General features: G+C 39.1%; 4 protein-coding genes and 2 long non-coding RNA genes across 13 annotated transcripts; 4 read left to right on the top strand and 2 right to left on the bottom strand.

The window, feature by feature from the left end:
* The first annotated feature begins 14,561 nt into the window (after nt 1–14,561).
* Nucleotides 14,562–105,632, top strand: Hex-A (Hexokinase A). 3 transcript variants are annotated; one of them, XM_065236987.1, is made up of 8 exons: nt 14,562–15,371; nt 83,599–83,761; nt 83,834–84,018; nt 84,089–84,262; nt 94,397–94,496; nt 94,926–95,121; nt 103,931–104,270; nt 104,338–105,632. In XM_065236987.1, the coding sequence occupies exons 1-8, from the start codon at nt 15,351–15,353 to the stop codon at nt 104,509–104,511; spliced, it is 1,353 nt and encodes a 450-aa protein (XP_065093059.1). In that variant the 5' UTR covers nt 14,562–15,350; the 3' UTR covers nt 104,512–105,632. The 3 variants fall into 3 exon arrangements, with proteins under 3 accessions (XP_065093059.1, XP_065093046.1, XP_065093054.1); XM_065236974.1 differs by lacking the exon at nt 14,562–15,371 and adding an exon at nt 38,308–39,119; XM_065236982.1 differs by lacking the exon at nt 14,562–15,371 and adding an exon at nt 74,104–74,700.
* LOC135713805 (uncharacterized) lies at nt 88,994–89,633 on the top strand. The gene is made up of 2 exons (XR_010518768.1): nt 88,994–89,076; nt 89,408–89,633. It is a non-coding gene; the product is annotated as an uncharacterized LOC135713805 (long non-coding RNA).
* Nucleotides 105,633–116,046: 10,414 nt separating the features above from the next.
* On the top strand, nt 116,047–132,963 carry LOC135713315 (spermine oxidase-like). Its single transcript, XM_065236415.1, has 5 exons — nt 116,047–116,576; nt 116,643–117,090; nt 117,151–117,950; nt 131,361–132,548; nt 132,609–132,963. Exons 1-5 carry the CDS (start codon nt 116,404–116,406, stop codon nt 132,898–132,900), a joined length of 2,901 nt encoding a protein of 966 aa, XP_065092487.1. The 5' UTR covers nt 116,047–116,403; the 3' UTR covers nt 132,901–132,963.
* Nucleotides 132,964–138,915: 5,952 nt separating this feature from the next.
* On the top strand, nt 138,916–197,567 carry snama (something that sticks like glue). 5 transcript variants are annotated; one of them, XM_065236719.1, is made up of 13 exons: nt 138,916–139,066; nt 139,760–139,953; nt 140,027–140,282; nt 149,909–150,020; nt 150,095–150,467; nt 150,534–150,773; nt 150,839–151,532; nt 151,599–151,958; nt 152,025–152,126; nt 152,203–152,310; nt 161,565–161,891; nt 193,070–194,753; nt 196,105–197,567. In XM_065236719.1, the coding sequence occupies exons 2-13, from the start codon at nt 139,788–139,790 to the stop codon at nt 197,311–197,313; spliced, it is 5,631 nt and encodes a 1,876-aa protein (XP_065092791.1). In that variant the 5' UTR covers nt 138,916–139,066; nt 139,760–139,787; the 3' UTR covers nt 197,314–197,567. The 5 variants fall into 5 exon arrangements, with proteins under 5 accessions (XP_065092791.1, XP_065092787.1, XP_065092783.1 ...); XM_065236715.1 differs by having other exon boundaries at nt 152,013–152,126; nt 161,568–161,891; XM_065236711.1 differs by having other exon boundaries at nt 152,013–152,126.
* A 9,244-nt stretch (nt 197,568–206,811) lies between these two features.
* On the bottom strand, nt 206,812–244,945 carry TBC1D16 (TBC1 domain family member 16). Of its 2 annotated transcripts, none has more exons than XM_065236831.1 (7): nt 244,463–244,945; nt 223,709–224,759; nt 215,486–216,184; nt 215,275–215,419; nt 215,107–215,213; nt 214,862–215,043; nt 206,812–207,844 (listed from the first exon to the last, which is right to left on the bottom strand). In XM_065236831.1, the coding sequence occupies exons 2-7, from the start codon at nt 224,743–224,745 to the stop codon at nt 207,645–207,647; spliced, it is 2,370 nt and encodes a 789-aa protein (XP_065092903.1). In that variant the 5' UTR covers nt 224,746–224,759; nt 244,463–244,945; the 3' UTR covers nt 206,812–207,644. The 2 variants fall into 2 exon arrangements, with proteins under 2 accessions (XP_065092903.1, XP_065092910.1); XM_065236838.1 differs by having other exon boundaries at nt 223,709–224,754.
* A 16,016-nt stretch (nt 244,946–260,961) lies between these two features.
* LOC135713310 (uncharacterized) lies at nt 260,962–261,750 on the bottom strand. Its single transcript, XR_010518723.1, has 2 exons — nt 261,300–261,750; nt 260,962–261,224 (listed from the first exon to the last, which is right to left on the bottom strand). It is a non-coding gene; the product is annotated as an uncharacterized LOC135713310 (long non-coding RNA).
* Nucleotides 261,751–264,800: the final 3,050 nt, after the last annotated feature.

Here is a 264,800-nt window from a genome sequence, read left to right as displayed (position 1 = left end):
TGTCACCAGTTGTTGTTTACAATTCTGCATTGCTGTATAATACTCTTCCGGTTGCTGTTATTCAACTTAAATTTGACATGTTTCAAGTTAATGATCATACCTTTTGCCACACATATGCTTAAGTGGTCCAGTATGTATGATTGATGCCTGGAATCAGCGACTGCCGGTTCGAATCCCGAAATGCAAAGGTAATTTTTAGATAACAATATAAATATGTAAATCCAATTAGTTAGTCAGCACCTTGTTGCAGTCCCATAAAAATATATAAGATATGGAGCGGTCTTCAATTATTTTGTTTCTAAATAAAACTAGAAGGCTGAATAAGGGTTCGAAAAGACTGTTATTTAATGCCTCAAAAAGCTTATAATTTATATAACTTACCACCAAATTTAGATGTTTAAAAGCTGAACAAAGGTTAATGTGGTCTATGTGCAACAATTATTCAAACTAAGGCTGAACTAAAATCGATTGAACAACACTTGTTAAGCATCAAATTGTTACCTGGGTCGTGCTTCATTATAGCCCAGTATTTTTAGACCAGCCGCAACTACGGTGTGAGATCCTTCGGCACGAAATTGATCACATTCGTCTTGTTTCACTCCAGAACGTCCTTGGAGTAGTTACAAGAGGCTAGATCCGGCCAAAAAAAATGTAGGAACGTTGTGTGATTTGAGTAACGGAAGCAGTCATTTCTTCAGGCACTCATTCATGTAGACATGACCATTTACTGTTGTAGTCTTTACGATTGGCTTGCACCGTTTTCTTCACGAACAAATCGCTTGCTAAATCAAGAATTTCGTGGGGAACTTCGACACTTGCTATTTCCTGAGGGACTCTGAAACATCGAACTTGTCTTTCGCAGTCACATAGGGTAGAGCGCTACTTCGTCGTAATCGCCCATTTTCGTTCTATCAATCAGAAAAGATCAATAATATCAATGATTTCACCATGCACAAATCAATAATAGGTTTGTTCCGATGCGTCAGTTCATTAGCTACAACATAAATCCTATTAGAGCGCATTGTATGAATATTTACGCTCATTGTTCTCAAAACAAAAGAGGCGTTCCTGACGAATCAACTTTTTCTACGTTTATCCGTTGGACGAAGAAAATCTAATGGCGTTTTAATGCGTTAGGACGGAATTGAAACTCGTAGGACAAATTTAGAATCAAGAGGCAGTGTTAGATTTTTAATAATATCTCAAAATTGTTTGACTCTTTATCAAATTCAACGGTACGGTGAATAAATTCGGAAGTTATCTTTGACAGAAATGTTCCATTTTTTGTTCAAAAAAGAGAGGTAAAGTGCGGGTTGGGCATAGTAGGACGGAAATTAGATCAAAAATCCTACTGGTTTCCCGGAATTTGCATTTACGTTTCATCGTCCATGATACAGCAGTGTTGTTTTGTCAACATTTGAGTGTACAGCTTACGTGCCCACATTCTAGATGTCCTGTTCTGTCGTTCATTGCGGTTGGGTTTACGTTTGAAGGCAGCAACCATTCGTTTGCGATCTTCAACGCAGTACGGAACACTTTTTTTTTTGCACTCACTTGCTGCCGATCGACGGTTAAACGATCTCCGAAACACGAGAAACAGTAGATTGTTGGATTCCCAACATCTTTCCGATGGTTCAGTGCGAAAGATGTGGGTTGTTGAGGTGAGTGTGCAAAATTTCATCAAACTTCATTTTCAAAACTACTAGAAATTTAACAATGAAACTCACGCATTGTGAACAATACACGCCCAGGCCATCTCACCCAAAATTTCATTAAAGTTAACCCAAAGAGGAAAAATGTTACAGCTTTTTTAAAGTGATGCAATTTAACTGTGGACACCCTTTAGTCTCCTTTGCTTAAAAAGAACGCATTTAAATTGATGTTCACTGCCTTGAGCTGGAGACAAAGAGAGGAAAGCGGTTGAGACAAATGGTCGAAAAGACATAAGATCGAATGGACAAAAGGTAGAATTATGAGAAGGGGGTCAAAAGGTCGAATGTACAAAAGATCGAATGATGCGAAAGGGGACAAAAGGTCTAATGGTTAAAAGGTCGAATGGACAATACTTTTAATAGACAAATGGTCAAATCCTCACAGAGGGACAAAAGATCTAATGGCCCAAAGACGAACAAAAAGTCGAATGGACTAAACGTCGAACAGGTCCAATGATCCAAAGAGCTAGAAAAGGTCGAATGGACAAAAGGTCGTATAATTAGGGGGTAGACAGAAGGCTAATGGGCAAATGGACGGTTTTTATTTCGCATTCATGTTCTGTACAGTATTCTCTTACAGTTAAATGTAGAAAATCCGAGATCCGATCAGTCGTAAGCCAAGGAGCGCATTTTTGATCTCACGCTACTCATTAGCTTCAGCACAGATGCCTTTCCAACAATTTTGGATACTTTTTCCAGTCTTTCGCCAACTTTGTAACGGAATCCGCTGCATTTACATGTTTCCGCAAATATACTTTGGTCAGGGCCCAAAACGTTTCGATTGGCCTGGCCTGGGGACAGGTACAAATGGTACAAAAAGGACAGGTACAAATGGTACAAACAGGGAAAACCATATAATAATGTACACAGATATCTTAAGAAAATAGAAGAATATTATATTTCTTACGAACAAGCACAATTCTTTCGAATATTTTTTTTTATGGTTTATGACACTGGGTATTAATATTGTGATGAACTAACCCAGAAGCTCTGGTTGAATCTTTGGGAACAGTATTGGAATGACTTTATTATGTTTTTTACAAGCTGATGCTGAACTAATCGGTTTACAAGTTTATTGCACATTGTATAGATTTGTTGTGCTATCCCCGTGCGTAGTTACACTGTTAGAATTGCATTATCAATATTATTTCTTCTTTTTATTACTGCTCGTTCTTTCATACAACAACAAAAAATTGATTTTGATAATTAGTAATTTAATATTCAACGTAACGGTGTCTTAAGTCCTTCCAGCAATATTTCCACTATTTGTCATCTGGTTAAGTGGGCTTCGAACGTTTGTCACGCTTTGAATCAGTCGACTTTTTGTCCATTCGACTTGTTATCCCTTAGACCTTTTGTTATTCGACGTTTTGTCCATTCGACCTTTTTATAGTATCCCTATTTGAATCGTTCAACCTTTTGTTCCTCTTCTCATCCTTCGACCATCCGACTCATCCTTTTGTTCATTAGACCATTTATCCATTAGGCCTTTTGTATCTTCGACCTTTTGCCACTCGATATATTTTTGATCAACCTTTGTCATACAATCTGAAATCCCATTTTTCAAATTTCAAATCGGGAATCTAGTATTGTTCGAAAATTGATGCATTTTTCTCAAGCATTCGGCCATATGACCCATTCGGCAAACGGCATTCGGCCAAATGGCCGGACACCGTTTAAAAAATATCGTCCCATACGCATAGAAGTCACTTCGGTCGTAGGTCTTAGCGAAAGGAGCAAAATGTAGGAAAAGTTTTCAGATTCGTAACAGGAACTGCTCATTCGTACATCAGCCATTCATCATATGGAAGCATAACATTTTTTACCTTCTATTTGAACAATAAGGAAACCACACAACCTTGTCTGCTGTTGCACCGGGGAAAATTCACCTGCAGTTGTCTATCGTACCCAAATGTTAAATACACCACAGCAAGAAGAGGCACTTCAAAAAGTAAACACAGATTTCGAAACGTGCAGCTTTTCCCGGAACTCTAAGCTGAATAATACATTAGTTTAAATCGATCGTTTGCAATGTTCAAATACGATTCTATGTTGCGTACATTTCAACTAAACACATCAGAGAGATTAATTTTCCTAGCTTCGATAATCAGTAGTTTAGTTCAACCCTAGGGTACCTACTTACATTCCAATGTGCAAAATTTTTGTCATTAAATGTTGTATTTGAAATTGTGATATTTTTTGTTTGTGTTCCGAAATAAACTGTTTTCAAATAGAAAACAGAATGCATTAAATTATTCAAAGATGACATTCGCAAACGGGAAATAGACCAGAGTATCTGCCTTAAGTACACCATTATCATTTCTCTTATCAAGACTAATCAGAGCTGTAACTTTTAATGATCCACACTTGCAGAGGCAGTCGGCAGTGGTGCATCGGTCTAACTTCACTGTTCCATTAAATGCATACACAGCACAAAAGCTAGGTGATTCGTATATCAACTGTTTACAGACGGGCAGTTAATCTTTTGATCTTTAGTACGGGGACTTTTGCGGTCTATGGTCAGGTGCAGGAAAGTATGACTTTTGCGCTGGGCTCAACGGGTGTAGTTCCGGGTACGGTTTTCTCGATTTATGAGTTTTAAACAGGAATGTCATTTTCAAATACGGTAGCACAATTGAGCATGACGACCTTCACAAGTTTTTTTTTAATTTGAATAATTGTTGACTCTCGCCTTGTTTTTCAATTTTTTTTAGAAGGCATATTTACGGTAAAATCTTTTCAGGATAAATTTAATATTTGTTTAACATAAGGGTGTCCCACAAATTGCATCACGGAAAAAACGCTCTAGAAAATTACCCATTGGGTATTTACTCTTGACAATTTGGGTAAAGTAGTTTAAAGTGTATTGTTTACACTGTATTTTTATCGCTGTCTGTTTTTCGAAAGATGGGAAAAAAATGGCGTCACCCGAAGAGCAACGTCGCGAATGGATTTTGCGCAAGCACCTGGAAAATCTTCATCGTAAAACAACTCGGAAACGTGCAGTCAACGGTGAGCCGTGTGATTAAACGTTACTACGAAACTCTGAGCATCGAACGGAAGGAGAAATGCGGTCAGAATGGATGTTCTATTAGTGATCAGGATCCCAAGCGTGTCGTGAAAGCGTTTAAGCGGAATCCCAATGCTTCGGTCAGGAATGTTACCAAAAAGTTGAATCTGTCCAAGTCTTTCGTTAAGAGAGCCAAGGACCGGGAGAGACTGCATACCTACAAAGTGCAGAAGGCTCCAAATCGTGACGATGCTGACGAAGCCTCATTATCTCATCATGGATGATGCGACTTACGTCAAGGCGGACTTCGGGCAGCTTCCGGGGCTACTGTTCTTCACCGCCCAGCACAAGTTTGATGTTCCGGAGGCAATAAGGAAGCAGAAACTTCCAAAGTTTGCCAAGAAATACATGATTTAGCAAGCGATCTGCTCATGTGGCAAACGGAGTGCGCCGGTCGTGACTACCGGGACTGTAAACGGGGAGATCTACCTCAAAGAGTGTCTACAGAAGCGTCTGCTTCCTCTGTTGAAGCAACACGAGGGCCCTACGAACTTCTGGCCAGATCTAGCTTCGTGCCACTATTCAAATGTTGTCCTGGAGTGGTACGAAGGCAACGGGGTCACTTTCGTACCCAAGAACATGAACCCCTCCAACGCACCGGAACTAAGGCCCATCGAAAAATACTGGGCTATTATGAAGCAGGCACTACGGAAGCATCCCAAGGAGGTCAAACTGAGGAAGACATGAAGAAAAAGAGCGTTTCCATACAGAAGAAGCTGCAGCCAGATGTTGTACAAAACCTAAGGTGCGAGAGTACGGTTATGGTATTGAAGTTGAATGAAATAAATATGCCAAAAGCTTACAAATGGGTTATATTTTATTGCCTGAAAGTTTGAAAAAGATCGGTCAACTAGATAATTTTCTACAGCGTTTTTTTTTTCGTGATGCAATTTGATGTGGGACAGTCTTTATTGTATATGATATTTCAAATCAAAAGAAATCTAATTCAAGGAGTCAATAATTTGTTTTACTAAGTTGGACTGATCGTATTTTTTTGCAAATCTTAGTTAAAAATATTTGTAAAAACTATCAAAACTTCTTCCAGAATCCATAATCTTCGAAATTTATCTAAGTCCGAAATATTGATGTGAGAACTCACATTTTAAAAGTCCTGAAAATAAAAAGACTCCTAATCTTGAAGATTGTCTTAATCAAGAACTAAGTGAACTTTCTAAGCATGTAATATTAAATAACGATTTTGTTTCGTTTTTTTTTTAAACCCTATACAGTCAAGTCACATTAGAATTATGGGCCAGCTAGTCACTATTTATTACGGACCAGTCAATTCTGCGTGTTAATCAAATAAAAGTAGCCCATAATTGTGAGTGACCCATAATTTTGGGTGACTGTATCATGATTTCTTTCTGTGATCTCTATGACATTTCTGTGTTTGAATTATATTGGAACATTAAACAGGATTTTTTTAATTGTCTACAAATTTTCCTCAGTGTTCATTTGTATTCCCTTACAATTTGCTCCAGAATACTCTAGAAATTTTCTATAGAACGCTCTTTGATTCACCCTGAAATACTCATAAAATTCTTTAAAAATCTCGCTATGTTACCTAGGAATTCCCCTGTAGTAACCGAAAACTCCTAAACAAATCCCACTTTTTCTAATAATGTACACATGGCACTCATGTGTGAAATTCAGTCCAAAGCATACAAATTATCCATTTCCTAGTTGCTCTCTGCGTCAAAAGTTTTTATGACATAGTTTACGCATACCTGTACTGACCTTAAAACCTTTTCCTCTTCCCTTATTTTGAAACCCTCATAATTGTTACCACATGTGCGCTAACAACACAACCTATTTTAAAAACATCGCTCACGTCACATTTCATAGCAACTCTGTACACTTTCCTTTCAGGTCTTTAGTTCAAATAAATTCATTCCCAGTTAAGACTCCATAGGCGACTAACATCACTTATAATATCCGAAGTCCAGTTCTGCCACACCCGAAAGAATTCCCCTGAAAATACCTCTCATCAGTATTCACTAAGTATTCTCCTGAAATTTCCATAGAATATTCATCGGAATTCTTTGTATATTTCACATTTCATAGGCACTCTTCTTTGAGTTCTCGAAAGATGATTACAGGAACAACCTTGAAACTCTCCACAGTATTCTATTGAAATTTACCCCACAACCTCGTTGGAAAGTTCTTTGAAAAAACTCAAAACTTTTTCGGAATACTCCTACACGCAGAAAAATGGATTTATGTTTCAGGGCCTAATGTATTTTGTTATTGATTCAAACATGTTGTATCACTATTTCAACAAAACATATTTTTGAATCAACAAAATGGTTTTTAGAATGAACAAAAAGAGTATTGGCACTACAACCGATTTGTTGATTCAAAAATATTTTTCTTTGAATTAACAAAATAATATATTTGAATCAAAACCAAAAATATATTAGGCCCTGAGCCAAAAATATATGCATTTGAATTTAAAAATAATTTCTCTGCGTGTAACAGTACCTTTGGAATTATCCTCAGAATTTTAATTGAATTCTTTTCAGAATTCCCATTGGATTCTCCAGCTTCTCTTGGAATTTTGCTTACAAGTGCCTTGGAGTTCTCCTTAGAATTCACTTTCAGTTCTTCTTACAAATGAGCAGTTCATAAGCTTTGCAATGTACCTAATTCATTTTAAATCTGGTTTCTTGGAATTTATTTTATGTCTGCAGTCTTCAATATTTATTTTCGTCTCAGGGTTATCGCTGCTATCAAAAGGAATCCGCTGCTATCCAGGGTGAATCCAGTGCGTTTAGTTCAATACGGAAAATGGCAAAGGAACACGGGATCAGTGACTTTACCGCACGGAAGAACGTGAAGGAAGATTGCGGAGCGAAGTCGAGGGCACGAAAAAAAAACTCACATGATTACCAACCGCATACGGGAGCTACGAGTCGAACTATGCAAGAAAATCTTAAACTTCCTTAAGCGAAAAAATCCGGTAATCCTGTTCACCGACGAGAGCATGTTTGCCGTCGATCCCGTATCAAATTCCAGAACCAACCAAGAACGTGTATCTGACCAAGTATCCTGCTAGCGTTATGGTGTTTGGATTGGTGGCTTCCGATGGCAAAAAAAAAATTAACCCGGTGTTCATTCCAGAAGGCGACAAGGTCAACACGGAGCTCTACATCGGGATTTTAAGTAAGTATGTTCTTCCTTGGATCAAAGAACAGTACGGTCCGAAGCCAAATGTTGTATTTCAACAAGATGGGGCTCCGTGCCACACCTCGAACCGCACTCAGAAGTGGTTGCAGGAACATCTTCCGTTCTGGGCGAAGGATATGTGGCCGCCATTCAGCCCCGATCTTAATCAGCTGGATTACTCAATATGGCGCGTCATGAAGGCCAAGGCCTGTTCTAAACGCCACCCGAGTACAGCAAGCCTCAGACAAACATTGACCCGTACCTGGAGAGAAATGGATCCAGACTACATTATTGAAACCTGCCGTGCATTCCGGAAGCGTGTGGAGGCCAAGTGGAAACTCGATCGATGATTAACATAGTTTAAGACTCTGATAAACATCCCCCCTTTGAATAAATAAAAAAAAACTGGAATACGAATTTTTTGCGATTTTTTTAAATTTTTACAGTGCTCAATGGTGCAAATATTATCACGCATACGGTACTAGCGTATCTGGTGGCTTATGGCACAAGCTTCTAAGAAAATTATATTACAGCGAACCACATTACTTAAATCGATTTCTTCGCCAGTTACCCGAGCAAAGTTAGAGATCAAATTGAAATCAGAATTTGCTGTTATGATGTAACTTATTTTGAATACTCCATTTGATCTCATTTTGGTTGACTTAACGGTTAACACAGCAAAAATGAGAGCAAAATTTTACACTGTTGAATCAAATGGAAAACTAATTCTGCTCTCAACGAAATCAATTTGATTACTGATTTTGCATTCATAATGTTTGACTGAATACGGGCCTGTCGTAAATGGTTACCCGAGCAAAGTCGGTTAACAAAATGAAAGCAAATCGATATTAAAGTGTGCAGTTCCTATCATAATGAAAACTCATTTTGATTTCAAATGTTGCGACATAAGTCTGATATCATATTGTGCTTTCATTATGCAGTCAAGACGTTTTAAATGAAAGCAACTTAACTTCTGCTGTTTACGTCTTGTTTAAAATTTAATTGAAATTCATTTGTCGTTGAACTAATGATTATCGTTTATCTGATTTGTTTAACACATTTTAGGTCATTCGTGACTAGCCCGCGGTGAGATTGGAGCCTAAGTCTTTCAGCTTGAGAAACATGAATGGTAGCCATTTACTCTAGGCCCGTATTCAGTTAAACATTATGAATGCAAAATCAGTAATCAAATTGATTTCATTGAAAGCAGGATTAGTTTTCCGTTTGCTTCAACAGTGTAAAATTTTGCTCTCATTTTTGCTGTGTTAACCGTTAAGTCAACCAAAATGAGATCAACTGGAGTATTCAAAATAAGTTACATCATAACAGCAAATTTTGATTTCAATTTGATCTTGAGCTTTGCTCGGGTAGCATCCATGCTTCTCACGCTGAATGATTTGAGTTCAAATGTCACCTCGGGCTAGTCACGAATGACCTAAAATGTGTTAAACAAAACAAATAAACAATAATCGTTAGTTCAACGACAGATGAACTTACAAATTTTAAACAAGAAATTAACAGCAGAACTTCAAGTTAAGTTGTTAAGTTTAAAAAGTATTGACTGCATAATGAACGCACAATATGATATCAGACTTCTGTCGCGACAATTGAAATCAAAATTATTTTTCATTATGATAGGAACTGCAAACTTTAATATCGATTTGCTTTCATTTTGTTAACCGACTTTGCTCGGGTAGTCGTCTGTCACTTCGTTTGTGGTAATACTATACCTTATTACGTTGTTTTTCCTTTTAATTCTACTACTATTGTATCATTTCCACTTTCACTATTTACTTTCACTATCACTTTAAAAAAATCTGTAACAGATACGTATTTCGTTTACTACTTGCAAACTTCTTCAGTGTCTAGTCATATGAGTATGAAAGTGAAGTAGTGAAAGTGAAAGTGAATTAGTGAAAGTGATACAATAATAGTAGAATTGAAAGGAAAAAATACCGTAATAAGGTATACAATTATTCTACTGAAACGCTCATCAACCATTTTAGAATGTAATGCTACACACGTAGAAAAATCCATGTAAATTTAGGTGCTCTGAGACTGACATATACGAGCGTCAATTTGACATAAATTTGAGTCATAACAGACGCGAAATACAGCTCAATCAAGCGTACTTTTCATCGAGCAACGAACTTTTCTGTCTCAGAGCAATTAATATTACATGACATGTTTGTTAACGTCTCATCTTTTGTGTCAAAGACGGATTCCGTCACGTGTAAAATTAGTTATTTCTAAGTGTGGCATCAATGGAAATTAATTCATCATTCTTTGAATCAAAATGTTTTAATCTTTATTACTGCAAAACTGCTATTTGAAACAAGATGCTCTATTTTTTTATCCTTGATTTGTTTTCCGTCGATTTTGTTTTCCATGCTGAGCACCAACATAGGCGTAGCCATAAAGGGAGGGGGCGACTGCCCCCCTAAACTCAGCAACACAAAGGCTTTCTGGGAAATAGCCAAATTTTTCATAGTAAATTTGTTTTTCGCCCCTCCCTAGCTCGAAACCTGGCTACGCCCTTGCGCACCAATGCTACCGACGCCAGGAAGGCAGCTCCCACACCTGGACCCAACCTATCGACCCATCAACTGCTTTCGACTTTTCCCGAAAGTTTACTCCAACATCCCTTGGATGTTTCTGCCAGCTATAGATAGGTTTTCTTATTTTTCTTATGTAGGGTAAACGCTCCTATAGTTGCGGTACGTTAGAAGCGTTAGGTTCCTATAGTTGTGTATAGAAACACTGGAATAAGAGACCAGCGGAGAAAAAAAACATGAATTTGGCAACAAGATAAACATCAAAGCAATCCTGGCATTACTTGCATTTGTAACTGCTTGCGAGTGACTTCGCCAATGCACCGACGAGCGAGTTCATGAGTGATTCTTAAATGATGTTAATACTCCTCCCTAATTGAAGCAAACCATTTGTAAACATTTCAGATTGGAACCGCTTTTGACAGTTCGATTGGAATCATAACAGTGTCTCCGCTGGTCTCTTATTCCAGTGTTTCTAGTTGTGTATGGAGACTCCGTACACAACTATAGGAACCTAACGCTTCTAACGTACCGCAACTATAGGAGCGTTTCCCCTACCTAAATGGGATAAGTAAATTTCCCGGGCGCTGTAGTCTATTTCTAGTGAAAATGTATGATTAGCACGGCTTCTGTACAGCAATAATAGCTGTTTCCTTGGAAGTTGAATCAGTTTCCAAGAATCGGCAAATAATATTTTAGTAAATTTCCCGGGATGTCCCAGATAGCAAACACTAGACCACATACTACGAAAGGGCGGAAACGAAACAGACAAGCAAGCGCTAGATTGACACCCGGCAGGGCATCGCAGCAGAGGCAGACCCAGGCGGAGACTAGAGAAGAAATTCTGACTTCGAAGTGACCCGGGCCCAGGTTAAAGAAAAAGAAAGCAACCGGCCAAGGATGAAAGTCTTTCACATTGGCCCTTTGTACCACTGAATACTTAAAAAAATCTCCTGATTACGCCGATCCTACTCCTACAGGATGTCTGGTTTACGCCAACTCCTTGAATTGGTGCCTTGCGTTGATGGTGCTTTTAATATAATAGAATTTAATAAAAATTGGAATTAAAATCAAATTTCCGGTTATTCCCCATTTTTTCCAGGTTGTATTCGATTCCCGGTTTTCCCGGTTCAGTGGTCACCCTGAATTATTGTTTAGCTCTACCAAAACACTCGAATGCGATTTCCTTTTCGGCTTCCCATCCTGCACTTGCTTGCGGGTTTCTTTTCCACCGACTCAAAATTTTCGGCTGTTGATGATATCGACGATGGAGCTCAGCATTCGAGGTTCAATTTCGAGGTCATAAAGGCACGAACTACATACCCTGCGCTTTGATCAGAGAACTTATGGGGCATCGTTGTGCCAGGTTGGTCGTGGCACATTTCGAGTATGAGAGGGTGATTGCAGTTTGCTCAAAAGTGCCTGAGTAAAATGCAAGTACTTTCGATGATTACCCGTAGTTGCGATAGTGAAGATGTATACCCATATTCTCGTTAATGTCCGGTCGTGTTTACCATACATAAACCTTTTCATTTAATTTTGTGTGGCGATGGGTTTCGGGTGTGTACGGGCATATGGGAGATAATATTAAGTTTACGTTAGAATAACGTTGAAACATTGAGAAATGTGTCGCTTCAGTTTGAGAAGTACTTCACTTAGCAACCGATGAACCATTCTGATGGCCCACATTTCCGGGCAGGTGCCGTGGGTTGGCAGGGTCCAATATGGGACAACTGGATGTTTATAAAGTACTATCAGTTAAAACTGGATTTTTGAGTTTTATCTCTATACATTCTTTGGTGTTTCCTAGAAGATAATCATGTTGGTGTTCGCTGAATCAAAGAGTAAACGGGCTAAGCATTGAGATGTCTATAGTTGGGCGTTGTTGAACTTGTGGTACTTTTTTTTTCCTTGATTTGTTTTCCATCGATCTTGTTTTCCGTGCTGAGCACCAATGCCACCGACGTCAGGAAGGCAGCTCCCACACCTGGACCCTACCTATCGACCCATCAACGCATGAACCGGGGGCCTACGGCTTTACTCCCCTTCCGAAGGAAGGCGTGATCAGAAATGTTATGCCTCAGAACATCCGGCAAGCGTTAATTCCGGGTGGTGAGCGAAGCTGAAGAAGAAGAAGATGACTATACAGGATGAGTGGTACTATGAGCCCCTTCTCGGAACGAGTGTATTGTTAATGTACCTGGTCTACGATTCAAAGTTGGATTCTGTGACGAGTAGTTTCATATAAAAGGTAAAATAGGTAGCATCATCTTCATCGACATGTAAGTATTAATGATAATAATCGTAACAATCGACTCGCATTAGTGATAATTCATTATATATAACATTTACATAAGATAAACATTTAAATACATAGGGTAAATGTTGGCTTCGGCACCCATTGACTGTTTTCGGCAACCAAAATTTAAACGTTAATTTCACTATGTTTTCCCATCAACGTACTTCCCTGAATGTGTCCAAACGATTGTTTAGCCTTTCAGCTTCAATTTGATTATATTTGAACGATCGAGCAATCCAGTAATGCTACATTTTTCTTCAAATAAATCATACGCACTACAAAATGAGGTTGATTTCGAGTTGCCGATAATAGAACAGCTGGTTAACACGCAGTTCTAATGGGAAGGTTGCCGAAGAAAAAGAGACTGCCGACTAGTCACACTCACCTGAGAAGTTTGGAGCGTTGTAAAAACGCTTTCAAAACGTTTTGAAAAGTTCTGTCGATTGGAATGGATAGAGAAGCAAGCAGCAGATGAATGTAAACAAACAGACACATCATATATGTGCGTGACGCTGAGAAAATGCTAGTAGAAGTGCAGACGCTGCTTAGATTGACGAAAATACGTAAATTCCCCTATACAAAAGGGAAGGAAGGGTTCAACAAGGCACCCGATTGAAGCGATTTGGACGAGGAGAGTGGGAATGCCAACTCCCTGTTGATAACATTTCGAGGATAAAGGGCGGGCTCTTATCCCCACTTATTGGGGCATCTTCCTGTTTGAAGGCTCGTTTTGTGACCAATAGTGCGATCATGTTGCTGGAAGGAGATTCTATATTGTCCCGTAGATGCGTATAGGCGATTTTGCCTATCAATCCACCCAATCCGTTTTTGGCCCTTCATACAGCGACATGTTGAGGACAATCAAAGGCTATTAAGCTTGATCAAGACAAATAGAGCAGAGAGCCCACTGCTATCGGACTTAGTTTCCGTGCTACAATGGGTTGTAAACCACTATCATCATCATCATAAAGGCATGAACTACATACCGCTGACATCGGTTAATGCGAAGGAAAATTCGGAGTCAGGCCAGTATTTGTTGTACTATCACTGTAAGAACTTATAACAGCTCATTGTTACAACTTATCAACTTATGTAAACTAACTTTAAGTCTTATTCATATATGTTATTCAGAAGTATCCTCCACAGAAATGCAGCCCCAGGTATACAATTTAAAACACGCCTCTAGCTAATTAGCTTGCATCCGTATCAAGCACACAGCATCTTCGACCGTTGTCACCAACTAATTAAGCTTCGTTCCGCACACTCATGCCACATGACGTATTGCTCATTTATCTTACACTATCTTCATATAGACATCGAATAATCATATAGCTGACCAAAGTCATTTGATGGAAACCACTTTTGGTACGTCCGTTGGGGTCGCTCAATAGTCTACTCAGTAAATGCACGACATATCATGAAAATGGCAGCGGGTTCGATTCCCGGTCCAGTTGATGGATTTTTCGAGAAACTTCCCGCTCAAAGAGCATCTATATACGAATGCAATAATGGTACAGGTAATTGTGACGGTGCTAAAACATCACTAAGTTGAAGTCAGGCGTAACGTTTCAGTTCAGAAGAAGAAAACTATTGGTACGCCATTGCTACCGTCACCGTCAATTCGATTTGATCGTGGTCGTGAAAAACTAAGAATCAACTGACATTTGTTTCGTTCCTTGAGTTGACTTTTCTCTGACCGCCCTCTGGTTAGTTACCGCTAGTTGCAGTTCGTGTTCTGTTTGAATTGGTTTGCTCCTTCATCTCAACTGCGGTGCGAACTGCGTCTCTCTAGCGAAGAATTTATCGCCGATCGCGCGTGTCGTTCTTGATCTTGAATTTTGCGTTTCCGTCAAGTTCTAGTTGAATGTCAGATTGCGCCCCGTGCGTGATATTGGCAGTGGGAGCCATTCGCTTTTCGGTGCATAATTGATGCAAATCGTGCCAGTTTGTGCAAGTGTGAAGTGTGATTACGTGAACCCGTCTCCACTCTAGCACGTACAGTTCGAATATTCAATGTTCAATTGAGTCGAGTCGCTCTTCTATTGGTTCAAGTGTTTGTTACTCTGTTAGGGATTGCAGTGCGCGGTTTCGTTTTCCAGTAATTTCTTATCAATCTACAGCACTGTATGAGTGATTCGAATAGTTTCATTGCATACTTCCTGCCTTCAACATCGCGAATCGGCTGACTTTACATAATCCTAGTGAACCAGAGATTCAAAGATCACAGTGTTATATTTTTTATTTAGATCGGGATTCGAAAATAAACATTGTTCAACATTGTGTGCATATGTATAGTGATCGTGATTGGCGAATTTCAAATTGGCGCAGGCGTGAAGAGTGATCGATTGATTTTGTAACATCCCTTTCTTATTGCACTTTCTAAGAATAGCAGTCGGCTGTCGGTGTTTACACTCCTGTTGCTTGCAATCGGGATAAACCACACCTATTCGAGCAGAAACATCGTGCTTACATAAGTCTTTAGCTGGTTACGCCGAAGGGAGTCTACTGAGAATCGTGCTAAGGAGCAGCACTTCCCATCATCAACCGCCAATATGAGTGAGGCTTTTGAAGAGGTGAGTTACGTTTGTTTATGTAGAAACACTCAAACAAGACTACGAAAATCATCAACAGTTTTATTGGACTATTATGACGTGCGGAAATCATACACTCTAATGTCGTGGGTTCTTCTAAGGTTTAATGAATATCGTAAATATATGGGACTTTGATAAGGCGGAAAGGTTGCCGCCACATTTCTCCTGTTATGGGTGTGCAATTTATTCTCTTATCACAGTTGGTTTGGGGCGATTGCAGATACCTTTTCATTGATAACGCTTCATGGTTGTATTGTATTATCGGTATTTTATTGGATGTCATATAGGGTTAAGGTCTAAGTTCCGTCATACTAAGCACACCCCGAAAACATTGAAACGCCATTGGATTCACTTCGGCATACGAATGAAGGGAGAAAAAGGATTCTTTAGGAGCGCATCTTTTGTTTTCGAGAAGAATGGATGTAAATATTCATATCATGCGTTCTTATAGACTTTTAGCGAATTTGTTTTTGATTCAGTTCCAACCTGGATCGGGTATCCAGGTCTAACGACAGTGTGAACGTTTTTTTTACTTAATTTGTTTTGCGTCGATCTTGTTTTCCCTGCTAAGCACCAATGCTACCGACGCCAGGGAGGCAGCTTCCATACCTGGACACTACCTATCGACCCATCAGCTCATGAACCGGGGACCAACGGCTTTACTTCCCTGATCAGAGATGTTATGCCTCAGAACATCCCGGTGGCGCCAACTGGGATTGAACCCAGGCCTGCTGTAGTGAGAGGAAATGACGCTTACCACTACACCACCGGCGCCGCTAGTGTGAACGTTTGTTTTTGTAACCTGGCTCGGGTTGAGGTTCGCACTGATAATAAGCTCGGGTTCGCACGGGTTGGAACTGGTTCCTCTTGCCTTACCTTACCAATCAGGCTAAGGCCTTGTTGTCCTCTGCTGTCCGAAGAAGTCGTCTCCACTCTACTCGATCCATGGCCACAGTTCGCCAGCCTCGTAGTCTGCGAAGGGTCCGCAGGTCGCCTTCTACTTGGTCGATCCACCTTGCCCGCTGCGCGCCTCTTCTTCTTGTTCCTGTTGGGTCGCTTTCTAGAACCATTTTCACTGGGTCGTCGTGCGGCATTCTTACGACGTGCCCAGCCCACCGTAGTCGCCCAATTTTTGCAATGTGGACGATGGATGGTTCTCCCAGCAGCTGGTGCAATTCGTGGTTCATTCGCCTCCTCCACGTTCCGTCATCCATCTGCACTCCACCGTAGATGGTACGCAACACCTTCCGTTCGAAAACACCAAGGGCGCGTTGGTCCTCCACGAGCATAGTCCAGGTCTCGTGGCCGTAAAGGACCACCGGTCTAATCAGCGTCTTGTAGACAGTCAACTTCGTGCGGCGGCGAATTTTATTCGACCGGAGCGTCCTCCGGAGTCCAAAGTAGGCACGATTCCCTGCCATAATGCGTCTTTGAATTTCTCTGCTGGTATCATTTTCGGCGGTCACCAGTGAGCCCAAATACACGAACTCATCGACCACCTCGATTTCGTCACCGTCAATCTGAACTCGGGGTGGGAGGCTAACATTGTCTTCCCTAGAACCTCTTGCTTTCATATATTTTGTCTTTGATGCGTTGATGGCAAGTCCAATCCGTCTAGCTTCAGCCTTCAGTCTGATGTACGTTTCCGCCATCATCTCAAAGTTCCGTGCCATAATGTCAATGTCATCGGCGAAACCAAGGAGCTGGATGGACTTCCTGAATATCGTGCCACTCGTGTCTATCCCAGCTCTTCTGATCACACCTTCTAACGCGATGTTGAACAGCAGACACGAAAGTCCATCACCCTGCCGTAACCCCCTTCGAGATTCAAAGGGACTCGAGAGTGTCCCCGATACTCGAACAACGCACGTCACTCGATCCATCGTCGCCTTGACCAATCGCGTCAGTTTATCCGGAAATCCGTACTCGTGCATAATCTGCCATAGCTGATCTCGATCGATTGTGTCGTATGCGGATTTGAAATCGATGAACAAATGATGTGTGGGCACGTTGTATTCGCGGCATTTCTGCAGAACCTGCCGAATCGCGAAAATTTGGTCCGTGGTAGCGCGGGCACCCATGAATCCCGCCTGGTATTGCCCCACGAACTCTCTTGCATATGGTGACAGACGGCGGCATAGAATTTGGGAGAGTACCTTGTAGGCGGCGCTCAGCAGTGTGATCGCGCGGTAGTTGCAGCAATCCAACTTGTCGCCCTTTTTGTAGATTGGGCATACGACACCTTCCATCCACTCCTCCGGTAATATCTCCTCCTCCCAAATCTTGGCAATTACCCAGTGCAGCGCTCTAGCCAGTGCTCCACCACCGTATTTCAATAGCTCACTTGGTAGTTGATCTACACCAGTTGCTTTGTTGTTCTTCAGCCGACCGATCTCCTCCTCAACTTCTTGAAGATCAGGGGCCGGTAGCCTGTCGTCTTCTGCGCGTGCTCCAAGGTCTGTTGCCGTGCCACCTTCGTTTTCTGCTGCTTCACCGTTGAGGTGCTCGTCATAGTACTGCTTCCACCTCTCAATCACCTCACACTCGTTCGTGAGAAGGTTACCGTCCAAGTCCTTGCACATATCGGCTTGCGGCACGTAGCCTTTGCGCGAACTATTTAGCTTCTCGTAGAACTTCCGTGTGTCGTTTACGCGGTACAGATTTTCCATCGCCTCGCGATCTCGATCTTCCTGCTGACGCTTCTTCCTTCGGAAAACCGAGTTTTGTCTGTTCCGCGCTTGTCTGTATCGCTCCACATTCAATCTCGTGCGGTGTTGCAGCATTCTCGCCCGTGCTGCATTCTTCTCCTCTACTAACAGTTTGCATTCGCCGTCAAACCAGTCATTTCTTCGGTCCGGGATTGCAGTACCTAGTGCCGCTACAGCAGTACTACCTATGGCTGAACGGATGTCCCTCCAGCCATCTTCAAGAGAAGCTGCGCCAAGCTGCTCTTCCGTGGGTAGTGCAACTTCCAGCTGCTGCGCGTAGTCCTGGGCAACTCCGGTGTCCCGTAGTTGCTCAATGTTGGGTCGTGGCGTTCGACTTCGACGTGTGTTATGCACCGTCGAGAGTTTTGAGCGCATGCATACTGCAACTAGGTAGTGGTCCGAATCTATGTTCGCACTGCGGTACGTGCGGACGTTGATAATGTCGGAGAAGAATTTCCCGTCGATTAGAACGTGATCGATTTGGTTTTCTGTGTGTTGGTCAGGTGATCTCCAGGTGGCTTTGTGGATATCCTTGCGGGGGAAAAAGGTACTTCGAACTACCATACCCCGGGAGGCTGCAAAGTTCACGCATCGTTGGCCGTTGTCGTTCGATACGGCATGCAGGCTGTTTGGCCCGATTGCCGGTCTATACATTGCCTCCCGTCCTACCTGAGCGTTCATGTCGCCGATGACGATTTTGACGTCCCGTTGCGAACAGCCGTCGTACACCTGCTCCAGCTGCGCATAGAACGCTTCTTTCTCGTCGTCGGGTCTCCCTTCGTGTGGGCAGTGCACGTTGATGATGCTGTAGTTGAAGAAACGGCCCTTAATCCTCAACTTGCACATCCTCGCGTTGATCGGCTGCCAACCAATCACGCGTTGGCGCATCTTACCCAGCACTACAAAGCCGGTTCCCAGCTCGTTGGTGGTGCCACAGCTCTGGTAGAAAGTAGCCGCTCGATGCCCGCTTTTCCATACCTTTTGTCCCGTCCAGCAAAGTTCCTGCAGTGCTACGACTTCGAAGTTGCGTGGTTGAAGTTCGTCATAGATTAACCTATCGCAACCCGGGAAGCCGAGCGATTTGCAGTTCCATGTTCCGAGTTTCCAATCGTAGTCCTTATTTCGTCGCGTAGGTCTGTGCCGATTGTTCCGATCCGTATTTCTTTCTTCGGTATTTGCAACTTTGTTTTTTTCCAGGGCGGCTTGTTGGGCCTGCCCCAACCCCCTGTCTCGCCGGGGGACCATCGTGCACAGCTCTGTTTAGAGTCCCACGCTGGCACTAGGACGGTGATCAGCCGCTCCTAACATGGAGAACAGACGCCGTTTTGAGCCGCACCTCCATGGTGAGCAGACGCTCAGGTTTGGTGAAGCATTTCCTCTATCACCGTACTATGGTTACCGCGCCAGTGTTCGCGTCGCACCTCTTCACTTTGCTATTGCCGGACTGGCAACATTGCCCAGGCTACGCCAACCAGCTGTGTCCATGTTTCAGCTGGTAGTCTTTTGTTATCATATGACTCGAGGAGGCGTGAAGTAGGAACTTGTGAGGACCAGGGCTAGGTATTCCGCTCCTTCCAGGTTGTCAACTCACCATTTTGTAGCCCTAACTGGTTCCAACCTGAATAATAAATAAATTTGAACTATATTACACACTTTGAAAAATTCATGTAAATTTAGGTGCTCTGAAGGCCCACGCACATTAGATCAGGATCGGACGCGTTGCGGCAAAGTGACAGCTAAATCTATTGTCTAACTGTCAAATTTACGTCAACGCAACGCAAACGGATCTAATGTGGGTGGCCCTTGAGAGTGACATATACGAGCGTCAATTTTGGTATTAATTTGAGTCATAACAGACGCGAAATATAACTTAATCAAACGTACTTTTCGTCGAGCAACGAACTTTTCAGTCTCGGGGCACTTAATATTACATTACATGGTTGTTTACGTTTCATTTTTTATGTCAACGATGGATTCCATCACGTGTAAAATTAGTATTTTCTAAGTGTGTATCATCCGACTAACTGACGACCATATTACCCTGGCTGCCAGGAACGTTCCAGTAAACGATCAAACGCTGGGTGCAATTGATGTTAATGCTGAGATAATTTCCGGCCGCGACTCTGCTCAAGTCATCCTTCAATCCTGGACCTAATAGAGTTCCAGCTGTATTTTTGAAGAGACATATTGTTAGCTTGTTAATTCCGCTTCATCGTCTGTTCCGCATGTTTCTCTCCAGTACCACAAAAAGGGAAGGAAACGAGCTGTGGATAACTATCGAGGAATTACATCGTTAAGTGCCGTTTCGAAGCTATTCGAGCTTGTGATTATGGAACCGTTGCAGTCCCATTGTAAGCAGTATTTGAGTGCTGATCAACATGGGTTTACTGTCGGCCGCTCTGCAACCACCAATCTGATGTGTAAGCTTGTAGGATCGGGTTCAAACGAACGTTATTTATTCAGACCTATCCGCAGCATTCGATAAGTTGAACCATGCTATTGCGATTGCTAAACTCGGCAAGCTCGGTGTATGCGGTAATCTTCTGAGTTGCTTTCGATCTATCTTACCGGTCGCCAACTAAAGGTTGCCATAGGAGATTGCAGATCAGCTTGCTGCTTTGCAGCATCAGGTATACTTCAGGGAAGTCATCTGGGACCGTTGATATTTATACTGTACTTCAACGACGTGCATCTGCTTAACGAAGCTCCTTGGTTATCATATACAGGTATGCATGTATGTATGTATATACAATCCAACTTCCACTGTCCGGCAGTGTTTTTATGGAAGAAAAATGTTTGCAATATAATCTATTATTATTATACTGACCTCATTGCAAACAATTTTAGCCCGGAAGTTGAAAGGCGATAGCTCTGTTGAGATTCAGTAACCCATTTCAGAATGCCTGGTCACTCACGTCCATTCCGAGGTTACTTTCACTTACAACAAGCCCCGCATACACGTAGTACCGATATAAAATGTATATTGGTACTGCGTGTACACTTCCATCATCAAAGCAATTCCTGCTTTGTAGATGGCACGTATTTAGTAGGATGCATTTCATATTTTTATATCTAGTTGTAATCAGTTAGATCTCACCGCTTATGTATTGTGTCCTCGACGTGGAAAGATCGTAGTCTAATCTGAAAAAATCATCTTTCCCGGTTATTGTCCAGGGGGCAGAACGCCAATACCAAATACGTAAAAAGACACGGCAAACGTTGCTTCCGGGAGTGGAGGCGTAGCACCAAAACACACTAGCACGACGCTACAGCAACACAACTATTCAAAAAAAATTCTAACCCGGGAATTTTCACAATAATTTACAATATTAAAACACAGATAAATTAATCATGATGAATCTATATTCACATGATAATAATAAAAACGAATTACTTTTTTCCTTGGTACAAGCCAAACAGCACGCGGAAAACACGGAATTTGTGACCCTCCTTGGTTATCATATACAGATGACCTCAAAATCTTCCTACGAATCCGCTCCATTGCTGACTGTCACTTTCTTTAACGTCAGCTGAATGTATTCGCTAATTGTTGCAGTTTAAACAGAATGGTAGTGAACCCAGCCAAATGCTCTTTTATTACGTTCTCACGAAAATAACAACCGATAAGCTATGACCTGCTTGGCTCTACAATCGAACGCGTGACTCAGGTGGAAGACTTGGGTGTGAACTTGGATTCGCAGCTATCATTTAAGCAACATATTGCATATGTTGTCGATAGGGCGTCAAGAACTTTAGGCTTAATTTTTAGGATAGCTAAGAACTTCACCGATATCTACTGTCTAAAATCTCTCTATTGTTCGGTTGTTCGATCGACGCTTAAGTATTGTTTAGCAGTTTGGAACCCAAACTACAACAACGGTGCCGAGAGAATTGAATCTGTTCAACGTCGCTTTGCGTTACGTAGATTGCCTTGGAATGATCCGATTAGATTACCCAGTTACGAATGCCGTTGTCTACTTATCGACCTAGAACTTCTCCGGACTAGAAGGGACACAAGCACAGGCCTAACCGTGGCCGATGTTCTCCAAGGAAGGACAGATTGCGAGGCTATTCTGAGGCAAATTGACCTGAATGTTCAACCCCGACCGCTTCGTAACAATATTATGCTAAGACTGCCTCTACGTCGCACAAATTATGGAGCATACAGTGCGATTTGCGGATTGCAGACTCCCGTGATGCTCTTCGTTGAAAGTTTTCTTCTGTTTTTCGTCAGCAGGAGTAACTGACTATAAGATATATGTTTTTTAATGTTTTTATGTTATGACCATGCTTGAATGTATTTTTTTACTATAGTTGGTAAGGTTAACATCATTGGGGCTTCATCCAGCCTGTTGATATAAAACAACAATAAACAGTACCGTGCGTATTCTTGAATCATGCACGTCGAAATCATCGAACTATTTGATGTTCCTATACCTTAACGAAGTACACTGAACCAATTTGACATATTCCTGTTATGTGGAAGTCTAATAATTTTGCGCTATAAGATAATCCATTGAAAATGATATGATTGTAAATGTGTCAGGTAAATTCTATATGAATATCTGATACATTGACAATGCTGATAATTTGAAAACTTTTATATGATCGCCATACGATAAATGAAAATCGGTCAAATTATAATAATTAACTGAAATGGATTTGAAACCCATAAGCATAAGCTTTACTTTTCACCACAATATAATATATGTGTCATAAATCAATCGAAGTAAAGTTTATGTGAAAATCACATGAAATTTACTTATTCTTTTGACACATATATTTAATCGATTTCTAAAAAATAAATCGAAAAATAAACACCAGGCAGTGGGAGCTTTCACAGTTGTGTTTTTTTTTTATTGTAGCTGATTTGGGATTCGATCCAGAACTGTTGAGCTGTGATGCTTTTCGTGTCTGCGCTCGATTCCATTGGGCCACGGCTGACTTCAATATTGAGCTCGTTCAATTAGCATGAAGTAATAACAGCTCTCCCAACATGGAATATAGAGCAACGTTATGCTCGTTTTGCTAGAGTGAAGAAAAATAGCACTGACCAATATATGCTCCGTTTCAGTGGTGTCGTGTATTCAAATCATTATTAATGCTCCTGTGTGCAATAAAACAACGACTACATTATATGAGTTCATGGAACTGGTTCATGAAGTTCGAGTACTAGTGCTGGAATCTGAATTAGCCGTGTAGAAGGCTTACAATTAGAATCTTAGCAAATAAATATTGCAGTAGAATCATTTTTTTTTTCAATCTCAAAACATTTTTTTCCGGAACCCCTTATCTTATGAAACAATAACAAACAAAGATTATTTATTACAGTATCATTGTTGTTAGCAATATTTAGTTCGACTAATCATTCTCATGAGTGTACGATAACATAGTTGAAAATTGTTTCAATAATTTATAAAGAACAATTATGTAAGATGTATTTTATTGGGAGCGATGTTCATCCCAGAAAAACATACCAAAACAAATGTTTGCTGTTGGATTTCTTAAAAGGCAAATCTATATGACTATTTCATGATTGGGAAAGATCTTTTTACAATGTTCAAACCTCAAAAATCTAAGGAAGCTATTCCAATGAGATATACATGTTTTCCTATACTGAAAAGTTAAATGACAGTCCAATAGTTTCTACATGTCTGTTTACACGCGACATATCAACAAACGTCAAAAATCGTTAAAAGCAACTCCAATAAAATATACATGATTATCTTATATGATATATCTTTTAGTGAGCAATATTCATCATGAAAACAGGTACATTTTACTCGATTTGTTCATAGTGCAAACTTATATGATTTTCCATTAGTTTCTAGATGCCTGTTCCCACCCATGACATATCAACAGTTTTTCACCATGAAATATATCAGACAATATTCATATACATCTTACCTATCGCTAACCACGTTCGAAGCAAAGTATTATCAAGTACTAAGTATGTGAAATTACGATAGAAATCATTCCATATCGCAGTCATAGTTTTTAAGTGATAATCCATTGGAATCTATCAATCATCACATAGAATGAATAAATCTCCTGACATTACTATGTTATAAGATGGATCCAATAAACGGTACATGTCGATTTGTTTCAGTGTACCTAATAAGCTTTTGGTTCAAGAAAAATGTTTCCGCTACTGCAATAGAACGTTTTCCATTTCATGAACTGGATTCGTTTATCAGGATTGTTGGAGACGCTGTCACCATTAGCGTTAGTTTTAACAACTTTGCAGACAGATGAATTAAGGTTTTTTGATGATAACCAAAATTCGTTAAGGTAAGACGCAGTGTCTGTTTTTTTTTATCATTTACCATCACACGCAAGGAGTAGCGCTTCAACTCAGTGTAGATCTTCTTTCCTTTATTTAACGTCGGTCTCTGTTCCGCAATCTAGTGCCAATCACCGACGGACATCGATTGCTATCCATTGACGGCAATCGAATGTGCAGGAAGGCAGCTTCCACACCTGCGTAGGATATCGCACCCATTCAACACACATGGGCCGGGACCAACGGCTTTACTTCCCTTCCGAAAGAAGACGTGACCAGAGATTTTTATGCCTCAGAAAAATCCCACCGACCTCGGCTGGGATTGAACCCAGACCCATCGGGGTGTTAGAAAGCAGTCACGCTGACCACTACACCACCGGCGCCGGCAACTCAGTGTAGATGAATTGCGTTTGTTTTGAAAATCTTCGCTGTTACGTACGAGCGAAATGAACAAATGAGTTCATTATACATCAACGTAGTTGATATTCTCCAGTGCTTGATTATCCAACCCAAAATTGTTAAAATCATAAATGATCCTCAAAAGTAAAATAATCAAATTCATCTTGGGCAAAATGATTATTTTGAATATTGTTGACTCCAGAGCCTAAAACCGGAATTTTATCATCAATTCAGCATTAGGCAATAATTTTTCATCGGTTTGTGTGTAAAAACTTACACGACGCGTCCTTCAGCACTATATTTGTGTAAAGTGAAAATAATCATTTTGCATTTGATCCTCAAAATCATCCCCACCAAGATGAAGACGAATATTAATATTGACAACAACGGAGGCGATAATGAAAATCCAGCCACGAATGAAGAAAAACAAATGTTGACTACGATACTCAGAGGTTGCCTTGATCAAGAGAAGGTTGTTATGTCAAAATTCAGATTCATGCTCATGCAGATAGTTGGTCTATCTGTTAAGGTTGCCTTCATTTTCAGCTAAGTTCAGTGTTGAAGAAATGATGTTTACCAGCACTGGTAAGACGAATTAACCTAATTCTAGACTCACCCTGGCCACAAAAGTAACGAGCTTTTTCCATGTAGTTTATTTGGGAGGCTCAGTATCTCTAGAAGCTAAACGTCTGGTTGCTTTTCAAGTTGCTGCTACTGATTCCAAACCTTCCGTTTGGAGCAGGAATGCATCCGGTGTCCCTTAACCTCCACATAGGATGCATTTATCCATAATAGAATATATTCCTTTTTCGATTGACATTTGACGATTGAGGACATTAGTGGGCTTCGTGGTCGTGCGGTTAGCAGCGTCATCCGTCGGTCAGGTGTATTGTGAGTGCCACGAAGTGAGGGTTCGATTCCCACTTCAGCCGGCAATCCGAAAATTTCCCTATTGGTCTACTGGGTCTTGTGTGTTGTGTGTTGTTCGCTGTTCTAGTGTTTAGTGTTCAGTCTGTACATCCTCTGGTTGAAGACGGTGTCAATTGTCAATTGTGTTTTAAATTAACACACCTAGAAATGATTACCGAATTCAGTAATTTCTACCGAACTTTCAACAGCTGAACTGTTCGGTAAAAATCAAGCATTTCAATTCATTAGTTTTAAAGCTTAAAAAAGAGAAAAACTTCACCACAACGGCAAGACTCGATTGTTTGAACAAGGCTGACAGTGTTTTGAAATTAAAAGTTAGTGAAACAGCTTTTGAAATTAGGGTCAAAGTTTTACCGAACGTTCAGCTGTTGAAAGTTCGGTACAAAATTACCGAAGTCGGTAATAATTTCTAAGTGTGAAGGAAGGAATAAATCTCCTTTTCTACGTTCATGTACATATATACTTCGCACACCTTTGTAAAGTTTGGCCAAAATCATGATAAAAAAAAAGATTTTTTGTACTATAAAATGTTTATTTGACATGTTTTGATAAGATTATTCAAAAAGTGCACCATGATTTTAAATTACTTTCTCCAGATGGAGACGGAATCTAGAGCATACTCTTGAAATAAACGACTCCTACATCGAGGCCCATGTCTTGATAATGAATATCAAAGCATCAACACACTGCGTGAAGGGTTTTACAGGCCTTAGCCTGCACACTAAGATTATTTCACAGATTTAAAATTTTACCGAAATCTCAACAGTTGAACGTTCGGTAAACAGTTTTACAGTTTTCCTGTAATTTTTAACAGATATCTGTGAAAAAATTACAGATATTTGTGAAAAAGTGCAGGAAGTCTGTGAAACTGTTTACCGAACGTTCAGCTGTTGAGATTTCGGTAAAATTTTACAGATTTCTGTAAAAATTTCTAAGTGTGTGAACATACGGACATATGGAATAATCGAGGGTATTGAATTCTGAGCTGCTGGGGAACCAACAATCTTCAGGCCAAAAACTTTTAGTCAAATTTAGCAAAAATTCATTCGACGCAACCAACTCCGGCGGGGTGGATAGTGGTAAACTTGAACTTTTCTTTATTAAGGCTCAGGAAGTACCAGACCTTCGCTTCCTAGCTACTTGAAGCACCCCTCGAAACATAGCAAAATGTCGGTCTTTGTACCGCAATCGAGTGCCAATCACCGACGGACATCGATTACCATCCATTGACGGCAATCGAATGTGCAGGAAGGCAGCTTCTACACCTGCGTAGGATATCGCACCCATCAACACACATGGATCGGGACCAACGACTTTAATTCTTTTCCGAAGGAAAACATGACCAGAGATTTTTAAGCCTCAGAAAAATCCCACCGACCTCCGCTGGCATTGAACCCAGACCCATTGGGGTGAGAAAGCAGTCACAATTACCACTACACCATCGGCGCCGGGTAACCTCTTAGTTAGTTAGTTAGTTATCTTTATTAAGGAGACTTTCAGCCGAACGCTGGTTCGTCTCCGGGGTAGCCTCAGTAACCTCTGTCAAATTTATAAAGCGAATCAAAACAAACACAAACAGATTCTAGTACGAGAATGGGGTATGCTTATAGACGTACTTGGGATCAATGAGCTAGTCAAGTAATTTGCCGATTTAAAATCATTAGTTTTGTATTGATTGTTGCAAAAACTCCTGAGGACGTTGAGGTGGTAAAATGCGTGGTAACCACTGCTCTAAGATAATGGACGAAAGGCTGAAAGCGTTTTGTTTTTAAAGATTATGGAATCGTCCCACTACCTCGCGCCATCACCATCGACAACAGATATATGGAGCCGCACGATCACTAGTAATGTGCTACGTACGCAAAACCATAATCTATAGGAGAATTCCACCGTCATCCCAAGATCAACGTTTCGAACGGAAAGATAAGCATCACTCATTCATAAAATCGAAATAAAACAATCATCATATTTGCTGAGTACGTGATAGTAACCCGGATCCAATTGGTTGTTTTATCAACCAATTCGCTTGTTCCAAGATATGGCCTGTATTGCAGCAGGTACAGCAAGTAAAATAAAATTATTCAAGTGCATCGATAACAATCCATTCACGAAAGGGGGTAAATAACCTAAATACGGATATTTGAAACTTTTTGTATAGCTGTTGGAAAAACACACTTCATATCCAAGCGAAAACCCGAAAGGAGAATAGTCAGTGTCAAATGAAAGACACTACAGTGAGGAATCCTTATTCCCGGAAGGATTTTTAATCCGTATTCTTTTTTTTCCGGATACTTGGATGCCGTTTGATCGCTGATAAGGATAGCATATCCGGTCATTATTCTTACAGACAAAGGTCAAGCATCTAGGAATTCGGATGAAGCAATACGTGCAAAAATACCATCCAAGAATAAGGATTCCCCACTGTATTCAGTACTCGCCATCGACGATACCGCTCATGCTTTATAGCTATGTAAGTTTCGAAAGAGAGGTGTGTGATTGACCTTTGCTTGGTTTAAGTATTCGTGTTCGATTTGTCACACAACTAAAACCTGGCATGAACAGGAGTGAAGTAGAGCATTTTTGGGCCAAAAACAGTATATCGGTTAGGTAAGTATAGTTGATCATATGTTACGAAATGAAATCCGATCGATTGACCAAGCGAGTGAATTTCGTACTTCCATCGAACTGTTGTCACGATCTGTAATTCCACACTCGATATGGAATGACTCAGTACTAACAACCTACCTTTCCCACTTGAATGGGGAGTTTTTTGAAAAGGTGATTCGAAGCAAAAACCACCACAGTGGAGGAATGAGCAAAGTCGCAGTCAGTGTTTGGGTTTCGTAAGAATGATGCAATTTGCACTAGGCAGGAACCTACTCGCCGCACAAAATGCGCGTTCGCTCATATCTCATTCGGCAAGTTAAAAGATGATGAGCGAAGAGCGAGAGTCGGCCGCTCAGCAAGGAACAAAGCCAAAGAGGAAAAGTGGGTGGTAGGTAATAATTTTCCTATCGAGGTTTTTCTGCTCTGTGGGTGGGATTGGAGCGAAGTCTTCCCGTCGCTTGGCACGAACCGACAATTACACCCGCCAGCAGTTGCCAGATTCCCTTTTTGCTATGACGTCAGCGGTATTTGCCTCCTTTCGATTTTGGAGGTGTGTCAGACCCGTGCCATTGCGCAAGATAATTTACCAGTACGAATGTATGGATACAGTTATTGCCCATGTTGATAGCATTTTTACCAACACTAACGAGGAACTAATACTTTTCCGATAAACGACTAGCACCAATATGTACGACGGGTAGTGTTTAAAAAAAAAGTTTTCGGAAAAGCTCTTCCACACCCACCAATACAAAAACACGGTTATGAAAGCTCATAAGAATAGTTTTGCATACAAAGCCACGGAAAAATCTCTCTTCTGTCAAAAACAGATTTGATCTCCGCTTTTGGGACGGAGGACAACGTGTTGTTTATTTACATTTAAGATTTTCTACAATCCACCACACAGAACAGAACATCGTTTCAATTTCTTGTTTTTATTGCTACTTTATTCCCAGGCTTATCTTTATTAGCGTAGAAATTAGCGCGACACAAACTGATATTTGTTATGCGACGGAAAAGCACGGGTATGTACCCGTGCCCTCGACGACTGACGACCGACGTGCGCACAATTGCAGTTGGATGATGTCTCTTTCTCTTGTCGTCTACACACTACAACGCTGTTCTTTAGCACTTCTCAGTAGCACAACAAGGAACTTTACATGAGTTGGGTTGCCTCTATTCTATTGAGATACAGGAATCCCCCGAATATAGCGGTAGGTGACATGCTTATGGTTGATCCTAATCACATACAAAAAATCAGCTGGCATCAGTAATTGGATGGAGAGGCATCAGAGAAATTGCGGCGGGTGAACAGCACCACCCACCACTCTATTGGGGGGATTCCTGTATTTGACTGCTTGTTGCGGTGTTAGTTATGATGTTGATGATAAAAGGGGATGAAGCAGTGCTGACAGTTTTTACATTTTTTACTTGTTATCACAGATATCTTTATCAGTAAATCGTGTTAACCGCTAACCGGTTAACCGAATAAGAAAACAACACATCACACAACAACTTATTTAAAATAGTTTTTTTTAAGTAGTAGAATAGCGATTATCACATATTATTATTCTTCTATGTTTAAAAACTAGAGAGGTTACGTTTTAAATAGACTTCTTATTTCTAAATACTTATGCAAAACTTCAGAATCTTTCGTCCAGGTGCTATTGATCATTTCATGAGTCGTTTCTGAACAGGTGATTATTTAGTTCATACATTTCTGTTCGTTGCAATTTAAAGAAGGTTTTAGATTCAACCGTTCATGAAATGGTATTTGCAGCTGCGCAACCATTGTTTTCGGAATTCAAATAAGGATTATTTTTCAAGACTTCAAGAGACGTTTCATCGTCCTAAGCCGAACGTTCACCCCATCCAACAGAAACAAAATTATCGCATTGAATTTTCAAATTACGTTCCATAATTTAGATAATTTAGTTGCAATTTCAGAATTTTTAATTTAATTCTTTCACATGTACATTTTTCGAAGGGCATTAGGCCGAACGCTACTAGACTGAGTGAGTAATTGGACGGAATGTTGGAAAGAAATTTATCGAATAAACTTGGAAACTCATTTAGAAAACAACAATGACATATAATAACATTTAAGATCTTGAACTGAAAATTTATTTTTCAAGATTACACGAGACATCGAAAAATTTCAAATTTTAAATATGGCGTGATATTCAAGACTACAGATACAAAAAATAATCATGCATCTTGGCCTGAGACAAAATTTTAGGATTCTGACACTTGAAGTATTGTATACAGAATTTTAATAAAAATGCCAAATGAGTTTTGAGGACTCTATAGATAATTCTTAAGGAGGAAGGAGCTAGCTGAAGAGAATTCCAAGTGAATTCGACAGGTCATTTTGATAAACATGCTCAAAACGCAAAAAAAGGTCAGTTTTGTCTCGACCCCTGTCGATTTGAATGAAACATTGCAAACATTATCACGCATACGGTAGACTGAGTGAGTAATTGGACGGAATGTTAGAAAGAAAGTGATAGAATAAACTTAGAAATTCATTTCGAAAACAACAATGAGATGCAAATAATAACATTTGAGATCTTGCACTGAACATTTATTTTTGAAGATTACGCGAGACATAGAAAAATTTCAAATTTCAAATATGGCGTGATATTCAAGACACATATACAAAAAAAAAATCATGCCTCTTGGTCTGAGACAACATTTTAGGGTTCTGACACGTGATACGTTGTATACAGAATTTTAATAAGAATGCCAAATAAGTTTTGAGGACCCTATAGATAATTTTTAAGGAGAAAGGAGCTAGCTGAAGAGAATTCCAAGTGAATTCGACTAGAAGTTTCAGGTCATTTTGATAAGTATGCTCAAAAAGCAAAAAAAGTCAGTTTTGTCTCGACCCCTGTCGATTTGAATGGAACATTGCTCACATGTTCGCTGCTACCTGCTGGTTGAAGTTTACTTTTAAATATATTTTGTTCTCCAGAGTAACTTTTGAAAAGGGCGTATTCAAAAATTGGATCAATCATAACATAAAAATTATTGATCTGATCAAAATGACATCTTAGAAGAAGTTTGAGAAGAAAAAACTCAGTAAATACATAGTAAAAACATAAACCGATGATTTTCTCAATTTTTTTTTTGTTGTGAAACCCGAAGTAAAGCCCTTTAAAAAAATCTATAATATTTAAAAATTGTGTTTATTTTTACAATTTAATTAAATTGCAAATTTCTTAGTAAAATAATATATTATTTTGAATCTACGCATCATTTTCGATATATTTGCACATATAAACTTTTTTTTCTTCTTCAACAAAAACAACGAAACAAGTCTAACAGCCACCATACCTGAGAATGAATTGTTTTTTTATTTAATATACAATCATGGAAAACACATTTGGTTGCTGGACATTACGTCTAACATTTAAAAATGGTCTTAAACGTTGAAAATTATTTTTTCTTAAATTCACATCAACTAGAGAACGGCTGGACTTATTAAAACAGTTTATATGTGAAAACTAATCTAAAATTATGCGTAGAATCCAAATAAATTACTAAAGCCCGATTCAAAGTAAATTTGGACGCATTCAAGTGGTCATAACTCAAGAATTAAACAACATACACGGTTGATCAAAACGTCAAACAAAAGGGTATTTATTCAGCTTTCAAACGATATATAACAAGTTATTACATTTCACCGTTTCGAACGAACTGTCGCACTTTACTTGTGATCGATGCCATCATGATCTGCACAGTCGCTGGTGACACTGTACCGGCGAACTTATTCCACTTTAAACGCATTTGTTGTGCATTTGTCACTTCTTTACCGCATCCTCGAAGCTTTCGCTTGACAATTGCCCAATATTTTTCGATCGGTCTGAACTCAATTCGGAGGATTAATCTCTTTGGCGACGAAATTAACATTGTTTGCAGCATACCATTCTAGTACCTCCTTAGAGTAGTGGCAGCTGGCTAGATCCGGCCAAAACATAACGTTGGTCTTGTGTTGCCGAATGAAGGGTAAAATCCGCTTTTTCAGCCACTCTTTAATGTAAACCTTCGACGTCATTGTGTGAGATGTGATGAAAACCTTGGTTTTAAGGCCACAACTGCAGATTCCTTGCCAAATCATTTGTTTCCGAGCAAACTTATCAGCAAAAACAAATTTATACCTGGAAGGGACATCCCCACGACCAGTTGCCAGGTAAAATTTTCGTCTGGGGATTTGTTTATAATCCATTTTGACATATGTTTCGTCATCCATTAAAATACAGCCATCAAATTTCGTCAAAACTCGTTCGTATTGTAACCGTGCTCACTTTTTGGCCACTAAATTTAGTTTAAAAATCAATAATTTTGTTAAAAATTCTAGTTTTTTTTGGAGCAAGTTAACAGTAGACCTGTGCGCCGATCAAAATATTTTCGGCGGCGGTGTGATATGTTATTTTCTGCCGGTGGCGTGTCGGCGTCACGCTATTTGCTTTCGGCGGCGTGGTGGCGTGGGTTGGCGTGAGTTTATTTTAATTGATTTAGAAAAAAATACTTTCCAAACCAATCGCACATGGACAAAAAATGCTACCCACATTTGATTTCAGATGACTGAAAATCGAGAAAACGTAGGTCACTCAGAATTTGAGTAAATTTTCCGACACTTTCCCGCGGAAAACTTCTCGAATATGAGAAAAATTAAGAAAATTGTACACATATTAGAAGTGTACTAGTAGACAGACTAAAACCACAGACAAACAGACATACAAGGTGGCCAGTGAATTTTCATTTTGAAATTCCCGGTTCAAATCTTTAAAAAAATCCCGGTTGTTAAAATTCAACAAAAAAAAAAAAAAAAAAAACAAAATTAAATGCAATTTTTAAGAACGTGCTGAAATTAATTTAAAGGATAAAAATAATGTGATTTCAGAAGACTTTCTATTAGGATAAAAAAATGTGATTTTTTCAGAAGAAATTTGTGCAGAACTTTTTTTCAAAATTTGCGATTAATAACAATCTTCGTGATGCAAGATTTGAAGAAAAAAATTAAATGGTAGATTTTGATAATTTTTCAAGATCACACAAATTAAAAAATAAAAACATAATTATGAATCGTGGAGTCAAAATTGTGAGACTTTGAAGCATTTTAAGGGTTATAACAAATTACAGAACAATCTATAAAGGCTAGCGGACAAACCCTGGAATTTTTAGTAAAATTTAAAAGATTCATCACAGAACTCCAACAAAATTGATTGTAAATTTTTTTGCGGATAGTTCGAAAGAAATTCTTTAAAATAATCCAAAGAGTTTCTAAATAAAATTTCGAAAGATTTCTGCTGTTTTGAATAAAAGAAAATGAATTTTGGAAATTTTTTTCCAAAGTCTCCGGATAGGCCCAAGGAAATTCTTAGAAGGATTCCAATTAAATTCTTAGAAGGGGTTGCAAGGAAATCCCAAAAATAATTCAACGGTAATTATTACGCGGAGTGTTTTCTGGTTTATTTCAGACCAATTTCAAGATAATTCAGAGCAGGATTCCAAGTTAATTCTTGAACTCATATCATGAGAATTTTGAACAACGAAAAAATAAAATTAAATTACAAAAAAAAAAATGTTTCCAAAGTCCAGCATTTTCAATATTTGCTTTTAAGGACCATGCACTTTACATATGAAATTGAAACAACAAAAATCAATTTGCAATATTGCTGAGTAATTTAATTTTAAAAACATTACGGGTAACTGAAGAAAATTATGCAGCAAATAGAGGAAGACATTTATTTGTTAAAGGATCACTCTGGTTTATTCCATGGTTAATGGTTTATTCTGAAATTCTGGTATAAAAATTGGGTCCTATTTATTTTTCCCGGTTCTTCCATCGAATTCCCAGGTTTTTCCCGGTTTTCCCGATTACTTTTCAAATTCCCTGATATTTCCCGGTATTCCCGGTTTGCTAGCCACCCTAGACATAACATTAGCATGTTTTTCATCGAACAAGCATTTAACGGACAATTCAAGACCAACAATTGCAAAGGCCTCAACTCAATTTTGAAAACAAACCTTGTAAGGCCATTTTTTCACGAACTGAAACCTACATTCGCAAACCTAAAACAAAATCGGGTAGAGGAGAATTTCCCCTACCTGTTCATTATATTGGGTTGCGTTCGCGGCCTTCGGTTCGCGACAAAATGGCCGTACAAGGTTTTTTTTTATAAAATTGAGTTGAGGCCTTTTCAATTGTTGGTCATGAATTTAAAAGTATCGTAGTTGGTAGTACCGCCACCTGTGGTGCGCAAAGTCAATTCCCTTGCGTTTGACGTTTACACACTACCGTCATCTGTTCAGTGTAGTGCCCACCACAGTGTACTCAACAGATGGCGGTAATGTTTTAGCGACGATGTTTTACAGTGAGAAATATTCAATGTGTTATGTCTGTTTGTCTGTGCTAAAACGACAATCAGTTTTGCTCATATTCGAGAAGTTTTCCTCGGAAAAGCGTCGGAAAATTTACTCATTCCATGAGTGACCTACGATTTCGCTAATTTGAGTAACCTGAACTCAAATATGAGTTACTTTTACTCAATTTTGAGTCGTTCTCATTGGCCATGTATGCGGAATTTGTTTAGGAAAGTATGTCAAGTGCTTGTTGTCGGAGTCGTATGGCAAAGTGTTACAATCCTTCTATTAAGTATAAGAAAAGTACGTTATGTAGGGGTGAATACTATTAAAAAGCAATCTGTTGCATTAAGTAACTTTTTAATTTTTCATTTATTGAGCATTACACGTTATTAATATGTTGATAGCGATAAATGATATGCTTGTACTACTCTGATACATATTTGAATGTACACGCATTGTAGTCATACAACTTTTTGTTTATGTTTTTGAAGATGATATAAAGACTGGAACGCGCGAAAATTGGTCGACAAAAAATCGTTTCTTTCATTTAAAATTCATATCACAAAAATCTTCTTATTTTCTTTTGGTAGTTCAATTCATATATTTAAAGGAAAAATGTTCGTTTATTCTTTTGGTTTGCCAAATCCGAACTGCCGTGCCATTCGTTTAACCGCTTCCATTAAATTTTGCACAGTTATCTAATCGATCTAATACCCCGTTCACATTACAGCGTATATCACGTGATATACGCTATCTTGCAATGAGCACTCATACATCTAGTTTTCACTGGAAATCCTATGTATGAGTGCTCATTGCAAGACAGCCTATATTACGTGATATAGGCTGTAATGTGAACGGGGTATAATTCGTCGCCGAACACCAGTTAGAATTAAACTGCTGCTCGTTTTCCATGGATTTATTAGTTTTTTTGAGATTCCGTTTGACCAAGGCCCAATACCGTTCGATAGGGCGGAGTTCTTGGCTGTTGGGAGGGTTGTGGTCTTTGGGTACCACAACCACGTTGTTCACATCGTACCACTCGATTGCCTTTTTCCCATAGTGGCAGCTCGCCAAGTCCGGCCAGAACAGCACAGGTCTTTTATGTTGCTTTAGGAATGGTAGCAGCCGCTTTTCCAGGCACTCCTGGACGTAGATCTCTTGATTGGTGGTTCCCTAATAATGAAAATGCCGCTTTTTAGACCACACGTGCATAGACGAGATATTTTTTCGGAAACTTCGATAGTTTGATGGTTTTGAAAATTTCAACTACCTTCCCTTTTCCAGATGCGGTATAAAACTCCTGTCCCGGAAACTGCTTGAAATCCGCCTTCACATAAGTTTCGTCGTCCATGACAACACAGTCGAACTTTGTGAGTAGATTCGTATACAGCTTTCGGGAACGCTGCTTTGCCGAGGTGTTTTGTTTGTAATCTCGGTTCGCCACCTTCACCTTCAAGATCTAAAGGAATATTCATAAATGACGTAACCTATTTTTGGTTTAGACCCTCTACCCCTAGCCTACTTTAGCCTTCTTTTCTCTACCTTATACATGCAAGCCTCTCTTCTTCCCCTAATATGCTACGACATGTGTGAATCGTCGCCAAGGGAATTCCGAAAAGAATTCCAAGGGAATAGAATCCTTAGAATAGTTCGACGAGGAGTTTCAAAAAAAATCCGAATAGAATTCCATGAAAATTCCAAGGGATTCTCTCTAAGGCATTTTAAGAAGATTTCAATTCAGTTTCAGAGGAACATTCGCATAATATTCTAAGGTGAATTCTAAGTGCAGGAAAATCCTCAGGATAATTCCTAGATAATGCTTCTAAGAATTCCAGGAAAACTATTTGATGAACTTTAAGGAAATTCTGAGCAGAATTTCCGGGTTTCTATATTTAAAGGACACACCAATAGTTTTATGAAGTATTAAAATATATACAGGGGAAATAAATGTAATGTCGGCCTAAATGCTCCCAATTTGGGCCCATACATAAATTCAGCAATCGACTAAATGTTCAATAGCGACCAAAAATATCCATTAGTACCGTCCCAATGACGCGGTCATCTAGTTAAAATTGATAACTAGCAGATTTTTCGCGATGGGTCCAGTCTTAGATCCATAGACCAACATTACATCCATTTTTGCTATAGCACAATCTAACTAACAGCACAATCAGGTAAGGGAGTGATTTCTCTAGTAGATGTAATAGTTTGTATTAGTATTAAGTTGTATTGGAACCTAGAAACAATTATCGACCAACAATTAATTAATTAATTTATGTTTATTAGGGAGGCTTTCAGCCTTGGGCTGGTTCGCCTCCAAGTTATCGACCAACAATTGAAAATGGCCTACCAGCTTTTGTGAGCAAAATTAAGACAGTCCTTTGATCGCAAACCGAAGGCAACTAACGTAAACAAACAGTAATGTCGAGTAGAGGAAGTTACCGTCAAACTTGCGTGGGCGGCCAAAACAAATGGACCTTACTAACTACCATAACCATTAAAATTCTCAAACCATAAGTTAATAGGCTCTAATATAGTTTTCTATCCGAAAATGTATGGAGAAAACAAGAATTTTGGATGGTAATGGTTCTTAACAACCCATTATTTGTAAGGTTCACTTCCAAAAAACTATAATACATAAGGTTAAATATTTATCACACAAACGTTCATGTAAAGTTCCATAACCATTTCAATTAAAGTTTAGCAGGGATTATAAACAATTTTAACCATTTTCGGTAAGGTCAAGTTATGGTTCGCGTTTATGCGGGAAGTTCGAAAATTACAATAATTTTAAAAATTCTCTCCTATACCTCATCGTGAAGGAATTTATAAAAAAAATCATCTTTTCCATAGTCCTTACTTTCTCCACGAGGACCAACTTTAAATCACCAATCGATTCCTTCGGCATTCAGCATCGACTAAAGCTACACGGCCGATGAGAGTAACTCAACATTGAGTTGAATCCGACTCAACATTGCAAAAAGTGGGGCTACTGGGTGAATGAGTGAAATTTTCCTCAGCAATCGGCTCAAATATCGGGAATTTTTTTGACCATATTACTCAGTTTACGCGTATATTCATGACTTAGTAAAATTTTCATCGATTTTCCAGATATTAGAGCCGATTTCTACAGAGGAAAATTTTACTCATCCACTGAGAAACCCCATTGAGTTCATGGAGGCGCATGGTGCATTATTTTTAAATTCTAATGGAAAATGTCGGTAACCTATCATGCGTCTCCTGCATTTTATTAAAAAGTCCTCCAATAATCCAGTCAACTAGAACCACTGGCGGACGGTTTACAATCGCAACTCACCACCAAGACGACGGCTGCGTTTGTCGTCGTCTTAACGAATGCCGCCACACTGAGGCAGTAAAAGAGGCGCATGGACTAACCAATACAGTACAACCTCTCTGGTGGGGTGTTTATTTATAGCACGATAGCAGCCAGTCGACACATGTGTGCACTACATATACTCGGCAGCGGATTGCTCAAGCAAGTAAGCACCAAGAGAGAAACGGTCTGATGGCAAGCAGATAGGCAGGCAGGCAGGCAGAACATGAACCAACACAGGCATACCCAACACATTCGCTGCCACAGTTCGCACCAAGGTGACCTTCCTGGACAAATTTTCCATCTAAATTCACTTTCTCACAGTTGTTTTTGACACGCCGGCACCGAAAGTAGTTACTCCTAGTCTATTCCGTTGACGGATACCGAGACTACTTGGAGATCCACCTATAGTTAATTAGTCAACCAAGATCCTCAGGAATCCATAGTCCCGACTCGCACCGAGGGCGATCTAAAATAATATTCGTTTCGTTTTCCTAGCGCGATAGTGGAACGTGGAAAATCGGGTTTTGCCTTTTTGAATTGTGTGCTTTGCTGCTGAAGCCATCCCTCTTGTCTTGTGTGAGCGTGAAGTGTCATATTATAGTGTGCTTCGGGGAATATTATCAATCCTCCATAAAAAAATACGGCGTGAAGAAAAGGTTAAGCCAGTGCGGAATCAAAATATAAATATTTTCTTTGTCCAGGCAAGTGGCGGGTATAGAGTAGCGGGTTTATCAGTCGCGAGCGCGATCGTGTTCAGTCGAGAAAGGTAAACGCAGCAAACGGTCTCTCAGTGAAACCAAAAACCCGACCCGACGTGCAAGTGGTGTATATTCGTCAGGAAATCAAGGCATTTCGCTAAAAAAAACACACAAACGAGGTTTTGTTTTAGTGCTTAACAGAACCTTACAGAAGGCAGCTTTAGTTTGGTGTTCAGAACGGTCAAGTGATTGATTGTTTATATCGAGTACAATTGGTGAAAAGTGCGTGCGAATTGATTGAGTGATTAAACTAACAGCGTTCCGATCAACAACGAGTGCAGTAGGATGGATTTGGTCAAGCCATTCATGGATCTACACGTGGATAGAGTCAGCAAGGAAGTAAGTACGATACTGGCACTCGAAAAGTGAAAATGGATTAAGCTATCGATGGTGTTCTAAGAGCGAATCAACTTGCTGTGTAAAGGTTAGGTAACATTAGTAGTGTGTGAAGCAAAGAAAAAAGAAAAGAATCATAGGAGAGACCTTCCCCCGCGACAAGACGTCACTGACCTTGGTGGCTGGTTTTGAAGGACGATTGGAAGGATGGGTTTTGGGGTTCGGTTAGTGACCGGGGGATTGGTGGAGTATGCTAATTGGATACGAAAAAAAACACTTCTTGATTACTAAAGCTAGCTCGAGATTGAATGATAAGAAGTGTCATGAATCCCATTATGTTGGATGTCTTTTCATTTCCCATTTGACAGTTCGGAGGCACGTCAGCTGTCAAGAGCGTGGGATAACGATATTTACACGCAATCGAGGATGCTGTACTTTGACTGTGTTATTGAAGGGATATTTTTTTTTCAATAATCCTACAGCTGGCACGGTGACCCCATGCATATTTGGCATTGCGTCATATGCTCACGGCAGGCAAGCAAGCAAACGGGCTAGATGAAGCAATAATAGACGAGTGTGAGAGACGAAGGAAAAAAAAAACATACGAAAAAATCAATGAGCTACTACGTGTTTCGGACTTGCGTCTGTGAATGGGTGGTTAGCGAACACGGTACAAGGGGGGAAAACGCGGAGGAGGGTTGTTTTGGAAAAGAAAAACATTTTGAAGCGTTGCTTTGAACTGAAACTGATTCACACATGTGATTTATCAAATCAAGTTAAAATTTAAGACTTGACAAAAAAGGATTGATACAAAGAAGGATCGCATAGACCGACCAATTATCAACCCTTTTTTACTCAAGCGAAATAAAGTTAACTCAATACTCAATACTTGATAATGGGTCTACACCCAATCGGGAAATATAAGATTCTATTACAGATTTGCAATGATTCGCGAAATTTGTAATTTTTATATTAGATTACTTTTCGAACAAAGTTTGTTTCCCAAATGCATTGCGTCTAGAAAATCATCTCATGAAGTTTTTACACAAAAATGTGCATTCTGGAAAAAACTTGCTTGTACGCTGCACTGCCCATAAACGCATAGCAGTCCCATGTGGAACAACAGAGAAAAACGCAGTTTTTTTTTCATCTCATGACTGAGACAACTAAGGTTTGATATTATTACGATATTTTCATAACAAAACAGTTCACTTTATGTGCACATATTGACATGCAGGTAGTTCAAAATCGATTCCAGAAGATAACTAATTTTTGCTAAAAACTCGCATGGGCCTTTTATGCAATTACATTTGTTGTATGAATCATATGCAGATGATGTAATAAATCCAACCTTACATTCGATGTAACAGAAATTTGTTTTGCCTGTAAAGAACCTCTGTAAATCGTCCAAATTAAAGCTGGCGAACCTCTGGACTAGTCATTAAGGCTTCTGAATTTTCCCTGTACTAGCACAGAATATTCTCTGGATTAATCCGGAGAACCGCTAGTCCTTAAAAAAAAATTCTAATGGGGATTTTTTTCAATTTTCGTACAAAATTAGCTGAAGAGTCTCCGACTGGGGGGATGTGCTGTCAAATCAGCCTACTGATCATCTTGTATGAAACTGGTTCCAAACGTAAACAAACGCTGTAGGTTTATTATGGCTTGTTTACGTTTGGAACCAGTTATGTGAGGTAGGCGACGATTGTTCGTATTTGACAGCCACCTCCCCCCTTGGTCTCCGACTCTTATGAATTATTCCGCACAAGTAGAAAATTGGGGTTGCCAATTTTCTCCCGAGTTTTTGAAGTTTTTTATATTTTCCCGAACATCACATACTTTGAAAATTCATGAAATTTTTTATAGTGAATGTTAATTTATGGCGAGGTTTTGCAGCACTGCTTCGTACTTTGAAAGAACTTCATTGTACAACTTCCGGGCGCGTCTATTGGCCACTAGATTCTGTTTCAGTGTCCTATTTGGTTGCTTAGTGACCCGAAAAGATCTGAATCCTCCTCGCTGACGGTGCTTTGGCTGGCATTGAATTTCTTGGCGATATCATAATTCGACAGCCCTGGGTTTGCCCTAACCGTTCTCAACACCTTCAAATGCAGCTTCCGATCCTTGGTTCCACTACGACGCTTCCTATGATCCTGCCGATCTATAGTATGCTTCTTACAGAAACGTTTGAGACCACTGCACACGGTCGATTTAGCCAATTTCAACGACTTCGCTATTTTTTTAACCTAACCACGTCGGATTTTCCAAGTGGGTGTCAAAAATTAATTTTCGGTTCGCGGCTTCCATCAACTATAACATTTTTTAAACAAAATGAATCGTGACGAACTTTTCAGCACTGAAAGAGGAAACAATTCAAAACAAACTGCTGTCAAAACATTCCAGATCCGACCACTAGGATCACTACAGTAAAATAAACAGTGCGTCCAGATATTAAATGACTCAAGCTTTAAAAAGTTGCAGTTTGGAGCACGAACCAAATACGCAGCTTGTTCTACGATAATGACCTACTCAACTCAATAGCGTTCCTGATCTTTGAAAAGTTGTACTGACTCAGAAAATATTAAAATAACATAATCTTTGTCATCAATAAAGAATCTCAATTCTTGAAAATCTATTAAACGCCCTTGGTAGCTACTTAATTATTGGAAAGATCAGCTGTATTTGTACAGAGAACCAATAGATGGCATTTGAGACTAGCCTTTATGATAATTGTGCAACTTCTGTTGATCGCGTCTTCTTTTTGATGTAGGACTACGTCTGTGATTTCTACATGGGGGTACACTTTGTGAGAACCAAAAATGGAACATGTAACAAAATTATGAAAGATTTTGAACGTTAATAATTCAGCTGCCCCTGGACCAAATTCAATAATTTTATCACCAATCGATCAGAAATATTTCTACGCATCTGTTTAACTTAAGACTTTATCATTTTTCAAAATGTCACTATTGAAAATTGCACGAATGTGCAACTGTTGCTATGATAATTAAAATTGTCACCGATTGCCTGCGAAAAGCGATTTCCCTAACACAGATTTCAAAGTTGAATTCCATCCAGTACACAACGAAAGACTCCCCATAAGCAACAAGCTATCAAGACTGGCCTCAACCGCTGATCGGATTCAGTTCCAATCACCGTGTGTGGTAGTGTCCGGTCGTCGGCATGAGCAGCAACAGCAGTGCTTTCGGTGCGTGGCTTTGAACATTGTTCTCCAGTACAAAACGAAAGGCTGCCTGCAAGCAGCGAGCTGCAGCTCACATCAGGAAGGAATAAGAAGCCGCACCGCTATTATTCGGAATCAGTAGCTCTTCGTGAGTTACTGTGGGCCATCTATGTCAAGCGCGTCATACTACACACTTAATCTAGCTCGGTAAAATATCCAAAAGACGATTACCTCGGCATTTACTTTTGCTGATATCTCTGCAAAATATCTGTTTGTTAGCTGATATCTCAGCAAAATGTTATTTGTTAGCTGAGTCTCGGCAATTTTTTTACAGAACTGTTCGGCTGTTGGAATCTCGGCGAAAAAATTTAAGTGTGTAAAGAGTATAAACAGAGAGAACCTCGCTCGAATTCCTATTCCTACACAAAACACAAGCTCCTGCTGCAGTTTACAAATTAGATTTACTATATAAGACCACGTAGTCCTACGTCACCATTGCGTATAACTCCATGGGGCTGTCCCTTCCCTAGTAGCACGCTTGTCACAAATCAATTGTAGAAACTTATATACGACTTATTTCAGTCATAAACAAGTTGCTGTAACTTATTGTGATAAAAGTGTGCTACTCGGGTTGTAGGTTTTTTTGGCATTACTACGTCCCTGCTGGAATTTTACACCAGCTCTTAACTTTGTGTTCTTTGAGCACTTCCACAGGTGTTAATTGAGGCCTTTCTCAGCCATTAGCATTTATGCAGTAGTATTATTGTGTGGTTTGTACAATCATACTCTATGCCCGAGATATCGAAAAAAATTTCATCCCGAAAAAATTCTAGAACGGCCGCGAATCGAACCCAGCCTCCTCCAGCTGCGCCTTTACCGATTGAGCTAAGGGAGGCCCAAGATCTCATGTTTGTTGAGCAATACTGGCGTCAGCCACGTCCGAATGAAAGTCAATTAGGAAGAGGGATCGAACTTGTCTCGCATTATTGGAAGCAGATTGGACAAGGTATAGGATTCATCGTGGTAAACGATTTGATAAATCATGTGGTTGTATTTAGAGAGAAAACAACATATCGATTCGGCCCTATCAACGCAGAAATGTAAAGAGCCCTGGTATAGAACCCACAATAGCTGCTTAGTAAGCAAAAATGATCACCATTGTTCAAAACCGGCATAAACCTATTCATATTAAATGACGCCTCTATAAGAAGTCAACGGACATGTTATGGTACAACAAGTTATGTTCTCGATTCCGGTTGAGAAACATTTCTGAGTTCTACGATCAGTATTTGTCTAGGCATCTTCAAAAAAAATTAAAAAATCTACCAAAAAGGAAATAGCGCGATATTTATAGTTCTACAATGAGAAGAAACCTGGGATTGAACCCAAAACCTTCTACTCAGTAGGCAAATTATAGCTACTTGGCGACCAAGCTACTTGGGTGTAGCCTTGTATTGCATAAATGCAATTAACGGGCTTGTTGGTTACTTGAGAAGGGCGGTACAACCTCATAAAGAGAGGGGCACAAAAAAAAAACGCAAAGTTTTGGGGAAAAAGTATAGTCTAAATATTCTAGACTTTAACTCAAAAGATCATAAGAAAGTCAAATATGGTAAAACAATATCTGTCCTAGAAAGCCGTGTTCACAGTATATGTTGACCTAAACACTCTGTGAGCTTGGTCTTAACACTTTCCGGACTTTACCCAAGGAAGAGCTGCGGACTTGCTCTCTGGAGACTTTCTAGGCTTTAAACTTTTGAATGTTACCCTGAAACTCCTCAGGACGTACATTTGAGGTCCTCCGGATTTACTCAGAACATAATATAGGATGCTTTTCGGTGTAGCCTTGGAGATTTTCGGAACTTGCACTGAGGGTCCTTAAGATTTACCCTTGATACCCTCCCCACAAACCCACAATATCCTCTGGACTAGCCTTCTGGACATTCCCTGGAGGTCTTCAGGGACCTCTAGATTGTACATAGTTCGAGGTTTTCTTCCTAGATTTTTAGATTCTTTAGTTTCACTCTAATGGTTCTGGTTCATTAAAATACCTGAGTGTGTTCTATGCTTTAAATATCTTCACTAGATTGATTAGAATAATTACCAGACTATTTTTTGCAGCTTCTTTGAATACTGTGAACCCCAATAAGTAGAACATGCAATGGTTATTCCATTATTCAATATTGACATAAAGCATCAACCGTGTATATTGGATGAAGTCATCGAGAAACCACCAATTCTCCAAGAATAATGCTGCCTGTGGATACCTCCCAAGCCACAAAATTAGTACAACATTGAAATGCAAATAACCACCGCTCAAGCCGTCTCCAGCTGGTCTATTTTCGATCTCGTTCGAGCGTAATTGGAAAATTCCGCTCGACTTTGATTGGAGCCAATATTTCACCATTCATGGAAATTTTGCGGCACGTTTAAGCTACTTGTTTATTGTACCTGTACACCCGAAATAATATTACACAATTTTATGGAAAATTTACGAGACATGAAACACGAAAAAGGTTATTTGGAAACAGGTTCCACTAAAACTGCAAAGAGATACTGCAAAAAAAAAAGTGACACACTCGTTCAAAAGATTATCCTGTAATAAGAGAAAAGGAACAAACCGGAGCTGCATCGCGTTACGAACAGTGAAGATGCCCTGCGATAAGTAAAATCCCACTCGAAATTGTTGTATTCTATAAAAGGGGCGTGGTAGTCGCATGGTGGTACGATCAGCTTGAATTGACTTCAAGCTGATCGTACCACCATGTACATCGTGTGTGTGTATGAACGGTGACTTGGTTACTATCGAGCAATGCACGCGCGATTGCCGCCGCGTAAAAGTTACATCCTCAAGGTCAACTGGTTGGGTGAATGATACTGTGTGATGAAGTAAATAGAGTGTTTACTTTCACAACCACACAAACTGACTGGAGGTGTTGCGGTCGGGAAGTACTAGACAATCGTCAAGCTCTGTAGATCTTTCAGTTGTTGGATCTATCCGCCGCTCACTGCGTAGTACATTGTTGTCTTCCGGTTTTATAATTGTCCTGAGCTGGACGAATAAATTATCATGCCAAGTGAGGTCAAAACCGGATAACTGTAGTAACTCTGTAGACTCTAGAATATATGAAAAAGTGATAAAAAATTCAACAGGAAGCATACGCGATATAGTTGTCCCAACAGGCGGCATACTATCTGAACGATGCCATTTGACAATCAATCAATTTATTATTTTAATTCCGTTAACTACTTCGCCGAGGAGAACTGTAGAACCGATCTAGTGCAACACTATGTCGACAAGTAGTCGTTCTAAGACGCAAATATTTTTCCTAGAAGCTAGTTCACTGCCTGAGGAGGCTCGTGCTGGGTGGAAGGCAAGTGTAATCGCCTATCTCGATCTATATTGACTTATTGAAAACTACCGACATACAAAGACCACCGATACCTAATACTTCTCTATGTATCGATGGAAGATCCAATAACCGCGTCGCATACTCACTGCAGCAGTGGCATTCGGCTGGGTGTCCTTGAACAGGTGTAAACACGAACTCGCACTCGCAACGCAACGCCATGCAACACCCAAGCGTGGCAAGATCGAGCAGTCACTGTCGGCCGATTTCAGCAACAAATCAATTTTGATTTCGGCAAAAGGTCAACCAGTCCAATTCCAGCGCTCCGGTATGAACTGGAACTACCGGTTTGCTTCTTGTACTTTGGAATTGAGTGGAAACGGAATGCAAAAAATGATTCTAATTTGATCAGTTTCACTTTTACTGGATAGCAAAGTCGTGCTTTTGTGAATCGAAAAGCGAGCGTAATAACGTGGGAGGGAAGAGATATTTTTACCACCGTTCACTGGCTGGATTTCAGAAATAGGCCAGGGGTACGGTTTTGGCAAACATTGTGCTCGTTTTTCGCAAACACACATAGACGCACATATTAAGGAATGATTGATTGCAGTCGACCGTTCCCGGAAGATTCATTCCATGCAACTTTTGATTCTGAGCGCATTAGGGTGGGTCAACAACCACCTGTTGCCCACAGGTTTTTCGATTCGTATTGAGGTCCCCAGCAACTGTGCTAAATTTGAACGAATTTGGTTACGAGCTGGATTTGCGGTGGGAAAATGTATGGGAAACGGACCAAAAATGGTCAGTTGCTTGTCAAAAATTCAAAAATTGCTCAAGTTTACTAAACATGGGACTGAGAATGAGAAAACTATTCAGAACAACTTCGTCGAAGACCGCAAATCGATTCGACTTATGCGCAGAAAGTTATTATGTTTTATTTATGGTCATGTGCTCCGTGCATACCTACTGGCGTGCATTTAAGCTTGTAAGTATGATGACTAGGTCGACAGTAAAAAAATAATACCTTTTTGTACAAAAAACGAATCGATTTGCGGTCTTGGACGAAGTTGTTCTGTGAAGTTTTCTCAATTTAAGTCCCATGTTTGGTAAAAAAAGAAGCAAATTAATAGTTTGCACCGTTTCCCAATCAAAAATTAAATCTCTCTCGGAAATCCAGACCGTAACCAAAGAGCAAAGAGCTATGGGGAGCCCATAAAAACTTGACCCACCCTAGTTTACACGTTCTGTAGACTGTGGATAATAGTTTGAGATCGCGTGCCTAAATAGTGATTCAGCATTTCTTTCAGAATAGGCTCCAACTACTTTGAATAGCGTGTCTTTTAGTCTCCCAGGCACAGCTGTTCGGAACGTTCTGCTATTAGTAGAACTCGAGAAGCCGTCGAGCACCGGTGGCCTCCAGTCAGCACCAGCAAGCAGCATTTTCTAAGTGTGCGATTGGTTATAGAATTCGAAATGGTTCAATTCTATAATTAGGGTGCTATAATTGGCGGCAAAAGTGTACAGCAGAGAGACATTGTCGTACCTGTAGCCCTGCTGTTGTGAGTTTGTTTTATATCATTAGAGAGTAAATAAGTGCTTATACGAATTCATCTTGCATATTCAGCATTTACCCATATAACATATTTGCATTGTATTCAACTTCCTTATGATATGTATCTCGTAATAATTTTTCAACAAATTATCAAAATACCTATGGTTCTTAGAATCTTTGAGGTAATTCCTAAAACTCATGAACAATGTAATCCAATACAGGAAGTAATTCGCTAAGTTTTCAAACTGATGCATTGCATTCTTTGAGGAAGCCTTGATCAGGGCTCTACATTTAGCTCTTAAATGAACTCGAGTTTTGTTTCTCTCATACAACGCGTTCAACGCTTCATTTCTATAACGCCTAGCTAGACTATCAAGCAAGAAACGAAAATGAAAAAGCAGCATGCTTAGAAGGAAAGGCTGGCTGTGGATCTTCTCGTTGCTTTGCTCATCACTTTCAATAACGTCGATTTTCTAGTAAAACGAAACCTCATTATGGCTTTCAATACCATTCACGAACACTCTATCACCACTCTTGCAAATTGTTTAATATGCGTTATGTCCCGTTTTCGTTATATTTTTTACAGGTGTTCAATAAAAAATGATTTTTTTTCAGTCATATACACTCCCGATCATAAGTTTAAGGACACCCCCAAAAAACATGACAAATTTGTTATGTTCATATCTCTGTCATGTTACGTCCAATTTTCGTTCTCTTTAGATAATTTGAAAGGTATTGAATGGAACTTTCCTCGTAGGCAAATTGTTCAATCCTAATTTTCAAATTTTGTGTGCTAAAAGTTCACACAAAGTTACAATATTTTCAAAATTTACTTTGAAGAATCGTGACTGATTTTCTCAGAATTGGGTTGGCCAAATTTTGAAATAAAAGTAGTAGTAGAACACTTATGCTATACCATTCATACCATTCAAATAACCTTTGGAGATCGAAAATTAAACGTAAAATGAGAGATCATTGAACAAAACAATTTTGGTTTTTTGGAGGTGTCCTTAAACTTATGATCGGTAGTGTAGATAGTAAAAAAGATTTTTTTTTCATCGAATTCAGTATTTTTTATTAAAAACATAATGTTTATTCTTCAAAAACACGTCAATGAATATTGGAGAAGGGGCCCTGGTCAGCCGTGCGACGCAACTTAGTCGCGATGCTCTCACAAGAGCGCTGACCGGTACTGAAATCATTCTCATTTTTTATTGAACACCCGTTATGTGGATGGAAGATAAATTAAACATATTACGTGTAACCTTGAAGTGTTTTCACGTGAGAAATGCTTTAAATATATACTTTCATTTTCCGTCATATATGTCATGACACCTCTGTTGACGTATTTCATGAAAGACGAAACTATCAAAGTCGAGCGCTCTTTCGCTCGTCCGTTTCACCGAAGCTTGAAAGAAAGTCCAATGGGGCGACGGGAGAAAGAGACAAGCGATTGAACATTTGTTTATGGACGCCGACTGAGGCTCTAGAATGCTTCGAAGCTGTTCGACTTTAACAGAAAAAGAAAGCCAGCAGCCTCTTCGTCGCATCGATTTGGTCGATTGAAGCAGATATTGTGAGGCCCTGGCCCTGATATCGATCCTTAACTTTATTTGAGCTTTTTCTTGGATTCAAGAAAACAAAAACTTCATTGGATTCCAGGAAATTCTGATGAAATTTTCTAAAATCTTGGAAAGAATTCATAGGAATTCAGCATGAATCCAATAGTCCCGTAGAATGCTAAGAAATCTTGAATTTTAAAAAAAATCAGACTGGAAGTACTTAAGTAATTTTATTTAATATACATTATTCTTATACTTAAATACCGCCTTTGTACCTTGAAAAATTAGTTATTAAAAATTATGGATTTTCAATTAAATGAATCATTTCTGCGCCAACATTCCAAAAAAAGCGAAGCAAGTAGGAACATTTCGCTACTAGTTGTTTCGGTTTGTTTGCGTGGGTGAGCTTTGATGCACGCGAGACATCAGCGATTAGAGCCTGGTACTGAAACTATACTATTATTCCTCTGAACCGGGAAAACCAGGAATACCAGGAAATATCCGGGAATTTGAAAAGGATCCGGGAAAACCGGAAAAAAACAAATTAATCACATCATAGGAATAAATTTTCACACCAGTATTTCAGAATAAAACATTAAAACAGAGTGATTTTTTACCAAATGAATGGCTTTCTCTATTTGCTACATAATTTTCTTCAGATTCCCGCCCTATTGTTTTTAGAATTTAATCACTCAGCAATGTTTCAAATTGATTTTTGCGATTCAATTTCAGATGTAAAGTGCATGGGCCTTAAAACAAAATATTGATGATGCTGAACTTAAGAAACAAATATTTGTAAATACTGAAGTTGAACTATTCTTTGCCCGGGTTTTAATTGTATTATAAATTCTCATGATATGAATTTCAGAATAAACTTGGAATTCTGCTCTGAATTATTATGGAATTCTTTTAAAATTAACCAGAAAACACTCTGCGTAATAATTACCATTGAATTCTTTTTGGAATTTCCTTGAAACCCCTTCTAAGAAATTGTTTGGAATCCGTCTTAGAATTCCCTCAAACCTATTCGGAGACTTTGATTTCATTGAAATCCTTTTCAAAATTTTCTCTCTAGCATAAATCTTTCGAAATTTTGAAGTATTTAGAAACCCCTTGGAGTCTGTTAAAGAATTTCTTTCTAATTATTAGCAATTTTTTTGCAATAAATTTTGTTGGAGCTCTTTGATGAATCATTCACGCTAGGGTTGAAATTATCGCACTCTTAGAACACTCTTAGAACTCTGTTTCTTGTTGAATTCTCATCATAATTCTCTTGGGATTTTTCAAAAATTACCTAACAATTTAATTTAGAACTTGCAATCTTCTCCACAGAAATCCCTCCAAATTCTTCTAGCAATTTCTAAGGACTTCATGTCAGAATAATTCTGGAATTCTGCTCAGAACTTCTCCTTCGAAAACTATGTGGGATCCTTCTCCATCGTTTTTTTAAAATCAACACGTTGAATACTTTTAAATTTTACTTAAAATTCCAGAGTTTGTCCGCAAGATTCTATCGATTGTTCCGTAATTTGTTTTAACTCTTAAAATACTTCCAAGTCTCAGAGCCTTGACAATTATGACTGCACGACTATTTAATAAATATGATATTTTTTTTCCAAATCTGTGATCGAAGAAAATTTTTAAACTCTCACATTTTAACTATTTTTTCTCCAAATCTTGAATCACGAAGATTGTTATTGATCCCAAATTTTGAAGAAAAGTTCTATTTTCAGACCCTACACAAATTTCAAAGCCCCAGATCTTGGGAATCTATCTTTTTCGTAAATAATATCTTTCAGTTCATCTTCTTTATCCGATATCACTATCAATTTGCTCTAATTCTCATTTGTACCAAGTTCATTTTTCTGAAACATTTTTTTTTTAATTAAATCTCTTATTCTTCACAATTTACCTATTATATAACCTATTCATCCAGATAGCATTTGGCCCAGTGACCTTAATCTCTGTCACTCAATAAATTCTAGGGCTTGAATCATAATATGTATCGATCATGAAAAGTGGTAGAATTCGATTTATCAAAGTATCTCGAAAGATCAATAAATTGTTTTGAATACATTAAGTGACTCATAGAGTTGAATTTTTCCTACAGCTTTAGAAAACACTTTCTGTAATTTGGCTTTTATTTTTCCCACAAATAAACACTGAAAATTTACAGTTGGCCACGTTTTAAAAAATGCGTACAATTTTGTTTTTTGTTGAATATCAACAACCGGGAAATTTTTAAGATTTGAATCGGGAAAAAACCAGGAATTTCAAAATGAAAAGTCACTGGCCACCCTGCCTCACTTTTACGATGAGCATCGCATGAAATTTTGCATGATTTTTGTCTGCATTTTAGTTGTCGCGTAAAGCCAAATCTCATCTGTATGGAATGATACAATTATCGTATGTAAATCTTTAAGCATTTTGAGTATGAACGGTGAGCTAAACTAACTGTTCGTAAAGAAAATAGTCATACATATTGACGCCCGCATGCACTTTTGATATCAGTTTATTTAAGTTTATTTACAGTGCATCCCAAGCAGTGATGCATTTGAACGCGATCAATTCGAGATCTGATCAAGAGATCTAAACTTGCATTCAAGTTTAATGAACGCCCGTGCAGTTCATAAGAAAGAACTCGAGGAGGCTTTGCCACAACGGAAAATGAACGCTGGGTACCTATGTGTTGCTATGGTTAGTTTTCCTGTTATTTTGTGTTTTCGGATATCCACTCCTACTCCATGGATGGAGCTGGTTTGGCCATTTTCTGCGGATGTGGTTGCTGATGTGTTCATTGATGATGCCTCCAATGTTGATGAATACGCTGGTGCTGCTGATATGTTTTCTGGTTTGAATTGCATGAATTAGATTTCACCATATTGTTAATTTTTAAATTGTGCTCAGCTTCACTATAGCTGGACACCCAGCAGCTGTTCGTCTGCTGATTTCTATTGGAGACATTCTACATTCATATGCTCCGTACTTTTACATTGGTAAATTCGAGCCCTAACCTTTCTGGCATCATACTTCATCTCTAACGGATATCCCGAGGACAATCCGTATTCCCTTTCTAGTTCATAGTTCCGTTAGAGTACGGCAGTGTGAAATTGTATATATAGTGGAAATGGCTCTAATATTGTCCTATGGATCTAAGATTGGGCCCATCGCTAAAAATCTGCTATTTATCAATTGTATCTAAATGAACGCGTCATTGGGACGGTACCAATGGATATTTTTGGTTGCTATTGAAAATTTAGTCGATTGCTTAATTTATGTAAGGGCCCAAATTAGGGACACTTAGGCCGACATTACATACATTTCCCCTATAGAGTAGAAAGCGAGCAAAGACAACTTTTATGAAGGTACACATCGGTTTGATCATGGTTTGGTGGAAGGTTGAACAAGCAAACGTAACGAGGAGAGGAAAGTGGTATAAAATGCATTAGATACAGGAAATACGAAGCGGTTTGGGTCATTATTGAATTCATAAATGACAGCCTCATAAAGTTAGATCTGAGTTCCCACTATGTCTTCGCACCTAAAATCTGCAGATTGTTTGAAACCAATATAAAAAGCAAATAAAACAAATAATAAATAATAAAAATAAAAAATAACTGGATTCTAGAGACCTGACACTCTATGCACTAATTAAAGTTTGAATACGAAGTTTCAACTTGCCACAGTTCGTAACACTTCAAATAATCCCAAGAAGAAATGGCCTCTCCCAATAGTATATCGGTTCATGAACGCCGTTCATGGTCTGTTCTATGGAAGAACTTCAAGTTCAAGAACAGTGCAACAGCATTTTTGTTTAATTCTATGCCATGATAACAGGGCCGTGGACGAAATTTGATGAAGATTGAAATTAAAAGGACAAAGGCCCAAATGAACTTTTTGAACTATGTTCAACTTAATTCGGCATTTTTTTTTTGACTTAAGTTGTTTCCCTGAAGAGTCCACATATGGCAGTCATGATGGCTAACATGCCCTATCACTTATAGTTTTCCAGAGCAAAAGTCAACGTTCATTAAATTGGAATTCCTTGTTTGCTGAACTGCAGTTTCATGGTTGTATGCTTTGTAAGAATCGTTATTTGTGATCTTAACATGTCGAGATAATATTTAATGAGATCTATCAGAAATAAGGTTAGCGGCACCGGTGGTGTAGTGGTAAACGTGATTACTTCTCACCCCAGCAGGCCTGGGTTCAATTCCAGTCCGCACCGCCGGGATGTTCTGAGGCATAACATCTCTGATCACGCCTTCCTTCCATGCAAGGGAAGTAATGCCGTTGGTCCCCGGTTCATGAGTTAATGGGACGATGAGTAGGGTCCAGGTGTGGGAGCTGCCTCCCTGGCGTCGGTAGCATTGGTACTCAGTACGGAAAACAAGATCGACGGAAAACAAATCATGGAAAAAAAAAGAAATAAGGTTACCTTAAATCTTTTGTTATTTCCAATTTTGTCCGATCGACCATTTGTTTATTTGGTCTTTTCCTCCTAGCTTTTAAAGGGATCATTACTTTAATCCAACCATGTATCCTCACGACGATCTGTCCGTTCCACCTTTTCACAGTAAACCTATTGTCCTTCAGCCTTTTGGTTTTCTATGTTCCTACTTCCGGGCCTTCCGCTTGGGGCAGGAGTTCATCCGATGCCCATCCATCTTACATAAGAAACACAAGTTTCTGTTCCCTTGTTAGAGTATGTGCCCCTTCCGATTGAGGAAATACAGCGAGTTAGGAATTTACATGTTTACGTCCATATATACACCCCGTACACCTGTGTACATGTCGAGATGTAAGTCTAGGCATGTCATTCTATCAAAAGACATTCTTCACATCAACGTATGTCCCCAGCACCAACGGTAGATAGCAATCCAGGACCTCGGGTGGGAGATCCTAAATTCACACGTATTGAACGTTGTCCCCGCAGGCGTGTACCTCAACTGCCTTTCCATCAGCATAATGGAAAATGAATTGCTCACGGCTATGCAACAGGCAATAAAGCACAGATTCCTCCGACTTGATCTATTTGAACAGATATATTTCCTTCGCAATTCGTATGGAAATTTCACCCATGGTGGGTATCGCAATTCCATTTGCGAAGCTGAATTTGCCCACATTTGTATATGTGAAGGGTCCCTCCGGAGGAGCAACCAATAAATATAATACGGCACATCAAGCTAAATTATTTTCAATGCCGGTTTTAGTGTTCTTGTCGAAATTTAAACACATAAGCAGGGTTAGATCTCACCATAGGTGGATAAATTCTGGTTTTATTTTGTTATCATCGCCAATCATAAAAATGCTGGGTTGAACCCTAGAACTCGGTTCCCCATCAAATGATTTTTTTTTACACTTTGCTACTCCCCACACACGAAGCAATGGGCGAAAAACAGAAATGATGTGGGCGTCTGGTATTTCCGCAAGTCACAATTTCTCGAACATTTTCCACCGCACCCGACAAGCGACGTCGCGGGAAATCGAATTCGAGGGAGCAGTCGTGCTGTAAAGCTTTCCTCTTCATCATGGTCGTTTGATCTTTGGGTGATTCCCCATGCACAGAAACAACGGCCTCCTACTCAATGACGTCAGAGTGCCGCGTAGGTATGGTGTGGTATATTGCTCTTGAAAGTCACCTCCGACTGTGTGGTAAAATCATGCGTCGATATCCAAAAGCTCCGCGTCTACGATACATACATTCACACACTGGTGTACACCAGTCGGTATGTGAGTGTGTGTTACTGTATACATGAGAGTTAATTCCATTGGTGTAGATGTGTTTGTGCTGATCGATCAAAAATCATACACGACTTTGCGTAGCTGTGTAAAATTCAAGATCTCAAGGAGTAGGAGAAAACACGTGGAGGCTCGCAACAACAATGGAATCTTCATGGTGTGTATGTAGCAACGCAGGCTGGATTTCACCACAGAGATCGGAAAGGTAAACAGAATTGATGCGAAAGAAATGAATGAAAGTTCGATTTATTTGTGTGATCCTTGAATTTAAGCAATTCGATACAAATTCCGACAGACTTATGCTACCACACATATTTTTGTTCATCATACTTTGATAATCATTCCAAGTAAAATAACATAGACACCACCACTCAAACGTTACTAATTTTAAAATTCATAATTCATTAACCGATTTCGACCCTTCCATACTAATATAAATGGTTTGCCCCATGTACTGGCTTTTGCTGGACAAATACCACAGAACCAGTTCACAAAAACCTGTAGAACAAGTCTGCTAGCGAAGAACGTATAAATTTCAGCCTCAGCAGACGCCTAAGAAGTAACTGCACTTCTCGATTCTCGACTTTCACCAACGTTCCTGTGTCTATATTTACACACTCTCGAACAGCACTTGAAAGCAAAGGAAAAAAAATGAAAATTCATTCACCTACCCCGTTCGTTGTCGATATTGACGTCTACCGAATGAAAAACTACCGTTCGAGTGCCCCTTGTTCCCTATCTCTCTCCGAGATTCTACTCTGCCTACCACGGACTGCACAGGCAAGTAGACTGTGGCAGCCAGCACAAGTTCTGTTCAATTCGATATCGTGAGCTCGCGCACGTTGGCCCGAAATCGTCGGATGACGTGCCTCTTTCCCGTCCGACCAATCGTGACGCGACGCTAGAGGCTCGCCTTCCATCCATCCATACATCGCGGTGCGCGCCGCTGCGCCGTGTTGTTTTCCCAACCCGACAACCAACGGTCGTTTTCACCAATATATGGAGTATGCAATGCATATAGAGTCAATAAAAAGCACCGGAATAATGCCTGTACCCGAGGTATGTGGTGTTATTTTTTATTCTTTTTTCAGTTGAAAGGGCCGGTCAGAAGGATTTCGTCATCCCGAAACCAACCGTCTATCCGCTTGCTAGCATACGTAAATGTTGGTGCTGATGGACACGTGGGCGGCTGTTACTTTGGAATGCTTTTTATTTTAGCTGATCATCATCAGCTCTGGGAGGAAAAGGAGGAGGAAAAAATGCGCGGCTGCTGAATGTATCAGGGGATACACAACGTTAGCAGCACCAGTTGTCTACATATAGTTGTATGTTTTTTTGCCCTTGCTCGAACGACCTGAATCTCTTTTCTTTTTTATGGGACGCACAGTGATGGCGAAAAGAAAAGAAAGAAGAAGAAAATGGTTGATAATGGGAAACAAATCGCTCAATATGGATTGAGTGCATAAATTCAGAAACCTGCTTGAGCTGTTTTGGTAAAATTGCAATTTAGAACAAGTTGATTAAGAAGTAGTTCTGTGAAACATAATAGTTATGTTAGCCTATGGATCTAAAGATTGGGCCCATCCATAAGAATCTCCTGCTCTTAATTTTTCCGCAGTAGAATGTGAACATCTGGACAAAACAAATGGATATTTTTGGTTTGGTCCTTCGAAATTTATGTATGGGCCCAATCTTAGGTATACTTCAACCAACATTAGGGACATTAACCCTATGTAATTTTCAAGTCGAATTGGTATAGATCCCAAGCTATAGATATGTGAGTTTGCAAAAATCCATTTAAAAAATCGATTATTTAATTTTCAATTATTCAATATTTTCCATTCAATAGAAAAAACAAGAATCATTCGAGTCTTGTTGTGTCCAACGTCACATATTAATTTTAAAAAATTGTTTGATCGGCCGTTTTCGAAAAAAAAAAACAAATTCGCAATATCTATCCTTTTGCTCAATTGCTGATGTGGTGCAGTGCACCCGAGTCGGCCGAAGTTTCCATATGATCAGAATAATTGTAGATATGAAATTAAATTACTTTTAATTGCACCATCAATAATTCTAAAAGTGTCTAAAGCAAACCATTTGCAAGAAATCAATGTATAAAAATGTAACGTAAAATCCTGATTATATAGGGGTCACCCTTAGTTGCCTTTCTTAGCACTAGTTGCTACGAGAACCATTAGAGATAGAAAATTTGTATCTTGAGCAAAGTGGCTTTAAATGTATTGTTGTACAACTATGCAGAACATTGCGCTGTTCTGTCCCAAATAACTAAAAACTTGATATTATGTAAAACTAAACTAACGGTTTAGGCGCAAACATTTTGGGACCATAGTGCAATGATAGGTGATAAATTAAGGTAAAACTCTAACATAACTAAATTCAAATTAAATATCAAACCAAAATAATACAGATGAAGAGCCCTATTGGCTAACCACTGTTGTAAACCATATATCAAAACCTCAAATGAATAATATCAGGCATAAGAAGAAGTAGTTTCTCCATAATTCTGCCTTGGACTGTCGATGAGGAAGCATATAGAAAGATTATTCTAGAAGCTTCTTTTAGTGACTTCTATCTAGAATCTTCTTCTAGAAACTTCTTTCTAGTAGTTTCTTCTAGTAACTTCTTTCTAGAAGTTTCTTCTAGTAACTTCTTCTAGATACTTGTTTCTAGATGCTTCTTCTAGAAACTTCTTTCTACTGTGACTTATAACGAATATACGTTGTATACGAGTATGAGTACCCCGAATACAACGTACGACTCGTCTAATTTTGCATAGCATTTGCAATGTAAAATAAGACGAACTATACGTTGTATTCGGGGTACTCGTATACAACGTATATTCGTTATAAGTCAGGTAACACAGTAGTAGTTTCTTCTAGTAACTTCTTTCTAAAAGTTTCTTCTAGTAACTTCTTTTATAAAGTTCTTTCTATAAGCTTCTTTTAGAAACTTCTGTCTACAAGCTTCTTCTTTGTTTCTGGAATTTTTTTCATTAGAATTTTCTAACAAGAAGCTGTTTTTAAGAAGGTTTGTATACAAGATTCTTTCTAGAAGCTTATTTTATCGTTCAGGCACGACCAGACATGGAGAATCATTTGCATTCATTTCGTGCATTCATTTACATTAATTACCGCCGGGATGTTCTGAGGCATAACATCTCTGATCACGCCTTCCTTCGGATGGGAAGTAAAGCCGTTGGTCCCCGGTTCATGAGTTGATGGGTCGATAGGTAGGGTCCAGGTGTGGGAGCTGCCTTCCTGGCACGTCGGTAGCATTGGTGCTCAGCACGGAAAACAAGATCGACGGAAAAAACAAACCGAAGAAAAAAAAATTATATTAATTTTCCTCTAACTTTTTTCTTGAACAGCATTTCACAAAATGATGTGTATAACTTTTGTAGGTTTTGTTATTAACTACAACTTTTGTTAACAAGTCAAATTCGTATCTCTTATGCATGACGAACCAGAGCGAACAGAAGCCACTACTGATTTTCAGTGAATGTATTTTACATTCACTGAAAAACAGTAACAAGTACTGCCCGCTCTAGATCGTGATGCATAAGAGAAACAGATTTGAGTTATGAGCAAAAGTTGTAGTTAATAACAAAACCTACAAAAGCTCTATACATCATTTTGCGGAATGCTGTTGATGAAAAAAGTTAGAGGCAAATGAATGTAAATGAATGCAAATGATTTTTCATGCCTGGGCACGACTTCTAAGAAGCTTCGTTTACTAGATTTGTTTAGAAGCTTACTCTAGAAGATTCTTATAGAACTTTATTTTCGGAACTTAAACGAAGAAACTTCTTCTGGAAGCTTCTTTGTAAGAGCATCTTTTTTTCTAGAAGTTTATTCTAGAATCTTGTTTTTAGAAGCTTATTGTAGAGTATAGAAAATATTGTAAATCAATAAAATACTGATTCAAGTCATCGATCACCCCACAGTATCGCTCAAAAGTTTGGGGTCACCCTCAAAACAAAACAAAATTTAAGATATGTTGTATGGGGCTGAACATTTTTTTCAGTTTTCTTCCTACAATTTCACCTAAACTTACAACAATAACACACTGTGGATGACCGTAAACTTATGATCGATGACTTGAATCAGTATTTTATTGATTTCAAATATGTTCCACCAGGTTTTTACTTAAGTTCCTGGATGGGTGTAGAATAAGGGTTCTACTACCACTTACAGCTTGAGCTTGATTGACCGCCCACGGTTGCTACTCTGTTACTGCCAGATCAGCTGTAATTACACAGAGAACCAATAGACGATGCTTGGGACTAGCAATCATCCTCATTGTGTAAAAACTGGTGATCTTAAATTAGGCAATACCAGCGCCGGCCGCGCCCGAACACAGGTCAAGAAAGGAATGGTAAAGGATTGTGTTGACATGACACTCGCTTTGATGGAAGCCGAGAACACCTCTGCACTTCCACGAGGAATCACTGGGATGTTGGATAAGAGGGTTGGGTTTGCAGCAGGGTTCGTTTTGGTAAAGCTGAATTGATGTACTAACGATCATATAACGCGAAGGAGCTTGGGACTAAACCCACGGTCTTCTGCTCAGTAAGCAAAAACGTTTGCCAATAGGCAGACGAGCAACTTTTTAATCACCGAGTTGCTGTTATTACCATGTAGTCATATTAACAAATAAAACGATTGACGAATCTTGAATGTGGATGGGCCTGAGATTAGTCTCATGATGGTTCTGCTCAGTAAGCAAAAACGGTTGCTCTAAGGCCACCGAGCCCCTCATATCACATAATACCGTTGCTCAAATTTGTGTATCCATTCAAACCCGGAACCAACGACAACAACGAGTTTCACAAAATACACGATACACAAGCGATTTGAACATAAATCTCTTTGATATGTAAGGACCTGGGACCGCGTTTTTCTGCTCAGTAAGCAGGCCACTGTAACCGACGATCTTTCAAATCCGAAAACTAAAAACTACGAAAAAGTACTTAGGCCTTCATTAAGTTCCACTTTCACGCGACGTTCAATGACAGGGTCCTATCCAGGATTACATCTGAAAAATCCAAATCTGGCCAACGCCCACCCTAAACCTAAACCTGTTCTAATGCACCTGAAATGACTAACGAATGGAAGACTTTGACTACCCAGCCATGCAATAGTCTCATTCCGTGCCTTATGGCAACTTGATGATTCTATTGCGCTCATCTTTTGGCACCACCCAGGGGAGACTTGGTCCTGTACCCAATGCTTAACTTATCTCTATTCCACTCAGCTACTCGCAATTTCTTGTGATATAGTGGGCGGAATATTATTATATGAGACAATTCAATGCAGACGTCTTTCCAAATTTGGCAGATCGACAGGTAATCGGTGAGTTACCACGATAGTTGCTATTCAACAACTCGACAACGTCCCATCGTCAACGCCTGCTATGAGAATTTTCCATTGCAGACGCCAACGAAATGACGTCATCGAGCTATCGATCAACTACCCTGGTTATCGCCTTGTACCTCATAGCACGATGCTAGGAGGCGAACCGGAAGAATCGATGAGCTCCTTCTCCCCTGTAGGGTTCTACTACCACTTACATTTCAAAAACAACAATACACAACATTTGAAAAATATATTGAGCCAAATACCTATAAAGTAAGTTAAATTCAATACCTTTCAAATGGTCTTTAGAGAATGAAAATTGGACGTAAAATGACAGAAATAAGAACAATAAATATTCGCATGTTTTTTCATGGGTGACCCACACGGTGGCATCTTTCAACTTAGTCCTCTTTGAAGCTTTTTATGACAATCGATGCATGAATTTGTATTTTATATGACCAGCTGCCGTGAGATGACAATGTGACGTAAATCCCTTAAGTGACTTGTTAAGGAAATAGATATTTCTGTCTAACTTCGCAATGATAACGAAAATTTGCACAAATATGACTTAATCTGATGACATGCATGCAATCAGACTAAGGCCTTGTTGTCCTCTGCTATCCGGAGAAGTCGTCTCCACTCTACTCGATCCGTGGCCACACTTCGCCAGCCTCGTAGTCTGCGAAGGGTCCGCAGGTCGCCTTTTACTTAGTCGATCCACCTTGCCCGCTGCGCGCCATTTCTTCTTGTTCCTGTTGGGTCGCTTTCTAAAACCATTTTCACTGGGTCGTCGTGTGGCATTCTTACGACGTGCCAAGCCCACCGTAGTCGCTCAATTTTTGCAATGTGGACGATGGATGGTTCTCCCAGCAGCTGGTGCAATTCGTGGTTCATTCGCCTCCTCCACGTTCCGTCAACCATCTGCACTCCACCGTAGATGGTACGCAACACCAAGGACGCGTTAGTCCTCCGCGAGCATAGTCCAGGTCTCGTGGCCGTAGATGACCACCGGTCTAATCAGCGTCTTGTAGACAGTCAACTTCGTGCGGCGGCGAATTTTATTCGACTAGTGTCCTCCGGAGTCCAAAGTAGGCACGATTCCATGCCATAATGCGTCTTTGAATTTCTCTGCTGGTGTCATTTGCGGGCACCAGTGAGCCCAACACGAACTCATCGAGCACCTCGATTTCGTCACCGTCAATCTGAACTCGGGGTGGGAGGCTAACATTGTCTTCCCTAGAACCTCTTCCTTTCATGTATTTTGTCTTTGATGCGTTGATGGCAAGTCCAATCTGCCTACACACTAAGAGTTTGTTTTCGTTTTCGGTAAATTTAACTGAAATCAGAACAGCTGAACGTTCGGTAAAACTTCGACCTTTATTTTAAAGGCTATTGAATTTGAAAATAATTTCAAAACATGTTCAACCTTGTTTAAATGATCAAATCTTGTCATTTTAAAGGGTGATACGGTCAAAATTTGGTCAATATCAACTTGACGTATTTCTTTCAATTTTGCATTTAAAAAACCTGAACACCCCTCATTTTGAAGGTGTGTGTGTGTAGAATGTTGCCCCTATTTTAATTTTGGAATTCACTCTTCAGTTGTCAAAATGCCGTCCAAGCAAGAAGAGCAGCGTATCAAAATTTTGCTCGCGCATCGCGAAAATCCGAGCTACTCGCACGCAAAGTTGGCAAAATCGCTAAAAGTTGCCAAATCAACCGTTACAAATGTAATTAAAGTGTTTGGGGAACGTTTGTCGACAGCCAGGAAGTCTGGATCGGGGGGAAATCGAAAACCGGAAGCCGCTGAGACGACAAAGAGAGTTGCCGGTAGTTTCAAGCGAAACCCTAACCTCTCTCTCCGAGATGCCGCAAATAAGCTGGGTGTATCGTCTACAACCGTGCATCGAGCCAAAAAACGAGCCGGACTATCGACTTACAAGAAGGTAGTGACTCCAAATCACGATGATAAACAAAATACGAAGGCCAAAGCGCGATCCCGGAGGCTGTACACGACGATGCTGACGAAGTTTGACTGCGTGGTAATGGACGACGAAACCTACGTCAAAGCCGACTACAAGCAGCTTCTGGGACAGGAGTTTTGTACGGCAAAAAGAAGGGGAAAGGTAGCAGATGTTTTCAAGCACATGAAACTGTCAAAGTTCGCAAAGAAATATCTGGTTTGGCAAGCCATCTGTACCTGTGGCTTGAAAAGCAGCATTTTCATAGCTTCCGGGACTGTCAACCAAGAAATTTACGTGAAAGAGTGTTTGAATAAACGTCTGCTGCCTTTCCTGAATAAACACGGTTGTTCCGTACTGTTTTGGCCGGGTTTGGCATCTTGCCATTACGGTAAAAAGGCCATGGAGTGGTACGCCGCCAACAACGTACAGGTGGTTCCCAAGGACAAGAACCCTCCCAACACGCCAGAGCTCCGTCCAATTGAGAAATACTGGGCTATTGTCAAGCGGAACCTAAAGAAGACCAAAAAAACTGCTAAGGGCGAGCAGCAGTTCAAGGCAAACTGGCTTTCTGCGGCGAAGAAGGTGGACAAGGTGGCTGTACAAAATCTGATGGCAGGGGTCAAGCGTAAGGCCCGGCAATTCGGATTTGGAAAAGCGGAAGCCTAACTGAATATTTTTCCTGAATTTTATACTAATTGAACTTGAAAAAGAAATTTAATTTGATTTTTTAAATAAACGATTTCACCGATTTACACGCGTTTTCCCTTGACCAAATTTTGACCGTATCACCCTTTAGTGGAGATTTAGTTTCAAAGTAGCTCAAAAGCAATTGAAATTAATTGCATAAATTTTACCGAACAGTTCAGCTGTTCAGATATCGGTAAAAATTACCGAAATCAGCGATAATTTCTAAGCGTGTAGCTGCAGCCTTCAGTCTGATGTACGTTTCCGCCATCGTCTCAAAGTTCCGTGCCATGATGTCGATGTCATCGGTGAAGCCAAGAAGATGGATGAACTTCCTGAAGATCGTGCCACTCGCAGCTATCCCAGCTCTTCTGATCACACCTTCTAACGCGATGTTGAATAGCAGACAAGAAAGTCCATCACCTTGCCGTAACCCCCTTAGAGATTCAAAGGGACTCAAGAGTGTCCCCGATACTCGAACAACGCACATAACTCGATTTATCGTCGCCTTGACCAATCGTCAATTTATCCGGAAATCCGTACCCGTGCATAATCTGCCATAACTGATCTCGATCGATTGTGTCGTATGCGGATTTGAAATCGATGAACAAATGATGTGTGGGCACGTTGTATTCGGGGCATTTCTGCAGAACCTGCCGAATCGCGAAAATTTGGTCCGTGGTAGCGTGGGCTCGCCTGGTATTGATGAATCTCGCCTGGTATTGCCCCACTAACTCTCTTGCAAATGGTGACAGGCGGCGGCATAGAATTTGGGATAGTAACTTGTATGCGGCGCTCAGCAGTGTGATCGCGCGGTAGTTGCAGCAATCCAACTTGTCGCCATTTTTGTAGATTGGGCATACAACACCTTCCATCCACTCCTCCGGTAGTATCTCCTCCTCCCAAATCTTGGCAATTACCCAGTGCAGCGCTCTAGCCAGTGCTTCACCACCGTATAATAGCTCACTTGGTAGTTGATCTACACCAGTTGCTTTGTTGTTCTTCAGCCGACCGATCTCCTCCTTAACTTCTTGAAGATCAGGGGCCGAATATGATAAATATTATCTAAAAAGAGCTAAAATATGAACATTGATGTTTAAAGCAGCTATTAATTTTTCTGTTTCTCCGAAAATGTATGGCTTGCGTCATTTTGTCTACGTGATTCTAAATCAAATGTTGTACAATAGTGGAGTGTCTTTAGATTTCATTGAGGATGCAGAACTCAAATATGGTGAAAATGAAAACTGACCATGCTGGCGTTTACGTCACTTTGTCATATCATGGCAGAACAATACTCTACCGAAAGATTTTCTAGACAGAACCCGGAATCGAACCATCATCTCCGGCTTGGTAAAACCGTACCGTAAATCATTAGGGTATCTGACGTCTCCTAAGCAATCAAATCTTAAGAATGCCAAAAATGGTACTGCAATTGGCGAATGGTGTTTAAACGCTAAAATTATTAATATTATTTAACAAAGTTATAAAAAAATACTCAACTCAAAAATATCTTCATAAAGGAATTCATTATGAGGTTCAATTTATTATAAGAAAATTTAAATGTTTGTAAATGTAAATGTAAATGTAAATGTGTGCGAAGTTATTAACAAATGAGCAGTTGGTGTGTACAACTGTGTATGCCAAGCATGGTTTTTGATGTATTCAATTTGGTTAAAAATTTGGTTTCAATTTATAGCAAGTTTTAAATGTTTCGAAATTCAAATCGTTTTTATTTAAAAAAAATTGGTTCTTATTTTAAATCATTTTTAAAACACGTATAACAATGTTTTCTAAATTCCAGAGGATTTATTTCCTCTGTGTTCCATACAACTTTCTAGAAAGTAATCTTTCCAGTTTAATGTGGAATGAACTGGAACGTTCATCTCAAACAGTAGGAAATTGAATGGGTGCGATATCCTACGCAGGTGTGGAAGCTGCCTTCCTGCATATTCGATTGCCGTCAATGGATGGCAATCGATGTTCGTCGGTGATTGGCACTAGATTGCGGAACAGAGACCGACGTTACATAAAGAAAGGATTGCAAACTACCTGTATTTAACACTGTGCACTGTGTGTTTTGTTCAGAAAATGTGGTGCAAAATACCAATACTTGGTTGTCCCATCCATAAGAGTCTACAGATAAATAAATTCAACAGCTGCTGCTTGCTGTGTTCCCCGATGGAACTGATATGCTTTTATGGGCAGTATAGTGAGCAAAAGCATTTTTTTTTCTAGAATCAATATTTTCGTACACGATGGTTCTATAGATCCAATGTATTGGATAAATTTACGTCAAGTTCATTTCATAAAATTACTTCTTCTTCTTCTTCTTTGCATTTCAAGTTTATTGCTGATCGCATATTAGCTTATTGCGTGCTCTCAAGTTAGTGTTCTAGATGCATTTCCACAGTTATTGAGAGTTTTCGATGCCTGCAGCATTTTTGTATTAGTATAATTGTGTGGCAAGTACAATCATACATCATACTCTATGCCCCGGGAAGTCGAAAAAATTTCCAACCCGAAAAATTCCTAGACTAGACCGGGAATCGAACCCAGCCACGACTGAGCTAAAGGAGGCCCCCTCATAAATTAGCCAACATTCATTTAAAAAAATATTGTCTTAAGATGACCATATTACAGAATTCATATTTGCGATGATTTCTTACAGATCTAGAATATATTTTACATAAAACTAAGAAAATCTTGCACTCCCGGTTGGATATAGAAGAGTCTTACGATTGTTTTTTTTCTTTTTTTTTTTCTCTTACCCGCATATTTACGCTTCTCTAACTAAAAAACACAAACAGAGTAATCAAACTGAGTACGCACCCGTCAAATAAACAATTTTGGTTTTATCATAGTCTTGTAGAGCCTTTAGGAATGTGTTAAAGCCTCGATACAACCAGAATTGTTGCTTGGGTTAACACCGCTCTAATAAAATTGTAATGGCTATTTTGCTTAACGACGTGTATCGTCCAAATAATTAGTGGAATAGTTATCATTCCGTTTATGGTATCTTTTTTATTATGGCGGGCCATCGCGGTACAGTATAGTCGCGCGCTACGCTTCGACTAATTTAGCGTTTTTTAAATAATTTTCTGTTTCAGGTGCATGATTTTGACGCAGAACTACGTCTTTGCCGACTATACTATTTATGGGTGGTAATTTTACGTTAGGGTTGTCCTCCAAATTGGAGAACAAAGAGGTGTTTAAACCCCGTATGATCGTTATACCCCTTCCTCCCCTACTTCGGTGTCATTGAACGAACATTTTGTACAATATTGAAAGTACCGTCTTGTGATAAGGAGAAAAAAACTGCATGTTGCGTTATCATAAAATGCAACCTCCACTCTATTCACTGCTTCAGAGGCCTAATTTAAAACTAATGATGGAGCTACTGAAGAAAAAAAATGTATTTTTGGCAATTGTTTTATCCCACAACATGCATGGCGTTTTTGTGTACTATGCTGAGGTGCAAATCAACAAAAAATGTGTGACGAAATAGTGTCAGTTCCTATTGTAGTCGATGTCGATGATGAATTTAGTGCACATTGATCACAGCAAAATAACTCAACATTGATCAACCCAAGGTAGTTATGTAGGGGAAATTCTGTCAATTCTTCACCATTACATTAAATTTAAATACATTATCTCATGTGTAAGATGAACCGTGGTCTGATTATGCTAACATGAATTGTCGCGAGTTTTGAACCACAACCGAAACACTGAAATACTTTAAAAATTTGCGTAGTTCTACGTCATACTGCGGTCGTGTTTAGGACATTACCCTTTAATTTTTTTTTTACTTAAATTTACATTCACCGTTAATTTCTGAAAAACAAAATCAAAACAAAAAATTCGCGAAATTAACGTTTTCACCACCTCTTATCGCTACTTTCATCGCCTGTGCGCAACGAAAACAACCGAAAATTCCATTTTTCGTTTACATTAACAGTTCTCGGATGTTTTCACGCCATCATTTCACACTACTAGTGTCCAGCACCGCAGTAAAGAGTCGACATTACCAGTGGAAACACCCAATATTAGAACTTACAACAGTTTCGTATGAGCACAAGTTGATTGAATGTGTTGGCCTAAGCAAAGTTTAACATGTGTGTACCTACATATAAGGATTACAGTCATAGCTTGCAGGAAATCCCCACAACTGGCTGGAACAGCTGGCAGTTGTCATGCAGTGCCATTTTATTGCATTTGAATTACATCATTTGTCGCAAGGGGCGATAATTTGTCTGCGACAAGTAGCGATAATCTACTCGTTGAAATTCTATAGTTATCACGATGGCTCCAATAGTTCAAGGAATGGTTATTGTTGTGATCCATGCGGGAAAAGTGCTTAATCCGGTGAAATTCTCTAGTGGAGTGTGATAAGACCGACGCTATCTCCGGCTGTTGCGTTGAGTAGGTCTACTTATTTGGTGTAATCTTGAACTTCCGGTGGCCTTATCGGCGTTCTCTATCATAGGACGAATGACAGGTTCATTTTGAAATGTTGAAAGTCACGTTGAAAAAGTGATGAGTGAAGCTGTAGATGGTAGACACCTTTGGCCCAGTCAGAGTCAGTACCGATAGTCATCTCGACCAGTGTATGTGTAGGTACCGCACTTGATAGTGTAGTCAGCAGAGTTTCTTATCTCACGAGAGTCGGAAATAATTGGTAAACACAAAATACAGAGGCACGTACGTAGGGAGGCAAAAGTGTATTTGTCACTTTAACAGCCAACACATGCTAAAGTTTGTAAACATTGACTCGATTGTTAAAGCGACGACGAAACGAGACTAACTACGTAAAATAACACATCAACGCTACTGGCGTCAAATCCAGCGGGAACAAGCGGGAAGATTTCAAATTGTTGTTGTTTAGAAAAACCACTAGCACATGCAAGCGCTTTAACAAATATTTTTTTGCATTCAGCGACTGCGCAGGCTGAAGCCACGTTCGTTTACAAATTACTAGCATTAGTAATACTCTTTATAATTGTTTTGAAGTTAATTAAAAAATAAATTCATTCAATAGCTTCGTGAGAAAATGCACCGGGAACTTGTTTTCACTGACCTCCTCGATCTGTGACTAATCAAGGACAGACGTGATAAACAATTTAAATCATTTAGAATACCATTCCAAATGCATTACACTACATTCCAAAGACATTCAGAAACTCATCAATTACAACAGCGGCACAGTCCGTCAAAAAGTCGCGCATTATCCTTTCTTTTCATTTGACGTAATAGCAAGTATCTCGCGTTGGGAGAAATTGACGTCACTGGACAACGCGACGACGTAAACAAGAGTCATAACTAGAAAAACGTGCACCGCGCAATACAGCATCTGCCTGACTGTCAATTGTTTTTGTCCCAAAAGTCCGTGTTTGATATTTCTACTAGTACGCGGCGGCTGCTGGCACCCACGCATTCTTGCGGAGCTCTCCTATTTTTGTCTACCACTGAACCAGCACCACAAAGAAGCGTACCTCACGTGGCGGGAACGAGATAAAAGAACAGACGTACAAAAAACGGAGTGGACTTTTTCTCGCTTTTACTAGAGGCAACCGCTTTCTACGAATTTTCCTCCGTCTTTCCGTGCACGGCCGATGAGATTGACTCAAAATTGAGTGGTTTTTCACTCAAAATCATTCAAACGTAGGTTAGTAATAGACTAACTAAGGGACTGTTCAACTACGTAGACCGTTTTTGGGAGGTTTTAGACCCCCCTTCTCCCGACTAGACAATTATCCATACACAATTTTGGAAATTTGTATGGACCGTAGAAACTCGCCAACCCTCAACCCCCTCAAAGGTGGTGGTTTATTAACAGCCTGAGTAAAATGTTCATCGCCTTTCCTCAAAAATCTGCTCGAATATGAGCAAAATCGACGAATATTTTACTCAATCTTGGAATATACTAATAGACTAAATTAAACCTCTCTCGATATTCATAATACTCGAAAAGTTTTTACAGGAAAATAGAGAAAAAATTTCGAATTTCAAGCTCTTTGCTTATCGCAAATTAGCTTATTGCGTGCTCTCAACTTAGTGTTCTAGATGCACTTGCACAGTTATTAATTGAGAGTTTTTTTTTGCAAGTACAATAATACTCTATGCCCAAGAAAGTCGAGAAATGTTCCAACCCGAAAATTACCTAGACTGGACCGGGAATCGAGCCCAGCCACCTGCAGCATGGTCTTGCTTTGTAGCTGCGCCTTAACGGACTGAGCTAAGGGAGGTGCAGTTTATGAGTCACCTACGTTTTTGTAAATTTGAGTGAACGAAACTCAACTTTGAGTTGGTTTAATCGGTCGTTTGGTAACGGGCAACGCAGATGGTCTAAAAATAGAGCTGGCCTCTTATGCTGGGATTGCTGAATAATGTGGGAAGGAGTAAGCGTGCTTGTTGTTGAATATGACGGAAGAATGGAATTGAGTTCATTTCAAGAGCAAATTTTCATTACGACGAAAGTAACGTAGGTAAACAAAGTCGAGTTATCAGTGTCAATCGATGCTTCTGCTATTACACTATATACTGTCCGAATATAGGATCACATCCCATTTTTAAATTCATTTACCAGTCAAATTGCGTTTTGACGTAATCACCTTCCGATCAAAATATTTTTCGATATTACTTAAGTCACCCGATTTCTATGGAAATGCCGTTTGTCTGGAGTAACAGCGCTGAGAAACCCATGAAAAGTGTACGTTCGTCGTTTCGCTCTCTCATTATTAAAGTGAATAAATCGAACTGTTTGTTGCTAAGATGATTTCGGTAGTCCTAAAATGATGAATGGGCTGCACGTAAGGAGACGTGATTGATAATTCTCCCGAATATCCTGGTAAATACACTTTGACTTAAGTAACATTATGAGGCCACCAAACGACGAATAATAACTTGACTCAAAAACCAGTATTTTTAGCATCAAACCTAGCTAATTGGAAATAGGAATAACTTTCCGGTCATCAAAACAAAACTTTATTTTTCTCGGATTGGTGCGAATGTTACTTTCGACATAATGAAAATTTGCTCTTGATTTGTCCGTCCACCCAGTGTGTCTGGGTTCAATCCCAGCCAAGGTCGTTGGAATATTTCTAAGGCGGTCACGTCTTCCTTCGGAAGGGTAGTAAAGCCGTTGGTTTCGGCCCATGTGTTGATGGGTGCGATATCTACCCCGGTGTAGAAGCCGCCTCCCTGGCATTCGATTGCCGTAAATAGAATTCTCTGAATGCCTAAATATTAGTGCAAATCATTGAGATTAAATCATGCCGGAATTTTCTGAGGCATAACATCTCTGATCACGGGAAGTAAAGCCGTTGGTCTCCGGTCCATGAGTTGATGGACCGATGGGAAGGGTCCAAATATGAGAGCTGCCTGGCGAACAGCAGACGTTTCGTCACAGAAAACTGCTGTTTCGTATAAATAAATTAATCAAGGAGAAGAAGAGAAGAGAAAAGTTGGATGTCCGGTGAACTTTGAAATTATTGGAATCGTTTTTTTTTTTTGTGGTGGAGATCTACGCATCATTAAAACAAAGAAATATGCATACAGAGTATTGAGAGTGCTTCTTGATGTTGTTGATGAGGCTAGACTAATGGGCTTTCTGGGAGAAAACATGATCAGCGACCTTCCGATTCAGACAATTTCGAGGACCACAACTGAGATTGAACTCAGACTCGTTGGGCTGAGAGGTAGTCACGCCAGTCTTCCGTCTATGATTTCGGTTTCCGGTTTCAATAATAATCATATTTTCGAGCAGCGATTTTATGAAAATTAAGCAATATATTCCAGAATTTTCAACCTTAGCATAAATAAAACTCTATTTTCTCTTGGTTCTAGATAAAATATCAAAACAATGTCCCACGTCAAAGTTCGAGAGGCAGAAAACATAATTTTATTGTGAACGAAACCAATAGTTTATTCGAGCAGTTTAGAATGACAAAATATCAGATTGTCAAGCATTTTCGAAGTAATTTAAAAAAAATGAGATTAGACTGAATAGAACATTAAACCGAAATTTAAAGAACTATCCATGCTAAGCTTCAACTTCTAGTCTTAAGGTCCTGGGGTTGGCACTAAAAGCTCCGTTGATCCGTAGTCCCAGGGCGTTTAGGCATGTGAGAGTTTTCAAAACATGGCAGCTACGACGAAGCCGATGATCAACGAATCACTAGATGATTGTCCACGTAGGTGGAAGGAGTCTAAAACCTATCAAAAACTGTTAGCGTGGTGTATGGACAAAACTTTTTGAATTTTTTTCTATGTTTAAGGTCTTGACAAATTAGCAATTTTTGAATCCGCAGGCTTTTTCTTTTAGAGCGGAATCTTATATATATTTCGAAATCCAAAACCTTGGATCAGTAACAGGAAAATTTACCGAATGACTTGCAATCTTTTCTCTAGGTGAACTTTGTGAAAATTCCTAAATATTTTTCTTTGCCAGGAATTCTGCTAATTTTTCTACACAACATATCTCAATTATTATTTTCAAGGTTCAGAACCTAGAAAAGGTTTAAATCCTGGATCTTGATTTTTCTTTGAGTTCTGGATTTTTGCCTTATAGGAATGATTCTGTAGCACTTGGCGTCTGTAATTCTTGGCGTTAAAGATTGTCAGTATGCTTGATCTTACAACAACAACATCAACATTGTATAAAAAATATTCTACAATAATACTCCGAATGACATTAAACCGAACACCAAGAATTATACATTATAGCTATAAAGATGGAAATTCAGATGAATTTATTTTTCATCGGTATGGGTATGTGTCTGCCTCTGCTACCCGATTTGAATCTAGCACTTGCTTGCAAACTTTGTTTCCACTCCTACGTAGTATGTGGCCGACAAACCACCAAATACTTTCTCGAATTTCAGCTGATATCGGCTTAGGATGAAATCGAAGATCAAGCTAAGCATTCTAGATCCAGATGTGAGGCCACCAGGTGTGAATTATGTAGCGCAAGCATGGCACAGCACAGATTTCAAGTTTGATTTGAACATTTTTGTTATTTCGGATCGTTGACTATTATAGTCTGCATTGATTTCCAGATGTTCGTTAACTCACAAAAACAGCCCTATTTTTCTTGATTCGTACACCTATATCACTGTTGGTCTCGCCATCTAACGCTATCTGGCTGTCAAGGTATTGGTATGTAACGACTTTTTCACTGCTTACCACCCAGCCATCCAGGTCGTAGTGGTTAAGGTTTGCTTCGATATAAGGGACTCAGTGGTCTATTGGCGACCGTTTTTGCTTATTGAGCAGAAGCCCGTGGGTTCAATCCCAAGGTCCGTCGTATTCCAGAGTTTTACGATCACGATGCAAACAAACGATCACTTACCATGGTGAAGCCAGATCTCATTTAACCTTCATGCTAACAAAAATCTCTTCCGTGAGAACCGTGGAGATGCAGGGGTAAACTCGGTAATTTGTAAAGACGGTGGTCGAACTTACAATAATTTACTTCCTCAATGACTGCGAGGACGCGACCAGCGCCATTTTAGACGGAATAAAGTAATGATTTTCCAAAACTTGTAGCAGTGAGAATGTTTAGCTGAACCCAAGCTACATACATTAATTAAGTTCATTATTAAATGTTGCTGGCTTTTTCAATCATGGAGTAGCGACTACGAGCTCATTCAAGCTCAAGCTACCGTATAGTTGGAAGGGGATTTCTCCGCAAATGTGTCTTGAACTTTTTCGATACACGCAGAATTTCTTGGAATCTTCTAGAACCTCTCTGAGGTTCCTAAAGCTTTTCAAAGGTTCCCTTTCTTTGCAGCTCTCCAATCTTCTTTAAACTACACTACTCTTCTAGACTTCGTTTAAGCTCGCCTAATCTTTCCTGAGATTTCCTTGAACGTCTCAGGATAATCTTTCTAATGTTCTCCGAAGCTTCTCTGAAGTTCCCTAGACCACAGTGAAGTAAAATTCGCGTAACTTCTCTGAAGTTCCGTTCGAGAAGCAGATAGCTTCTTAAACGAAGAAGATCTTAAGCTTGAGAAATATTTCAGCTATTCAGCGAACTTCAGATAGGTTCATGTGAACTTCGGAGACCTTAATTGTGCTTCAGAGAAGATCTGCCAATTTCGGAGCTCTAATGTCTTACCAAATGAACATAATTTAGAAAACAATCGTTTATTCTTCTTTCATGTTAGTTAATCAACACAGATACCGTGGTACCAATTGAGGTTATCAGTCTTTAATTAATCTACTATGTAGTCCAAAGTTTAATACGTTGGTTTAGTCAATTACAATTGAACTGAAGTAAACAAGTATAAGCAGCAGTACTAAGTACCCATCATTCCATCTCCACTTCCTTGGAAGGGGCAAGATATTTAGTCATTCGTCGATGGACGGGCCTTTTATCCATGATTTACGATGCAACTCGTAAAAAATGGACCCTCTCGAAATAGACAAAAGGTAGATGGTCGGGGTGCGATCGCTCAACCGCTCAAGCATATAGGAATGTTGATCACGAGTCGTAAAAAATAGCTCTATTTTTGGACTGCCAATCACGATTGGATCGGATCGGACTTTGAATTTTGCTTTTTTTTTTTAAACCAGGTTTAACTTCCTCGGTCGTCGAGGTGATGTTTACAAACAGAGCTGAAGCTGAAGGTACATTTAATGTATAAGAATGAATGAAAAATTGCTATGTAATTGTGAAAATGAGACGTTGCCCTCTGCTTATGACAGTTTTGAATAAATCAATCACACCGTATGTGTACCTACGTCAATTGTCGAACGATTAAAACAACAAATAAACAAAGTTGTGTGTACCATGTGAGACGTGTGGCTTCGTAGCACATACCGGTACGACATCAGCGAACAATAATTGCAAAAAACAGTCCAACGATCAACCAAGTATCTACGTAATTGAATGAGTTGCCTACCCTAGAGTAATGTAATGCATTAATATTTGTTTTGGTACCACTATTTTGTCGGAAAACATGGGGTAGAGCACTGCTTCGGTACTTTCGTTCGTATGCCGAAGTGAATTCAATGGCGTTTAAAAGTATTGTGACAGAATTGAAACTCGTATTGACGGAATTGGACTCAAGACTTTTTTTTATCAATATCTCAACAATTTGTTTCACTTTATCAAAAGGTAAATAAATTTAGAAGTCATCTTTGATAGAAACATTCCGTTAATTGTTCAAATCCGATCGTAAGAGGGAGGTAAAGTGCGGATGCGCTTAGTATGACGGAAATAAGATCTATACCCTATACCTATTCAATGGCAGTGGAAGTAAAGCCCTACAGTAAAAGTATGGACGTCTGTCAAAAGTTGTTCCGATCGAACCGTCAAAATGCACCGCTTTGATCGATTGGAACAGCTTTTTTCAGTTTTCGGTGACAGTCGTCCATACTTTAACTAGAGGGCTGTTCTCCGCTGCTGCATCTCTCACCATTCTCGTCGCTAGGGGAACGATCGAGTAGCTTTTCGTTCTTTCTCATCTCTGCACATGCACCGGGCGTCTACTGCTCAAAAACCTATATAAGTAGGCTTCCGATCATTCAATGTAGAAAATCAGTCGGAGAGCGATAATAATAACCGTTCACAGTGAAAGAGAGTGATAGTGAGAGACGCGGCTATATGTGACACCGTACTAATACAAATTGGATCGGATTGACAAATATTGGACACGCGGAGTCGTCGCGGTTCGCGATTTTTCCTATTCAAACAAGAGAGAAGGGATAGGTTTGTACAGACAGCCAAGCAAACCGAATCTAAATATTCCAACTCACTCGAAGTAGGACTTTCGGGTGGTAAAGTGGAAAGGCTTGTTTGCGGCCAGTTGTGTGGGACGTTTGCCTGTGTGAGCTTAGTCGGTAGAAACCGGTGGGCTGAAAAGTGCATTTCCAGTTCAAGCCTTCTGGCGACAGGATCGTATTGCAGTTTGATCGCACAGGAGACACTCCGTAGCCGGGAACAGGAACTAGTGATTTGCTGTGTGGTGAAGATTTTACAGCACCAAGCTTCCGAGAGAGCTGCTTTCCGTACTATTCCAAGTATTGCGCATTTCAGTTTTTTTTTGTCATTTAAGAAAGAAAGTTTCCAGAGTGTAATACCTGGGTAGATTTAAGTGATCAGAACAAGTGATCAGATAAAGAAGATAGAAAGCAGCCACAATGGGAATCATCAAAGATAACTCCAGCAAGGTAAAGAAGATGCCAATTCATACTGAATAGTCTCAAATTTGAACAGCCATAAACGGTCTCGTCATTTCGTCCAGATGGGTATCTTAACAATCAAGTGACGTTAAGCGAATCCGATATCAATCATTGACGTCGATTCAGTAAGGTAGTAGTACAACGTAAACGAAGTAGAAGTGTAAGTTTATTTTCCCGCGATGTGAGAATGAATTTTCTGTCATTATGACCTTCAATCCTCCTTGGACTTGTATCGTCGGGCAAGAAAAGAAAGCGAGCAGAACTCTGTTTGCCAACAGAGCATCGGAAGCTGTTCATAGGTAAAGTGAGCCTTGAGCGTTGTGTTTGCTCATCAACTCACACGCGTGTTGATCGCATGTGGCAGCAGCGGTGGGTCTGATCGTGCCAGATCAATGCGTATACAGGCGACTCAGTTGTTTATGGGCTAAGGTTGCGGTCACTTTGGGTCGGTTGAATGGGTCGGTGTACGTATATTAGAGATTAACGGGAAAGTAGAGAGGAGCAAGGTTTTTTTTTATAGAGACGGAAGATGTTTTGTTCAGTGTCACTATCTCTATACCGCTTCGCCGGCCGGTAATTTAAAATACATGTGACCGGATGACGAGCAATAATCATCACAGTAATTGATAGCTTTTGTTGAACAATTAAGCGTTAGAGAAGCACTTATGGGTCGTACCATTAAATTGATTATTTTGAAATCATACTTCACGTAGCATTAGCATCTGTAATTGAGAATACTATTGCGAGTTGTCTACATCAAATACGCATTCGCCCTATTAAATCTCTCTGCTCTCTGCAGCATTTTGTATTAAAAAACACCCCTACACGCAAAACAAATTTCTCTTACCTCCAATGCAATGTTGGATTTATTACATCTTCTGCATATGTTTCATGCAACGAATGTAATGCCAGTTCTTGCAATGGACTGCAGCGTACCAACAAGTTATTCCAGAATGCACATTTCTAATATAAAACCTTCACGGGATGATTTTTTAGAAGCAATGGATTTGGGGAAACAAACTTTGTTCTAAAAAAAAGCTAACTTAAAACAGAATTATTAAAAAAAAAACCTTCCAGCGACCACATTACATCTGTTCTTGTCGCGAACCATTGCAAATTCTGCATATTTTTCATGCAAATCTGTAATAGAATCTGACATTTTCCGGTTGGGTGTATCATTCGGAAATTAATTGCGATTGTAAGTCTTCGTTCGTTATTGTCTCTATCCTTAACGATGCTGCCCTAAAATAGATCATAAGCAAGAAAATCGATTTTCCGTCTTTTCCGGGAGGAAGCTACTGAATGCTTCAGATATTGTCCTTCGGTACAATAATAAAAGATATGTGAAATACCCTCCTTATCAAAACAAGCAACGGAAAGTTTTTCGGTGACCCCAAATTATTTACATTACGGTAATTATGTAAACAAATAGTCTACCCAAACCGGTTTGTACTGGTTAATCTAACATTACTCGTTCAGTTATCTCCCGGTACAGAAAGGAAGAAATTCATAATGATGCAACGGCTGTATTTCGTCAGACCAGGAAGCGTCTCAATTCACTTGTTCCCCTGTATGATTCGAAAAGAGTCGCGCATACACGCACTGGATTTCCTATATTCGGTTGGTTGCGAAGCCATTAAACTTTTAGCCTTCAACGAAGAAGCCGGCAACACAACGCGATGGCATTCTATACCCCGCCGAATCGATCGTGCAGGCCAAAAATTGAGAAAGGAAAAAGGAAGGCGTGCTTGAAGTCACGTGCTGGCAGCGACCTATGTTTGTTTCGATCATTTTTTTTTGGCAATCGATGGATGCACGGCGATTCGTGGTACAATCACAGCTCGGTGTGGCTGCGCAAGATTAATTATAGCGTAACAGCAGGGGCAGCGAGCTCGGTTGGTGCTGGTTGGCTGCACAGCACTAGCGAGCGTACGATCATTTGATGAGTTGCGACACTCTGCTGCATCAGGACCAGGGTGATGTGTGAGAGTGTCGTATAATTCGTTGCACTCTGCATAATAGTGCGAGCAAATTGATCAAGTTCAATGTTATTGAACGGGGTTGAACCTAACGGATATGGCCATAATTTTAGGTAAATCTTTGAGATTCAACCGGGCACTCGTTCTTCATTATTCTCAGAAATTTATGGGACATTTTACAAAATTACTGTGATATTCAGGTATTTCCGAGTGTCGTTACACTCATTACACTTGAAGCGGATTAAAGTAAACATTTTACGGGTTGTGTCAGATTACCAACTTCGGTGAAGCACTGGAAACGAATGAGGTTGGGATGTAGGAAACTTACCGAATTTCAGAGGAAAAATCTATTTATATGATGTTCAACCTGAAGTACCCCAGAAGAGTAATTTGTAGATGATCCTAAAGATTTAATTTTCCATTATGCTAATGGAAAGTCAGTGGCAATATGTGTACGATCTCCCATCGAAGGCATCGCGATCTAGCTATCAATTTTTCAGTCGATCCTCAAAACAACGGCCACTTATCTTGTGTATACATTCTCAGGGAATTCGAGATGTAGGATGGTGGGTTTTGGCTCATATCAGATTTCGGACACTTTCTAGGGGCCATAAAGAACATGTCCGGCTTTATTTCGTCCCCACTAGGACTTTACGCCGACCCTCAAATTAGTGTTCTTTGAGCACTTCCACAGTTGTTAATTATTAGCTGTCTAAGCCAGTACCATTTTTGCATTAGTATAATAGTGTGGCAGGTAAAGTCATGCACCAGGGAAGTCGACAAATTTTTCAACCCGGAAAATTCCTGGACCGGCCGGGATTCGAACCCAGCCACCTTCAGCAGGGTCTTGCTTTATACCTGCGCCTTTACCGACTAACCTAAGGAAGGTCCTCTTAGGAGTACTAAATATGACCTCTGATAGCCTAGTTGGTAAAGGTAGTCTTTCGGGTTCGAAATTTACTCGACTTCTCTGGGCATAGAGTATCATTATGATTGCCACATAATATACAATTTAATCCATTGGTTGGTATAGAAAGCTCGCAATTAATGACTGCGGATGTGCTTCTAGAATGCTAAGGAGCCTGCCATAGTGAAAGCAGGCGATCGAGCTGATCAGCAAACGGAATGACAACTATTAAGAAAATCTTTTGTCCGCTCGGTCGCCAGTACTCACTCTGCCAGCGGCCTAAGACGAGAGCCAGCAAAGCACCGTAAAAGAAGCATAAAGCCTAGAAGAAGAAGAACTAAATATGACCTCCAATTATCGTGTTCGTGCACCAATTTCATGTGGTTTGATACATATGTTCAGTTTTGACTAATTTAAAATTCTGATCACTCCTCCTGGAGTACCCGGTACATGTCCGGGTGGAACCAATGTTCCATATCAACTATGATGACTAATGAAAATAATGCTTAATACTGACATGTTTTGAAGTACCGTTTGACAGGTTTTGACTCAATTAAGTGTCTGGCCAGTTCATTAGAAGTATTCCAAACATGTATGGGTGAAGCCAATGTAGATCTTAATTTTGGCTCAAGTAAAATTCTAGGGAATACCCGGGATGTGCCCGGATGTGGCCAATGTGGTTCTGGATGTTAGTAAGTATCACTATCATTAGTGTCATTAATCTAGATATTTTATTCTCATGTGATTTAATGTGTCGCATGAGGGGGCTTGAATCAAGTCAGATTCTTACCACTTCCTTAGGGGCATCCGGAACATGTGCGAATGTGGCCAATGTGGTTATGAGCACAAAGTTTTCAATACTCATCTGTCCCGCCTCCTGTATCCTTCATAGAAATTCTTTAGGAATCCCCCTAGCAGTGTTTGGAAATATCAAAAAATCAAATATTATCATCAAAGAACAAGATCACGCTTGATTTTCGTAGACAAAAATCAACAAGCAAACAACTGCGTTTGATATTGCAAGCTGTGATATCGCAACTCGGAATATCAAGCTAACAAAACTCACCTGCTGCAAATTTCAGGTATTTCCCAATCATGTCGGCCATACATTCGTACTGCAAACAGAAATTTAAGCTGAGGTTGTTGCATCATAGAAAATCAAGCACCACGTGCGGCCAGCAAGCCGCACTTTGATCATCACTGATCTAACCCAACAAACAATTTGCGCTGATTAAAGGCTGAATACGACATGTTTTAGCTGAAGAAGCACATTTTTGTCTAAATAAGCTCTTATTCTGCTTCCAATTGGGTATAACTTTCAATAATCCTCTCGATGATTTCTAAAAAATCCTCTCCATAATTCTTAGTAAAAATTACCATTTGAAATATTCCTTGGAATTCAACTCAGAATTGTATCGGAAATCTCAATATTTACGGGGTGAATTTAAGTATTTTAGTTCCCGGTGTTAAAAAACAACTAGATTTGATGGAAAATAATTAAACTTATTTTTTTTAAATCTTACTCGTAAAAAAAATAAACATTTTTTAATCCTGTACATATAAAAATCAAGATTTCATAACAACCGACTAATATCGAGATCTAAAGGATGAAAAATAATTTTGGACCTTGGACTTCAAAATATTTCTACGATTCTAGAGTTTTGGTTTTATCATACTGTTTTTGACCATGAATAAGATTTGGTCTTTGAAACTTCGATAAAATTTGTTATGTTACTTTGGGTATTTCACCATATTTAACTGTTTCTGTTAAACCAGGAAAACTATGTTAGACAACCGGGAATTTAAGTTCCTCAATCCGGTGGCCACCCTGTATCTAGATCTGGCCAATAAAGGTCTTGGGGACATAATTAGGCCGACAATAATCTTGATATGACCACCAATCATCTTAATTTTGAATTCTCATGTGATTTGATAAGCCATATGATGGCTCGAGTCAGAAACTGGCCACTTAAAACCGCCAAAATGGACTAAAAATGCCAAAATAGCATACAAATGTCAAATTAATCATAAAACGCCTAAATGGTTAAAAATAGCATACACACGAAAAACCATAAATATCTTCGAAAACGTCAAAATGATCATTCAAATTACAAATGGACTTGGAAACGCCAAAATGGCCTCAAATCGCAAAAAAAAAACAAACGTTAATCGCAAAAAATCCAAAAACACAAAACGCTAAAAAAAAAGAAGGGTCTGTGCCTAGGGGCTTGACGTAGAATCACTAGGGCACGGAACAAATGTGAAGAAAATTTAGTTCTTTTAATTGATCGATCATCTATTATCTTAACTCTTTCCGTTTTTGATTTGTAGGCGTACCAAATTTGTAGTATTTTTTTTTTTTTTCAAAGAGAAAGTTGATGAAGAGAATCGATCAAAATCACTTCCTGCATCCAAGTTTGATTACAAGATTACAACTCTGGAGAGCATTTTGTGGGGGCATGTGGTTCTGAATATGGACCAACAGGCAGATAAATTATATTCTAACTTTTTACTGTAATAAGTTTGTTCGCCCAGAAAAGGGCCGTTTTGTTGCCAAAGTTGTTGATGATTTAACCTCCGAAACTGTACAGAATTCGTCTGTCGCTTCAAAGCGTAGACGACATCGATGGCCGCTTACGCTTGGCGTGTTCAGTATAGGTGACAGCTTCAGCACACCTCGTAGATCAGACCGGAGACACGTTTGACACCGCCACGGCGAGCCAGACGACTGCTTTCGCTGCTTCTGCTGTCTGCTCATCACGGCGTCCGAAGCGAAAATGAGTCGAGGCTAGACAGCACCGTTGAGCGACAGTGAAAAAATCAACACTTTTTTTGTACTTTGGATAATGCTTGACATTACCACTTTTTCAATAGTTTCTTGTTGAAAATCATCAGTTTAAAGCATTGCGTAGACATATTTCTGATCGATTGGTGATAAAATTATTGAAATTGGTTCAGGGGCAGCTGACTTATTAATGTTTAAAATCTTTCATAAATTTGTTTCATGTTCCATTTTTGGTTTTCACAAAGTGTACCCCAGTATAGAAATTTAAGACGTAGCCCTACGTCAAAAACAAAACCTAAATGATAAATAGAGTGCACTAAGTACGACAAAGTTGGCCATAAATCACAAAAATGGCAATGAAAGTTCTTGAAATCGTTTTGAAGCGTCAACATATGTGTGGCTATTGAAGATAACTAAACAGATTTTACTAAACCTTCGAAGCGGACTGTTTATGAGAGATTCCGTAAGGCAATTTGCTTTATTATAAGCAGCTGAAGCAAAAAATCTATGAACGATTAAACACAAAATAAATATACAGTGTAATTTGGATTAATCAAAGGGACGATGCAATTATTATGCCACGCTAAATTGAGGAATAATTAACCCCCTCTCCCTTCTTTACTGACGTTTTTCGTAATGCATTGCTTGTCATAAAATCATAAACTCCCCCTCCCCCCTTAGGGCGTGACATAATATGTGCATCACTCCAAACATGATTTCAAATTCAAATAAATATTCGATACAATTATAAAAACGTTAAATTGCCAGGATTCCTGCGACCCACAGATTGAGAAACGCTTATTAACTTATTAACGAATTTTTAATTAAATCCATTTAGAACTATAAAAATTTGAAGCATTCTGGAACCGATTGTTATATGAATATGGCTATAAATTACGTTTTAAAAGTTGGTTCAATAGATTAAAACGCCCCGGGCCAGTGAAAAGACCAGAAATGCGGCATCACAAACACATCTAATCATGCAATCTTCGACACACCTCAATCGTGTGCTCGCTCAGGCAAAAGATAACGAAACCTAAACCAGATCCATTGAGAAAACCCCGACTCAATTAACAAGTTCAGCAACGCAAGCCAAAACAGCGCCAATATTCCATCTACAAACAACACGGAGAGGCATCCGCGGGTGCCAAACTGTAAAAACAACCACCCGATCTACACCATTTGACAGCCTAAACAAAGAATCGTGCTTATCAGCCGTTGAACTGATCCTGAAATGTGCTAATATGCAGCTAATCAATCTAGCTTTTGTACTACGTCGTAACCTTCCTAGACTAGGGCTCGACCGTCCATTGGAAACGATTCCCGCAGAAATATACTAGACTTCCATATACAAACTTGTAATCTAGGCTGATAACTGGCGTCGGTAATTATCAACCAGGCCTAATCAGAAAGGGATCGAAACCTTTCGTTCAAGGAACAAGACGGTCGTTAGTTGGCTAGCTGCTAGAGCGTAAGCGACATACGATGACGACGTCGACTAAGCAGTTTCCGAGTGACATGCACTTTGGACTGTATCGAAAATGCACGAAAAATGCAAATTAACTGCTCCAACGAAACAAAAATATGCCTACCGACACAGAAACGCACGGTTTTGGTCGGCCAAAAGTCGCCAAAACAGTCGCCGATTGGAAGTTCTTGCTGTTGTTGTTTACCGTGGTAGGCTGCAAAAACATGGATATCGTGGATTGTTGGTAAGAATGGTAATTGCAGTTCTTGACCAAGGGTAATACATTTTTAATATAACGTAGTTTAATTACTGCAAAAAGGGGATTCGAAAATTACTATCATTTGAAAATCGCTCAGTCAGTCGAACTTTGCCCCAGGGTGCGACAATCCGACATTTTTTGGTGTAAGTGGACTTTAACATGTCCGTATAATATAAATAAAGTAGATAACATTAGGATGTGGTGTACATCCAGCAGGGATATCTTTATGGTGTGTGATGAGAAGCATATGAACGACCAATAATAATTGTAAATACTCATCAAACCGCAGTCGGAAATGTAAACAGAAGGGCTACTTTGGATACGTGATAAATTTTCAAATGTTTTGCTAAATAAATTGACAAAACCAAGCGATATCATAACCTCCACCCAAAAACAAACAACTTGTACCTACAAAACTCATAGTCAGATCAGTAAAATTACTGTTTGACAGAACATTAAAAAAAATCATGAATTTTTGTTTTACCTGGCAATGATATTGCTATAAACTATTTTCACATGGAATATCCAGCACTACTGTATTACGAATGGGAATCGATAATCCCGAGAGGAGTTTGTTGATATTTTTACAACGATTTAATCGCAAATTTTTGAGAAGGTACAATTTTTGGTAAACCTTTCCGCATGATTCTGAGAAGCGCTTAAAGATATTTGCTGGTGATTTTATATGCTCGAGTATACTGCAGTCTCAGTAGCAAGTTGTGGATAAACATTCATTCGATTCTTTATTTTACTACAAACAAATTCGAATGCGTCCAAAGTAGGCTCAAAGGTGCCCCCACAACGGTAACTGCTCAGATTTACCACATTGTTTTTGGCTAGATAGTTAGATGTGCGTAGTTCCGACTAAGCAGAAATGAAGTGAAATGCTCGTAAGGTCGACAAATTGCGCTTTTTAAATGACTTACTATTTAGATGAAAATTGCTGGTAGCGGGAATAGGAGTTACATTGAATCTAAAAGGTAGTCACTCATATAAGGCAACACTAGAATGAGCCTTTCATCTAGTATGTCACATGGTGATCTTTAACAAATATTACAAAATAAATAAGTATAAGACGGTCGGAAATATAGATGAATTCATGAAAGCAGGAAAACTGAAGCACGAGAATCGAGCAAACCTCATAAATCGAATCTCAAATATGCGTAGCGGCCGGCCGTTATATTTCGGTGTATCTCACTCTAAAAATATATAACATTGCTTTCACATTCTCTGGCCTAAAAAAAAAACAATTTGGTTGCGTCTAGAAGTTTGATGACTTGAGATGGGTGGAATACGAAAACGGAAAAAGAACGAGTACGTGCGGGATCTTTTAGATGCGAAAAAATAATAATTACGAACTACATACGTAACCATTTTGATCGGGACAGGAAAATACAGAGTGCTATATTTACAAACAAACCTACCTACCACTGACGATGACAACAATCACTAAGCTGAAATGTTTTTGTTTTCGTTTATCCCGTGCAGATCCGCGAACAATGTCAGGAACTGATACTGACAGACAAACAGATCGAGGAGATCATGCGGCGGTTGATTAAGGAGATCAACCGTGGCCTAGATAAAGATACACAGCCCGAGGCAGATATCAAATGTTTCGTTACTTACGTGCAGGATCTACCAAATGGAAAAGGTAAGCGAAATTAATACATATACGATAAGCGAGAAAGAGGTCTTACCACTGTCCTTCTAACTATTATTGCAGAAAAAGGCAAATTCCTAGCGCTCGATCTGGGCGGTACCAACTTCCGAGTGCTGCTGATTCACCTCAAGGATGAAAATGACTTCGAGATGCTGTCGAAAATCTACGCCATTCCACAGAGTATTATGCTTGGCAGTGGGGAACAACTGTTTGACCACATTGCAGAATGTTTAGCAAATTTCATGAAGGTGGGTGCGCAATATGAAATTCTATCAATGAATATTTGACAGCCAAAACTATTCCCATTATTTTCCACAGGAACATTCTGTCTACGAAGAAAAACTACCTCTAGGCTTCACATTCTCATTCCCGCTAACACAGCTCGGACTGACCAAAGGTATTCTGGCCCGATGGACGAAGGGTTTCAACTGCTCCGGTGTCGTCGGTGAAGATGTCGTCCAGCTCCTAAAAGACGCCATCGCTAGACGAGGGGTAAGTTTGAACGGGTTCCCTTTCAATGTAGCTTCTAAAATGAGCAAACAAAAAATGTGCTGATAGAAAGCCACAAGCCCAACTGTATTAAATCTTGCAACTTCGCTGACCAGAATAGGGTTTTTACGCATTTGACAGTAGAATCGTTGAAATCATAAGCAAAATTTTCTCTTTCCATTTTTTCCCTCCGTGCTATCATCGAATTGGCGACAATTGGAAATATAACAATCAAAATCATAAAATTCCATCAAATTTATCAACGCGGGCGTGTGCAAAATCACCTCTTCTGAAACCGATTCGCGTGATTCATATAAAACAACAAAATCGCACATACGTCTATCATTCTGCGTATCGCCATACTTCTCGGCATCTAACCGATCCAACGATATCATCGCCATCCGACTTCAATCTACTACACCCCCACGTACTTAGGACGTCAACCTATTAGTGATGGCAATCTTGAATGACTCGACTGGAACGCTAATGTCGTGTGCGCATAGCAATCGCAATTGTCGAATTGGAGTGATAATTGGTAAGACTTTCCTCACCAGATGAAGGCGGCACTTTGAGTCGATTTTCAATATTGGAGGGCCATTTTACAAGAGTTAGATTAGAGCCGATTACCTTCTCCAATAAAATCGATTGAATGTGACCGACCGACTGACAAATTCCAAATTCTATATCCCAACTGTTGAACATATTTCTTCCCCGAGCATAGTTCAAGTCATCCCAGTCTTCAGAGCCAACCTTGAACATATTTCTTCCTTTTCCATGTAGTTAAATTACAGGTATCTTTTATGATTTTGTTTCCGTTCCTTTCCCTCTGGTAAAATTTCAGCCTCCGCTAGTATGTCAACACACTGTTGCGAAAGCAATTCATTAACTATTAGTTTAAGGTCCCGTGACGATTCCCGAGAATGTGGCATCCACAAGTGCATCAAATGGAACGATATTGCATTCTATTTCCTCATTTGCATGACGCACACACATCTATCAAAAGAAGCATGTATTGCAATATACCGTTACGAGAGGCAATCAATTTAGCTTAAATAGTTGAACGAATCAAAAGTTCATTTTACGGACATGATTCTCCGCCACGTCACATCCACACAATTTGCGACCGTTTCCAGCAATTAATTGGGTGAATAGGTAGCGCCACCGGTTCAAAAATCCCGACAGAATATAGACATATGTAACAATGATCAACTGAGGTTAAGTGGTGACAAATAAGGAGCTTTTGTTCTATGATAGGACCCAATGGTCACGTTACATCACGCGATCAGTGGTAAAATGTTTCAGATTCATTGCCCACAATAATCTTTTTCGTTGCTTAGTTATGATATATGTTCAATACTCCTTGAAGGTCTCCATAAAATATTCTAGAAGTTCTTCTTTGGAATCAAGTCGGAACTTCCCTTGGAATACCCTTGGCATTCACATCAGAATTACCTTGGACAATTAGTAAAAACTGCTACCAAATTTTCCTCAGAATTCCCTTGAACACCTGAATTTATTTTAAATTCTCCTTAACATTAATTCAAAATTCAGAATTCCCCGTTAATTCTCTCGAGAAACTCCACGACATTCTCCTTCTCCTTCATAATTCACCTTCTGTTTCAAAATTTCCCTGGGATTCTTCTCACAATCCATGTAGAAATCTCTTCAAAATCACCATGGAATTGTGCTTAGAATTCATTGAAATTATCCTCACAGTTTCTTTGGAATTCTTCTCAAAATCAGCTTGAAATTCAAGCTAGAACTTCCATTGCAATTCTTCTTAGAAATCCTTTGCAAATCACCTCTGAAGTACATAGGAGTACACCTCAAAATTAACGTGTAATTGTAACTAGTTAGAACTTAAAAAAAATGCTTCTTCACATTTCTTTGGAATAATCATCAAAATTTCTTTTAAATTATCTTCAAAATTTCTTTTAAATTATCTTCAAAATTCCTTAGCAATTCTCATCAAAATTATTCAAAATTACTCTCTAAATGATCTTGGAATTCTCTTCAGAGTCCCTTAGGAGTTCGTCTAAAAATTCACCTGGTAGGGTAGAGAACTACTTCGGCCTAATCGCCCATTTTGGGCCTATCGAGCAGAAAACTTCAAATAAATCCATGATTTCAGAGTTAACAAGTCAATTATGCGTTTGGTACGATACTTCAGTTAATAAGCTACGGAACGAAGTCAATGTGAACGCATGATATGAAGGTTTACACCCATTATTTCCAAAAACAAAAGAAGCGCTCCGACCGAATCAATTTTTATCTTCATCCGATAGGCAGAAGTGAATTCATTGGCGTTTCAATGCGTTAGACCGAGTTTAGAATCCGTAGGTCGAGTTTGGCGTCAAGAAGCAGTGTTAGACTTTTGACAATATCTCAACGATTGGTTTCTCTTTATCAAATATTACGGTACATACGGAATGATAAATAAATTTGGAAGTCATCAGTAATAATAACATTCCGTTTGGTGCTAAACTGCGCTAGATTAAGAAAGATTAAGTGCGGTTTGTGCTTAATAGGCCGGAAATGGGGTATTTAACCCTATCCTCCTCACAATCATTAGCGATGTTGATCTAATTTCCGTCCTACTAAGCACAACCCGCACTTTGCTTCCCTTTTTCGAACGGATTTGAATAACAAATGGAATGATTCCACCAGTGATGGCAAAAGCATTTGCAAAATGATAATTGTTTGCCCTCATGGAATAAAATATCATGTTTGAGATATTGAATTTACACACTCCTTGGAAACTGCGAGACTTCTCATCACATGTGAAATTGCAGCTGAGAGTTGACTCGATGCCGAAAAGATTCCGTTGTCCATCATTTTTTAGAAAGAGAAATAGAATAGTTTGCTATCTCTCTTTACTCTTCACCCATCAGACATGAAGTTACTGCTGCCAGCGGTGATGGAAGTTTCGGATCGCGTTCGGATGTAAAGCAAAAACGTTGAAACTAAACTCACCACTGTTTGGTGATAATCGTAGCTGGTGAGTTTTGTTAGCTTGATTGTTTATAATATCATCCGCTGCTGTTTGCTTGTTGATGTTTGTCCATGAAAATCAAGCGTGATCGTGGGAGAGATTGAGATTTTTTTTTCTCACACTGGATTCCACTATAGATGACTTTTGAACTTATTTCCCTTTGAATAAATGATCAGAAATTGTTTGTATTTTGTAAACAATATATCACTGCTTCTTGATTTCACATTCGTCCTACGAATTTCAATTCCGTCCACACTCACTGAAATACCATTGGATTTTCTTCGTCATACTGGTGAAGGCTGGAAAAATGGGATTCGCTAGGAGTGCTTCTTTTGTTTTGAGAACAATGGATGCAAATATTCATACTTTGTGCTCTTGTAGGCTTTGTGAAGTAGCTTTTGAACTGACGTATAGGAACCAGGCATGGTAAATCATTTGCATTCATTTTGTGCATTCATTTACATTCTTTTGCCCCTAACTTTTTTCATCAACAGAATTCCGCAAAATGTTGTATGGAGCTTTTGTAGATTTTGCTATTAGCGTAACAACTCAAATCCGTATCTCTTATGCATGACATACCAGAGCAAACGGAATCCACTACTGTTTTTCAGTGAATATATTTTACATTCACTGAAAAACAGTAACGAGTTCTGCCCGGTCTATTTCGTGATGCATAAGAGATACAGATTTGATTACAGGTAAAAGTTGTAGCTTATAACAAAACCTACTAAAGCTCTATACATCATTTTGTGGAATGCTATTGATGAAAAAAGTTAGAGGCAAATGAATGTAAATGAATGCATTAAATGAATGTAAATGATTGTCCATGCCTGATAGGAACAAACGTATTATTGATTTGTGTACGGTGAAATCGTTTTTAATATATAGAACAGAAATGGGTGATTACGACGAAGTAGTGCTCTAATCTATAGATTTTTTCACAGAATCGCTTTGAAAATTACTCTGAACGTAGGTATCCGATGTGTCTCTTAAAATTTAGTTCACTATTTTTTTGAAATTATTCTCAGATTCACCTTAGAAATCAAATTAGAGCTTCCTTTTGAATTGCTTAGGAATTTTCCTCAAAGTTCATAAACAATTCTCCTTAGAATTCACCTAAAAATTGTGGAAAATTTCTTTAGAATGTTATGACAATTGTTCACACTAGAATTCCATTTATAAATATACTACTTGAAATTTCTGAATGCTGGCTCTATTGATTTGATTTGATTTGATAGAATCTTGTTAGTGCTTTGGAAATTTCCTAAGGACCGGAATCTTGGGGCCTCCCTTAGCTCAGTCGGTAAAGGCGCTATTACTGATCGTTAAATGTGCAGTTAAAAATTACAAAATATTTTTATCTGTGCAGCCAATCATTAGCCAGCACTACCACATACCGTTTTTTAGCTCACATTGCTTTAATACTGTACACCAGCGGTTATCAAACTTTTTTCGATTGTGACCTACATTGAAACATATTATAAATTAGAGACCCACCAATACTGAATACACAGTTTTACCTTAAAATATCCAAAATGGCTTTAAAACGCCAAAAGAATGCATTCAAACTGTGCCTCAACGGTCTGAAAACAATGAAAGCGTCAGCAATACGAATAAGCAGTAACAAAGGATAAATAAGTATTATCACTTGTACACGGAAACAAATCCGATTCCATTTTCATGAATAAAAAATCATGAAATGAAAAAAAACTTGCCATCCCTTGAAATCGCAACAATGATTCATGATTTCGGGATGGAAATTCATGATTTCATAATGTAGAGGAATCAAGACCGTTACAAGCGTTACACGTACTTGGCAAACCGTGTTCATAAGCCGCACTACATATGTAGCTCTTATACGCCTTTTGCCTTCCATCTTATACAAGTACTGTGGTCAAAGTATGGGTTTAGTGATCTCAAGGTTCTTGGTTCGAATCCAGTATGATGTTTTTTTTCAGTTCTTTTTACATTTTTTGGTTAAAAGTTAAACCTATGAATTTAGATGATTCATGATTTTGGGAATGTTTTCTGCGTTACGCAAAAGCTGCTCATGATATCATGAATATTATTGATAACACGAAAATACGCTGAGTTCATGAAATCATGAGTATTTTTTCTCATTTCGGAGATCGGATTTTTTCCCGTGTAGGGGTAAGAGGTGGGACCATCATCATCGTTTAAATCACTAGATAAAAAAGTACCTCAAATCAATGAAATTGTATTTTAAAACTGACTCCGGGTCAAAATGACCTTGCAAATATAAAACAAAGACTAATGGCCTCAAAACTCTGAAAAGGTTTTCGAGAATGTCCTGACTCTATCAAAACAATCACGAAAACGCAAAAAAAAAAACCTTACACACTAATCCAGGCTCCGTTTTTTCGGTAATTTTTGAACTGAGGAACTCTTCGAAAACAGTTTAAAAATCAGTGAAAAATTACAAATAATTTAAAAATTATTCCAAACTTGTACTGACTGTGTACAATTAACCCCAGTTAATGATAACAAATAGTCGATTTTATTGTAATATACGTGTAATGGCAATTTGATATTTAACCGACTTTTTCAGCTGTTTAAAATTCAGTGTGTAGAAACGTCAAAATATTAAAAATAGCCACAAAATAACTAAACTTGCCTTCATTGACCAAAATGGCTTAGAATACATTTGTTCTTAAAATCACTAAAACGGTCAGACAACTCTTATAACAATTTTTAAATTGAAAACTGAAATGTCAAAATGGTCCTAAAACAACACAAATGTCCCGAAAAAATGTCTTTTAATAAAGACTGTACTCGATAAAAATGCAACAGACAAAAACGATCACCGAAAATTCATTTTAAGTCGAACATTTTTGAAACCCTCAGGGAATATATAAACACATATTCGCTATATTTTTGCGAAGTTGGTTTATTCATACTCCTCTAAAATAAAGGCAAATGCCACCACCTTGGACTTGACGCTACCCATCAATTCCTGTGCAACACTTGTGTTATCTTTCTTACACACTTAAATCACACCAAGATCTTCCCTGTTTTCCGGAGCCTACCCTTCGTAATCGCCCAGAATTTTTCTATTGGGCGAAGTTCTGTCAAGTTTGGCGGATTTGCCGCCTTCGACACAAAACAACATCGTTGGCTTCGTACCACTCCATCGCCGGTTTCATGTAATGGCACGATGCCAGAACAGAGTGTCACCTTCATGGAACCGGAGGAAGGACAGCAGCCACTTCTGGAGGCAATCTTCTTTATATATTTGGCCGTTGATGGTGCTGATCGTTATGTACGGCTTGCTGAATTTGCTGCACCCACAGATCGCCTGCCACACTAAGTACTTCTTGGCAAATTTATCGACCTTCTTCTTCCGGAACCTCTCCGGAACGTCCAAGCGGGACTTGCCGACGAAAAACTCCAGGCCAGGGATCTGCTTGGCGTCCGCTTTATTGTACGTCTCGTCGTCCATTACGATTCATTTCGGCTGCACCAAACACTCGCGGTACGGCTTCCTGGAGCGGGATTTGGCCACCGTATTCTGTTTATCGGTTCGGTTAGGCATCTTCCTTACCTTGAAGACATGAAATCCGGCCCGCCAGACGAACCAGACAGAAGAATTGACCTTCTTGGTCACGTCCCGAATCGAAAGGTTCGGATTGCGCTTGAAGTAATCCCTCACCTTCCTTGTGTTAACGGGGTCGGTCATCTTCGCTTTTCTTCCGCTGCCAACTCGCCGCTGGGTCGTATGGGTCTCTTTAGACGATTTTACCACACGGGACACGGTCGAATTGTCGATTCCAAACTGTTTCGCGATCAGTCCCACACCTGGATTTTCCACGACCGTTCCCATCATTTTTTGTCGAAGCACTTCTTGCTTGGAAGCCATCTCGATAACCACTTGACTGATTGTGACGAGATTTTGCACATGTAAACATTACACTCTAAAATAGTTTTACTCAAAATTTCATCCATTTTTACCAATGCAATAAAAATATATACACAAAAGTGTTGCATTTTTTTCGAGTACAATCTTTATTGATTTCGCCAAAATGGCATGACAACGGTTGAATAGTGTTGAACTAAATCTTTTAGATTTTTTTAAATAGTAATAGCAATTATTGGGAGAAGAAAGTATTTAAGAAAGTGTGATTCAATCAATTTAATTTGTTCGAAAAGTTGTTTAAATTTTCGCTAATATTTTATAATTTGCAATTCCAGCCGTTTTAACAAGAAAAAATTTATTTAGTCTAGTCTAGTCTACACATACACAGCCAGTACTTGAAAGAATCCTGGAAAATGATACATCTATCATTTTTCTTGTCATTATTAATGCCTGCTGCACATCAAGGATGTGAAACAAACAATAAAGCGGCCAGGCCTACTGTGTAGCGTTAAGTTAATTTTTGTGGAAGTGAATGTTTACCATGTCTACTTAATAAGTATAGACAGTGGTTAACATTTAATCCACAGGTAATCAAAGAGCGGGGACATACCGTACCAACCGCTCCGTATGCAGGATTTGAAAATAGGCTATATAAATCGTTGGGAGTGACAGAGCTAAGAAAGTTAATGTACACTCCTTGATTGTCCGATCTCCTGGGATGGAACACAGGTATTTACCCCTTGTGTTCGAGCGTACAGTCCTCCCTCCGTACAAGCGTGGACGGCACCGCCAACCCACTGCCATCCCTCAATCGATCCAGCCGACCTCAGTCGAAGGACAACAGAGAGCGGTGTGCGGACGTAACCTATACGGAGGGAATGCTGTATTCGCCTAGGTTATAGCGCCCTTGCTCGCTACCATTTTCTTCTAGCGGTTGGGACCTGAGCACTAACTCTTGTCCTAGCCCTATATGGCATATGGTTATAGCGCCATTACTCGCTTTCTGAAAAGAGAAGAAGGGAAGGGAAGGAGAGGAAAAGGACTTGGGAAAAGGAAATGCGGAATTCCTTTCCTCATTAGTATTTGTATCGTCAACTTTTATGAAAACTATATAAATCATTCTTCCTTGGTCAGAGGTATTATTACGACATTTGAATAAGATTGTCTTATCATTTCCCTAATAAAAATAACCATAAAAGAGAGCTTAACGACGTGTTCGGGGTATCATCCAAACCCTATGTGGGATGGTTTACCTATCCGAGATACAGTTCGTTTATGGTATTTATTCAATTATCCAATATAAATCGGTAACACTGTCCTGCAACCGATGTAGGAAGCACCAAAGAATATATATAGACAAATCTCAAAAACACAGTTTTAACTGATAGTACTTTATAAACATCAAACTGTCCAATATTGGATCCTGCCAATTATTAGCACCAGAATAAATTGCAACGGACTCACCAAATTGATCCATGAACGATGTCTTGTTACAGTGATCTCCATACTCAAGGGTTGGTTGACTGGGCTCGAAAATAGGTTTTCCTATTCTTAGTATCGGACAAGCGAACCAAAAATCCTGTATGGCCAATCAGTTGATTAGTCAGATGATGAAAGCACAATTGTGGCTGAATGGATTCAGGCTGCTAATCGGAGAATCTGACCCACTTGTAAGGAACACAAAGAGCCACAAAGAACAACCAATGGTGCTAGGTTCCGAGATGATCAGTGGTTTAAGAACTCTGGGGTGGCAAATAGTTAAAGGAACACTAATTACAACTTCACAAAAGTCTAGAAAAAACGGAGCAAAAATTGACCTTTTAACAAGAAAAAATTTATTTAAACCAAAAATTTGGAATATCCCAACATAATTTATAATTCAGATGAACTTTTCACGAAATTTTTAAAACATGATGAAGTTTTTTTTTAAATTTCCGTCGACCACCTTCGAGCAGACTGCGACCCACCGTTTCATAGATTGAGAAACGCTGCCGTACACTATACTACCAGAAGGGGCCTCAAATAGCCTGGTCAGTAAATGCACGGTATTAACGAGTCGAAGGCGGTGGGTTCGATTCCCGATCTGGTCCAGGAAATTTTTCGGGTTGGAAATTTTCTCGACTTCCCTGGGCATAGAGTATCATCGTGTTTGCTACACAATATACTAATTTAGGCATAGAAAGCAAAACGTTCGCTACAGAAGCGTAAAACGCCTATAAGAAGAAGAATACTAGCACACGAAAAGTCAATCTGAGGAAAGTACAAAATACACAACGTAAAGACAGCTAATACAGCCAAGCAGAGTTGTCAGAAGCTGTTACTGCTGTCCACCGAAAAACAAAATGAATTCACAAACATTGATGATGCAACATTCTTTCCTTTCGGTGAAACCCCTGCAAAACCGCATATAACTTGTTTTGCGATCGTTTTATCGAAATCAAATGAAACGATTGAGAGTCACGTACATACTCCAGCAAAAGGGGTTTTAATTGGGGAATTTCCGAAATGGGGATTTCCATAATCTACCACGAATCGTTGTTGTTTTTATTTTCGCTTGTCGGGAAATAAAATTTATTGAAGCACACATGATTTCTGCATACAACACAACCAATTACCATACCAATTCACATAAGAATTCCATACAGTAGAAGAATATGCATTTGACTTGAATTTTAGGATCAAAACTCGCATCCTCACACTAAGTTGCATGCACACGACTCAGACCAAAAACTAGACTGACACTATGGGAAACTGATTTTATTTTTTTCTGGAATCGATTGGCTAATATTGTTTGATTAAATCCGTTTTATTTTCGTCTGCCGTCGAGTTCAACGTCGGCAACGGTAGACTTTGCACAGACATGGAACGAAGCATTTCAGAGGTTAACAACAACACATGACATCAAACGCGATGCCATCGGCAAATAGTTTCTTATCATCGGACGATGTTCAATTACTTTATATTCACATTCCATTCACTAACATCGACAGACATTTCATTCTGAAAAAGTAACCGTAAGTGGCTTAGTTACTTTTAGTAATCAGCATAATCAGCTCATCATCGGTCATCGTCCGTTATAGTGCACGATTAATTTACGAATCTTGTTTCCTTTTTCTTTTTCTTTCCTCCTCGATGAAATAAATCTGTAAATATATATATTCTTGCACGATTGCTCTTGTGTCGAAAATATAAAACTATGATCATCGCTCGCTTTCACCCACGAATGATGTCTTGTCTTGCGTATTGAACGAAAACCATTTGCCGATCACAGGATGTTCAAATCGAAATCTGTGCCATTCTCAACGATACCACCGGTACGCTGATGTCCTGTGCCTGGAAGAATCACAACTGTAGGATCGGATTGATCGTCGGTATGTAGGATAACAGTTTTCGGATATTGAGTTCCACGTGTTCCTAACCACCTAACCCTGGTGAAGGGAATAACAAGATAGCAAGCTCGCAGCTGTGCGAGTTTGCTTATCGATGTGCGCGTGTATTGTGTACCTTCATGTGCTAACAACAAGTGTCCTACATCTAACCGATCGTGATTCAGATGTTTCGACATCTTTAATTGGTTATTCCCGAATTGGTGCAGGGTTTGAAAATCTCTTTCGAAATTAGTTGCCCTAAAAATCTGCTTGCTTTCACATTCCTTTTCATTCACATTTTTGTGTTCTTCCCGATCCATATTTCATAATGCACTTTTCTTCTGAATCCTATCCACCAATGTCATTCAATATGGTAATAAAATTCTAACTAATCATTTCTGTCATATTTTCCCATCATTGTAACAACAATAGGCACCGGCAGCAATGCGTGCTACGTGGAGACGGTCGAAAACTGCGATCTGTTCGATGGACCGAAAGATTCGAAAAAGAAACACGTCCTAATCAACACCGAATGGGGTGCGTTCGGCGATAACGGTGCGCTCGATTTTGTGAGGACAGAGTACGACCGGGAGATAGATCACTTCAGTATAAACCCGGGAAGTCAAACGTGAGTATCCTGTGTTTATCTTAATTAATTAGAATAAAAAATTCAGGGCAGCTGAGTCAGTGAAAAGTATGCCGACTCCGACTCCTCAAAATTATGTCTACCGACTCCGACTCCGACTCCTTGACAGTATATTTATAGAAAATAATTGCTTTTTTGTGATGTAAGAAATGTCACCGAAAAAAGTGCACGCACACAAACATCTGTAACATTTTAACCATGAAATGCCAGTTTTTGTTTGGCTTGAAAGTGTTTAAATGTCAAATGACGAATCGGTTCGTGAACTCCAATTTGCATGAAACTTTGATAAATTGTGTATAATGGACAATCAGTCTGATTTGCACTAAAATTCGGTCATAACTATACCTAGAATATCGCGAACAAAGAAAAGAAAATTGGAGTATTCGATGTTTGTCAATAAATCATAGCTATTTTTTAACGACTTTGTCTCAGACGTCATTTTGATTAGAAGTGACGTTTCCTTGCTATGATTTATAAAAACACGCAATTTTGAAAAATCCGGAATGCATGATTCAGGACTGGTAGTGGGTTTGTAATGTAATAGTAGTGACTTTAGTGACTAAAATAACTGAAATAGTGATCAAATAGTGACTATAGAACAATAAAAAAGTGACCAATGGTGACATTTATTGGATTAAAAACATGGTTCCAATCGATTGCGACCTACTTAGAAAATTTGTATAAACTCACAATTACTACCCTTCACGAGCCTTTATCATGCTCCTTTGTAATTAAAAAAAAAATGTTTAAGGATCCCATGAATTTAATCGCAAAATAATATTATTTGATTTTTATGGTAACTTTATTAATTGAATAAGTCCAAATAGTCCATTTCTTCATTTTACACTAATTTTTCAAAATCGAACTATATACTAAGATGATTTTAGATCCAGAGGCACAGAGAACATTGTTCAAAGTCTAGAACTAATAACACTAGACAATAAATTTAATGATCTTCGGAACTCTCGGATATAGGAATTTTTATATTTTCATAACTCTGGGACCCATACAACTTTGCTTGATAGCAGTCTAAGAAAAATCTAATACCTAATTCTGGAACGGGGAAAGTTTTCTGCATCCGCCTAGGACTTCATATCTCATACACCAAGAGCGCGTTGGTCCTCTGCTCGTGGCCGTACAGGGCCACCGGTCTAATCAGCGTCTTGTAGACAGTCAAATTCGTGTGGCGGCGAATTTTATTCGACCGGAGCGTCCTCCGGAGTCCAAAGTAGGCACGATTCCCTGCCATAATGCGTCTTTGAATTTCTCTGCTGGTGTCATTTTCGGCGGTCACCAGTGAGCCCCACCACACGAACTCATCGAGCACCTCGATTTCGTCACCGTCAATCTGAACTCGGGTGGGAGGCTAACATTGCCTTCCCTAGAACCTCTTCCTTTCATGTATTTTGTCTTTGATGCGTTGATGGCAAGTCCAATCCGCCTAGCTTCAGCCTTCAGTCTGCTGTACGTTTTCGCCACTGTCTCAAAGCTCCGTGCCATGATGTCAACGTCATCGCCGAAGCCAATAAGACTTCCTGAAGATCGTGCCACTCGTGTCTATCCCAGCTCTTCTGATCACACCTTCTAACGCGATGTTGTCGTAACCCCCTTCGAGATTCAAAGGGACTCGAGAGTGTCCCCGATACTCGAACAACGCACATCACTCGATCCATCGTCGCCTTGACCAATCGCGTTAGTTTATCCGGAAATCCGTACTCGTGCATAATCTGCCATAGCTGATCCCGATCGATTGTGTCGTATGCGAATTTAAAATCGATGAACAAATGATGTGTGGGCACGTTGTATTCGCGGCATTTCTGCAGACCTGTCGCGAAAATTTGATCCGTGGTAGCGCGGGCACCCATGAATCCCGCCTGGTATTGCCCCACGAACTATCTTGCAAATGGTGACAGACGGCGGCATAGCATTTGGGAGAGTACCTTGTACTTCATATCTTAGCTTTCGATACGTATAAAACGTTTAATGATCTGGAACATAGAAATTCGTTTTTCTAAAATCTGGACTTAAACATTTTGTATCCAAGTCCAGACAAATTCAATGCAATGTAATGGACTAAAGAAAAGAATTCAAGATTCTGTGACATGACTTTTGTTTCTCGATGTTTGGACAAATATTTTTCAAAATTCTTAATGCTTAGAGCATGAACATTTTCCGACACCTAAGGATTGTCAAATTTCCAAGATCACGACGTGGGATCAGGTTTCGAAATTTCAAAATTTGAAATATTTTTAAAAGTATCAGTTACATGTAAATCTCTCAAAAATATAAGGCCGAATTCTACTGGACCGAGTGGGTCATTGCCGATTGTTATTAAGTGATAGATTGGAAGACCCAGTTTTAACACTTTTGTGAACTTTTCGAGATTCACTATGTTAAAGATCTCAGATTAAATCTTGAACTAAGATAACAGTTTAGTATTATAGTACATTAAATAATTATCTGGAGAATTTGAAAGAGAATGTCAAATGTATTTTGATGGAATAAGTGGTCCTCTACAATTCACTCTCTATAGGAATTAATAAGAATATTGTCAGGAAAACTAAAGGGGAATTCCGAAATAGTTTTTATGATACAACCGGAATTATGAGTAGCAATTCTGAAGTAATTCTGAAAAACTTGACACTACCACTATATTAATGATTACATACGGCTGAAAATCTCTTAAAATTTAATAAATCAATCAATCAATCAGATTATTCTGAGAAGAGCATGGACGTGGACACCTGGTGTCATCAGCCAGCTCATCGGCCTGAAAGGTCACATCACACATTTTGTACGAAATTTCCTCCTTGATCGTACCTTCCAGGTGACTGTCGGGAACACTCGCTCGGATCCGTTCCCCGAGGAAACTGGAGTGCCCCAGGGATCCGTCATAGCGGTAACGCTATTCCTGGTGGCAATCAACGGGGTATTCAACCGATTGCCCAAGAACGACGGGACGAACGATGAGTGTACGGTGCCATATCTGTCACTCGGGCCATATGATTCGAGGACCACCGATCACCATCCAAGATCATCCGATTCCGCTCAAGAAAACAGTGCGTGTTCTGGGGGTAGTACTGGATCGCACCCTAAGCTTCAACCAGCACTTCAGGATGGTGAAAGAAAACTGTCGTAGCCGCATCAACATAGTCAGGACAATATCCCGCCCGCATCGCTCCAGCAACCGTGAGATCCGCCTTCGTGTCGCTCGGGCTGTTATCGACAGTCGACTTTTCTACGGCCTCGAAATAACCTGCTTAGCCACCGAGAAGCTCACCCACATCCTCGATCCGGTATACAATACCTACGTACGCATCGTATCCGGCCTTCACCCTTCCACGCCTGCAGACGCCGCATGTGTGGAAATCGGAATCCTCCCTTTCCGCTATCGATCTGCTGCAGCCATTGCTACGAAAGCCGCTGTCCTCGCTGCTAAGACATCCGGGAACGAAAGGGTCTTTCTCTTGAACGAGGGGAACAGAACCCTCCACACTGCAACCAACCGTGGCCTCCCCCAGGTGGCCAGGGTCCACTGGCATGGAGAGAAGAGTTGGCAATCAAACGTCGTCAAAATAGATAAGCGGATTAAGAGTGGATTCCAAGCCGGAGATAACTCTGTAGCTTTGAGACGTTCTGTTGCGGAGCTAGTCGGGTCGGTTTATCCGGGGCACGTTCATCGCTTTACGGACGGATCTCGGTCGCGGACTCGGGGTGGCAGGACCGAACACTGCAACGAGACAAAGTCTACCGGAGGAGTGTTCCGTCTTTTCCGCTGAAGCCGCCGCTATTCTAGACCGATAGCGGCCTTAACCGATCCTCGTGTTAACTGACTCACGCAGCGTCATCCAAGCACTGGAAGCCGAAACCCCGAGCCACCCCTGGATACAAGCCGTTACACGGTACGCATCACCTTCAACCGCCTTTACGTGGATCCCCGGACACTGCGGTGTTCCCGGAAACGAGGCAGCGGGCAGACTGGCGGGATCTGGTGCATCCCGTCCCCGCTACACCAGGAACTTACCCCTCCTAGACGTCAGGCGTTGGATTGTGAATACTATTATGGAAGCCAGGCAGCAGGAATGGTTCCAGCCGCGGACCACTTTCCTGAGGAAGATCCAGGAAACCGTACGCTCCTGGCTGGACAGCCAAAAGTACAAGGACCAGCGGATCATCTCAAGACTCCGGACCGGCCATGCGAGGATTTCCTGTAATTTCGGTGGGACACTTTTCCACAAGGTTTGTTAAATTTGCAGCATCCCCGCCTCGGTGGAGAAGAAACTACGCGAACAACATGGACTCTCGGAGAACGTCAGTAATCTGCTTGGTTACGACCCCTCGACGTTGGCTGCGCTGATCGCCTTTCTGAAGGACGCCCACTTGCATGATCAAATCTAGCTCCCCGTCGGCGGCTGCACTGATCGTGTTTTCCGCACCTTCATATTTTTTCTGCCGTCGGGGTTTCTCCGCCGGACCGGGCACTGTCTGTTACGGTGGAGCTCTACCTTGTTCGCACACCTAGTCCTCACCCCAGCCCCGATGTAATCCTCACTTTACATTAAGTTTTTAAAATGTTGTCTGTCTCATTCGTTGGGTAATCAGAGCCAGTTATACGTCACGTTAATGTTAAATTGAAACCTATTTTTTTAGGCAGGATCTAGCCTGTCCATCTGCTGTATAACGTGATAAACTAGCCTACGGCTAAAAATCACGGTAATAAAGAGAAAAATCTGAGGAGAGCTCCAATTAAATATCGATAATAATTTCAAAAGCATTTAATATAATGTAGAACAATCTTAGCAGAAATTCAAGCTAGCTTGAAGATAGTTTCATGGAATTCCTCCGGCGCGGTCCCAAGAGAAAATTTTGAACATTTTTTCGAAAAAATTTGAAGTAACGTTCCAGGAGATTCTGACAAAACTTTAAATTCTAAGTAGAGTCTCAAGAAAATTCCATGAAAATTCCAAAAGATTCTCTCACCGTCATTTTGAGAAGAAATTCAAATGAACTTTCAGGAAAATTTCCAAACAATTTTTAGATGAAATCCAAAGAAATTTAGAAGAATATTTTCAAAGTTCTAAATGACATACCAACAGATTTCAGAGGAATATTTTAAGAAAAACTATGGATAAAAATGCAAACAAATTCTGATGAGAAATATAAAGAATAAAAAGATAAATGTAGAATGAAGTTCTAGAGCATTCTGGAGAAAACTCCTAAAGTGTTCTGCACAGAATGCACAGAATTTTAAATCCGTTATGGAGAAACTTTCTATGAAACACACGAGAGAATCATAAAATTATCAAGGGGAATCCTGAAAATAACACTCATGGTAAGGTTCACGATTCAAACCTCCGGGCAAGTCACGAATGACCCAACATGTATAAAAGTAACTAGGGGAAATGGATGTAATGTTGGCATAAATGCCCCTAATTTGGGCCCATACATAAATTCAGCAATCGACTAAATTTTCAATAGCGACCAAAAATATCCATTAGTACCATCCCAATGACGCGTTCATCTAGCTAAAATTGATAAATAGCAGATTTTCAGCGATGGGCCCAATTTTAGAACCATAGGCCAACATTAGAGCCATTTACCCTATAATACAAAAAAAATTGAAAATGTTTTGAAATTATCCTAAGGAAATCTTTAAAAAAATTCCAAAGGTATTTTTTTTTTTTTTTTTTTTTTAACGTCGGTCTCTGTTCCGCAATCTAGTGCCAATCACCGACGGACATCGATTGCCATCCAATGACGGCAATCGAATGTGCAAGGAAGGCAGCTTCCACACCTGCGTAGGATATCGCACCCATTCAATACACATGGGCCGGGACCAACGGCTTTACTTCCCTTCCGAAGGAAGACGTGACCAGATTTTTATGCCTCAGAAAAATCCCACCGACCTCGGCTGGGATTGAACCCAGACCCATCGGGGTGTTAGAAAGCAGTCACGCTTACCACTACACCACCGGCGCCGGCATCCAAAGGTATGCTGAGATAAGTTCCAAAGATGTAATTTAGTTATTTCAGGCACATTCAAGTCCAAAATCAGGATTTTTGTCAAGATTCAGAGATTTTGATTAGTAAAAATTTTAAGATTCTGCGACATAAAAAATATTCAAATTATAAAGTTAACAAAAAAATATGATTGTAATCAAGAATTGCAAAACTTCACGTATTCATTGCTTAGAAATTGCTGAGCATTTTCACTGGAATCATTTAAGAAAATCTTGGACGATCTTGGACTTGTCAAATTTCCGAAACTCGGGGACATTACCATTTATTTTACATCTCAGACTTCCTTTTTTGTATTTCAAGGAATCAATCAAGCAAGTTTGAGGAAATATTCTAGATATCAGACATTGAATTTTGAATATTTTAACGTCGGTCTCTGTTCCGCAATCTAAAGGGTGATACGGTCAAAATTTGGTCAAGGGAAAACGCGTGTAAATCGGTGAAATCGTTTATTTAAAAAATCAAATTAAATTTCTTTTTCAAGTTCAATTAGTATAAAATTCAGGAAAAATATTCAGTTAGGCTTCCGCTTTTCCAAATCCGAATTGCCGGGCCTTACGCTTGACCCCTGCCATCAGATTTTGTACAGCCACCTTGTCCACCTTCTTCGCCGCAGAAAGCCAGTTTGCCTTGAACTGCTGCTCGCCCTTAGCAGTTTTTTGGTCTTCTTTAGGTTCCGCTTGACAATAGCCCAGTATTTCTCAATTGGGCGGAGCTCTGGCGTGTTGGGAGGGTTCTTGTCCTTGGGAACCACCTGCACGTTGTTGGCGGCGTACCACTCCATGGCCTTTTTACCGTAATGGCAAGATGCCAAATCCGGCCAAAACAGTACGGAACAACCGTGTTTCTTCAGGAAAGGCAGCAGACGTTTATTCAAACACTCTTTCACGTAAATTTCTTGGTTGACAGTCCCGGAAGCTATGAAAATGCTGCTTTTCAAACCACAGGTACAGATGGCTTGCCAAACCAGATATTTCTTTGCGAACTTTGACAGTTTCATGTGCTTGAAAACATCTGCAACCTTTCCCCTTCCTTTTGCCGTATAAAACTCCTGTCCCGGAAGCTGCTTGTAGTCGGCTTTGACGTAGGTTTCGTCGTCCATTACCACGCAGTCAAACTTCATCAGCATCGTCGTGTACAGCCTCCGGGATCGCGCTTTGGCCGTCGTATTTTGTTTATCATCGCGATTTGGAGTCACTACCTTCTTGTAAGTCGATAGTCCGGCTCGTTTTTTGGCTCGATGCACGGTTGTAGACGATACACCCAGCTTATTTGCGGCATCTCGGAGAGAGAGGTTAGGGTTTCGCTTGAAACTACCGGCAACTCTCTTTGTCGTCTCAGCGGCTTCCGGTTTTCGATTTCCCCCGATCCAGACTTCCTGGCTGTCGACAAACGTTCCCCAAACACTTGAATTACATTTGTAACGGTTGATTTGGCAACTTTTAGCGATTTTGCCAACTTTGCGTGCGAGTAGCTCGGATTTTCGCGATGCGCGAGCAAAATTTTGATACGCTACTCTTCTTGCTTGGACGGCATTTTGACAACTGAAGAGTGAATTCCAAAATCAAAATAGGAGCAACATTCTACACACACAAACCTTCAAAATGAGGGGTGTTCAGGTTTTTTAAATGCAAAATTGAAAGAAATACGTCAAGTTGATATTGACCAAATTTTGACCGTATCATCCTTTAGTGCCAATCACCGACGGACATCGATTGCCGACAATGGATGTCATTGTGCAGGGAGGCAACTTCCATACCTGCCTATGATATCCACATGGGCCGGACCAACGGCTTTACTTCCCTTCCGAAGGAAGACGTGACCAGAGATTTTAATGCCTCAGAAAAATCCCACCGACCTTGGCTGGGATTGAACCCAGACCCATTGGGGTGAGAAAGCAGTCACGGTTACCGCTAAACCACCGTTTTGAATATAACAGAATTTAATTAAAATAGGTATTTAAAATACATGTTAAGTCTTAAATCAAATTCCCGGTTATTTCCCAGTTTTTCCTGGATGAATTCGATTTCCGGTTGGTTCCCTGTTTATCCGTTTCAGTGGCCATCCTGTAATTTTTAGCAAATTTTTAAGATAACTGACTTGAATGTCTACATTACGGAGTTGCAAAAAAATCAAAATATTAGTGATTCGATCAACACCATTAACAAAGTTCTGATCTGTTCGCAGCTCTTCTTATCAGACTTGACACGCTGAATCTTTTTTGCTATGTGATTTAATGTATTATTTTAAAAGCAAGACAGTTTTTGGTCGTAACAAAGTGACTTTAATGACTAAGAAATAGTCACTAAATTGAGTACAAAATGTGACTTTTTAGTGTCTGACTGGAAAATAGTGAACTGGTGAACTAAAAAGTGACCTGCTACCAGTCCTGGTGATTTGAAAATGCCGAATTATCTGAACTGCACAATATTTTAAGATGCAATATTTGCCTAGCGAATTGAGTAGGGCCATGTATTAAAAGCAACGATGGTCGACAAACTTCGTTTCTTAATTGCTGATTTCATATTTCAAAAGCGTGGTCAACCAGCCCACGGCTGAAATTCACTTTAATAAAGTTTACAAACCTACAATGAAGCTTTTTGACATTTACCTTTCACCAGCCATCGCCAGCCAAACAGTTAGGAATAGTCGGTAGAGCATTGCAAATACCTGAAACACAAAATAAGACAAGAGAAGGAATGCTGTTCGATTCACTCCACTTATAATTTCATATGAAATCTATCCATTCATTGTCTCTCTTTTTTCTTCTCAGACAAGAGAAGATGATCTCCGGCATGTACATGGGCGAGCTGGCTCGCCTTGCCATCGTCAAATTCACCCGAGCCGGTCTTCTCTTCGGTGGCGTCGGGTCCGATATCCTGTTCAAACGTGGCCAGTTCTTCACCAAGTACGTGTCTGAAATCGAATCGGACAAACCGGGCACCTACATGTACTGCCGCGACGTGTTGGACGAGTTGGGTCTGGAGCATGCGACCGACGAGGACTGTGCGAACGTACGCTACATCTGCGAGTGCGTGTCGAGCCGAGCCGCCCATCTTGTGTCCGCCGGTATTGCAGCCCTCATCAACAAGATGGACGAGAAGAGTGTTACCGTAAGTCCCTAAACCGATTGATTAGAAGACCTAAAACTGAACCTACTTTTCCCCGTTCCCCTTCCAGGTCGGCGTTGACGGTTCGGTGTACCGCTTCCACCCGAAATTCCACGATCTGATGAAGGCCAAGATCAGACAGTTTGTGAAGTCGGACATTAGCTTCGACTTAATGCTGTCAGAGGATGGTTCTGGCCGTGGTGCGGCACTGGTTGCCGCTGTGGCGTGTAGAGAAGCCCTCTAAGCAGTACTGCAGTTTCTTAAAGCCACAACCTCCCCTTCCCCTACCCTCATCAACTAGATACACAACTACTAAACTAGTGATTTAGAGAATAATTATTAGAACAAGCCCACACAAATACACACACACACACACACACACACACATACACTGAGAGAGATAGAAAAAGAAACATACAAGAGAAATAAAAAAACAGTTCAAGAGAGGAATGCAAATATAACATAATTAATCGTAATAGTGAAACAAATGTTTTAAAAGTAATCAGCATGCAAACGAAAAGAACAGATTCAAGGGTTTTGAAATTGCAGGAACGATTAGCGGAAGGCAAATTGAGGATTAATTATTATTACAAAAATAAATTAAAATTGCAAGAAAAAAAAACAAAATGTGAATGCAAAAGCAACAATGTTTACACTGACAACTGAGTTTAGCTGTACATTAATTAGTTTTAAAATTTTAAATATAGTAAACAATTATACCTACATAGGCAAAACGAAATTGACACGGCGTTTGGACTACGGTAATCCAAATCAAATCTGAATCCCCTTTAGGTTAACTCTTTGGTTCGAATCAACACTGGTAAAAAGGTTGAGAAAATTTGGCTTTCGAATTTCTCGTTGTGACTTTCTATTGTAAATAGGTATAGTCTTTTATCAAAATTTACAGGAATCTTAAAAGGCCTCCTTCTTGACGCAGCCCCTAAAAGGCAAAAGAATCAGTACGTATCACCGATTGATTTCAGGATTAGCAAAAATCTTTTCCTATTATTTGTTTTGGTTTCGTTTTCGTTTAAGGTTCTGTTTTATTTCTGGTACATAGAGAACACGAGAAATGCTGTTTATTTATAGAGTTCAGATATTATCCACTGCACTGAAATAGACAAGAACGACATCATCTATTTTTTGTTGATTATGTTTTGGGCTGTTCCCTTGGGAACCGGACCCGGAATGATGTCCAATCCGTTAGAACTTTACGTTTTAGTTATTATTTTTATAAGATGGTTTTGCTAGACGAGTCAATCATAAGCAAAAAGTCAAAAATACAAAAATGCGATTATGCTTGTGAATGAGGATAGAAATTGACTTTGGCAGAAAGATTACTTTGAAAAAAAAAAACAAAACAAATGTAATAAATAAAATTATATGAAACAACAATAAACAAAGTAAGAAAACGAAACAATAGCAAAGTGTACATTATTAAAGTAAAGAAAAGAAGGAAAAGATTATGAAATGAGCTAATTGTAATTTAAATTATAAACAAGAAGTAATTTAAAGAAGAAATAATTATAATACTGTTGACAGTGAAAAAATTGAAAATAAAGAAATGCTATTGATCTAGTAGATTACACATCCAGATGTTTTATTAAAATTAGTGTTTCTGTCAACTTGTTTAACTTTGGGTGGCCCATTTTTATCTAAAAATCAAATCTCACCAGAGAACAAGATATGATTTTCTTAGACAAAAATCAGCAAGCAAACGACTGCGGTTGATATTGCAAGCTGTGATTTCGCAGCTCCAAATATCAAACTAACAAAATTCACCAGCTGCAAATCTCTCCAAACTGTGGTGAGATTGAGTTTCATGATTGTTGTTTTACACCCGAATGCAATAGAAAATTCCAGAGCGACTGGCAGCAGTAGCTTCGCGTCTGCCATCGGTGAGAGCCAAAGAGCTACGTGATATTATCAAAGGTCTGAAAAATAAGAAAGCAACATCCGTAACTCTCTTATAAAACGTCTTCCTTATAAAGACTGACCCACATATTTAATGCATGTCTGTGACTTGCGTGCTTCCCGAACTGCTGGAAGTACGCAATTCAAAAAAGGTCATTCTACGAACCACCAACTGGTGCATTTTGTTCTAACAGTGAACGACAGATGTGGAGAAAACATACGACAGTGTTTGGCTAGAAGCTATACTCCATAAAATTTTATCCGTGGGTTTCGTTACTGAAAATTATTCTATCGTTTAAAAAAAAATCGGAGCATCTCAAATCATCGTATCGGTGTATCGGTAAACGCCTAAACACAAGCCAATTCCATTCGGTGTTCCCCAATATTCGGTACTTATAGCGGTAAGCTCCATGGAGGATAGGATACCCGATCAAAGTTCAGCATCAAAATGACAGCAAATCGAAATCATGTTTTGATATCAGCATCAAACCACCGACAAACCGACATGACACTTAATTCTGACTTATGCCCTAAACTGACTTAAGTGATCTGAACTGTCAAAACCATAGGATTTTCTGAACTAGATAAAAATAATTTGTCCATTTTGATATATTTCATTTCTCCACTACATATATTTGATTATATAAATAAATACTGGATTGGGAGGGAGCATCAGGGTATCATTTGACCTGGGACTGCACGATGGAGTGGTATGACAACCGGAGTCTCATTTTCTTTATCCTACCGATTTGATTGTGGTGGAGTGAATTCTACTTCAACAGTTTCAGTGTGATTGACGCGCCCTTCTTTACAAACCATCCTGTAGGAAGCTTAATAAGTATTGCGAATTGTGTTATTAGATTTGTTGGATCGTGTCGTTGGAAGGAGATTCTTAAATTCCCGTGGATTTCGTGTAAGTGTCTCTGCTTACGGGTCCACCCCTCCGTTTTTGGCCCTTCATACAGCGATGTTGTGAATTCAGATCGGTAGCTCAAATTGATCTTGCTATTAAGTGGAGCTGCATACAAGACAAGATCTTTGAAGGGATAGTGGCTACCTTACATACATAGATAAAAATAATTTGTCCATAATAGATCAGACACGAACCAATCCATAACTTTTGCATGCGGGTTCATGGCTTAGCTAAATTCAGGGCTGGTAGCGATCAATGCTGTCAAAAATAGTGATTTTAGTGACTATGTTGAAGAAATAAGTGACCAAATAGTGACTTATAGTTGTAAAAAAGTGACTAAAAAGTGGCCAAAGGGAAGAAAATTACCAAATAAATGGTTGATGTTTTAGACTCATTCAATTAGAATCTCATATGTACGATAGGAACCTTTAAAGCGAATGATTCAATAGAAAGTGCATGACTAAACCTGAAAAACCGGAAATTCCAAAGGAAATCGATTTCTCCTGAAAATACCTGGAAATCTCAGGGAATCTTATCATTACTCAGGATTTGTTTTTTTATAATTTTCTACTAAAGATATTCCAAAGAAAGAAAGCATTTTAAAATAAAAAAGTTGGAAGGGTTGTATACTAGATACGACCGCAGGGTTGCCGTTGGATAACGTCTGTTATGTGTTGTACTTAATTATGTATATTATATTTTAGGAATATTCCTTAATAACTCTTTTGCGAAAGTTTGGTGGCCCTGAAAAGGGCCGTTTTGTTGGGCTGATGTTGTTACTTTTAACCATTTTTCAATAGTTTACAGAATGAAATCAATAGTTTTGAAACATTCAGCAAATTGCTAGAAATATTTCCAATCGATTGATGCCATTATCTCGTAAATCTATCGAGAGACGGTTGAGTTATTATCGTTCAAAATCTTTTAATTTTTCGTAACGCATCCAAAATGACTGTTTTCAATTTTGTACCCCCGTATGTTGCCGAAAGACGTTATCCAACGTCAAAAAAAAACAATATTCCTAGTTTATTTTCATTCACACATTGAACTTTATGTAGTCCCTTCATGATAAAAATATCAAGTGCAATTTGCTTTCATGGTAGTTCTAAAGAATTTTAGATTCCATGTGAAGCCTGAGATAGTTTTGAATAGAATTTCAAGAAAACCCGGAATGGAATTCAAAGTAAATTTTAATGAAAATCAATATGAATTTCTCCTTCTCTGAACTTCAGAGGAAAATTCCAAGGGCATTCTGAGGATAATTACAAGAAGTTTGTGAAAGACAACGAAATCAGAGCATACGTTCTCGTATTTTTTTTTGTGAATACTTAGGTGGTGAAGGGGATGCTAAAAGGAAGATTACAATTAAATCTGCGAAAAACTCCACAAGATCTTCAAAGAAATTTGGAAAATAATTCCAGGAGAGATTGCCGAAAAAATTAAGGGGAGAAATCTAAAGAATTTATATGAGACTTTCAATGTGAGTAGAATTCCAAGGGAAAGAGTGAGATTCAATAGTAAATCTGAAATTAATTCAATGAAAAATCTGAGAATTTTTCCATAAGATTTCTTATTAAGGAGAATTTCAAGGTAATTCCTAGAAAAATTAAAAGAAAATTGAATTCGGTGGATAGTTTCAACGACATTTTGAGGAATATTTCAATGGAATTGCGGTAAGTATTCTAACTATATTCTTGTGATATTTTTTTTTGAGAATTCAGAGAAGCGTTCCAAGTGAATTCGGATGAATTCGAGCGTAACATCAGGAGAACTTCAATCGAATTTTCATGAGAAATCTCCGACTTTCCTGTGGAAATCTCGAGATCTGTTTCACCACTCTTGCCAGTTGATCTTCATCATCCGCCACTAGTCGTCTGCTTACCATCTCTAGTTGATGACGGTGCACTGCTGCTGAATGTGAGTGATGAGCTTGCGTTAGACTATAGCAAGATTGATTTCGATGTTCTAATGGACTTCCTTTCCGTCACTGACTGGGATCTTCTTTTCGATGGACTGAATGCTGATGAAATGGCTGAAACGTTGTGTGCTGTGCTAAATAATTGGATGGATACAAACGTACCGATTCGTCGGCCTGCTGTTTCTCCTGCGTGGAGCACCGCTTTGCTACGAAAACTAAAACGAAAAAGAAATGCTTCGCAACGTAGACTTCGGCGATACCGTTCCCTGGCAAATAAGCGTAGTTTTTACTTGGCGTGTAACGAGTACTGTAATCTAAACTCTTTGCTCTACAAATCGTACGTTTTACGAGTGCAAACTAATTTAAGGCGAAACCCCAAGAGCTTTTGGAGCTATGTAAACTCGAAGAGGAAAAATTCAACAATGCCTGCAAGCGTTTTTTTTTTCAATGACGTTGAATCGTCGATAGGCGGGGAGAAATGTGAGCTTTTTGCTGCTCATTTTTCGTCGGTTTTTGCCGCAGAATCCATCACCTCGACTGAACTTGTCTCGGCTGTTTCGGATGTGCCTTCAAACCTTGTTGACATAAACACTTTTGAAATAACGCCCGTTATGGTAACTAATGCCGCCAAGAAAATGAAATGTACCTTCTCGCCTGGACCAGATGGCATTCCTTCTGCAGTGTATTGTCGTACCATTGGAGCGCTTGTTGAACCGCTTTGCAGAATCTTCAACAAATCTTTTGTAGAGTCGAAATTTCCTGCAATCTGGAAAGAGTCATTCATGGTTCCGGTACACAAGAAAGGAGATAAACGTGACGTTAAAAACTACAGAGGAATTACTAATCTCTCTGCAGCATCAAAACTGTTTGAGATAATTGTGAGTGGTTTCATTCTTGAGCACACCAAATGCTATATCTCTAGTGACCAACATGGCTTCATGCCTGGACGATCGGTTACCACAAATCTTCTAGATTTTACCACGACATGTGTTGAGCAACTGGAAAATGGGGCACAAATAGACGTCATCTACACTGATCTAAAAGCAGCGTTTGATACGATCAACCATGACATTATGTTGGCAAAGCAATCCAAACTCGGTGCGTCGGACCGTTTGACTTCGTGGTTGTGCTCCTACTTGACTGACAGGTCTCTGCGAGTGAAACTCGATTCCAGTACTTCCTCGTATGTCACGAACTCGTCAGGTGTACCACAGGGTAGCAATCTTGGCCCGTTGCTGTTTGTGTTGTACATCAACGACGCACTTCTTCTACTTGGAGATGGCTGTAAGCTTGCGTATGCCGATGACCTAAAGCTGTCCTAAATGTATGGTAATGTCGTATTACCGCATCAGGCAGCCGATTGTTTTTGACTATGCCATCAACGGTGTGGTTCTTCAAAGAACCGACCAGTTCAGCGATCTTGGTGTTCTACTGGACCATAAGTTGACGTTCAACCTCCACCGCTCTGCTCTGATCACAAAGGCGAATCGCCAGCTAGGTTTTGTGTCGAAAATATCGAAGGACTTCATTGACCCACACTGCCTGAAAGCTCTCTATTGCTCACTTGTGCGACCGATCCTGGAAAATGCCTCCTTGGTCTGGTTTCCTCATCAGTTGACTTGGAGCTTGAGGATCGAAAGTGTTCAGCGCAAGTTTATCAGGATAGCATTACGTAATCTACCATGGCGTGATCCGCAAAATCTCCCGCCGTATTCTGATCGCTGCAATCTGCTGAGCTTGGATACTCTGGAATGCCGACGGAAAAATCAGCAAGCAGTTTTTGTTGCCAAGCTATTGAATGGTGAGGTCGACTGCTCGAGGCTTCTCTCGCTGTTGGATATCCGAGTACCACCGAGAACATTACGAAGTGGTACCCTTCTCCAACCGCGGTACAATCGAACGGCGTTCGGTTACAACGAACCACTAACAACTATGATGCGTACGTTTACGGCTGTCGAATAATTATTCGAATTTGGGGAATCTTCATCTCGCTTTTTGGCACGGATTAGAAACACTTGAATTGTTTTAGCTTTAAGGTTGTTTCATGTAGACAATAGTCCGATGAATAAAATTAAATAATAATAATAATAATAATAATAATAAAAATAATAATAATAATATGTTCTGGACTATTCTGAGGCCTTCAGAACAGCTTGCAAGTTCCCATTATATTCATGAAGACTGCCTTGAAGTTCTGATGCTCGCAATAACGGGTGTTCAATAAAACATGAGAATTTTTTAAGTAATATAGCTAGTAAAAAAAATGTTTTTTCAACGAATTCAGTATTTTTTATTAAAAACATAATTTTTAATCTTCAAAAAAACGTCAATGAATATTGAAGAAGGGGCCTTGGTCAGCCTTACTTAGTTGCGATGCTCTCACAAGAGCGCTGGACGGCACTGAAATCCTTTTTTATTGAACACCCGTTACTTCTCATTGATGTTTTCAACTTCTCTGAACTTTTTCAGACTTTCTAAAGTTTCCACAAATTTCCACAAACGATCATGAATCTTCTCTCAGATTTTAATAATTCACTGTATTTCTCAAAACTTTTTTTTTTTTAATTTATGTTATTTCGCTGCTCTGGAAAATCTCTGCTCTGAGGATATCTGTACTTTCTTGAAGTTTTTTTTGTAGAGCTTTATTAGCGAGATCAATATCTTTCTTGAAGTTGTCAAAACTTCTCTAAAGTGTTTGCAGTCCTCATGCAGCTTGTTGTACTACCCTGAATTTAATTGAACTGTTCTAAAATTTTTGAAGCTTCCGTGAACTTCTGGATTTATGTGAAAACCTCAATAAATTTCTTAATATCTCTAAAGATCTTTGACAATCTGGGAACTTCTTGAAATTTCCCGTTACAGAGTGGCAAGTGAATTTCCATTTTGGAATTCCTGGTTGTTTCCTGGTTTTCCTGGTCAATGATTTAAAAATTTCCTGGTTTTAAAAACCATGTATTTTAAAAACAATGTTTAATAAAAAAATCCTGGATCCTGGAAAAAAAAGTGGATCCTTGTACCATCATTCTTTGCGCAATGCGGAATTTCACAAACCAAAATAGGTATTAAGGTTCTTGTGAATGCCCGTGAAATCTTTATCTGATTGTTTGCTGTAAAGAAGCTAGTAAGGAGCCGCGGTACTTCGTCGTATCATGGCGCCTATTTCCGTTCTATGTGCTAAAACTATAATAGCAAAGCGTTTTCACTCATGTTTTTGCAAAAACATCTTTTTTTACAATTACGATTGACACTGAAACATTTGCGATAACTCGTAAAATGAGCGATTCTAGGGGTGTATGACGAAGAAAAGCTGAGATACGATGGACTAGCGCGGAGCCCTATCTAATGTCTGATATTTAGAGATCTATAAGCCCCTAAATCTAGAGATTTCTGTTTTTTAAACTGCGATTTTTTTAACTTTATTATTGAGATTTTTAGCCTACGGGTTTACCTCAAGATGAAATTGCGAAGTGTGATATGAATGAGGACTTTTTAAACAAACCTTTGCTTCTAACAATTTTACGGATTTCCAGTTTGTTGAAATTTTCCGCAAATTGTCAACGATTACGGATCTTATTTAGCGGAATTTTGATTACAACATGATTTCAAAATCATATGATTAAAAGATTTCATAAACAACGCTGGTTTAATAACTCTTATTATCAAAAAGACTGACTGCTGAAGTTCATAGAAACTCCCTAAAGTTCGTAGAACTTCCCTGAAGCGTTAAGGTCTTTCCTGAAGGGTTCATTGAAGTTTGTATTGTCTGAATTGCATGGGACTTCCCCGAAGTTCGAAAGACTTTTTTCAAGATCTTAGGACTTCCCTGAAGTTCAGAGTTTTTTGAAATTCATAGGAATTTCTTGAATATCGTAGAAGTACCACGAAGTTCGTAGAAATTCTCAGAAGTTCGTAAGACTTCCTTCCAGTTCGAAGAACTTTCTCGAAGATCTGAGCACTTCCCTGAAGTTTGAAGGACTTAACTGAATATATGAGGACCCTAAATTTAGAAGAGCTTCCCTGAAGTTTGGAGAGCTCCCATGAATTTCATAGGACTATCTGTAGTTCAATCGACTTCTCGGAAGTTCTAGGAATTTTTTGAGCTTGGAGAGCTATGTTAAGTTCAAAGGACTTCCCAAGAGTATTAAAGACTTCCCTGAAGCTCGAAAAAAATCCATAAGTGTCATAGGATTATCCTTAAGTTTCAAGCAATGCTTAAATGTCGTAGAAGTTACATTAAATCTGTAGAAAATTCTGTAAAATTCGTAGTTATTCCCCGAAGATTAAAGGACTTCCCTGAAGTTAGTAAGACTTCTCTGAAATTTGTAGAACTTCTCTGAAGGTTCGGAGAGATTTCCTGACCGTCGTAGGTCATCACAGTAGTTCACAGGATTTTCCTGAAACTTGTAAGACTTTCCCGAATTTTGTAGAACTTGCATGAAGTTCGAAGGCCTTATCTGAAGTTTTTAGAAATAGAACTTTTTTATTGAACATGTTGAACAGGTACTTGAAAGTACGCGTACGCGTCGGCACTGCTTAAGTCTGCTATCAATTAAGCACAAATCATACATGCAATTGATTCGAGAAAAAAAATTAAATTAAAAATAAATACAAAATATATTTACTAAACTCTCAGGGTAAATTTTGTTCATCAATGTTTAGTTGTGTGAAAGATTTAGCTTGAACAAAATGGTTAGTTTTGACCTGATTATAAAAAGAAACTTTGACATACACACTTATAAATTATTATTTTTACACGAGACGTAATTCAGCTTTGACGTAAATCATGGAACGTAAACAAACATAGCATGTAAAATTAAGTGTCCTAAAACTGAAACCACAGACAAACAGATGTAACTCTTTGAAAAAGTTTTTCTTGAAAACATAGTATCTCAAAACATAGGACCTCAGTAACGACATCTCTCGGGCTTCTCGCTAACTCGCAAACAATATTGAATAAAAGTTCTATAGAATGTATAGAAACGTCAAAGTGATCCGATGCCAGCGCCGTGGCGAGTAGTTCGCGGAACTGATAATATTCAAATCAACCGTTCAATGCGTGGATGAAGATACACAATTAAGAGTTACGTCTGAAGTAGTTCGCCTCCTCGTGGTGTGCCCTGGAAACGCTAGTTATCGAACCCAAGGGAGAGATATTGCGGCTAAACGAACTACCGCAGAGTAGGGACGCTGGAACCCCATCCAGCTCGTCCCAGGAGGTTGAGAAGCCCTGCACAAACCCTCGTTGTGCAAAGGCAGGAGTGACGCCGGGTTCTTAGAGTGCGTAGCACACGCAGCTGGTAAGCGGTCACATCTATCCTAAGCTGCCCTTTTGGACAGTTGGCTGGCTATCACGTCTGCTCTAGAACTCGGGCGAACAATGAACAGCGAACAACAAGAGGAGGTTGAGAAGCCCTGCACAAACCCTCGTTGTGCAAAGGCAGGAGTGACGCCGGGTTCTTAGAGTGCTTAGCACACGCAGCTGGTAAGCGGTCACATCTGTCCTAAGCTGCCCTGTTGGACAGTTGGCTGGCTATCACGTCTGCTCTAGAACTCGGGCGAACAATGAACAGCGAACAACAAGAGGAAGGCCCTGCACAGCTGCTCACTGTGCAGTAGCGAGTGTCACGTCGGACACAACACCAAGTGATGCGCCATAGCGCAACCGGCCCCCTCCCATGACGTAATGCTTTCGGGCGGTTCCGGGGAGGGCAAGGGCCTAGAGCACAGGGTAAGGTTTAGTGGGTCGGGAGAGCTATTTCTCCCATCCCCACACCCTGAGTTATCTTCTCAGGAGTCTGGGAGCAGATTCCCCCCTGTATAAAAAAAAAAAAGAAAAAAAAAGAGTTACGTCTGTTTGTCTGTGCTGAAACATATGCAACTCAACGAAAAGTGCGTTTGATTGAAGTGATTTTCTCGTCGTTTCAACTGATTCTTATGTCAAAAGAGCCGCTTGCATGTGTCGGTCTCTAAAGGTGCCGGTGGTGTAGTGGTAAGCGTGATTACCTCTCACCCCAACAGGCCTGGGTTCAATCCCAGTCGGCGCCGCCGGGATGTTCTGAGGCATAACATCTCTGATCACGCCTTCCTTCGGATGGGAAGTAAAGCCGTTGGTCCCCGGTTCATGAGTTGATGGGTCGATAGGTAGGGTCCAGGTGTGGGAGCTGCCTTCCTGGCACGTCGGTAGCATTGGTGCTCAGCACGGAAAACAAGATCGACGGAAAAAACAAACCAAAGGAAAAAAAAATGTGTCGGTCTCAGGGCACCGAAATGTACATGTCTTTTTCATAGTGTGTGCATAAAATTTAAAACTTTTTTAAATTATACAAACAAGATTATTTTCCTGGTGGACTTTTGAAATTCTTGGTTTTTTCCCAGTTTTCCTGGTAAAAATAAATTCCCGACTTTTTTCCGGTTTTCCTGGTTTTCCTGGTTCGCTTGCCACCCTGCAATATAGGACCTAAAAATTGATTTTAATCAGCTACCGAACGTTGAATGCATCGAAGAACTACATATTTATGTTTCTAACCTTCCTGCAGTATTTGGGGTCATTTTTGGCCTGGAGACACTGTGTAAATTTTCCTAATGCATTGAGAACGTTAAATCTCTTGATTGCTGTCCATAATGCTGGCTACAATGCTCTTCTACACAAGATTGCACAACCAAAATGTTGTACGCAAGAGTAGACCATCTACCAACACCTAAACAATATTGACCGAGCTGCGAACTATAAGCCGTACACGGATCGATACTGACATAACTGTATGGTTGTGTGCTTCGGATTGTCGTCGTTGCAAGAAGCCGCCCGGTCTCTCAGCTGTTTGCAGATGTTATCATATACAGAAGGAGACGAGGTTTTCGCACATGTTTTAACTACATTCCCGCGAGTATACCACCAACACAACATGCTTTATGAGGCGTACCGTAAATTACGTAACATGATTAAGGATTAACTCTAGTAAAATGTAAACGTTCGACCAAGTGGTTTCTTAGATACGAGAGCACTAGATTGAATAAAATTTTGTTATTTGTATTTCATCATTCACAACCGAACCACTCGTTGCTCATTGGTAGAGTATGCGTGTGACTCAAGTGGAAGCAGTAATAAATATAGACGTCCCTAGGTTGTCAACATTTTCACCTAATTGAAATACCGGAGTTTACGGAGCAAAATTTTCTAATCTTATCACTGAGCTTGTTAAAGGAGATGTTATGCATTGCATTAATATAGATCAAAGCTATCATTGATACCTTGGTGTGGTATGAAGTGTAGTCGTGCTTTTTTCTAGTAGGTATAGGTATCAGAACCCTGGTTGTAGGACACCGAGTGTGATGCAAAAGGTTGATTGATTACGTGCAATTTGAAAAGAATTTAAAAGTTTCATAGAGCTGTGATGAATCCAAGAATTGTGATAATCGGCGCTGGCGCTGCTGGGATAGCCACTGCTACAAGATTGATCGAGAAAGGTTACAAAAATCTGACGATTTTGGAAGCAGAAGATCGCATCGGAGGCCGAATTTTTACGACTCCCTTCGCTGCAAATGTAGTAGACTTGGGAGCTCAGTGGTATGCTAATTGATGACTTGTTGAACTTTCACGTAAATCATTAATTCATAACGTTGAATTTTACAGGTGTCACGGAGAAGTGAACAATGCATGCTACGAGCTGGGTTCAAAGCACAACGTGTACGATTCGAGTGGCTTCAAGTATGAAGACTTTGACTTGACTAAATCTAACGGGGAGAAAGTTCCGAAAGAACAAAGTCAAAAACTGATGGGTGCCATGTGGAGCATTTTGGCTTCACATAAAAACGAGCTCAGCCGTTACCGTGGCTCATTGGGTTCGTTTGTTGTGGAGAAGTTCCGAACGTTGCTTGAAACTCCCGATTACGCCGATGTGGATCACGAGACGGCTTATCAGTTTTTAGAGTTCTTCCACAAATTCGAAAATTCTATAGAGGCTTCGGACAGTTGGTTCGATACATCCGGACCAGGTTATATGCACTACTGGGAGTGTGACGGAGACCATCTTTTGAACTGGAAGGATAGAGGATATAAGACTGTGCTGGACATACTGATGGTATGTACTACCACTCTTCGAGAAGGTGGGAGTTTCCTAAAGTAATTTATTTTTTCACAGAAACGCTACCCTTCACCAAACTCTCCCGACGCTATAAACCTGGAAGATTATACTCATTTCAAAAAAACTGTAGCCAACATCTGTTGGAAATCCGGTCCGGACAACATAGTCTCTATCCGATGTACTGACAATAGCATTTATGATGCAGATCATGTCATCTGCACGGTATCATTGGGCGTTCTGAAAGAACGCTATGAAACACTTTTCTCGCCACAACTTCCTGCTATGAAGAAGAATGCTATCAAAGGTCTTTCAATAGGTACAGTTAATAAACTGTATCTAGAGTTCAAGAAACCGTTCTGGCCGGCCGAGTGGCAGGGACTAAGTCTTCTTTGGAATCAATCCGATCTGGAGGAAATACGCACATCCAAAAATAGTTGGATGGAAGACGTATTCGGTTTTTATCCTGTTGACTTCCAGCCAAATATCATTTGCGGATGGATTTCCGGTGCGAGCTCACGTCGGATGGAGCGTCTCAGCGAGCATGAAGTTCAAGAAGCATGCATGTTCCTGTTGAGAAAGTTTATAAAGGACGTTGCCATCCATGAACCGGTGTCCTTTAGACGAACCCAGTGGTATTCGAACCCGAACTTCCGAGGATCGTACAGCTTCCGCTCGGTAACAACGGATTTATTGAATACTTCAGCGGAGCACTTAGCACTGCCGCTGTGCAATGCGATCGGGATTCCCGTTGTGCAATTTGCCGGTGAAGCAACGCATGACCATTACTACTCGACAGTGCATGGCGCCATCGAGACAGGCTGGCGTGAGGCGGACAGACTTGTCGGACTGTATCAAAGGTATGTCTTGTCTAGTGTGAATGTTCGAATTCTTGTGTGGATGTCTACGCTGCTTAAGTGTTGTACCTATTGCTTTAAATAAATACATGTCACAAAGGTTCTTTGGTTCTTTGAAGATCGCTACTGCAATGCAAACAAAAACTCAAAACTATTAGAATCCCCAAAGATATATATCAGCCATCTCCGACTGCCACCTAACTAACAGTACGCAATTCAGGGCACGGTTTTCGTTAAAAACTGCTCCTTTGCGTCATAAATGGCAGCTTATGTATTCTAAAAACATTACTTAGGGATGCTTCAAAGCTACAACAGAGGTTTAAAACAAAACTTGTTCAAACAATTATTTTCGTGCTCCCATAAGTATCTACAGGTTTAAGCAACGTGCATAATTTTTTCCCCTGATTATAATTAACCTTCCAGCAGTCGCGTTGGTGCACTGAGTGCACATGCAAAAAACATACTTTTATCAATCATTAGAAAGAGGAAGAGTTGAACTAGAAATACAATTTAAACCCGAATCAATTCAAGTGAAATTTTCATTTTTAAACGCTTGGCAAAATACCGCTCGTTGTTTGGTGATTTGACGCGACTCTGGAAAAACGAATAGTGAACTATATTTTTAATATAGTATATTTGGAGCTATTCAGGATGGTCTCATATGAACAAAACTTTTGTAAATTTCTAGCTGATCAATTCAAATGATCTTTTTTGCATTGATCAATTACTGTCATCGGCTTCATCATTCGATTACTCCGGCTATGTTGATTGAGTTTATACAATTTTCAAACTATTATTTATTTAACCCTTTCGGAAGGGCGAGCCATCCGTGGACCTCTCGTATAATTGATTGTATAAAATTACAGGTGATTGATAGATATGAAAACGAAAACAGTTTGTACACAGGAAAATTGCGAAAGGAATTGTTTTTAACCAAATTAATGACTTACACAGAAAAAAATTCTGAATTTTAACTATCGCTTAAAATCTCCCTTCGTTTAATATTGAGCTATACTTGGCATAAACAGCGAAATCGTTTACAAGCTTGCATACAATATTGATAAATTATGCGATATTGCGCTTAAATTTACACGAAATATCGCGTAAATTTATGCCAAATCTAGCGTTAATTTTATGTGCGCTATATCTCGCATAAATTTACATGAATTTTTCGAACGGTGTAAGTAATATTTATGGTTTTATAAAGGCTATGTAGTCCGCATGTTTCAGCAGCATGTCCCGTGCACTGGCAATTGTGAGCAGCGTCCTGAATGTTACCTGGCGCACCACCATCTCTGAAGTTCTATGAACTTCTCTGAAAAAAACTACGTGCTATGGGAACTTTGCTGAAAATCTGGGAACCTTGCTGAAGATCTGGGAACTTCTCTTTTGAAATCCCTGCTCAATTGGAAAATTAATACAAAACCGGTGGGAAGACATCTAAGTTGATTCTTTGCTCCCAATCCAGTATAAAGTTGGTTCAAAAATAGACCACCGCTGATGATGCCCTAATGATGAATAAAATTAGGCTAGAATGATATCGTTGCTGAGATCCAGAGACCAAGTTCAGCCCGCATTATCTTGGGCAGCGCTGGTCTAGGTTCTCTAATCCATCGTCAGGGTGTCAACTCAACGAAGAAAACAAAATTCCCTGATATTCCCTGATTTTCCAGTAATTTTCAAAAAAAATCCAATTCCTACCCGGTTTTAACAACTAAACCCCTCAGCTATAACTTTCCTCAGAATGTATGTGCTTTATGGACATTTTTTCATGATAAAATAAAGCGTTGCATACATTTTATAGAATGCAAAAAAGACAGAAATCTCGTGTTACCAAGAACGAGAATAATCCAAATCTCCTTCATCTTCATGGTGACCAGCAAATCTCGATTAGCAATTTTCCCGTGTTTCTCCCGGAATTTTGGAAATTATCGCGGTTTAGGTATTAATTAGGCACACAACTGAATGCGATTAAGCCTAAGGTTAAATGGGTAATTTCTAAGACAGCAACACCTTTGCTGGATCTTGAATTTGGATCTGCGACAGGTTCCAAGTCTTCACAATTTGTGTATGAAAATTTCGCTCAAAACTTGACAGGCTTTTATTTCATTGTTCTGAAGCCTTTCCTTTATATTAATTTCCTTTCACATAGATCTTTCCAGAATTCTTCTAAAATAAATTTAAAATTCTCTATGGAAATCCCTTGAAATTTTTTTTTATAATAGTACATTCTCTGTAGAACACTCAAAAAAATTCTTAAATTTCATACTTTCTTCGAATTTTAAACTCTTTCCAAGAATTGGCTGGAGCTTAAATTTTGTTATATTTGCATGAAATTCTCCGCAGAATTCACCTCAGACCAACAATTGAAAAGAGCCTATTAGCTTTTGAGAGCAAAACTTGTAATCCCCCTTCCCTGCCAACACCATCTGGCAGGCGAAATTCTCCCGCCGAGAATTGTCTCTAAATTTTGCTCAGAACTATCTTGGAATTCTCCTCTAAATTCTTCTGAAAATTGCATGGAATTCTCATTAACATTCTCTAAAAATTCCTTTCGAAATGCGCTTGGAATTATATTCGGACTATCTTTATATATCTTCGCATAATTATTTAGCAACTGTACCCTCGAAATTCGCGTTCCTTGGTATTTGTCAAGAATCTTGGAATCCTTTTCACTCTTGGGAGATCTAGTAAAACCTCTGCTATAGGTTTTCCTAAAGCTCCCTAGAAAATATTCTCTAAAATATCTTGGTGTTATCTCTAGAATTCATTCTAAAATCTGCTAAAATTCTCTTAATAGCTCCTTAAAGTGACTAGTTATCCTGAAAATCTAGACCAGTCCAAGGGTCTTAAATCTTATTGTTTTCGAAGAAAGGACGAGGTATATTTTTCCAGATTTGTCAATTAAATTCGTGGGATTTTCCCGGTAACCTCAAATTCCAGCTTTTTCCGGTTTTCCCGGTTCACTGGTCACTCTGCATTTCACATTTGAAACACTTGTTTTTAATCCCATTATATTTGTTTTGCCTTGAGCACATTTTGAGACTCAGCTCCCTAAGAAAATTATACCGGATAAAATGTTTAACCAAAAGCTAGTTCGCGGGCGGACTCCTCCGGTGGGAAATAGTAAAAATGACACTTTCATCTCCAAATTCTTTAAATTAGTTCCATCTAAATTACAATAGCAGCAACCAGGCATGGAAAATCATTTGCATTCATTTCATGAATTCATTTACATTCATTTGTCCCTAACTTTTTTCATCAACAGAATTCTGCAAAAAAATGTGTGGAGCTTTTGTAGGTTTTGTTATTAGCTACAACTTTTGTTAGCAACTCAAATACGTTTCTCTTATGCATGATGAACCAGAGCGAACAGAAGCCACTACTGTTTTTCAATGAATGTATTTTACATTCACTGAAAAACAGTAAACATTCTGCCCGCTCTAATTCGTGATGCATAAGAGATACAGATTTGAGTAATGGACAAAAGTTGTAGCTAATAACAAAACCTACTAAAGCTCTATACATTTTTTTGCAGAATTCTGTTGATGACAAAACTTAGAGGCAAATGAATGTAAATGATTGCATGAAATGAATGTAAATGATTTTCCATGCCTGGCAGCAACCTTACCATACTAAAACTTTACTGTGAAGCTAATTTTACGAGCTAACCAGGTTTTCAATGAAGACCTACAATACATAACACAGCCACTCTTTGCTGTCAAAGCAATTCTTGTCTACGTATCTTTCAATCATTATTCATATAAAAGTGCTACTCCAAGCAATAAAAAAACCTCCCAAGCAAGACCATTATCCTAAATTCTCATTTAGTTAGTTCTCTGAGCTAATCAAGCTGTTAGGAACACAGTAAGGAACAAGAGCTAGAAGTATTTAGAAAAAAAAATCATTATCTTCTCTTAAAACTGGGTTTAAACAAGGCAAGTCAATTGATCAACTCAGTTGAATTCAACTGACTTGAACGTGTAAACTACTTGACTACTACTGACTTGAATTGAAAAAAGTTAAACCAGGCTCAACTTTTCTAGCCAATTGAATTCAACTGAGTTACTCAATGACTTGCCTTGTATAAGCCCAGCTTAACTCTTAATCATTCTTGCATTTACTCAAAAGCACTCCATTGCTTTTGTTGGACACAGCTGGATCGAGCAAACGCAAAATCTTCTTGAAAGTTAAATTTTGTCAGACGAAATTGGGTATAACATCTATTAAGAGACGCACATTTCCATAAGCAGCTTAATTCTGCAACAACTTACAACGTCTAGCGTATCTACGGAACTGAATTCAACTCAGGAATGTGACAACACCCAGGGGAACTGAATTTATAATAGGCTCAAAATCATCGAAATACCCTTTTATTTGACTTACTTTTGCTCCACTTGCAAAAATTCAACAGCAAGCATTGAACAACCACAACTTCGAAACTCTATTTGAAATTGAAAACCATCCTCAAACTACAACAAGTAATTAAGATGTTTGAAACTAGCGAAGTCAGCCATACTTATTAATATGTTTCTGTTATAAAGAAATATTTCCCTGATTTTGATTGAATTTCCCTGACAAAGGGCTATTCATAAACTACGGAGACAGTTTAGGGGGGGTTGACAACTATCCACGGCCCATACAAATTTAAAAACATTTTTTATGGACAATTGTCTACGCAGGGGGAGAAGGGGGGTCAAGAATCCCAAGGTAGCCGACACCCTGATCGTCGAGTTCAAATCGTGTAGCTACTAGATCAATCTCAGAGCCAGAATTCCTTAAAGCATGACTTATGACTTATGGGCAATTTTGATTTCATAAGACACTAAATTGAATTCCATAAGCGCGAATTATGAATGATAATCGTACTACATGAGATCAAGCGCAAATTTTCATTACGTCGAATGTAACAAAGGTAAACAAAGTCGAGCTATCAGTGTCAATCGATTCTCCTGCTATTACACTATATACTGTCCGAATATAGGATCAAATCCCATTTTTAAATTTATTTACCAGTCAAATTGCTTTTTGACGTAATCACCTTCCGATCAAAATAGTTTTCGATGTTACTTAAGTCACCCAATTTCTACGGAGATGCCGTTTGACTTAAGTAACAGTGCAGAGAAACCCGTGAAAAGTGTACGTTCGTCGTTTTGCTTTCTCATTATTAAAGTGAATAAATCGAACTGTTTGTTGCTAAGATGATTTCGGTGGTCTTAAAATGATGAAACACTAAACACTTTGACTTAAGTAACAATAGGGGCCACCAAACGACGTATAATAACTTTTGACTCAAAAACCAGTATTTTTTAGCATGAAAGCTAGCGATTTGCATTTGTATGATTAAAACCCTGCTAAATATGTTAAACATTGCTATCACTATGAGATTATATGTGTTTACTTGGAAATAGGAATAACATTTCGGCCATCAAAACAAAAATTTATTTTTCTCGGATTGGTGCCAATGTTACTTACGACATAATGAAAATTTGCTCTTGAGATATTTGTTGTACGTCATTAGCCTGTTCGATTGTTCGCAAGAATTGATAGACGAGAGCGCAAATCACGGATTCCAGTCTGCTTAATGTTATAATACTTTCTAAAGTTTCAATCTGAATACAAACTAATTTTATTGCTGAAATATGTTTCATAAGTCAAACTTGTGATTAACATAAATCTTTTGGCGGAAAATCACACTGAGGCAAATAGACTTAAGAATTCCATAAGGCTCGAATTATGAACGACACATATGAATTTCATAACCACGACTTATGAAAATTTTTCGTCTTACATGAGGTAGCTCTTCTACGCCATTAGTCATTCCATATTCCCAAGCGTTGACAGACGAGTGGTCCAGACACAGGACTCGTAATCTCAACGTCCATCGTTCGGTTCCAGTCTGCTCAGTTTTATTATTTTTTTTTGTCGATATTATTTTTCATAAGGCAAATCAATGAAATTCACACCGATTTTTTATGGCTAAAATTCATAAGTGGTTCTTATGGAATTCTTACGTTCTTTTGCCTCAGTGCATAATTGGTTTTATAAACCCCCCCTATTCTGCGAGTCACGTGACTCTCTGTCACCGGTGAGGTGACAATAGTCACCTCGTGTGAGGTGACTCTCCATTTGATTTGCACGGAGAGTCACCTCACACGAGGTGACAATTGTCACCTCACCGGTGAGAGAGAGTCACGTGACTCGCAGAATAAGGGGGAAAGTTTTTTTTTGCCTCAGTGAAGGTTTTCAAGGTGGATGTAGATAACCTAGTCAGTAAAGGCACGTTATTTCCAAGCTGGAGGCGGCGGGTTCTTTCGGGTTGGTTATTTTCTCGACTCCCCTGCGCATAGTGTATCATTTTGCTTGCCACACAATATACAAATAAATTCATGCATTGGTTGGCTCTCTCAATTAATAACTGTGGTAGTGCTAAATTGAGAGCAGGCGAAAGCTCGTGTAAGAGCGTCAAATCCAGGAAGAAACAGAAGAAAGTTCTGTAAATTTTCCTCGAGTTCAGATCTCATGATTCAATTCAATTGATCAGTTTTAGCTGACACGATAGCTTCATCTACCTAGAACATTCTATATGTTATATAGGGTAGAGCGCAATTTCGTCGTAATCGCCCATTTTCGTTCTATCGAGCAGAAAACATCAAAAATATCAATGATTTCACCACAGACAACTCCGGTGAATCTCTTTGAATATATTTTCCTTAAAAATATCGTCACGGAACTCACTAACGACATCTCGGGAGCTATTCGCGGAAAAAAGCTTGCTTCTCAAACAATGTTGCACACAAGGTAAATAAAATGTATAGAAACGTCAAAGTGATCCGATATCAGCGCTGTGGTGGGGGATTCGCAAAACATATAATATTTTAATTGATCGTTAAATGCGTGTGCGACGATTGAGTAGAAAGAGCTACGTCTATTTGTCTGTGATTTCATCGGGCACAAATGGGAGCGACCCCGGCGTAGTGGTTAGCATCCATACCTCTCACGTCAAAGTCACGAGTTCAAATCTCACCCTCGGACAAGTCCAAATGACCCAAGAGCATTAAAGCGACTATAATAAAAAAAATCGAGTAAAAATCAAAAATTTGTTTGTTTTGATGCGCTAGCTCATAAGCTACAAATCAAAGCCTATATACGAGCCTCCTAGCAAATCCACTTTGGCCCAATGGTGTTTCAATGTGTTAGGACGGAATTGAAACTCGTAGAACGAATTTGGAATCATGAAGCAGTGTTAGATTTCTAACAATATCTTAATAATGTGTGACTTAAACGTCCAGAAATGACCCTGAACCTTTCTTACGAGTTTCGAAACAATGATCCTAAAACTTCCAGTAAAATCCTGAGTCAAAGCCTGAAGTTTTAAAAAGTGTACTGAACATCTTGAATACTTTCTGAGCTATTATGAAGTTCCTCAAACTTCTACAAATTTGGAAGAATATCTAAAAAGTTCTATGAGCTTTAAAAAAAAATCTCAGCACGTATGTAATTCTCTTGACAAAGTTCTTAGAATTTCTATTCACTCCTGCGAAGTTCTCTGAAGTTTTTAGAATTTTGTAGATTTTCTGCGAAATTTGCTGAATTTTCACGGAACAAAGTTTGCTGAATTTTCACGGAATTTCCTGACCTAACGGGTGTCTACTAAACAATTAGAATGAAAAAAATGGGTCGGGAAAAAACACCAGTGAAATTTAGTTCAAACTGATTCATTTCATACAAAGTGTTAAGTGTCTTCAAACTGAGCATAGTGAATATTGGCATACACACTTAGATTTTTTCGCCGAGATGGGCACCACCGAGCAGCTCGGCATTTTATTTTGCTGGATCTCAGTGAAAAACTTGCCGAGATTCAGTTAAGAAACGGGTGTTTTGCCGAGATCTCAGCTAACAAACATATTTTTTGCTGAATTTCCAGCAAAATAAAATGCCGAGCTACTCGGTGGTGCCCATCTCGGCAAAAAAAAAACTTAGTGTGTACGGTCCGTGGTCCACCGTGCGGCGCAGCTAAATATTGGAACATGACCGTGGACGGTTGCCACACTGATTTTCCGGATGCAGCTTTTGATCCTGTTGGTGAGTTGCTTGGTGTCCTTGGCCTTTCAGTTATCATTGTATATCATGGAGAGCAATATACCGAGGAATCCTCGATAGGCACTACGGCAGATTTGTCGGATTCCGGTCTTTTGGCACATATGGTATATTTTGGCTTTCCGCTGTAATTCCGGGTCATCCAGTGGACACCCGTTATTTAAAGTTCATTCAACTTAATAATTAATGAAGTTTTGCAAATTGAACAAAATTCTCAAACTTTTATGAAGATCCTAATTCATAGACCTTCAACAAGCATCACCAAAGTGAGCTGGTGGTGAAGCACTGGCTAGAGCGCTGCACTGGGTAATTGCCAAGATTTGGGAGGAGGAAATATTACCGAAGGAGTGGATGGAAGGTGTCGTATGCCCAATATACAAAAAGAGCGACAAGTTGGATTGCTGCAACTACCGCACGATCACACTGCTGAGCGTCGTCTACAAGGTACTCTCCCAAATTATATGCCGCCACCTGTCACCATTTGCAAGAGAGTTCGGGGGTAATACCAGCCAGCCGGGATTCATGGGTGCCCGCGTACCACGGACTAAATTTTCGCGATTCGGCAGGTTCTGCAGAAATGCCGCGAATACGACGTGCCAACACATCATTTGTTCATCAATTTCAAATCCGCATACGACACAATCGATCGCGATCAGCTATGGCAAATTATGCACGAGTACGGATTTCCGCATAAACTGGCACGATTGGTCAACGCAACGATGGATCGAGTGATGTGGGTTGTTCGAGTATCGGGGACACTCTTGAGTCCCTTTGAATCTCGAAGGGGGTTACGGCAAGCTGATGGACTTTCGTGTCTGCTATTCAACATCGCGTTAGAAGGTGTGATCAGAAGAGCTGGGATAAACACGAGTGGCACGATCTTCAGGAAGTCTTCTTGGCTTCGGCAATGACATTGACATCATGGCACGGAACTTTGAGACAGTGGCGGAAACGTACATCAGACTGAAGGCTGAAGCTAGGCGGATTGGCAAAATACATGAAAGGAAGAGGTTGTAGGGAAGACAATGTTAGCCTCCCACCCCGAGTTTAGATTGACGGTGACGAAATCGAGGTGGTCGATGAGTTCGTGTATTTGGGCTCACATGTAGCCGCCGAAAATGATACCAGCAGAGAAATTCAAAGACGCATTATGGCAGGGAATCGTGCCTACTTTGGACTCCGGAGGACGCTCCAGTCGAATAAAATTCGCCGCCGCACGAAGTTGACTGTCTACAAGAAGCTGATTAGACCGGTGGTCCCCTACGGCCACGAGACCTGGACTAAGCTCGTGGAGGACCAACGCGCCCTTGGTGTTTTCGAACGGAAGGTGTTGCGTACCATCTACGGTGGAGTGCAGATGGATGACGGAACGTGGAGGAGGCGAATGAACCACGAAAGCGACCCAACAGGAACAAGAAGAAGAGGCGCGCAGTGGGCAAGGTGCATCGACAAAGTAGAAGGCGACCTGCGCATCTTTCGCAGACTATGAGGCTGGCGAAGTGTGGCCATGGATCGAGTAGAGTGAAGACGACTTCTCCGAACAGCAGAGGACAACAAGGCCTTAGCCTGATTGGTAAGTAAGTCAGCAAGCATCATAGAACTTATGAAAACTTTGTAGACATTCATAGAACTGCGTTGAATTTGTGAAAACATTCTAGAAGTGCAGCAATTCAGAAAATTCAGCTAAGTTTCACTTCATAGATCTTCAGTGGAATTCAGTAGAACATCATACTTCAGATAATTTTGTAGAAGTTTGCAAGTTTTGTAGCAGTTCAGAAAAAATGGTAGAACTTCATCAAATAGGGGAAATGTCGGCCTAAGTGTCCCTAATTTGGGCCCATACATAAATTCAGCAATCGACTAAATTTTCAATAGTAACCAAAAATATCCATTAGTAACGTCCCAATAACGCGTTCATCTAGATAAAATTGATAAATAGCAGATTTTTAGCGATGGGCCCAATCCTAGATCCATAGGCGAACATTAGGGACATTTCCCCTATTATCAATTATTTGCAAACTTTAAAGAGAGTTATCGAATTTTGTAGAAAATCAATTAACTATGCTGAAGTTCAGTGGTTTTTCTTTAAGGGGTATATGTAAAATCGACCAAAAAATCGATTTGTCAAAAATGGGCTTATTCGATTCGTATTAGTAAACACGTGTTAGTATTTATTAGTATTAGTAAACACGTGTTGAGGTGAAATGTTGCTGTTTGTAAATAATTGAGGTCTAAAGATGGATCGGCATAAAGGTTATCGATTTTGATTGACTCACAAGATGTATCCTGTGTGCATGACGAAGCCAGATTTTGATATTTTTTTAATACAAAAATAAAAAAAAAACTGTCGATTTTCATCAAGAAAAAACATGCAAAATATTTTTATCTTTTTTAAATCCACTTTTCAAAAATCGGCCTTCGCCATGCACATGGGACCTGTTTAACGAGTCATCCCAAAAATGAGCCGATTTGGTCAGAACCGTGATGAGATATCGAGGGACCCGTTTTTTTTTTCAAACCACTAACTTCAAATAAGAATATCTCAGTAATTTTGTCTTCACATTTATGTTGTTTACAGCTGAAAATGTATATGATGCCCTGAAAACAAGTTAAAAAAACTAAATGTTTGCTTATACCAAACCATGATTTTTTTACCGACATACTATATTTATCCCCTTAATCTTATTAGAGATGTTCACAGGACATCTTCGAAATTCAGGAATGCTGAATTCGGAGAATTTCGTTGAGAATAAATTCAGAGAAAATCGAAGAAATTGAGGGTGGTTCGTAGAAATTCAGAAAAACTTTATACAACTGGGAACCTTTTAAAAGTTTGGGAAACTTCGTTGAATTTAAGGGATATTTGTTAATTTGTATAGAACTCCATGAAAATTCATTTAGCTTCAGTGTTATGTAGAGATTAATGAACTTAAAATATCATCTGGAAGTTACGTAAAAAATCTGGAATGTTTTAAGAATTTCAGGGCAATTTGAGCAAATGCAGCTAACTTCATAAGAATTATGAGAACTGCGTAGAATTCAGGCGAACTACGTTCTTAAAACTTCATAGAAATACTGAATTTTTTTTTTATTCTGTCAAAATTGTAGAAGCTCAGCAAACAATTTAGAAGTTCAAGAAACTTCATAGTGGCTCAGCGAGTTTTGTAGAAGTTTAGCATGCTCTTCAGAACTGCAGGATTTGATTTGGGAACATACTAGAAATTTTGGGAGCTTTGTTTCGCTCAGATCTTTGGAAAAATTCGTAGAAAATGTTCAAGATTATTCCTGAAGATTGAGATCATCTAATATCTTAATTGAATTGAGAGAACTTAGAAAAAAACTACAAGGGACAGCCCTAAGGGGTTGTAACCAATGGTGACGGAGGACTACGTGGTCTTATATAATAAATCTTATTTTTTAAATGCAGCAGGAGCTTGTGTTGTGTGTAGGAGTCGGAATTTGAGCTGGGTTCTCTCTGCTTATACTCTTTAGTATGACGCGTTGACATAGATGGCCCACAGTGACTCACGAAGAGCTACTGATTCCGATCAATAGCGGTGCGGCTTCTTCCTCTTTCTATGGGTGCTCATGTGGGCTGCAGCTTGCTGCTTGCAGGCAGCCTTTCGTTGTGTACAGGAGAACACCACCACTCACCACGCGGTGATTGAATAAACACTGTTTGGGGAGACCGGATGGAATTCAACTTTGAAACCTGTGTTAGGGAAATCGCTTTTCGCAGGCAATCGGTGATAATTTTAATTATCATAGCAACAGTTGCTCATTCATGCAATTTTCAATAGTGACATTTAAAAAAAAATAAAAAAGTGTTAAATTTTACAGATGCTTAGGAATATTTCTGATCGATTGGTGATAAAATTATTCAAATTGGTCCAGGGGCAACTGAGTTATTAATGTTCAAAATCTTTCATAATTTTGTTACATGTTCCATTTTTGGTTTTCGCAAAGTGTACCCCCATATAGAAATCACAGACGTAGTCCTACGTCAAAATATGGAGCTTGGAAGTGATGGAAGCTTGTAGAAGATGAGAAAATTTCCAGGAAGTAACGCTAAGGAAGCTTTGTAGGCATTCAAGGATCATTAGAGCAATTTTCCGTCCCTCAGGATTTACAATTGAAACTCAGATTTTTTCTGTGTAATTCTGACTATAATTCCAAAGGAATTCTAAGGAGAATTGATAAGCAATTATAAAGGGAATTCAAAACAAATTCTGAGGATAATTTCAAAGGGGGTAAGGTTAGGTTAGCTTTATTAACGAGACTCTTAATTGCAAAGGAACTTTGGGGTGTAATCCAAAGAAATTGAGAAGAATTACTTGGAGATTTCGAAGATAATTTCAATATTAATCTAAGGAGAATTCCTAGAGCATTCTAAAAAGATTTCCATTTTTTAAGTATAAAACTTGTCAAACACCAAACAAACATTGAAAGTTCAATAATGGCTTCTTCAAGCAAAAATATGCTTCTTCAGCAAACAATTGCATGTTCAGCTCCTAACAAATTCAATTTGTTTGTTAGCCAGGTAGCACTTTTAGTCACTAGACGCCTCTGAATAATTGAATTAAAAAGGTAGTAACTCAACCCACTCAAAAACACTTCATAAGGGATTTTGTTAAGAGGTTCGACAAAATTAAAAGATGCTAAACATTCAATTAAAAACTCCATCGAAAATCAATAGCCTTGACATATGTTTTATTTTATTTTGTTGTTTAACTATCGAGTACTTTCCTACAGTGACAAAAATCAGACTATTTTATAAAAAAAAATAAAACATTCTTGAGTAATCCGTGTTCGAGTATTTGCATAGCGATCTTCATGAGAAAAAGAAGTACCAAATTAGGCAAGAGTGATAGCACCAATTTGTGCTGTCCCTGAGTAAACAAGTTTGCGCATGACTTCTGTTCTTACAGTATTTTATTTTTTCTCTTTTCTTTCATTTACACAGGAAAGCACATCTCTAAGAGAAGACGTGTTCTTAGTTGCCATATGCTATCCCCATTTTAAAACCTGGTTTTTCAATGTGTTTCTATGATTACTTTTACCGAATCCTACTTCCATATCTTTACTGATAATAGACACCAGATTACATTCCTGCTTCCACTGAACAATTTTTATGAGATATAAGCTTAAGATTCATTTAAAGTGCCAATAAACCAACCGAAGAAGACATGCTATTCTCCATAAATGCTCCGAGAGACAGAGTATTGTTAAACAACAACAAAAAAGAATTCCCTTACAAACCATTTAAGGAAAGATATTTCGAATAATTAAAGATTCTATTCTTCCCCTCGGCAGCCCGTCGCAGCAACAGGTGGATGCGGATGTCGATGTGTTAGTTCTGGGTGCCGGAATAGCGGGACTTGGAGCAGCGAAGGCACTAGTCAATTCGGGCAAGACCTTCGTCCTACTGGAAGCTCAATCTGTGGCTGGTGGAAGGATTCAAACAGTGCCGATGCAAAGTTCTGTCGGAACAGCAAGAGTAGGAGCTTCGATCGATTCAGGAGCACAGTGGCTGCATGGCAAGCAGAATGAGTTGCACAAAATTGCCGAAAAGTATGAATTGCTGCATGAAGAACTATCTGAGGAAGGTTTGGGAGAGTATATCAGGGATGATGGTTACAGAATGGATGATTTATTTGTGAAAAAGGTCGATTTCCTAATCGGACAGATTCTGGAGGAATGTGAAGAATTTGCCCAAAAGGATAGTGCGCACTTTCCAGCTTCGGTAGAAGTGTTTCTACGAGAAGAGTTCAAGAAAAGAACAGATCAATGTTTCGCCCTTGAAGAGCAGGAATTAGCTAATCAGTTGATAGACTGGCATATTCGGTTCCAAGTAATAGACAACTCTTGCCTCACCTTATCAGACGTTTCCGCAAAGCTGTGGGGTAGTTATTCCTTCAATGGAGAAAGCTGTCAAGCCCACATAAATATGAAATATGGTTTTCAAACCCTCGTAAATTGTTTGATCAAGAAAATTGGAGTGGAGAAAATACTATATAAAAAAGAAGTAAATGAAATACGATGGAAAGATCAAACATCTCGCGTGATTGTAAAATGCGCCGATGGAACCACCTACAGCTGTCAACACCTTATCGTGACCTTTTCTTTGGGTGTTCTCAAAGCAACGCTCAATAGACTTTTTCAGCCAGCACTTCCCAAATCCTATCGGAGATCCATCCGAAACATTGGATTCGGCACGATTGACAAAATATTCTTGCAGTTCGATGAAGCCTGGTGGGGAAAAGCGGGAGGCTTCCAGTTTATTTGGAGAGATAATCTTGAGAAAGGATCTCATTGGACCAGGTATCTTTCTGGGTTTGATATAGTCAACCCTGGACCGTCGAACACCCTGCTGGGATGGATCGGCAGCTACGGCGCTTTAGAAATGGAGAAACTCTCCGATGAACAAATTGTCAATGATTGCATTTTTCTGTTGGAAAAGTTTTCGGGGAAAAAAGTACCGCGGCCGATTAGCTATTTCTGGTGAGAACTCATCTTTCAAAATCAATCAAAGTTTAAAATCTGAACCATTCTTTCTTTTAGCACACGGTGGAACTCAAATCCCCACATTCGGGGCTCGTACAGTTACACCTCCGTCAACTGTGATTTCGAGTCGTCCTTCTTGAGTGCCCTCCAGGAAACGCTTGTGTGCGATCAGTACAATCGATCTACCGGAGAACTGGAAGTCATCTCTAAAATGGAAAGTCCAACGATAGTAAAATCGTCAGCCACCACCACCATACGCTTCGCCGGGGAAGCATGTCACGAGAAGTACTTTTCTACAGTTCACGGTGCATTTCTTTCCGGAATTGAACAAGCTAAAAAACTGCTATGAACTCTTCCTACCGGCTCTTCTTTTGAATGTTTTCACTCAAAATGTAGAACTAGCTGAGATTTTAATAAACGCATTCTACGGAACATACAACCTACCTTCGTTTTGCGTTCGGCGAAACCAACGTCTAGGGTTTTTTTTTTGTCACAAATTTCACAATGTCACTATACAGCCACAATTTTCACCTCTTGCACTATAGTGTATATACAGGATTCTGATGTTATACCTACCAATATTTTTAAATTACACTTTACACAAAACTAGAAAAATTAAATTTTATTTTTGGTATTAAGCTCCAACCTGCATTAACCTCGGATAAAATCTCGATCAAAAATGTACGGCTGGTTTGATATAGACAACAGAGTCAATCAATACAACTCTAAGTGAACATTTCGCAGATCATACAAACAGGGACGATATTAAAGTTAAGCAGAGTTGGAGCATACCGCCATTAATGTCGGAAACAAAACAGCAGGCCACATCCGCGAGCAATGTACAACACGCTATTTCAAAACTCCCCAAACTTGGATTGAATCCACCCAGATCGGACAAAACTGAACCTACCCAAAGATGGGTAAACTATGTGTGGATCGACAAGTTGACAAATGAATAACATCGACATGAATTCGATCGATTTTGTTCGTATGTCAACTTGTCACTCCCAACATAGTTTAACAATTTTTGGGTAGGTTCAGTTTTGACCACAGGACTGACATCAAATGTTTCCACTATGGGATTTCACAAATTTGACAGTACCCTCTTAACTGGTTTATAAATTTATGGCCCATAACAAACTTGAACAACACATACGAACTTTGCGGCTGTACACAGCAAAATAAAAATTAATATCGATCAATGTAATTCAAGCTGATGTATGAAATAATGATGTAATAGCAAAAAGCAGATACAATATTACATCAATGGATGTAATTTTGTTCGCAAAATCGATGTACATCGTACAACGTTATATTACACAACCGATGGATTGACCTGGTTGCAGCAGTTTGGATGTAATATTCAACAATTTTTTTTCTGTGTATTGCATATTTTACAGCTGCCGCTTACATCGTTTTGCGTTGGTTGTAAGTGTGTGAGTGAAAAATAGCAGACAACAGAAAAATGCTGGCTTAGCAGCCCCTTGGTTTTGACCGTTCTGGGATTTTACCCACATTTGGGTAATTTTGAAATAGCGTGTGTACAAGGTCTGATCTATACAAGGGGGGGAGGTGGCTGTCAAATACGAACAATCGTCGCCTACCTCGCATAACTGGTTCCAAACGTAAACAAGCCATAAGAAACTTACAGCGTTTGTTTACGTTTGGAACCAGTTTCATACAAGATGATCAGTAGGCTGATTTGACAGCACGTCCCCCCCCCCCCCCCCCAGGATCTATAGTATCTATATGTGGTTGACAGGGATAAGGTCCCCCTGTAAATTTCACCATACATTCTCAGGTCGGTTTTCCACCAGCCCATCGATTGAAGATGGCTCACCCTCTGGTGGTGAGTACTGTCAGAAGCAGTACGAAGCACCCCATTGCAAACAAACTTGGTCGCTCATCCATATAAAAATCCAACATGGCTGTCCGCATAAACGCGAACCATCACATGACCTTACCGATAATGGTTATAAATTGTTTATAATCCCTGCTAAACTTCAACTGAAATGGTTATGGAACTTTACATGAACGTTTGTGTGATAAAGTTTTAACCTTATGTATTATGGTTTTTTGGAAGCGGACCTTACAAATAATGGGTTGTTAAGAACCATTACCATCTAGATTACCATTCCAAATTCTTGTTTTCTCCATACATTTTCGGAAAGAGAACTATATTAGAACGTTTTTACTTATGGTTTGAGAACATTAATGGTTATGGTTATGGTAGTCAGTAAGGTCCATTAATGGTTTTGTATTATCGCTCAACTTTACGTGAAATATATCGTGAATTGGTAATCAGTAATTTACAGGCAACCAATTCGCGATATATTCCACATAAAGTTGATCGATGTTACAAAACCATTCATGGACCTTACTGGTTACCATAACCATTACCATTAATGTTCTCAAACCATAAGTTAAAAGGTTTTAGTATAGTTTTCTTTCCGAAAATGTATGGAGAAAACAAGAGTTTTGAATGGTAATGGTTCTTAACAACCCAAGGTCCACTTCCAAAAAACTATAATACTTAAAATTAAAACTTTATCATTAAACGTTCATGTAAAGTTCCATAACCATTTCAGTTGAAGTTTAGCAGGGATTATAAACAATTTATAACCATTATCGGTAAGGTCAATTTATGGTTCGCGCTTATGCGGGTGCTACGCCCTTTGGCGAAAACCCCTCCGTCAACGAAGACACACCAAGGGGGGGAGGTGGCTGTCAAATACGAACAACACAGCAAAAAAAAAATGTAATATCGATCAACGTAATTCAAGCTGATGTATGAAATAATGATGTAATAGCAAAACGCAGATACAATATTACATCAATGGATGTAATTTTGTTCGCAAAATCGATGTACATCGTACAATGTGATATTACACAACCGATGGATTGACCTGGTTGCAGCAGTTTCGATGTAATATTCAACAACTTTTTTTGCTGTGAATCGTCGCCTACCTCGCATAACTGGTTCCAAACGTAAACAATCCATAAGAAACCTACAGCGTTTGTTTACGTTTGGAACCAGTTTCATACAAGATTATCAGTAGGCTGATTTGACAGCACGTCCCCCTCTCCCCAGAGACACACCCAGCGTTCATCGAGAGGATTGCTGAGACGTCAACTGAGTATAATGAATTGAGAACACTTGAAGAGCAAAATTAACCAATCATTACACACAAAGAACAAAAATTGTTATGGTAAAAATTATACACTTTTATTTTAAAAAGTTTGCAAAACTTCGTACCTTTAATAACAAAAATATTCAAAACAAAAGTAACATCTTTGATTTGAAAGTTTTTCTTTCACTTATTAACTCATATATTTAAAAGTTCATTTTTTTAAATAAAAGTTGTACAACTGTCAAACATACCACTTCTTAGCAATGTATTTGGCAGCACTGGACCTTTATTTGCCGCTAAATTTAAAAACAACCGAGGAGAAAATTACTCTGAATTTACGGTAAAGTGTTCAGGATCATAGAAGTCATCAAGAAGTGGCTAACAATTTATTCTGCTCTTCATAAATCTGCCTGAATTCAACTAATGCGGTAAGTGTTGAGATCTTCGAATCGGAATCGATTTGAACACCTGGAGGCAAGACGAAACGACTGATTTCATACAAGCGTTCATACGAAAAATGATCCGTTTCGACTTCCCCAATGAGGCCCCTGTTTTATCTCTAACCATACAAATACTACTGCTTCTAGATTTGCATCATAACAATTATCTGAATAAGGACAACGTGACGAAAATGCTCCGCCATCTACCGAAGAAGCTGAAGCATGTCCCAACCTCTGCTGTTTATTCCTGGTTGGGCTCAAAACAGACGATGCATCCTACAGATCTGAGGCAAGCAGCAGAAATGCTTGGAGTATCTATCAGGATACGTACATATACGAATTTGGGATGATGTCAGTTATAAAAAAAACGTAAAACGCTTCGTCACATCATTGACCCTTATTGGTAAAAGTTCAACAATACAGTTACTTATTGCTAATTTACTTAGTTTAAACAAAATCTTTCAATTTGGTCTTTTTAGGTTTTCAAAACAAAAAAGGAAGATTAATCTGTATGACCCAATGGAAAAGTAATCGAAGATGGTTCAACGAAGGGAAGCGGTAAGCAATTGGTAATATGAAGTTTCCCGATCCACACCAGACCAATGCTAATTGTCGGTCAGCAGCGAATGCAGAGTGCACATTTGTTTCGAGCCCACTGCAAGGCGGAGCCGCGCGTCTAGGGGGAAGCCTTCCCAACGTCATTCGCCACCGACGAATATCTGTTCACTGTAGTTAGATTTGGCCTGAGTAGCCCTTGCTGAAGCTCAATGAAAAACAGAAATATAATACAAAATACTAAATAATAAACATTAATATGGGTTTCATTATTTTTAAGCATAAAAGCAATTGAATCAATAATTATTCATTTTTTAAATGACAATTTAAATAATTGGGATAAAATGTCCGTCTTTTGAATCAAAACTTTTGAAACGCCAATCTAAAAGCATTAGGTTTTCGGTTTGACAGTTCTACAATTCAATTTGAAAGTTTCAACTTTTAAAATTAACAATAATAAAAGCTTTTAATTTGAGAGCTGGCTGACTGTCGTTTTGAAAGCACACCGCTTTCTACCAAAAAGAACCAACGCGAACTTTTATTTCTACCAATGGTTTTTTTAATTTTATTAACGATTATTTTTTGTGTGTACAAACTATTATTATCAATTGAACTATTATTCCTCTTTAGTAACCTTAATAGTAAGTAAATTAGTTAATACCTAACTTAGTGAATTAAATAGCCTAAAATTCGCCAAACAAAAGTGGCTATATGGTAAGCAAATGATATTGCACATTAGAATTGTGAAATCAATTGCAACAATATTTCAGACTATAAATAATATTCATTTCGCATGGTTTGCACACAATTGAATTACGCTAAAGGATTGTACCAAAGTAAGGTACACACTAAGATTTTTTTACTGTATACTGTAATTTTTTACCGTATACGGAACAGCAGAACATTCGGTAAACGGTTCGGTAATTTTGTTTTGTTTTACAGTACATTCAGTAAATTTATCTTCGCTCGTGACCTGTCAAAATTTACTGAACCGCATTGTAAATTAAGCTGAATGATTGGTAAAGTTTACAATAGCACGCTATAGCGTTCCGTAAATTTTTTACCGACCTTTTGCTAAAGTTTTTTTTTTCTAAAGTATTTATATTGCGAACACGGACGCGAATAAAGTTATCATCGGCGGCAAAATGGTAGATGCAGGCTCGGATGCAGGAGATGAACCAGCTACTGGTTGAAAACCTCGATGATTAAAAACTCCGCACACATTGGTTGTTTTTTCATTGCAGTTGTTGACATTCGGCTTATTCCATGGTGACTGGTAACCAGAAATGATTGACCTAGGACTGAATGCAAAATAAAATTCAGTATAGCATAGATCACATAGATTATAGCAAAAAAAAAAAAACTTAAGTACTTACTTTTCACACTGGAGAAACAAAGACCACTCAAACTCTTAATGGTCGCAAAGTTCGAGGTTGACAGCGAGGGTGACAGTATGAATTTTACATATCTGTTCGGTAATTTTTACAAGAATCTAGCATTTGACTACCGTTTGTTTTGGTAAAAGGCTTTATTTACAGTACGTTCGTCACACTTTTTTACAGTATTGTAAAATTGAAGCCATTTACAGTTTCGATCAGTAATTTTTGTTTACAGTTTTCGGTGATTTTCTGAAAATTACAGAAATTCAGCATTTTTCATTGCGGAAAGATGGTAATATAATACATTTTACATAAATATCGGTAAAAATGATATTTTGCAGAACGAGTTCAGCAAAAAAAGTACCGAACACGATTTAAGAAATTTGGTGTGTAATGCATTAATTTATTGGGCAATTGAAATAATGTAACCACTAAATTATAAAACTAATTAAACAGATATTGTAAAGATTCGACAAATACCGGATAGCTTCAGCGGATCTGAAGTAAACACTAAACGTAAGTTAACCTAAAATAACTAAGCTGAACATTATGTAAACTTTGATTGTTTGTTGATGATCTTTAGGGAAATTATAACTCTCTCGAACAAATCACATCATGGACTGTTAAATATCCGGAAAGACCGACCGATTTGTTACCAGTAACAGTTACAATGGCTGAATCATGAATTATTTGAAGCAGCCTTTGCTTATACGTTCTTTTCAAAAGTAACGCTTGAGTTAAGGGATAGGAATTCAGTTTGAATCATTATTTATATTCATATTCGATGGCAGCACTGATCTGTCAGCCAAAACGTCACCGGCCCGCCATCTCGCTTTTCGCCGAGCGCATCATCGTTTGCTCCCCGCTACTCCTCGCAGTTCATATTCAGAATGTGTAAAGTAGTTCCGTGGATTATTGTCGATTTTGAGTCGTGAAAAATGCACTCAAAAAGTGCATGTAAGTAGTGAAATTTCGGTTGAAAAGTGGTGCATTCTGTAGCCCCTATGCAAGTGAGTAATCTGGGAGTGAAATTCAATGGTTTACGCTGGAGTTACGTAAGAAAAAATCATTCGAAAGTCGGGCTATCGAAGTGGATGCGTTTCGATGTGAAGTGAAAATTTTTGATGTCTCGCAAACATGGAGGATTGATTACCTTCGGATGCTACGGTTTCGGATTGACACAGCTTTGGTGTTGGAGAAACTGCAAATATGAAGCGAAGAACCATCAAAAAATAGTGATTGGTGTATCATTAATTTGAGGTCACAATTTGCGATGAGTATGATGTTGACGTAGTGCTCCTTAGGTGTCTTGAAAATAAAATTAGTCCAGGGAAACCAGTGAAACATAACCTTAAAAATAAATAAGGTTGAAGATTGATATGAAATTTACCAATAATAATTTGCTGCTGCAAGGAAGATCTCTGGCTTTGGTCAATTATTTCAAATTTTTGCTTGGGGTTTCGTAGTTGCGGTATTTATCGTCAAGTTGTTATTAGTTAACTACTTGATCCGGTCACTTATTTTCTATGTATGAATCAATAAATGCATAAACAAGTGCATATGAAAAGTAAAGAGGTGAATGTGCTCTACTTAGTGTCAGTTGTATGCCACAATAATTGCCAATACTAAATTACTGTGTTGTAAAAGAAGCAGCAAATGCACATGTGTTTGCTAGAAAGAACCCAAAATTTGCACTTTTTCAGGAATCCAACTCCGGATAATTAGATCAAGATGTCAGTTCATTACAAATTCAAAAGCGCACTAGATTTCGATACCATCACTTTCGATGGGTTGCACATCTCGGTGGCGGACCTGAAGAAGGCCATCGTCCACCAGAAGCGACTTGGGAAAACGATGGATTTCGATCTACAGATTACCAATGCGCAAACCAAGGAAGGTAAATAATCCCTTCTTTACGCTCGGTAACCGGGTAGGAACGTTGTTAATCAATTAGCAAATTCAATTAACAGAATACAGCGAAGAAGCTGCACTAATTCCGAAGAATACGTCACTGATAATAGCGAGAATACCGTTGAAGAATGCACCCAAGAAAAACTGGGCGCCGAAGGATGATAATAATCAGCAGCAGGTTCAGGCACCGAGGAAAGGCCACGATAGTGCATCGGCAGTGCAATCCAATGTTGATCTCTCGATGATGAGTGGAACGGAGGAGGACAAGATTCGCGAGATGATGTTCCAGAGTACGGCGGAATACGATCCAACCAAGTGAGTGATGATAGCCTAAAAATAAAGGAAAAAAAAACTAGATTTAGAATTTGGAACAAGGTCAGTTATATTTGCTCTGGACTGATTCAGAATGTAGTTTGTTAACCTTTTTAACCGTGATTGGTAAATTGACCAATAATAAAACACATTCTATTACACATACCTGTTTACACTCTAATAATCTGATTTAATTCACCAACAATGAGATGTAACTCTTCTTACACATTTGAATTCTGCGACCATTGGGACAACATATTTGGCTAATATTCAGATGCTCGGGAATTGGTCATTATCATACGAGCACTCTGAATGTTCTGTTTCTGTTGGTTCTCATGTGGTAACTGGCTTCTATATATATCCACAATCCACAGTTCATTGCAGTATCTCCTTCTTACGCTCAATTTAAGATTCTCTTCTTCTGATTTTGTAGTTATGGACCTTGTGCAAATGACTTTGTATATTTTTAACCATTTTTAGACACTACTCACGTTTAGGATGGCACTGATAAAATTTCAAAGATTTATTTTCTGTGTCCCACACATAACAAGAAGAGGGTGTAAAGTATGTGTTAGACTCATAAAACCTTCCGCTTTCAGAGCGTCACAATCAGCGATCTTATGATTCGTAAGCGTTCACTCAGAGTGAGCGCTCAGGAGTCGTAAAATCGCTGGTCACAATCACTGAAAGCAATATTGACAGATTTTATGTGTCAAACATATACTTCACGACCTCATCTTGTAACTCACCAATTCCAGTACTCCATCAGGCAGTAGACAAAGAAAAATCCTTAGTTGATAATATATTTTGCTGGGCCAATTGTAGACACACGTATTTTGATACATTCATCTCCACATTCGCATAACAGTCACATATGGATAAGAAGTCAAGCAAGATGGGATTGATATGCGATTGCAATATTATTAAAAATAAAATAAAATGTGTGGGTCAGAAGTAAAGGGTTGCAAGTGACAACCCTGAAAAACTATAAACTCCACGATAGTGGGCTTTCACCAATTATGAACAACTATTTGAGCAACTTGTTGTCTGAGAAATATATGAGCTTTTCTCATGGAAACTCGACAACTTCACGAATTAGTTACATGGGTATTCCCCAGGGCTCATGTTTAAGCCCCCAAAAACTCACATCCTTAAGCTGCTACGGATCCAATACCGTTGCCTTCGTATTGCACTATGCTGTATGCACTCGGCTCATACGATGAGCCTCGAAGTACTCGCGGGTGTTCTCCCACTGACAGATCGTTTCTCATCCGTTGTGAAGCAATGAATCCTTTGGTAATAGAAAACTTTGAGAAGCTGCTCGACCGAAATCCTCACAAGATTCATGATTTTGTACTATGACGCACATGACGCTGGAGGTTGGTCCTTCTTTATTAATCTCCAATCGTGATTGCTTTCAAGCCTTCTATAGTTCCTGTGTAAATTTTGATCTGACCATGATGCAAGAAATCCATGGAATACCAGATCACCATCGGTCGATGGTCGTTCCCTCAATTTTTGCAATCAAGTACCACCATGTAAGTAACGATAAAAGATTTTTCACAGATGGGTCAACCATAAATGCTATTTAATCAATTTCATAGGGCCTCCTATAAATTGCAGAAACCATGTTCCGTATACGTTGTGGAACTCGCAGCTATATTTTACGCAGTAGAGCGAATTGCCTCACTACCTTCTGACCATTATTTCATTTTTACGGATAGTCTTAGCTCATTGGAGGCTATTCGTTCAATGAAGCCGATGAAGCATTCCTTGTATTTCCTGCCTGAAATACGATCTAAACTGACTGCTTTATCTAACTGCTCCTATAGCATCACCTTAGCTTGGGTCCCATCTCATTGCTCAATTCCGGGTAATGAGAAAGCGGACTCGTTGGCTAAGGTGAGCGCTATGGAAGGCGATATTTTTGAGCGACAAATCGCCTTCAACGAATTTTTCTCCATTGCTCGTCAGCAACTCCTCATCAGTTGGCAACAAAAAAGGAATGATGGTGATTTGGAAAGATGGTTACATTCTTTTCTCCTACAGGTGTCGAACAAACCATGTTTCAAAGGGTTGGACATGAGCCGTGACTTTATACGCGTTATGTCAAGGCTTATGTCCAATCACTGTTCGTTAGACTCGCACTTCTATCGAATTGGGCTCTCAGGCAGCAATTTATGTGCGTGTGGCAGTGGTTATCATGATATCGAGCATGTTGTTTGGTCATGTACCCTACACCGTGTTGTCAGAGCTGAGTTATCCACATCCCTCAGGGCCCGAGGAGAACAACCCGCGATACCCGTTAGAGATGTCTTGGGTAGCCGAGATTTCGACTATTTTAATTTAATTTTGTTACATTTAAAGTGTGTTTATGTTACTTCATACGCGAAGTTAGCGATTTTCAGAGTTGGTTGGAAATGCTAACATGAAGCTTTAGTGTGATAATTTATTAGCTAGAGAATGATGAAACGTCACTAAAACTATTCCACAGCCGCAGTCAGCAATGAGCAAAAGGAGGACGCACATCTTTTGCCTGACTTGAAGACATAGTTCAAGTCTCCGCGTACATCGTACGGGTTAGGCAAAAGATGTGCGTTTGACTTTATACTGTCGCATTAATGGCCCTTAGCTCATTTTCAACTTCTATTCAATTTTCATACTGCCGTACTCTGACGGAACTATCCACCTACCATCTTCTAAAGATCATTCTCTAGCTAATAAATAGCATCATTCTCCAGCTTCATGTTAGCATTTCCAACCAAATCTTTAATTTTGTGTTTTTAAAACAGATAGATCTGAAAATTTAGTAGTTAGTGTCATCTTGTGTTTTCCCAAGTTGTTAGCTGCCCATCGGTGTACCCCCATGTTTGTCTTTTTCATCAGTATGTCGCTTAGTTCGAGATCAAGAGCACATTGCTCTCCAAACCTTGTGTTCTCAATCCCTACCCTGCCATCCATTTGTTGCAATTTGTTACCCCTAACCTCTAGACAGCCGCGAGTAATCGGCCCCCGCTTTACTAACGTTAGTTTTAAGTAATTTTGTTATCTAAAGAATGAATATCGGCTCGGCAAAGCTACAGCAAATGAGTCTGGAAAAATAAACGCATTATTAAAAAAAAACCTGAAAAACATGAGAAAACGGCAGTTATCGAGCAGGATGTTATGTACGCCATTTACATTAGTGGATGTCCATAAATTGCGTATACACTGTAAGAGGAGGAAGGGATGTTGATACGTGTGTTTGCCTAAAGGATGTTGTTGCGAACATGGACATCCCTAACGATCGCTACCAACACCAACACTGCTGAGCTCACTGGTAGCAGCTAAGCTGTCAGCATTCCCGCTCAGAACGAGGATCACCAGGTTCAAGATCCCCGAATCAGCGAGGTGCCGTTCCAGCAACGCCTTGTTGGAACTGTGGCGCCATGCACTATTCCAAGGACTGTCCCTTCCTCAAAAATCGGTATAAGGAATGTGGTCAGGTAGGCCACAAAGACGGGTATTGCTCCAGCGCCAAAAAAGTGAAATCTCCAGGTAAGCGCTACTTGTTCAAGCCGATGGTAACCAGAAGCGTGCAGGTGAAGAACGTCCGGAAGCGTAGGAGATTTGTGAAAGCGGAAGTCAACGGCAGGCAGATCAGTCAACAACTCGACACTGCGTCGGATATCAGCGTCATTTCCGAGCAATCATGGCGGCATATAGGAAAACCCACAGCAATTCCTGCAACAATTCAAGCCGCTACTGCATCGGGTAAACCCTTGAAGCTGGAGTTTCAGTGTTCCTGTGAAGTTGCAGTCAAAGGGGAGAAGCATCAAGGTCGATTTTTCGTGGTCAAGCAGCAGCTCAATCTGCTTGGACTGGACCTAATCGACACGTTTAACCTCGGGTCGGTGCCTATGGATCAGTTCTGCAATCAAATCAGCAGCTATCCAACATCGATCAGCTCCCTCCAAGCAGCTTTTCCAGTGGTGTTCAATGATGAACCAGGGTTGTGCTCGATGGCCAAGGTGACACTGGGACACCTCATCGACGGGCGAGGTCTGCGTCCGGATCCAGCAAAAGTTGAATCTATCTGCAACATGCCAGCGCCGACAGACGTTTTTGGAGTTCGATCGTTTCTGGGAGCGATCAATTAGGGGAATTTACGTATTCTCGGCAACCTAAGCAGCGACCTTCTTTATATAGCCTTTTTCTCTAAGGAGCGCACACATATGCAGTATTGGTTTGTTTACAATCTTTTGCTGCCAGCTGCTCTAACAATTTCAGTCGAAAGAATAGTCAAAAACTGTTTTGAAACGCTTTTACAAAGCTCTAATCTTCTCTAGTGAGAGCGAGTATTGTCGGCAACCAGTTTTTCTTCGGCAACCGTTCCATTTGAACTGCATGTAAATCTGCTGTTCTATTATTGGCAACTCGAAATCAGCTACAATTTGTAGTGCGTGTGTTTCATTTCAAGAAAACCTTGCTAGATTGCTTTTTCTCAGTGGTAAAAAATATAGTCAAATTGAAGCTGAAAGCATAAAGAATCGTTTGCATGCATTCAGCGAAGTGATTTCGTAAGAAAATCCAGTGAAAATAGTGTTTCAATTTGGGTTGCCGAAAATAGTCTGGCATGCCGAAGCCGTCATTTCCCCTACTACGGGAAATTCGTCCCGAGTATGCGTACGTTGCGATATCCGCTGGATGAGCTTCTCAAAGCCGACAAGAAGTTCGTCTGGTCAGTGGAATTCTCACCTCAGATTTGCTTCTGACGCACTACAACCCGCAACGCGAGATAGTGGTAGCAGCTGATGCGTCATCGGTTGGAGTTGGTGCGACCATTAGTCACAAGTTTCCAGACGGGTCGATTAAGGTCGTGCAGCATGCTTCTAGAGCACTGACAGCCGCCGAGCAAGCCTACAGTCAGCCAGATTGTGAGGGGCTCGCGATCATCTTCGCTGTGATCAAGTTCCACAAGATGCTGTTTGGTCGGAGCTTCACACTACAAACTGATCATGCTCCACTTCTTCGAATCTTTGGGTCGAAAAATGGCTTCCCAGTCTACATGGCGAACCGGCTACAACGTTGGGCTTTACAGTTGCTGCTGTACGACTTCAACATTGTATACGTAAACACAATGAAATTCGGAAACGCCGATATCCTGTCCCGGTTGATCGATCAACACGTCAATCCAGAGGAAGACTTCGTCGTAGCCAGCATCATCACGGAGAACGATGTAAGATCCATTGTATTAGATGCAATTCCTCTCAGTTTCAAGGCAATACAGCACGCCACCCGTTACTTACCCATCTTGTACTTCGCAAGGTCTACCGCTTCGTTCAGCAAGGTTGGCCACAGTTAAAAACGGCCATTTCGGACCATGAGATCCAGCAATCCTTCAACCGAAGTGATTCGCTATCTACGGTTCAAGGGTGCGTGATGTTTGCCGAACGTTTAGTGATTCCGACTGATTTCCGGATGCGGTACCTACACCATCTCCATCATGGTCATACGGGCATCCAGCGCATGAAAGCGATTGCGCGCAGCTTCGTTTACTGGCCGTCTATCGACTCGTATATCGCTGCGCATGTCAAAGCGTGCTGTCACTGCGCAGTTGCAGCCAAGAGTCCGCCCAAAGCACCGCCGCTGTCGTGGCCCAAGTCGACGTATCCATGGCTGCGCGTCCACATCGACTACGCTGGGCCTATCGAAGGAAAATACTTCCTGCTTAGCGTCGATTCGTACTGCAAATGGGTGGAAATTGTCAGAACCAAGTCGATAACAGCCACTGCAACCATCGGAATCCTACGAAATCTCTTCGTTCGCCTTGGTATGCCATAAACGCTAGTCAGCGACAACGGTACGTAGTTCACCAGTGCCGAGTTCGCACAATCCTGCCTCGAGAACGGTATCGATCACGTGACAACTGCGCCGTTCCATCCGCAGTCCAACGGCCAAGCCGAGCGTTTCGTGGACACCTTCAAGCGAGCGGTCAAAAAGATTCGAAAGAGGAGAAGATCTATTCAGGAAGCACTGGACTTTTTTCTTTTGACCTACAGAACCATACCAAACCTGTCAGCACCAAAAAGCAGATCTCCGTCCGAAGTCATATTTGGGCGCAGAATTAGGACCAGTCTGGACTTACTCCGTCCACCAGGCGTTCGGGAAACGTCTGCTTAAACAGATTCAAGCTCATTCAGTAAAGGTGATCTAGTATACGCCAAGGTGCACTCTAACAATTCGTGGAGATGGGCATCAGGAGTGATTCTGGAGCGAGTAGGACAGGTGCCGACAGTAAGTCAACGTCTGGCTCGATTCCGTTCAAGACAGACAAGCAACAGTTGCCTCTGGGCATCTTACTACGAGCCTGGAACCTGCACAAGCCAACCCAGCCACAACCACCAGGTCCATCCACATCACCGTCACCGGTTGCACAAACGCCATCAACGCTCGAAACGCCGGCTGAGCACTCGACACCACAGCAAGTCTTGCCATCCACGCCAGCTTCTCCGAGCCTAGTTTGGGTTACTCCGAAATCGACAACTTCGTCGACAACAGACCTTGGTCTGCCGTCGTCTACGTCCGTAGTCCCATCGTCCTCTACAACAAGCCCTATGTCACTTACATCAGCAGAAACCGAAACAGATGTCCAGGTACCTCGTCGCTCTTCACGTCTACGAAGACTGCCGATTAGGTTCGACCCGTACCAGTTGTATTGCGAGGGGAGATGTTGGGAAGATGGACATCCCTAACGATCGCTACCAACATCAACACTGCTGAGCTCACTGGTAGCAGCTAAGCTGTCACCCGTAGATGCGATAACCAGCATAAGAAAGAAGAATGCCGGCGCCGGTGGTGTAGTGGTAAGCGTGACTGCTTTCTCACACCCCAATGGGTCTGGGTTCAATCCCAGCCGAGGTCGGTGGGATTTTTCTGAGGCATAAAAATCTCTGGTCACTTCTTCCTTTGGAAGGGAAGTAAAGCCGTTGGTCCCGGCCCATGTGTGTTGAATGGGTGCGATATCCTACGCAGGTGTGGAAGCTGCTTTCCTGCACATTCGATTGCCTTCAATGGATGGCAATCGATGTCCGTCGGTGATTGGCACTAGATTGCGGAACAGAGACCGACGGTAAATAAGGAATGAAGAAGAAAGAAGAACAACACAATATATCCGGAGTGAATCGTCACACGTCAATCGCCGATTTCTCGTCAATAAAAGCTCAATCTCGTAAACTAACTATACCAAATCAGGCATAACATTTGATAACGGCACAGAAGCATTTGTAAACAAACATTCTAAAGCCCTTTACACGCGAACCAAAGTACGCCCACGCAAACCAATACCACTTTTGGAAAGGTGATAAAAGCCCCTAGCCGACGATGTTGTTAGTTTGCGTGCTTTGGTTCGCGTGTAAAGGGCCTTAAAAAGTTTGTTTACAAATGCTTTTGTGCCGTTATCAAATGTTATGCCTGAAATGATAGAGGAATCATTCCTCTACCTCATAGTGTTGTTAGTTTTCGAAATTGAGATTTTATTCGCGAGAAATCGACGATTGACGTGTTTGTTTACAAATGCAATTACGCCCAAATCTCAAATCACTCCGAATATATGTTCGAGTCCGTCATCAAGTCAATGTATACTTTTAGTTCGTCATTTTAATAAAGTTTTATTTGCTAGTTTACGTTCGCGTTCATTTTATTGTACATGATGTACACGGCCATCCCGTTAGCGAGTTCGTAACAGATGTTGATCGATAACTGTCGATACGCAGACGTCTACATTGCTAATTCACCATTGCTGAATTTATCGATCAGCAACCCTGGCTCATATTATCTCATAACTAGTAATCATATATATAGAGATTCGCGGAAGCGGCCATCTTGAGCCAATTAAGCTGTGAGAACTATCAAAATATGAGCCAAACCAGGATGTTCATCGTTTACCAGAATTATTCAGTTGAAAACTATTGTAATTGGGGCGAAATAAATTCAAACAAAAATTTATAATAAAAAAAAATATTGAATTGACAATTGGATGACTTTAGTTTTGAAAGCTAACCGCTTTCTACCACAAAGAATCAACGCAAAAACGTTTAATTCTACCAATGTTTTTTTTTTAATTTTTTTTTTTATTTTACTAAAGATTATTTTGTGTGTGTGTGTAAGAGAGTTTTTGATATTGTTGGTCAAAAGCATTGTGACGTCAAATCACGGAATGGTTTATGCACAACATGCATTTGGTGCTGATGAACCGGGACTGCTCCAGGCAGTTTCAAAATTTTCCCACCTTCTTTAGCAAAATACAATAGCGGGTGCTCGAAGTGTTACCGAAAGAAGCATCACATTACTGCACAAACGGGGAAAATCCGGCGGTAGTCCACAAAACTCATTCCATTTTTCACGAAGTTCAGTGCTTTTCGGAAACCGGAAAATATTCACATTGTCACACTTCGTTGCATTTCCACGACTGCGGCTACTGTGTTACCTGACTTATAACGAATATACGTTGTATACAAGTACCCCGAATACAACGTATAGTTCGTCTAATTTTACGTTGCAAATGCTATGCTATGAGTCATACGTTGTATTCGGGGTACTCGTATACAGCGTATATTCGTTATAAGTCAGGTAACACAGAAGGGTAAAACCGAAGACAACATATCAAGAAGACTGGCAACTTTGCCTGAATACGAGCGACAGACACAGTAGCGCTGTGCTCGAGCGAAGGTGGAAGCAACGTATAGAAGAGTGAGCAAATGCACAAACCTTTCTTCTGAGGATGGAACCTTTGTTATCCAATTGGTTCGGAGCATTTACCTTTGAGCGGCAGATGACGCGATTGTGCCTGTCTCATGCCGGTCGTTTGAGAAAATGGAAGAGTTGTCAGTTTTCTTGATATGTTGTCTTCGGTAAAACTTAGCAGTGTACTTCATATTCAATAAATGTTATTTAAAATTTAAGGAAAAATAGTTCACTAGTTCACTGAGAATTCAAACAACGTACACGAACGTAAGGAACGCCAAAGTCACACACAAAACTGATACATTTTGCTCCGCGGCAAGTGTTGGCAGCTTTTGTAAACAAAATAAATCACGTTGCCAAATCGTTTGATAATATTTCTGCGAATCTCTGTATATAGGATTACTACTTATAACAGTGTATGTATGTCGCTTACATCAATTTCCTTCTGACCCCCTCAAATGTAGTCATTCGATGTTGTACACTAATACTAATGCACTCGGAATCCAGGTACCTATACCATTCCCTGCTAATGGTTTACCTAATTTTGCTGAAACGATAAACATAAATGTACTACTCCTGTCCTGTTTGATACCTACAGATTCCAAAAATGTTGCTTCAGTTTAAACAAGGAACTACTGTTATAGAACGATTTGTCGTGATGCTCTTCTACTGTTAAACTATCTAATCATACTGTATTATATTGAACTGAATTTATCGTTTCGCATAGTTAATAAATATGTATGTTATTTCTTTTACAACTGACGCTTTTACTCGGAATTAGGTTTAAACACAGGTAAACCAGGAAGATCGGTTTAATATCCATTAATTAAATTATAGAACCTCACTCTTTTTTATAATTTTATATGCTAACAACAATTTTCTTTTATTTTGCTCGTTTTCACTAGCTATCAAAAAATTCGAGGAGCATCCCAAACTGGTGAAGTCCCAATCAATTACAAGTGCTATCGCTGCAATAAACCAGGTCACTGGATTAAGAACTGTCCTCTCGGTCCATTGGTAAGTATTTGTCATTCATCAGTCCCAGTTGTGTGTGAATTCGTTTTATTTACTGTCTCATTTTTTTTAACTAGCCCAAAGAAGCAATGGAAGTGAAACGTACCTCCGGTATACCGCGTTCCTTCATTGAACGGGACAAGGATCCGGAAAACAATCCGATCATTCAACCGTCGCAGGTTCCCCCGGAGGAGAAGCAGGTCATTCCGGAGGATTTAATCTGCAGCATCTGTAAGGATTTGTTTACCGATGCGGTTATGATTCCCTGCTGTGGGAGTTCATTCTGCGATGAGTGTGTTCGAACGGCACTCTTGGAATCCGAGGATAACGAGTGTCCCGATTGTAAGGAAAAAGGATCTTCGCCGGGCTCATTGATTCCAAATCGGTTTCTGCGTAACTCGGTGAATGCTTTCCGCAATGAAACTGGTTATATAAAAACTGTACAGAAAGGTAGATCTGAATGACCTTGTAGCATTGTTTGAGATTTTACTAATTGTTGTTGATTTGTTTTCATAGCGGCATCAAATAAACAAACTAAACCAGCAGAGGAACCTCCGACTGCTCCGGTGGAATCAACAACAACAACTATCAATGTTACATCCGTGTCAACCACTTCAAGCGCTGACGTTGATGGTGAGCAGCAACCTTCTGAAAGTGCTGGTGACGATAAGCACGAAACCTGTGACCAGTTACAGGAAAGTTACGAGGATGTATCCCAACATGGGGATATTGATTCTCCCCCAGCAGATGATAAAGGTTAGTAGACTTTGGTACTTTTGAGTAAAAATATGCTTATTAAAAAAATAAAATAAACATTACAGCATTCGATAACGAGTCGGATTATGAGGATAATATAACGGTTACCGTACCGCCAGCTCATCTCCAGAGCCGAGGTGCTTTTCGAGGGCACTTCAATGGACGGCAAGCTCATCATCGTCATGAAACGCCTCCCATTGGGCGGGAATATGCTCCCCAATATAACAGTGGCAACAGTGCTAGTGGTGGAAACAGGATTGCTGAACAACAAGGAACCGAGGAAGGCGGTTCACGAACTCCGAAAGTTGAAGAAAAGGAAAGCAGCTATAATGTTGCTCCTGCAGCTGGTTCTAAACATGATTACGAGACAAGATCTCCGGATTATCATCAGCCAGCTGCTAGAGGACCGATGCCCATGCCGCCGCATACTCATCCACCCCTTCAACAACCAATGGGAGCTCATCCACCGCCCCATGCAGGTTACATGGGACAACAGCACCCGGGTCCCGCTGGTCCTTATCCTGGCCCTCCTCCGCATGGAGCGCCGCATCCGTACCCTGGAGGATACGGAATGCAAGGTGGTTACCCTCCTCAGCGTCCATACGAACATCATGGCGGTGGAATGTACCATGGTGAACGCCCTAGAATGATGTATCCACCTCGTGCCGGATATCCTCCGCATCCTCCCCACATGAGACCCCGCCATATGGCTCCAATGGGTCCAGGAGGTTATCCCGGGGTACCAAACGTCGGACCTGGGTATGTGTTGTTTCTAAATCATTTGTGCGTTGCTTTATCAAATTATAACCTTTATTGCAATTACAGCGTTATTGACGATCCTCTGGAAGCATTTAACCGCATCATGCGTGAAAAGGAACGCCGCAAAGAGCAAGAAGCAAAACAGGCGGCAAACCGCCATCGTTCTCCGCACGCGGATCGGAATCGTCGGTCCCGATCGTTTGATAATAGCGGTAATAATCGACGAGGTCGGTCTACAGAACGCGAACGGCGGCGATCGCCGCGTGGTAGTGGTGCACGGTCACCGGATCGACGTCGTACGCCTGACGACAAGCACGGTGACGAACGGGAACGGGACCGTGATCGGGATCGCGATCGTGATCGCAATGGAAGGCGCAGGAACCGCTCCAGTTCGTACAGTTCCAGCGGATCAAGGTCGTATTCAAGGTAAATAGTTTGACTTCTAAGTAAAACTTGTTTTATGCGTTGCCTAACATTGAGGTCTAAATGCAGATCGCCAGCCACCAAGAGAGGAAAGTCACCGAAACGGCGCTCACGTAGTCCCTACCGGGAGCGTCGATCGAGAAGTCGATCCAAATCGTTTGAAGACAGAAGGTAAATAGGAATTGTTGTTTGTAGTTATCTATTAACATTTACTAATATAGATTTCAAAATGTATTTTTAACTTCAGGCATGGTAAACACAACAAGGATAGAAGAGAAGAACGTCGCGATGACCATCGTGGTGAATATCGGGACAATAGAGAGAGATCTCCCGGATTCAACTCTCATTATCAAAGGTACGTGACGTTTATTAGACAAAAAATCAGTTTTTTAAACATGGGCTTTAAAAAGCAAAGTTGCTGTTTATCTTTTGAATGAGACTGTATTAGTATTTTCAGTGGTGGGATTATTCCTGATATCAGAATATTTATGTATATCTGTGTGTTAAACAGGTAGATGAATTTGATGGATATGAATCATTTAGATTATGCTTCTGTCGGCAATGGGAAACGAGTAGCTTCCTAGGACAAGACCTGTCAGCTCAGAGATAGATTCCCTAATGTAATTTATGTTTGACTTTACACTTGGCTACTCCAGTGTTGCCAAATATGTTAATAAAAATGTTATATTAAATACACATCCATTTCTACTCACCGTCCAACAGAGCGGTGCCAATTTGAATAATTCAGGTTCCATTTGGATTCCTCTTACCATTCAAGAAATTAACCTACCATTATCAATCAACCCAAATGTTGATAACTCAGTTAATTTAACTTACAATTTACACTTAGGGGAACTAGGGGCAAGAAGGTCATCCGGGACAAGAGTGCCACCCTCAATATATTTTGAAAATGAAATCTTTTCAATTTTATCTCACGATGAACTTATGCACGGTATTCCTATAAAGCATTCTAAAAAGTTCTGTCCGAATCAAAGTCGTAAAAAAAATGCAAAAAATCATTTTGTGTTGATGCATTGAAAAGCTAGTTTTTTATAAGAATAAGGCATCATAAAATAAGGTTTTCGGAATTTCCAATTTATTTTTTTCACAATTTCTGCATTGAGACATCACTATTGATGGTTGTTTGATACATTAATAACAATAAATTATTAAATATTTTGTTTAACTAATCAAAAATTATATTCCTAAAAATAAAATTTATACGGGGCAAGAGTGCCACCCCTACATTTATGTATTAAATTGTACAAAAATGTTCAGAAATTAACACAATTGGGCATTTATGTTTCCAATATACATTGTTTCCGTGAAATTTTGGAAAACAAACTGTATAAAATAGTATCAAAAATAGTTTCCATTTGAATCTTTGACGCACATGGTTTATATGTTTTAGATATAAAAAAATATATCGTTAAGTCAATATTTTAGTGGAATAAACAATAAAAGCAGTTGCTGTCATACCTAAGAATAGTAATTTGTTGTTTAGAAATGAACATTTATCAGTTTCACTTCATTTTAGACATATGGTCTTTTTGTCCCATAAGATTCCGGCCTTCTTGCCCCGTAGCATTTTTTAGAGCAGGTTCGACATGACATTTTGAAAAAATCATTAACATTTTTTGATGGGGTTTAATTTTAATTTCAATGATGATACATGGAGACAAGGTTATAAACTTACAATTCGATTCACAAACTCCTATAAATATTCACGGAATCACATATAAAAACGCGCTATCGTTAAGGTGACCTTCTTGCCCCTAGTTCCCCTACGCAGCACATTCGCTGTGGTGAGAAAGCTTAAAAAGGAATATCTTCCTCGTTTGCGTTTCCCAAGCAGACATTAATCCACTCCCGGCGAACAAGTGGATCCTTTGGGAACTGATAAACGTGATGCTCGGGTTTCTCTAATAAAGTTTGTGCGGTTATTTTGCTTAACGACATGTTCTGGGTTCATCCACACCATTTGTGGCATAATTCTGTCATTTGGGTTATCGTTCGGGTTTTTTATTAGGGTTGATGCAGGAAAATGCGGAAAAACACTGTAAAATAAAGCAAACATTTGTATGCGGTCAGCTGCCACTTTGTCAGCAACAAAAATGAGAAGAATTGCGAACTGCTGCATCGTAATCATCGATTTCATTTATTATCTAAGTTGGAACCAGTTCCAACCCAGTGCAAAACCAAAGTTTATGGCAGTGCGAACCTCAACCTGAGCTATAGGTTTTAAAAACAAACGAGCAAACTGACGTTTGTCAGAAACCAAGCAGACGCTATCTTGATATCCGATCCAGGTTGGAACTGAATAATAAACGAATTCGGTGACGGCCTTTTCTGACAGGTAAATGGTCTTATTTTTCACTAGCAGCTAGCGGTTCCTGTCCTATAGCTCCCATTCCGCTAAGGGGCTGTCCACATACCACGTGAATAGTTTTTAAAAGTTCTTAGACCTCTTTTGCGTGAACAATCATAATTTGTATGAACCGTGAACGCTCATCAACTCTTCCCCTTAAACTGTCCATGTGGTATAAGGACAGTCCCTAATACACTTTTCTAAGTTTTCATAACAAAAAATCAACAAATACATTCATGAACACATATCGCTGTAATAGAGATAAAAAAAAATGAATTTACTAACCGTTCGACCATCTCAGATGAATCAATTTACTGGAAAATATATACAGGTAGACGGGGCAAGATGGCCACCCATCAAAAGTCTTATTATTATTTTTTTTAAACTTTATTAGAGAGATTTTTAGCCGTTGGCTAGTTCATCTCTATAAAATGGGAGGCCCCAGAGGGGGGTTCCGCCAGCAAATTTTGTTACGGAGGCTTACAATTCACATGTTCCCAAATAGAAGCAATTAAAACAGATTCCAGTAAAAAGACTAACAATACAGGCAACGAGAAGAAAAAAAAAACAATCTGGTACATCAAAGTTAGGTAGGGTTTTGAAAGAGATCGGAGCTCCACCGTAGGAGGGGTAATCCCCCGTCCGGTAGAGATGTACCGTCAGCCAAAAGAAAGTTAAAAGGACCTAAATGTTGTTGTATAACCCTGCGTCCTTGAGGAAATAAATAACTATCGCTAAAGTGGAAGGTTCGTCGCCCAGTATCCCTAATGCTGTTGGAAAGTGCGTACTGCTCCCTTAGTTGTTGGTATTGCGGACACAGGCATAGGATGTGTTCCACCGATACAGTGGTTCCGCAAACGTAGCACGTTCTGTGGAACTGCGTCCCACCAAAACTATGTGAGATCCTTGTATGGCCTGTCCTAAGACGAGAAACCACCTTCTGGTCCCGTAGTTTCGACATATCCGTCCACTTGCTCGTCGTTCCTTTGATTCTTCGGATGAAGAGGGATTGGGATTGGCACCACTCTGCTTCCCAGGCTTCCCACATTTTGCTGACTATCCATCGCTTTATGTCCTGTAGTGGCACTTCGTCGGTGTAATGGGGGCCAGCTGGTCCAGACCCTGCCAGGCTGTCGGCTTCGCTGTTGCCTGGGATACCGCAGTGCCCAGGGATCCAGGAAAACACCGTGTTGGAAGGTGTGGCCTCCACAATACCCTATATCCAGGGGTGAGTCATGGTCTCCGATGTAAGGGCTTGTATCACGCTGTACGAATCGGCTAGCACCAGTAACGGCAACAAAGATGGCCGCAGCTTCGGCGGAGAAAACCGAGCATTGTGGTGGTAGGCTGCTACTCATCGGTGCTGAAATTCCGGCTACTCCAATTCCGACCCCGGCTCGGGAAAGCGATCCGTCTGTGTATATGTGGGCATGGGTTGGATAGTCCGAGCCTAGCAGTTCGGCTATTGTTCTTTTCAGCGCTGCAGAGTTATCTCCAGCCTTGAACATGCTTTTTATCCGACTATCGATTTTTGGTGGAGGTATGCGCCAACTTTTGTCTCCGTACCAGTGGACCTTGGCCACTGGGGGGAGCTCCGAATTGGCAGTCATGCGGAGGAGTCTGTTCCCCTCAACGAGGAGAAAGATTCTGTCATTTCCGGAGGTCATTGCGGTAAACGCAGCGGCTTTCGTTGAAATTGCTGCGGTTATACGATGGGGGAAGGGCAGAATACCCGCTTCGATGCATGCGGCATCGGCGGGCGTTGACGGAAGAAGACCGGAGACAATCCGAACGTAGGTGTTAAAAGTTGGTGCTAGTATCTGCACGAGCTTTTCGGTGGTGATGCACGTCATCTCAAGACCGTACAGTAGGCGACTATCGATGACGGCTCTTGCAACCCGGAAACGAGTGTCACGATTGTTAGACCGGTGGGGGCGAGAGATAGTGCGGATCAAGTTGATCCTACTGCGGCAGTTGTTCTTGATCGCCTTAAAGTGCTGCTCGAAGTTGAGGGACCGGTCAACAAGTACCCCCAGAATACGGACCGTCTTCTTCAGTGGTATGGGCTGGCTTTGAACTTTAATAGGTGGCCCGCTGACACGGTGCCGGGATGGACACACGTGGCACCTGACGCTTTTCGTGGCCGAAAGCTGGAAATCTACCGCGCTGGCCCACCTGGATACAGCGGAGACTGCTGCCTGGGCCTTGATCCTGTTGCGTGTTGCTGTTGGGCCGGTAGTTACGATAAGTACATCGTCTGCGAACACAAAAATGTAAACATTTCGGCAGTCCTCCGAAAACTCCGTTCATGGCCACAAGGAAGAGGGTAACGGTGATAACTGAAGTCTTATATTTTTGAAAACTGCTCATTTGTACCTTTCAACAATGATCCTAGGAAGCAACGTTACAAAAATGATTTAGAAATATTCAATATTTACCAAGATATTGATGAAAATGTGCCGATCGAATAAAATCCTCTCTTTGTAATAAGAATTTACAATAATCAATAACCCTTTTTATTACGTTTGCTACAACTTTTAATTAATGTGTCAACGTGGTGCTGGTATTTTGTTTTGGTAACCTAAGAAATATAATCGTTAAATAGTCAAAAATCTATCTTCTATAAATATAAAAATGAATTTCTGTCTGTCTGTCTGAACCTTATAGACTCTCAATGAACGTGTTTGCTTACAAAGAAGGCAATTAGTAATTATGCTCAAATCTCGAATCACTCCGGCATTGATGAGATTAAAAAATAACCACTTGTCTGGGTGGGGACCTATAAGAGATAATGAGATGGAGAACAAGTTTTTTGATTGATTTTAACAGCATCTTCTATTTGAAAGTGCTTGCCTCGATACCGACATTTTGTATCAAACATCAAGGCGACAATAATATACCGAACAAAAAATTAACGACATATGGCATACAGTACTTTCCCGATTTTGTCAGCCCCATCTGAAATTTTAGGCTGACAAAAACGGGAAGCTGACAAAATCAGGATTTTTTTCAATATGTTAACCTTTAAAACGATTTTGAAATCAAGATTAACTATTATTTATCCACTATTAATGGACTTACTGATAAACGTCTGAAAAAGGCAAAACTGTTTGCGTATACGAGCAAAGTTAGAGAACAAATTGAAATCAGAATTTTCTGTTATGATGTAACTTATTTTGAATACTCCATTTGATTTCATTTTGGTTGACTTAACGGTAAACAAAGCAAAAATGAGAGCAAAATTTTACACTGTTGAATCAAACGGAAAACTAATCCTGCTTTCAATGAAATCAATTTAATAGCTGATTTTGCATTCATAATGTTCAACTGAATACGGGCCTGGCATAAATGGTTAGCATCCATGCTTTTCACGCTGAAAGACTTGATCTCAAATCTCACCTCGGTTTACGAATGACCTAAAATATGTTTAACAAAACAAATAAACGACAGATGAACTTAAATCAAATTTTAAACAAGAAATTAATAGCAGAACTTCAAGTTAAGTTGCTTTGATTTAAAATGCCTTGACTGCATAATGAAAGCACAATATGAAATCAGACTTCTGTCGCGACAATTGAAATCAAAATGAGTTTTCATTATGATAGGAACTGCAAACTTTAATATCGATTTGCTTTCATTTTGTTAACCGACTTTGCTCGGGTACTGAGCTGGTATGTACTGATCAGTTTCCTTAAACTCTGCTTGGTTTCTAGCGCTACAACCAAGGCTGCCCCTCTATAACTCAGTATCGACGTAGATACACTAGCCAGGAGCCGTCTCTGGCTGCTGCTTGGGATGGCCTTCGTCGCCTTCTCGAAGTAGTATTCGACGTGGCTGTGGCTACTGAAGTTAGGCGGTCGTCGATCATCAATCACTCTTAGGTATTTCAACACGCGCTTTGAGGCTATGGCCGCATCGCGACGCGATGCGACTCACACAAGAAATAATAATATTCTTTTGAATTGATCGCGTCACGTTGTGTGTCGTGTTTACTTTGGTCGCGGCCTATGACGTTATCCCCAACGGTGATATCTGTCCGCTGCACTGCTATAAAGTTACTGACCAATAGCGTTTTGTTGTGGGCTATGTGCAGCTTTACTCCTTGCATCAAGTTTCCAATCATGTCGATCGCCAACATTTTCATCTCTTTCAGTGTCTTGCCTGGTACCGTCAAGACAACGTCTCAACTCCTTTGGGCAGCTTCAGCGTTAGCACGCCGTTGTACATCACGTTGAACCGAAGATGGAGCCTTGTGGAACTCCCACCATGATGCTAATCGATGTCTATCCCTTGTCCGCCTCGTAGACAGGGACTCGGTTCTGGAAGTAACTCCTTAGAATCCTGCACAGGTAGTCAAGGACCCTCGTTCTATGGAGCACTTCGACGATGGCCTCCCAGCTGGTGCTGTTAAACGCTTTCTTGACGTCGATCGTTATCATGGTTATGAATATAGAACTCCTCCCCGCTTCTGTTTGGACGCCTTCTCGGCTCTCTCGACCACTATCTGAATTGCATCCACCGTTGCTCTCCCTTTTCGGAATCCGAACTACCTCTCCGACAATCCGTTCATTTAGTCAGTCTGTTTAGGATGATCCTTTCCAAGAGTTTTCCAAATATATCCAGCAGGCATATAGACTCATATGATGCTGGATCCTCCGGCGGTTTCACTGGCTTCGGCAGCAACACTAGCTTCTGTATCTTCCATTTGTCAGGGAAGTGACCCTAGTCCAGGCATTTCTGCAGCCTATGTCCGAGGACGCCTGGATCGCCGCTTTCAAAATCACGTTGGCGATTCCATCCAGACCGGGAGCTTTCTTCACCATCCTTCCTTACGCCACTGCTATGAGTTCCTCGTTAGTGACTTCGAAGCTATCTCCTTCTCCCTCTCTGTATGGTGTAGGTGGTCAGGTCGTTGGGTCGTGCTTCGGGAAAAGTCCTTCCACGATGACTTTCAGCTTCTCTGGGCACATTTCAGCGGGCATCGTTTGACCTCTGATCATTGCCATCACGACACGGTAATCGTCATAGCTCCTAGAAACAGTTTGACTAGCTCTGCTTTATTTCTCGTTTTTGTGCCGCCCTGGCCACTAGGAACATTCCTCTACATTCCTCTCTGTCTGCTTCTGTTCTTGCTCTCTGAACTGCTAAGTGTCTCGTTGTACTAGTAAGCTGGACGCCGTCTGCTATTTGGCTCCAGTTTCCTCGGCATGGTCATCTTACTCACTCTCACTAACGTTTCTGTCAGCTCGTCTGCGTTCAGATCCGCAGGGCCCCTGTCCACATGCAGTGCTTCAATGAAAAAATCCTTGTCAAAAGCTTTCGTCTTCCACTTCAGGTCGCAAGTTCTCGTCCTCCGTACTGCCAATGCCATATCGGATCGCCTGATGGTCGCTATGGTTATAACCTTCGCATACTGTCCAATTCATGTTTTCCACCAGCGATGGACTGCAGACAGTGACGTCGATAATAGACTCCCCGCCATCTTTGCGAAAAGTGCTGCTGGTGTCTTCATTGGACAGCCCAACTTAAAGCTTTGCCAGAGCTTCCAGCAGACTGTGCCCTCTTGCATTGGAACATCTGCCCAAGCATTGAAGTCTCCTCCAATGACTACCGATCTTCGTTCGATCAGCTCTTCGGTAAGTCCATCCAGCATCGTGGAACTGCTCTATCGTCCATCTAGGTGGTGCGTAGCAACTGCATATGAAGATTCCGTGATCACGAAACCTTCTTCTTGAATGGGGTACCTGTCCATAACTTGTATTGCAGCCATACCAGCTCTTTCAGCCACCTAGTTACCGTTATCGGGAGGGAGTCACTACGGTTCCGCAATGATCGCAACGTCGCACTTTGTTTCCGTTGTCAACTGCCACAACAGCTGTGCAGTGTCGCAATGATTGAGGTTTATTTGGGTTATCTCCGTTACTGTTGTAACAAAACAATTAATTGCCATTTGGAGCGAAATGCTTGAGAATCCATGCTTTAAAACCATAAAGTACAGCAAAATCTGTATTCTAACAAAATCGGGAGAAAAAAGCTCACAAAATCGGGGGTAGACAAAATCGGGAGCTGACAAAATCGGGAAAGCACTGTACATGATTGAAATTACCATCGATATTAAAAAAACACTACCAGGCGTACCAGGCTTAAGGCAGCATTGAGGGTTGTTACTGGTGTCAAAGACTCGCAGCTTTTGGTCTTTAGAAATGATCGCAAGACATTTTACGTTGCATTTCTGCAGAAAATCTTTGACAAATCTCCTTTAATATATCCGCTTACGAGATCATTTCATGTCCTGAAATAATCGCGGAATCACCGGAAACAGCCAAAAAGGAGGCTGTCTTTTGTTTTGGACCATCTAGCGAAAAGACAATGACCGATAAAATTATGATCGAATATCGCATTCTACTAACTGTACCATATGCAAAATCGGCGTTCACTGCATACAGCAGGGAAGAGCAAAGACTGGATGCATTCACTATCATTTTGTTGCACGGAAATGCTGCTTTGGAACGTGGTTTTACCGTAAACAAAGACTGTTTGGTGCGAAGCAAATTTAGGAAAGTTTGGTTGCGCAACGAATTGTTTATGATACCATTCTGAATCAAGGAGGAATCGAAAAAGTTGTAATTTCAAAAGGTTTAATCCAGTATGCACGAAACGCACATCACAAAAACCAAGAATCACTGGATCGAAAGAAACAGGACTTAAACTTTAAAAAAGGACCTTACTTAAAAATCTGTGTAAAAATTCGCGTTAAAAACCATGTAAAGAATAGACCGCGTTTTTTGCGACAAGACTATCATAACATGAGATTCCTTTAGGAAACATGCATAAAGGACGTAGCGTTCAACAGGGAGGAGAGGTTTCAGAACTTGTGACCGGCCATGTATTACCTATAGTAAAATACGCTACGAGGGGGAAGTTGAGCGATCTATTTTAATTTGTTTATGGTGCAAGGCCAATAGTTTTGGGTTTTTATTGATTTAAAAGTTTATTTTCGCCAACACTTTACGTAATTATAAACTTTTGACTGATAACTTCCAAAAACACATGGATACAAACGCTAGACGCATTGAATTAGATTGCTTCAACTATCCGATATTTAGTCTTTTTAGACTGTCTACTCGCAAATCGTTATTTGTTACAGGGCTACGCATAGCAATACATGCCTAAATTTACGCTAGGTTTAACGAACGCAGAACTGCAAGAGTTTCTAAAAGCTATAATTTTTTTCCGTCCAGCAGCTACCGCGGCCGTGGAGGTAACTACAGAGGTGGCCCACGTGGTCGTGGCAGCAGCCGGGACGGTGGCTATCAGTCACACTTCTCCCGGGGTTATGATCGTGGTCACCCGCAAGGGCCACCGGTGCAGGCGCCCCAGCACGATCAGTACGGCCACCCAATGGGACCGGGACCGAATGAGTACCACCACCATGATCCATCACATCACCACGGCGTGCCACCGGGGGTTGGACCGGGCAGTATGCCACCACACGGTGTACCCCCGGTTGGACACTATGCGCCACCGCCTCAGCAAGCGATGCCCCCGAGTACGGCGGTCCCAAGCAGGTACTGTGTCCTATTTGTCTTTTCTTTGTCTAGTACCATTACCGTTTTGTTTGCGTTTGCGCACAGTTGTTGGTGCGCTCTGATGACATTAAGTTACCTAAGCGGAAAGCACTTGCTTTCGCGTATGATGACAAGTAGTATGATTGAGTTAAAGTTGAACAATCGATTGTATTCGATCGAAGCGACGATTCGTTGCACTGTGGTTTGAGTGAGATAAATTGTCGATATTTTACTGTTTTATGAAACATATGAAGGGTGAACATTTCACTGCCATGTGGATGTTGAACATGACTGTCACGATTGTACCATGAGTAACAACCTACCTGACGATAGTTTAAGATGAAACCGTAGACTGTGTCAGTCTTATTATTATTATTAGGTTCTAATGTGTTAGAAATAAGTGTAACATGTATGTAAGGAACTGATTGTAATCGGGGAATTATTTGATTGGTATATGTACGTTGGAGCGTTCCGGATTTTAGACTTCATATGATTTATAGCTATATACTTGGCTTGGCGAAGCGATTTGAAATCTTCCAAATATGTTTCAAATATGCTCGGAATTTTTCTTAGCGTTTTACCACAACCAAAAGTGTAGCGTTTCAAACTATTATCTAAATCTAAAGTCGTTGCTGAAATCGACTACAAAATCGAAAATGATATGCTTTGATGTGATTTTCAAAAAATCAGTTTCATAATAATAGGTATACAATTTCGAACGCATCAACTTTTCGCAAGTCTTATGGCAACATAATGAAGTATTGATGTACTAACAGCGCGAAGATATTTTGATTGTATCCTGCTGTAAAACCAAGTAGACTCTTTCGCAGCTCACAACAAATGCATTTCAGCAACCTCCTTTACTGCCGGTGGGCGCATAATTTTCCCATGTTATATGAACTTTCATTTGGGACATGGGATAATTAGGGTTCCACTGGCAGTTAAGCAAAAGACGAAATCTATCCCAGTAGTAAATTTGGCTTTAGAATCTTTGTCATCATCCCACGATCCTTATTTCCATTTCAGCTTCAGCCTACACACAACAGTTTCCATATCGCACAACAATGCGTTGTACGAATCGATCCATTTCAGATTTCCCTCAATCCAAACTACCGTCGTATCCGCGGGGCACGCTTACCAACATATGTACTGACAAATAACTCCCCGACAGCCTGTATTTTTACGCGCTCTGTTGTAGTTTTAGCACATATTGTGTTTTTAATGCGTTCCTTGTTATTTATATATATTTTTTTGTTCAACGAAAAATGACTATTGTAAAACATGTAAAGTGTCCTCTGGAAAGACATTTATTGTTAAAATGAAATGATTTCAATTGCAACTCCAAAACAGAAACCAGTTTTAAGAACGATTCTTAGAGTAGACGCATCTTAAATGTGCTCTGATAGAAAGAGTGTTGATTGCAGGTAAAACGAAAATTGAAACGCTTCCTTCCCTCTAGTTAAAAGGCTCACCCAACAAAGACATGTCCTTAGAATAAAGGTTATTATAATTTAAAGGAAGTAATATTCTAGATTATTCAGTTTCTGAGTAGGTTTTCTGGTAATTGTTCGATGAAACCTTTACTGCCTATAATCGCATATCAGTCCCATATGGATGTTCGTCAATTTTGAGATAACAACGCTATCCACTTATTATTGGTATCTACTTTCATATTATGTGATAAAACTACGGACTTTGATCATGGAAAATTTGAAAACAACCTTAAATTCAAGCGTCCAGAGGCAGGGTTACTTCCACTCACTTGCTATAAAAAAATGTTTTTCGGAATTATGAAATCATGATATAGTATAATGCTAATTAGTACTTGTAAGTTACAAGAAAATGTCATGAAGTATATTTTTGACACATAAAATCTGTCAAAATTGCTTTCAGTGCGTCACAATCAGCGATTTTACGACTCGTGAGCGCTCACTCTGAGTGAACGCTCACGAATCATAAGATCGCTTATATTGACGCTCTGAAAGCGAAATTGACAATTTTGTGAGTCAAACACACACTTTTCACCCTCTTCTTGTTACTTGCAAGTAGAACATATCATTATATCATCTAATGATTTCATTATTCCGAAAAACAAATTTTTATAGCAAGTGAGTGGAAGCAATCCTGTCCAGAGGTGAAGTTACAGTTCTGTTTTTCGAGTTGCCGTATTTTTCGCTGGTATAACATAATATGCAAGCTTCAATAGAACTGATTTAACTTGAAAAAAAAATATTAATTAATTTACTATGATTTTTCAAATATTTAAATGCACTCTGAAAAATCGTCACGTCCGATTTACGTGAAAACATAGGTGGTTTTCGTCCACCCTATTTTTCACGTAACTTTTACCGGAATTGCACGTAGCCGATCAAAACTCAGCTTCGATTATCTACGTAATTATTCAGGTAAATAAGACCTGATTTTCACGTACTGCTTACGTGAAATCGGGGTGAATTCTACTGGAAAACTCGTAACTTTTACATGATATTCCGTTTCGTTTGAAATGTTTTTCACGTAGTTTTTACAGGAATTTTGAAGTTTGAATGGAGCTTATATGTAGAAGCAGTCAATATTATGGAATTGCATGGGGCAGATATAAATTCCACGTGTTTAAATTGATACTTATATTCACTCATAAAATTGCAAATTATTGACTACTTGGTAGATAGAAAAATTTATGAGATTTTTTATTTCCGTTAAAATATAATCATAAATAAATTAATTTAAATGAATTAAATTACCTTCCAATATTTGTAGCAAGCTGCTGGGAAATTTTGAATTTTTGAGGTGTTCTTCCACCACGCACGGTGACGCCATATTGACTTTTTTTGCGTACCTGAAAATCACGTAAATCTCGTTTCGCGGAAAAATCGAATCCTAAACACACAAACACAATTACACTAAATCTGTTTACGTGAATATACGGTCGATTTCATCAACATTTTTAGTGGACATGACGTGTAATGCAGATCAAAGCTACTAACGTCACGTAACATTTGAGATTTTCTAAATACTGATCAGTTACGTGATATTTCACGTAAATCGGACCTGAGGATTTTTTAGAGTGTGGGAATCGCACTTCGTAACCTGCCATTATCTCAATGCATACTTTTTCCATATGGGACTGATGTGGGATTATAGGTAGTTTAGTCTTATCATACAAGGCCTTTTGACTGCTGACTCCTTCAATTACTTGTCCCACCAGGCCTCCAAAACATGTCCTGCAAAGGTTCTGAACTTGGCCTCACAAGATATCTGGAAATTAACCTACCGTTTCTTTGAAATTGTCACATAAGGACTTTGTATTTGTCCGAACTTGTCGTATTTATAGCCATTTTTTTGGGATCCGTAAAGCTAACGCGATTGAGCCTTAAAAAATATAGCCATTTTTAAACTCGAATAGGTTGCAAAATGCATTTAATCTTGTAGTTTTACCGATATAGGGGAAATGGCTCTAATGTTGGCCTATGGATCTAAGATTGGACCAATCGCTAAAAATCTGCCATTTATCAATTTTATCTTGATCAACGCGTCATTGGGACGGTACTAATGGGTATTTTTGGTCGCTATTGAAAATTAAGTCGATTGCTGAATTTATGTATGGGCCCAAATTAGGGGTTAGGCCGACATTACATCCATTTCCCATGTATATATAATACATTTAACTCTTTCCCGCCTATGGTTACTCTGCAGCACCATGCCTTTTTTACATAGTGAAATTACAACCGTTTTTTTTTGTAAAAAAAAAGCCAATATCTCAAGGTCAAGACACTCTAGAGATACTGGGTTTTTAATTTAATTATGGCAAAACACTCTGGGCGCAAAAGAGTTAAAGCAATGTTTTGAGATTTACTTACGTTTTGAGAGTTCGTGGTAGATGAAGATATACGTCTAAAATACTCAAACATAGTCTCCGAAAAGGTAATAAAACCGGTAAAAAAGCATTGAATAGCACTAAATAGTTGAACAAACCAAAATCACGCCAATTTTCGATCAACCATGAAAACTGAAAGCTTCTATAATGGAAAAAAAACGTCAAAATTACCTATAAATTTGATAGAGCCGGAATTAGGGCGTAACAGCCTTTGTAAACAATGACTTCTCCCGTTGATTTCTCGGAATTCAAAGCACGCCTACACAAACCAACATATCCATCGGGTAGGAGAAGCCTTCCTCTACTCGATGGTGATGTCGATTTGCCAGGGAGAGCCATGACTTCCGAGAAATCATCGAGAGAAGTCATTTTCTAGAATTTCTGTAGATTATTTTGAAAAACTAGGATCAGTTTCATGGACTTACTACTTTTAAGGATGTTCAGGATCATTCATAAGACGGACCCATGGCCATCTGGATCCATTGTTAAGTCCCGACCAGTGATGTCAAAAAATCGCTTCTAGCGATCAATTAATACGCACACAACTGCTACAAGATTTTTTGGCATCATCATAAGCTAACGATGAACTCTTAACACTAATACGCAGAGAGCATATCGAACAGTAAGTTACCAAGATCTCAAGAGAGCAAGACGATAACAACATCATTGCTGTGTGCACTCACGATACATTACTTATACTACGCAAGGCTTGTTGTGAGTGCACGCTACAAACTAAAGATCTCAATGCGTACAGCTGAGTACAAGAAGTTGTTCGGACTATGTACAACTTATGAACAATCGTGATCAGATCATGATCATTGCCATAATGATCGCGATTTTTTTTTTTTGCTTTTTCAGTCTGTGAATTAGGAAAGACGCATGTATTTGCGTTGTCGGCATTGGTCCTTTCGATGGAGTGAAAAAGAAAGGAACAGTTCACCGGTTTGATGGAACTATCCGATGAACTACCGAGCCAAATGTGCGCTATTTACAGGTGAGGTGCAAGGAAACTAGTCGACTCTTTCATTCTCATCGCGTTCTAATACAGCAACAGACGTTACGTCACGTCTGTTGCTGCATTCTTCTGCATTGTTGCATCCTCCTTACCTATAGAAACCGCACATCGCCCCGTTTCAGCCTTCGTGTTAAAAGTTAGGGTAGGATGGTTGAATACGCACCCCTGGGGTAAAATGGCCCTGCGCTGTTTTTCATAGCTTTACGATTGTCAATTCGTGAATTTCACAATCAGCATTGCTAGTTCAGTGCTTAAACTAACATTCTGGCACATGATATTTCCAGAATTAGTAATGCGAAAGCAACGAAAACCCGCACGGCGCCATTTTACCCCGGGGGTGCATTATGGACTGTTCTCCCCTACCGATGGTCAGCACCTATCTGCTGATGCTTGCTTATACACTGAACGAATTTGACATATTCCTGTTATGTGGAAGTCTAATAAATTTGCGCTATAAGATAATCCATTGAAAATGATATGATTGAAAATGTGTCAGGTAAATTCTATATGAATATCTGATACATTTACAATGCTGATAATTTGGTAACTTTTATATGATCGTCATATGATAAATGAAAATCGATTAAATTATAATAATTAACTGAAATGGATTTGAAACCCATAAGCATAAGCTATACTTTTCACCACAATATAATATATGTGTCATAAATCAATCGAAGTAAAGTTTATGTGAAAATAACATGAAATTTACTTCTTCTTTTGACACACATATTTAATCGATTTCTAAAAATAAATTCGAAAAATAAACATCAGGCAGTGGGAGCTTTCACAGTTGTGCCTTTTTTATTGTAGCTGATTTGGGATTCGATCAAGATCTGTTGAGGTGTGATGCTTTCGGTGTCTGTGCTCGATTTTTTTCTGGGCCACGGCTGACTTCAAGATTGAGCTCGTTCAAATAGCATGAAGTAAGAACAGCTCTCCCGACATGGAATGTAGTGCAACTTTATGCTCGTTTTGCTAGAGTGAAGACAAATAGCACTGACAAATTTATGTTCCGTTTCGGTGGTGTGGTTTGTTCAAATCTTTCTTAATGCACCTGTGTGCAATAAATCAACGACTAAATTATATGATTTGATAGAACTGGCTCATGAAGTTCGAGTACTACTTAGGGCTGGAATCTGAATTAGCCGTGTAGAAGGCTTACAATTAGAATCATAGCAAAGTAAATATTACAGTAGAATCATTTTTTTTTCAATCTCAATACATTCTTTTCTGGAACCAATTATCATATGAATGAGTGTACGTTAACATCGTTGAAAATTGTTTCAATAATTTATAAAGAACAATCATGTAAGATGTATTTTATTGGGAGCGATATTCATCCCAGAAAAACATGCAAAAACAAATGCTTGCTGTTGGATTTCTTAAAAGGCATTTCTATATGACTATTTAATGATTGGGATAGATCTGTTTACAATCTTTAAGCGTCAAAAATCAAAGCAAGCTATTACAATGAGATATACATGTTTTCCTATACTGCAAAGTTAAATGATAGTCCAATAGTTTCTACATGTCTATTTACACGCGACATATCAACAAACGTCAAAAATCAGTAAAAGCAACTCCAATAAAATATACATGATTATCTTATAAGATATATATTTTAGTGAGCAATATTCATCATGAAAACAGGTATATTTTACTGAATTTTCTCATAGTGCAAACTTATATGATTTTCCATTAGTTTCTAGATGTCTGTTCCCACCCATGACATATCAACAGTTTTTCACCATGAAATATATCAGACAATATTCATATACTTCTTACCTTCGCTAACCACGTTCGAAGCAAAGTATTATCAAGTACTAAGTATGTGAAATTACGATAGAAATCATTCCATATCGCAGTCATAGTTTTTAAGTGATAATCCAATGGAATCTATAAATCATCACATAGAATGAATAAATCTGCTGACATTGCTATGTTATAAGATGGATCCAATAAACGGTACATGTCGATTTGTTTCAGTGTAGCGAATTTGTTTATTATACCGTTCCAACCTGGATTGCGTATCAAGTAGTGTCGGCTTGTTTTCTAGCAAACGTCGTTTGCTAGAAATCGTTTGATCGTTTGTTTTTATAACCTGGCACGGATAGACTTTCGCGCTGACAAAAAGTTCGGGTTTGCACTGGGTTGGAACTGGTACCAACCTGGGAATAAACAAATTCGTTATTGCTCTGTAACCCCAAACTACCAAAGAATGCTTCTCACAGAGAGACACTCACTCTCGTCTCGTGAAATAAGCACATGTTGCGATTTGTGGATATGATGAGCGAAAAGGGTAACTCACTTCTCTGAGCTTGACTCAGTCTAACAATTTATTTGTTATCTGTGAGTTGTTGTAAGTGAGTCTGTTATCAAGGTGAAAGAGGACTAATCGTTGGTCGTAGTTTGTACAGTTTACGACAAACTGGAAATCGGATCATGCTCGCTTGATTTCCATCACTGCCCGACCCAAAATTCTTTCTTATATCACAGTTCAAAGTGTTTAAAAAAGAACTGCAGAGCTCTAGGATCAGTTTCAATTTACCAATTTATGGTTGTTCCGGACCTTGTTTATGTTTATGTCACGACCCTAGATTCTATCTTATATCACAGTTCCAAGAGTTTTCGAAAAAAACGCGTTTTTCACAGTTTCATGGATGAACTACTTTTTCGGATCTTCCGGATCTTTCGTTCAATGGCCATCTAAGTCCATGTTTATGTCACGACCCCAAATTCATTCATATATCTCAGTTCGAAATATTTTCAAAAAAAAAACCGGGGCTCTAGAATCAGTATCATGGGTGGACCACTTTTATGGATCTTCCGGAGGACGGTCTCATGGTCATTCAGGTCCATGCTTATGTTACGACCCCAAATTATTTCTTATAACACAGTTCCACGTGTTTTTTTTTGAAAAAAAAAAACCGTGGAGCTCTCGGATCAGTTTTATGGATTGACCATTTACGGATATTCCAGATCTTCCAGACGACGGTCCCATGGCCATCCAAATTCCAAATTCTTTCGAAAAAACCGTGGAGCTCTAGGATCAGTGTTGTGGATTGACCATTTTTAAGGGTGTTCCAGAGGTCTTCCGGAAGTCCGATAGAAATGTGGGCGTCTTAGTGGAATACCTGTATAATGAGAGAGAGAAGGATTAGTAATTTCCATTTAATTCCACTACCTTATTTGCTTATTCTTGACAGATACGCGTATTTCGTCTACAATGTGAAGACTTATTCAGTGTCTTGTACTAATACTCAACTAGTCGAGTATTAGTACAAGACACTGAAGAAGTCTGCACATTGTAGACAAAATACGCGTATCTGTTAAGGATAAGCAAATAAGGTAGTGTAATTAAATGGAAATTACTAATCCTTCTCTCTCTCATTAAATTAAAAATTTTCAACGATCAAAATAATCTACAGACTCTAGGAATTCTAGAGGTACCACATTTTTTTTTAAATTCTCCAAGAAATAAATATGTTATGCCATTGCAAACTTGCCGTTACACGCTTTTCGGAGGCTTCGTAGTCGACGTAAAGTTTTTTACCCAACGTAATCGGAGTGTTAATAGAATCTTTCCATTGCCAATTCGAAATCTTCATAATTTTTTAAACAAATAAGTTACTTACTAAAATGCCTTGATATAATACTTGAGCCACGTTGGATAGATTTATTCACTTATTTTTAATTCGTGCGAATCATATCACATTTACGTGAATATGTAAACGCCAAATTTCAACTGACAAGAAATTGAAGTAGGGGAATTTACGTATTCTCGTTAGTCTAAGCGGCGTCCGCACTTCCATTAGCTAGAGTCGGTGTATAATGAGTCACGCCAAGAGAAAAACAGTTGAACTCGCATCACGGTTTTCGAAGGATTTCTTTTCTTTTCACTTGGCAACAGAGGACTTCTACATCAACTTCAAATGACTTATAGCGAGAAAAAAATAGCGGCTGTAGTGAATCATTATCAGGGTTGAAAAAATCATGAAAAAATCACCAGCATTCACTATGAAATGAATTTTTCATCCATAGTGAACTTTGATGAATTTTAGTGATTTTTTCAGCCCTGATCATTATATCAGTGATTTTGTCAAATTATCTTATCAAAAAAGAGTAGAAATTTTCATTACTGATCATTACCAAACATATCCCATGACAATTTAATGCTCACTGTGTGTTTATGATCATTTCTTCAAATATATTTTATTGCAATACCTTTCGTGGACCTTTCATAGCATCGTAATGTTTGTTTACTTTGCACGATAGGTAGCCGGTTTGACAGTTCAATAGGTAGACTTGGCTTCACTCTTGGCGTGACTCATTATACACCGACTCTACCATTAGCAATATGTCAGCGTCACGCACACGTGTTTGTTTGTTTACATTTATCTGCTATTTGCTATTCTATTTATTCCAATCCAAAGAATTCTCGCGTCACTTTTCAAATAGACCAATGTAACATATCCACCATTTTGAGAAAATCAAAGTTGAAGTTCGGCAGATTATTATTTTACCTGTTAAGAAACCATACATTTTGCAATACTATTTGCACTGTAGTCAGTGAATAAGAACTTTGAAATTTCAGTAGAAAGGGTAAAATCACAATTTTACTATGAACTCCATGCTACAATATAGAAAATACCATAAAGAACGTTTTGGCTAGTCGTACATGTTACATTGGACGATTTTTTTCAATGATATAATCAATGAGTGTTACATTGGACATTTTGTTCTACATGATACTAGATTCCCTTTCACAGATTTCAGAGTAGAGTACTTAAATTTAGATTGGCCCCGCCTTTAAGAAATTAGCACCAATCATGTTAGGCAGTCCACATGATCGAAGTAACAATCATGTACCCATCATTTCAAACTGTACATTGGACATTTTTTGATCAATGGTTATCTTAAATCAAAGTAAATTTGAATGAGTGTTTTTGTATCACATATAATGATAGAAGAGCAATAGTATGTATCGGGTAACTCGATTTGTTACTTTAGGACGTTTTGAAAAGTTACGCGAGAACTGTCCTAAACGGTTTGAAAACGGGTGCGGGTGACTATTGTCGGCAACCCCCTTTTCTTCGGCAACGTTTCCATTTGAATTGCTTGTTAACCAGCTGTTCTATTATCGGTAACTCGAAATCAGCCGTATTTTGTAGTGCATATATTTCATTTGAAAAAAAAAAAACTGACATAACAGGTTTGCACAGTCGTAAAAATGCAATCAGACTGAAGCTGAAAATACAGCGAAATTGACGTTTAAATTTGAGTTGCCTTAACCAATGGGTCAATGGGTGCCGAGGGGTGTGGGTTTCAAATTTGATTTTAATCAAAATTTGCCAAAAGAGCTGAAGTGAAGTGTGACAATATCAGGAGGGTCACGTAAAAGTTGGAAAGTTATTTTTTTTCGAATCTATATGATTTTGTTAGGTAGATTTGACGTGAGAATTTTGTTGGGTGTACCTGTTAACACTTTCAACTCAATCTAAATTATCGTATACGATTCCTAATTTTTTACGTACGTATTTACTATAGACATGGAGATTTTTTGTTTTGAGTATCACTCTCAATTCTATTGTTTTATTAAATTATAGTCACTGAGGGTTATTCCGAGAGTCGAAGTGATTTTTGTCACTAGTAAAGTGAGAAAAGTCAAGTTGTGGTGATGTTACTCTGTGCAAATCAAATTACGTCACCACGACGTGACTTTTCTCACTTCACTAGTAACAAAAGTCACTTCGACTCTTGGAATAACCCCCACTATTTCCTTAATCAGATTAATCCGGTGAGGTTTCGTGCACTTTTATTTCAAGCGTGTGTTCCTTTCCTTGTCATGTTCTTAAAAGGAGCATGATGTCATTTAGCATTAAGTCGGTCGCAAAAAAAAAATTCAAAGTTTAGTTGTCGAGCAGCAATCAAATCCATGTTAAATCCAATTATTCCTCAGCATCGAAAAAAATGTTTGTGATGTGAAGCCGATCAATAATTACGCAACACAGTAGACCATATCATACCTATTATTTGATTTAAATTATTGATTTGCTTATTAGATATACTTGTAATGGTGTTACTAAATAATAGATAATTAATAAATTAAATAAATTGATTGGACAAAAAAGCTAATAAACAAACAAAAACTGTAAACAAAGAAATACAACACAATATTTATACAAATCCTAGAAAAAAAATGCAAAGGAGTTGCATCGAGAATTCCTCTATTTATACTTTTCCCAGAAAAAAAAAAAGATTGCTAAATGACTTGACCTGATGCTATATTGACATAATGACAAATGATATAAATTCATGTTACGCTTGCTCTTGTAATACGTAGTAGATACAGTTTCAAAAAAGGAGTGCCTAAGGATACTTTATATGTTAAGCAAAGATCAAAATAGACTGAAGAAAATGTGATCTGGTAAACATAAACTAAAAAACTAAAAACTATACTACATTAAGACCAACCCATTGTATTTTGAACCGTTTGAATGATAAACCACACAAGTCCATTTGCCACTGCATCAATCAGTGATTTCAATCCTAGTGGAATATTAATTTTCCACTGAAAACCGTGTGCGGTTCAAAGTATTTGGACTTTTGTGGTTTCCATACAATAAAACGGAGATTTATTCTAAAAAAAATTGTCGGAAAATGTTTTTTGATAAGGATTTGGAATATGTAAAAATTCAATTATTTACTTAAATGTGACTTACGTGGTTCCTCTAAACACGGAATTTTTTTTCTACGCAAATGTGATATCTATACAGCTTTATTAATGTTAATACAAAGAAGAAATTGAAACTTTTTGACGAGATATAAACCTTTTTTATTATTTTATTTATTGTTAAAGTGTTTGTGTTGATTTAAACATCAATTAATTTATAAATATATCAAAACAATAATGTTCATTAGTAATTACTCACCTATGGCATGTTTAAAGTCTCAATAGATTAATAATCTAAATCGGAAACAGTAGTTTGCTGATTGCAAAGATTAGTTTTAAAAACAGGACTGTAGGTATATAAGTGCTAATATACTGTGATCATGAAAAGATGTAAAACATCGCAAATTTGTGATGATGTATCCCGAAGAATTGTTGCAACCTGTGATATTTTTACCTAAAAATATGTATACTTAAGTTTCAATTTGAAAAAAAAAACTGCCCACAACGATTGCTGAAATGAAAGCTGCATGATCGGTGCCACGAACGGACCAATCAAATGGAATCATCCAAGAAAACATTCAGTGGGGATTTCTTGCTGAACAGAAATTGATAAGAAGCCCATTCAGATGCTGAGATAAAATTCAATACAAATTTGAACGCGCTCGCTGTCAGATCCAGTACTATTACGGAGCTAAACAGAATTCGACCGCCGTTAAGAAAAAAAAATCACAGAAATTTGTCAATCAAAGCACTGTATAAAAACAAAATGAACAGCAATAAATGCAATCGTTCGAGCAACCACCAACAAAGAGCTGTTTGTCAAATGAAACTAATCTCCACGTTTACTAACGATTGGCAGCCGGATAGCTATATGTAGCCCAGCAGCCAACCATACGGAACAGATGGATCGTCGACGGCAGAGCGGACGCAGTAGCAGTAGCAGCAACGTGACACAAGTTTTTCCGACGTTCAATTTTCTTTCGCTCTTCCATTTCTCGAACGAAGTTATAAATTTTAGCTCTACTCTGAACGTCGGAAACAACTTGTCTCTAAACACGAGCCTGGCCTGGTCGACAACGGAGTCACTGTTTATCCGAAAACAATCCCTTTGCAATGTTGTTCTCATTCTTCGATTATTTGCATGTGCGCTGTGGTGTTATGTCCGTGTCTGTCGAAGTTAGTTTCCGTAATCTGGGGTCGCATAGCTTGTTATCGAAAAAATATTAACACACTACAGACAATTCTGGCTTCTTTTGTTGTTGTATACCGTTGTGTATAGTGAAAACAACATCTCGACACCAATGTTTTATAAGGGCAAAAATGCTTGAATTATCTATTTCTCGCGAATAAAAAGCTCACCCACGGAAGCTAAGTACCCCATTCAATTAAGGAGGGAAATATTTCCTCAGTCAGTTTTTACTTGTTTATTTGCCTGGGTGAACTATGATTTGCGCGAAATCGACGATTTAGTCATAGTTAATACAAACAATTTCGCCTATTAGCTCTAAAATCGAACCATCTTTAACCCTCAAAGTAAGGGAAATCGAATGGAAATAATGTTTTATACACATTGTTCTCTAAACATTCCATTTCATGATGTCATGTTGCTTAAATATTTTTCTTTTCTTGTTGAATCAAGTAGGGATTGTGTCCGAGACATTTTGTTTTAACTCCAATGTGAGAGTTAAGCGTTATATTCAGCTTTAAATGTGTTTTGGGAAGACAGTGATATTTAAATTTTACTGTTCTATTTAAATTGTACAGTCCTATTCAAATGTTATCCTATTATTTCACAACATTTATCATTCCATTGTCTCCAATCTTTCGTGGAAGTTTGCCTTAAAATTAGTATGTATCGTCAGACCTGGCAAGCTATTAAAAAAACGGTAAGTTTAATGAAAATTGAAGGCAACCGCAAAGTAGCAGTTGAGACGTAATAGCCAAGAAGAAGATTATCAAGATAATCAAGACCATAATATTGAAACAGAGCATTTAGCGGGCTTATTAGTTACTTGGGACTAGTGGCACGAGATGAGGAAATTTTCTACTAAACAACACACCTTTCAATAGCAGAGCGTCCTGCCTGAGATTTGGCGGGATCAGAAAAGTCCCAAATTCCGGGATTTTTGCAAAATTCTCTGGATTTTCCAAAAAAATTAGAGTTAATAACCCTTAAAGCTGCAAAAACTAGGTGGAATTGCACAAACAAACAAGATGCGAAAGCAATTAATCAATCTACAATGATTGAGTCAAGGCAGCATACGTGGAGAATATAAAGTCTTATTTTACTAAAATTCTTCATCGAAGTCTTTTGATTCGTTAATGAAATTGACGTCTCAAGGTGGTTTGAGCTTCTTCTTTTTGGAGTTGGTTGGAAATGCTATCTAATATCAACATGACACTTTAGTGTGATAATTTATTAGCTACAGGGCTGGTAGCAGGTCACTTTTTAGTGGCTAGGTCACTATTTTAATGTCAGTCACTAAAATGTTACTTTTTTCACCTTAAAGTCACTAAAGTCACTATTTATTAAAATTTAGTCACCAAAGTCACTTTTTTACAAACAAAGTAACACATTTGTGTTTGAAAGCTTCATTAAAAATCAGCGTTTAAAGTTTGACAAAAAGAGTTGCTAACCGACGGGAACGTTAATTGTCCGTTTGATATTGACGGAATCACTCATATTGTTTTCAACTTCGTGATTTAGACATTCAAGTCCGTTATCTTCAAAATTTGTCCAGATTATAAAATTCAATTTTTTTTCCCTTTCCTGTGATCGCGAAATTGTCATAGACCTATCCTGCGGTTTCGATAAAAATTCTAAACTCAATTTGTAGGCTTTTATATCTCGTGATCTTGATTTTTTTTTTCAAGCCTAATATGTCGAAAAATGGTCTAGGAAAATTTTAAAGCTCTCGAATTTTTTTCAAAGGACTGAAATTTACAATTTTTTGAAGCCCGGTTACTAAAGGATTTGTTCAAACATCGAGAAAAAAAAAATCATATCTCAGAATCTTGAGTTTCTTTTTAAAACCATTAAATTCATTGTATTGTATTTTTTCCGGACTTCTAATCCGGAATCCACAAATTTCCAAGTCCATGTTTAAGAATAGAAAATTCTATGTCTAAGATCATGAAATGTTTCCAATGTTTCAGAAGCATTTTTTTAAGGACTGTTTATATTCCATGTGTTCAAAATATCGATAATTATTCCAGGATGCACAATTTTCTTAATTTGTTTGTCTTAAAGGGTGATACGGTCAAAATTTGGTCAAGGGAAAAAGCGTGTAAATCGGTGAAATCGTTTATTTAAAAAATCAAATTAAATTTCTTTTTCAAGTTCAATTAGTATAAAATTCAGGAAAAATATTCAGTTAGGCTTCCGCTTTTCCAAATCCGAATTGCCGGGCCTTACGCTTGACCCCTGCCATCAGATTTTGTACAGCCACCTTGTCCACCTTCTTCGCCGCAGAAAGCCAGTTTGCCTTGAACTGCTGCTCGCCCTTAGCAGTTTTTTGGTCTTCTTTAGGTTCCGCTTGACAATAGCCCAGTATTTCTCAATTGGGCGGAGCTCTGGCGTGTTGGGAGGGTTCTTGTCCTTGGGAACCACCTGCACGTTGTTGGCGGCGTACCACTCCATGGCCTTTTTACCGTAATGGCAAGATGCCAAATCCGGCCAAAACAGTACGGAACAACCGTGTTTCTTCAGGAAAGGCAGCAGACGTTTATTCAAACACTCTTTCACGTAAATTTCTTGGTTGACAGTCCCGGAAGCTATGAAAATGCTGCTTTTCAAGCCACAGGTACAGATGGCTTGCCAAACCAGATATTTCTTTGCGAACTTTGACAGTTTCATGTGCTTGAAAACATCTGCTACCTTTCACCTTCCTTTTGCCGTATAAAACTCCTGTCCCGGAAGCTGCTTGTAGTCGGCTTTGACGTAGGTTTCGTCGTCCATTACCACGCAGTCAAACTTCGTCAGCATCGTCGTGTACAGCCTCCGGGATCGCGCTTTGGCCGTCGTATTTTGTTTATCATCGTGATTTGGAGTCACTACCTTCTTGTAAGTCGATAGTCCGGCTCGTTTTTTGGCTCGATGCACGGTTGTAGACGATACACCCAGCTTATTTGCGGCATCTCGGAGAGAGAGGTTAGGGTTTCGCTTGAAACTACCGGCAACTCTCTTTGTCGTCTCAGCGGCTTCCGGTTTTCGATTTCCCCCTGATCCAGACTTCCTGGCTGTCGACAAACGTTCCCCAAACACTTTAATTACATTTGTAACGGTTGATTTGGCAACTTTTAGCGATTTTGCCAACTTTGCGTGCGAGTAGCTCGGATTTTCGCGATGCGCGAGCAAAATTTTGATACGCTGCTCTTCTTGCTTGGACGGCATTTTGACAACTGAAGAGTGAATTCCAAAATCAAAATAGGAGCAACATTCTACACACACACACCTTCAAAATGAGGGGTGTTCAGGTTTTTTAAATGCAAAATTGAAAGAAATACGTCAAGTTGATATTGACCAAATTTTGACCGTATCACCCTTTAGTTCTCTAACTGAATGTTTAAATACCAGAATTAATCAAAACGGTCCAAAATCTCTCAAATGTATCCCTGAATCTTGTAAAAAAAAATCAAGATCGAGATTTCAAGTCCTAGGCATTTGCAAAATTTCCGTGATCTTTCCATCTAGGAAAATTTTCCTCGTTACAAAACAATGAGATTTTCTTTGATTTGCGATCTAGAATAGTTTTCTAGGTCACAGAGTTATAAATTTGTTCTATGTTTTAGGTGTTACAGAAGTTTCTAATCTTTAAAATTGACAGTCTTAAATTTGTCGAAATTTGTCCAAGTCTGAGACGTTAAACGATTTTCTCTGTACTTCAATTTTTCGATCTACAGTACCCGTTCGATTTTGGCACCGGTCCAAAATCAAACGTATTTTGAAAATAATGTAGTTTTTGTTATTTGTGATTACAATTTAATGAAATATTAATTATTAATAACGTCTATGTCATATAGATGGCTCACGGTAGTCCAAAGTCAACGAAATCATGAATTAAATTTCAAAATGAAACCGTTCGATTTTGGCACGGTTCGATTTTGGCATCATTAAATTCAATCACCAATTTGCGATCTGCATCTAAAATCAACGTAGGAAATTATTATTTTCTAAAAAAAAAAACGAGGTAGGAAAAGTGTGCCAGTTGTGGTACTAGTGCTCCAGTTTTTGGCCCTAAGACCTAAATCATTTTTTTTATATACAGAGTGACTGGTAATTTGTGTTACACCCGAAAGGAGGTGAAAGTATACCACATTTGCAGCAAAAAATTGTAAGGCAAGGTAGGTCGAAAAATCATTCCTTACCGAGTTATTGATCTATTTATTTTACTTTGCCGAGCAACACTACCACTTTTTGCTCGGGTACTCGCGAATATTACCAAAGCCCACCAGGGAGTGAGCATTGCTTGGCTACTATGATCAATCTTTGTTTACTAACCAGTCTATTCAATTGGCGCCACAGGTTTATTTTCGGATGGATTTAATCAGGTTCTAACCGTTTAATGTTACATTTTTGATTGCTCATGAATACCTGAGCAAAATGAGGCACTTTGAATCAGCAGCAAATTAATTGCTCAATAACTCGCTAGGAATGAATGTTCGACCTACCAAGCCATACAATTTTTTGCTGCAAATGTGGTTTACTTTCACCTCCTTTCGGGTGTAATATGAATTACCAGTCACCCTGTATATGTTCATGGTTTTATTCCTAAGATATTATGCAAAATATAAGTTCTAACGATGTATCGATATAAATTGTGTAAAGATTGATAACATGTGAAATTTTAGATAGGGTCAATTAGAATACCACTAGATTCAAAAACAGGCACACTTTCCTTAGATAAATGAGTGTAGAGTTAAGAAATGAAGGTTAGAATTGAACCATGGTCTTGCTTATTCAATTAATACTTATATTCCGAGAACAAAGTTGTGGGATTCTTAAACCATTTGCTTTATTTTAGAGAGGCATGAAAAATGCTTATGATAACTCTAATAAACGGGTATCATACACTAACGATATCATAGATGGTACGACCATACCACATAAAGTTAGGATGATATCCCGAATTGGTGGTTAGGCGCTTCTTATGGTTATGCGGGAAGATTGTGAGTTTATAAAATTTCTTGAAATCTGGATCAACAATAGAAAAGGGCCCCATCAGCATTTATAAACGAACCGTTCCAAAGCCCTTTACTCACAAAAGCGAAGGCCACCCACGCAAACCAACACCATCATCGGATAGGGGATGCTTCCACCTACACGATGATGGTGTTGGTTTGTGTGGGCAGCCTTCGATTTGTGAGGAATGGGCTTTGGAGCGGTTTGTTTACAAATGCTGATGGGCCCTTTCCTATTGTTGATCCAGAAATGGCAATCGCAATCAATGAAAGATTGGAACCTTATCATTCCGATCAAGAAATTTCACTATTGGTGACTTTTCATTGCTTTAAAGTCACTATTTGGTCACTATTTTCAATATTTTAGTCACTACTATTGTATCACAAACCCTCTACTAGCCCTGTAGCTAGCCACTGGCGCCACTTCAACATTTTGTTATACGGTTTTTCAGTGAATGTCCAAAGAGACACACTTTTAAATTGAATTGGTTTCACTTACGATATTTCTCCATAACAACTATACATCAATCTCTGCTGAGTTACCTGAGCTTTCAAAAAATTGAGCAAAAGTGCTTGTTCTACGGTTTTTAAGGTGTCCATAATTTTGAACATTCTAAAAGTTTGCATTTTTCATAAGCTTTAAAAAAACGGTCAAGAACATTTTAAAATATTTACGTTTTTTACATTTTTTAAGAATTTTTGTTTGAAATTACTAAAAAAAAAATTCTGTATATTTTCCCCAGAAAAACATTATTTATCTCTACAACTTTGTCTAAGACGACTCTTCGATCAGAAGTGCCGTTTTCGCGTTACAATTTTTGGAATAGTTTCGAAGACTTCATTTTGAAAATTTAATAAGATCTAAATTGGTCGAATTTTAACAAAAATGTGAATCATTCAGATTAAACAATTATCCAAAGTTTCATGCAAATTTAAAAAGGTCGAGTTTTTCCGATTCGTCATTTGGCGTGGAACTGCTCCGGTTGCGAATTACAGTAATAGGGGAAATGGCTCTAACGTTGGGCTATGGTTCTAAGATTGGGCCCATCGCTAAAAATCTGCTATTTATCACTTTTATCTAGATGAACGCGTCATTGGGATGGTACTAATGGATATTTTTGGTCGCTATTGAAAATATAGTCGATTGCTGAATTTATGTATGGGCCTAAATAAGGGCATTTAGGATGACATTACATCCATTTCCCCTACTTTAATTCGTTTTTGTGTGGACCGGATTGGACCTGAGTGGCCACCTTAAGTCGGTTCCAAACAAATTCTATGATGGTTTTTTTTCTACAGATAGTTTTTTGAGTGGGTAGAGTAGAGCGCTAATATCGAGTAGAAAAATCAATAATATCAATGATTTCAAATCAATAAGACGTTTGTCTCGCTACTATAGCTCAAAAGCTACAAAACAAAGGCTATAAGAGCGCAAAGTATGAATATTTACACCCATTGTTCTCAACAACAAAAGAATCACTCCTAGCGAATATCTTTTCCAGGCCTTCCTCTGTACGACGAAGAAAATCCAATGGCGTTTCAATGCGTTTGAACGGAATTGAAAATCGTACGCCGCAAGTGAGGTGAGGGGACTTGCTGTCACTAGTGAGGTGACAAAAAACACCACGAGTGAGGTGACTCTCCGTGCAAATCAAATGGAGAGTCCCCTCACTCGCGGTTACTATTGTCAACTCATTAGTGACAGCGGATCACCTCATCACACGCGCGCGCAGAATAAGCCTTAGTGTTAGGTTTTAACAAAATCTCGACAATTTTTCATTGTTTAGCAAATCCATAAATCTAGATAGAGCTGGAATTAGAGCCTAACAGCTTTTGTAAACAATGATTGATGATTTCTAGAAACTCAAGGCTCGCCCACGCAAACCAACATCCTTCATCGGGTAGGGAAAGACTTCCCCTATCCGATGATTAGGTTGGTCTGCGTGGACGTGCCTTGAATTCCTAGAAATCATCTATAGAAGTCATTGTTTACAAAAGCTGTTAGGTCCTAATTCCAGCTCTAACTAGAAATGAGGTAAATAAATTTAGGAATCATCTTAAGTCAAAACCCTCAATTTTTGGTTCAAATCCGTTCGAAAAAGAGCGGTAAAGCAAAGCGGAGATTGTGCTTTGTAGGACGGATATAAGATCAAAAACCCTATGTTAATGTACTTTAACTATTTTGTTTGTGTTACTTCTGCATGAAGTTAACGACTTACATAGTTGAAGATGCTAATTTCAAATAGCAGGTTAGGGGTATCCCCCACACATCGTAAGTACATGAGGAAATCGGTGATCATCTCTTTTTGCCAGTGGTGGCGGGGGGATACCCCTAACTAGTGTAGCAGAAACTATCCCTCTCCAACTGGGGAGTTTGGAAAAGAGAGATGATCAACCCGATTCGTACCTTCCTCAAAGTTGTCCTTGCTCGCTTTCTACTCTCTATATACAATTTTCACACTGCCGTACTCTAACGGAACTATCAACTCTATACTTTCATCTCCTCATCTATAGTATAGAAATGACCACTTTAGTCTGTTATTTGAAATTAGCATCTTCAACTGCCTATGTTAATGTCAAACATAACATACATCCATCAAGTTGTGTAATCAGAATCGAACTTCATCTATATAAATATCATCCGACTGACCTGGCCTGAGCGGCTGATTGCTTTGCCTTGACCCAGATCAGATTTTTGTCGATTTACTTGATTTGTTTCCTGAGGCTTCATCGCCGTGAGCCCCTGGGTCTGCCTCTACTGTAATGTCCTGCTGGGTTCCGATCCTGCGCTTGCTTGAACATATATTTTCCGCCCCTTCACTTCCGTTCTAAAATTTCTGTTGCTATATTCTGATGACATCGACGATAGTGCTCGGCGTTCGAGATCCAGCTGTGAGGCCACCGGGCACTAATTATGTATCGTGAATTATATACTGCATCGTTTGAGTGTACTCTGCTGATACGCATCATGTTTCGTAGGCGGTGGTATCACATATCCCGAATTCCATTTCCCGGAATAATACATTCCCCGAAATTTAATTTCTATGAATAACATTTTCCAGAAACACCGCCGAGTTTTCATTATCTCTCTCTAAGCTAGTGCCTTTTTTAATACAACAAGATCTCAATTTAATTTTTATCCTAAAAATATACAAGCCTGGCTAGTTCAAATGAATGTTTCTAAGAATTTGGAATGTCGAAATATTTTCGTAAAATACTACCAGCTGAACGCTGAAAAGGCAACGTTGTTGTAGTCACTAGTTTTAAAAGACAATATTTCCATCTTGAACAATTTTATAAAGAACTGGTATTTTAATAATAACATGTATAGGGTACACGAAACAAAAATCAATTATTTTATTCATGCGATTCACTTATACATTTTTGCCAAAACATCAGCCTTATACTTTCCATAAGACAAACCACATATGTCCTATGAGAATGCATAACAGGTATGTGTGACCGCTTATACATTTCATTTGACACATCATCTTCATTAACTTTTTGCAAGGCGTCTGCTTATTAGTTGACTTATACATTTTATGAATAATCAGCAATAGAAATTTGCCAAAAGGTATAAGGAGATTTCTATCCGTGTAGTATTTATGTTGTAGCTAATGAACTCGTGCATCGAAACAATTTGCAAAATCACGTTTCACTCATTTTTTGCGAAATATGAATAACCTAGATTTTTGATATTTAAACCGTTAAAACCGGGAATGTCAAAATTAAAATTCACTGGCATAACCCACTTTTACTGGTAACCCACCTTTAAGCGTTTTATTAAAAAAAAAAAATTATGAAGGGTAAGATGCACCCCCGGGGCAAGATGACTTTTCAATATATTTTATGCAGGCTTGATGGAGTTTCACTTGCGAGCTTGAAATGAGCCGAGTGTAGCATTTTTCTGAGGAGTAGAATACCTACTGCCAAATCATTCCGCTGAGCTTCAGAGCTTGTGAGCGAAGGGGGATAAAATGAGAATGAGGTTTGCTGCCATTCATGTTTATATTTTCTATCACACGTTCTTACTCTCACTTTAGGTGAAGCTTCTTGCGTCGAACAAAAAAGTCATCCGGAGTCTCGAAAAGCGCACCTCACGTCAAATCATCCTATCGCTGAAGTTCACTCTCCCTCTCTCTCGAGGAGTTTTTGTTTACTTCTTCCATATAGACCTTTTGACGTTTAATCGTCTTTCCCTATCTAGCACACATAGATGAATGGATGGTTTGTTTTCCCACTAATCTGTTTCCCTCTTGCTCGCACTCCTTGAATTTAAATGGTGCATTAGTGTGCGCCGATCAAACGTCAAAAAGCTCTATTCCTACCGCCACTCACTCGAGGTGAGGGCTGGCTAAACTCGCAGGACAAGAGTATTTTAAAACCTCCAGTGAGTTTGAGGAGCTTCGGCAAGCCTGATTTTATGGTAGATCATTGAACTAGCAATGTTCTTTAAAGCAAACCCCACACGCATCAATATATTGACGCGAAGGGGAATTATTGACAATAATATTGATGATGTGAATTCAGAAATATTGTCAATCTCGATATATTGACGTCAATATAGCATGTATTGACAATACGATTATTGTCAATAAAAGCAATCGTGTAGGGTTCACTTAACAGAACCTCGAAAAAGAGGTGAAAAAGGCATTTTAACTGCCAAAATGTAACACTATATAGGGGGATATGATATAAAACGTGCCAGCGGGTTAAAAAGACAATTGACACCGTCTTCAACCAGGGGTTGTACAGACTGAATACTTAACACTAGACAATGGACAACACACAACACCCAGTAGACCAGTAGGGAAATTTCCGGGTTGCGAAAAGTTCCACCGGCTGGAGCGGGAATCGAACCCTCACTTCGTGGCACTCACAATACGCCTGAACGACGAGTGACGCCGCTAACCGCACGACCACGAAGCCCATAATAATATGATCAACACCATTTTTCATGGACTTTTCAAACAAAATTTATTGGTTTTTTATTCAGAACTACATCATTTGGAGACATTTTCATATAAGTTGCTGCTTCAAAAGTACTTGAAAAAAGGTCGATGGTCATATTACCCCGCTGGTGCTTATTACACCCAGTTCCCCTACTCCAAAAAGTTCACTTGAAAGATCAGAGTTTATTGTCTAATCTAATCTAATCTAATCTAATCTAATACATCCGCAGCCAGTACGAGAAAGCATCCTGGCAAATGATTAGGTTAGTTAAGACATTTGCCCCGTAACGTGGGTAGATCACCTTTTCGTGGTATGTTACGGGATGTAAGATCTACCACCGATTCCTAGTCCTGACTACTTCAAACTAGGGGAAGGTTTTTTCAGTAATCCAAGGAACACATCTTAGTCCTTGTACTTTTCATGCCTTGTTGATAGTGACAAGACTCGGCTTTGTCCACCGAGGATGATCTTGAAACAAAGAAAAAATGAGTTATTTAGTCTTCATCTATGTGATTCCTTATCTACTATTCGTTGTTCCCTAGTTTGAAGTGATTAGGACTAGGATTCTGATGCATGGTCATTATCGGTGTCATTCCCTAATTTTGTTGCTAAGGAATCAAAGTTTGACTGACAACGGGGCGCGCCTTTGGAGGGTGTTTTAACACTCTGAAGGGTATAAATAGCGGGACCTTTCAATTAGAGTCGGATCCTTGCGATAAATGCAAGAATGATAAATGTAAAATTAATCGAATACTTCATCATTTCTCAATGGTGATGAAGTAATACGGCATGCACTAAGGACACGGGATGTACTACAATATATCAAATTACTGGTCGCAGTGGTGTTAGGTCCCGAACAGAGGAAAAAAAGACTTGAGATATGACACACACATCAAAACGGCTACCTTTTATTGCTTTCTGTTCAACCAGGTACTCCCAACATCAAGCTTCTGACAACGGTTTTTTCATCTGTAAAACCTTTGCAAGTCATCAGTGCGTATCTGTGGAGAACAGTCAAAAGCTGCAATCAGGCATGGAAAATCATTTGCATTCATTTACATTCATTTGCCTCACTTTTTTCTTGAACAGCATTCCGCAAATTGATGTATAGAGCTTTTGTAGGTTTTGTTATTAGCTACAACTTTTGTTAATAAATCAAATTCGTATCTCTTATGCACGACGAACCAGAGCGAACAGAAGCCACTACTGTTTTTCAGTGAATGTATTTTACATTCACTGAAAAACAGTAACAAGTTCTGCCCGGTCTAGTTCGTGATGCATAGGAGATACAGATACTACAAAAGTTGTAGCTAAAAACAAAACCTACAAAAGCTCTATAGGGAGCTGCACCGTCGGGTTAACCTCACTTTTTTGACATCTGGCAGTGGTTTGTTTTCATGGACGTAGAAAACAAACAAAATTAAAAAAAATATTAAATGTTTTTTTTTAGATTTTTTGGAAAGGAATATTTTTCAAACGAATAAAGTCGGATAATCGGTCGGATATCATAGTTTTTAATTATTTTTTATTTAAAACCTCAAATCCACTTGAATCGATTAACAAGCAAAGGTAAACAAACCACCACTGGATGTCAAACTGATGAATGCGGGTTCATCGCGTTCATTCGTGACGTCAGCGTGCAGCATCCTATACATCGTTTTGCGGAGTGCTGTTGATGAAAAAAATTAGAGGCAAATGAATGTGTGAAATGAATGCAAATGATTTTCCATGCCTGACTGCAAGTCATCAACCGTTACCTACTGTACATAATTCGCACCTATGGACACTGTAGGCATATAGACCGGTCTATGCGTGAACAATGGCATCAAGCTATCTCTTTCTCTCTGTTACAACCGAATGGGCGATTTTCGTTTGGCTGCACTTTTTGACAGTTCTTCTGGCTCCATAAGACAAGCATTGGCCAGTCAATATCCAGTTTCTATATTCATGCCTGGTGGTCTCACAATCTCGAATGCTGATCTCCATCGTCGATATCATCAGCAGCCGCTATCAATAGAAATCCATAAACGTATGTGGAGGTGGGTCGGCCACACACTTCGAAGGGGCGTAAATGAAAATTGCAAGCAAATGGAATCCAGCAGAACATCTAATGGCGGCAGAGCCTCAACAAGGAAATCAAGGAAGCTGATAGAAATCTGACCTGGGCCTAGGTTAAAGAAAAACGTGCAGAAACCCAGAAACCCGTTGACCCTTTGCACCACTTGATGAGGTGCTCAGGATACTTGAGAGAGTGAGTGAAACCTCTGACAATCTTCTTTGATCAGTAGCAATCACTTCTCGTGCTGTTGGGCTCACCTCTAATCTGCTCATCGAGTTTCTGGTATCACTAAGTAGCAACACTTTCTGGTGACAAGCGTTGAATATTAAAACGAATCGATATCCGGTTCCTTAAATTAGTAATGATCGATAAACGCGCTTAAACATTTCCTGACAACAATATAATAATCAGAGCCAATATCAGGTCCACTGAAAGTTCATACATCAATATGACGTCTGAGAAATACCGGCCGTCCAGCAACCAGTGTCTGCTTTTATCATTTACCATCACACGTAAGGAGTAGCGCTTCAACCCAGTGTAGATGAATTGTATTTGTTTTGAAAATCTTCGCTGTCATGTTCAAGCTAAATGAACCAATGAGTTCATTATACATCATCGAATACGCGTTTGTTGTTATTCACTAGTGCTTGATTATCCAACCCAAAATGGCCAAAATCATAAGCGATCCTCAAAAGCAAAATAATCAATTTAATTAGGATAAAATTATTATTTCGAATCTTGTCGAACCCAGAGTCTAAAACCTCTAAATCATCAATTCAGCATGAGGCAATAATTTTTCATCGATCTGTGTTTAACACAACACGTTTGACAGCGCTATATTTGTGTAAAATGAAAATAATCATTTTGCAATTGATCCTCAAAATCATCCCCACCAAGATGATGACGAATATTAATATTGACAACAACACAGACGATAATGAACATACAGCCACGAATAAAGAAAAACAAATATCGATTACTTTTTCGAAGGGACGTATCTGCTTTTGAAAACAATGCATTTGATCGTCGATTTGACGTAACTGGTAGCTCGGCCACGCATTCCATCACTACCCACAGATAAGGGAATTGTGGTAGTGGTGTTAGTATGCGTGGGCGAGCTACCAGTTACGTCAAATCGACAATCAAATGCATTGTTTACAAAAGTTGACACGTCCCTTCGAAAAATTAATCGAGAAATGTTGATTTCGATACTCAGAGGTTACCTTGATCAAAAGAATGTTGTTATGTCAAAATTCAAATTCATGCAGGTAGTTGGTCTATCTGTAAAGGTTGTCTTCATTTTCAACCAGCAACACGTGGTCGATCTGGGAGCAAGTTTCACATTTTAGATTTTCGATGATAGCTATGAAGTTTGTTTTTCCCAAACTTCACATGGTTTGTGCACAGTCTGTTTATAACTAGAGCTTTGACCAGACTTCGAATCGAACCTAACGGCTTCATTATGCAGTGCCTTAAACTAAGTAGGCTATTTGAGGTTTCAGATGTCTACCGATTTGAATTCTCGTTCTTTAGAATTTCCAGACTAGCTGCCATAAATATTTTGAAATTCACGAGCCAGAAGGTCTTTTCGGAAGCCAAACATATTGTTCGTTATTTCTTCGATTTTCAGAGTAACAGTGGGGTTGTATTATGCTACCATACCGGGTTTGCGATTCCTATATCATGTTGGTAAAATTGCCACTTTAAGTTTTAGGGGACACAGCTGATACACATACCATTCAGGCAAAAAGTAAGCTGGGTATCCTTTGCTGTACACATAAGTTGTCTCCATTTCACTCAATCCATATTTGTATGTCGCCAGCCCCGCTGTCTGTAGAGCCTCCACTTTCCATCTGGTCCAATTTGCCCGCTTTGCGCCTCTTCGCCTTGTTCCTACTTTCACTGGGTTATCCGACATTCTTAAGACGTACCCAGCCCATCGCCCGATTTTTAAGGTATGGACGATGGGTGGTTTTCCCATCAGTCGGTGCAATTCGCGGTTTATGCGCCTCCTGCATCTGCATTGCACCGCAGATGGTAGTGATGGTAGGCAACACGTTTTGTCAAAAAACACTAAAGGCGCATTGGTCCTCCACGAGCATAGTCCATTGTAGATAGTCAACTTCGTGCTGCGGCGACCTTTATTCGAGCGGAGCGTGCTTCTGAGTCGAAGTAAGTACGATTCCCGGCCATAATGTGACATGATACCAGTTCTTATACAACCGCTCGTTCTGAGACAAACGCAGCTCGACAGTCGTACCATAGAGGTAACTCTAAGACCAGAAGGTCCCGAAGAAACGTGCTCAACTTTTTGGCTCAGCTCTGGTACTATCTTCGGTCCAAGCTAATCGATGCACCCCTCGAAACATAGGAAAATCCACGAACCCCTCATTTTATCTGTCAAACTTTCATAGCGAATCAAAACAAACATTGTGTAGTACTAGAGTTTCGACTGGAATGGTGTACGTTAATCGATTTGCTTGGGACCAATAGGCTAGTCAAGTAGTGAGCCAATTTATAATCGATAGTTTCGTATTGATTGTTGGTCACTTTGTAATCACCACGATCCCCATATCCATGTGTTAATTGGCGTTGACAAGAGTGTTGATTTGTTTGCAGTTTTACGTGAGTAAGTGAAGGTAGGGAGAAACACCGTTGGAGTACAGATAGGGCTTAGATCTCATTTTTTTTTCCTTTGGTTTGTTTTTTTCGTCGATCTTGTTTTCCGTGCTGAGCACCAGTGCTACCGACGTGCCAGAAAGGCAGCTCCCACACCTGGACCCTACCTATCGACCCATCAACTCATGAACCGGGGACCAACGGCTTTACTTCCCATCCGAAGGAAGGCGTGATCAGAGATGTTATGCCTCAGAACATCCCGGCGGTGCCGACTGGGATTGAACCCAGGCCTGCTGGGGTGAGAGGTAATCACGCTTACCACTACACCACCGGCGCCGTTTAGATCTTATTTTGGGCCTACTAATTTCAATTTTTTCCCAAATCTTTAATCTAGATTCTTGTAGCTTTGAATGCCCTTATAATTTACTCCATATTGAGGATCTTCTGCAGAAAACTCTCTGAATTCACTCTGCAATGCTCTTTATATTATTGATATTTTTTTGTGTATAACCATCAATTCCCCGGAAAAACCCTCCTGGAAAAAAATCACTTTGAGTTCTCCTCAGCATTCACTTAAGATTCTGTTGAAATTCCCGCGGAATTATCATCGGAATTCTTTTTTAGTTCTGCTCAAACTTCCCATTAACTCTTTAAAATGCTCCCGATATATTCCTTGGAACTCTCTTTTGAACTTCTATAAAATATCACCGGAATATCCTTGGACAACTTCTCAGAATTCCTCGTAATTCTAAACCATCATCGGAATTCGGATGTTTTTTTCCTTGATTTGTTTTCTGTACTGAGTGCCAATGCTACCGACGCCAGGCAGATAGCTCCTACACCTGGACCCTATCTATAGATGTTTATGTCTCAGAAAATTCCCAACGGCGCCGACTGGGATCTAACCTAGGTCCTTTGGGGTGAGAGGCAATCACGCTTACCAATACACCACCGGCGTCGCTGGAATTCAGAATCCAATACCCTTGGGATTTTCCATGGAATTACCTTAACATTTTCCCTTCCATTATATTGGAATACTCCTAAGAAATCCATGGGAATTATTTCCAGAATTTTCGTTGAATTCACCTGGAGTTCTAAGTTCTCCTGAAATTATTCTCAGATTTAATTGTAATCTTTTTTTTATCATTACTTCAAACTATTCTCCAAAAATGTCCATGGAATTTTGCCCTGGATTATTTTTCTCCTAGAAACTTCTTGAAATTATCCTCAAAAATCCTATGGATTTCTCCTTTGAATTGCCTTGAATTTCTCCTCCGAATCATGGTGAAATAATTATCAGAATTTTCATTCAAGTTTTCTAATAAATTCTTATGAATTAACTTCTGTAGTTCGTATGAAGTTTCGTTAAAGCTTCATTTGAACCCTATTCATAATTTACATGGAATTCTTCTCAGAAGAACCAACCGGTATAAACTAACGGTTTTAAATTGACTCACTACTTGACTAGCCCATTGGTTCCAAGTACATCTATAAGCGTACCCCATTCTAGTCGAAATTCTAGTACTACACTATGGTTGTTTTGATTCGCTATGAAAGTTTAACAGATAAAATGAGGGGTTCGTGGATTTTCCTATGTTTCGAGGGGTGCATCGATTAGCTTGGGACCGATGATAGTACCAGAGCTGAGCCAAAAAGTTGAGCACGTTTCTTCGGGACTTTCTGGTCTTAGAGTTACCTCTATGGAACAAGCTTGAAAGCAGATTTCACTTGATATTTTTCTCATGTTCTTCCCAGAACTCCGTTGGAATGAGTTTTTTTTAGATATTCGAATCAAATTCCATTGTATTGATTGGTTGATTTTTGTTTTCAAATCTATGATCTTGGTAATTTATCTTCGTTTCAGATTCTTGAAAATGTTCAAGTATTTTATTTGTGAAAATCCACGTTTCAAAACTCCATGTTCCAGCCCTGAAAAAAATGCAAGCCTTTGAATTTTCAAATTTATTTGAAACCGAAGATAGATCTGTTCCGGATCTAGTAACTTCAATGAGTGAAAAAAATAACGAAAAAAATAAAATGTTTCCATTATAAAATGAGGTTTCCCGGTTTCCCAGGTAATGGACACCATAATACCACAGACAAACAGACGTAACTCTTTGAAAAACTTGTTCTTGAAAACATAGTATCTCAAAACATAGAACCTCAGTAATGAGCGGATCGTGGATTTTCCTATGTTTCGAGGGGTGAATCGATTAGCTTGGGACCGAAGATAGTACCAGAGCTGAGCCAAAAAGTTGAGCACGTTTCTTCGGGACCTTCTGGTACTTCTATGATATTACCATAGAGGTAACTTTAAGACTAGTAGGTCCCAAAGAAACGAGCTCTACTTTTTGGCTCAGCTCTGGTACTATCTTCGGTCCCAAGCTAATCGATTCACCCCTCGAAACATAGGAAAATCCACGAACCGCTCATTTTATCTGTCAAACCTTCATAGCGAATCAAAACAACCATAGTGTAGTACTAGAATTTTGACTAGAATTGGATACGTTAATCGATTTGCTTGGGACCAGTAGGCTAGTCAAGTAGTGAGCCAATTTAAAATCGTTAGTTTCGTATTGATTGTTGATATTACTGCCTATAATCCCATGTAAGTCCCATATGGAAGAAGTAGGCATTGAGAAAACCGAAGCTACGAAGTGTCACCTCAACTCACACAGCACGCAGAATAGGCCCAAGAACTGTAACTTAACTTCTGGACGATTGAATATAAGGATGGGACTGATATGCGATTACTTTTTCTTGATGGGACAAACTGACTTGATGTTGTTTTCAAGTTCATTTCCCCTATACATTATCAACTCATCATTTTGAAATGTAAAACATGCGCAAATACGACAGGACCAGGGCTTGGCCTTGAATGTCTTACTCATATGATTATTTATCTTTCTCATTTTACGGATTCACTCACTTTGGCGTGTAGCTAGCGTTCTACCCCGTTTGGCATAAAGGTCATTTGACATAAACAAGGTAAAAATAACAGCTCATGTGAAAGGTTAACACTAAGTAATTGATTATTTTCCTTTCTTTTTATCATGAGCTGTTCTTTTATATTCTGTTGAAATACAATCAATACAACAATATCGGTATAATTAGTGATTTTCCTCATTGGTGCCAAATTCGTACAGTAAGGTTTCGATCCACAAATTTCATTATTTGCAAAATCGATTATCTGAAAACGTCATAGGTTTTTAAATGGGGTTGAGTTTTCTAAGTGCAGATCACATTCAAATTAAATAAGTTGTGAAAATCCTGTTGTCAAAATCGGACCCACACTGTCTATCTAAATCTTCTCCCCGAAGGCGTATTTTTGGATATTTGTCGGAATTTTGATGTCATTTCTCAGGGCCCTCTCCATTTGGTGTAGAAGAGTGTTTACTGAAACGTGCGCATCATAGCTGGTATGAGTAGCTTTGGTTTTTCTTTACGGAATGAGTAACAACATTGCAAACGGTTCGAATTATTCAAAAATCATCCCCCCACCTGTTGCGTTGATTTCCAGCACAAGTAGTACCTGTTCCTACTTTTCCTGCCAGAATAGAATTTGAAGGACATTTACCAATGAATCAAGGTAATAACGATGCATATTAGCTCTAATACAACTACAAAAACGTTCAGCTGTTAGGTTGTGACGAGTCCTGCGCAAGATTTGAAACACTACTGGATTTAAGTTCACCTCACACCTTTCTTATTTTCCACCCTTTTTCATTTTACCACTACTCAATTTCCATCTAATGTTCGGTTTTTTTTTTTTTCTTGTCTATTTTTTCACAATTTCCATTAGGTATCCGCCTCGTGAAGCCCCGCGGCCATACATGGGACATCCTGTCAAAGCCGATTCCATGGGATACTACGAACAGCAACCGCAACAGGTCACGGTTCAGCAATCTGCTCCCCCAGTTAGCTCAGAACCTCCTCCACCTGGGTTCGAAGAACAAGACAATTGGTCCGGTAAACAGGAAGCGGAATATCGAGCTCCAGTTACTGCTACTCCGGTCAAACCCTCGGAGGAAAGTTCCTACGAGTATCATAACACACCGAAGAGTCGTGAGCATGAACGTGCTCACACACCCGTCATTCGTGATGATCGCCACGAACACATGACTCGATCGCATTCCAAAGATAAGGAAATCAAAAAGAAGAGTCGCGAAGAGAACGAAGAACATCATCGCAGAGAGGAGAGACGTGCGAAAACTCCTGAGCGCCATGAGAAAGAGAAATCTTCGAAGCGTAGCGATCACGAGAAGGAGAAAGAAAGAGAGAAGAAACGTAATGAAACGAAGCGATTGGCCGAGAAGGAACGAGAACGTGAGCGTGAGCGTGAGCGTGAACGTGAACGTGAACGTGAGCGTGAGCGTGAACGTGAACGTGAACGTGAACGTGAACGGGAACGAGAACGTGAAAGAGAAAAGGAAAAAGAGAAGGAGCGCGAGAAGGAAGTCAAACGGAAACAAAGAGATTCAAGTGAAGAGGATAAGAAAGATAAGAAAAAAGATAAGGAGAAGAAAAAACGAAAAAAAGAGAAAGAAGCTGAGAAGAAAAAACACAAGAAGGAGCGAAAAGAAAAAGATAAAGAAAGCCGATCGAAAGAAAGGAAGAAGGAACGAAAAACGGTTGAGAAGGAGGAAGCCGACAGCTCCCAGCAACCGGCAACTCCGAAGCATGCTCCACAAGGTATCAACTCTGAGGATGAGAAAGTATCATTGCATGAAAGTCGGCAGCCGGAAGTTGATACAACTCAGGAATATGTCGGTCACGATTTTGATGAAACGCTTGTCGTACCGGATCGCTCTCATAATCTCAGTAAGACCACTTCCGAAGGGGAGGAGAATTCCTATCGCGAAGAGCCTTCCAGTAGCCATGATCAGCAGAATGAACAGCTCTGTCAGCCGATTGTAACAAGTCACGATCACAGTGATCTTTACTCGGATATTCCGGAGAAGTATGAGGAAGATCAACTAGAAAAATCCGTCCTAGAGGGCCACTTGGGAGACGAGGAAATTGATTTGGTGAACAGCACCGGTGTGGCAGCCGAAGAACATCTACCGGAGGATATAAAACGATCGGACTCAATTTTAGATCTCCATGCCAATCTGGACTTCGAGGCAGATTTGGAAGAAGGTGAGCACATGTCTCCACCGAAGTTTATCGGCATTCCAGAACTTTCTAAATGGGAACTGGAGGAAGACGCTCCGGTAATCACAAGCACGGAATGTAAGCCGTCGTTGGAAGAGCACGGTGTCATCGTTAAACATGAGGAATCGTCCGCTAAAGTGACGAACGAGGTGCTAAAGCGCGCAGAGAATGCCATCTTTACCCGTGCGATTGCCGCCATCCGACCGATCGAGATTAAGAAGATCAGCGTTGATCGACAGAAGCTGTACTCGAATGAGGTAATGCTGGATGAGGAAAAGCCGACGCTGGAGATTAAGGTTGAAAAGCAGCAAGACGAACTCAAGCGATTCCAGGTGAGCTATGAGGTTTTATTTCGGAAACGTTTTAAATCATACAAAATACAGCGATATACAAAAAAAAATCCGGGCTTCTGGGTGACGCTATTCTTCAGCCAGCAAGGCAGTGCTTATACTATTCATGTCCACATCGGTTGGGTTTTCTATGGTCACATGCAGGTGAACTACGGTCCTGTAATTTAGAGATATTATGGCGATGCGATTGTATTGAGAATAAATCGTACACACGGGTTTGTTTGCAGTTTTCGGATTAGGCTGGCTGTGGAAAGTATGAGAGCGGCAACCAGTAGAATGGTCATGCTTGCGATGATGCTGCGACATTTGCTCTGGGTTTCTTCTGCTTGCCCGAAGAAGCCCAGTAGAACGGCATCCATGGCGTAGTGAATGGCAAGTGAAGCCGTCGCTATCCTACACGTTGCAAAAAAATTGGTCGACATGGTTGGTACAAAATAGAACTGTAGCGTTTTGACAGTTTATTACAACAGTAATATATCAATGAAAACTTGATTATTTTTTTATAGATTTAAAAAATTGATGGAACATGTTGAAAAACTGAACATAACTTTTAACAGTGTCCAGAACTGTGGAGATTTTCGAAAAAACGACGATTTCTCTACTAATATTGCTTATTTCGATGTACAAATCATTCTAAATTTATCTTCGTATTTTGCATAAATTTCGCTCCATTTTTTTCTTCTAAATTTGTCCTAAGAAATCCCCTGGTATGCCATTTAGAAACCTTCAAATCTCCCTCAGAATTCCCTTAAAGTTTCCCACAGAATTTTCTTAGAATTCTTATCAAAATTATCTAGGAATTCTCGGGTTTTTTCTGTCCTTGGAATTCTAAATTTTAAATTCTTCTCAAAATGCCACTGAGAGAGCATCTTGTGGAATTCTCTTAAAACTATCATAAAAACTGTTCTGAGAATTCCATTCCCATAGCATTCATCTCGAAGTTCCCTGGAAACTTGCTTCAGAATCTCCCTAGAATGCTACTCAGAAGTCTTTGTAAATATGTTTAAAATTACCTGTAAATTCTCCTCTTTGGAATCCTCCTGAAAATTCCCTTGAAACTATCGGCAAACTAGTTCGAAATTCTGCAAAGATTTATTTTTGCTGTGCTGTCTCTTCAGAACTATCTAGGAATTCACCTATAATAGTTGTACTTAAAATTTTCAAAACTTACAGGATTTTAAATAGCACCTGTGCACACAATTTTATTCCGGGAAAACCGGGAAAAACCCGGGAACTTAAAAAGACTAACGGGCAGCCACCCTGAATAATTCTTTCTCTCTCATTCCTTTAGTTCATGCATTTATAAACTAAAACATTTGCTATCCCTCAACAGGTCACGGTCCCTACGAACGATGACAACGCGGAGCGCTCGGTTGAAATTAAGCCGGAGGTGGGCAAACTGGAGGGTCGCGCTTCGCCGATTCGAGCTTCCATCAAGGAACGCCTCGGAAGTAAGATTACCGAAATTCGTGGCAGCAGTTCGAGTACGTATTCGCGTTCCCGTACGCCCCCACCGGTCCGGAAAGTGAAGGCATCATCGTCCTCGACTACCACCCTGACTAAGGTCGAACAGTCGCGGAAACGAACCCGCAGCCGATCTCCGGAACGTGACGGAAGTGGCAGCAGGAAGCCCCGAAGCGAGAGGGAGGAACGCCATCGAGAGGAGATCCGTATCAGCAGCAGGAGGCAGGATACCGGTAGGCGAGTGGTAGTAGCAGTAGTAGAGCCTACCACTGAAAAGCGAAGGGAGCATGAACGGAAGGATAGAAACGATAGAAGCGATAGAAACGAGAGGCGAAGCAAAGATCAAGTAGCTAAAGATACAACAGAGAAGCCCTGTGAGAAAGTGGTGAGACGAAGTAGTGAAAAAAGTCGAGAAAAGCGGCGTGAAAGAACTACTTCACCCGCCAGACGAGACCGAGAGCGTGAACGTGAACGCGATCGTGAGCGGGAACGCGAGCGCGAGCGGGACCGGGAACGAGGACGCGATAAGGAGCGACGAAGGGAACACAAAGAGGACGACGAGCGGCACAGGAAAACCGAAAGCCGTCCGGAGAAAACAAGCAGTCACAGTCATAAAGAAGACAGGAAAACTCACTCGGATCGCAAACGAACAGAAAACGAACCAGATCGTCATCGTCATCGTGATGTAGCTCCATCCGATAAGGAACGTCGTGATGAAGGGGCAAGCCGAAGGGAAGATTCGCGTAAGCGACTACCAGAAGAATTGCCGGAAAAACCTGTGGAAGTTCCAGCGAAGAAAGCGAAATCCGAAAAGGTGGCCAAAAGCTCACGGGATGCGGCCAGTTCGAGCGACTCCACCAGTTCGGGTTCCGATTCATCTTCGTCGGACTCGAGCAGCGGTTCGGACGATGAGACCAGCAAGAAGCGCAAGAAGCGAAAGCATAAGAAGGAACGCAAACGTGCCAAACGATCTGGATCGACCGAGTCGGATGATTCTGCTGGTAAGAAGAAGAAAAAGAGCAAGAAATCCAAGTCTAGCAAAAAGAAAAAGAAGGACCGAAAGCACCGGAAGGAGTAAGGTGACAGTATTCGATCTCGGCGTAAATTGTACAGTGGGAAATGCGCTATGGTTCTGGAAGCAGAGACCCATTCGAACAACAATATGACTAACTTCTAGGATTAAGTTATTTACTAATAATCATCGTAAGCGCCAATGAATTGGCGAAATCAATTGAAGAAGAAGAAAAATGTGAATTCGATTTCATGTACATGATTTATCCACATCCTGTAAAAGCAGTTTCGTTGAATAAGAAATAAAAACTCTAGAACTGACACGGACGATTGTTTTTCTTTCAGAAAGGTTAAAGAAGAATCCTTCTCGGTTTATTTTACTGGTCTGTTAGACTTTTATTTGAAGCAGTATTTCTTTTTACAATAGAATATAGCTCAGTTGATTTGCCTATAAGTAAAGATATTCACATTTCATTTTTATCCTTTTATTCAACACGATACATCACGTTCCGCTATCTCATTATATGCCGTTTACCTGGGTAATATGTTTGCTTACTTTGTATTTATTTTTTTCGAAATATAATAGTTCATAAGTAGTTTTAGCTGTGGCTTTCGCAGATATTTTTCGTTCTAGCTAGATTTTGTTTTTGCTCCTCTCTGTGGGCAGAGATGAACCAGCCTACGGCTGAAAATCTCTTTAATAATGACAACCAGCCAACCTCTCTGTGGGCATTGTTTTCCGCTAGATTCGTTTTAGTTAGGGGTATCAAACTGAAGCAACTTATGAAAGGGTGGGTATTTATTGGTACTAGGCTACGCATTGTGATATTTTACATGTCTGTTGTGAAAGGGAGGTGAACTGAATGAATGATTACAATTTTGTATTTTGGAAAATACAATAACAAAGAAGATTGTACGTCTAGGATAAGTGCAAACATAGCGCTGGTAAACCTATATCTAAATTAATCCATGGAGGCGCACAGTACTTAACCCGAAGTGTACGTACTTCTCATAGAAAACAAACTACCACCGTATCCATGAGGAGGTCCCGCCCACTCAAGGAAATGGGCCAAAACGTTTACGTATTGCAAGAAACTATGCACGGACAATTCCGTTGATTTGTGGCTTTGACCCATTTCTACGGATTTACGGATCCGTTCATGAAATGTCTAGAAATTTTCTTCGTTAAATACAGCTTGACGTCCGCAAAGGGATCGATTGTGGAATTCATTTTTCGTTCCCATTTTTTTTATTAAGCATTTGTATTAATTATACTAAATTGAACGCCTTCGTAGCTTGGGTCTATCGACGGAAGTCTTATACTTACTCTGTTATCCTCAAAGGGGCCCTACATTAATTATGACATGCGGAATTGTCACCCCCCTGTGTCACATTTTTATGTTCTGCCCATAATCGCATATCAGTCCCATCTGTGCTAGATTTCCTATTCATATGATTATACGATTATGGGTAATGCATGCCCCGTAACGTGGGTAGATCACCTTTTCGTGGTACGTTACGGGATGTAAGATCTATCACATCGAACTCTGGCCCTAAGCTCTTCTAGTTGATTATGTTCACCGAGTTATATACCTCGATTTTGAGATTTGAAACAAGAAAAGGTTCGGGCCAGGCTTCCGATTAATGGTCAAATATCAGTATCATCGCTTGTTTTTCTCACTAACAAGATCTATTTTGATTGATGAGACGGGGCGTCTTTAGGGAGGTCCCAGAACTCTTCAAATGATACGAAACATCTCAATTGAAATAGGATTCTCATGAAAACTATTATGATTGATGAGAGGGTGTGTCTTTGGCAAGGTCTCAGAACGCTTCGAATGATGCGGAACATCACACTTGAATGAGGCTTCTTGTGAGAAGAGCAAGTATGTTCAATTTAACTCGAAAACTAATAACTCATTACTATTCCATAGTAAGGATCCGCACTGCCTAAAAGCTCTATATTGTTCCCTCGTGTGACCGATTCTAGAAAACACTTAAGTCATATGGGTTCCAAACGACGTTACATGGAACGTAAGAATCGAGCGAGTCCAAAAAAGGTTCATACGGCTTGTCCTCAGGAATCTACTGTAGCGTATCCCGATAAATGCCGTCTGCTTGATCTTGAAACAGCTGATCGAAGACGAAAGTTACAACAAGCTACGTTTGTCGTTAAATGACTCAACGATGAGATCGAAAAGGCATTCCATGAGACAGTTGCGGTCAGCTGATTTTATTGTTTACCGAGAACTTTTGACAGTTCACAGTTGAACTGACAGCTCTTTCCCATTGATAACTTTGTTTATATTTACATCTTGAATGGGCAACACCTGATAACTCATACTCCCATAGCTTTTTAGCTGTTTGTGTTGCGTTGATATAAATTTGACAGGTAGACAATAGATTTAGCTGTCACTTAGCCGCAACGCGTCCGATCCGGATCTAATGTGCGAGTGCCTTTACTTGCGTGCTTCAGGTAGGATGTTACGACAGCGGCCCCTGATGCAGTCGGGATTTCATCGTACTCTCACCATAGAGGTAACTCTAAGACCAGAAGGTCCTGAAGAAACGAGCGCAACATTTTGGCTCAGCTCTGGTACTATGTTCGGTCCCAAGCTAATCGATGCACCCGTCAAAACATAGGAAAATCCACGAACCCCTCATTTTATCTGTCAAACTTTCATAGCGAATCAAAACAAACATAGTGTAGTGCTGGAATTTATACTAGAATAGGGTACGTTAATCGTTTGCTTGGGACCAATAGGCTAGTCAAGTAGTGAACCAATTTAAAATCGTTAGTTTCGAATATTGATTGTTGCTCTCACTCTGTATGGTTATAACTAGAGAGGGTATAGTATAAAAGAGGAACTGGCTGGTTTTGAGCCAAACGAACTGTCAAAGCCAGAGCCAAACGAGCACCGCCTATCTTGATTGCACTGGCAGTTTGTTTTGAATCCGCTCCTCTCTTATACTAGACCCTCTCTAGTTATAACCAGCCTATATATCTGCAATGGTTCGTTTGTTTGCATCCGTTGAAAATTGAGTAAGAAGATTGAACATTATTAATGATATTCATTAGGACTGTTTTGTCAGATGAATGATTAAGCAATACCCAGAAAACCAGAAGTCGTATTACAATGTACAGACAGTATCGTAAATTGCTACAGTTTAAGTCAATATTGTATTTAAGAATGGCATACTTCGCATTATGTTTAAGTTGAATCGTATAGAATGCAAATTTCCGACCCATATGCGATGACTCATTTTTCCGTCATACTGTATCACAAATTAAATCGGATTACATCGTAAGACTTTTCAAAATGTATTTGTTATAACAGATTAAATTGTATATGATGTTAAATCAACTCGTTTAAAATTAAATTAAAATATGCACGTATATGGCCACCACTTTTGTACGTATAAGCCATTTATTTGCATTCTATACGAATTGTTTGTTTGTATATTTTTTTTTTTTTTCTTTATTTTAGAGATTTTTAGCCTGAGGCTAGTTCATCTCTTATTTGTTTGTATATATGTTTATATATCACCAAAACAACTTTGAATATAAGTGCATTCTGGTTGTCTGGGTAAATAATAAATACGCAGAATATGAGCTTGGGCTTTTTCAGCTAAAAAATTGCTTATTCAGCCTTTAATCAGCTCAAATGGTTTGTTGGCAATAGTCGCCTGTATATGGAATTTTTGATTAAATATCCGTTCTACCATAGAGGTAACTCTAAGACCAGAAGGTCCCGAAATAACGTGCTCCACTTTTTGGCTCAGCTCTGGTACTCTCTTCGGTCCCAAGCTAATCGATTCACCCCTCGAAACATAAGAAAAACCAATAACCCCTCATTTTATCTGTCAAACTTTCATAGCGAATCAAAACAATCATTGCATAGTACTAGAATTTCGACTAGAATGGGGTACGTTAATCGTTTGCTTGGGACCAATAGGCTAGTCAAGTAGTGAGCCAATTTAAAATCGTTAGTTTCGTATTGATTGTTGGTTCTACTGAGCATAATCCGTTCTTTAACTCTCTTTTTCGAACGGTACTGAAAAATTGAACTGATTCTACTATAGATTATAGTCGATATATTCAAAGTTTGGTGGATAGAATCTCGGGAACCAATTGAGCTGTCAAATAGCTGAACGAGTCGAGCATATCACGACCAACAACACAAAAGAGCACATCAGTTTTTGTAAATACAGCTCCGGAAACCTTTTTTTTTGTGACTCAAGGCTAGCCTATGCACAGCAACACCATAGGGAAAGTTTTCCCTATCCAATGATGCTGTTAATTTATGGACAACAGAGAGTCACAATATCGAGTTCAGTTTCGAACCCCTTCGGATACGGTTGTGTTTTAATTTTGCTCTCTGTTTTAATGCGTGCGTTCGCTTTCGTAACTTTCGGCTGCTTTTGCCTGATTAGCGCTGGCACGTTAAACGTGTGTGATTGGTGGTTTTCTCGCTTTCTGGGAAGTTTTAGAATCGAGAAAGAAAACATGATTCATCATGTTTGCAAGCATCTGAAGAGATTTAGTTATCTGCGTTGTTTGTTTGTTTTTTTTCTTCGCTTGTGCTCCCGGAACAGAAATTGGAGACATCGCGAGTGATAGTTTTTAATTTCAGTTTTTAATAGTTTTGTTTCGGCGAGTGCGAATTAATCTCCACGATCATCGACCGTCGTTGGAGTAGTCCTAAGAACTGGCCTAGTGGCCCCCAAAGTGCAGTACATCACTGTTATCATCACACATGGCTGGAGTAAATTGGATCATTCGGGTGAGACGGCTCCTTTTTGTTTATTTAATTTTATTTTAAACAGGATTGGAATTTAAATTTAGGAGCTCGACTAGCTTGGCGGCTACCGCTTTTGCTTACTGAGTAGAAGATCGTGGCTTAACTCCCAAGCTCCTCGAGAACATAACAATTACTGCTTAAGCGAATCCTGACCCATCTCCTACCAAAAAATCCAACTCCGTAGCATCTATGGGGGCGTCGGTGAGTCGCTGGCCTTCCGTTAAGTAGATGTTACATCAACAATATCCTTCCTTTCCCCGTAACGGAGATAATGGGCGTGGCTGGCAATGGTAATTAACATGCTTCTCCTGTTCTGAACATTGATTGGAGAACTATTCACTCTCAAAATCTACGAATTACTCCGTTACACACACAACGCAACGCAACAGAAAGTCACAATATCAGCTTCAATAGACAAAATCGATGCGACGAAGAGACTACTAGCCTTCTTTTTCTGTTGAAGTCGCACAGCTTCGCAGAATTCTACAACTTCAGCCGGTGTCTACAAACAAATTTTCAAACGCATGCCTCTCTTTCTCCCGTCGCATCATTGGTCTTCCTTTCAAGCTCCGGTGAAGCGAACGAGTGAAACAACGCTTGACTTTAATAGTTTTTTTTTTCCTTTTATTTAACGTCGGTCTCTGTTCCGCAATCTAGTGCCAATCACCGACGGACATCGATTGCCATCCATTGACGGCAATCGAATGTGCAGGAAGGCAGCTTCCACACCTGCGTAGGATATCGCACCCATTCAAACACACATGGGCCGGGACCAACGGCTTTACTTCCCTTCCGAAGGAAGACGTGACCAGAGATTTTTATGCCTCAGAAAAATCCCACCGACCTCGGCTGGGATTGAACCCAGACCCATCGGGGTGTTAGAAAGCAGTCACGCTTACCACTACACCACCGGCGCCGGCACTTTGATAGTTTCGTCTTTCATAAAACACTTCAACAGAGGTTTCATGACGTATATAATTGTAGATTACACGTAATATGTTTAATGTATCTTCCATCCACATATGTATCTAAAAAAAGTAACGAAAACGAGACGTAACGCATATTAAACAAATTGAAAGAGTGTTGGTGAAAGGGACTGAAAGCCATAAGGAGATTTCGTTTCATCTCGATACTCAACGTTACTTTCATTGAAAGCGATGAACAAAGCAACGACGAGAAAATCCACAACCAGTCTTTCGTTCTAAACGTGCTTTTCCTTTTTATTTTCGTTTCGTGCTGATAGTTTAGCTAGGCGTTATAGAAATGATGTGTTGAACACGTTGTATGAAAGAGACAAAACTCGAGTTCATTTTAGCATTTTAACAAGGCTCGGTAGCATCATAGAGGTAACTCTAAGACTAGTAGGTCCCGAAGAAACGTGCTCAACTTTTTGGCTCAGCTCTGGTACTATCTTCGGTCCCAAGCTAATCGATTCACCCCTCGAAACATAGGAAAATCCAATAACCCCTCATTTTATCTGTCAAACTTTCATAGCGAATCAAAACAAACATTGTGTAGTACTAGAATTTTGACTAGAATGGGGTACGTTAATCGATTTGCTTGGGACCAATAGGCTAGTCAAGTAGTAAGCCAATTTAAAATCGTTAGTTTCGTATTGATTGTTGGTAGCATGGTGGTCACCGTTCCTGCTTACTGAGTAGAAGGTCGGGAATACAATCCCAGGAACGTACCTTTCCTCCCTTAGCTCAGTCGGTAAAGGCGCAGCTACAAAGCAAGACCATGCTAGAGGTGGCTGGGTTCGATTCCCGGTCCGGTCTAGGAATTTTTCGGGTTGGAAAATTTCTCGACTTCCCTGGGCATAGAAGTATGATTGGACTTGCCACACAATTATACCAATGCAAAAATGGTACAGGCATCGGAAAGAGAACTATATTAGAACCATTTAACTTATGGTTTGAGAACTTTAATGGTAATGGTTATGGTAGTCATTAAGGTCCACGAATGGTTTTGTAACATCGATCAACTTTATGTGGAATATATCGCGAATTGGTTGCCTGTAATTTACTGATTACCAATTCACGATATATTCCACGTAAAGTTGAGCGATAATACAAAACCATTAATGGACCTTACTGACTACCATAACCATTGCCATTAATGTTCTCAAATCATAAGTAAAAACGTTCTTATATAGTTCTCTTTCTGAAAATGTATGGAGAAAACAAGAATTTAGAATGGTAATGGTTCTTAACAACCCATTATTTGTAAGGTCCAGTTCCAAAAAACCATAATACATAAGGTTGAAACTTTATCATTAAACGTTCATGTAAAGTTCCATAACCATTTCACTTAAAGTTTAGCAGGGATTATAAACAATTTTTAACCATTTTAGGTAAGGTCAATTTATGGTTCGCGTTTATGCGGGTTACCCTCCCCAAAGACCTGTGGACGTAGCTGGCGCCCCGGTGCTGATATATAAATAGCTTGAATGGATCATTTTAGATGGCTGAGTTTTGAACCCACCACAGCTTTCATTTGGCGCTACTGTATACGGACGAACCAATGTAAAATACTGTGGTAGCCACAGTACGGTGCTGTCAAAACCTCAGCATCTTCAATGATCCATTAGTGAACTTGCACATTGAAAATGGTTAAGCTAACCCCGAGTGCCATCTATGTCGTTCGCTGTGCAATTCCACTTATTTTGATCAGAAACGAAGTAGCAACTACGATATCCATGGTCTTTTTAAAAAAAATAGCAGTTGGAGGGGCATAGTGAACTTCCTGTGCCTTATAGCGAATTTGTTTATTATTCAGTTCCAACCTGGATCTGGTATCAAGATCGGCTCTGCTTGCTTTCTGACAAACGTCAGTTTGATCGTTTGTTTTTAAAACCTACCACATGTTGAGGTTCGCACTGACATAAACAAATTCGCTATTAGCCTTGGATTTCTAATGATTCGAAAAAAAAAAAATAATTGGTCATTAATCATTGTAATGGTGATATTGAACCTACTACCAATTAATTTGTTTCGAACAAATAGAGGTTTATGACTGGAGTGCTTATTATGCCCCACCTGTTCACTGTTATTGTCGCTATATTCATAGTCTGGCGGATAGAATCTCGGGAACCAATTGAGCTGTCAAATAGCGGAACCAATAGAGCAAATCACGACCAACAACAGAAAAGAGCACATCAGCTAAAACTTCGGAAACCCTTTTCTCGTGACTCAAGGCTCGTCTACGCTAACTAACACCATCTTTGAGTTGGGGAAAGTTTCCCCTATCCGACGATGCTGGTTCGATTGGCGAGAAAAGAATAATCAACGTTTTGTTTATAAAAGTTGATAGTACGTTTTAAGTTGTTGGTCTACAATATATTGAATTGGTTCCGATTTTTGATAGATCGAAATTCTATCCGCCAGACTATGAATATAGCGACTATAGTTCACTATACCCCTCTATTATTTAATTGATTCCACTTTCGAAATTCCATCCGCCAGACTATAAATATGCTATAGATACTATAGATTATAGATGACTTCTAAATTTATTTACCTTTCCATACATGTTGGTTGTTGTATTGTTAAAAATCTAACACTTCTTCTTAATTCCTATTTCGTCATGCGAGTTTTAATTGAATCGCCATTGGATTTTATTCGTAGGGTAGAACAGGGGACAAATGCCCCCCTCCCCCCCCCCCTTGAAAAACGCCCGATTATGTTTGTCATAGCTATTCCACTTTTAATTCTGGGATTGTTTGTGCTGAAATGATAGTTTAAGTACTAAACTAGCACTGTGGCTTGTCAAATTTATGATTTAAACGGGAATGCAATGAAAAATCGTATCGGACATTTTGCCCCGGGGTGTATTTTGGGCCGTTTTCCTTTACTACGGATGAAGGCAGAAAAATGGATTCGTTAGGAGCGCTTCTTTCGTTTTTGAGAACAATGAGTGTAAATATTCATACAATGCGCTCTAGTATGCTTTGGGTTGTAGCTTCTGAACTAATGCATCGGATCAAACGTATTTTTGATTTGGGCACGGTGAAATCATTGACATTATTGATGTTTTCTTCTCGATAGAACGGTGACTAGTACCGTATCTTAAATATGAAGAATATCGAAACGAATTTTTATCCCTCCAAAAATGTTAAATCACGTAAGAAGCGTAGGTATGTTTTTGAATTATTATTTATTAAATATTTCTATTTGAAGTCCATGCAATTCACCATCACACATTATGCTCTAAACGAAGGTTTTTAAGATTTGTCTACAGATGTTTAATCGTGCAATAGATAACATAAAGTTTAATTTTCAGAATTAGTGAGTTTACAGTCACCATTACTTTACTTATAACGAATTAAAATTAGTTACTGGCTTTAAATCACTGACCGAGACAGATTTTTCAACAGCAATCTCCTATTATTTGTAGAGCAAATTTTCAAATCGATGTAAGTGCTTTTGTAAACATCAATTACAAATGTCTATTTATCGAAACTGATCGGGTAAATCTAGGGTGAAATTCCACCTTCCTGATGGTGGTCTAAGTTTGCCTGGATGAGCTATCAGTTTCGATAAATTGACGATTGAAATCATTATTTACAAAAAACACTTACGTCGGTTTTAAAATTTGCTACAGATTAGTTGTATCGTTTTGATCAAAATTTTATGAACATAGAGTATCAGTGACTCTTAAAAACGTACCCAAAGTTATGCATTGTATGAGGAAACATGTGTAAACCTACGGGTACTCCTTCGTTTTGAGCATCACGGTCGCCTCTCACAACATATCACCATTACTTTGTCTCCACCTCCGAGTTGAACCACTATATCACTTAGCAGAATTGATTATAAAATTTTTGTAAACATTCCGTAACATCAACAATAGTTAGTATCTTCATTATCTGTGCAATGGCTTGCTAATAGTTTGGATTACTACATTTTTGGTTGCGATGGTTTATCGGTTTGTCGGCGGAAAGTGCCACTTCACTTCAACCAGACTATTGAGTTCTTCTATTTCTGTTTTGGCTATGGGTGTACTGACTGTAGAAGCTATTGTTTAAATTAAATCACGCTTAACCGATTGATAAAAAGCATACATTAGTTTTTTTTTGTTTTATAGATATAGCAAAACAGTTGCAAGATTCTAGAGTAAACTGCACTAAGCTATGTATGTAGTACAACATTGTTAAAAAGCATAGCTCAAAGACTTGTTAGTTATTGTTCTTCATTTGCTGTGACATTTGTGTGCCTGTGTGTCTGTGTCTATTTGATTGCATTATTTGAAACATTCGATGCCGCTCGCTGCGATTTCCACTTGTTTGTTTATGTGTACTAATATAGTAACTTATATAGCATTCTAGTCTAAGTTTTGAGAAGATCTGCTCCGTTTAACAGTAAAATAACAGCTATATAGCTAAATAGTTCTGCAATAAATAGACTTAGCTACTAAGCGCGTGCTGCATGTTGATTCTCTTTTGTCTGTTTAATAATGCTAAAACTAAGCAAAATAAAGCTTGTTCGGATCCTTTTTGATGCCGATCATTGGGTTTGAAAAACTCATTCTTATCACTGGAATGCTTCATTCATTTGTGTTTCGATTCGTACTTTCTTTTTCTTATTTGTTAGTAAGCTTAATCTACAGCTAGCGCACATTTCTCATGATCCAGATGGCCGATGCACTCGATCGAGGGATGGTGTCCCGAATCCCACATTCCCGGTCCGCATCGTTTGCACAATCCCGACAACGTGCAAGGAATCTTCGGAAACTGGCGGAACTGATGCAATAGTCCTCGGGCCTTGCGCAGGATCAGCTGTCCGTCCATGTACATAGCTGGAAAGGTAATTTCATATTTTAGCTTTTTTTATTGTGTATGTAGCTATTTTGGTAGTTAGCTAACCGGGACTCAAACCTAGTTTTGGAATATCTTTGAAATTTTCAACGATTTTTTTCAATTGGATTGTTTGAAATGGTATCAGTTTCCCTTTCTGCTACCATGTGATACCATAATGACGGGTTCGTTAAATCGGTAGACAAACATAAAAAATCGGTTGAAAATTTCAAAAATATTCCAAAAATAGGTTTGAGTCCCGGCTTGTTTTAGAAAACTAGAATTAATTGATTTCCTCTATCCTCTATCTGAAAGCAATATCGAAACGAATGCACCATCGTAAATTTTTAATTTGAACTGCTGACGTGGAAAGTTCAAGACAATTAATCCAAAATTTACGGAGTTACATCAAATCGGGGCCTCATAGCCTAATCAGTAAATGCACGGTACTACCATAGAGGTAACTCTAAGACCACTGGGTCCCGAAGAAAATCATTATTATTTTTGGCTCACTCAGTACCAGAACAACGGTCCCAAGCAGTCCCAAGCTATTTCACTCACCCCTGCATGTTCTGCATGAATCCACACACCCCTGATGTTATCTGTCAAACTTTCATAGCGAATCAAAACAAACATAGTGTAGTAATAGAATTTCAACTAGAATAGGGTACGTTAATCGTTTGCTTGGGACCAATAGGCTACTAAAGTGGTGAGCCAATTTAAAATCGTTAGTTTCGTATTGTTTGTTGCTACAAGGCACCATAACCTTTTTTTGCAGTAGCAACGCATTCTGGCGGTCAAGAAGGTTACTTTTCACCAATGAGTACAGAAAGAGGTGAAGCAGATCGTGAAATATGGTTGTATTAGTAATCCAAAAAATCAACGTAAACGCAAGTAGTGACGTCACTAATTGCTTGTATCGTACAGGGGTTTTACTCACACAACTCAACCGATTGCTTCACCTCGGTAATCCAGCTCATTGACTTTTCACCCCACCTAGTAATAAATGTGGAAGTGCATTTCGAACACTAAAGGCCCAAACGCAATGTGGACGGAAGCGGAACGGAAAAGGAAAGTTTGACAGTTGTCACAAATGACATCAAGATGCCTAACCGAAGTCGATTTGGTTTCAACCTGTTTCAACAAGTTTTCAATCCGACAAGTTGGCTTACTCAGATCGGGCTTTTCCGCTGCCGTTGCCGTTCCGCTTCCGCTGTCATTGCGCTTGGGCCTTTAAGGCTGTGAATCATTTGCCGAGTTCAATTTAACTCATGGTTAAAAGTGACATTTCGAAAGTTATTTTCTATGTTCGAAAATCCCTGTGCTGTCGGTCGACCGCTTTTCGAGCAGAACTCAGCCACAGTTGTCAAAATTCAACTTCTTGTCTGTCAGAAGCAACCACGCTCGGATAGCAGGGTTAAACGATAACTTTACATCTGTCAAATTTTAACAAAAAGTTAAAATATTCCACCAAATGGTTCAGAGCCTAAGGCTATGTTCCATTTGGAAATTTTTCACTTAAATTTGACACTTCGAAAATAAAATAAGATGTTCGAAAATTCCTCTGTTGTTGGTCAGCCGATTTTTGAGAAAGCGTCTTTTAAATGTTGATTCCTTGTCAGTCAGAAATGAGTCTGCTGTAATAGCATGTTTATTTCAAAAATTTCCATCTGTCAAATTTAAGTGAAAATTCACCAAATTGATTCAAATTCACCAAGAATAATAAGAATAAGCCGGAGTTACAACAGAACGGTATGAAAACATAAAAACTGGAAAAACGACTTCATGTTCAGTGTGGGTCACGCATATTCAATTTGCAATGTGCCTTCTTCTGATCGGAACATAAGCAGTAGGGTGGTTCAAATATTGATTTCGCTCCACCAAGCTCAATCGATCCCAGGTCCTGATTATTCTCCCAAAATTTGAATTTATTTGGTTGCGAACTCATGCTGCACTGACCCTTCGAAGTTTATATGGGAATTACTATGGGAAAAGAGACCATTTTGTACTCAACGTCCTAGCCCTTCGCCACAATTATTTACGGGGAAGCTTGCTATCTAAGCTTGTGAAATTCTATTAGCTACAACTTTGCTCCAGACCATTTTTTGATTAGATAATTCAAGGCAATTAATTATTGACTGATTTCGAACCCAATGACTTTCTTATATGATTAATCGATTGCTTTTAGGGCAACACGGCATCTTCAACTTATAACATAGTAGCCTGGATTTTTTGCACTATTTTTCTCGCCAAGCACACCAATGTTGCCTGCTGATGGAGCATGTCATCTTTGTATTGAGCATTTCATCGGATGTCACGCTTTTATCGTGTAGTTCTATCGAGAGTCTTTCAGAGACGATAGTTTTTGTTTTAAGGATATAAATCGTCTTCTAATCTATGGGAGCTCTTCGAAATCGCCGTGAAGTCATGGATTCCTTTGCAACATATCGGGTGAGATCTTTCCTTTATTGTTCTCTTAACATCCATTCCATTACAATATGACACATTATATGCTGGGTATGGGACGGTCCAACCAGGGCGGCACCCGATTGAAGCGATTTGGATGGGGAGAGTGGAATTGCCAACTTCCTGTCGTTAACAGATCGTGAATTGAAGGCGGGATCTTCTTCCCCACTCATTTTGACATCCCCTCGTGCGATGGCTTGTACATTACCGGGTTTTAGGATTTTATTGTTGGAAGGAGATTCTCTTTGATCCCGCGGACTAAGCGTAAGTGTCTCTGCTTATAGGTTCGCGCTCCGTTTTTGGCCCTTCATACAATGGTAAATTGAATACAATCAGGTGTTGTACTTGATCAAGTCGTACGAGGTGGACAGTCCACTGTCTAATAGTTGTGCCTGCAACAATGAGTGGTTTCCTTTACATACATCCATACATAACGTCTTGATGTCTTCGGTGCACTTATGATGCAAGCAATAAGTACTCCGCAGATACCAAAACGACATGCATACGACACAATCGATCGAGATCAGCTATGGCAGATTATGCACGAGTACAGATTTCCGGATAAACTGACGCGATTGGTCAAGGCGACGATGAATCGAGTGTTGTGTGTTGTTCGAGTATCGGGAACACTCTCGAGTCTCTTTGAATCTCGAAGGGGGTTACGGCAAGGTGATGGACTTTCGTGTCTGCTATTCAACATCGCGTTAGCAGGTGTGATCAGAACAGCTGGGATAGACACGAGTGGCACAATCTTCAGGAAGTTCATCCAGCTTCTTGGCTTCGCCGATGACATTGACATCATGGCACGAAACTTTGAGACGATGGCGAAAACATACATCAGACTGAAGGCTGAAGCTAGGCGGATTGGACTTGCCATCAACGCATCAAAGACAAAATACATGAAAGGAAGAGGTTCTAGGTAAGACAATGTTAGCCTCCCACTCCGAGTTCAGATTGACGTTGATGAAATCGAGGTGGTCGATGAGTTCGTGTATTTGGGCTCACTGGTGACCGCCGAAAATGATACCAGCAGAGAAATTCAAAGACGCATTATGGCAGGGAATCGTGCCTACTTTGGACTTCGAAGGACGCTCCGGTCGAATAAAATTCGCCGCCGCACGAAGTTGACTGTCTACAAGACGCTGATTAGACAGGTGGTCCTCTACGGCCACGAGACCTGAACTATGCTCGTGGAGGACCAACGCGCCCTTGGCGTTTTCGAACGGAAGGTCTTGCGTACCATCTACGGTGGAGTGCAGATAGATGACGGAAGAGTACAGATGGATGGAGGAGGCGAATGAACCACGAATTGCACCAGCTGCTGGGAGAACCATCCATCGTCCACATTGTGAAAATTGGGCGACTACGGTGAGCTGGGCACGTCGTAAGAATGCCGCACGACGACCCAGTGAAAATGGTTCTAGAAAGCGACCCAACAGGAACAAGAAGAAGAGGCGCGGAGCGGGCAAGGTGGATCGACCAAGTAGAAGGCGACCTGCGGACCCTTCGCAGACCACGAGGCTGGCGAAGTGTGGCCATGGATCGAGTAGAGTGGAGACGACTTCTTCGGACAGCAGAGGACAACACGACCCACACGATTTTGACGGAAACACTTTTATCACTTTTTGCATTTTTGGGGCAGTCCAGTTTCAGATGCAACAGAGTTCAAGACGATAAAGTTTTGAAGAAGACAACGATATTAACTATCTGCACGCTGGATCAACATATAGTCATGATAGAGGGATAGAACATTATTTTATTTTCATAAAAACAGAACCATCATAACAGATTATCAGGAAAGCCCTTTAGTATGGGATCCCGGCGAAGAAGAAAATTGGAAGACCATACTTCACATCGATCGGCAGATTATTGGCAAGAGGTGGTTAATAACTGAAGCGAGTTTAAAACAGCCATGACAAAATTGTTCACTGAAATGGTGGAATCAGAATAGGGGAATTTACGTATTCTCGTCAATCTAAGCAGCGTCTGCACTTCTACTAGCATTTTCTCAGCGTCACGCACATATATGTGTCTGTTTGTTTACATTCATCTGCTGCTTGCTTCTCTATCCATTCCAATCGACCGAATTTTTCAAAACGTTTTGAAAGCGTTTTTACAACGCTCCAAACTTCTCAGGTGAGTGTGACTATTGTCGGCAGCCTCTTTTTCTTCGGCAACCTTCCCGTTAGAACTGCGTGTTAACCAGCTGTTCTATTATCGGCAACTCGAAATCAACCCCATTTTGTAGTGCGTAGGCTTTATTTGAAGAAATTGATTGCTCGATCGTTCAAATATAATCAGATTGAAGCTGAAAGGCTAAACAATCGTTTGGACACATTCAGGGAAGTGCCTTGATGGGAAAACATAGTGAAATTAACGTTTACATTTTGGTTGCCGAAAACAGTCAATGGGTGCCGAAGCCAACATTTACCCTATGTAGACTTGGAAGATACTCTCAGTGATTCAAGAAGCGATGATCAACTGAACATCCCGGATTTCAGAGGTTTCTCTAACGACGAGGATGATGCTATCACAGGATTCGTTATTGTCAAACTCAGTGATGGTAAAATCAACTAACAGCTTACCTTACTTTTCACCAATCTCGATCATTAGTAACAGGTAAATATTCATTTTATTTAATTAGTATATTATACTGTCATTATCATCGCAACCAATTCATTGGGGCATATTCAATTGACATACATTGGGTTATTATTTTGCATGCAAAGACATGGGAAAAGCGGGACTCACGATTCAACATAACGTCAAATGGAACTCGGAAGAAGAAAATATATTGTGCACAAACACCTATAAAATCCGGAGTGGTCCGGTTTCAAGCTGACTAAAGTGCTGAAGATGCCGAAATCAACAGTTTGTCAAGTGCTCAAAACCTACAAGGAAACCCTGAGTGTGGAAAGGAAACAGCGGACCTACGAAAAAACTGGAACCAGGGATCGTCAGCTGCGCAGCAAGGTGTTGAGGTGCGTTAAAGCCAACCCCGGTCTTTCGATCCAAGATGTGGCCAGAAGGTACAACGCCAACTTTCAAACGGTGCAGAACGTCCTTGCCAGGGAAGGATACAAGTCGTACAAAGCCAGTAAACATCCGAACTGGCACATAAAGCAGAATTCCGTGGCCAAAAAGCGTGCAAGGCTCTTGTACGACCGTGTTTTGACGAAATACAAGGGTTGTACTTTGATCGATGACGAAACATACGTCAAACTCGATTTTAAGCAGCTTCCCGATCAAAAGTTTTACGTCGCGACTGGACGTGGGGATGTGCCGGGAAGATTCAAGTTCGTGTTTGCCGACAAGTTCGCGAAAAAGGCCATAATTTGGCAAGCGGTTTGCAGTTGTGGCCTGAAAATGGAACCATTCGTCACATCCTCGACGATGACATCCCAAGTTTACATCGAAGAATGCTTGGTTCTGGAGTGGTATGCTGCCAAGAAGATTGATTTTGTCTCCAAGCTAATGAATTCTCCGAATGGCTCGGAATTTCGACCAATCGTAAAATATTGGGCAATTTCAAAACAGCGACTTCGATGAAGCGGCAGGGCAGTCAATGACATCCAGCAAATGCGAGCAAAATGAAAGAAATGCGCTTATTCCGTATCCGTTTTCACTGTGCGAGCGCTGTTGGGTTCCATCAAGAGGAAGGTTCGAGATTTTGTTCGAACTGGAGAAATGTAACCATCTAATGCTGCAGCTTTGAAGTTTTAATAAAAGTACTGTAAAGCAACCATTAATGAACTTTTTAAACATATTGAATTACGAGTGGGTATAAATTTACTTTTAGTCAGCCTTTATATGGGAGCCGTTTTAAGGGTTGTGTGCGGCATGTGGTTCATTTTAGACATTATAGTTTGACGTAATCACCATGATCCACTCACGTTCTGGAATGTGGCCTTGAGACTTGAGATTTGGCCTTCATAAGACCCCCTTCTGTCTCGCAAAATAAAAATCAAATAACTAATATTATCCTGACGTTCAATTAAAATGCGGACTTAAGCAAAGTTGTAGCCTGAGAAAGTTTCACATTATTACAGATAGCACAGTTTTCCGTAGATCATTACAGCAGAAGGGCAAACAAGAACAAAAAACAAAAAGTTCACTTTTTCCATAGTAATTCCTATATAAACTTCAAAGGACCAGTGCAGTATGAGGCATCCAAATGAGCTCAAATTTTGGGAGATTTATCATGACCTGATTTGAAATCGATTGAGCTTGGTGGAGCAAAATCGATATTTTAAACCACTCTAATAGCCTACTGCTACTGCTGTCAGTATTATATCTATTGTGATATGCCATGCGCCTCCTTCATTATACTGTTCCCGAAGGAGGCGCATAGTTCGCGATGTTTACCTACATATGGATTACATTCTTCGCCAAATTAGTCGAGAAAGATTCTTAAATTCCATACTTGTCTACTATTGGTGCTATATTTTGATTCTCAAACTATTTGAGTCTTCGTGACGGAAGGATCAACAACAAAAATGACGTTTTTCCCACTTACGAGGTCAAGGGTTAAAAGTTAAAAAATATAAACTCACCTAAAGAACTGAAATGCAATAGCATCTCGTCGGTTCGTAAATCTTGAGCAATTACGTCGTCGGCGTACACTGCGATGATGGCCAAACAGAGAAACAGATGGAAATAGTCAGTCAAATAGTTGGACCAACAGGCTTCCCACATGCGAATCGCTACGGCTTCAGTGAATTCACGCTTGAAACATCTGTAAAAAAAAAAACGATCATTGTTCTACTGCAACACAAATACCGGTTCATCAAGTACTTACAGCAAGATCCAGCGATGGCAGAATAGTAATTCCATGGCATCGGTGTGCTTTTGAAGGTGCTTGTAGAAGCTAGGAACCATCAGTCGTATCAATTCCCTCAAGAAACACTGCAAACAGGACAATTGCTAGAATAAGAATAGGTACTATCCGAAAATGTGCACAACTCACCAAATTCCTGTCGATATCGTTGTCAGTAGGTGTGCAGACAAATATAGCTCGTTGCATAAGACCCACGAAACACCAGAATGTTTCCGATTCGTTCTTGATCTCGCATAGAACAGGAGCCAGCAGATCGCTCATGCCTTGTGTATAGCTGTGAATTATAATAACTTCCATTTTAACTACATCATCCATAAAACCTACATCAAACCAAACTTACGACATCCCAGGATTGTAGAAAGCATAATTCAGCAAAATATTCTTCATGGTATCAATGTTCGGGTTGTCCTCACCGGCAAAGAACGGATTTCCGCGATCCGTACGAACCACGTCCTTCTCGATGACGCACTGAACCGTACGCCAAAACTGGGCCTGCGCTTCCGGGGACATCGAGTACAGTCTTCGTCTGGTGATTTCCTCGTATTCTTGGCGGCGAATTTCCGATAGAGCGGCCCGGTCCTCGAAGGTCGAATTAGTGCTATAGCAGTGCAGCAGGAAAGGCCAAACCGTTTTGCGCAAGCTCTTCTCCAGCCCACCGAAGAAGACACATTTGCGTAGCTGAAGGTCATCCTCGATCTGGCCCTTCTCGTTCAGCAGCGTTCCGTAAAAGTAGTCAGTGGTGATCTTGTTGACTTTGCTCTCCTCCGGGTGTAGTTCGCACTTTCGTACCTCCGGTCGACACACCATAAACTGACGGTAAGGGAGGTTCGGTTCATCCTGGCCTGGAGCTAACTTGATGTTGTGCAATAGGCAGTGCCATTGGTGCAGAACTTGTGCTAGATGATCCAACCCACCGTGGTGAAAGTGAAGGATCTTGTACTGGGATTCCCGCGAAGCGATCACCAACTGGCCGGAGGTGCAATTTTCGTCGTTGAAAAATAAGCGCAGGGCACGCATCTGACTCAGATCGACGGAGAATCTGTAAGTGTAGGATGAATATAAAAGTTTTCGCATCATAGCATACGTATGGAAAAAAAACTAATCCTAATAAACATCCCCAGCAACAGAACATTTACTAGTAGAGTAAAGTCTGTTCCCGTTAGTACACACAAAACAAAAAGATTGTGTCCTTGAAAATATTGAACTTTTCTTTTAAAAGTTCGCTTAAATTTGGTAAATCAAGATGAAAAATCTTATTCCTAGAATATATCATTTAAATCAAAAGTGAAATCTGGTTGATTTCCATTTAAAATTAAAAGTGTAAACTTTTAAAATTAGAATAGGTTGACTTTCAGTGTGGCATTGATGCCAATTCCATGCGTCAGTCTTTTGTCATCCATTCTGCATGCACTGTTCTGGATTTCGCATAACAACACAAACACGCGAGGTGTGAAGATTCCGAAATAAAAAAAAAATGTTGAAATATAGTAAATTACATTTCCGCAGCATCTGAGCTAAAAAGTTAAGGTAAGTGTGGAAGCAGTGGAAATGCGTAGAGAACCAGAGTTCGTAAATGTATACGAGAGCGACCGGGAGAGTGGGACTGATTCCTCTTCCGAGGAAGCGCAGGACGAAGACGAGAAGCAGGAAGAGCAACCTTCAGTTTCGGCGGCTGGTACTGTCGGAAGAGGAACGGATTGTAATGCAGGTAATTTTAATCATACTCCTAGATATTTTCGTGTTATTAGGTTTTGGATTTTGTAAGGTTATGTTCTGTGCAATGAGATTATGAATAAACTTCGGATCTACGCTTGGCTCATATTATTTATTTACGGGTTTATATTATTGCAATAAAACTGTTGCCATTAACTTATTTTTTTATCGTTTCTTTCATTATTTAGAACACATAAACGAAACATGCGAAGTCGAAGAGGTGCTTCTAAAAAAACTGAACCAGAATATTAGGTGTTCTTCAGACCTTCCGGAGCATTCCGAATCGAGTGGGACTTACGACGGTGACTCGGCTAGTAGCTGCTCTCCAAGCTCCCCTCTTAAAGAGCAGCTTGACGAATGGAAACTGAGCAACAGCATTTATGTGCTATTGAAAGGTACGTTAATTGTTGTTTTTCTGAAGTGTATGTTGGCACCAGTGCTGTAAATTTTCAAAATCATTTGAACATTTTTGATGAAAATGAGAAAAGTAGCTATTCGCTATCAAAAGGGACCTCCTCCGAATGGGTGATATCAGTTGCTTAGTCATTTGACGAAGGCATGGATCATTCTCATTTGAGAAACGCTATATATCATTCAATTGAGTGTAACCTACACACAAACGGAGCTCTGGTCGACATTCCGGCGAAAAAGCGAAGCCAACCCGACACCAACCTGACTTCTATCAAACCCCAACCCGATCTTGACCCGACATTGACCCGACATAAACCCAAAATTGACCCGACAACAACACGACATTGGGTCGACATCGACCTTAAATTAGCCTTACATTGATCCGACATCGGGTCGACTTGTCTGTTCGGGACCATTTTGCTGGATTTCTTCCATACTCCACTGTCGTATATCAAATGATAGTGAGTGGCTCAATTGACAGTGACAATGAGCTTCGAATGAGAAAGGGGCTCTTCAAATTATGGTCATATGAGAATTCGTTTACACAGAATTGATTGAATGGTTGTATTGGTTCATTTTCAATCGAATGATATGAAAATTTACAGCACTGGTTGGCACAGAGGAATACTCTATAATCCACGTCCACGCAAACCAACATCCTCATCGGAATTTCTAACGATATTTAATTTTTAATTTTAATTGACCAATCTTTCCCACGGTCTTTCTTAATATCTGTTTTTTACTTAAATTCGTTATTTCAGAAAAAGGACTAGAGTATGAAGACCTGAAACAAGTTTCAAAAGCAGATGTAAATGAACTGTTTGAACCCTGTCGAACGGGAGAGAAGTCGTTGCTAAACTTGGCTCTGAAAGAAAAGTACTCTGCTAGTTTTGTTATAGACAATTTCCATTATGATTGGTTCTAATTTGGCCCTTTTTAATTTTTTCAGGAAACTTATCTGTGTCCGCGTGATAAATCTATCGGAAAGATAAATCCGTCAGGTCTGTTGTATCATCAGTACTATAACTCAAGTGACCGGAAAGCTCTCCAGTCACCACGCAAGAAGAAAGTGAAACTGCAAAACTCCAACGAAAGTGACGTATCCAATCAAAAGTACGGCCCTGAAAGTAAATATATCGACAGTGAGCATGCATAAGGGCGTAAACGCGATGATCGATTCTCTTCGTCGATTTTCTCTTTTGTTAATAACTCGCTAGATTTAACGTTTCTCGGTACGTTTGCTGTTGCTTTTGATAGGCAATACAACCTGTTACAACTGTGCCTTAAACAAGTTCTAGAAAATTGTTTCGCTTAGCTCTTTGATCGATTCTCTTCATCGACTTTCTCTTTTGACAACCACTGCTATTCAAACAGATTTTTAGCTATTTTTACCACATAGTTTGATAAAGGAGGTTCTTATCTATCGTTCAAAACGTCAAATACAACAGGGAATAGGTTTGCAACTGAGTTAATAACGAAAGAGAAAGTCGATGAAGATAATCGGTCAATGCAGATAGGATATTTTGAAATGTTTATCAAGAGTTGTTTCAGCCTATGTTGAAAATTGTTACACTTTGTTGTGATTTTGGGACAGATATGTTTAAGAACGACAGTATACTATTTAGTTTTTTTTATTATTTAATTTGTTTTATTTAGATTTAGTTTCGCTGAAGGAAGATCAGGATCAAATGCTGGGACTCACAAAATTTGTGGCTTCTACTATCAGTTCCCCACTATTCTAACTCATCATCTGTCCAGATTGGAAAATGTATTCGTAGCAGCTTTTATAAATTCGAATGATTTTGCTGGATATGGCGTAGAAAAGTCAATTAAACCGCTTGTTGATGTTCTAGTTTCACTTGAAAATGAAGGCATAGATGTTCAAGTTGGAGGCAAAACTCATCGGGTGTATTTCGTATTAGGCGCTTTATTGGGTGATAATCTTGGCTTAAATATGCTCATCGACTTTACAACATCTTTCAGCTCGTTTTACTATTGCCGATTTTGTAAAAGAAGCAAGGCTAAAACGTAAATCTATTTTTCATGAACTTAAATACTTTCACGTTACCAAAAATGTTGGAGTGGACCTTATGCACGATATCTATTCTTCTGGTGTATGTAAATATGATTTAATGCTAGTTTTAAATTATCTACTACATAATTTAAACATAACTCTGGAAACCATAAATTATCGTAAACAAATGTTTAAGCTCGGATCATCAGAAATGAAATACTTGGCTAAGCCATTCACAACAAATCATATCAAGGAGGGTAATTTCAAAATGTCAGCAAGGCAAATGATGAGCTTCGTCCATTTTTTTCCTTTAATAATCGGTGATAAAATTCCTGAACGCGACCCCGTATGGTTTTTTTTTTTGCTCACTATTGAAAATAATTGATCTGATTTTACTTCCCAAATACGATAGAGAATTGCTCGAAAAATTGAAAAACGAAATTGAGAATCATCATACACAATATTTGAAGTTATTTCCGGATGCGAAGCTTAAACCCAAATTTCATTTTTTGCTACATTATTGCGATTCTATTAAAGAGAAAGGCCCTGTTAAATACATGAAATGCTTCAAATTTGAAGAAGAGCACCAACAACACAAGACAGTTGCACGAAATGTAAAGACAAGAAAGAATATTTTACAAACTATATCAATTAAAGCATGTCTCAAATTTTCAAATAACATTTATACCAATAGTTTCTTCAAACATGACATTCAATGTGAAAACTATGTACAGTTACAAATAAGTCAATTAGATTATTTTAATAAACTTAATGTTTCTAATATCGATCACCAGACAGTGAAAATATGTAAATCTGTTATATATAAGGGTACGTTTTATCAAAAACATGATTTTTTAACAGTATCAAATGGACAGAGTGTAAAACTGTACGAAATTCGTGACACAATCATTATAACAGATAACAAATTCCAGTTAGTTGTTGCTGAATATCAGATCGTAGGTTACAGAGATCATTTTGTGTCCTACGAGGTAGGATCAAAAATGGATAATTTTGCCATGTTAGACGCAGATATTTTTGACGGCCCTCCAATTCATGTTTACCTACTGAACAATGGTAAAAGCTACATACGTGTTAAGAAATATTTTAATTAGTATAGTTAATAACCTGTATAAATGCATTATTTAAAAATAAAACAAAAAATATAATCTTTCTGAAACCTTTTATTTTTATTACAATCACATTTTACAACAGAATTATGAAATGATTCATGTCATTTCAAAAATTTTATCATTTTATTATGAGAGTACATCACAGTTATCTCGAATGTCAACACTTTTATTTGGAAAGTATTTATTTGTTCCTACAAAATAAGCAGATTTTCACATTAAACACGAAATGCTTTGGATTTGACATTTAAAAAGTTTGAACGAGAGGAGCACCTTTTAAAATAAAATTATGACCAAGCTCTTGATGTGAATGTTACTAAACATTTGCAGGGAAAGCTTTGAACTCTCTACCAAAAAGAACATGTTAAGTGCTCCGAGACTGAAAAGTTCGATACTCGACGAAAAGTACGTTTGATTGAGCTGAATTTTGTGTCTGTTATGAATTAATTTTATGTCAAAATTGATGCTCGTATATTTCAGTCTCAGAGCACCTAAATTTACATGAATTTTTCTAAGTGTGGATCTTTTTTTTTTTTTTTTAATTCTTTATTTAAGAGATTTTTAGCCTTAGGCTAGTTCATCTCTATTAAGTGTGGATCGTGATAAACGTGAAAAAATTATGCACACGATTGTGCAAAACAAAACAAACGTAGAAGTGGAACATATGACCGAAAACTACGAGCGAAGGTTATAAGGACAGTCCAAAAGAATCCTGGGATCTCCGGTCGTGATTTGGCGAAAAGGTTCAGTGCGGCACACAGTACAGTTCGGCGAATCTGTATGCGAGAAGGTTTCCGGTCGTACCATGCCAGCAAACATCCCAACAGGATGCTGAAACAAAACCTGGTTGTGAAAAACCGTGCAAGGAAGCTGTACGAGCATGTTCTGACCAAGTATAACGGATGTATTTTGATGAGCGGTGAAACTTACGTAAAAATGGACTTTGGACAAATCCCGGGCCAAAAATTTTACTTTGCTAAACGTAAGGGGGATGCTCCGGATAAATTCAAATTTGTCTTTGTAGATAAATTCGCTCGTAAGTTGATGATTTGGCAAGGCATCTGCAGTTGCGAAAAGAAAACAAAGGTTTTCATCACTGGAGCGTCTATGAATGGACAACTTTACAAGGAGGAGTGTCTCCAAAACATAATTTTGCCGTTCATTCAATCACACGAAGGTCCTGTAAAGTTCTGACCTGATTTAGTCAGCTGCCATTACAGCCGAGATGTCAGATGAATGGTATAAGCAGAATAATGTCGATTTTATTGAGAAAAGTATCAATCCATCAAATTGTCCAGATTTTCGTCCAATGAAAAATTTTGGGCAATTATCAAGCGCAAATTGAAGAAATGTGGCAAAACAATCAAAACACCATCTGATTTGGAGAAGTGGTGGAAAAGGATGGTAGATGAGGTTGACAGTACTACTGTGCAAGACATGATGAGAGGTATTCCGCGAAAAGTTCGAAAATTCATCCGAAAAGCTGGCGAATAATTTTTGTTGTATTCTTCCCTTAAAGCTAAAAATCCTACTAAATGATACCTTTAGCGTTTTTGTACTTTATTTCCCCTTGGAGAAATGACCTATTCTGTGCGGCCAAATTCTAAATGGAACATACTTTATGTGTCCCATGACGGGTTTTGACTCATCCTCGGGAATGGATCCAGATTTGGCCAAAGTAGTCTTGGACACTCGATTTATCCTATTTCGACTATGATCTTGTTTTTGAATTCTTATGAAATTTGATTTGTTGTTTGTTGGGTTTTGGTCCTATTCTTAAACAGGCTTTGGCTGTTATTCCCAACAAAAAAATTGAGCTGATTAAATACTGAATAAGCAATTTATTAGCCGAAACAGTCGAGGCAATGTTTGTTGGGCTGGTCATGTTACTGGTACTGTGTTACCGCATATACGTATTAGGAGAAATGGATGTAATGTCGGCCTAACTGCCCCTAATTTGGGCCCATACATAAATTCAGCAATCGACTAAATTTTCAATAGCCACCAAAAATATCCATTAGTACCGTCCCAATGACGCGTTCATCTAGTTAAAATTGATAAATAGAAGATTTTTAGCGATGGGCCCAATCTTAGATCCATAGGTCAACATTAGAGCCATTTCCCCTATCTAGGAAAACAAGATCTCGTTTAATTTTACGTTCATTATGCTGTGTTAAATTAGACATGGTATACATTTCCACGGATAGAACGTATATGCGTTATGAATGCGACCAATATGGTCCTGGGCACTCGGTTTGGCTGTTGTTGATCTTGGTTTTGAATTCTATGTGTCGCATGATGGGATTTGGCCCTAGTCAGGAACCAGTTTCTGACTAGCTCAAACACTTTAAGGTGATACGATCCAGCGTCCACTAATCATAGGCACTTGCACTGCCACTTCAAGTCTTCTAGGTAGTTAATCTAGGACACTGTTGCGATTTCAGCATCGCAGCAAACATGAGGAATCAGTTTTGTTATTGTATGTTTTCCGGTCCCCTGGAAAATGCGAAGTGGCATCAGACCCCGAATCGTATCACCTTAATGCGACTTTTCAAATCACACGATAATTAAAAATAAATAATAATAATAACCATTTCAAAAGGACGTTATTTTTCTGGAAGATTTGGATTGTAATCGCTTATTTCTAGATAAAGCTGGAATTAGGGCGTAACAGCCTTTGTAAACAATGATTTCTTGGAATTCATGGCACGCCTACACAAACCAACATATCAATCGGATAGGAGAAGTCTTCCTCTACTTGATAGCAGGCTTGCTTCCGCTCACTTGCTATAAAAAACATATTTTCGGAATTTTGAAATCATTAGATGTTGTAATGATAACTTGTACTTGTTACATACAAGAAAAGGTTGAAAGGCAAGTGTTTGACACATAAAACCTGTCAAATTCGCTTTCAGATAGTCACAATCAGCGATTTTACGACTCACGAGCGCTCACTCTGAGTGAACGCTCACGAATCATTAAATCGCTTATTGTGACACTCTGAAAGCGAAATTGACAGGTTTCATATATCAAACACATACTTTGCAACCTCTGCTTTTAACTTTCAAGTATAAAATATCATAATAACATCTAACGATTTTATAATTCTGAAAAACATTTTTTATAGCAAGTGAGTGGAAGCAACCCTGCTTGATAGTGAGGTTGATTTTCCAGAAATCATCGAGAGAAGCCATTGTTTACAAAAGCTGTTACGCCCTAATTCCAGCTATCTCTAGATTTTTGAAACCATGAACCCATTGGAAAGCCATGGTCATCTACTGAATGTTGGAAAACTCACCTTCTGCACTTGACCGGGTTCTTCCGGCTAACAATAGGCGAAGCTGAAGCACTTTCCGGAAAGGCTAGATTGTGCTTGTATGCCAACAGCTCGGGGGACATCCAATTGGGGTTGTTCTCGTCGTTGGAGGATATCGATAGGGATCGCATAAATCGCTCATTCTGCGACAGTGCCGACTCTGGTGGTGAAATATCCAAATTCTGAATGTGTGGACTAGCGATCGTTATGTTGACCGAGGTCACAGAAGCTTGCGACGATAGCACTTTGGCCACGTTGTTTCCTCTCGATTCTTCCGATTCGATCAATGGTTGAAGTTCGGTTTTCAATTCCTGTTCTTCGGCCGTTTCTTCTACGATGCTGTTGTGGGTTTCCGAGGTAATGATCCCTTCGTCGTCTTCATCATCATGAACGTCTTCACGACTGTATTCGTTGCTGTTGCATAGACTGGCCTTATCGGAGTTTGAACTAATGCTGATGGTTTCGGAATAATCCGAACAGTTCATAGATTTGGTATCACTTGAAGACTGTGCTAGGGTTTCATTATAGGGCTCGAGGAATGGATTGGTATTAGCAATTTTAATTGTTGTGGTAAATGGGTTTCCTTCCGTTTTTTCCGGATGATGATGCTGAACCGTGTCAAGTTTTTGCAATTGAATTTCCTTCTGGGACTGCTGCTGAAGTTGTTGATGTTGTTTCAGTTTGGTCTCAAATAGACTGTTCGATCGAAAGAAGCCACAGTTTTCAACCGTTGAAGGACATTTTCGTAAGGTCGAATTCGGAATCCACGTAAGAAAAAGAGTCGGTCTCTTGGCGTTATTGTACTGATCGATGAATGTCTTGGTAGTCACGGTCAAATATCCGGGATAATGTAGGATGTCGGATTCCTGGCGAATGACCGCCGGAGGATGGACGCAAATGTTGTTCTTACAGAATAGAACTTCGTTGTCCTCGTAAACCAGCTCATTACTTTCCTCTCCGTCGTCGTCACTGCCCATAATGTAACTAGATGCCCGCTTTAAGATGTTTACAATCGGCATGTTGGGTGACTGTTCTGAAAGCATAACAATAGAAAACTTTGTGAGATGATGTAAAATTAATATTCATATTATAAAATCAATCAAATATTTTCATACATTTGACTAGTAATTTGAACTCAGTAATCATAAGCATAACATAACTCATATAGGGCTGGTTTTCCAGTCATGGCTATACCACGCTATATGTTTATATTAAGATGAGTTCCAATTATGGCCTATGGGATTTCCATATGCTGTAATTGGAAACAGAAGTGTAAATGGTGATTGCTTTTTACTTTTTGTTGTTGTTCTTTATTTAAGCCAAAAAGTTGAGCACGTTTCTTAGGGACCATCTGGTCTTAGAGTTTGTTTTTTTATTATTATAGTCACTTTAACGCTCTTGGGTCATTCGTGACTTGGCGTGAGAGGTATGGATCTTAACCTCTACGCCTGGGTCGCCTCATGGTTTTAGAGTTTTCCTCTATGGCAGCTGACTATAATCAAATACATCATATCAAGAGAACTGGCAACTTTGCCAGAATCCAAGCGACAGATACACTAGTGAAGGTGGAGGCAACGCATAGAAAAATGGGCAAATATACAAACCTTTCTTCTGAGGATGGAATTTTGCTATCAAATTCGTTCGAAGCATTTACCTTTGAGCGGCAGATGACGCATTTGTGCCTGTCTCATAGCGGTCGTACGTGAAAATGGAAGAGTTGCCAGTCTTCTCTATGCGTTGTCTTCGCTAAAATAGAGTACCGAGTTTTAAGTATTCATGATATTTTAGTGAAGAGTCATCAAACGAAATCCCAAAATTGCTGATCTCACCAGTAAGTCAACTCGCTTGCGTCATCCTTCTCCGTTTCACCTCGCGCACTTGAAATCTCTGTTTGATAACAGGAAACCTTCGTGAAAATAAGTGAAACATCTGGAGCCAGCGCAGGAGTGCAGAAACTGCCACGAAATTGGGCCGGTTATGCACTCCTGCATCGACTTCCAGATGTTTCACTGAGCAAAAACATTCACTAAATGGCCTGTTGTAGAGCTCCAGTCATGAACACGCAATCCGGCACACCAAGAGAGCCACCAACCAGCCGAACCACCAGGAAGTGCCAAATATGTTAACCTCAGTCCCCAAATTAAAATCGTAACAAATTAGAATCATTTTAATCCTACCCATCGTATGGAACCCAAAAATCCTAACTACCAGTAAATCATCTTTTATGATGAATTTGCTGACTTATTCAGTGCACAAATATTGAAATAAAAGTTCTGAAAAACTCAGCAAAAAGATGTAAACAAATAAAAAAACTGATATAGACAGCAATTCTTTACTGTCTTAACCGGTAATTTTTGTACAGTTCCGAAATGCTACGATTTACGGAGTTTTCAGTTAGAGCATGCAAGATAGGGAAATGTATGTTATGCTCTTCGGGAAGGAACAGGTAAACATTGATTACCGTAATGTAGATATGCAGACATTCTTCTATGAAAAGACTCTGGCTACGACGTTGGTAATCTACTAAACATTATATATTAACCAAAGCATGTATTTTATTCCATTGATAGCTCACGTCTCGCCCATTACGCCGATTATATTTATACTCCACAAAAGAAATCGAAAATCCACCTGAAAGCATTCTCTCCACATCGAAACATTTCCTCTCCCCATTATCCTCCCCCACAACTTAAAGACCACCAAAAAAACATCCTGGCGCACCCTAATGAAATTGCTATAGCGCCATTTGCAGTTCTCGACCAACCATTGAAAAAGGCCTATCAGATTTTTTTAACAAAACATTGTAAGCCCTTTCCTAGCAAACCGAAGGCCGCCTACGTAAATCAATGGCATACGACCAATGAGATCAGCCCAAATTTGAGTTCAGTTTAACTCATAATCGCAAAAAGTGCAGGAACTCAGCGATGAGTAAATTTGCCGTTAAGAAAATATCTGTTTTCCGCACTGGTGCTATGGTTTTATAAGACGCAACTAGGAACTCAAGATCATCATGCAAAGATAATCGACGTCAAAATGCTGTAGAATACATCAAAAATAGCATGAAAGACTTTCCGGGAGAATAAGTAGCGACTAGCAGTGATGCAGAGAAGGACAACGTGTTCACAAATAGGCACGAAAATTGGGCAGCAGTGTGAAGAAACAGCAAATGTTGGTGAGATCGTTTTGAATTTTTAATTTTTATTATTACTCATATTTAAATATATACGAAACAATGCTGGGATTGGGAGGAAGCATTAGGGCACTTGATTGAAGCGATTTGGACAGGGAGAGTTCCCTGTTGATATCACTTCGTGGATAAAGGGCGGGATCTTCTCCCCACTCATTGGGGCATCTTCCTGTTTGGGGGCTCGTCTTTTTGACCAATTGTGCGATCATGTTGCTGGAAGGAGATTCTTTACTGTCCTGTAGATGCGTATAGGTGACTTTGCCTATTGATCCACCCAGTCCATTTTTGGAACTTCATACAGCGATATGTTGAGGACAATCAGAGTTTATTAAGCTTGATCAAGACAACCAAAGAAGAGAGCCCACTGCTTTCGAACTTAAAGGGTGAAACGGTTAAAAATTAGTCAATCATGATTAAGTTTACACTCATTATGTTATTGTAAAGCTTGCTTCATTTAGAATTGGAATAAACTTTTGCTCATATTGTGGTGCTCCTGGTGGACGGATTTGGAAGTTCTTGGCGCCCACGTGTCGGGAATTTTGTCAGCTTCACGTATGTATTTTTGACATTCCGCAAATCGACTGTACTTTGTAAACAATCAACATGGAAGCCGAAAGAAGGGAAAAAATTGTGCACAGTTATTTGGAAAATCCATTGTGGTCTGCATCTAAGCTAGCTGAACAGCTGAAATTGCCCAGAAATACCGTATGGCGCGTTATCAAAACGGTATAAGGAAACATTGACGACGATTCGGAAGCCTCAAGCCAATCGTCGGAGTGGAACTGTCGACCGGAAACTGCGTGGTAAGATTTTGAAGACGATTAAGAGGAATCCCAATCTGTCGGACCGTGATTTGGCCAGAAATTTCGGTGCAGCCCATAGTACCGTGAGGAGAACTCGACTCCGGGAAGGAATCAAGTCGTATCGAGCTAGCAAACAGCCAAATCTGACCATAAAACAGAATAGTGTGGCGCGGAAGCTATACGACCAGGTGCTGACCAAGTTCGACGGGTGTCTTCTGATGGACGATGAAACCTATGTCAAGGCTGACTTCGGGCAAATCCCAGGTCAAAAATTTTACTTGGCAACGGCTCGGGGGATGTTCCAGCCAAATTTAAATTTGTTTTTGCCGACAAATTTGCACGAAAATTTATGATTTGGCAGGGCATTTGCAGCTGTGGCAAAAAAACGAAAGTTTTCGGTACAAATAAGACAATGAGAGACTATACCAAAAAGAGTGTCTCCAAAAACGAATTTTGCCGTTCATTCGATCCCACGACCATCCCGTAATGTTTTGGCCAGATTTGGCAAGCTGTCATTACAGCAAAGTCGTTCAAGAATGGTATGCAGAGAAAGGGGTCCAGTTTGTTCCGAAAAACCTTAACCCACCCAATTGAGAAATACTGGGCAATCATGAAGAGGAGACTCAAGGCAAAGGGAAAGGTTGTCAAAGACATCAATCAGATGAAGACCTGGTGGAATAAGATAGCTAAAACGATGGACGAAGAAGGTGTGCGCCACCTAATGAGCCGTGTTACAGGAAAAATTCGAGAATTCCTTCGAAACCGTGACGAATAATTTTATCCGTATTTTTTCTTAAAAGTATGAAGAAAACGCTACATTTTTATAAAAAAAAGATCTTGAATTCAATAATAAATAACTGAAACACAGGCAATTGTTTTTGTTCCAATTCTATCTGAAGCAAGCTTTATATATGATAAAAAAAAAAAAAAATTGAAGTTCAATTACTACAAAATATAGGAAAATTATTTGATCAGGCTTCCGATTTTCCAAATGTGAACTGTCGGGCTTTACGTTTCACACCTTCCATCAGATTTTGTACCGCTGTTGTTTTTTGACAACAATGGTTTTTTATTTTGAAAAAAAAGTCATGAAATTATAATAGCCCTTATTAACGATGTCACTTCACGGCAACGGTGCCATATATACAGACTTCTGTACACGAAAAAAGTGGTCACCCTTTTTTAATTGTATCCAAAAAATATCAAATGAAGTATTTCGTGAAGGTACAATTAATGCAATAACTAGTTAATATTTGTAACTATTTTTATATCTAATGAGATTAGAAAAATCGTTATTATAATTAATGTTACAAGGGTTGAAAAACGATAGTGTCCACCTTTATCGTGTACAAAAGTCTGTATATCTGGCATCGTTGCTTCACGGTGAAATGATTCCCATTTGATTTATACGGCAATCACTTCACCGTGCATGCCAAGTCGTAATAAGGGCCAATATCACATTAAACACAACGTATTGTTTGTTTAGATTATACGTAGGGAAATATAAAGAAAACTAAATCCACTTAGAGATCTGGGTCTGAGCAACATACCCATATTGTCATTTAAAATACTATTAGAACGTAAACGAGAATGTGGGTATTACCAACAATCAATACGAAACTAACAATTTTAAATTGGCTCAGTACTTGACTAGCCTATTGGTCCCAAGCAAATCGATTAACGTATCCCATTCTAGTTAAAATTCTAGTACTACAGAATGTTTGTTTTGATTCGCTATGAAAGTTTGGCAGATAAAATGAGGGGTTATTGGATTTTCCTATGTATCGAGCGGTGAATCGATTAGCTTGGGACCGAAGATAGTACCAGAGCTGAGCCAAAAAGTTGAGCACGTTACTTCGGGACCATCTGGTCTAGTCTAGGGACTAGTAGGTCCCGAAGAAACGAGCTCTACTTTTTGGCCCAGCTCTGGTTCTATCTTCGGTCCCAAGCTAATCGATTCACCCCTCGAAACATAGGAAAATCCACGAACCCCTGATTTTATCTGTCAAATTTTCATAACGAATCAAAACAAACATTGTGTAGTACTAGTACTAGTCGCATGGTTTCGTCACATGTAATTATGTTCATATTAAGCGTTGTCATCGTCACACAGCCAAGAACGTATCGCACGAAAAGAACAACACAAAATTCACTATGATATTGGGTGTACAAATGATAGAACTTAAATCGAATGAGCTACAACAAACGGTTCCCATGTCTTTCATAACTAACTCAGATTACACCGGAAATGATCTGAGACACCTAGTTGTTCACACTCTGAATCAAATTAATGTTAGTTTATTAATAAATTAGTAAATATCCACAAAAGCACCTTGGCAAATTAAATTGGTTTCGCAACTAAGAAAATAAACTAATGCTAAACTGCCCATAATCGCAAGTCAGTCCCATCTGTAAAAATCTGGAAATGAGAAAACAGCGTTCAAAGATTTTACAAGTTTTCTGATTTGACACTTATTTTAGAGGGATAAATTTAAAAATAAACTTACAATGTGATAGAATGTATCTGTATATACCAAAAAATTTTGGATTAAGGGGAGGTTTACTTGGATTTGGCTGAAAAACAGTTGAACTGTGTGTTGGTTTGCGTGGGTGGCCTACGCTTTGCGATGCTTATAGTACGTTCAGACTACAGAGTTATAACATGTTATAGCGCTATCTTGATGGTGGTTTCTGTGTTGCAATTATTTGACAACCGTTATAACATGTTATAACTCTCCAGTCTGGACAGCGTTTTACACAGTTTGGTTTACAAAAGCTGATAGACCCTTTTCTATTGTTGGTCGAGAATTAATGAATGAATAGAAGGCAAAGCAAACTGATAAAAGGTCACCCCAAAGGACACTTTCGGTTTGGTGCTAGATTGGAATGTCAGTGATTAGAGAGCGACAGGAAGTACGAAAGAAAAAAAAAATAAACCTTTTATTTCTCCAACGTCATCTTCCGTTTCTGATAGACGACGAGAAGGGTGTCTGATGGTCAGCTCTGAATCGACGAACGTCCGTGTTGGTGGTACCGTAAAACGGGGTAACATTGATAGTTTTTTAAAGTATATTCTAAATAATTTTGTTTTTCAAATTTTATATTTTTAAAACAAGTACTGAGGACCCAAGAGTCAATTCGTTAGTAATATGTTTAACGGAAATTAAAGCATTTGAACATTTTTTTTTAGTTTTGTGGCCGAACTTCAGTTTTTTTGATTTGGGGCTATGTACTCTGATAATGCTCGATGAATGTAGAAAAAAATTGGTGAAACCCTAACAATTTAGTTCTTTAAATATGAAACTTTGAATGAGTATATAATCAAAAAACATCATAAGCAATTAAAATACAACATTGAATTTGTGATGGCATTTTATAAGTGATGGTTTGAGTGCTTTTTCAAACAGGCCAAAAACACGAAAATTGTTTTTTTTTTATATGTATGTAAAATATGTAACACATACTACATAAATACTATATACGATATCATCGGAAATACCCTAAGCTACAATATGGAACCAATGTTTCTAATTTGGAAAAAGCGAAGTGAGTAAATTTAATCTTTACATTATACTATTAAAGTTACCCGCATTATCAAAGATACCCCGTTTTACGGTACAATCAATATCACCGCGTTTTTATATGTTGTTGCGTCGAGGTCGCTTCGAGCACCGTCATTATAGGTATAGCTAGGGTAACAGTTCATTTTCCAACGCTTTAATCATAATTTACGATCTTAACCTTTCAGCCAACTTTTGTAACACGATACATAATACAACAGTATGTTATTTTCTTCTTAAGGGCACTTCAAATAACCTAATATTCTCTAAAATATTATATTCTTTAACTATTGATCTATTGGATATGGGTATTAAATTTCAGTGCTGAAAGGTTAAAGGAAAAAGCGGTTGAAGGGATGAGTAGCTACCCTTAAGCGTGCTATTAAATAAACACTTCCAGAACAACATGTGAAAAGGGCATACAAGCTTTTTGTAAACAAACCTTTGTAGGCCCTTTTCTCACCAACCGAGGGTCGCCCACGCAAACCAGCAATATCATCGGGAAGGGGAAAGTGTCCCTTACACGGTGATGTTAAAGGTTTGCGTTGGTGTCATATGGGTGGCGAGAAAAGGGCATAAGAAGGTTTGTTTACAAAAAGCTTGTATGCCCTTTTCACATGTTGTTCTGGACTTTTCGGATGCCATCGGAATACAGATGTGGGGGATGCTCGTGTTGACAAAATAAACTAATTTCAAAGCTGATATATTGCTATACGTGTCGATCTCTGGGAACTCGTATTCTCTGTGCCTATACGTATTCAAAGGTCAAGAGATAGCAAAACGAAAAAAAGTCTCATGGCGGCAAATAGGAATAAAAAATTAGCTAAATCCCTAGGGATAATCCAAAAACTATTTAAGGTGATAGGGGGATATTCTTAAAATAAAGCATAGCTCATCTAATCGAAATGATGTTTAAGACAAAGTTGTAGGAAACAGGATTGCCTTTTCAGAAAAAAAAACACTTGTACCAGAGAAAAAGTAAATCTCGGCTTTTAACGATACGATGCTCAACCAATAAAAATTAATGTAATGTAATGTAACCCCCTTTCTTACTTTAAATTTCTCAAATACTAATTGACAAATATGTCCAATATTTTGACAGTAATTACAATTTCAATGGAAATCATTGTATTTTATAGGATTTTCTCCGGGAACTCATCGAATATCATGGTTGAAAACCTTATGTTCTATTATTGCAATTATGCTATTCAAATTATTTCCGAAAATTCGGCATCACTTCATACACTTAAAAAAATTCACACGTTACCTTTATGTGTTCTACACTTCAATTTGCGCAAATTACGAAACACATCAATTTTATGTGTGAATCTTATAAAAGAAATTATTCCTGAACACTATAAGTTCAATTGTGATACACTTGGATTTCATGTGTCTCACATTTTGTTATCGACAGTCTGACACTTAATGATCAAATTTCCTTGATTAAAAAGTATATTCTCGAACATATCTGGTTCGTGTATCTTGCTTTTGATAATGGATCAAAACTTTTCCCAGCAATATTGTATTTCATTTAATGATTATTTTTTTTCATTAATAATTCATAAAACTATACAGCTCTCTTCAATCGACAGGACCTAGGAACCCAAGGATACTGTAAAAGACAGTTATGGAGATATAAAGTTTTTCAGCTTTTGTCATTAAATAGGGTTTATTTACCATTCCTGATCAGTTTTCTCTTTCAAAGATGTTCCAACCAAGGGCTGAAAATCTCTGTGTTTTAGCCAAACATAAAGTTTTATGTCAAACAGAACGGATCAACTGGCTGACAAATTGATCTACTGGGAAAAGTAATGATTGACAGTAAATTAAAGCGAAAATTAATATTGTGGGGTTCTTGGAAACTCTCGTAAGGGTCATTGCTGTAACAGCAACATACATTAGCGTTGATTATTAATTTGTTTAATACTTCTTTTGACACTCGTTCTGCTACTTATGAGACCCATGTGCCATACACGTTAAATGCGATAGTAGAAAACAGTAGCTCAGATCATATACTGAGATCCCATGAATTTCAATAAGTAAACACACAGCATTATGGTGTGGTTTGTTTTGATTTCACCGACAGCTGGGACATGTGATTTTTGAACATTGACCCATGAAATGCGAATGAAATTCACATGATATCATGGTGACTGGCAATTGACGAAACAGTAACTGAACTGTGAACTGTTCATCAGATTCTGCTCAGACAGCTTGACTTGAAAACACAGACAAACAGACATAACACATTGAATATTTCTCACTGTAAAACATCGCATCCCACTCTAAACTGTAGCTCTAGTATCAATTAAGTATTTCCAAGTATTTGATAAGTATCCTTAGGTATTTTCAAGCATTTTAAGTTTTTTGGATTTGTTTTAATCGTAGCAACCGGTTACTAATGTTGTTGTTTGTTGTTATATATTCCGTTATATTAATTCTAGTTTCAATCTGTTTTAAAATTAAGGAAGTAGTGTAATCATGTGTATGAGTAAGTATTTTAATTCTACTTATGAAATAGTCAATCAAAAACCAGTTTTCTTTCAACGAACCAGTCAATTATTTATGATTTTGAACTGGCTGTTCAGTACGATATCAAACTTGTGAGTTCTATAGCTTAGTTAGAGGCTAATGGTGTCAGTGTCGTCCATACTCGCAACCAGATTCCAAACTGGCCTTCCTAACCAACCAGTCTGAACCGCAAGCTGCATGAGTATTGAAATTCTTGACTTTAAGCAGGACTAAGCTGCTGGTTATTTACCAGAGAACAATAGAAATACAATGTAGTGTAACTGCTAGCACGTCGTTGGGTTGGTTGATTAGAAATTGAAGTGATTGCAATTGCCACTGGTGGTCGTATCGTGCTGCGTTTTGATAAACTTACATCTGTAAAGATGACTTACGACGGACTGGTGAGGATGTTTAGTGAGTATCCTGTTAGTAATCGGAGGCTTTATGTGAAATCAACATGAATTTCTCACTTTTAGGCTTCGAAACCAATAAAGATAACAAGGAAAAAAATAATTAATTCTGAAATATTATTTTTTTCAAATCAATGTTATATCAAATACAACGGTTTAGTTCGGAAACGTTATTTATTTGTTCCCATTTCATGTAAAACAATCCTAAGATAAAATAAATGAATTTATTTCAAACCATTCCCCAAACATATGCCAAAATATTCTCCAATATATCCCGATATTTATGTTTTAATACATAACAAACATTTCTGATGAATGCTAGACGGATTTAGAGAGCGGTTTCGAGATTAGCACCAAGCGAATATGTTGGTTTGATCATGTCCAGCCTTCATAATAAGCCTTAAGCATTGAAGGTTCCAAATCCAAGGAAATGTGATTAACTTCTACAATATACTCAATCTAAGAGATGTGGCTTTCCGGATGTTATAAGTGCGGATGGTGCGGAAAGCTTTCACAACATCTTATTCAGCTTCAATCAGCGTAAATGCCTGAAGCTATCGTCCGTTGGATCAAGATCCTATTGGACGAAAAATATTTTTTTATGGATTTGCTTCCACACCTTGTTCCACACGCAGTTTCTTCCATAGTAACTTTCCAAATAGTTCTTTATTTTACTTTTGAATGACATCTGAATCGGTTTGGCATTTCCTTGAATCAAAATGGTCTCCTCCTCCTATTCCTACAAAAAAGGAATACATTTTAAAATAATAATTGATTTTTCTAAACACGCATACACCAAATCCCAGATGACAGATGATAATCGAAAGAAATCTGTCTAGCAACGGTGGTAACAAACTAGCGCTAACTATTCCTTAAGTATTTTTAAGTATTTTCAGGAATATTAGATATCAATAAGAACTTTCTAAGTATAATGCGAGAAATACAAAGTTTAGAGTGGGATGCCCCTGGCCGCCATCTGTTGAGTACACTGTGGTGGGTAGTACGCTGAACAGATGGCGGTAGTGTGTAAACGTCAAACGCAAGGGTATTGACTATGCGCGCCACAGGTGGCGGTACTACCAACGACGATACTTTTAAATTGACCGTTAAATGCTTGTTCGATGAACAACTTGTGAGTGTTATGTTTGTTTGTCTGTGTTTAAAATGTTATGGCTCGTAATTTGTGTTGGAGCGAAATAGTAAGTAATGACAATTGCTTAGGGAACATGCATAAATGACGTAGCGTTTTAGAGGGGAATGAGCTTCAGAACTTGCTACCGACCATGTATTAGGTAAAGAAAACTACTCTACGAAGGGGGAATGGTTGGGTCTAAAATGGGTCAAAAATATTCTCTATCATTTAGAGTTGATGCATATATTATGTCACGCTCTAAAGAGGGAGGGGGGTCTAAGATTTTGTGACAAGCAATGCATTAGGTATAGGAAAAACGTCACGTTAGGTCGGGGGGGTAAATTTCTCCTCGATTTATCGTGACATAATTAATGCATGGGCCCTTATAGATGGTCCCTTCTGGGATTTTCTGTAGGAGTAAAGTGCAATAGTAACATCGCCAATAAAGGCCGACCCACAATAGATCCGGTTAGCAATGTGGATTTTTGACAGCTGTTTTAAAATACATGGGATTATATGGGATAACGCACATTGCGTTCGGAGCGATTTTGCGGCTCAGTACTAAAAAGTACTAAACGCAAACTCGACCGCAAGCCTTCCGCGAGATTTGACGCCTCTCAAATCTTGCGGATGACTTTGCGGGAAAAAGAAAGAAAACACCGTCATTTCTCATTTGTTGTCATTCGTTCAGAGACCGATTTTCTTTAATTTCGTGTTTTTTCAATTATTATTAATTGTTTATTTATAAATTTAGCTTCCAATACAGAAGCATCAACTGCTGCATGTGAAGTGTTTTCACCTGAATGATTATTCAGATGAGTTTTAGCAAAGCCTTTAGCAAAAATTCTCGCTTTTTCTGCAGGGGAGACGACAAGGGTTTTTCCAGCTTTGAGGAAGAAGTCAAGAAATTTGGTTATGTTTCATATTCCAGATAAATTTCAGAATCTAGATGTTCCACCGAATTTCTATGTTCGCCAACTTCCGGACCTTTTTCTGTGGCCAAAAACAATACTCCCGGTTGGACAGGAACCCTGAAGCTTTATAAAATTTCATCGGTTTTGAAAGTTGATGGTACAATTCCAATGCGTGAGGTTTAATAGCTTTCGTTATTGATTCTTTGGACTTCTCAGTTCATCCACTACACGGTAAGAAAAAATACTCAAAATTAAGTTAAAAAAAACTCAACGTTGGGTTCTATCATTTGAGGTCCGCCGTTGAGTGAATCAGAAAAGCGGCGTTGGTTAAAATTTACTCAACTATTGAGTAATAATAAATAAACTCAAATATAAGTTTATTTTCATTGAGGTTGCTTTTATGCGCCTTTAACCATTACATTTTCACAAGCGTTGATAGACGAGTGGTCAACTCACTGGCCCCGTAATCTCAACGTCCATGGTTCGGTTCCAGTCTGCTCCGTTTTATTATTTTTTTTGTCAACTTGGTCAACGCCAGGATTACTCAAAATTGAGTTTTCTTCTTTAACTTAATTTTACCTAGCCCCACGGAAGCCACGTGATGAGTGAAAGGAACTCAATTTTGGGTACTTTTTTCTTACCGTGTAGGATCGAAAATGTTGTTTTGTTTCTAAATGAACCATGTCTAACATATTTACATGCATATCTTCCAGGTAACCTCTAAAGTGCGACAGTCATAAGATGGAAGATACCCAGAATAATGTGAGTACAATCCTGTCAATACATTTATGAATTAATAATGTTTATTTATATTTATTTTTATAGCAGGAGGAATCAAGAAATGTCAACGAACAGATTATTGGTTTCGTCAAACAAAATAAAGTTTTGTTTGACAAAAGTATGCGAGCCTACAAGAACAGCAATGCTCGCAATAAGCTTTGGACGGAGCTGGCATATTGCAATTGAATATGGATGGTAAGCTTTTTTATTAACTAACATAGCTCTTAAGGTAAATCGCTGTGAAAACTTTATCTCTGATTAATAGCTAACAGCAAGCCAGATTTAACCACTTGACATTTTATCTCTACTTTCTAGTGAAATCCGTTACCACACGGTGGAAATCCTTGAGGGATCGATATGTAAATGAACCTAAAATCCAAGATCTAGTCCAACGGTCAGGAGCAGAGGCGGTAGAAGAAGACGTTTGGGAGTTCTTGGATGAAATGAGTTTTATAAGAGACCATCTCATTAAAAAAAAGTGAGTACTTTTCATTTCATTTTGATCATATGATCACAAATTTATAAGCCTGTTAACTCTTTTCTCACTCACTTATACCATCCTAAGCGTTATGCACCCCCCGCCCCTTGCTCCAGAATATTAAAAAAAATATATGTCTGATATCTTGAAAAGGTGTAGGGCCTTACAACTTTTGTGTAAAAAAGCTTTTGTTATCAAATGTTACGCCTGATGATTAAATTATGTATTATTTAGAAATGGTTTGCTCTGGAACTGAGCCAATATACTTACATCAGAGTTAGGTACAGTCGGAATGTTCGATTTAACAATCCTTGGAATGTATCAGGATCCATGCGCGTTGCTCGTTCCGGATGCTGAAGCTTTTTTTTTAAATGTACAACAAAGAACCCTCGTTTTAGGCGGTCCTGCAGTAGGGGATGAACCCACCACCTTCTTTCAATGGGTTGTGGACAAGCTCTCCGTGATTTGTACAAGCTTAATCAAATCCATTGTTCGAAGGGGTTTCTATAAATTCTCCAAGTCAACTTTACCAGATGAAAACAACCTCGATAAACAAAAAAAAAACAAACAACAAACATCAACAGATGCACTGTCACTGACGGACGAGTTAACGGACGTAATGTGCGTTGTCATCCGTTGATACTTGCGTTTTGCTGTTTTAGTACAACGGATCAAAACAGCAAACTCAGCCGCAAACGCAACGGATCTAATGTGGGTCGGCCTTAATAATAACTTCACAGCAAAAAAAGTTGTTGAATATTACATCGAAACTGCTGCAACCAGGTCAATCCATCGGTTGTGTAATATCACATTGTACGATGTGCATCGATTTTGCGAACAAAATTACATCCATTGATGTAATATTGTATCTGCTTTTTTCTATTACATCATTATTTCAGACATCAGCTTGAATTACGTTGACCGATATTACATTTTTTTTTGCTGTGTTGAGAATTGAACAGCTCGCTGCTACGATTTTGCTTGCAAACTGTCTGAAACAGAGCTGCCAGGTGGTTTTATAAAAAATCTGTATCCACTCTATTAAAAAATCTGTATTTTCTGTATTGACGATTTTTTCTTAATTAATCATGTTTTGTTGTATTACAAATACAGTGCATACAAAATAACCATAAAAAGTGCTTAACTACCTATTCGGGCTATCGTACTAACCATACGGGATATAATTGCGCCATTTTTGATATCGTCCGTACTTATTTATAAGAGTGATATGAAGCCGTTTGAAAATGTATGGAGATTTTAGTTTCTATTCATTATCTTCCTGATAAGCAGTTTTAAATGCAAAAAAGTGCACGAGTTCATTATTATTTGATATTTTTAATATAGATGAATAAAGGGTGATACGGTCAAAATTTGGTCAAGGGAAAACGCGTGTAAATCGGTGAAATCGTTTATTTAAAAAATCAAATTAAATTTCTTTTTCAAGTTCAATTAGTATAAAATTCAGGAAAAATATTCAGTTAGGCTTCCGCTTTTCCAAATCCGAATTGCCGGGCCTTACGCTTGACCCCTGCCATCAGATTTTGTACAGCCACCTTGTCCACCTTCTTCGCCGCAGAAAGCCAGTTTGCCTTGAACTGCTGCTCGCCCTTAGCAGTTTTTTTGGTCTTCTTTAGGTTCCGCTTGACAATAGCCCAGTATTTCTCAATTGGGCGGAGCTCTGGCGTGTTGGGAGGGTTCTTGTTCTTGGGAACCACCTGCACGTTGTTGGCGGCGTACCACTCCATGGCCTTTTATCCGTAATGGCAAGATACCAAATCCGGCCAAAACAGTACGGAACAACCGTGTTTCTTCAGGAAAGGCAGCAGACGTTTATTCAAACACTCTTTCACGTAAATTTCTTGGTTGACAGTCCCGGAAGCTATGAAAATGCTGCTTTTCAAGCCACAGATACAGATGGCTTGCCAAACCAGATATTTCTTTGCGAACTTTGACAGTTTCATGTGCTTGAAAACATCTGCTACCTTTCCCCTTCCTTTTGCCGTATAAAACTCCTGTCCCGGAAGCTGCTTGTAGTCGGCTTTGACGTAGGTTTCGTCGTCCATTACCACGCAGTCAAACTTCTCCAGCATCGTCGTGTACAGCCTCCGGGATCGCGCTTTGGCCGTCGTATTTTGTTTATCATCGCGATTTGGAGTCACTACCTTCTTGTAAGTCGATAGTCCGGCTCGTTTTTTGGCTCGATGCACGGTTGTAGACGATACACCCAGCTTATTTGCGGCATCTCGGAGAGAGAGGTTAGGGTTTCGCTTGAAACTACCGGCAACTCTCTTTGTCGTCTCAGCGGCTTCCGGTTTTTGATTTCCCCCCGATCCAGACTTCCTGGCTGTCGACAAACGTTCCTCAAACACTTTAATTACATTTGTAACGGTTGATTTGGCAACTTTTAGCGATTTTGCCAACTTTGCGTGCGAGTAGCTCGGATTTTCGCGATGCGCGAGCAAAATTTTGATACGCTGCTCTTCTTGCTTGGACGGCATTTTGACAACTGAAGAGTGAATTCCAAAATCAAAATAGGAGCAACATTCTACACACACACACCTTCAAAATGAGGGGTGTTCAGGTTTTTTAAATGCAAAATTGAAAGAAATATGTCCAGTTGATATTGACCTAATTTTGACCGTATCACCCTTTACAATTAATTACATCATTTGTGTGGTAGTTACACCGAAAAGTCGAGAGATGTCGCCCCGCCAGTGCTGGTAAAATCATTTTTGCAGTATGGAGAATATCAGAAAATCCACAATTTCTTACGAAATACATTTTCAATGCAAGTAAAATGTTTACGAGTACTTGTATTTGTACCATTTTAATGTGCTCGGGCACTTTTCTTGTATTTAACATACATGCTTATATTGGAAATATTCAATTAATACTGTAAATACCCATACAATCTCTAATCGTTTACTACCAGCTCCATTTGCATCCGAAAGCGGTTGGTCCTCTGGTTGTGAATGCTGTCAAAAACACCATAACATGATTAATTGTCGATGGAAATTTGATAGGTTCCCGAGCAGAGGGTGAGAACAAAATGAAAACAAGAATTATGTTGTTTTCATTATTCCTGATAACTCAAATTGATTTCATTTTGATGGAGTTGATGGCTAACAGAACAAAAATGAGAGCTAAAAGATATGCGAAGAATATCAAAATTATAACATATATTGATATTAGTGAGAACTGCTTGATAACTTATTTTGATATAATTTTTTTTCTCAAGCATTTTATAAAAATCTGTATAAATCTGTATTGTAATTTGAAAATCTGTGATAAATCTGTATTCTGTATCGGGTCTGTATTAAGATTAAAAAATCTGTATAATACAGATAAATCTGTATAAATGGCAGCGCTGGTCTTAAAGGTTCTTGCAATTCGCGTTTCTGCAAAAGTTTGCAATAATTCCTTGAAAAGACATACGAAAATATCAAAACGGATTTTTTGAGAGGTCTAACGTTAACGAAGTTGAATTCATCGTTAGTTTTAACGGTTTAACTGTTACGCGTAATATTCTCTCACAGGTTAATTGACAGATAACAACGCTAACTTTTTGATAAACGAATTTACAAAGAGACGCCATGTTCCGTTTGGAATTCCAATTTATCTGTCAGTGTCATTCCAATCGAGCACGAGACCTGTATAACCAAAAAAATTGTTACTGTTATTGGTGGTGATTGTAGAAGAATTGCTATTTGCTTCATCAAGCTTTTCAGGTATTTACAGGTATAATCTCTAAAATAAAGCAATATGAAAAGATAAATTCTAACGGCGCCGGTGGTGTAGTGGTAAGCGTGATTACCTCTCACCCCAGCAGGCCTGGGTTCAATACCAGTCGGCGCCGCCGGGATGTTCTGAGGCATAACATCTCTGATCACGCCTTCCTTCGGATGGGAAGTAAAGCCGTTGGTCCCCGGTTCATGAGTTGATGGGTCGATAGGTAGGGTCCAGGTGTGGGAGCTGCCTTCTTGGCATGTCGGCAGCATTGGTGCTCAGCACGGAAAACAAGATCGACGGAAAAAAACAAACCAAAGGAAAAAAAAAGATAAATTCGTTTAATTTAAATTGATTACCAACTCTAAATCGAATAACCGAAAAAAAAACAACACTGAATAATTTTCCTCGCATAACAACAAACGTGACCAAATCGAAAGTCAAGCGAAGTTTTGAGCATTGACAGTGTTGCATGCGTCGGCTACCTTGGTTTCTAGATGATTTGTTTTCACAGGGATCATATCTAGACCAACAATTCAGGCATAACATCTGATAACGGCACACAAGCATTTGTAAACAAACTTTCTAAGGCCTTTTACACGTGAACCAAAGTACACCCACGCAAATCAACAACATCATCGGATAGGGGTAACTATCAACTTTCCGAAAGTGGTATTGGTTTGCGTGGGCGTACTTTGGTTCGCGTGTAAAGGGCCTTAGAAAGTTTGTTTACAAATGCTTTTGTGCCGTTATCAAATGTGCCTGAATTGAAATAGGCGCAACAACCAAACGTAAACAATGGCTTTAATCGCAAATTTCTTGAGAATCAAAACACACTCACGCAATTTTGACACCACCATCTGATAGATAAAACTTCCTTTATCGAATGGTATTGTTAGTTTGCGTGGGTGTATTTTGATTCTCCAGAAAATTGCGATTAAAGCCATTGTTTACGTTTGGTGGTTCCACCTATTTTAATTGTTGGTCTAGATATGGCGTCTCTTATTGTATAATTGAAGTTTATCGACACTTGATTGAAGGCTCACCGCTGTTCACACCCACTCTCGTACACGGGAACAAATCCAATCTCAGAAATGAGAAAAATGACTCATGATTTCATGAACATAGCGTATTTTCATGTTATGAAAATACACCATGAATAATACTCATGATATCATGAGCTAGTTTTGCGTAACGCAGCTAAGATTCCCGAAATCATTAACTTTTAGCTTTTAAACCAAAACATGTATTGAACATAAAATAAAGCATCAGATCAGACTGTATTCGAACCAAGAACCTTGTGATAATTAAACCCATACTTTGACCACTATAAGCAAAAATCAATACGAAACTAACGATTTTAAATTGGCTCACTACTTGACTAGCCTACTGGTCCCAAGCAAACGATTAACGTATCCCATTCTAGCCGAAATTCTAGTACTACGCAATGTTTGTTTTAATTCGCTATGAATGTTTGACAGATAAAATCTGGGGTTAGTGGTTTTACCTATGTTTCGAGGGGTACTATCTTCGGTCCCAAGCTAATCGATTCACACGTCGAAACATAGGAAAATCCACTAACCCCTAATTTTATCTGTCAAACTTTCATAGCGAATTAAAACAAACATTGTGTAGTACTAGAATTTTTACTAAAATTTTTATTCATGAAAATGGAACCGGATTTATTACCGTGTACTAGTTCCAGCATCTTCTTTCAACTGTGCGTGCAGTAGATTGCATGTTCGATTAGGAACAACTATAGTTTCATCAGCTCCGCCATCACCTCGCGATAGTAAATTCTGCAAAAATGTGCGTGATCACATGCTCAAAAAGTGTCGTCTAGAACAGTGTTTCTCAATCTATGGGTCGCGATCCACCGGTGGCTCATTATAACCTTTAAAACAGCAAAACTGGCATCACAATTGCTGAACTTGCCCATAATTACCAAAAATAGATTTAAAATGGCTTGGATTAGCTAAAGAAAAACGCCAAAATAATGTTAATATTACTAAAACGACAACTCTTATATGAAAAGCCAAAAATGGTTCAAGATAATCAAAGTGGGCTTTCCACACTGGATTTGGAAAGCCAAAATAATACTGAAATTAATTGATAGAACAGTCTTGAAAACATGGCGACGCCAGTGGTGTAGTGGTAAGCGTAATTACCTCTCACCCCAGCAGGCCTGGGTTCAATCCCAGGCCTGCTGGGGTGAGAGGTAATTACGCTTACCACTACACACCCGGCGCCGCTAAAAAAAAAAATCTTAAAAACTATTTGGGCGTTAAATTCAATTCAATAAATAAAAAAAAAGCCTTGCAAATCCCAAAAGGATTTTGATATAGGTCGTTATTGTAACTCAAAATATAGGAAAATTTTCTGACTTAGAAACTCTTGTTGTTGTTCAATTGTTACCAACAATCAAACATCAAGATTGTAAATCACCTTGGATTAAATTTAACAAACTCCAGCTACGAGAAAAATAGCTCAACCCAACAACAACAGCAAAAAATAACGTCTGTTGCCAACTATCTCTCATCCGCATTTTCCACGTGCAATGCTAAACAAACGGCCTGAGCTCAAAAAATCAATACGATGAATATCTACAATAGCTCCAACGAAAGGACTTTCCCACCAGCCCAAGGTCGATCAAGCGAGAGCAATTTCCACATACAGAGAAATTGTGTGATGATTTTCAACTTTATCTTCTGCTGGCTCACGTCATATGCCTATACCATTTGTCGTGACAATTGATCACTTATTTTTTCTTCTTTTATTTGATGAATATTAGAATGCTTCGCGGGAAACTATACACTATGTCCAAAGTCTTAAAAGTGTGTCCCCATCGAGAAAGACGTGGGCGAATGACTTTACCCACTCAACGAAAGAAGGCGAATCATATTTTCTTCTTTCCGTCCCCGAGGATACAACACACGTCGAAAGAATTTTTCATACATCCATTGGGTACGTAGGCACTGTGAAGTATGAAGAGTAATGAACGCGATAGCATATACATAAATATCCATGTACATAATCATATTTTCTTTCTCCATCTTCTTTTCAATGACGATTTGAGTGTTTTTTCCTTTTGCACTTGTGCCTACTGGGATAAGAAAAGTAAGCTTGTGAAATGAGCTTTTCTCTCATGGGATTGACTTGCAAATATCTAGAACATGATCCTTTCCGCACTTTTTCTGAAAGATTTTACATTGCAGGTAATCATACTTTTACTCACCTTATGGTATGTTTTGTTTTTCTTATAATCCAATAGTTCAGGAATGGAGCAGGTACTCCAAAAAGCAGCTTACTTGGATGATTTTTGTTTCTAAATTAATACTGCATCTAGTAAGCTCTGTGATTCACAACAATCGTTACACTGCTGAGAAAATTACGAAAATACACTACTGGTAGGGACACCGAAATAACAGCAGCGCTATATAACGCCTACGCTCACTAGATCAAAGTAAGTTTTACAATCATTTCCAATTTTCACATTCACGTCATACTCAATTTTCACTGCAATGTCAACCTCTGAATAACATCACCATCGATTGAATGCTGATCAGAATTTATATCTTCGATTGGCAGATTTTCAAAACTGCAACCCGTTTTCTGCTCACGCGATTATTGATTAATTTTCCATGTTCACTTTCGTCACTTTGCATTCTTCCTTCGTCACGGATGAAGCGAACGGCAGCGATTGCTGGCACGTCTAGGGCGATGATAGCTCTATGACATCTTCCTGGCTCTTAACCGTATATCCCGAGACCTGTGTACCTACATGCGATTTGACATTTGACCGACACGAAAGCTAGTGCGCATGCTTTCCAACTGTCGGATGTAGTTGTCGTGTGGATTGGTAGGAATGTCCAATTTTTTTTAAGTGTTTGGACTGCAATCCAACTGGTTGTAAAATATCAATAAATAGTCACCATAATCTAAACGTTTAAGTTTTGCTGAATTAAAGAAATATTCCTGTACACATGCGCCTTATGACGATCGATTGAATTAAATCTGAGTGATTTTCTCAATTTGAAGTATTTTTTTTCATCTAGCTCGAGATATAATGACACAGCTCGCACTTGTTTGAAGTTGCCCAGACTTACTTAGGGTTTTTCTATAAAAAAATAACTGTAAAACATACCTTGAGCGACTACGAGCTTGTTCGACCTGCTTGTCTCAGTGAACACCAGTTTGATTCAGTTTGTAATTTTCTTTATTTTTACGGAGAAATGCCTATGAAAAATATCAATTAGATGAATTCGTTTATTTTTATCCTTACTCCTCGTGGTTATACGTCAAAATCTCGACCGAGATCGACCTGCTAAAACTTACTCGCAGTAAATAGTGCAAGCGGTTTCAACGGTTAACGGTTGAAACTAGTCGGAAACATGGAACTAGCACCCAAATTGCACCGGGGAAGATCACAAATACTCATCCCAAGTAAAGAAAAATAGTTTTATCATAGTGTTGTAGGCCATAATTTGGTCTTAAAGAATCCTTTGAGGCTTTATAAAACTTGCATTACTTGAAATCAATGATTTTTATATCACATTCATCTACACATCTGTGTACTACTTTCATATTATGTCTTTCACTATAGTAAAGTATCAAAAAATCTTCAAAATTATTGCACATTATGCTCTCACTCGCAATCTACTCGTGGGGCAAACAGTAATTTTGCCATTACTCCTACCACGATAGCTTACAGAGTTATTCTTTAAAAATTTATTTTGGTGTGACTATAATAAAAAAAAAATAAAGATCTGAACTCCAGGCATTTTGAAAAATTTGAAATCATGGTTCGAATATATATCAAACTGAATGATATTATGGGGCTTCACGAAGGTTTAACCATTCTATTATTAAGTCGAATCTTTGCATACCTTGTTGAGTCTGCAGAACTTCAAGATCAGATATGCGGGATGATTTGAGTAATCCAGTAATGTTATTTTTAAGAACGATTAATAATTTTGAATGAGATTATGAGTCTCCGTGAAATACAAAATGCTCAAAACTTCTGAGGGCACATCGAACAAAATTTCGGTTACCCTGTAAAAAATGGCCAGGACAATTTGAAGAATCATAAATATTTTGGTAACACATCTTTGTATTCTACAAAATGTTATTTGGCTTATAGAACTTCAAGATCCAAACTCCACGAAGATTTGAAGAACTTTCAATACTGCGTTTCTCCTGTTCAGGCCTCTTGTATTGATATATGCTTTTTCCGACATACCAAAACAAGATTTAGGCTCATTTTGTGCAGTGAAACTCTTTGATTTTATACGAATATATGATTCCGTGAAATGTTGGAGATCTATATCTTCAACATCTTAATGTAAATCTCATCTCATTTTTTTCTATACAGTAGACGTATTGTAGAGCAATTCTGATCAAAAGTGGTATGATTATCTTCAAACGGTTATTTTTGAACGCCTTTTTTGTTTAAGGTAGGGGTGATGTTTGAGTTGGGATTATTATTAAATAACCGGGAAATAAAAAATCGGATTTGAATGGACACCCTGATATCGGTATAAAGGAATATTCGAACTATGATTTCAAATTCAAATGCAGTAAAAAAATCGTATAATAAAAAAGCCAAAATCAACAAAGGTCTAAACTGGTTTTGTAGACAATGCAAAGTAGTGCGAGTTGGGAATTTAAACTTTGCTTTTTCTTTAGGCCGTTTTGGAATAAGGGTGGCCCTCAAATTAATTATTATTCTAAATCTTACTTTCTTATTTTTGAAAATAGAGACATATTATCCTCAAACACAATTATAGCTGAGATGATTTGGAACTATTTGGTTAAAGAACTATTTTGTTCTATCTCTTAACGTTCTCATTTTAGAGCTATTTTATGAGGATACTTAGGGTGTTCCTGAAAAAAATAGTTTTTCCGCTTTCTCATATTAAATTTTTCGTGAAAGTGACCTTCAGATAATTTTTAGTACTTATTGATATGCACCTTTTTGTCGCCTTCCACCTGGCTTTGTAACATCGATCAACTTTATGTGGAATATATCGCGAATTGGTTGCCTGTAATTTACTGATTACCAATTCACGATATATTCCACGTAAAGTTGAGCGATAATACAAAACCATTAATGGACCTTACTGACTACCATAACAATTAGCATTAATGTTCTCAAATCATAAGTAAAAACGTTCTTATATAGTTCTCTTTCTGAAAATGTATGGAGAAAACAAGAATTTGGAATGGTAATGGTTCTTAACAACCCATTATTTGTAAGGTCCAGTTCCAAAAAACCATAATACATAAGGTTGAAACTTTATCATTAAACGTTCATGTAAAGTTCTATAACCATTTCAGTTAAAGTTTAGCAGGGATTATAAACAATTTTTAACCATTTTAGGTAAGGTCAATTTATGGTTCGCGTTTATGCGGGAAGGCAATCAAAACATGGCGAATCACGACACATCCAAATTTCAATTCTAGATGCTCAAAAATCTCACACTTGCGAAACAATCTTCGAAAAATCTTTTTTTCAGGAAATCTACAGAATCATCATCAATCTTCTTTCTATCTACTCCGCGTGCACGCAGCTATCCACAGCAAAACATATTTTTCCTGTATCGTAGACAGAGTCGTTCCCCTCGGATGAAAGCGCATGTATCTGTCCAATCGCCTTGGTGTATTCGGTGCACTTATCCTGTTATCCCTGATGATACAAGCAATACGTGCTGCGACGACACCAAAACGATTTGACGAACACGTTATCACACTTTTTTTCTATTTTGGGGCAGTGTAATTTCAGATACAATCAGCAATTCAACTTGTGCCTACTGATCGATGACATCAAAGGTAAAAGCAAACTTCCAAGCTGGGAAAGAGAGACAACTACACTGAGGCAATTAGACTTAAGAATTTCATAAGGCCCGACTTATGAACGACACATATGAATTTCATAAGCGCGACTTATGAAAGATTTTCGTCTAACATAAGGTAGCTATTATAGGCCTTTAGCAATTTCATTTAACCTCGCATTTACCCAAGCGTTGACAGAAGAGTGGTCCAGACACAGGACCCGTAATCTCAACGTCCATGGTTCGGTTCCAGTTTAATTATTTTTTGGCGACATTATTTTTCATAAGCGGAGCCGGTGGTGTAGTGGTAAGTGTGATTACCTCTCACCCCAGCAGGTCTGGGTTCAATCCCAGTCGGTGCCGCCGTGATGTTCTGAGGCATAACATCTCTGATCACGCCTTCCTTGGGAAGGGAAGTAAAGCCATTGGTCCCCGGTTCATGAGTTGATGGGTCGATAGGTAGGGTCCAGGTGTGGGAGCTACCTCCATGGCGTCGGTAGCATTGGTGCTCAGCACGGAAAACAAGATCGACGGAAACGAAATCAAGGAAAAAATTTTTTTTTTCATAAGGTAAATCTATAAAATTCATATCGATTACTTGTGGCTAAAATTCATAAGTGGTTTTTAAGGAATTCTTACGTTCTTTTGCATCGGTGTAGATAAACATTTACAAGTGCACCACAGACAAACAGATATAATTCTCGTAAGTTGTTCATCGAACATGCATTGAACGGTCAATTTAAATGTTTCGTAGTTGGTAGTACCGCCACCTGTGGCGCGCTTAGTCAATTGTCTTGCGTTTGACGTTTACACGCTATCACCATTTGTTCAGCGTACTGGTCATCACAGTGTACTCAACAGATGGCGGTCTTGTTTTAGAGACGATGTTTACTGCGTGAAATATTCAATGCGTTATGTCTGTTTCTCTGTGGGTACAGTATGTTAACTTTTTGCTGGTTCGTACCTAAGGGGAAGAGCAGACAACTGGTTTATTTTTGTCTGTGACGTGTTCTTCTTCCCTCGCGGAAATGACCGTGCAAAAACTATTTCATTATGGGCGACGCAGTCGACTGTCAAAAAACAAATTCTCGCGTTTGTATATGTTCGACCGACCAATCAGTTGAAGATCTGTTCAAAAGAATCGGCTCTCCTTAGTGAGCTGGACGAATCAGCTGTTTGCCCACCTCTTGCACGTCTCTTCATCGTTCCAGTTGGTTCGTTATCTTATGACGTGCACAGCCAGCGTTACCAGTATTCCAGATTTATCTGGATTTTCCAGATTTTTAGCCGTCTTTCCAGAACACAGACAGACCACGTATATTTCCAGATTTTTTTAAATATGTTCCAGGTTTTCCCAGATTTTTTAAACATGTTGCATTAAAAATATCACTGCAATTGATCTACCCTCTAATAAAAAAAATAAAAATCCAAACTTGCTACTTCAATTTTTAAAGGATATCAACGTTGGACATTATTGGAATTTTAAGGTAATTCTGAAAATAGTTTACAGTTAAGTGTGAGGCGAATTTTTTGTGAAATCAAAGGAGAATTAAACTTATTCTGAGTAGAATTACATCCATCTTTGTGGGCTTCGGGGTCGTGCGGCGTCACCCATCATTTAGGCATATTGTGAGTGCCTTGAAGTGAGGGTTCGATTCCCACTCCAGCCTGTGCAAGTTTTGGCAACCTGGAAATTTCCCTACTGGTCTACTGGGTGTGGTGTTTTGTCCGTTGTCTAGTGTTAAATATTCAGTCTGTGCAACCTCTGGATGAAGACGGTGTCAATTGTCTTGTCAACTCTGATGATAATTGCATGGAGATTTTGCCAATAAAGGAAATACAATCCGGAAGAGAAATCATAGAAAATTCTTATGATGAAACTTAAGGAGTATGCTGATACGAATCGTGAGAATAATTTCAATGGAATTCTGTAGAATGTTTCTATGGAGATAAATTAAAAAAAAAATTAAGCGCAATTTCTGGGAGACTTTCAAAACCTTTTTGGCAAAGTACTTGAGTACTTAGGTAATACTGAAAAGGATTTCAAAACAATTCTTACCTTACCTACAAAGCAGTTTAAATGGAATTATCGGATAAGTCTGAGAAGAGTGTGATGGTCATTCTGAAGAGTGTACCAAGGAAATTGTTTAGAATATTTTAAGAATTTCCTGGAGAAAAAGGGACACGAAATAGAACCAATTCTTGGGAATTTTTACCAATTTGAGGGAGTTGTGGAATTGGAGAGTGATTTATAAGAGATTACAAGAGGTAATGCTATAAACTCTTATGTTACTGGACAAATTTAAATATTTTCAAGATTATTTTAGGGGAATATAGATAAGAAATATGATGGAGTTCTAGGATGATTCGAATTGAACTAAAAAAAGGTGAAGGTATCCTGTGAAGAGTTCCAAGTAACAAAAAAATCATGATCTGGGACGCAGGAAAAATATAAATTCCGGAATTTAAAATCATTGCAAGATCCTGAGACTTCAAAAATGAAGCTATCAGACTTTCATTTTAGTAATATAATAAAATTATTCTTTGGCATAATGGTCATGCGAATAGTGGAGATACCCGTAGTTTAGGTAAACTGTGTGTGAGTTCCACGATGTTAGGCTTTGATTCCCACTTCAGCCCGGTAAATTTTGCATCAAAATAAAATTACCTACTGGTCTGCTGGGTGTTTTGTGTTGTATGATGTCAAAAATTAAACTGTAAATCTGCTCAACCTCAGAGTAATATTAGAATTATTTAGAACTAATAAAATCTTTAAATTCTGGTACTGCATCAAATAATAAGTACTACATCGACTATTAGTTCAAAAAATCCATCCCATCAAATTTCCTTGATTCTTTGCTTCTTATTCTTTTTAAACAAGTTACAGTTTAAAAAACAATTCCAACCGTATTTTCTACTGTTTTTTACACACATTTAACTCAATTTTTAAAATGCTGCGTAATGGTTATTTGAACTTTTTGGGCACACCGTGTCAATACTTTTTAACTTTTGGATGATTTTTGCATTGCTAACAAGTTATTTGCTTTAAAACAGCAAAAGGGTTTATCTTCCATTTAATTCCACTTAATTAATTTTGGTATCCATGACAGATACGTATTTCGACTACAATGTGCAGTCTTCATCAGTGTCATTCCCACTAAAGAACTTATCAAAATCTAACCCCCTTAAGTACTCATCCCCTAGGTAAAAAAAATTCAAGATCATAGGTATAAAAATGAAACTACAATGTGTTGAATCGGAACCTACCTAACTAATAAAAACCAAAGATTTAAGTAAGCTAAAGGAGAAAAATCTATACAACTCTCTAATAAGGAAAATCCCCAAAGGCTAGGGGATGAGTACTTAAGGGGGTTAGATTTTGATAAGTTCTTTAGTGGGAATGACACTGATGAAGACTGCACATTGTAGTCGAAATACGTACGTAAATCGAGTACTTAAGGGGGTTAGATTTTGATAAGTTCTTTAGTGGGAATGACACTGATGAAGACTGCACATTGTAGTCGAAATACGTATCTGTCATGGATACCAAAATTAATTAAGTGGAATTAAATGGAAGATAAACCCTTTTGCTGTTTTATTTAGCATTCCGCTAACAACCCAATTTCATTACTTCATTATATGCTGTATATAATTTATTTAAACATGTAATTCATAAACATTATTGTACTTTAAATAAATTCGAGATGATCATACTGACCTATTTTTGGACTATGGGACCACGTGCAATCGATTCCCCGGACGATTTCCCCTCGGAAAAGTCGTTTTTCATGGCCGGAATTTAGCGTGCTGTTGAGATATTGAATTTTGGGTAATTTTGGACCCGTTTTTGCCCATAGTGCGATGTGTGGTTCTCCTAGCAGCTGATGCAATTCACGATTCATTCGCTTCCTCCACCTTCCGTCTTCCATCTGCACTCCACCTTAGATGGTGTGGTACCTCACTTAACGGATTGTCGATTCCCGTTCGCAGACATTCCGATGGACACTCTGTTAGTGAATTATTCGATTCTGGACGTCCCGATTTGTTTACTCGATTCACCAACAGAATGGCATCTCAACAAAAAGTCACCACACAGGTGTATGCATCCCGGAAGGTTGTTTTGTTTATTTCTCAAGACTAAAAGGAAACCACAGATGGTGCGCAACACGTTCCGCTCAAAAACACCAAGTCGTTGGTCCGTTGGTCCTCCATGAGCATAAACCACTAACACATTCGATCCACTAACTAAATCTCCCTGGCAGCGAAACATGCCCAAGCAGATTCATAGAGTTTATGCGCATCATTTAAGATCATTTTTTTTTTGTATATTTGTAGGTTAGTTCTAGGTTCTTCAAATCATTCGATGCACTAGATCAACTACAGCTGACACAATGTTCTTAGCAATAAAACAGTCCCAAGCTAATTCGTGAAATGTATGCACATATTTTACAATCCATTTCTATGTAAGATAGATGTTATTGGCTCTCCGAATTGTCTTGCAGTTCAGATCATGCGATCCAGTATATAATCCAGCGAAACATATTCAAACAGGTTTATAGATACTTTATGATCAATTTCTCTTATATGATCTAGTAGATGATATTGATTTGATGTCCAGGAAGATTTGGAGAACCATAAATGCATACCAATATACCTGGATTTTATATGTTGCGCCAACAAACGCGGTTGATGCTTGTCTCCAGTTTCTCGAGCGTTCCACACTTCCTAGATCTTACTCCACTTGGTCTAATCGCAGCTCGCTGCGCTTCTCTGCGTCTTGTGCCGGCCGGATTCGAGGCAAACACCATTTTGGTGGGGTTATTGTCCGGAATTCTTACAAAGTATTCCGCATACTGTACCCTTCCAACTGTAGCGACTTTCTAGATACTGGGCTCGCTTTAGAGTTTTGCCGGCTATACGCCGTTTTCATATAACACTTGTATATGGTACGCTAGGGTGCTTTTTCGGACGCTATATTTAAAAAAAGTTAAATGTTACTTCCCTTCTAGTTCGATTCAGTACCCAAAAATATGAGTCTATGGAAAACATGCTAGAGATTGAATGAAGGTTTAGCGGTCGCGCTAATGGATTGAAGTTTGTATGGAGATTACGGTGAATTACTATGGGAAATTATTGAATTTCACATACATTTGCTCTAACTTTCGTTGTGGTTGTCTAACCGATGAAAAAATTGGATATGTGGTTGTGATGGCAATTAGTAGCAAGCCTGTTATTTTTTTGATGTCTTGAACATTTTCATATGTCAATCTACCCTATTTTGTCATTTTTTCGCATTTATATCTTTCTTGATATACCGTAAAAGCTTTTTTGGCTATTGTCATAGCAACAACATATAAATTTTTTTCATCATTTGGACCAGTAGAACCTGACCTTGGGACCTCCCTTAGCTCAGTCGGTAAAGGCACAGCTACAAAGCAAGACCATGCTGGAGGTGGCTGGGTTCGATTCGCGGTCCGGTCTAGGAATTTTTCGGGTTGGAAAGTTTTTCGACTTCCCTGGACATAGAGTATGATTGTTCTTGCCACACAATCATACTTGTCATTCTCCTCTGTGAGAGACAAGAGCTAACATTCTAATCTTCTCGCTCTGTTCGTTCTAGAAAGAGCACTACATGCAGTATATTATTCACTACACCCTTACTGTGTGTGTAGTTTTTGGAATGAACTGCGCGGTGAGATTAGATCACTCTAGACTGGTGGGAACTAGTGAGCGACATAAGAGCTCAAAAACACTCTGCAGTGAACTCACAGAAGCTCACTCCAGAGAACACTGGAGTGGGAGAATTGGTTGGTCCTATAGAGAAAGTGCAATTGAGGCATTCCACGAAGGTTCGCAAATCGATCCTGACCGATCATTTCCAATTACGCTGAAACTTTGCACAGTTGTTCCTTTTTAGTAAAGGCGCCATTTTGTGCTCTCAGTTTTTCATATTTCATATATTACGACTACTTTTTGAAAAGGGCCTGTGTAAAAATAGTACTAATGAGTTTAAAAATATATATTGCCGAAACGCTTTGTTCGATTGATTTGGGGTCTAGAGCAAAGTTGTAGATATTATTTTGGCAATTGTGTAAAAAAGATACACTGTAAAAAATTTCGTTTGTATCAATGAAAAAAATTATATTTATTATTAAAAAAGTTAATTTCTCAAAAAGTACATTTTTGAAAATTTTCGTTTTAAGCCTTATTGAAGCTCATAATGTTTGCTACTAACTGGCAAAGTTTGGTGATGGTAAACTCAAAAACAAAAAAGTTATGGTTTTTTGAATATTTCACGATTTTTACATTTTCATTAAAAACACATTTTTTTAACCGTGTATATTTTTTCAAGAATTGCATTTTAATTTTGCACAACTTTTCCGAAGACACCATAGCAATCAAGCAAGCCGTTTTTGCAATGTATTAAAATGTTTATTTTATAAGCGCTTTTCTACACAGGCCCTATCGGAAAAGTAGTCGGGGTTCGCTATTACAATTTGTAATAGCGAATCCCGACTACTTTTTTATTTTAAAATCTCAACTTAAATCCACAAAATACATTTATCTGCTCTTTTTTACTTTTCTTTTATTCGAAAACCTTATGGACAAATGATACATAATTTATTTTCATTGTAATACACTTACTTTCTATTTTTATTTACATCACTTCTTAAATACATCGAATATTTTGGCATCATTATCATTACAGTTTGAGTATCGTTTGGCTTTAATTTTTCTGATACAGGAATGAAAGAATGAAACTTTTGAGTTCCTTGAATTATTTTTGCATTATTATATTGCTCGTTGAGGTGTGAAGCCATACATTCGTATTCCTATGTTGTGGCAAAACAAAATGATAATTTTGTTAATTCTTCATCTTTTAAATTATTGGCCCAATTATAAAGCTCTCAAGCAGAAAAATGAAACAAACTCGTCTGCAGGCTTTACAATAGTTTCTAAATCACATCTATCCGTGGGAACCCACTGTTCAAATGAAAGCTGATCAATGCATTTTTCCTCTAATTGTTTTAATAAAATGTTTTCTAATGCGGAAGAGTCTGGACAATCTTCACAACACCGTAGATAGCAATATGTTGTCTTGTTTTCACAAATTAGGCTGTCAGTGAACGTTTTTACATCATTTAAATGCGTTGTGCACACGCAAACATTGTGGGTTCCAGAGCTGGTTAAAAGTTTACATTGCTTAGGGCGGAGTTTTGCAAATGAAGAGAATCCAATTTTTACATTGCAGTGAATTTCATTGAATCGTTTATAAGCTTCTCTCAAAGTCATCATTAGTAATCTTTTTTGAATGGCTTGTCGTTTTCCTTCTTTCTGCACAGACACATAATCTTTTTGACCAGGCATTGCCCGGCTTATATCATCATCTTCAAAAAAAATTATGACTGCCAATTTTGTTTCATCACTTAAGGCTGTGCCATATTTTGCGGTTTTTGACGAATGACCTTCCTTTATCAACTTAGCCTCTGTTGCAATATATCTACTAGCATTAAATTGATCCATAACTTTTTGTGTTGACCATGAATAAGGCAATAACGATAAAATTAATAATTTTTCACTTCTTGCAGTGGATGCATTGGAAAACTTTTCCTTCATGTTTTCTAAAACTTCTTTGAGTTCATTCACTTCGTCAGCCTCAGGCTCGAAGTTGAAAAGATTCTTTCTAATACCTTCGTTGATTTCACGGTGCTTCTTTTCGGGGTAGTGGATGTAGTTGAGTTTTCCCACGTCTATCGGTGATACCTGGATTCCTGCAATGCCTCGGTTGAATATCTCGATGTTGACTGGTTGAGTAAATTCTTGGTACGATTGAACTGAAGTAACTGATGTCATTGATGGTACAGTTGTAAGGCTTTCACAGCTCGGTACGACAGGTACTATCACTGTAGTTGGCATCTTTGAGCTTCCTGCAACATGCTGTTCCTCGTTTGAGATGAAAAGAGCTTGTTTATCAACACGAAGATGACAGGACGTGCAAATGCGAAAACCAGTATTCAATCCTGATGCTTCAGAATATCCAATCGATTTTAATTTCTGGATGGTAATATTCGAAATATTCCTCAGCTCTCTCGAGCACTTGACTTCCTCGAACGGCCGAATGCTCGTTCACTCATGTTGCTTCCTGTATTAAAAAAGTTAAAAATAATAATCTTTAAAAATGATTTCATTGAAATACAACTGAAGGTTATGCTTACCTTTTAACCAAATGGTGTTACACTTATTTCCGAGGGGGGCGACACATCTAAATCTCAAGTTTAGATGCTCAACAAATCTCACACTAGCGAATCAATCTTCGAAAAATCTTCTTTAATTTGTCGCATCTACTTGCATCGCGCATCATCTTTTTGCAGGAAATCTTCAGAATTGTCATCAATCTTCTTTCTATATACTCAGCGTGCGCGCAGCTAGCCACAGCAAAACACAATTTTTTCTGCATCGTAGATAGAGTCATCCCCCTCGCTTATTTCCTATGATAACTTTTTAAGATGTATGCGGTAAAAAGCAATCTTTGTGATCAACTGCTTGTTTTCACCATTCAAACTCATTTAAGTATCAGATCGATAGGTATAATTTCTACATTAGGTACAGACAGATGTTTTTGGTGTTCACTACTACAGTGTTGAGTATTTGACTTATTACCGTTAAGATCACTGATACAACTATGCAAAATTGAAGACAATGAATAAAAAAGAAAATTAATCCCTAGTTTGAGCATCATTTCACTTTTATTTAGTTCTAGCTCAATATTCATCAAATGAATTTTTTAGTTTTGTTAGTAACGATACCTTTTCAATGTATCAGATGTAATGAATCCTAACTTTTCTATAGGGCCTGTGTAGAAAAACACTAATGAAATAAACATATCTATATTGCAAAAACGGCTTGCTTGATTGCATTGGTGTCTTCGAGACAGTTGTGCAAAATTAAAATGCAATTCTTGAAAAAATATACATGGTTGAAAAACATGTGTTTTTAATGTAAATGTAAAAATCGTAAAATTTTCAAAAAATCATAACTTTTTTGTTTTTGAGTTTACCATCACCAAACTTTGCCAGTTTGTAGCAAATATTATGAGCTTCGATGAGGCTATAAACGAAAATTTTCAAAAATGTACTTTTTGAAAAATCAATTTTTTTAATAAGAAATATATTTTTTTTATTGAAACAAACGAATTTTTTTACAGTGTATATTTTTAACATTATTGCCAAAATAATATCTACAACTTTGCTCAACACACCAAATTAATCGAACAAAGCGTTTCAGCAATATAAATTTTTTAACTCATTAGTACTATTTTTACACAGGCCCTGTTAGAAAAGTAGTCGTGATTCAATTTGAAGAACTGATAACACAAATTGGCATCTTTACTAAAAAAGAACAACGATTTTCATCAAAATCGGAGCGGACAAATTAAAAAAAAAATTAAAAAATTCGTCAATCTGTAGAGAATTGCTCAATTGTGAATGATTTGACGCTCCGTTTCAATGTTCCATTCGAAATTGGATTGTTCAAACCTTGTAGTCGTTACCAATTCAATTCATCTTCTCGTTATACTTCTGTAAAATGCATCAAACTAGCCTTCATAATTCATTTTTGATACTTGGAAATGATCTAGTCTAGCTGATTGAAACCAACATGGAACATATAAGCAATCTGTTAATTTTACCATTTATTCAGCAGGCCGCTGCCATAGTGGGAGCGAGGAGACACGCTTAGCGTTCTATACAAAAGAATTCCTATTATTGATATTATTCCTAACATTCGATTTCACGATTCGCGTGCCTCTTCGCTATGGTAGCGGCCTAAACAAATCAAGCGTAACTATTCAAATCGACGTATCTGCTTTTGTAAACAATCTCTTCATTCGAATATTTGTCTTAACTGCTAACTCACCCACGCAAACAAACACCATTAACAGGTGGGGGAAACTTTCGCCTACTAGCTGGTGTTGTTAGTTTCTGTGAGTGAGTTTGCAGTTGCCAAAAATCGTCGATTGAAGAGATTGTTTACAAATTCAGATACGTCGACTTGAATAGTTATGCTTGAAATACCTAAACTCCCATAGAACCAGAACGTCAAAATCGAACACATGTTGGATTCAATTTGTGTGGCTGTGTTCCATTTGGTGAATTTTAACTTAAATTTTAGATAGAAAATTTTCAAATAAACTTGCCATTGTACCAGAATTATTTTTCACAGACCAAGAATCAATTTTGACAAACACCTTGAATCACACGATCGACAACAGAGAGATTTTTGAACATTATGAAATCAGAAAAAAATTATGAATTTTCACTGACACTTCGAAGATAAATTATGATGTTCGAACACCATTATGTGGTTGATCGTCCGATTTTCGAGAAATTGTTTGTCAAAATTGATTCCTGGTTTGTCGGAAATAAGTCTGGTAGAATAGCAGATTTATTTGAAAATTTTCCATCTGTCAAATATAAGTTAAAATTTACCAAATGGACCACAGCCTAAATGTAGGGGGGTTGGCAGCTGTAGTATACCCCAAGTCCCACCATCGAATGGCATTTGCTAGATAAGATGAGGTTGCGACATAATTAAACAAATAAGCTCTGCAAATAACGCTCTTTGAAAACAATTTTATAAATATGTTACTGGAAAAAATGCAAAGGATTTAAAAAGAGGACAATTTTCGGGCAAAAGAAGGATGTATTTAAATTTCTGGCAAAAGAAGGATGTATTTAAAAAGAAGGACATAGGTATCTAGACCAACAATTGAAATAGGCGGAACAACCAAACGTAAACAATGGCTTTAAACGCAAATTCATCAAGAATCAAAGCACATCCAAGCAACCTAACACCATCATCTGATAGAGCAAACTTCTTTTATCGAATTGCATTGTTAGTTTACGTGGGAGTGTTTTGATTCTCGAGAATGTTGTGTTTAAAGCCATTGTTTACGTTTGGTTGTTCCGCCTATTTCAATTGTTGGTCTAGATATCCTCCTTTAGGATACTCATATGTAGTGACTAACTTGACTTAAAATGATCTTTATTTCTTGTATTTATGTGGTTCACATGTATGACTTACCAAGTGACAAAGATGCGTCTTTTTAGCTTTAGTTCTTATGAAATTGCAGTTATTATTAATTACAGTTCCTGGTCCTATCAGGCCTGTTTAGAGAATGACCACCTGGGATGGGGATTGGTTTGTGTCTCATATGTAGTAGGTCCATTTTATGCTTTATATGCTTGTAGCAAAATACTCGGTAAAATAATGCTTCAACAGCGCTCAAACCTATGCTCTGGAGAGTGGGCTCTGCAGTGAAGTTTCTCGAGAGGCAAACCCTCGAGAGCTTTTAGGTGACACAATTATACTAATGCAAAAATGGTACAGGCATCGAAAGCTCTCAATTAATAACTGTGGAATTATATGGCAAGTCGAAATAAAGCATTTTTTGTATGAACGTATTTATGAAAATTTTGTACGCGAAATTAGGCCCCTGGTATTAAGTTTAATCATGGTCTACTGGTCATTTGGACCAGTAGAACCAAAGTTACAAGTGATCTTTAAAATTCTTCCATAGGAATTTCCATACAAATTTCAAAACCTTCATCAATCTTTACCATTTTTTGCACAGGCTTATATTTTGGGATTATGCATTGAACTGGAGGGTGGTCTATAAGAAATTTAAAACTTTTTTCAAAATGAAGCACCCTACACGTACACTTAGTACGGGGGTGAAGTTTACCAGACCTCAAGGTCTTGTGGAATTAGTAGTAAGCACGACTTTCGGCAGCAATGCGTCTCCGAATTTCTCTGCCGCAGTTGTTTTACGGCGGCACCAATGTTCCGAGGAAAACAACTTCATCCTCCATCTCGCTCGACCTCATCTCCGTCGATTATCACACTTCTGCCTATGCGAGGTCTATCGCGCTCGGCTCCTCCAGCCAACAGATACTTAGTCTTCGACGTATTCACCTTCAATCCAACCTTTTCTGCTTCACGTTTCAGTCTGGTGCACTGCTCAGCAACCGCCTGGAACCTTATTTCTATACTTTCCACGTCGTCAGCGAAACAGATGAACCGACTGGATTTATTGTACATCGTGCCTTGCATGTTAAAGTCCGCATATTGTATTGAGGCTCATAGTGTGGCTTCTAAACACAAATGGATTAGATTTTTTTACGATTCCTGAATTCGGGATAGCTATGCTTTTCAATTTATTGTCCTTAATCCTTATACTTTTTTCAAGCCGTGTATATGAGAGATAGGGTTCAACAACATTATGGCAAGTCGAAATGAAGCATTTTTTGTATGAACGTTTGTATGAAAATTTTGGTCGCGAAAGTAGGCCCCTGGTATTTGAAAATAAGTTTAATCATGGAGTTTTCAGTAGCAACAGTCAATATCAATTAAAAGTATACTACGGTGGCGGTGTTCGATATGAATTGGAAATCAACAAGTCAATTACTATTTTTAATTGATATCTGTATATCAGATAAGCGGATGTTTGTTTTAAATTTCAATAATTAAATATTGATAGAAGACACGTTTCCTAATTTGTGTTGGTGTTTTTTCACTGATAATACGATTGCGTTCTTCGCTATCTGTCGGGATTTGATCAACTCGTTTTCCGTGGTATCATGGTGTTGGATCAGATTTTTTTACAATATGTTACGCTTAGGAAAACAACCTAAAATCATGTGTTTCAATGTAATTCCGAAAGAATGTGCTCAATACAGTACTGCACGTTTTCCAAGAGGATATTTAATGAGCATCCCTACAACGTATTATTGATTCCAATCAACGATGTATCAAATGTCACAACAAGACAACACCCCCACCAAACTGGATATGTTTACTACAAGGCAATATTTCGACTTACAAATGACACCATAATGCTGCAAAAGATTTGTCGATTACATATGTTATTTCATTATCAAAATATTATTATTATTCCAAACTTTACATACTATAAGCTCTTGCACAAGCAATTTGGCAGCAAAAGGCTATTAACACAAACTAAACATATCACTTATATTTCCTCCGTACACATCCACACTTGTGTATAGCGTGAAATAAATTGGCTCCAATTTGTTTACGGCATTTAACTCTGTGCTCCTGCTGAAACCGCGGTCATGGTATTTTACTGGCTTATCATTCGTCCAAACTCTACAAATACAAAATAACCCTTACAGTTTCACTTATATACGCATCGCGATGACGCAATGAGGCATCGATACTCACTTGTTAGCGTATTCATTATTAGGAAAACACCTTTGGTGATAATGTAGATCGTGGCCGCCGGTAGCTTCACTAAGAGGGTCAGCTGATCGATCATTGATCTGGCTGGACGGGTAACTACTTCCAGTACTGCCATCTTTTCGAGGATAAGCAGTAGAACACTAATACACAAAACTACTATCTCCCTGCAGAGGCGGGATTGAGCTTGAACTTGAACGATTCGAGGCAGATGTAGCTGCCTAACTATGTCATATTTTGCTTTGGGCTGCAGTGTTATTCAGACACTGGATAAAATAAGGTGAAGAACGCGAATGGTGATTGGCCTTGCCCGCAAAATGGTGATAAGCGCTAATGCGGGAGTGGAGCTTCGGTTGGAAGCTTATATCAAACTGAACTGTAATCTTGCTTTTCCGTGTTTCCAATATCGGCTCCAGTTGAAACGTTTTGCGTTGCGAAAAAAGGATTTATGGCCCACGGTTGAGCTATAAGGCGTTTTCGTGTATATGTAATCAGGGCTTATGATTAGTCTGACAAGGAGATAAACTCGTCGAAGCTGAATGAGCTAATAGGCAAAATGCTCATTGATGTGGCGGTGGTACGGCATCCAACAGTCAGTTAAAAATGTTTGTCCATGTCGTGTGGCGAAAAGCTACATATATTTTTGACTGCTCCACCCAGTGAGCACCTTGCCCTCTAGAATGCTAACACATGGGAACATTTTGAGTGTAATTTCAAAGTGATAATGCTTACGAGTGATTTTCGTAAATATTTTGCAAACTTAAGGCCCAAGCGCAATGACAGCGGAAGCGGAACGGCAACGGCAGCGGAAAAGCCCGATCTGAGTAAGCCAACTTGTCGGATTGAAAACTTGTTGGAACCAAATCGTCTTCGGTTAGGCATCTTGATGTCATTTGGGACAACTGTCAAACTTGCCGTTTCCGTTCCGCTTCCGTCCACATTGCGTTTGGGCCTTTACAATTTGTGCAAAACCCCTGGGGTACAATGGCCACTTAAAACACCGATAACTTTTCCTCAGATGCTTTTTTTCGGGCAAAGGAGTATGCTTGTTTTCATCTCGAGGTTTCACAAATAATTCCTGATCATGAAATCACATACTGTCCAAAAAATTATCCAGTCCGGTAATAGCCTGATAAGGGCCTTTTTTTGCAATATATGGCTTTAATTGTTTATATCAGCCTCATATCAGCATTATGTTACACTTTTTGCATTAGTGGGTTTGATGATGGGTGATTCGTTTAAAAATTGTACAACATGACACAATTGTTAAAATCATCGGCTTCGAATTAAGCTTTTAACAGCATATATGATGTATTGATATTGATGATATTGAGCTGGACGATTTATCTTTAAGACAATTAAGTATAACATTTAACCAGATTAGCAAACAAAAACGAATTGGTTACAGTCACAGATATAAATTCCCTCAACAGTTTTCAGTTGCTTCACAGCGATATAAATGTGTGAAAGCTTAGGCGTTCACCTCATTGTTCACCTTTTTGTCCACCTCAAATATTCACAAGCATTCCCAGCGATCAAGAGTTGATGAATAATCAACAAAGCATTCTAATATACAACACGCAACCCAAAATTTATTAAATTCAATGTTAGTTGCATTTCCTATCATCCTCCGCAGCGAATACTGCAGAGAATGTGAGTTGGCTCTATGCAGACGATGCAGTGAATTTTTATCTTTTTTATTTTGTGTTCTGTCTACGCTTTCGACTAGGTATACCACCAAGCTTGTTATGTATAACATTGTAGAATGACGCACACACTTGCTTCGATTCTCTCCAATTTCCATTCAGTAGAAAAGGCATTCGAAATCAAATTATCGTACTATGTGTGGTTCTTATTCGCTGTCTCCGAAGCATGGAGAGAGCAGTGGAGAAAGCACAGGTCTTATAATCGCAACGTTCGTGGTTCGAGTCCAGTCAGCACCCTTTTTATTTTATTTTTTCGTCATAATTAATTTCTTTCATTTATGCACTCCACATTTTTCGAACGCCAATTTTCTTGCATGTGGTCTCCACTAACATCCTGCGATGATGGATCCCACATAATTGTAAGCAAATCTTAGATTTCCGGTTGGGTGTAGCAACTCCGCAATCTGATGCTATCGTATTTTTCAGCATCGTCAGGAAAGCTCACGAACCCCCGACATTCAACCAGAAAACTTACTATTAATTCATGGCATCTTCCGAATAAGCTTCAATGCTCCATTTTTTATGTTTTCAGTCCTCTATAACCGTAATACGCGTGCGAGAACCTTTGTAGCCTACTCAAAATTATTTCTTTTTTATAACTACTACTATAAAATCAAATATTACAAATCCATCATCACCATCGTGGCGAACACAATAGTTTTTGCCAGTGCTACAATAATCATTAAGAAGTCGTTATGACAGCCCAACAAACAATTCAAAGTCACAAATAAGCACACATTGAATAAATGCTGTTTAACAGTGTACAATGCTGAATAAAACAGGATGTCGAATTATGTGCTGAAAAAAGCTCCATGAGATCGATAGATGCACCTTTATTCCGCCGTTTGCTCTGGTATGATTAATTACCTTATTAAAAGCTTTTTAAACGTTGATTGTCAGATTGATTATTCAGAACCAGAAGTTTGATCTAATAACAAACTGAATAAGTGTAATTTGTACATACATTGACACTTTAATTCGACTGTTTTCAATTGATTTAATAAGATTCTTTATTAGACGTCTAATAAATGTACTCCAGCTCCATTATTATATTTCATTGCATTACTTTACAATATTGCTGAATAAAGGTGAATACAGTCAGCATAATAGCTCTTATACCACTATGCGCCCATGTTGTAATCACATGATTTGTAAATGCTTTATCAACGACGTATTAGATTCATTATTCGACAACACTGATTCAGTCTAACAAGAAGGCGAAATCAGTAGAGTAGTGGTTACCGTTTCCGCTTTCCAATTAGAAGGTCGTGAGTTCAATCCCAAGCTCAACCATTTTTTTTATTTGTGTTCTACGTCTTATTAATTTAAATAGTAATCATCGATCACATGACTCACGATAATGAATGCATTGATCTAGTTTAAAATATAACCGAGTATCCTTTCTTTCGACTTGGAGATGTGAAGAGGCAACATTGGTCTCATTTAAAGCAACAATGAATGAATTAATCATTCCCACAGGGCCTTGAAGGAGCTAGAGTTGCGATCGGGAGTGCTGCAAGCTTTTATTGATTATTGAGTTGCCCATATGATGAATTCTAGGATAGCTCAGATGACAAGGCAAGCGGCTGGTGTCCGGAAGGTACATGGTTCGAATCCCCTACAAAGACAAGTATAAGTATTTAATAAATTTTCTAATATCTGTATGGTGCGAGCCACGTCAGAAATAATGAAATACAATACACTTAAGAACACAACCTTCCCTGTCCCTGTCCCTCTTATTTTCGGGTTAATTTTCCCACAGTTGAATAATCGTTTAATA

This window comes from Ochlerotatus camptorhynchus, unplaced genomic scaffold (genome assembly GCF_037179485.1).
Source record: "Ochlerotatus camptorhynchus isolate MF236.1 unplaced genomic scaffold, CSIRO-AGI_Acam_v1.1 ptg000041l, whole genome shotgun sequence".
NCBI lineage: Eukaryota > Metazoa > Arthropoda > Insecta > Diptera > Culicidae > Ochlerotatus > Ochlerotatus camptorhynchus.
The sequence above is the reverse complement of the archived record's forward strand: the minus strand, read 5'-3'. Positions and strand labels throughout refer to the sequence as shown.

Coding starts and splice junctions, on each gene's coding strand:
- TBC1D16 (XM_065236831.1), bottom strand. CDS start 224,745: ATGCCGATTGTAAACATCTTAAAGCGGGCATCTAGTTACATTATGGGC. Junction 216,185..223,708: donor AACCCGGTCAAGTGCAGAAG/GTGAGTTTTCCA, acceptor CTACACTTACAG/ATTCTCCGTCGATCTGAGTC. Junction 207,845..214,861: donor ATTGCATTTCAGTTCTTTAG/GTGAGTTTATAT, acceptor TTACCTTTCCAG/CTATGTACATGGACGGACAG.
- Hex-A (XM_065236974.1), top strand. CDS start 39,066: ATGGATTTGGTCAAGCCATTCATGGATCTACACGTGGATAGAGTCAGC. Junction 84,263..94,396: donor ACGCCATCGCTAGACGAGGG/GTAAGTTTGAAC, acceptor TGCCGATCACAG/GATGTTCAAATCGAAATCTG. Junction 104,271..104,337: donor TGGACGAGAAGAGTGTTACC/GTAAGTCCCTAA, acceptor TTCCCCTTCCAG/GTCGGCGTTGACGGTTCGGT.
- LOC135713315 (XM_065236415.1), top strand. CDS start 116,404: ATGAATCCAAGAATTGTGATAATCGGCGCTGGCGCTGCTGGGATAGCC. Junction 117,091..117,150: donor CTGTGCTGGACATACTGATG/GTATGTACTACC, acceptor ATTTTTTCACAG/AAACGCTACCCTTCACCAAA. Junction 132,549..132,608: donor CGGCCGATTAGCTATTTCTG/GTGAGAACTCAT, acceptor TCTTTCTTTTAG/CACACGGTGGAACTCAAATC.
- snama (XM_065236711.1), top strand. CDS start 139,788: ATGTCAGTTCATTACAAATTCAAAAGCGCACTAGATTTCGATACCATC. Junction 140,283..149,908: donor GCGGAATACGATCCAACCAA/GTGAGTGATGAT, acceptor CGTTTTCACTAG/CTATCAAAAAATTCGAGGAG. Junction 150,468..150,533: donor TATAAAAACTGTACAGAAAG/GTAGATCTGAAT, acceptor TTGTTTTCATAG/CGGCATCAAATAAACAAACT.